Genomic DNA, 287557 nt, shown 5'->3' with positions numbered 1-287557 from the left:
AACTTACTGTACCTGGGCTCGGTACTTACCGTAGAGGGCAGGCAAAGGAGCTGTTTCTTCAGTCCCTGGGGGGCTTTGGCAACGGTGCTGCAGTACAAGCTCTGATCCAAGGTCAGGAGGAGTCCCCAGGGGAAGGCAGCCCAGGCTGCGGGCTCAGGTGAGCGCCCCGGCAGCAGGGCCATTTCCTCAGCAAGCGCCGCGGAGCCCACCACTGACCCTGCCAGGTGTGAGGGTGCTCCCAGGGCCGGACTGAAATCCTCATTTAATCATCGTTTAAATTGCCTCTTAAGCCACTGCCAAACCACTGTTTCGGACTTGCGGGTGATGTGGTGGTTGGAGGCCGTCTTGGCTATAGTGATCATGAAATGATAGAGATCCTTTCCTTCCTCATTGCCTCTTTGTTGGCAGCAAAGCCCGTCGGGCCTCCCAGGTTCCACTGCCTTCCTCAGAGAGGACAGCTGCTTCCTACTTTAAGGAATCAACTTCTGTGTGGCCTCAAGGCCTCTCAGGAAGGCACCTAACGCACACACCGTAAGATTACCCATAGTTTGCCTGAAGAGCAGAGGATTGTTCATGTCCGGACAGCCACCCCATGGGATTTCCTTTGTGCTTTGCTCACCATTATTCTTTGATTCTGCCTTCTAGCTCTTCGCCAGTTTCCACAGAGCTCTTCAGCAGCCACTCTGCAACCAGCAACCAGAAGGCTGTGCTGCCATTCATCAAGACTTTGGGTTGAGAGTTTGCATCCCATCTCTCTGTACTCTGCCAAAACTCTCCCCTTGGCTCAGTCTTGTGCCAGCCGCTGCCTGATCTGAAAGGCCGTGGTCTCTCCTCTGGGCAGAGCCCAGGGCTGGTGGCCACTCACTGGGCAAGACTCCCTGGCAAGAGGGTGTGGGGCAGCTTCGGAGGCCGTGGGTGGGAGTGTTGATCTGTTTGAGCGTGAAAAGGCTCTGCAGAGGGACCTGGACAGGCTGGATCCATGGGCTGTCAAGCAGTGGAAAACACTGCCCAGGGAAGTGGCTGAGTCACCATCCCTGGAGGTATTTCAAAGACGTGTAGACGTGGCGCTTAGGGACATGGTTTAGTGGTGGACTTGGTAGAGTTAGAGTAACAGTTGGCCTCGACGATCTTAAGGGTCTTCTCCAACCTCAATGATTCTATGATTCTGATTACCGCTTAATTATTAGCTAATCACCATTTGATTACCATTGGATTTTCATTCAAGCATTGATTAATTACCATTTGATCATCGCTTAAGCATTAACAGAACCCTTTTAGTTAACCCCACAAGGGTGGCTTCTCGGAATAATTCACCTGCAACAGCAGGACAAAAACCAGACGGTGTCTCAGGCACAACCAGAGTAGGAAAAAAGCAATGTGAAACCCAGCATTGGAGAATCCGGGTCCAAAATGCAATTCAGGAACAAGAAAGAAACCTGAAACCCCAAGAAGCCCTTCTACAATACTGGCTGGCTGACACCGCGGAGAGTGACGAGAGGATTCCCAGGCTGCCTCCTTCAGCTCCTGCTTCGAGAGGGTCCTCAGCCATCCTCTGCTGCCAGCCCCCTTCCAAGCCAAACTCTGGCGCTCAGGGTTCCCTTCTCACCAGGCTTTCAGAGACGTCACTCGGCCTTCCGGCGCCAGGCCATTACAGAGCTGCGTTAGCTACATGCCGACAGAGGCAAACGGTGCCAGGGAACAAGCACCTCGGTGACAGGGAGGCTGTGCGTGGCCACAGCTCTTTGGCCAGCTGCACTCGAGATCCATTGCTCGGGAGAGCCTCGGAGCTCACATCGCAATCCGTTCCCTGAAGAGCACTACCTGTTCTGGCCGTGTCTAGACCTCGCGTCTTCCCAATCACCGCAGTCAAGAATAGAAGGACAAAGTGCTGCCACCGAGTCCACTTTCGGACCCTCTGTACCTCCTTTCCTTCCTCATTACCTCTTTGTTGGCAGCAAAGCCCGTCGGGCCTCCCAGGTTCCACTGCCTTCCTCAGAGAGGACAGCTGCTCCCTACTTTAAGGAATCAACTGCCATGTGGCATCGAGGCCTCTCGGGAAGGCACCTAACGCACACACTGTAAGACTACCAATAGTTTGCCTGAAGAGCAGAGGATTGTTCATGTCCGGACAGCCACCCCATGGGATTTCCTTTGTGCTTTGCTCACCACTATTTGATTCTGCCTTCTGGCACTCCGCCGGCTTCACAGAGCTCTTCAGCAGTCACTCTGCAACCAACTCTTTTCTCCTTCCTGCACTAGAAACGCACTTGTCGGTCTCCAACAGTAGGGAAATTTGTTTTGATGAATGACATTTCTCAGGCCCCTTGCTACTCTCCTGTGGACCACATGGGATTTTTGTGCTCCGAGGGGCATGTGACGGGACTCAAGTCCTCAGGAAGGGGCACTGCTCTCACTGTGCTGAACTCCGTGGAGTGAATTCCTTACCGTGTGTTTGCAATCTCCATTTAAAAGGATTTCTTGGCGTATGCTGCAAGAAGGAAGCCTTCACTTGGTACAGCAGCAATAACGTTGGGGAGCAGTTTTGTGTTGTATGACACAAATCTGAGTGGAGTGGCCAACACACCGGAAGGCCGTGCTGCCATTCATCGAGACCTGGACAGGCTAGAGAATTGGGCGGAGAAGAAGCTAGTGAAGTTCAACAAGGGCAAATGTAGGGTCCTGCACCTGGGGAGGAATAACATCATGCACCGGTCCAGGTTAGGACTTGACCTGCTGGAGAGCAGCTCTGCAGAGAGAGACCTGGGAGTCCTGGTGGACAACGAGTTGACCATGAGCCAGCACTGTGCCCTTGTGGCCAAGAAGGGCAAGGGCATCCTGGGGTGCACTAAAAAGAGCGTGGCCAGGAGGTGGAGGGAGGCCATCCTCCCCCTCTGCTCTGCCCTGGTGAGGCCACATCTGGAGTGTGTGTCCAGTGCTGGGCTCCCCGGTTCAAGAAAGACAAGGAACTACAGGAGAGAGACCAGTGGAGGGCTACGAAGATGATTAGGGGACTGGAGCACCTCCCTGATGAGGAAAGGCTGAGAGACATCTGAGTCTGTTTAGCCTGGAGAAGACTGAGGGGGGATCTCATCAATGCTTATCAGTATCTAAAGGGCGGGTGTCCAGAGGAATGGGCCAGACTCTTTTCAGTGTTGCCCAGCGACAGGACAAGGGGCAACGGGCACAAACTGGAACACGGGAAATTCCACCTCCGCATGAGAAAAAACTTCTTTACTTTGAGAGTGCCAGGGCACTGGCACAGGCTGCCCAGAGAGGTGGTGGAGTCTCCTTCTCTGGAGATATTCCAAACCCGCCTGGAAGCGTTCCTGGGCACCCTGCTCTGGGTGAAGCTGCTTTGGCAGGGGGGCTGGATTAGATGATCTCCAGAGGTCCCTTCCAACCCATACCCTCCTGTCATTCTGTGAACAGGACCCCGAACTGGGCAACAGGGTATGACCTTTGGCTACTGTACAAACACCATCTACAGAAATCTTCATGTCACAAATAAAGACGTGTCACTGAACTTAGATTTAAAGAAAAGTAACTTTGCCACTTTACCCCAAGTCTATCAAACCTAGGCAGTGTGGATGAGAATTTGTTAGAGCCTTGTCCAGAACAAAACACTTGAAGCACCCTTTCTGCATGCCCTTCTGCGCGACCCCCTGGCTGATGCGCCAGGTCATAGCCATGTTCAGAACAAAACGGTTGAAGCTTGTCAAAAATCGCAGGGGCTGGGGTGCGTGGCGCTGGGAAGCGAGCTGCGAGGGCCATGCTGGGTGGGCGGGCGCAGCCCATATTGCCGGGAGATGGACGGCAGCACCCACTGCACTGTGCCGGGCCAGGCTGCCCTCCAAGGGGCAGGGGCAGAGACCACCGGTCCCGGTGGGTGTGAGCTTCCCCCGGGGAAACTGAGCAGGCTGTGGGGCCAGCGAGGCCCCAAGCACCCGGCCATGGTGCTGGGCAGCCGGCCAAGGCCAGCCCGCCAGGAGGGAGGTGGTCTGGGGAAGGTGCTGCCAAGCCCCGGGGAGAGGACAACCCTCTGGGCCCAGCCCCTAACGCTGCCCCTCCAGAAAGGGAGAGGAGGAGGAGGAGGAGGAAGCCGAGAAATGAGTGTGGAATCACCCCGTGCTGAGGTTAACGGCCAACTTTATTGTGCTGAAGGAGGCGGATCAGGGCCAGCACTCGGGGACACAGCACGGCTGGTCCTGCGTCGTCGTCCGGGTCGGCTGTAGGGAATTTGGGCCCGACGCTGTACGCGAGACCTTTCCCTCATCCGCACGGGCCCGGGGATGCTGGAACGGCTGCCGCTGTTGAGTGCTGGGGAGCTGCAGGAAGACCCCGATGGCAGCTGGCTGGCGGTGCTGGGGCTGCTGGTGTTGGGTACCGGGGAGCGCAGGGATGGCGCCAGCCCTGCCTGGTTGGGGGTGCTGCTCTCAGCACTTGTTGCAGGCACGGGGCTCCTGGCACGTCGTCTTTGGGGCCGGATGTAGAGATTTTGGGCCCGACGTTGCATGCGGGAGAGATCTCGCACCTGCATGGGCCCAGGGGTGCTGGAGCCGCTGCTGCCCTCAGGCGCTGGGGAGTCACAGGATAACCCCACTGGCAGCTGGCTGGTGGTGCTGGGGCTGCTGTTCCCAGGTGCTGGGGAGCCCCGGGAAGGCCCCGCTGCTGCCTGGCCTGGGGTGCTGGGGCCGGCGAGCTCCGAGGTGGCACTGGAGGCTGTAAGGGGAAGCAGGAAGGTCAAGGGCACGGCCCCCCAGGCCCGGGGCAGGATAGGCCAGGAGCGGTGCCCCCAGCCCTCCTGGAGCAGAGAGGCTCTGCCAAGCCCACCCTGGGCACCCGCTGCCAGGCCTCGCCTGGCCCCTGGCCCCCGGGCACCCGGGTGCTTTGCCTCTTACCGGTGCCCAGGCCAGCACAGCTGTCGCACTCCCAGCTGGCCGTGCTGCTGCTCAAAGAGGAGCAGTGTCTGTGGGTGCCCTCGGCAGCACAGGAGGAGCACAGGAGCAGTTCCCAGGGCCTGGGGAAGAAAACACGTCCATGGCTGTGAGGACAAAGTGACCACAGCACGGGACTGTCTGGCAGAGCTCTTGCTCTCAGTCCTTGCGCTTGAAGCCCTCGGCCAGACTGAGATCCCGTGCAGAGCCCCAGGGTGCAGCGTTGGCAACTTACCCCCCTTCCTCTGCCTGCTCCCTGCCTCCTGGACAAAGGCAAACACTGGCATCGCAGCGGCTGTGCCTCTCTCTTTCTCCTGCGTATGCCTGGCCGTCCTCCCATGATGGTAGACTGATGGAGAAAGCAAAACTGATGAGCCCCCGCTACCCGGCATGAGGCAGATGCAGGGCGTCCCTGCTCTTCCCCCCCTGCCAGTTTTCCAACTCCTGCCTGAAGCTGTAGCCCAGACTCATGGCACAGCGGAGGACCAGGACTGCTGGCTGGGGCAGGCCCTGGCACGGCACAGCGCTTGCACCCTCCTGTCTCATGAGCCAGGCAGAAGGACACCAACCTGAAGGGCATTCGGATCCCCATGATGAGCATTTCTGGGAGAAATGCACTCCTGTCTCTGCAGAGCGGGCACCGGAAGCAAAAAATTCCAGCGTTCAGAGCCTGTGCCTGCAGGAGAAACATAAGGAGCCCAAGTAAGGCCCTGGTGGTGCTGAGCGCCTGCCGTGCCCCAGGGGCGAGGGGATGGCTCCTACCTGGATGCAGCCCCTGTGGAACCAGGCGTGTTTGCAGGCGGGGCACACCATGGTGCCGTAGGACTTTTGGTCCCCCACAGGCTCCAGGCAGATGAGGCAGGTGGTGTTCTCCTCCGGAGCCGCCTCCACTGCCTGCTCTGGGCGGTGCTCCCAGCAGAGGGACCTGCGGGTCAGAGGAGAGGGATGGGTGAGGTGAGAAGTGCTGGGCCCTTCTTTCCCGGTGGTGGTGGGGAGGAGGTGAGAGGAGGTACCTGTATGGAGACAGGAACTGGGTGACGCATCCACCCTCCCCGGCACAGGGGAGATGGAAGCTGCGCCTGCAGCCCATCATCGAGCAGGTGATGGTGGCCCCGCTCTCACCGCAGACGAAGCAGTACTGGAAAGAGCAGAGCAGCCCCGTCAGCAGCAACGTCAGGGCCTCCACAGCCAGCCCCACACCTCCGGGCAGAGCGCGGGATGCGGCCGCGGCTGGGTCACAGCCCGCAGCTGCGCCTGGCGGAGGAGGCTCCTGTGCTGGAGCCTCTGTGGAGCTGCTGGGAGCAAGACATTTGTGCCAGAGGTGCTTGGAAGGGCGGGGATTTCTTTCCTGGGGTCTGGGCTAAGCTCTGCCAAACCTCTCCTGGCACCCATCTCCCTGCTCTTTTCAGATCCTCACCTTGCGTTCTGCACACCGGATCGCACGCTGAATATCCTCAGGGACGAATCCCCTGAATCCCTCGTCCTCGTCCCATTGCCGAAAAAGCTGGTTGGCAAAAAACTGCAGAGGAGAAAAGAGGAGGAGGTGATGAGCAGAGCGGGGCAGGGACTGCCTGTCGGAAAGCTGGAGGGAGCCCCGAGGGAACTCACCAGGCAAAACTCATGGGCGCAGAGCCCATGCTTCTGCAGCTTGCGCCCGCAGATGCCCGGGTCAGCCTCTGCCCGGCGGCACAGCATGCATGCTGGAGGGGAGAGAGCAAACGGCACCAGGAATGAGCACCTCTGCGGGGCCGGGGGAAGCGTCCCTGAGGGATTGCCCCCAAGGGCCTGTCTGTCCCTGCCCAGCCGGGCCAGTGCAGGCAGGGGTGTCCCAGCAGGTGTCCACTGCCCAGCCTGGGCCCCGCTCCCCCGGGGCGCTCGGGGACCTCCTGCCTCCCCCCCGCCACCGCTCTTGGCCCCACGCTGACCGCCGCGATGGCCCCTCTGCCAGGCTTGGGGAGGGATGCTTTGCTCTCACCCTGCTCCATGGAGTCGGGAGCCATCTCCTCCGTGGCTGACATGGCACACGACGACGGTGAGCGTTTGGAGAGTCCCTGTCCCAGCAGCGCTGGGCTGTCTCCTCCAAATGCTCCTCCGCTGACCCTGCGGGAGAAGCGGGACGTGGGTGAGCTTGCAGCACAGGCCCAGAGCCCCGAGGTGTGGGGCTCCCTCCTCCCCTGGCAGCCCCGCGCAAGCCCCGTCCCTCCCCTGCCCTCTCCTCACCTCTCCAGGTCAGACTGATGCCCGGCCGTGGCCTTTTTGTAGCCTTGGCGCCAGCGTGTCACAGCGGCCACTGTGACATCAGCACCATTGTCCTGCGTGCGCCCCAAACACGGACAGGGATGCCCTCGGCCACCTGCCACCCACTGTGCCTTGGAGTCAGGCAAAATCCTACTGGGCAGCCTGCTCCAGGGGACCCTGCTTGAGCTGGCGCTTGGACTCAATGGTCCCAAGAGGTGTTTTCAAAGTTCTATAGCGCAAAATGGATTCTGAGGAAAGGGAAAAAAACAACATCCCAAACCCAAAATGAAAACGTGACTGAGACGAATTTCGGAAGGCACAGAGAGGAAAACAAAAGGAACAGAACTCCAGAGAAAATACAGACTTTCTTCTTCATCTACGTGATACTTTGGCTATTTCCTTTTCCATCTTCTGTCCTCTAACTTGTCCCTCTCACAACAAGACTGGTTTCATCCTTCTTATCTCAGCAGTGTATTTCCCCAATCCTTGACTTGCCATTTAAACTCTGGTTTACCTGAAATAAACAACAGGGATTCTCAGTGGAAGAGACTTGCACAAGCCTCTCGACTGCTGACCATTCACCTCTACCAGTGCCCACAGCCATCTCCTAACACACCTGAGCTTCCCGTCCTTCTGCGAGGGAAAGATTCTAGAAAAGTCTAGGAAGGAGCAGGCAGGACAGGGAAGACTGAAACCTTCCCTTGCTCGCCGCCTTCCTGAAGGCCTACGAGGATGTCTCGTGGAGCAATAGAAGAAAACCCGACCGGAGGGAAGTGCAGAGCAGAGGCCATTTACCCTCAGAAACTTACTGTACCTGGGCTCGGTACTTACCGTAGAGGGCAGGCAAAGGAGCTGTTTCTTCAGTCCCTGGGGGGCTTTGGCAACGGTGCTGCAGTACAAGCTCTGATCCAAGGTCAGGAGGAGTCCCCAGGGGAAGGCAGCCCAGGCTGCGGGCTCAGGTGAGCGCCCCGGCAGCAGGGCCATTTCCTCAGCAAGCGCCGCGGAGCCCACCACTGACCCTGCCAGGTGTGAGGGTGCTCCCAGGGCCGGACTGAAATCCTCATTTAATCATCGTTTAAATTGCCTCTTAAGCCACTGCCAAACCACTGTTTCGGACTTGCGGGTGATGTGGTGGTTGGAGGCCGTCTTGGCTATAGTGATCATGAAATGATAGAGATCCTTTCCTTCCTCATTGCCTCTTTGTTGGCAGCAAAGCCCGTCGGGCCTCCCAGGTTCCGCTGCCTTCCTCAGAGAGGACAGCTGCTTCCTACTTTAAGGAATCAACTTCTGTGTGGCCTCAAGGCCTCTCAGGAAGGCACCTAACGCACACACCGTAAGATTACCCATAGTTTGCCTGAAGAGCAGAGGATTGTTCATGTCCGGACAGCCACCCCATGGGATTTCCTTTGTGCTTTGCTCACCATTATTCTTTGATTCTGCCTTCTAGCTCTTCGCCAGTTTCCACAGAGCTCTTCAGCAGCCACTCTGCAACCAGCAACCAGAAGGCTGTGCTGCCATTCATCAAGACTTTGGGTTGAGAGTTTGCATCCCATCTCTCTGTACTCTGCCAAAACTCTCCCCTTGGCTCAGTCTTGTGCCAGCCGCTGCCTGATCTGAAAGGCCGTGGTCTCTCCTCTGGGCAGAGCCCAGGGCTGGTGGCCACTCACTGGGCAAGACTCCCTGGCAAGAGGGTGTGGGGCAGCTTCGGAGGCCGTGGGTGGGAGTGTTGATCTGTTTGAGCGTGAAAAGGCTCTGCAGAGGGACCTGGACAGGCTGGATCCATGGGCTGTCAAGCAGTGGAAAACACTGCCCAGGGAAGTGGCTGAGTCACCATCCCTGGAGGTATTTCAAAGACGTGTAGACGTGGCGCTTAGGGACATGGTTTAGTGGTGGACTTGGTAGAGTTAGAGTAACAGTTGGCCTCGACGATCTTAAGGGTCTTCTCCAACCTCAATGATTCTATGATTCTGATTACCGCTTAATTATTAGCTAATCACCATTTGATTACCATTGGATTTTCATTCAAGCATTGATTAATTACCATTTGATCATCGCTTAAGCATTAACAGAACCCTTTTAGTTAACCCCACAAGGGTGGCTTCTCGGAATAATTCACCTGCAACAGCAGGACAAAAACCAGACGGTGTCTCAGGCACAACCAGAGTAGGAAAAAAGCAATGTGAAACCCAGCATTGGAGAATCCGGGTCCAAAATGCAATTCAGGAACAAGAAAGAAACCTGAAACCCCAAGAAGCCCTTCTACAATACTGGCTGGCTGACACCGCGGAGAGTGACGAGAGGATTCCCAGGCTGCCTCCTTCAGCTCCTGCTTCGAGAGGGTCCTCAGCCATCCTCTGCTGCCAGCCCCCTTCCAAGCCAAACTCTGGCGCTCAGGGTTCCCTTCTCACCAGGCTTTCAGAGACGTCACTCGGCCTTCCGGCGCCAGGCCATTACAGAGCTGCGTTAGCTACATGCCGACAGAGGCAAACGGTGCCAGGGAACAAGCACCTCGGTGACAGGGAGGCTGTGCGTGGCCACAGCTCTTTGGCCAGCTGCACTCGAGATCCATTGCTCGGGAGAGCCTCGGAGCTCACATCGCAATCCGTTCCCTGAAGAGCACTACCTGTTCTGGCCGTGTCTAGACCTCGCGTCTTCCCAATCACCGCAGTCAAGAATAGAAGGACAAAGTGCTGCCACCGAGTCCACTTTCGGACCCTCTGTACCTCCTCTGTACCTCATTACCTCTTTGTTGGCAGCAAAGCCCGTCGGGCCTCCCAGGTTCCACTGCCTTCCTCAGAGAGGACAGCTGCTCCCTACTTTAAGGAATCAACTGCCATGTGGCATCGAGGCCTCTCGGGAAGGCACCTAACGCACACACTGTAAGACTACCAATAGTTTGCCTGAAGAGCAGAGGATTGTTCATGTCCGGACAGCCACCCCATGGGATTTCCTTTGTGCTTTGCTCACCACTATTTGATTCTGCCTTCTGGCACTCCGCCGGCTTCACAGAGCTCTTCAGCAGTCACTCTGCAACCAACTCTTTTCTCCTTCCTGCACTAGAAACGCACTTGTCGGTCTCCAACAGTAGGGAAATTTGTTTTGATGAATGACATTTCTCAGGCCCCTTGCTACTCTCCTGTGGACCACATGGGATTTTTGTGCTCCGAGGGGCATGTGACGGGACTCAAGTCCTCAGGAAGGGGCACTGCTCTCACTGTGCTGAACTCCGTGGAGTGAATTCCTTACCGTGTGTTTGCAATCTCCATTTAAAAGGATTTCTTGGCGTATGCTGCAAGAAGGAAGCCTTCACTTGGTACAGCAGCAATAATGTTGGGGAGCAGTTTTGTGTTGTATGACACAAATCTGAGTGGAGTGGCCAACACACCGGAAGGCCGTGCTGCCATTCATCGAGACCTGGACAGGCTAGAGAATTGGGCGGAGAAGAAGCTAGTGAAGTTCAACAAGGGCAAATGTAGGGTCCTGCACCTGGGGAGGAATAACATCATGCACCGGTCCAGGTTAGGACTTGACCTGCTGGAGAGCAGCTCTGCAGAGAGAGACCTGGGAGTCCTGGTGGACAACGAGTTGACCATGAGCCAGCACTGTGCCCTTGTGGCCAAGAAGGGCAAGGGCATCCTGGGGTGCACTAAAAAGAGCGTGGCCAGGAGGTGGAGGGAGGCCATCCTCCCCCTCTGCTCTGCCCTGGTGAGGCCACATCTGGAGTGTGTGTCCAGTGCTGGGCTCCCCGGTTCAAGAAAGACAAGGAACTACAGGAGAGAGACCAGTGGAGGGCTACGAAGATGATTAGGGGACTGGAGCACCTCCCTGATGAGGAAAGGCTGAGAGACATCTGAGTCTGTTTAGCCTGGAGAAGACTGAGGGGGGATCTCATCAATGCTTATCAGTATCTAAAGGGCGGGTGTCCAGAGGAATGGGCCAGACTCTTTTCAGTGTTGCCCAGCGACAGGACAAGGGGCAACGGGCACAAACTGGAACACGGGAAATTCCACCTCCGCATGAGAAAAAACTTCTTTACTTTGAGAGTGCCAGGGCACTGGCACAGGCTGCCCAGAGAGGTGGTGGAGTCTCCTTCTCTGGAGATATTCCAAACCCGCCTGGAAGCGTTCCTGGGCACCCTGCTCTGGGTGAAGCTGCTTTGGCAGGGGGGCTGGATTAGATGATCTCCAGAGGTCCCTTCCAACCCATACCCTCCTGTCATTCTGTGAACAGGACCCCGAACTGGGCAACAGGGTATGACCTTTGGCTACTGTACAAACACCATCTACAGAAATCTTCATGTCACAAATAAAGACGTGTCACTGAACTTAGATTTAAAGAAAAGTAACTTTGCCACTTTACCCCAAGTCTATCAAACCTAGGCAGTGTGGATGAGAATTTGTTAGAGCCTTGTCCAGAACAAAACACTTGAAGCACCCTTTCTGCATGCCCTTCTGCGCGACCCCCTGGCTGATGCGCCAGGTCATAGCCATGTTCAGAACAAAACGGTTGAAGCTTGTCAAAAATCGCAGGGGCTGGGGTGCGTGGCGCTGGGAAGCGAGCTGCGAGGGCCATGCTGGGTGGGCAGGCGCAGCCCATATTGCCGGGAGATGGACGGCAGCACCCACTGCACTGTGCCGGGCCAGGCTGCCCTCCAAGGGGCAGGGGCAGAGACCACCGGTCCCGGTGGGTGTGAGCTTCCCCCGGGGAAACTGAGCAGGCTGTGGGGCCAGCGAGGCCCCAAGCACCCGGCCATGGTGCTGGGCAGCCGGCCAAGGCCAGCCCGCCAGGAGGGAGGTGGTCTGGGGAAGGTGCTGCCAAGCCCCGGGGAGAGGACAACCCTCTGGGCCCAGCCCCTAACGCTGCCCCTCCAGAAAGGGAGAGGAGGAGGAGGAGGAGGAAGCCGAGAAATGAGTGTGGAATCACCCCGTGCTGAGGTTAACGGCCAACTTTATTGTGCTGAAGGAGGCGGATCAGGGCCAGCACTCGGGGACACAGCACGGCTGGTCCTGCGTCGTCGTCCGGGTCGGCTGTAGGGAATTTGGGCCCGACGCTGTACGCGAGACCTTTCCCTCATCCGCACGGGCCCGGGGATGCTGGAACGGCTGCCGCTGTTGAGTGCTGGGGAGCTGCAGGAAGACCCCGATGGCAGCTGGCTGGCGGTGCTGGGGCTGCTGGTGTTGGGTACCGGGGAGCGCAGGGATGGCGCCAGCCCTGCCTGGTTGGGGGTGCTGCTCTCAGCACTTGTTGCAGGCACGGGGCTCCTGGCACGTCGTCTTTGGGGCCGGATGTAGAGATTTTGGGCCCGACGTTGCATGCGGGAGAGATCTCGCACCTGCATGGGCCCAGGGGTGCTGGAGCCGCTGCTGCCCTCAGGCGCTGGGGAGTCACAGGATAACCCCACTGGCAGCTGGCTGGTGGTGCTGGGGCTGCTGTTCCCAGGTGCTGGGGAGCCCCGGGAAGGCCCCGCTGCTGCCTGGCCTGGGGTGCTGGGGCCGGCGAGCTCCGAGGTGGCACTGGAGGCTGTAAGGGGAAGCAGGAAGGTCAAGGGCACGGCCCCCCAGGCCCGGGGCAGGATAGGCCAGGAGCGGTGCCCCCAGCCCTCCTGGAGCAGAGAGGCTCTGCCAAGCCCACCCTGGGCACCCGCTGCCAGGCCTCGCCTGGCCCCTGGCCCCCGGGCACCCGGGTGCTTTGCCTCTTACCGGTGCCCAGGCCAGCACAGCTGTCGCACTCCCAGCTGGCCGTGCTGCTGCTCAAAGAGGAGCAGTGTCTGTGGGTGCCCTCGGCAGCACAGGAGGAGCACAGGAGCAGTTCCCAGGGCCTGGGGAAGAAAACACGTCCATGGCTGTGAGGACAAAGTGACCACAGCACGGGACTGTCTGGCAGAGCTCTTGCTCTCAGTCCTTGCGCTTGAAGCCCTCGGCCAGACTGAGATCCCGTGCAGAGCCCCAGGGTGCAGCGTTGGCAACTTACCCCCCTTCCTCTGCCTGCTCCCTGCCTCCTGGACAAAGGCAAACACTGGCATCGCAGCGGCTGTGCCTCTCTCTTTCTCCTGCGTATGCCTGGCCGTCCTCCCATGATGGTAGACTGATGGAGAAAGCAAAACTGATGAGCCCCCGCTACCCGGCATGAGGCAGATGCAGGGCGTCCCTGCTCTTCCCCCCCTGCCAGTTTTCCAACTCCTGCCTGAAGCTGTAGCCCAGACTCATGGCACAGCGGAGGACCAGGACTGCTGGCTGGGGCAGGCCCTGGCACGGCACAGCGCTTGCACCCTCCTGTCTCATGAGCCAGGCAGAAGGACACCAACCTGAAGGGCATTCGGATCCCCATGATGAGCATTTCTGGGAGAAATGCACTCCTGTCTCTGCAGAGCGGGCACCGGAAGCAAAAAATTCCAGCGTTCAGAGCCTGTGCCTGCAGGAGAAACATAAGGAGCCCAAGTAAGGCCCTGGTGGTGCTGAGCGCCTGCCGTGCCCCAGGGGCGAGGGGATGGCTCCTACCTGGATGCAGCCCCTGTGGAACCAGGCGTGTTTGCAGGCGGGGCACACCATGGTGCCGTAGGACTTTTGGTCCCCCACAGGCTCCAGGCAGATGAGGCAGGTGGTGTTCTCCTCCGGAGCCGCCTCCACTGCCTGCTCTGGGCGGTGCTCCCAGCAGAGGGACCTGCGGGTCAGAGGAGAGGGATGGGTGAGGTGAGAAGTGCTGGGCCCTTCTTTCCCGGTGGTGGTGGGGAGGAGGTGAGAGGAGGTACCTGTATGGAGACAGGAACTGGGTGACGCATCCACCCTCCCCGGCACAGGGGAGATGGAAGCTGCGCCTGCAGCCCATCATCGAGCAGGTGATGGTGGCCCCGCTCTCACCGCAGACGAAGCAGTACTGGAAAGAGCAGAGCAGCCCCGTCAGCAGCAACGTCAGGGCCTCCACAGCCAGCCCCACACCTCCGGGCAGAGCGCGGGATGCGGCCGCGGCTGGGTCACAGCCCGCAGCTGCGCCTGGCGGAGGAGGCTCCTGTGCTGGAGCCTCTGTGGAGCTGCTGGGAGCAAGACATTTGTGCCAGAGGTGCTTGGAAGGGCGGGGATTTCTTTCCTGGGGTCTGGGCTAAGCTCTGCCAAACCTCTCCTGGCACCCATCTCCCTGCTCTTTTCAGATCCTCACCTTGCGTTCTGCACACCGGATCGCACGCTGAATATCCTCAGGGACGAATCCCCTGAATCCCTCGTCCTCGTCCCATTGCCGAAAAAGCTGGTTGGCAAAAAACTGCAGAGGAGAAAAGAGGAGGAGGTGATGAGCAGAGCGGGGCAGGGACTGCCTGTCGGAAAGCTGGAGGGAGCCCCGAGGGAACTCACCAGGCAAAACTCATGGGCGCAGAGCCCATGCTTCTGCAGCTTGCGCCCGCAGATGCCCGGGTCAGCCTCTGCCCGGCGGCACAGCATGCATGCTGGAGGGGAGAGAGCAAACGGCACCAGGAATGAGCACCTCTGCGGGGCCGGGGGAAGCGTCCCTGAGGGATTGCCCCCAAGGGCCTGTCTGTCCCTGCCCAGCCGGGCCAGTGCAGGCAGGGGTGTCCCAGCAGGTGTCCACTGCCCAGCCTGGGCCCCGCTCCCCCGGGGCGCTCGGGGACCTCCTGCCTCCCCCCCGCCACCGCTCTTGGCCCCACGCTGACCGCCGCGATGGCCCCTCTGCCAGGCTTGGGGAGGGATGCTTTGCTCTCACCCTGCTCCATGGAGTCGGGAGCCATCTCCTCCGTGGCTGACATGGCACACGACGACGGTGAGCGTTTGGAGAGTCCCTGTCCCAGCAGCGCTGGGCTGTCTCCTCCAAATGCTCCTCCGCTGACCCTGCGGGAGAAGCGGGACGTGGGTGAGCTTGCAGCACAGGCCCAGAGCCCCGAGGTGTGGGGCTCCCTCCTCCCCTGGCAGCCCCGCGCAAGCCCCGTCCCTCCCCTGCCCTCTCCTCACCTCTCCAGGTCAGACTGATGCCCGGCCGTGGCCTTTTTGTAGCCTTGGCGCCAGCGTGTCACAGCGGCCACTGTGACATCAGCACCATTGTCCTGCGTGCGCCCCAAACACGGACAGGGATGCCCTCGGCCACCTGCCACCCACTGTGCCTTGGAGTCAGGCAAAATCCTACTGGGCAGCCTGCTCCAGGGGACCCTGCTTGAGCTGGCGCTTGGACTCAATGGTCCCAAGAGGTGTTTTCAAAGTTCTATAGCGCAAAATGGATTCTGAGGAAAGGGAAAAAAACAACATCCCAAACCCAAAATGAAAACGTGACTGAGACGAATTTCGGAAGGCACAGAGAGGAAAACAAAAGGAACAGAACTCCAGAGAAAATACAGACTTTCTTCTTCATCTACGTGATACTTTGGCTATTTCCTTTTCCATCTTCTGTCCTCTAACTTGTCCCTCTCACAACAAGACTGGTTTCATCCTTCTTATCTCAGCAGTGTATTTCCCCAATCCTTGACTTGCCATTTAAACTCTGGTTTACCTGAAATAAACAACAGGGATTCTCAGTGGAAGAGACTTGCACAAGCCTCTCGACTGCTGACCATTCACCTCTACCAGTGCCCACAGCCATCTCCTAACACACCTGAGCTTCCCGTCCTTCTGCGAGGGAAAGATTCTAGAAAAGTCTAGGAAGGAGCAGGCAGGACAGGGAAGACTGAAACCTTCCCTTGCTCGCCGCCTTCCTGAAGGCCTACGAGGATGTCTCGTGGAGCAATAGAAGAAAACCCGACCGGAGGGAAGTGCAGAGCAGAGGCCATTTACCCTCAGAAACTTACTGTACCTGGGCTCGGTACTTACCGTAGAGGGCAGGCAAAGGAGCTGTTTCTTCAGTCCCTGGGGGGCTTTGGCAACGGTGCTGCAGTACAAGCTCTGATCCAAGGTCAGGAGGAGTCCCCAGGGGAAGGCAGCCCAGGCTGCGGGCTCAGGTGAGCGCCCCGGCAGCAGGGCCATTTCCTCAGCAAGCGCCACGGAGCCCACCACTGACCCTGCCAGGTGTGAGGGTGCTCCCAGGGCCGGACTGAAATCCTCATTTAATCATCGTTTAAATTGCCTCTTAAGCCACTGCCAAACCACTGTTTCGGACTTGCGGGTGATGTGGTGGTTGGAGGCCGTCTTGGCTATAGTGATCATGAAATGATAGAGATCCTTTCCTTCCTCATTGCCTCTTTGTTGGCAGCAAAGCCCGTCGGGCCTCCCAGGTTCCGCTGCCTTCCTCAGAGAGGACAGCTGCTTCCTACTTTAAGGAATCAACTTCTGTGTGGCCTCAAGGCCTCTCAGGAAGGCACCTAACGCACACACCGTAAGATTACCCATAGTTTGCCTGAAGAGCAGAGGATTGTTCATGTCCGGACAGCCACCCCATGGGATTTCCTTTGTGCTTTGCTCACCATTATTCTTTGATTCTGCCTTCTAGCTCTTCGCCAGTTTCCACAGAGCTCTTCAGCAGCCACTCTGCAACCAGCAACCAGAAGGCTGTGCTGCCATTCATCAAGACTTTGGGTTGAGAGTTTGCATCCCATCTCTCTGTACTCTGCCAAAACTCTCCCCTTGGCTCAGTCTTGTGCCAGCCGCTGCCTGATCTGAAAGGCCGTGGTCTCTCCTCTGGGCAGAGCCCAGGGCTGGTGGCCACTCACTGGGCAAGACTCCCTGGCAAGAGGGTGTGGGGCAGCTTCGGAGGCCGTGGGTGGGAGTGTTGATCTGTTTGAGCGTGAAAAGGCTCTGCAGAGGGACCTGGACAGGCTGGATCCATGGGCTGTCAAGCAGTGGAAAACACTGCCCAGGGAAGTGGCTGAGTCACCATCCCTGGAGGTATTTCAAAGACGTGTAGACGTGGCGCTTAGGGACATGGTTTAGTGGTGGACTTGGTAGAGTTAGAGTAACAGTTGGCCTCGACGATCTTAAGGGTCTTCTCCAACCTCAATGATTCTATGATTCTGATTACCGCTTAATTATTAGCTAATCACCATTTGATTACCATTGGATTTTCATTCAAGCATTGATTAATTACCATTTGATCATCGCTTAAGCATTAACAGAACCCTTTTAGTTAACCCCACAAGGGTGGCTTCTCGGAATAATTCACCTGCAACAGCAGGACAAAAACCAGACGGTGTCTCAGGCACAACCAGAGTAGGAAAAAAGCAATGTGAAACCCAGCATTGGAGAATCCGGGTCCAAAATGCAATTCAGGAACAAGAAAGAAACCTGAAACCCCAAGAAGCCCTTCTACAATACTGGCTGGCTGACACCGCGGAGAGTGACGAGAGGATTCCCAGGCTGCCTCCTTCAGCTCCTGCTTCGAGAGGGTCCTCAGCCATCCTCTGCTGCCAGCCCCCTTCCAAGCCAAACTCTGGCGCTCAGGGTTCCCTTCTCACCAGGCTTTCAGAGACGTCACTCGGCCTTCCGGCGCCAGGCCATTACAGAGCTGCGTTAGCTACATGCCGACAGAGGCAAACGGTGCCAGGGAACAAGCACCTCGGTGACAGGGAGGCTGTGCGTGGCCACAGCTCTTTGGCCAGCTGCACTCGAGATCCATTGCTCGGGAGAGCCTCGGAGCTCACATCGCAATCCGTTCCCTGAAGAGCACTACCTGTTCTGGCCGTGTCTAGACCTCGCGTCTTCCCAATCACCGCAGTCAAGAATAGAAGGACAAAGTGCTGCCACCGAGTCCACTTTCGGACCCTCTGTACCTCCTCTGTACCTCATTACCTCTTTGTTGGCAGCAAAGCCCGTCGGGCCTCCCAGGTTCCACTGCCTTCCTCAGAGAGGACAGCTGCTCCCTACTTTAAGGAATCAACTGCCATGTGGCATCGAGGCCTCTCGGGAAGGCACCTAACGCACACACTGTAAGACTACCAATAGTTTGCCTGAAGAGCAGAGGATTGTTCATGTCCGGACAGCCACCCCATGGGATTTCCTTTGTGCTTTGCTCACCACTATTTGATTCTGCCTTCTGGCACTCCGCCGGCTTCACAGAGCTCTTCAGCAGTCACTCTGCAACCAACTCTTTTCTCCTTCCTGCACTAGAAACGCACTTGTCGGTCTCCAACAGTAGGGAAATTTGTTTTGATGAATGACATTTCTCAGGCCCCTTGCTACTCTCCTGTGGACCACATGGGATTTTTGTGCTCCGAGGGGCATGTGACGGGACTCAAGTCCTCAGGAAGGGGCACTGCTCTCACTGTGCTGAACTCCGTGGAGTGAATTCCTTACCGTGTGTTTGCAATCTCCATTTAAAAGGATTTCTTGGCGTATGCTGCAAGAAGGAAGCCTTCACTTGGTACAGCAGCAATAATGTTGGGGAGCAGTTTTGTGTTGTATGACACAAATCTGAGTGGAGTGGCCAACACACCGGAAGGCCGTGCTGCCATTCATCGAGACCTGGACAGGCTAGAGAATTGGGCGGAGAAGAAGCTAGTGAAGTTCAACAAGGGCAAATGTAGGGTCCTGCACCTGGGGAGGAATAACATCATGCACCGGTCCAGGTTAGGACTTGACCTGCTGGAGAGCAGCTCTGCAGAGAGAGACCTGGGAGTCCTGGTGGACAACGAGTTGACCATGAGCCAGCACTGTGCCCTTGTGGCCAAGAAGGGCAAGGGCATCCTGGGGTGCACTAAAAAGAGCGTGGCCAGGAGGTGGAGGGAGGCCATCCTCCCCCTCTGCTCTGCCCTGGTGAGGCCACATCTGGAGTGTGTGTCCAGTGCTGGGCTCCCCGGTTCAAGAAAGACAAGGAACTACAGGAGAGAGACCAGTGGAGGGCTACGAAGATGATTAGGGGACGGGAGCACCTCCCTGATGAGGAAAGGCTGAGAGACATCTGAGTCTGTTTAGCCTGGAGAAGACTGAGGGGGGATCTCATCAATGCTTATCAGTATCTAAAGGGCGGGTGTCCAGAGGAATGGGCCAGACTCTTTTCAGTGTTGCCCAGCGACAGGACAAGGGGCAACGGGCACAAACTGGAACACGGGAAATTCCACCTCCGCATGAGAAAAAACTTCTTTACTTTGAGAGTGCCAGGGCACTGGCACAGGCTGCCCAGAGAGGTGGTGGAGTCTCCTTCTCTGGAGATATTCCAAACCCGCCTGGAAGCGTTCCTGGGCACCCTGCTCTGGGTGAAGCTGCTTTGGCAGGGGGGCTGGATTAGATGATCTCCAGAGGTCCCTTCCAACCCATACCCTCCTGTCATTCTGTGAACAGGACCCCGAACTGGGCAACAGGGTATGACCTTTGGCTACTGTACAAACACCATCTACAGAAATCTTCATGTCACAAATAAAGACGTGTCACTGAACTTAGATTTAAAGAAAAGTAACTTTGCCACTTTACCCCAAGTCTATCAAACCTAGGCAGTGTGGATGAGAATTTGTTAGAGCCTTGTCCAGAACAAAACACTTGAAGCACCCTTTCTGCATGCCCTTCTGCGCGACCCCCTGGCTGACGCGCCAGGTCATAGCCATGTTCAGAACAAAACGGTTGAAGCTTGTCAAAAATCGCAGGGGCTGGGGTGCGTGGCGCTGGGAAGCGAGCTGCGAGGGCCATGCTGGGTGGGCGGGCGCAGCCCATATTGCCGGGAGATGGACGGCAGCACCCACTGCACTGTGCCGGGCCAGGCTGCCCTCCAAGGGGCAGGGGCAGAGACCACCGGTCCCGGTGGGTGTGAGCTTCCCCCGGGGAAACTGAGCAGGCTGTGGGGCCAGCGAGGCCCCAAGCACCCGGCCATGGTGCTGGGCAGCCGGCCAAGGCCAGCCCGCCAGGAGGGAGGTGGTCTGGGGAAGGTGCTGCCAAGCCCCGGGGAGAGGACAACCCTCTGGGCCCAGCCCCTAACGCTGCCCCTCCAGAAAGGGAGAGGAGGAGGAGGAGGAGGAAGCCGAGAAATGAGTGTGGAATCACCCCGTGCTGAGGTTAACGGCCAACTTTATTGTGCTGAAGGAGGCGGATCAGGGCCAGCACTCGGGGACACAGCACGGCTGGTCCTGCGTCGTCGTCCGGGTCGGCTGTAGGGAATTTGGGCCCGACGCTGTACGCGAGACCTTTCCCTCATCCGCACGGGCCCGGGGATGCTGGAACGGCTGCCGCTGTTGAGTGCTGGGGAGCTGCAGGAAGACCCCGATGGCAGCTGGCTGGCGGTGCTGGGGCTGCTGGTGTTGGGTACCGGGGAGCGCAGGGATGGCGCCAGCCCTGCCTGGTTGGGGGTGCTGCTCTCAGCACTTGTTGCAGGCACGGGGCTCCTGGCACGTCGTCTTTGGGGCCGGATGTAGAGATTTTGGGCCCGACGTTGCGTGCGGGAGAGATCTCGCACCTGCATGGGCCCAGGGGTGCTGGAGCCGCTGCTGCCCTCAGGCGCTGGGGAGTCACAGGATAACCCCACTGGCAGCTGGCTGGTGGTGCTGGGGCTGCTGTTCCCAGGTGCTGGGGAGCCCCGGGAAGGCCCCGCTGCTGCCTGGCCTGGGGTGCTGGGGCCGGCGAGCTCCGAGGTGGCACTGGAGGCTGTAAGGGGAAGCAGGAAGGTCAAGGGCACGGCCCCCCAGGCCCGGGGCAGGATAGGCCAGGAGCGGTGCCCCCAGCCCTCCTGGAGCAGAGAGGCTCTGCCAAGCCCACCCTGGGCACCCGCTGCCAGGCCTCGCCTGGCCCCTGGCCCCCGGGCACCCGGGTGCTTTGCCTCTTACCGGTGCCCAGGCCAGCACAGCTGTCGCACTCCCAGCTGGCCGTGCTGCTGCTCAAAGAGGAGCAGTGTCTGTGGGTGCCCTCGGCAGCACAGGAGGAGCACAGGAGCAGTTCCCAGGGCCTGGGGAAGAAAACACGTCCATGGCTGTGAGGACAAAGTGACCACAGCACGGGACTGTCTGGCAGAGCTCTCGCTCTCAGTCCTTGCGCTTGAAGCCCTCGGCCAGACTGAGATCCCGTGCAGAGCCCCAGGGTGCAGCGTTGGCAACTTACCCCCCTTCCTCTGCCTGCTCCCTGCCTCCTGGACAAAGGCAAACACTGGCATCGCAGCGGCTGTGCCTCTCTCTTTCTCCTGCGTATGCCTGGCCGTCCTCCCATGATGGTAGACTGATGGAGAAAGCAAAACTGATGAGCCCCCGCTACCCGGCATGAGGCAGATGCAGGGCGTCCCTGCTCTTCCCCCCCTGCCAGTTTTCCAACTCCTGCCTGAAGCTGTAGCCCAGACTCATGGCACAGCGGAGGACCAGGACTGCTGGCTGGGGCAGGCCCTGGCACGGCACAGCGCTTGCACCCTCCTGTCTCATGAGCCAGGCAGAAGGACACCAACCTGAAGGGCATTCGGATCCCCATGATGAGCATTTCTGGGAGAAATGCACTCCTGTCTCTGCAGAGCGGGCACCGGAAGCAAAAAATTCCAGCGTTCAGAGCCTGTGCCTGCAGGAGAAACATAAGGAGCCCAAGTAAGGCCCTGGTGGTGCTGAGCGCCTGCCGTGCCCCAGGGGCGAGGGGATGGCTCCTACCTGGATGCAGCCCCTGTGGAACCAGGCGTGTTTGCAGGCGGGGCACACCATGGTGCCGTAGGACTTTTGGTCCCCCACAGGCTCCAGGCAGATGAGGCAGGTGGTGTTCTCCTCCGGAGCCGCCTCCACTGCCTGCTCTGGGCGGTGCTCCCAGCAGAGGGACCTGCGGGTCAGAGGAGAGGGATGGGTGAGGTGAGAAGTGCTGGGCCCTTCTTTCCCGGTGGTGGTGGGGAGGAGGTGAGAGGAGGTACCTGTATGGAGACAGGAACTGGGTGACGCATCCACCCTCCCCGGCACAGGGGAGATGGAAGCTGCGCCTGCAGCCCATCATCGAGCAGGTGATGGTGGCCCCGCTCTCACCGCAGACGAAGCAGTACTGGAAAGAGCAGAGCAGCCCCGTCAGCAGCAACGTCAGGGCCTCCACAGCCAGCCCCACACCTCCGGGCAGAGCGCGGGATGCGGCCGCGGCTGGGTCACAGCCCGCAGCTGCGCCTGGCGGAGGAGGCTCCTGTGCTGGAGCCTCTGTGGAGCTGCTGGGAGCAAGACATTTGTGCCAGAGGTGCTTGGAAGGGCGGGGATTTCTTTCCTGGGGTCTGGGCTAAGCTCTGCCAAACCTCTCCTGGCACCCATCTCCCTGCTCTTTTCAGATCCTCACCTTGCGTTCTGCACACCGGATCGCACGCTGAATATCCTCAGGGACGAATCCCCTGAATCCCTCGTCCTCGTCCCATTGCCGAAAAAGCTGGTTGGCAAAAAACTGCAGAGGAGAAAAGAGGAGGAGGTGATGAGCAGAGCGGGGCAGGGACTGCCTGTCGGAAAGCTGGAGGGAGCCCCGAGGGAACTCACCAGGCAAAACTCATGGGCGCAGAGCCCATGCTTCTGCAGCTTGCGCCCGCAGATGCCCGGGTCAGCCTCTGCCCGGCGGCACAGCATGCATGCTGGAGGGGAGAGAGCAAACGGCACCAGGAATGAGCACCTCTGCGGGGCCGGGGGAAGCGTCCCTGAGGGATTGCCCCCAAGGGCCTGTCTGTCCCTGCCCAGCCGGGCCAGTGCAGGCAGGGGTGTCCCAGCAGGTGCCCACTGCCCAGCCTGGGCCCCGCTCCCCCGGGGCGCTCGGGGACCTCCTGCCTCCCCCCCGCCACCGCTCTTGGCCCCACGCTGACCGCCGCGATGGCCCCTCTGCCAGGCTTGGGGAGGGATGCTTTGCTCTCACCCTGCTCCATGGAGTCGGGAGCCATCTCCTCCGTGGCTGACATGGCACACGACGACGGTGAGCGTTTGGAGAGTCCCTGTCCCAGCAGCGCTGGGCTGTCTCCTCCAAATGCTCCTCCGCTGACCCTGCGGGAGAAGCGGGACGTGGGTGAGCTTGCAGCACAGGCCCAGAGCCCCGAGGTGTGGGGCTCCCTCCTCCCCTGGCAGCCCCGCGCAAGCCCCGTCCCTCCCCTGCCCTCTCCTCACCTCTCCAGGTCAGACTGATGCCCGGCCGCGGCCTTTTTGTAGCCTTGGCGCCAGCGTGTCACAGCGGCCACTGTGACATCAGCACCATTGTCCTGCGTGCGCCCCAAACACGGACAGGGATGCCCTCGGCCACCTGCCACCCACTGTGCCTTGGAGTCAGGCAAAATCCTACTGGGCAGCCTGCTCCAGGGGACCCTGCTTGAGCTGGCGCTTGGACTCAATGGTCCCAAGAGGTGTTTTCAAAGTTCTATAGCGCAAAATGGATTCTGAGGAAAGGGAAAAAAACAACATCCCAAACCCAAAATGAAAACGTGACTGAGACGAATTTCGGAAGGCACAGAGAGGAAAACAAAAGGAACAGAACTCCAGAGAAAATACAGACTTTCTTCTTCATCTACGTGATACTTTGGCTATTTCCTTTTCCATCTTCTGTCCTCTAACTTGTCCCTCTCACAACAAGACTGGTTTCATCCTTCTTATCTCAGCAGTGTATTTCCCCAATCCTTGACTTGCCATTTAAACTCTGGTTTACCTGAAATAAACAACAGGGATTCTCAGTGGAAGAGACTTGCACAAGCCTCTCGACTGCTGACCATTCACCTCTACCAGTGCCCACAGCCATCTCCTAACACACCTGAGCTTCCCGTCCTTCTGCGAGGGAAAGATTCTAGAAAAGTCTAGGAAGGAGCAGGCAGGACAGGGAAGACTGAAACCTTCCCTTGCTCGCCGCCTTCCTGAAGGCCTACGAGGATGTCTCGTGGAGCAATAGAAGAAAACCCGACCGGAGGGAAGTGCAGAGCAGAGGCCATTTACCCTCAGAAACTTACTGTACCTGGGCTCGGTACTTACCGTAGAGGGCAGGCAAAGGAGCTGTTTCTTCAGTCCCTGGGGGGCTTTGGCAACGGTGCTGCAGTACAAGCTCTGATCCAAGGTCAGGAGGAGTCCCCAGGGGAAGGCAGCCCAGGCTGCGGGCTCAGGTGAGCGCCCCGGCAGCAGGGCCATTTCCTCAGCAAGCGCCGCGGAGCCCACCACTGACCCTGCCAGGTGTGAGGGTGCTCCCAGGGCCGGACTGAAATCCTCATTTAATCATCGTTTAAATTGCCTCTTAAGCCACTGCCAAACCACTGTTTCGGACTTGCGGGTGATGTGGTGGTTGGAGGCCGTCTTGGCTATAGTGATCATGAAATGATAGAGATCCTTTCCTTCCTCATTGCCTCTTTGTTGGCAGCAAAGCCCGTCGGGCCTCCCAGGTTCCACTGCCTTCCTCAGAGAGGACAGCTGCTTCCTACTTTAAGGAATCAACTTCTGTGTGGCCTCAAGGCCTCTCAGGAAGGCACCTAACGCACACACCGTAAGATTACCCATAGTTTGCCTGAAGAGCAGAGGATTGTTCATGTCCGGACAGCCACCCCATGGGATTTCCTTTGTGCTTTGCTCACCATTATTCTTTGATTCTGCCTTCTAGCTCTTCGCCAGTTTCCACAGAGCTCTTCAGCAGCCACTCTGCAACCAGCAACCAGAAGGCTGTGCTGCCATTCATCAAGACTTTGGGTTGAGAGTTTGCATCCCATCTCTCTGTACTCTGCCAAAACTCTCCCCTTGGCTCAGTCTTGTGCCAGCCGCTGCCTGATCTGAAAGGCCGTGGTCTCTCCTCTGGGCAGAGCCCAGGGCTGGTGGCCACTCACTGGGCAAGACTCCCTGGCAAGAGGGTGTGGGGCAGCTTCGGAGGCCGTGGGTGGGAGTGTTGATCTGTTTGAGCGTGAAAAGGCTCTGCAGAGGGACCTGGACAGGCTGGATCCATGGGCTGTCAAGCAGTGGAAAACACTGCCCAGGGAAGTGGCTGAGTCACCATCCCTGGAGGTATTTCAAAGACGTGTAGACGTGGCGCTTAGGGACATGGTTTAGTGGTGGACTTGGTAGAGTTAGAGTAACAGTTGGCCTCGACGATCTTAAGGGTCTTCTCCAACCTCAATGATTCTATGATTCTGATTACCGCTTAATTATTAGCTAATCACCATTTGATTACCATTGGATTTTCATTCAAGCATTGATTAATTACCATTTGATCATCGCTTAAGCATTAACAGAACCCTTTTAGTTAACCCCACAAGGGTGGCTTCTCGGAATAATTCACCTGCAACAGCAGGACAAAAACCAGACGGTGTCTCAGGCACAACCAGAGTAGGAAAAAAGCAATGTGAAACCCAGCATTGGAGAATCCGGGTCCAAAATGCAATTCAGGAACAAGAAAGAAACCTGAAACCCCAAGAAGCCCTTCTACAATACTGGCTGGCTGACACCGCGGAGAGTGACGAGAGGATTCCCAGGCTGCCTCCTTCAGCTCCTGCTTCGAGAGGGTCCTCAGCCATCCTCTGCTGCCAGCCCCCTTCCAAGCCAAACTCTGGCGCTCAGGGTTCCCTTCTCACCAGGCTTTCAGAGACGTCACTCGGCCTTCCGGCGCCAGGCCATTACAGAGCTGCGTTAGCTACATGCCGACAGAGGCAAACGGTGCCAGGGAACAAGCACCTCGGTGACAGGGAGGCTGTGCGTGGCCACAGCTCTTTGGCCAGCTGCACTCGAGATCCATTGCTCGGGAGAGCCTCGGAGCTCACATCGCAATCCGTTCCCTGAAGAGCACTACCTGTTCTGGCCGTGTCTAGACCTCGCGTCTTCCCAATCACCACAGTCAAGAATAGAAGGACAAAGTGCTGCCACCGAGTCCACTTTCGGACCCTCTGTACCTCCTTTCCTTCCTCATTACCTCTTTGTTGGCAGCAAAGCCCGTCGGGCCTCCCAGGTTCCACTGCCTTCCTCAGAGAGGACAGCTGCTCCCTACTTTAAGGAATCAACTGCCATGTGGCATCGAGGCCTCTCGGGAAGGCACCTAACGCACACACTGTAAGACTACCAATAGTTTGCCTGAAGAGCAGAGGATTGTTCATGTCCGGACAGCCACCCCATGGGATTTCCTTTGTGCTTTGCTCACCACTATTTGATTCTGCCTTCTGGCACTCCGCCGGCTTCACAGAGCTCTTCAGCAGTCACTCTGCAACCAACTCTTTTCTCCTTCCTGCACTAGAAACGCACTTGTCGGTCTCCAACAGTAGGGAAATTTGTTTTGATGAATGACATTTCTCAGGCCCCTTGCTACTCTCCTGTGGACCACATGGGATTTTTGTGCTCCGAGGGGCATGTGACGGGACTCAAGTCCTCAGGAAGGGGCACTGCTCTCACTGTGCTGAACTCCGTGGAGTGAATTCCTTACCGTGTGTTTGCAATCTCCATTTAAAAGGATTTCTTGGCGTATGCTGCAAGAAGGAAGCCTTCACTTGGTACAGCAGCAATAATGTTGGGGAGCAGTTTTGTGTTGTATGACACAAATCTGAGTGGAGTGGCCAACACACCGGAAGGCCGTGCTGCCATTCATCGAGACCTGGACAGGCTAGAGAATTGGGCGGAGAAGAAGCTAGTGAAGTTCAACAAGGGCAAATGTAGGGTCCTGCACCTGGGGAGGAATAACATCATGCACCGGTCCAGGTTAGGACTTGACCTGCTGGAGAGCAGCTCTGCAGAGAGAGACCTGGGAGTCCTGGTGGACAACGAGTTGACCATGAGCCAGCACTGTGCCCTTGTGGCCAAGAAGGGCAAGGGCATCCTGGGGTGCACTAAAAAGAGCGTGGCCAGGAGGTGGAGGGAGGCCATCCTCCCCCTCTGCTCTGCCCTGGTGAGGCCACATCTGGAGTGTGTGTCCAGTGCTGGGCTCCCCGGTTCAAGAAAGACAAGGAACTACAGGAGAGAGACCAGTGGAGGGCTACGAAGATGATTAGGGGACTGGAGCACCTCCCTGATGAGGAAAGGCTGAGAGACATCTGAGTCTGTTTAGCCTGGAGAAGACTGAGGGGGGATCTCATCAATGCTTATCAGTATCTAAAGGGCGGGTGTCCAGAGGAATGGGCCAGACTCTTTTCAGTGTTGCCCAGCGACAGGACAAGGGGCAACGGGCACAAACTGGAACACGGGAAATTCCACCTCCGCATGAGAAAAAACTTCTTTACTTTGAGAGTGCCAGGGCACTGGCACAGGCTGCCCAGAGAGGTGGTGGAGTCTCCTTCTCTGGAGATATTCCAAACCCGCCTGGAAGCGTTCCTGGGCACCCTGCTCTGGGTGAAGCTGCTTTGGCAGGGGGGCTGGATTAGATGATCTCCAGAGGTCCCTTCCAACCCATACCCTCCTGTCATTCTGTGAACAGGACCCCGAACTGGGCAACAGGGTATGACCTTTGGCTACTGTACAAACACCATCTACAGAAATCTTCATGTCACAAATAAAGACGTGTCACTGAACTTAGATTTAAAGAAAAGTAACTTTGCCACTTTACCCCAAGTCTATCAAACCTAGGCAGTGTGGATGAGAATTTGTTAGAGCCTTGTCCAGAACAAAACACTTGAAGCACCCTTTCTGCATGCCCTTCTGCGCGACCCCCTGGCTGACGCACCAGGTCATAGCCATGTTCAGAACAAAACGGTTGAAGCTTGTCAAAAATCGCAGGGGCTGGGGTGCGTGGCGCTGGGAAGCGAGCTGCGAGGGCCATGCTGGGTGGGCGGGCGCAGCCCATATTGCCGGGAGATGGACGGCAGCACCCACTGCACTGTGCCGGGCCAGGCTGCCCTCCAAGGGGCAGGGGCAGAGACCACCGGTCCCGGTGGGTGTGAGCTTCCCCCGGGGAAACTGAGCAGGCTGTGGGGCCAGCGAGGCCCCAAGCACCCGGCCATGGTGCTGGGCAGCCGGCCAAGGCCAGCCCGCCAGGAGGGAGGTGGTCTGGGGAAGGTGCTGCCAAGCCCCGGGGAGAGGACAACCCTCTGGGCCCAGCCCCTAACGCTGCCCCTCCAGAAAGGGAGAGGAGGAGGAGGAGGAGGAAGCCGAGAAATGAGTGTGGAATCACCCCGTGCTGAGGTTAACGGCCAACTTTATTGTGCTGAAGGAGGCGGATCAGGGCCAGCACTCGGGGACACAGCACGGCTGGTCCTGCGTCGTCGTCCGGGTCGGCTGTAGGGAATTTGGGCCCGACGCTGTACGCGAGACCTTTCCCTCATCCGCACGGGCCCGGGGATGCTGGAACGGCTGCCGCTGTTGAGTGCTGGGGAGCTGCAGGAAGACCCCGATGGCAGCTGGCTGGCGGTGCTGGGGCTGCTGGTGTTGGGTACCGGGGAGCGCAGGGATGGCGCCAGCCCTGCCTGGTTGGGGGTGCTGCTCTCAGCACTTGTTGCAGGCACGGGGCTCCTGGCACGTCGTCTTTGGGGCCGGATGTAGAGATTTTGGGCCCGACGTTGCGTGCGGGAGAGATCTCGCACCTGCATGGGCCCAGGGGTGCTGGAGCCGCTGCTGCCCTCAGGCGCTGGGGAGTCACAGGATAACCCCACTGGCAGCTGGCTGGTGGTGCTGGGGCTGCTGTTCCCAGGTGCTGGGGAGCCCCGGGAAGGCCCCGCTGCTGCCTGGCCTGGGGTGCTGGGGCCGGCGAGCTCCGAGGTGGCACTGGAGGCTGTAAGGGGAAGCAGGAAGGTCAAGGGCACGGCCCCCCAGGCCCGGGGCAGGATAGGCCAGGAGCGGTGCCCCCAGCCCTCCTGGAGCAGAGAGGCTCTGCCAAGCCCACCCTGGGCACCCGCTGCCAGGCCTCGCCTGGCCCCTGGCCCCCGGGCACCCGGGTGCTTTGCCTCTTACCGGTGCCCAGGCCAGCACAGCTGTCGCACTCCCAGCTGGCCGTGCTGCTGCTCAAAGAGGAGCAGTGTCTGTGGGTGCCCTCGGCAGCACAGGAGGAGCACAGGAGCAGTTCCCAGGGCCTGGGGAAGAAAACACGTCCATGGCTGTGAGGACAAAGTGACCACAGCACGGGACTGTCTGGCAGAGCTCTCGCTCTCAGTCCTTGCGCTTGAAGCCCTCGGCCAGACTGAGATCCCGTGCAGAGCCCCAGGGTGCAGCGTTGGCAACTTACCCCCCTTCCTCTGCCTGCTCCCTGCCTCCTGGACAAAGGCAAACACTGGCATCGCAGCGGCTGTGCCTCTCTCTTTCTCCTGCGTATGCCTGGCCGTCCTCCCATGATGGTAGACTGATGGAGAAAGCAAAACTGATGAGCCCCCGCTACCCGGCATGAGGCAGATGCAGGGCGTCCCTGCTCTTCCCCCCCTGCCAGTTTTCCAACTCCTGCCTGAAGCTGTAGCCCAGACTCATGGCACAGCGGAGGACCAGGACTGCTGGCTGGGGCAGGCCCTGGCACGGCACAGCGCTTGCACCCTCCTGTCTCATGAGCCAGGCAGAAGGACACCAACCTGAAGGGCATTCGGATCCCCATGATGAGCATTTCTGGGAGAAATGCACTCCTGTCTCTGCAGAGCGGGCACCGGAAGCAAAAAATTCCAGCGTTCAGAGCCTGTGCCTGCAGGAGAAACATAAGGAGCCCAAGTAAGGCCCTGGTGGTGCTGAGCGCCTGCCGTGCCCCAGGGGCGAGGGGATGGCTCCTACCTGGATGCAGCCCCTGTGGAACCAGGCGTGTTTGCAGGCGGGGCACACCATGGTGCCGTAGGACTTTTGGTCCCCCACAGGCTCCAGGCAGATGAGGCAGGTGGTGTTCTCCTCCGGAGCCGCCTCCACTGCCTGCTCTGGGCGGTGCTCCCAGCAGAGGGACCTGCGGGTCAGAGGAGAGGGATGGGTGAGGTGAGAAGTGCTGGGCCCTTCTTTCCCGGTGGTGGTGGGGAGGAGGTGAGAGGAGGTACCTGTATGGAGACAGGAACTGGGTGACGCATCCACCCTCCCCGGCACAGGGGAGATGGAAGCTGCGCCTGCAGCCCATCATCGAGCAGGTGATGGTGGCCCCGCTCTCACCGCAGACGAAGCAGTACTGGAAAGAGCAGAGCAGCCCCGTCAGCAGCAACGTCAGGGCCTCCACAGCCAGCCCCACACCTCCGGGCAGAGCGCGGGATGCGGCCGCGGCTGGGTCACAGCCCGCAGCTGCGCCTGGCGGAGGAGGCTCCTGTGCTGGAGCCTCTGTGGAGCTGCTGGGAGCAAGACATTTGTGCCAGAGGTGCTTGGAAGGGCGGGGATTTCTTTCCTGGGGTCTGGGCTAAGCTCTGCCAAACCTCTCCTGGCACCCATCTCCCTGCTCTTTTCAGATCCTCACCTTGCGTTCTGCACACCGGATCGCACGCTGAATATCCTCAGGGACGAATCCCCTGAATCCCTCGTCCTCGTCCCATTGCCGAAAAAGCTGGTTGGCAAAAAACTGCAGAGGAGAAAAGAGGAGGAGGTGATGAGCAGAGCGGGGCAGGGACTGCCTGTCGGAAAGCTGGAGGGAGCCCCGAGGGAACTCACCAGGCAAAACTCATGGGCGCAGAGCCCATGCTTCTGCAGCTTGCGCCCGCAGATGCCCGGGTCAGCCTCTGCCCGGCGGCACAGCATGCATGCTGGAGGGGAGAGAGCAAACGGCACCAGGAATGAGCACCTCTGCGGGGCCGGGGGAAGCGTCCCTGAGGGATTGCCCCCAAGGGCCTGTCTGTCCCTGCCCAGCCGGGCCAGTGCAGGCAGGGGTGTCCCAGCAGGTGCCCACTGCCCAGCCTGGGCCCCGCTCCCCCGGGGCGCTCGGGGACCTCCTGCCTCCCCCCCGCCACCGCTCTTGGCCCCACGCTGACCGCCGCGATGGCCCCTCTGCCAGGCTTGGGGAGGGATGCTTTGCTCTCACCCTGCTCCATGGAGTCGGGAGCCATCTCCTCCGTGGCTGACATGGCACACGACGACGGTGAGCGTTTGGAGAGTCCCTGTCCCAGCAGCGCTGGGCTGTCTCCTCCAAATGCTCCTCCGCTGACCCTGCGGGAGAAGCGGGACGTGGGTGAGCTTGCAGCACAGGCCCAGAGCCCCGAGGTGTGGGGCTCCCTCCTCCCCTGGCAGCCCCGCGCAAGCCCCGTCCCTCCCCTGCCCTCTCCTCACCTCTCCAGGTCAGACTGATGCCCGGCCGCGGCCTTTTTGTAGCCTTGGCGCCAGCGTGTCACAGTGGCCACTGTGACATCAGCACCATTGTCCTGCGTGCGCCCCAAACACGGACAGGGATGCCCTCGGCCACCTGCCACCCACTGTGCCTTGGAGTCAGGCAAAATCCTACTGGGCAGCCTGCTCCAGGGGACCCTGCTTGAGCTGGCGCTTGGACTCAATGGTCCCAAGAGGTGTTTTCAAAGTTCTATAGCGCAAAATGGATTCTGAGGAAAGGGAAAAAAACAACATCCCAAACCCAAAATGAAAACGTGACTGAGACGAATTTCGGAAGGCACAGAGAGGAAAACAAAAGGAACAGAACTCCAGAGAAAATACAGACTTTCTTCTTCATCTACGTGATACTTTGGCTATTTCCTTTTCCATCTTCTGTCCTCTAACTTGTCCCTCTCACAACAAGACTGGTTTCATCCTTCTTATCTCAGCAGTGTATTTCCCCAATCCTTGACTTGCCATTTAAACTCTGGTTTACCTGAAATAAACAACAGGGATTCTCAGTGGAAGAGACTTGCACAAGCCTCTCGACTGCTGACCATTCACCTCTACCAGTGCCCACAGCCATCTCCTAACACACCTGAGCTTCCCGTCCTTCTGCGAGGGAAAGATTCTAGAAAAGTCTAGGAAGGAGCAGGCAGGACAGGGAAGACTGAAACCTTCCCTTGCTCGCCGCCTTCCTGAAGGCCTACGAGGATGTCTCGTGGAGCAATAGAAGAAAACCCGACCGGAGGGAAGTGCAGAGCAGAGGCCATTTACCCTCAGAAACTTACTGTACCTGGGCTCGGTACTTACCGTAGAGGGCAGGCAAAGGAGCTGTTTCTTCAGTCCCTGGGGGGCTTTGGCAACGGTGCTGCAGTACAAGCTCTGATCCAAGGTCAGGAGGAGTCCCCAGGGGAAGGCAGCCCAGGCTGCGGGCTCAGGTGAGCGCCCCGGCAGCAGGGCCATTTCCTCAGCAAGCGCCGCGGAGCCCACCACTGACCCTGCCAGGTGTGAGGGTGCTCCCAGGGCCGGACTGAAATCCTCATTTAATCATCGTTTAAATTGCCTCTTAAGCCACTGCCAAACCACTGTTTCGGACTTGCGGGTGATGTGGTGGTTGGAGGCCGTCTTGGCTATAGTGATCATGAAATGATAGAGATCCTTTCCTTCCTCATTGCCTCTTTGTTGGCAGCAAAGCCCGTCGGGCCTCCCAGGTTCCACTGCCTTCCTCAGAGAGGACAGCTGCTTCCTACTTTAAGGAATCAACTTCTGTGTGGCCTCAAGGCCTCTCAGGAAGGCACCTAACGCACACACCGTAAGATTACCCATAGTTTGCCTGAAGAGCAGAGGATTGTTCATGTCCGGACAGCCACCCCATGGGATTTCCTTTGTGCTTTGCTCACCATTATTCTTTGATTCTGCCTTCTAGCTCTTCGCCAGTTTCCACAGAGCTCTTCAGCAGCCACTCTGCAACCAGCAACCAGAAGGCTGTGCTGCCATTCATCAAGACTTTGGGTTGAGAGTTTGCATCCCATCTCTCTGTACTCTGCCAAAACTCTCCCCTTGGCTCAGTCTTGTGCCAGCCGCTGCCTGATCTGAAAGGCCGTGGTCTCTCCTCTGGGCAGAGCCCAGGGCTGGTGGCCACTCACTGGGCAAGACTCCCTGGCAAGAGGGTGTGGGGCAGCTTCGGAGGCCGTGGGTGGGAGTGTTGATCTGTTTGAGCGTGAAAAGGCTCTGCAGAGGGACCTGGACAGGCTGGATCCATGGGCTGTCAAGCAGTGGAAAACACTGCCCAGGGAAGTGGCTGAGTCACCATCCCTGGAGGTATTTCAAAGACGTGTAGACGTGGCGCTTAGGGACATGGTTTAGTGGTGGACTTGGTAGAGTTAGAGTAACAGTTGGCCTCGACGATCTTAAGGGTCTTCTCCAACCTCAATGATTCTATGATTCTGATTACCGCTTAATTATTAGCTAATCACCATTTGATTACCATTGGATTTTCATTCAAGCATTGATTAATTACCATTTGATCATCGCTTAAGCATTAACAGAACCCTTTTAGTTAACCCCACAAGGGTGGCTTCTCGGAATAATTCACCTGCAACAGCAGGACAAAAACCAGACGGTGTCTCAGGCACAACCAGAGTAGGAAAAAAGCAATGTGAAACCCAGCATTGGAGAATCCGGGTCCAAAATGCAATTCAGGAACAAGAAAGAAACCTGAAACCCCAAGAAGCCCTTCTACAATACTGGCTGGCTGACACCGCGGAGAGTGACGAGAGGATTCCCAGGCTGCCTCCTTCAGCTCCTGCTTCGAGAGGGTCCTCAGCCATCCTCTGCTGCCAGCCCCCTTCCAAGCCAAACTCTGGCGCTCAGGGTTCCCTTCTCACCAGGCTTTCAGAGACGTCACTCGGCCTTCCGGCGCCAGGCCATTACAGAGCTGCGTTAGCTACATGCCGACAGAGGCAAACGGTGCCAGGGAACAAGCACCTCGGTGACAGGGAGGCTGTGCGTGGCCACAGCTCTTTGGCCAGCTGCACTCGAGATCCATTGCTCGGGAGAGCCTCGGAGCTCACATCGCAATCCGTTCCCTGAAGAGCACTACCTGTTCTGGCCGTGTCTAGACCTCGCGTCTTCCCAATCACTGCAGTCAAGAATAGAAGGACAAAGTGCTGCCACCGAGTCCACTTTCGGACCCTCTGTACCTCCTTTTCTTCCTCGTTACCTCTTTGTTGGCAGCAAAGCCCGTCGGGCCTCCCAGGTTCCACTGCCTTCCTCAGAGAGGACAGCTGCTCCCTACTTTAAGGAATCAACTGCCATGTGGCATCGAGGCCTCTCGGGAAGGCACCTAACGCACACACTGTAAGACTACCAATAGTTTGCCTGAAGAGCAGAGGATTGTTCATGTCCGGACAGCCACCCCATGGGATTTCCTTTGTGCTTTGCTCACCACTATTTGATTCTGCCTTCTGGCACTCCGCCGGCTTCACAGAGCTCTTCAGCAGTCACTCTGCAACCAACTCTTTTCTCCTTCCTGCACTAGAAACGCACTTGTCGGTCTCCAACAGTAGGGAAATTTGTTTTGATGAATGACATTTCTCAGGCCCCTTGCTACTCTCCTGTGGACCACATGGGATTTTTGTGCTCCGAGGGGCATGTGACGGGACTCAAGTCCTCAGGAAGGGGCACTGCTCTCACTGTGCTGAACTCCGTGGAGTGAATTCCTTACCGTGTGTTTGCAATCTCCATTTAAAAGGATTTCTTGGCGTATGCTGCAAGAAGGAAGCCTTCACTTGGTACAGCAGCAATAATGTTGGGGAGCAGTTTTGTGTTGTATGACACAAATCTGAGTGGAGTGGCCAACACACCGGAAGGCCGTGCTGCCATTCATCGAGACCTGGACAGGCTAGAGAATTGGGCGGAGAAGAAGCTAGTGAAGTTCAACAAGGGCAAATGTAGGGTCCTGCACCTGGGGAGGAATAACATCATGCACCGGTCCAGGTTAGGACTTGACCTGCTGGAGAGCAGCTCTGCAGAGAGAGACCTGGGAGTCCTGGTGGACAACGAGTTGACCATGAGCCAGCACTGTGCCCTTGTGGCCAAGAAGGGCAAGGGCATCCTGGGGTGCACTAAAAAGAGCGTGGCCAGGAGGTGGAGGGAGGCCATCCTCCCCCTCTGCTCTGCCCTGGTGAGGCCACATCTGGAGTGTGTGTCCAGTGCTGGGCTCCCCGGTTCAAGAAAGACAAGGAACTACAGGAGAGAGACCAGTGGAGGGCTACGAAGATGATTAGGGGACTGGAGCACCTCCCTGATGAGGAAAGGCTGAGAGACATCTGAGTCTGTTTAGCCTGGAGAAGACTGAGGGGGGATCTCATCAATGCTTATCAGTATCTAAAGGGCGGGTGTCCAGAGGAATGGGCCAGACTCTTTTCAGTGTTGCCCAGCGACAGGACAAGGGGCAACGGGCACAAACTGGAACACGGGAAATTCCACCTCCGCATGAGAAAAAACTTCTTTACTTTGAGAGTGCCAGGGCACTGGCACAGGCTGCCCAGAGAGGTGGTGGAGTCTCCTTCTCTGGAGATATTCCAAACCCGCCTGGAAGCGTTCCTGGGCACCCTGCTCTGGGTGAAGCTGCTTTGGCAGGGGGGCTGGATTAGATGATCTCCAGAGGTCCCTTCCAACCCATACCCTCCTGTCATTCTGTGAACAGGACCCCGAACTGGGCAACAGGGTATGACCTTTGGCTACTGTACAAACACCATCTACAGAAATCTTCATGTCACAAATAAAGACGTGTCACTGAACTTAGATTTAAAGAAAAGTAACTTTGCCACTTTACCCCAAGTCTATCAAACCTAGGCAGTGTGGATGAGAATTTGTTAGAGCCTTGTCCAGAACAAAACACTTGAAGCACCCTTTCTGCATGCCCTTCTGCGCGACCCCCTGGCTGACGCACCAGGTCATAGCCATGTTCAGAACAAAACGGTTGAAGCTTGTCAAAAATCGCAGGGGCTGGGGTGCGTGGCGCTGGGAAGCGAGCTGCGAGGGCCATGCTGGGTGGGCGGGCGCAGCCCATATTGCCGGGAGATGGACGGCAGCACCCACTGCACTGTGCCGGGCCAGGCTGCCCTCCAAGGGGCAGGGGCAGAGACCACCGGTCCCGGTGGGTGTGAGCTTCCCCCGGGGAAACTGAGCAGGCTGTGGGGCCAGCGAGGCCCCAAGCACCCGGCCATGGTGCTGGGCAGCCGGCCAAGGCCAGCCCGCCAGGAGGGAGGTGGTCTGGGGAAGGTGCTGCCAAGCCCCGGGGAGAGGACAACCCTCTGGGCCCAGCCCCTAACGCTGCCCCTCCAGAAAGGGAGAGGAGGAGGAGGAGGAGGAAGCCGAGAAATGAGTGTGGAATCACCCCGTGCTGAGGTTAACGGCCAACTTTATTGTGCTGAAGGAGGCGGATCAGGGCCAGCACTCGGGGACACAGCACGGCTGGTCCTGCGTCGTCGTCCGGGTCGGCTGTAGGGAATTTGGGCCCGACGCTGTACGCGAGACCTTTCCCTCATCCGCACGGGCCCGGGGATGCTGGAACGGCTGCCGCTGTTGAGTGCTGGGGAGCTGCAGGAAGACCCCGATGGCAGCTGGCTGGCGGTGCTGGGGCTGCTGGTGTTGGGTACCGGGGAGCGCAGGGATGGCGCCAGCCCTGCCTGGTTGGGGGTGCTGCTCTCAGCACTTGTTGCAGGCACGGGGCTCCTGGCACGTCGTCTTTGGGGCCGGATGTAGAGATTTTGGGCCCGACGTTGCGTGCGGGAGAGATCTCGCACCTGCATGGGCCCAGGGGTGCTGGAGCCGCTGCTGCCCTCAGGCGCTGGGGAGTCACAGGATAACCCCACTGGCAGCTGGCTGGTGGTGCTGGGGCTGCTGTTCCCAGGTGCTGGGGAGCCCCGGGAAGGCCCCGCTGCTGCCTGGCCTGGGGTGCTGGGGCCGGCGAGCTCCGAGGTGGCACTGGAGGCTGTAAGGGGAAGCAGGAAGGTCAAGGGCACGGCCCCCCAGGCCCGGGGCAGGATAGGCCAGGAGCGGTGCCCCCAGCCCTCCTGGAGCAGAGAGGCTCTGCCAAGCCCACCCTGGGCACCCGCTGCCAGGCCTCGCCTGGCCCCTGGCCCCCGGGCACCCGGGTGCTTTGCCTCTTACCGGTGCCCAGGCCAGCACAGCTGTCGCACTCCCAGCTGGCCGTGCTGCTGCTCAAAGAGGAGCAGTGTCTGTGGGTGCCCTCGGCAGCACAGGAGGAGCACAGGAGCAGTTCCCAGGGCCTGGGGAAGAAAACACGTCCATGGCTGTGAGGACAAAGTGACCACAGCACGGGACTGTCTGGCAGAGCTCTCGCTCTCAGTCCTTGCGCTTGAAGCCCTCGGCCAGACTGAGATCCCGTGCAGAGCCCCAGGGTGCAGCGTTGGCAACTTACCCCCCTTCCTCTGCCTGCTCCCTGCCTCCTGGACAAAGGCAAACACTGGCATCGCAGCGGCTGTGCCTCTCTCTTTCTCCTGCGTATGCCTGGCCGTCCTCCCATGATGGTAGACTGATGGAGAAAGCAAAACTGATGAGCCCCCGCTACCCGGCATGAGGCAGATGCAGGGCGTCCCTGCTCTTCCCCCCCTGCCAGTTTTCCAACTCCTGCCTGAAGCTGTAGCCCAGACTCATGGCACAGCGGAGGACCAGGACTGCTGGCTGGGGCAGGCCCTGGCACGGCACAGCGCTTGCACCCTCCTGTCTCATGAGCCAGGCAGAAGGACACCAACCTGAAGGGCATTCGGATCCCCATGATGAGCATTTCTGGGAGAAATGCACTCCTGTCTCTGCAGAGCGGGCACCGGAAGCAAAAAATTCCAGCGTTCAGAGCCTGTGCCTGCAGGAGAAACATAAGGAGCCCAAGTAAGGCCCTGGTGGTGCTGAGCGCCTGCCGTGCCCCAGGGGCGAGGGGATGGCTCCTACCTGGATGCAGCCCCTGTGGAACCAGGCGTGTTTGCAGGCGGGGCACACCATGGTGCCGTAGGACTTTTGGTCCCCCACAGGCTCCAGGCAGATGAGGCAGGTGGTGTTCTCCTCCGGAGCCGCCTCCACTGCCTGCTCTGGGCGGTGCTCCCAGCAGAGGGACCTGCGGGTCAGAGGAGAGGGATGGGTGAGGTGAGAAGTGCTGGGCCCTTCTTTCCCGGTGGTGGTGGGGAGGAGGTGAGAGGAGGTACCTGTATGGAGACAGGAACTGGGTGACGCATCCACCCTCCCCGGCACAGGGGAGATGGAAGCTGCGCCTGCAGCCCATCATCGAGCAGGTGATGGTGGCCCCGCTCTCACCGCAGACGAAGCAGTACTGGAAAGAGCAGAGCAGCCCCGTCAGCAGCAACGTCAGGGCCTCCACAGCCAGCCCCACACCTCCGGGCAGAGCGCGGGATGCGGCCGCGGCTGGGTCACAGCCCGCAGCTGCGCCTGGCGGAGGAGGCTCCTGTGCTGGAGCCTCTGTGGAGCTGCTGGGAGCAAGACATTTGTGCCAGAGGTGCTTGGAAGGGCGGGGATTTCTTTCCTGGGGTCTGGGCTAAGCTCTGCCAAACCTCTCCTGGCACCCATCTCCCTGCTCTTTTCAGATCCTCACCTTGCGTTCTGCACACCGGATCGCACGCTGAATATCCTCAGGGACGAATCCCCTGAATCCCTCGTCCTCGTCCCATTGCCGAAAAAGCTGGTTGGCAAAAAACTGCAGAGGAGAAAAGAGGAGGAGGTGATGAGCAGAGCGGGGCAGGGACTGCCTGTCGGAAAGCTGGAGGGAGCCCCGAGGGAACTCACCAGGCAAAACTCATGGGCGCAGAGCCCATGCTTCTGCAGCTTGCGCCCGCAGATGCCCGGGTCAGCCTCTGCCCGGCGGCACAGCATGCATGCTGGAGGGGAGAGAGCAAACGGCACCAGGAATGAGCACCTCTGCGGGGCCGGGGGAAGCGTCCCTGAGGGATTGCCCCCAAGGGCCTGTCTGTCCCTGCCCAGCCGGGCCAGTGCAGGCAGGGGTGTCCCAGCAGGTGCCCACTGCCCAGCCTGGGCCCCGCTCCCCCGGGGCGCTCGGGGACCTCCTGCCTCCCCCCCGCCACCGCTCTTGGCCCCACGCTGACCGCCGCGATGGCCCCTCTGCCAGGCTTGGGGAGGGATGCTTTGCTCTCACCCTGCTCCATGGAGTCGGGAGCCATCTCCTCCGTGGCTGACATGGCACACGACGACGGTGAGCGTTTGGAGAGTCCCTGTCCCAGCAGCGCTGGGCTGTCTCCTCCAAATGCTCCTCCGCTGACCCTGCGGGAGAAGCGGGACGTGGGTGAGCTTGCAGCACAGGCCCAGAGCCCCGAGGTGTGGGGCTCCCTCCTCCCCTGGCAGCCCCGCGCAAGCCCCGTCCCTCCCCTGCCCTCTCCTCACCTCTCCAGGTCAGACTGATGCCCGGCCGCGGCCTTTTTGTAGCCTTGGCGCCAGCGTGTCACAGCGGCCACTGTGACATCAGCACCATTGTCCTGCGTGCGCCCCAAACACGGACAGGGATGCCCTCGGCCACCTGCCACCCACTGTGCCTTGGAGTCAGGCAAAATCCTACTGGGCAGCCTGCTCCAGGGGACCCTGCTTGAGCTGGCGCTTGGACTCAATGGTCCCAAGAGGTGTTTTCAAAGTTCTATAGCGCAAAATGGATTCTGAGGAAAGGGAAAAAAACAACATCCCAAACCCAAAATGAAAACGTGACTGAGACGAATTTCGGAAGGCACAGAGAGGAAAACAAAAGGAACAGAACTCCAGAGAAAATACAGACTTTCTTCTTCATCTACGTGATACTTTGGCTATTTCCTTTTCCATCTTCTGTCCTCTAACTTGTCCCTCTCACAACAAGACTGGTTTCATCCTTCTTATCTCAGCAGTGTATTTCCCCAATCCTTGACTTGCCATTTAAACTCTGGTTTACCTGAAATAAACAACAGGGATTCTCAGTGGAAGAGACTTGCACAAGCCTCTCGACTGCTGACCATTCACCTCTACCAGTGCCCACAGCCATCTCCTAACACACCTGAGCTTCCCGTCCTTCTGCGAGGGAAAGATTCTAGAAAAGTCTAGGAAGGAGCAGGCAGGACAGGGAAGACTGAAACCTTCCCTTGCTCGCCGCCTTCCTGAAGGCCTACGAGGATGTCTCGTGGAGCAATAGAAGAAAACCCGACCGGAGGGAAGTGCAGAGCAGAGGCCATTTACCCTCAGAAACTTACTGTACCTGGGCTCGGTACTTACCGTAGAGGGCAGGCAAAGGAGCTGTTTCTTCAGTCCCTGGGGGGCTTTGGCAACGGTGCTGCAGTACAAGCTCTGATCCAAGGTCAGGAGGAGTCCCCAGGGGAAGGCAGCCCAGGCTGCGGGCTCAGGTGAGCGCCCCGGCAGCAGGGCCATTTCCTCAGCAAGCGCCGCGGAGCCCACCACTGACCCTGCCAGGTGTGAGGGTGCTCCCAGGGCCGGACTGAAATCCTCATTTAATCATCGTTTAAATTGCCTCTTAAGCCACTGCCAAACCACTGTTTCGGACTTGCGGGTGATGTGGTGGTTGGAGGCCGTCTTGGCTATAGTGATCATGAAATGATAGAGATCCTTTCCTTCCTCATTGCCTCTTTGTTGGCAGCAAAGCCCGTCGGGCCTCCCAGGTTCCACTGCCTTCCTCAGAGAGGACAGCTGCTTCCTACTTTAAGGAATCAACTTCTGTGTGGCCTCAAGGCCTCTCAGGAAGGCACCTAACGCACACACCGTAAGATTACCCATAGTTTGCCTGAAGAGCAGAGGATTGTTCATGTCCGGACAGCCACCCCATGGGATTTCCTTTGTGCTTTGCTCACCATTATTCTTTGATTCTGCCTTCTAGCTCTTCGCCAGTTTCCACAGAGCTCTTCAGCAGCCACTCTGCAACCAGCAACCAGAAGGCTGTGCTGCCATTCATCAAGACTTTGGGTTGAGAGTTTGCATCCCATCTCTCTGTACTCTGCCAAAACTCTCCCCTTGGCTCAGTCTTGTGCCAGCCGCTGCCTGATCTGAAAGGCCGTGGTCTCTCCTCTGGGCAGAGCCCAGGGCTGGTGGCCACTCACTGGGCAAGACTCCCTGGCAAGAGGGTGTGGGGCAGCTTCGGAGGCCGTGGGTGGGAGTGTTGATCTGTTTGAGCGTGAAAAGGCTCTGCAGAGGGACCTGGACAGGCTGGATCCATGGGCTGTCAAGCAGTGGAAAACACTGCCCAGGGAAGTGGCTGAGTCACCATCCCTGGAGGTATTTCAAAGACGTGTAGACGTGGCGCTTAGGGACATGGTTTAGTGGTGGACTTGGTAGAGTTAGAGTAACAGTTGGCCTCGACGATCTTAAGGGTCTTCTCCAACCTCAATGATTCTATGATTCTGATTACCGCTTAATTATTAGCTAATCACCATTTGATTACCATTGGATTTTCATTCAAGCATTGATTAATTACCATTTGATCATCGCTTAAGCATTAACAGAACCCTTTTAGTTAACCCCACAAGGGTGGCTTCTCGGAATAATTCACCTGCAACAGCAGGACAAAAACCAGACGGTGTCTCAGGCACAACCAGAGTAGGAAAAAAGCAATGTGAAACCCAGCATTGGAGAATCCGGGTCCAAAATGCAATTCAGGAACAAGAAAGAAACGTGAAACCCCAAGAAGCCCTTCTACAATACTGGCTGGCTGACACCGCGGAGAGTGACGAGAGGATTCCCAGGCTGCCTCCTTCAGCTCCTGCTTCGAGAGGGTCCTCAGCCATCCTCTGCTGCCAGCCCCCTTCCAAGCCAAACTCTGGCGCTCAGGGTTCCCTTCTCACCAGGCTTTCAGAGACGTCACTCGGCCTTCCGGCGCCAGGCCATTACAGAGCTGCGTTAGCTACATGCCGACAGAGGCAAACGGTGCCAGGGAACAAGCACCTCGGTGACAGGGAGGCTGTGCGTGGCCACAGCTCTTTGGCCAGCTGCACTCGAGATCCATTGCTCGGGAGAGCCTCGGAGCTCACATCGCAATCCGTTCCCTGAAGAGCACTACCTGTTCTGGCCGTGTCTAGACCTCGCGTCTTCCCAATCACCACAGTCAAGAATAGAAGGACAAAGTGCTGCCACCGAGTCCACTTTCGGACCCTCTGTACCTCCTTTCCTTCCTCATTACCTCTTTGTTGGCAGCAAAGCCCGTCGGGCCTCCCAGGTTCCACTGCCTTCCTCAGAGAGGACAGCTGCTCCCTACTTTAAGGAATCAACTGCCATGTGGCATCGAGGCCTCTCGGGAAGGCACCTAACGCACACACTGTAAGACTACCAATAGTTTGCCTGAAGAGCAGAGGATTGTTCATGTCCGGACAGCCACCCCATGGGATTTCCTTTGTGCTTTGCTCACCACTATTTGATTCTGCCTTCTGGCACTCCGCCGGCTTCACAGAGCTCTTCAGCAGTCACTCTGCAACCAACTCTTTTCTCCTTCCTGCACTAGAAACGCACTTGTCGGTCTCCAACAGTAGGGAAATTTGTTTTGATGAATGACATTTCTCAGGCCCCTTGCTACTCTCCTGTGGACCACATGGGATTTTTGTGCTCCGAGGGGCATGTGACGGGACTCAAGTCCTCAGGAAGGGGCACTGCTCTCACTGTGCTGAACTCCGTGGAGTGAATTCCTTACCGTGTGTTTGCAATCTCCATTTAAAAGGATTTCTTGGCGTATGCTGCAAGAAGGAAGCCTTCACTTGGTACAGCAGCAATAATGTTGGGGAGCAGTTTTGTGTTGTATGACACAAATCTGAGTGGAGTGGCCAACACACCGGAAGGCCGTGCTGCCATTCATCGAGACCTGGACAGGCTAGAGAATTGGGCGGAGAAGAAGCTAGTGAAGTTCAACAAGGGCAAATGTAGGGTCCTGCACCTGGGGAGGAATAACATCATGCACCGGTCCAGGTTAGGACTTGACCTGCTGGAGAGCAGCTCTGCAGAGAGAGACTTGGGAGTCCTGGTGGACAACGAGTTGACCATGAGCCAGCACTGTGCCCTTGTGGCCAAGAAGGGCAAGGGCATCCTGGGGTGCACTAAAAAGAGCGTGGCCAGGAGGTGGAGGGAGGCCATCCTCCCCCTCTGCTCTGCCCTGGTGAGGCCACATCTGGAGTGTGTGTCCAGTGCTGGGCTCCCCGGTTCAAGAAAGACAAGGAACTACAGGAGAGAGACCAGTGGAGGGCTACGAAGATGATTAGGGGACTGGAGCACCTCCCTGATGAGGAAAGGCTGAGAGACATCTGAGTCTGTTTAGCCTGGAGAAGACTGAGGGGGGATCTCATCAATGCTTATCAGTATCTAAAGGGCGGGTGTCCAGAGGAATGGGCCAGACTCTTTTCAGTGTTGCCCAGCGACAGGACAAGGGGCAACGGGCACAAACTGGAACACGGGAAATTCCACCTCCGCATGAGAAAAAACTTCTTTACTTTGAGAGTGCCAGGGCACTGGCACAGGCTGCCCAGAGAGGTGGTGGAGTCTCCTTCTCTGGAGATATTCCAAACCCGCCTGGAAGCGTTCCTGGGCACCCTGCTCTGGGTGAAGCTGCTTTGGCAGGGGGGCTGGATTAGATGATCTCCAGAGGTCCCTTCCAACCCATACCCTCCTGTCATTCTGTGAACAGGACCCCGAACTGGGCAACAGGGTATGACCTTTGGCTACTGTACAAACACCATCTACAGAAATCTTCATGTCACAAATAAAGACGTGTCACTGAACTTAGATTTAAAGAAAAGTAACTTTGCCACTTTACCCCAAGTCTATCAAACCTAGGCAGTGTGGATGAGAATTTGTTAGAGCCTTGTCCAGAACAAAACACTTGAAGCACCCTTTCTGCATGCCCTTCTGCGCGACCCCCTGGCTGATGCGCCAGGTCATAGCCATGTTCAGAACAAAACGGTTGAAGCTTGTCAAAAATCGCAGGGGCTGGGGTGCGTGGCGCTGGGAAGCGAGCTGCGAGGGCCATGCTGGGTGGGCGGGCGCAGCCCATATTGCCGGGAGATGGACGGCAGCACCCACTGCACTGTGCCGGGCCAGGCTGCCCTCCAAGGGGCAGGGGCAGAGACCACCGGTCCCGGTGGGTGTGAGCTTCCCCCGGGGAAACTGAGCAGGCTGTGGGGCCAGCGAGGCCCCAAGCACCCGGCCATGGTGCTGGGCAGCCGGCCAAGGCCAGCCCGCCAGGAGGGAGGTGGTCTGGGGAAGGTGCTGCCAAGCCCCGGGGAGAGGACAACCCTCTGGGCCCAGCCCCTAACGCTGCCCCTCCAGAAAGGGAGAGGAGGAGGAGGAGGAGGAAGCCGAGAAATGAGTGTGGAATCACCCCGTGCTGAGGTTAACGGCCAACTTTATTGTGCTGAAGGAGGCGGATCAGGGCCAGCACTCGGGGACACAGCACGGCTGGTCCTGCGTCGTCGTCCGGGTCGGCTGTAGGGAATTTGGGCCCGACGCTGTACGCGAGACCTTTCCCTCATCCGCACGGGCCCGGGGATGCTGGAACGGCTGCCGCTGTTGAGTGCTGGGGAGCTGCAGGAAGACCCCGATGGCAGCTGGCTGGCGGTGCTGGGGCTGCTGGTGTTGGGTACCGGGGAGCGCAGGGATGGCGCCAGCCCTGCCTGGTTGGGGGTGCTGCTCTCAGCACTTGTTGCAGGCACGGGGCTCCTGGCACGTCGTCTTTGGGGCCGGATGTAGAGATTTTGGGCCCGACGTTGCGTGCGGGAGAGATCTCGCACCTGCATGGGCCCAGGGGTGCTGGAGCCGCTGCTGCCCTCAGGCGCTGGGGAGTCACAGGATAACCCCACTGGCAGCTGGCTGGTGGTGCTGGGGCTGCTGTTCCCAGGTGCTGGGGAGCCCCGGGAAGGCCCCGCTGCTGCCTGGCCTGGGGTGCTGGGGCCGGCGAGCTCCGAGGTGGCACTGGAGGCTGTAAGGGGAAGCAGGAAGGTCAAGGGCACGGCCCCCCAGGCCCGGGCCAGGATAGGCCAGGAGCGGTGCCCCCAGCCCTCCTGGAGCAGAGAGGCTCTGCCAAGCCCACCCTGGGCACCCGCTGCCAGGCCTCGCCTGGCCCCTGGCCCCCGGGCACCCGGGTGCTTTGCCTCTTACCGGTGCCCAGGCCAGCACAGCTGTCGCACTCCCAGCTGGCCGTGCTGCTGCTCAAAGAGGAGCAGTGTCTGTGGGTGCCCTCGGCAGCACAGGAGGAGCACAGGAGCAGTTCCCAGGGCCTGGGGAAGAAAACACGTCCATGGCTGTGAGGACAAAGTGACCACAGCACGGGACTGTCTGGCAGAGCTCTCGCTCTCAGTCCTTGCGCTTGAAGCCCTCGGCCAGACTGAGATCCCGTGCAGAGCCCCAGGGTGCAGCGTTGGCAACTTACCCCCCTTCCTCTGCCTGCTCCCTGCCTCCTGGACAAAGGCAAACACTGGCATCGCAGCGGCTGTGCCTCTCTCTTTCTCCTGCGTATGCCTGGCCGTCCTCCCATGATGGTAGACTGATGGAGAAAGCAAAACTGATGAGCCCCCGCTACCCGGCATGAGGCAGATGCAGGGCGTCCCTGCTCTTCCCCCCCTGCCAGTTTTCCAACTCCTGCCTGAAGCTGTAGCCCAGACTCATGGCACAGCGGAGGACCAGGACTGCTGGCTGGGGCAGGCCCTGGCACGGCACAGCGCTTGCACCCTCCTGTCTCATGAGCCAGGCAGAAGGACACCAACCTGAAGGGCATTCGGATCCCCATGATGAGCATTTCTGGGAGAAATGCACTCCTGTCTCTGCAGAGCGGGCACCGGAAGCAAAAAATTCCAGCGTTCAGAGCCTGTGCCTGCAGGAGAAACATAAGGAGCCCAAGTAAGGCCCTGGTGGTGCTGAGCGCCTGCCGTGCCCCAGGGGCGAGGGGATGGCTCCTACCTGGATGCAGCCCCTGTGGAACCAGGCGTGTTTGCAGGCGGGGCACACCATGGTGCCGTAGGACTTTTGGTCCCCCACAGGCTCCAGGCAGATGAGGCAGGTGGTGTTCTCCTCCGGAGCCGCCTCCACTGCCTGCTCTGGGCGGTGCTCCCAGCAGAGGGACCTGCGGGTCAGAGGAGAGGGATGGGTGAGGTGAGAAGTGCTGGGCCCTTCTTTCCCGGTGGTGGTGGGGAGGAGGTGAGAGGAGGTACCTGTATGGAGACAGGAACTGGGTGACGCATCCACCCTCCCCGGCACAGGGGAGATGGAAGCTGCGCCTGCAGCCCATCATCGAGCAGGTGATGGTGGCCCCGCTCTCACCGCAGACGAAGCAGTACTGGAAAGAGCAGAGCAGCCCCGTCAGCAGCAACGTCAGGGCCTCCACAGCCAGCCCCACACCTCCGGGCAGAGCGCGGGATGCGGCCGCGGCTGGGTCACAGCCCGCAGCTGCGCCTGGCGGAGGAGGCTCCTGTGCTGGAGCCTCTGTGGAGCTGCTGGGAGCAAGACATTTGTGCCAGAGGTGCTTGGAAGGGCGGGGATTTCTTTCCTGGGGTCTGGGCTAAGCTCTGCCAAACCTCTCCTGGCACCCATCTCCCTGCTCTTTTCAGATCCTCACCTTGCGTTCTGCACACCGGATCGCACGCTGAATATCCTCAGGGACGAATCCCCTGAATCCCTCGTCCTCGTCCCATTGCCGAAAAAGCTGGTTGGCAAAAAACTGCAGAGGAGAAAAGAGGAGGAGGTGATGAGCAGAGCGGGGCAGGGACTGCCTGTCGGAAAGCTGGAGGGAGCCCCGAGGGAACTCACCAGGCAAAACTCATGGGCGCAGAGCCCATGCTTCTGCAGCTTGCGCCCGCAGATGCCCGGGTCAGCCTCTGCCCGGCGGCACAGCATGCATGCTGGAGGGGAGAGAGCAAACGGCACCAGGAATGAGCACCTCTGCGGGGCCGGGGGAAGCGTCCCTGAGGGATTGCCCCCAAGGGCCTGTCTGTCCCTGCCCAGCCGGGCCAGTGCAGGCAGGGGTGTCCCAGCAGGTGCCCACTGCCCAGCCTGGGCCCCGCTCCCCCGGGGCGCTCGGGGACCTCCTGCCTCCCCCCCGCCACCGCTCTTGGCCCCACGCTGACCGCCGCGATGGCCCCTCTGCCAGGCTTGGGGAGGGATGCTTTGCTCTCACCCTGCTCCATGGAGTCGGGAGCCATCTCCTCCGTGGCTGACATGGCACACGACGACGGTGAGCGTTTGGAGAGTCCCTGTCCCAGCAGCGCTGGGCTGTCTCCTCCAAATGCTCCTCCGCTGACCCTGCGGGAGAAGCGGGACGTGGGTGAGCTTGCAGCACAGGCCCAGAGCCCCGAGGTGTGGGGCTCCCTCCTCCCCTGGCAGCCCCGCGCAAGCCCCGTCCCTCCCCTGCCCTCTCCTCACCTCTCCAGGTCAGACTGATGCCCGGCCGCGGCCTTTTTGTAGCCTTGGCGCCAGCGTGTCACAGCGGCCACTGTGACATCAGCACCATTGTCCTGCGTGCGCCCCAAACACGGACAGGGATGCCCTCGGCCACCTGCCACCCACTGTGCCTTGGAGTCAGGCAAAATCCTACTGGGCAGCCTGCTCCAGGGGACCCTGCTTGAGCTGGCGCTTGGACTCAATGGTCCCAAGAGGTGTTTTCAAAGTTCTATAGCGCAAAATGGATTCTGAGGAAAGGGAAAAAAACAACATCCCAAACCCAAAATGAAAACGTGACTGAGACGAATTTCGGAAGGCACAGAGAGGAAAACAAAAGGAACAGAACTCCAGAGAAAATACAGACTTTCTTCTTCATCTACGTGATACTTTGGCTATTTCCTTTTCCATCTTCTGTCCTCTAACTTGTCCCTCTCACAACAAGACTGGTTTCATCCTTCTTATCTCAGCAGTGTATTTCCCCAATCCTTGACTTGCCATTTAAACTCTGGTTTACCTGAAATAAACAACAGGGATTCTCAGTGGAAGAGACTTGCACAAGCCTCTCGACTGCTGACCATTCACCTCTACCAGTGCCCACAGCCATCTCCTAACACACCTGAGCTTCCCGTCCTTCTGCGAGGGAAAGATTCTAGAAAAGTCTAGGAAGGAGCAGGCAGGACAGGGAAGACTGAAACCTTCCCTTGCTCGCCGCCTTCCTGAAGGCCTACGAGGATGTCTCGTGGAGCAATAGAAGAAAACCCGACCGGAGGGAAGTGCAGAGCAGAGGCCATTTACCCTCAGAAACTTACTGTACCTGGGCTCGGTACTTACCGTAGAGGGCAGGCAAAGGAGCTGTTTCTTCAGTCCCTGGGGGGCTTTGGCAACGGTGCTGCAGTACAAGCTCTGATCCAAGGTCAGGAGGAGTCCCCAGGGGAAGGCAGCCCAGGCTGCGGGCTCAGGTGAGCGCCCTGGCAGCAGGGCCATTTCCTCAGCAAGCGCCGCGGAGCCCACCACTGACCCTGCCAGGTGTGAGGGTGCTCCCAGGGCCGGACTGAAATCCTCATTTAATCATCGTTTAAATTGCCTCTTAAGCCACTGCCAAACCACTGTTTCGGACTTGCGGGTGATGTGGTGGTTGGAGGCCGTCTTGGCTATAGTGGTCATGAAATGATAGAGATCCTTTCCTTCCTCATTGCCTCTTTGTTGGCAGCAAAGCCCGTCGGGCCTCCCAGGTTCCACTGCCTTCCTCAGAGAGGACAGCTGCTTCCTACTTTAAGGAATCAACTTCTGTGTGGCCTCAAGGCCTCTCAGGAAGGCACCTAACGCACACACCGTAAGATTACCCATAGTTTGCCTGAAGAGCAGAGGATTGTTCATGTCCGGACAGCCACCCCATGGGATTTCCTTTGTGCTTTGCTCACCATTATTCTTTGATTCTGCCTTCTAGCTCTTCGCCAGTTTCCACAGAGCTCTTCAGCAGCCACTCTGCAACCAGCAACCAGAAGGCTGTGCTGCCATTCATCAAGACTTTGGGTTGAGAGTTTGCATCCCATCTCTCTGTACTCTGCCAAAACTCTCCCCTTGGCTCAGTCTTGTGCCAGCCGCTGCCTGATCTGAAAGGCCGTGGTCTCTCCTCTGGGCAGAGCCCAGGGCTGGTGGCCACTCACTGGGCAAGACTCCCTGGCAAGAGGGTGTGGGGCAGCTTCGGAGGCCGTGGGTGGGAGTGTTGATCTGTTTGAGCGTGAAAAGGCTCTGCAGAGGGACCTGGACAGGCTGGATCCATGGGCTGTCAAGCAGTGGAAAACACTGCCCAGGGAAGTGGCTGAGTCACCATCCCTGGAGGTATTTCAAAGACGTGTAGACGTGGCGCTTAGGGACATGGTTTAGTGGTGGACTTGGTAGAGTTAGAGTAACAGTTGGCCTCGACGATCTTAAGGGTCTTCTCCAACCTCAATGATTCTATGATTCTGATTACCGCTTAATTATTAGCTAATCACCATTTGATTACCATTGGATTTTCATTCAAGCATTGATTAATTACCATTTGATCATCGCTTAAGCATTAACAGAACCCTTTTAGTTAACCCCACAAGGGTGGCTTCTCGGAATAATTCACCTGCAACAGCAGGACAAAAACCAGACGGTGTCTCAGGCACAACCAGAGTAGGAAAAAAGCAATGTGAAACCCAGCATTGGAGAATCCGGGTCCAAAATGCAATTCAGGACCAAGAAAGAAACGTGAAACCCCAAGAAGCCCTTCTACAATACTGGCTGGCTGACACCGCGGAGAGTGACGAGAGGATTCCCAGGCTGCCTCCTTCAGCTCCTGCTTCGAGAGGGTCCTCAGCCATCCTCTGCTGCCAGCCCCCTTCCAAGCCAAACTCTGGCGCTCAGGGTTCCCTTCTCACCAGGCTTTCAGAGACGTCACTCGGCCTTCCGGCGCCAGGCCATTACAGAGCTGCGTTAGCTACATGCCGACAGAGGCAAACGGTGCCAGGGAACAAGCACCTCGGTGACAGGGAGGCTGTGCGTGGCCACAGCTCTTTGGCCAGCTGCACTCGAGATCCATTGCTCGGGAGAGCCTCGGAGCTCACATCGCAATCCGTTCCCTGAAGAGCACTACCTGTTCTGGCCGTGTCTAGACCTCGCGTCTTCCCAATCACCACAGTCAAGAATAGAAGGACAAAGTGCTGCCACCGAGTCCACTTTCGGACCCTCTGTACCTCCTTTCCTTCCTCATTACCTCTTTGTTGGCAGCAAAGCCCGTCGGGCCTCCCAGGTTCCACTGCCTTCCTCAGAGAGGACAGCTGCTCCCTACTTTAAGGAATCAACTGCCATGTGGCATCGAGGCCTCTCGGGAAGGCACCTAACGCACACACTGTAAGACTACCAATAGTTTGCCTGAAGAGCAGAGGATTGTTCATGTCCGGACAGCCACCCCATGGGATTTCCTTTGTGCTTTGCTCACCACTATTTGATTCTGCCTTCTGGCACTCCGCCGGCTTCACAGAGCTCTTCAGCAGTCACTCTGCAACCAACTCTTTTCTCCTTCCTGCACTAGAAACGCACTTGTCGGTCTCCAACAGTAGGGAAATTTGTTTTGATGAATGACATTTCTCAGGCCCCTTGCTACTCTCCTGTGGACCACATGGGATTTTTGTGCTCCGAGGGGCATGTGACGGGACTCAAGTCCTCAGGAAGGGGCACTGCTCTCACTGTGCTGAACTCCGTGGAGTGAATTCCTTACCGTGTGTTTGCAATCTCCATTTAAAAGGATTTCTTGGCGTATGCTGCAAGAAGGAAGCCTTCACTTGGTACAGCAGCAATAATGTTGGGGAGCAGTTTTGTGTTGTATGACACAAATCTGAGTGGAGTGGCCAACACACCGGAAGGCCGTGCTGCCATTCATCGAGACCTGGACAGGCTAGAGAATTGGGCGGAGAAGAAGCTAGTGAAGTTCAACAAGGGCAAATGTAGGGTCCTGCACCTGGGGAGGAATAACATCATGCACCGGTCCAGGTTAGGACTTGACCTGCTGGAGAGCAGCTCTGCAGAGAGAGACCTGGGAGTCCTGGTGGACAACGAGTTGACCATGAGCCAGCACTGTGCCCTTGTGGCCAAGAAGGGCAAGGGCATCCTGGGGTGCACTAAAAAGAGCGTGGCCAGGAGGTGGAGGGAGGCCATCCTCCCCCTCTGCTCTGCCCTGGTGAGGCCACATCTGGAGTGTGTGTCCAGTGCTGGGCTCCCCGGTTCAAGAAAGACAAGGAACTACAGGAGAGAGACCAGTGGAGGGCTACGAAGATGATTAGGGGACTGGAGCACCTCCCTGATGAGGAAAGGCTGAGAGACATCTGAGTCTGTTTAGCCTGGAGAAGACTGAGGGGGGATCTCATCAATGCTTATCAGTATCTAAAGGGCGGGTGTCCAGAGGAATGGGCCAGACTCTTTTCAGTGTTGCCCAGCGACAGGACAAGGGGCAACGGGCACAAACTGGAACACGGGAAATTCCACCTCCGCATGAGAAAAAACTTCTTTACTTTGAGAGTGCCAGGGCACTGGCACAGGCTGCCCAGAGAGGTGGTGGAGTCTCCTTCTCTGGAGATATTCCAAACCCGCCTGGAAGCGTTCCTGGGCACCCTGCTCTGGGTGAAGCTGCTTTGGCAGGGGGGCTGGATTAGATGATCTCCAGAGGTCCCTTCCAACCCATACCCTCCTGTCATTCTGTGAACAGGACCCCGAACTGGGCAACAGGGTATGACCTTTGGCTACTGTACAAACACCATCTACAGAAATCTTCATGTCACAAATAAAGACGTGTCACTGAACTTAGATTTAAAGAAAAGTAACTTTGCCACTTTACCCCAAGTCTATCAAACCTAGGCAGTGTGGATGAGAATTTGTTAGAGCCTTGTCCAGAACAAAACACTTGAAGCACCCTTTCTGCATGCCCTTCTGCGCGACCCCCTGGCTGATGCGCCAGGTCATAGCCATGTTCAGAACAAAACGGTTGAAGCTTGTCAAAAATCGCAGGGGCTGGGGTGCGTGGCGCTGGGAAGCGAGCTGCGAGGGCCATGCTGGGTGGGCGGGCGCAGCCCATATTGCCGGGAGATGGACGGCAGCACCCACTGCACTGTGCCGGGCCAGGCTGCCCTCCAAGGGGCAGGGGCAGAGACCACCGGTCCCGGTGGGTGTGAGCTTCCCCCGGGGAAACTGAGCAGGCTGTGGGGCCAGCGAGGCCCCAAGCACCCGGCCATGGTGCTGGGCAGCCGGCCAAGGCCAGCCCGCCAGGAGGGAGGTGGTCTGGGGAAGGTGCTGCCAAGCCCCGGGGAGAGGACAACCCTCTGGGCCCAGCCCCTAACGCTGCCCCTCCAGAAAGGGAGAGGAGGAGGAGGAGGAGGAAGCCGAGAAATGAGTGTGGAATCACCCCGTGCTGAGGTTAACGGCCAACTTTATTGTGCTGAAGGAGGCGGATCAGGGCCAGCACTCGGGGACACAGCACGGCTGGTCCTGCGTCGTCGTCCGGGTCGGCTGTAGGGAATTTGGGCCCGACGCTGTACGCGAGACCTTTCCCTCATCCGCACGGGCCCGGGGATGCTGGAACGGCTGCCGCTGTTGAGTGCTGGGGAGCTGCAGGAAGACCCCGATGGCAGCTGGCTGGCGGTGCTGGGGCTGCTGGTGTTGGGTACCGGGGAGCGCAGGGATGGCGCCAGCCCTGCCTGGTTGGGGGTGCTGCTCTCAGCACTTGTTGCAGGCACGGGGCTCCTGGCACGTCGTCTTTGGGGCCGGATGTAGAGATTTTGGGCCCGACGTTGCGTGCGGGAGAGATCTCGCACCTGCATGGGCCCAGGGGTGCTGGAGCCGCTGCTGCCCTCAGGCGCTGGGGAGTCACAGGATAACCCCACTGGCAGCTGGCTGGTGGTGCTGGGGCTGCTGTTCCCAGGTGCTGGGGAGCCCCGGGAAGGCCCCGCTGCTGCCTGGCCTGGGGTGCTGGGGCCGGCGAGCTCCGAGGTGGCACTGGAGGCTGTAAGGGGAAGCAGGAAGGTCAAGGGCACGGCCCCCCAGGCCCGGGGCAGGATAGGCCAGGAGCGGTGCCCCCAGCCCTCCTGGAGCAGAGAGGCTCTGCCAAGCCCACCCTGGGCACCCGCTGCCAGGCCTCGCCTGGCCCCTGGCCCCCGGGCACCCGGGTGCTTTGCCTCTTACCGGTGCCCAGGCCAGCACAGCTGTCGCACTCCCAGCTGGCCGTGCTGCTGCTCAAAGAGGAGCAGTGTCTGTGGGTGCCCTCGGCAGCACAGGAGGAGCACAGGAGCAGTTCCCAGGGCCTGGGGAAGAAAACACGTCCATGGCTGTGAGGACAAAGTGACCACAGCACGGGACTGTCTGGCAGAGCTCTCGCTCTCAGTCCTTGCGCTTGAAGCCCTCGGCCAGACTGAGATCCCGTGCAGAGCCCCAGGGTGCAGCGTTGGCAACTTACCCCCCTTCCTCTGCCTGCTCCCTGCCTCCTGGACAAAGGCAAACACTGGCATCGCAGCGGCTGTGCCTCTCTCTTTCTCCTGCGTATGCCTGGCCGTCCTCCCATGATGGTAGACTGATGGAGAAAGCAAAACTGATGAGCCCCCGCTACCCGGCATGAGGCAGATGCAGGGCGTCCCTGCTCTTCCCCCCCTGCCAGTTTTCCAACTCCTGCCTGAAGCTGTAGCCCAGACTCATGGCACAGCGGAGGACCAGGACTGCTGGCTGGGGCAGGCCCTGGCACGGCACAGCGCTTGCACCCTCCTGTCTCATGAGCCAGGCAGAAGGACACCAACCTGAAGGGCATTCGGATCCCCATGATGAGCATTTCTGGGAGAAATGCACTCCTGTCTCTGCAGAGCGGGCACCGGAAGCAAAAAATTCCAGCGTTCAGAGCCTGTGCCTGCAGGAGAAACATAAGGAGCCCAAGTAAGGCCCTGGTGGTGCTGAGCGCCTGCCGTGCCCCAGGGGCGAGGGGATGGCTCCTACCTGGATGCAGCCCCTGTGGAACCAGGCGTGTTTGCAGGCGGGGCACACCATGGTGCCGTAGGACTTTTGGTCCCCCACAGGCTCCAGGCAGATGAGGCAGGTGGTGTTCTCCTCCGGAGCCGCCTCCACTGCCTGCTCTGGGCGGTGCTCCCAGCAGAGGGACCTGCGGGTCAGAGGAGAGGGATGGGTGAGGTGAGAAGTGCTGGGCCCTTCTTTCCCGGTGGTGGTGGGGAGGAGGTGAGAGGAGGTACCTGTATGGAGACAGGAACTGGGTGACGCATCCACCCTCCCCGGCACAGGGGAGATGGAAGCTGCGCCTGCAGCCCATCATCGAGCAGGTGATGGTGGCCCCGCTCTCACCGCAGACGAAGCAGTACTGGAAAGAGCAGAGCAGCCCCGTCAGCAGCAACGTCAGGGCCTCCACAGCCAGCCCCACACCTCCGGGCAGAGCGCGGGATGCGGCCGCGGCTGGGTCACAGCCCGCAGCTGCGCCTGGCGGAGGAGGCTCCTGTGCTGGAGCCTCTGTGGAGCTGCTGGGAGCAAGACATTTGTGCCAGAGGTGCTTGGAAGGGCGGGGATTTCTTTCCTGGGGTCTGGGCTAAGCTCTGCCAAACCTCTCCTGGCACCCATCTCCCTGCTCTTTTCAGATCCTCACCTTGCGTTCTGCACACCGGATCGCACGCTGAATATCCTCAGGGACGAATCCCCTGAATCCCTCGTCCTCGTCCCATTGCCGAAAAAGCTGGTTGGCAAAAAACTGCAGAGGAGAAAAGAGGAGGAGGTGATGAGCAGAGCGGGGCAGGGACTGCCTGTCGGAAAGCTGGAGGGAGCCCCGAGGGAACTCACCAGGCAAAACTCATGGGCGCAGAGCCCATGCTTCTGCAGCTTGCGCCCGCAGATGCCCGGGTCAGCCTCTGCCCGGCGGCACAGCATGCATGCTGGAGGGGAGAGAGCAAACGGCACCAGGAATGAGCACCTCTGCGGGGCCGGGGGAAGCGTCCCTGAGGGATTGCCCCCAAGGGCCTGTCTGTCCCTGCCCAGCCGGGCCAGTGCAGGCAGGGGTGTCCCAGCAGGTGCCCACTGCCCAGCCTGGGCCCCGCTCCCCCGGGGCGCTCGGGGACCTCCTGCCTCCCCCCCGCCACCGCTCTTGGCCCCACGCTGACCGCCGCGATGGCCCCTCTGCCAGGCTTGGGGAGGGATGCTTTGCTCTCACCCTGCTCCATGGAGTCGGGAGCCATCTCCTCCGTGGCTGACATGGCACACGACGACGGTGAGCGTTTGGAGAGTCCCTGTCCCAGCAGCGCTGGGCTGTCTCCTCCAAATGCTCCTCCGCTGACCCTGCGGGAGAAGCGGGACGTGGGTGAGCTTGCAGCACAGGCCCAGAGCCCCGAGGTGTGGGGCTCCCTCCTCCCCTGGCAGCCCCGCGCAAGCCCCGTCCCTCCCCTGCCCTCTCCTCACCTCTCCAGGTCAGACTGATGCCCGGCCGCGGCCTTTTTGTAGCCTTGGCGCCAGCGTGTCACAGCGGCCACTGTGACATCAGCACCATTGTCCTGCGTGCGCCCCAAACACGGACAGGGATGCCCTCGGCCACCTGCCACCCACTGTGCCTTGGAGTCAGGCAAAATCCTACTGGGCAGCCTGCTCCAGGGGACCCTGCTTGAGCTGGCGCTTGGACTCAATGGTCCCAAGAGGTGTTTTCAAAGTTCTATAGCGCAAAATGGATTCTGAGGAAAGGGAAAAAAACAACATCCCAAACCCAAAATGAAAACGTGACTGAGACGAATTTCGGAAGGCACAGAGAGGAAAACAAAAGGAACAGAACTCCAGAGAAAATACAGACTTTCTTCTTCATCTACGTGATACTTTGGCTATTTCCTTTTCCATCTTCTGTCCTCTAACTTGTCCCTCTCACAACAAGACTGGTTTCATCCTTCTTATCTCAGCAGTGTATTTCCCCAATCCTTGACTTGCCATTTAAACTCTGGTTTACCTGAAATAAACAACAGGGATTCTCAGTGGAAGAGACTTGCACAAGCCTCTCGACTGCTGACCATTCACCTCTACCAGTGCCCACAGCCATCTCCTAACACACCTGAGCTTCCCGTCCTTCTGCGAGGGAAAGATTCTAGAAAAGTCTAGGAAGGAGCAGGCAGGACAGGGAAGACTGAAACCTTCCCTTGCTCGCCGCCTTCCTGAAGGCCTACGAGGATGTCTCGTGGAGCAATAGAAGAAAACCCGACCGGAGGGAAGTGCAGAGCAGAGGCCATTTACCCTCAGAAACTTACTGTACCTGGGCTCGGTACTTACCGTAGAGGGCAGGCAAAGGAGCTGTTTCTTCAGTCCCTGGGGGGCTTTGGCAACGGTGCTGCAGTACAAGCTCTGATCCAAGGTCAGGAGGAGTCCCCAGGGGAAGGCAGCCCAGGCTGCGGGCTCAGGTGAGCGCCCCGGCAGCAGGGCCATTTCCTCAGCAAGCGCCGCGGAGCCCACCACTGACCCTGCCAGGTGTGAGGGTGCTCCCAGGGCCGGACTGAAATCCTCATTTAATCATCGTTTAAATTGCCTCTTAAGCCACTGCCAAACCACTGTTTCGGACTTGCGGGTGATGTGGTGGTTGGAGGCCATCTTGGCTATAGTGATCATGAAATGATAGAGATCCTTTCCTTCCTCATTGCCTCTTTGTTGGCAGCAAAGCCCGTCGGGCCTCCCAGGTTCCACTGCCTTCCTCAGAGAGGACAGCTGCTTCCTACTTTAAGGAATCAACTTCTGTGTGGCCTCAAGGCCTCTCAGGAAGGCACCTAACGCACACACCGTAAGATTACCCATAGTTTGCCTGAAGAGCAGAGGATTGTTCATGTCCGGACAGCCACCCCATGGGATTTCCTTTGTGCTTTGCTCACCATTATTCTTTGATTCTGCCTTCTAGCTCTTCGCCAGTTTCCACAGAGCTCTTCAGCAGCCACTCTGCAACCAGCAACCAGAAGGCTGCGCTGCCATTCATCAAGACTTTGGGTTGAGAGTTTGCATCCCATCTCTCTGTACTCTGCCAAAACTCTCCCCTTGGCTCAGTCTTGTGCCAGCCGCTGCCTGATCTGAAAGGCCGTGGTCTCTCCTCTGGGCAGAGCCCAGGGCTGGTGGCCACTCACTGGGCAAGACTCCCTGGCAAGAGGGTGTGGGGCAGCTTCGGAGGCCGTGGGTGGGAGTGTTGATCTGTTTGAGCGTGAAAAGGCTCTGCAGAGGGACCTGGACAGGCTGGATCCATGGGCTGTCAAGCAGTGGAAAACACTGCCCAGGGAAGTGGCTGAGTCACCATCCCTGGAGGTATTTCAAAGACGTGTAGACGTGGCGCTTAGGGACATGGTTTAGTGGTGGACTTGGTAGAGTTAGAGTAACAGTTGGCCTCGACGATCTTAAGGGTCTTCTCCAACCTCAATGATTCTATGATTCTGATTACCGCTTAATTATTAGCTAATCACCATTTGATTACCATTGGATTTTCATTCAAGCATTGATTAATTACCATTTGATCATCGCTTAAGCATTAACAGAACCCTTTTAGTTAACCCCACAAGGGTGGCTTCTCGGAATAATTCACCTGCAACAGCAGGACAAAAACCAGACGGTGTCTCAGGCACAACCAGAGTAGGAAAAAAGCAATGTGAAACCCAGCATTGGAGAATCCGGGTCCAAAATGCAATTCAGGAACAAGAAAGAAACGTGAAACCCCAAGAAGCCCTTCTACAATACTGGCTGGCTGACACCGCGGAGAGTGACGAGAGGATTCCCAGGCTGCCTCCTTCAGCTCCTGCTTCGAGAGGGTCCTCAGCCATCCTCTGCTGCCAGCCCCCTTCCAAGCCAAACTCTGGCGCTCAGGGTTCCCTTCTCACCAGGCTTTCAGAGACGTCACTCGGCCTTCCGGCGCCAGGCCATTACAGAGCTGCGTTAGCTACATGCCGACAGAGGCAAACGGTGCCAGGGAACAAGCACCTCGGTGACAGGGAGGCTGTGCGTGGCCACAGCTCTTTGGCCAGCTGCACTCGAGATCCATTGCTCGGGAGAGCCTCGGAGCTCACATCGCAATCCGTTCCCTGAAGAGCACTACCTGTTCTGGCCGTGTCTAGACCTCGCGTCTTCCCAATCACCACAGTCAAGAATAGAAGGACAAAGTGCTGCCACCGAGTCCACTTTCGGACCCTCTGTACCTCCTTTCCTTCCTCATTACCTCTTTGTTGGCAGCAAAGCCCGTCGGGCCTCCCAGGTTCCACTGCCTTCCTCAGAGAGGACAGCTGCTCCCTACTTTAAGGAATCAACTGCCATGTGGCATCGAGGCCTCTCGGGAAGGCACCTAACGCACACACTGTAAGACTACCAATAGTTTGCCTGAAGAGCAGAGGATTGTTCATGTCCGGACAGCCACCCCATGGGATTTCCTTTGTGCTTTGCTCACCACTATTTGATTCTGCCTTCTGGCACTCCGCCGGCTTCACAGAGCTCTTCAGCAGTCACTCTGCAACCAACTCTTTTCTCCTTCCTGCACTAGAAACGCACTTGTCGGTCTCCAACAGTAGGGAAATTTGTTTTGATGAATGACATTTCTCAGGCCCCTTGCTACTCTCCTGTGGACCACATGGGATTTTTGTGCTCCGAGGGGCATGTGACGGGACTCAAGTCCTCAGGAAGGGGCACTGCTCTCACTGTGCTGAACTCCGTGGAGTGAATTCCTTACCGTGTGTTTGCAATCTCCATTTAAAAGGATTTCTTGGCGTATGCTGCAAGAAGGAAGCCTTCACTTGGTACAGCAGCAATAATGTTGGGGAGCAGTTTTGTGTTGTATGACACAAATCTGAGTGGAGTGGCCAACACACCGGAAGGCCGTGCTGCCATTCATCGAGACCTGGACAGGCTAGAGAATTGGGCGGAGAAGAAGCTAGTGAAGTTCAACAAGGGCAAATGTAGGGTCCTGCACCTGGGGAGGAATAACATCATGCACCGGTCCAGGTTAGGACTTGACCTGCTGGAGAGCAGCTCTGCAGAGAGAGACCTGGGAGTCCTGGTGGACAACGAGTTGACCATGAGCCAGCACTGTGCCCTTGTGGCCAAGAAGGGCAAGGGCATCCTGGGGTGCACTAAAAAGAGCGTGGCCAGGAGGTGGAGGGAGGCCATCCTCCCCCTCTGCTCTGCCCTGGTGAGGCCGCATCTGGAGTGTGTGTCCAGTGCTGGGCTCCCCGGTTCAAGAAAGACAAGGAACTACAGGAGAGAGACCAGTGGAGGGCTACGAAGACGATTAGGGGACTGGAGCACCTCCCTGATGAGGAAAGGCTGAGAGACATCTGAGTCTGTTTAGCCTGGAGAAGACTGAGGGGGGATCTCATCAATGCTTATCAGTATCTAAAGGGCGGGTGTCCAGAGGAATGGGCCAGACTCTTTTCAGTGTTGCCCAGCGACAGGACAAGGGGCAACGGGCACAAACTGGAACACGGGAAATTCCACCTCCGCATGAGAAAAAACTTCTTTACTTTGAGAGTGCCAGGGCACTGGCACAGGCTGCCCAGAGAGGTGGTGGAGTCTCCTTCTCTGGAGATATTCCAAACCCGCCTGGAAGCGTTCCTGGGCACCCTGCTCTGGGTGAAGCTGCTTTGGCAGGGGGGCTGGATTAGATGATCTCCAGAGGTCCCTTCCAACCCATACCCTCCTGTCATTCTGTGAACAGGACCCCGAACTGGGCAACAGGGTATGACCTTTGGCTACTGTACAAACACCATCTACAGAAATCTTCATGTCACAAATAAAGACGTGTCACTGAACTTAGATTTAAAGAAAAGTAACTTTGCCACTTTACCCCAAGTCTATCAAACCTAGGCAGTGTGGATGAGAATTTGTTAGAGCCTTGTCCAGAACAAAACACTTGAAGCACCCTTTCTGCATGCCCTTCTGCGCGACCCCCTGGCTGACGCGCCAGGTCATAGCCATGTTCAGAACAAAACGGTTGAAGCTTGTCAAAAATCGCAGGGGCTGGGGTGCGTGGCGCTGGGAAGCGAGCTGCGAGGGCCATGCTGGGTGGGCGGGCGCAGCCCATATTGCCGGGAGATGGACGGCAGCACCCACTGCACTGTGCCGGGCCAGGCTGCCCTCCAAGGGGCAGGGGCAGAGACCACCGGTCCCGGTGGGTGTGAGCTTCCCCCGGGGAAACTGAGCAGGCTGTGGGGCCAGCGAGGCCCCAAGCACCCGGCCATGGTGCTGGGCAGCCGGCCAAGGCCAGCCCGCCAGGAGGGAGGTGGTCTGGGGAAGGTGCTGCCAAGCCCCGGGGAGAGGACAACCCTCTGGGCCCAGCCCCTAACGCTGCCCCTCCAGAAAGGGAGAGGAGGAGGAGGAGGAGGAAGCCGAGAAATGAGTGTGGAATCACCCCGTGCTGAGGTTAACGGCCAACTTTATTGTGCTGAAGGAGGCGGATCAGGGCCAGCACTCGGGGACACAGCACGGCTGGTCCTGCGTCGTCGTCCGGGTCGGCTGTAGGGAATTTGGGCCCGACGCTGTACGCGAGACCTTTCCCTCATCCGCACGGGCCCGGGGATGCTGGAACGGCTGCCGCTGTTGAGTGCTGGGGAGCTGCAGGAAGACCCCGATGGCAGCTGGCTGGCGGTGCTGGGGCTGCTGGTGTTGGGTACCGGGGAGCGCAGGGATGGCGCCAGCCCTGCCTGGTTGGGGGTGCTGCTCTCAGCACTTGTTGCAGGCACGGGGCTCCTGGCACGTCGTCTTTGGGGCCGGATGTAGAGATTTTGGGCCCGACGTTGCGTGCGGGAGAGATCTCGCACCTGCATGGGCCCAGGGGTGCTGGAGCCGCTGCTGCCCTCAGGCGCTGGGGAGTCACAGGATAACCCCACTGGCAGCTGGCTGGTGGTGCTGGGGCTGCTGTTCCCAGGTGCTGGGGAGCCCCGGGAAGGCCCCGCTGCTGCCTGGCCTGGGGTGCTGGGGCCGGCGAGCTCCGAGGTGGCACTGGAGGCTGTAAGGGGAAGCAGGAAGGTCAAGGGCACGGCCCCCCAGGCCCGGGGCAGGATAGGCCAGGAGCGGTGCCCCCAGCCCTCCTGGAGCAGAGAGGCTCTGCCAAGCCCACCCTGGGCACCCGCTGCCAGGCCTCGCCTGGCCCCTGGCCCCCGGGCACCCGGGTGCTTTGCCTCTTACCGGTGCCCAGGCCAGCACAGCTGTCGCACTCCCAGCTGGCCGTGCTGCTGCTCAAAGAGGAGCAGTGTCTGTGGGTGCCCTCGGCAGCACAGGAGGAGCACAGGAGCAGTTCCCAGGGCCTGGGGAAGAAAACACGTCCATGGCTGTGAGGACAAAGTGACCACAGCACGGGACTGTCTGGCAGAGCTCTCGCTCTCAGTCCTTGCGCTTGAAGCCCTCGGCCAGACTGAGATCCCGTGCAGAGCCCCAGGGTGCAGCGTTGGCAACTTACCCCCCTTCCTCTGCCTGCTCCCTGCCTCCTGGACAAAGGCAAACACTGGCATCGCAGCGGCTGTGCCTCTCTCTTTCTCCTGCGTATGCCTGGCCGTCCTCCCATGATGGTAGACTGATGGAGAAAGCAAAACTGATGAGCCCCCGCTACCCGGCATGAGGCAGATGCAGGGCGTCCCTGCTCTTCCCCCCCTGCCAGTTTTCCAACTCCTGCCTGAAGCTGTAGCCCAGACTCATGGCACAGCGGAGGACCAGGACTGCTGGCTGGGGCAGGCCCTGGCACGGCACAGCGCTTGCACCCTCCTGTCTCATGAGCCAGGCAGAAGGACACCAACCTGAAGGGCATTCGGATCCCCATGATGAGCATTTCTGGGAGAAATGCACTCCTGTCTCTGCAGAGCGGGCACCGGAAGCAAAAAATTCCAGCGTTCAGAGCCTGTGCCTGCAGGAGAAACATAAGGAGCCCAAGTAAGGCCCTGGTGGTGCTGAGCGCCTGCCGTGCCCCAGGGGCGAGGGGATGGCTCCTACCTGGATGCAGCCCCTGTGGAACCAGGCGTGTTTGCAGGCGGGGCACACCATGGTGCCGTAGGACTTTTGGTCCCCCACAGGCTCCAGGCAGATGAGGCAGGTGGTGTTCTCCTCCGGAGCCGCCTCCACTGCCTGCTCTGGGCGGTGCTCCCAGCAGAGGGACCTGCGGGTCAGAGGAGAGGGATGGGTGAGGTGAGAAGTGCTGGGCCCTTCTTTCCCGGTGGTGGTGGGGAGGAGGTGAGAGGAGGTACCTGTATGGAGACAGGAACTGGGTGACGCATCCACCCTCCCCGGCACAGGGGAGATGGAAGCTGCGCCTGCAGCCCATCATCGAGCAGGTGATGGTGGCCCCGCTCTCACCGCAGACGAAGCAGTACTGGAAAGAGCAGAGCAGCCCCGTCAGCAGCAACGTCAGGGCCTCCACAGCCAGCCCCACACCTCCGGGCAGAGCGCGGGATGCGGCCGCGGCTGGGTCACAGCCCGCAGCTGCGCCTGGCGGAGGAGGCTCCTGTGCTGGAGCCTCTGTGGAGCTGCTGGGAGCAAGACATTTGTGCCAGAGGTGCTTGGAAGGGCGGGGATTTCTTTCCTGGGGTCTGGGCTAAGCTCTGCCAAACCTCTCCTGGCACCCATCTCCCTGCTCTTTTCAGATCCTCACCTTGCGTTCTGCACACCGGATCGCACGCTGAATATCCTCAGGGACGAATCCCCTGAATCCCTCGTCCTCGTCCCATTGCCGAAAAAGCTGGTTGGCAAAAAACTGCAGAGGAGAAAAGAGGAGGAGGTGATGAGCAGAGCGGGGCAGGGACTGCCTGTCGGAAAGCTGGAGGGAGCCCCGAGGGAACTCACCAGGCAAAACTCATGGGCGCAGAGCCCATGCTTCTGCAGCTTGCGCCCGCAGATGCCCGGGTCAGCCTCTGCCCGGCGGCACAGCATGCATGCTGGAGGGGAGAGAGCAAACGGCACCAGGAATGAGCACCTCTGCGGGGCCGGGGGAAGCGTCCCTGAGGGATTGCCCCCAAGGGCCTGTCTGTCCCTGCCCAGCCGGGCCAGTGCAGGCAGGGGTGTCCCAGCAGGTGCCCACTGCCCAGCCTGGGCCCCGCTCCCCCGGGGCGCTCGGGGACCTCCTGCCTCCCCCCCGCCACCGCTCTTGGCCCCACGCTGACCGCCGCGATGGCCCCTCTGCCAGGCTTGGGGAGGGATGCTTTGCTCTCACCCTGCTCCATGGAGTCGGGAGCCATCTCCTCCGTGGCTGACATGGCACACGACGACGGTGAGCGTTTGGAGAGTCCCTGTCCCAGCAGCGCTGGGCTGTCTCCTCCAAATGCTCCTCCGCTGACCCTGCGGGAGAAGCGGGACGTGGGTGAGCTTGCAGCACAGGCCCAGAGCCCCGAGGTGTGGGGCTCCCTCCTCCCCTGGCAGCCCCGCGCAAGCCCCGTCCCTCCCCTGCCCTCTCCTCACCTCTCCAGGTCAGACTGATGCCCGGCCGCGGCCTTTTTGTAGCCTTGGCGCCAGCGTGTCACAGCGGCCACTGTGACATCAGCACCATTGTCCTGCGTGCGCCCCAAACACGGACAGGGATGCCCTCGGCCACCTGCCACCCACTGTGCCTTGGAGTCAGGCAAAATCCTACTGGGCAGCCTGCTCCAGGGGACCCTGCTTGAGCTGGCGCTTGGACTCAATGGTCCCAAGAGGTGTTTTCAAAGTTCTATAGCGCAAAATGGATTCTGAGGAAAGGGAAAAAAACAACATCCCAAACCCAAAATGAAAACGTGACTGAGACGAATTTCGGAAGGCACAGAGAGGAAAACAAAAGGAACAGAACTCCAGAGAAAATACAGACTTTCTTCTTCATCTACGTGATACTTTGGCTATTTCCTTTTCCATCTTCTGTCCTCTAACTTGTCCCTCTCACAACAAGACTGGTTTCATCCTTCTTATCTCAGCAGTGTATTTCCCCAATCCTTGACTTGCCATTTAAACTCTGGTTTACCTGAAATAAACAACAGGGATTCTCAGTGGAAGAGACTTGCACAAGCCTCTCGACTGCTGACCATTCACCTCTACCAGTGCCCACAGCCATCTCCTAACACACCTGAGCTTCCCGTCCTTCTGCGAGGGAAAGATTCTAGAAAAGTCTAGGAAGGAGCAGGCAGGACAGGGAAGACTGAAACCTTCCCTTGCTCGCCGCCTTCCTGAAGGCCTACGAGGATGTCTCGTGGAGCAATAGAAGAAAACCCGACCGGAGGGAAGTGCAGAGCAGAGGCCATTTACCCTCAGAAACTTACTGTACCTGGGCTCGGTACTTACCGTAGAGGGCAGGCAAAGGAGCTGTTTCTTCAGTCCCTGGGGGGCTTTGGCAACGGTGCTGCAGTACAAGCTCTGATCCAAGGTCAGGAGGAGTCCCCAGGGGAAGGCAGCCCAGGCTGCGGGCTCAGGTGAGCGCCCCGGCAGCAGGGCCATTTCCTCAGCAAGCGCCGCGGAGCCCACCACTGACCCTGCCAGGTGTGAGGGTGCTCCCAGGGCCGGACTGAAATCCTCATTTAATCATCGTTTAAATTGCCTCTTAAGCCACTGCCAAACCACTGTTTCGGACTTGCGGGTGATGTGGTGGTTGGAGGCCATCTTGGCTATAGTGATCATGAAATGATAGAGATCCTTTCCTTCCTCATTGCCTCTTTGTTGGCAGCAAAGCCCGTCGGGCCTCCCAGGTTCCACTGCCTTCCTCAGAGAGGACAGCTGCTTCCTACTTTAAGGAATCAACTTCTGTGTGGCCTCAAGGCCTCTCAGGAAGGCACCTAACGCACACACCGTAAGATTACCCATAGTTTGCCTGAAGAGCAGAGGATTGTTCATGTCCGGACAGCCACCCCATGGGATTTCCTTTGTGCTTTGCTCACCATTATTCTTTGATTCTGCCTTCTAGCTCTTCGCCAGTTTCCACAGAGCTCTTCAGCAGCCACTCTGCAACCAGCAACCAGAAGGCTGCGCTGCCATTCATCAAGACTTTGGGTTGAGAGTTTGCATCCCATCTCTCTGTACTCTGCCAAAACTCTCCCCTTGGCTCAGTCTTGTGCCAGCCGCTGCCTGATCTGAAAGGCCGTGGTCTCTCCTCTGGGCAGAGCCCAGGGCTGGTGGCCACTCACTGGGCAAGACTCCCTGGCAAGAGGGTGTGGGGCAGCTTCGGAGGCCGTGGGTGGGAGTGTTGATCTGTTTGAGCGTGAAAAGGCTCTGCAGAGGGACCTGGACAGGCTGGATCCATGGGCTGTCAAGCAGTGGAAAACACTGCCCAGGGAAGTGGCTGAGTCACCATCCCTGGAGGTATTTCAAAGACGTGTAGACGTGGCGCTTAGGGACATGGTTTAGTGGTGGACTTGGTAGAGTTAGAGTAACAGTTGGCCTCGACGATCTTAAGGGTCTTCTCCAACCTCAATGATTCTATGATTCTGATTACCGCTTAATTATTAGCTAATCACCATTTGATTACCATTGGATTTTCATTCAAGCATTGATTAATTACCATTTGATCATCGCTTAAGCATTAACAGAACCCTTTTAGTTAACCCCACAAGGGTGGCTTCTCGGAATAATTCACCTGCAACAGCAGGACAAAAACCAGACGGTGTCTCAGGCACAACCAGAGTAGGAAAAAAGCAATGTGAAACCCAGCATTGGAGAATCCGGGTCCAAAATGCAATTCAGGAACAAGAAAGAAACGTGAAACCCCAAGAAGCCCTTCTACAATACTGGCTGGCTGACACCGCGGAGAGTGACGAGAGGATTCCCAGGCTGCCTCCTTCAGCTCCTGCTTCGAGAGGGTCCTCAGCCATCCTCTGCTGCCAGCCCCCTTCCAAGCCAAACTCTGGCGCTCAGGGTTCCCTTCTCACCAGGCTTTCAGAGACGTCACTCGGCCTTCCGGCGCCAGGCCATTACAGAGCTGCGTTAGCTACATGCCGACAGAGGCAAACGGTGCCAGGGAACAAGCACCTCGGTGACAGGGAGGCTGTGCGTGGCCACAGCTCTTTGGCCAGCTGCACTCGAGATCCATTGCTCGGGAGAGCCTCGGAGCTCACATCGCAATCCGTTCCCTGAAGAGCACTACCTGTTCTGGCCGTGTCTAGACCTCGCGTCTTCCCAATCACCACAGTCAAGAATAGAAGGACAAAGTGCTGCCACCGAGTCCACTTTCGGACCCTCTGTACCTCCTTTCCTTCCTCATTACCTCTTTGTTGGCAGCAAAGCCCGTCGGGCCTCCCAGGTTCCACTGCCTTCCTCAGAGAGGACAGCTGCTCCCTACTTTAAGGAATCAACTGCCATGTGGCATCGAGGCCTCTCGGGAAGGCACCTAACGCACACACTGTAAGACTACCAATAGTTTGCCTGAAGAGCAGAGGATTGTTCATGTCCGGACAGCCACCCCATGGGATTTCCTTTGTGCTTTGCTCACCACTATTTGATTCTGCCTTCTGGCACTCCGCCGGCTTCACAGAGCTCTTCAGCAGTCACTCTGCAACCAACTCTTTTCTCCTTCCTGCACTAGAAACGCACTTGTCGGTCTCCAACAGTAGGGAAATTTGTTTTGATGAATGACATTTCTCAGGCCCCTTGCTACTCTCCTGTGGACCACATGGGATTTTTGTGCTCCGAGGGGCATGTGACGGGACTCAAGTCCTCAGGAAGGGGCACTGCTCTCACTGTGCTGAACTCCGTGGAGTGAATTCCTTACCGTGTGTTTGCAATCTCCATTTAAAAGGATTTCTTGGCGTATGCTGCAAGAAGGAAGCCTTCACTTGGTACAGCAGCAATAATGTTGGGGAGCAGTTTTGTGTTGTATGACACAAATCTGAGTGGAGTGGCCAACACACCGGAAGGCCGTGCTGCCATTCATCGAGACCTGGACAGGCTAGAGAATTGGGCGGAGAAGAAGCTAGTGAAGTTCAACAAGGGCAAATGTAGGGTCCTGCACCTGGGGAGGAATAACATCATGCACCGGTCCAGGTTAGGACTTGACCTGCTGGAGAGCAGCTCTGCAGAGAGAGACCTGGGAGTCCTGGTGGACAACGAGTTGACCATGAGCCAGCACTGTGCCCTTGTGGCCAAGAAGGGCAAGGGCATCCTGGGGTGCACTAAAAAGAGCGTGGCCAGGAGGTGGAGGGAGGCCATCCTCCCCCTCTGCTCTGCCCTGGTGAGGCCGCATCTGGAGTGTGTGTCCAGTGCTGGGCTCCCCGGTTCAAGAAAGACAAGGAACTACAGGAGAGAGACCAGTGGAGGGCTACGAAGACGATTAGGGGACTGGAGCACCTCCCTGATGAGGAAAGGCTGAGAGACATCTGAGTCTGTTTAGCCTGGAGAAGACTGAGGGGGGATCTCATCAATGCTTATCAGTATCTAAAGGGCGGGTGTCCAGAGGAATGGGCCAGACTCTTTTCAGTGTTGCCCAGCGACAGGACAAGGGGCAACGGGCACAAACTGGAACACGGGAAATTCCACCTCCGCATGAGAAAAAACTTCTTTACTTTGAGAGTGCCAGGGCACTGGCACAGGCTGCCCAGAGAGGTGGTGGAGTCTCCTTCTCTGGAGATATTCCAAACCCGCCTGGAAGCGTTCCTGGGCACCCTGCTCTGGGTGAAGCTGCTTTGGCAGGGGGGCTGGATTAGATGATCTCCAGAGGTCCCTTCCAACCCATACCCTCCTGTCATTCTGTGAACAGGACCCCGAACTGGGCAACAGGGTATGACCTTTGGCTACTGTACAAACACCATCTACAGAAATCTTCATGTCACAAATAAAGACGTGTCACTGAACTTAGATTTAAAGAAAAGTAACTTTGCCACTTTACCCCAAGTCTATCAAACCTAGGCAGTGTGGATGAGAATTTGTTAGAGCCTTGTCCAGAACAAAACACTTGAAGCACCCTTTCTGCATGCCCTTCTGCGCGACCCCCTGGCTGACGCGCCAGGTCATAGCCATGTTCAGAACAAAACGGTTGAAGCTTGTCAAAAATCGCAGGGGCTGGGGTGCGTGGCGCTGGGAAGCGAGCTGCGAGGGCCATGCTGGGTGGGCGGGCGCAGCCCATATTGCCGGGAGATGGACGGCAGCACCCACTGCACTGTGCCGGGCCAGGCTGCCCTCCAAGGGGCAGGGGCAGAGACCACCGGTCCCGGTGGGTGTGAGCTTCCCCCGGGGAAACTGAGCAGGCTGTGGGGCCAGCGAGGCCCCAAGCACCCGGCCATGGTGCTGGGCAGCCGGCCAAGGCCAGCCCGCCAGGAGGGAGGTGGTCTGGGGAAGGTGCTGCCAAGCCCCGGGGAGAGGACAACCCTCTGGGCCCAGCCCCTAACGCTGCCCCTCCAGAAAGGGAGAGGAGGAGGAGGAGGAGGAAGCCGAGAAATGAGTGTGGAATCACCCCGTGCTGAGGTTAACGGCCAACTTTATTGTGCTGAAGGAGGCGGATCAGGGCCAGCACTCGGGGACACAGCACGGCTGGTCCTGCGTCGTCGTCCGGGTCGGCTGTAGGGAATTTGGGCCCGACGCTGTACGCGAGACCTTTCCCTCATCCGCACGGGCCCGGGGATGCTGGAACGGCTGCCGCTGTTGAGTGCTGGGGAGCTGCAGGAAGACCCCGATGGCAGCTGGCTGGCGGTGCTGGGGCTGCTGGTGTTGGGTACCGGGGAGCGCAGGGATGGCGCCAGCCCTGCCTGGTTGGGGGTGCTGCTCTCAGCACTTGTTGCAGGCACGGGGCTCCTGGCACGTCGTCTTTGGGGCCGGATGTAGAGATTTTGGGCCCGACGTTGCGTGCGGGAGAGATCTCGCACCTGCATGGGCCCAGGGGTGCTGGAGCCGCTGCTGCCCTCAGGCGCTGGGGAGTCACAGGATAACCCCACTGGCAGCTGGCTGGTGGTGCTGGGGCTGCTGTTCCCAGGTGCTGGGGAGCCCCGGGAAGGCCCCGCTGCTGCCTGGCCTGGGGTGCTGGGGCCGGCGAGCTCCGAGGTGGCACTGGAGGCTGTAAGGGGAAGCAGGAAGGTCAAGGGCACGGCCCCCCAGGCCCGGGGCAGGATAGGCCAGGAGCGGTGCCCCCAGCCCTCCTGGAGCAGAGAGGCTCTGCCAAGCCCACCCTGGGCACCCGCTGCCAGGCCTCGCCTGGCCCCTGGCCCCCGGGCACCCGGGTGCTTTGCCTCTTACCGGTGCCCAGGCCAGCACAGCTGTCGCACTCCCAGCTGGCCGTGCTGCTGCTCAAAGAGGAGCAGTGTCTGTGGGTGCCCTCGGCAGCACAGGAGGAGCACAGGAGCAGTTCCCAGGGCCTGGGGAAGAAAACACGTCCATGGCTGTGAGGACAAAGTGACCACAGCACGGGACTGTCTGGCAGAGCTCTCGCTCTCAGTCCTTGCGCTTGAAGCCCTCGGCCAGACTGAGATCCCGTGCAGAGCCCCAGGGTGCAGCGTTGGCAACTTACCCCCCTTCCTCTGCCTGCTCCCTGCCTCCTGGACAAAGGCAAACACTGGCATCGCAGCGGCTGTGCCTCTCTCTTTCTCCTGCGTATGCCTGGCCGTCCTCCCATGATGGTAGACTGATGGAGAAAGCAAAACTGATGAGCCCCCGCTACCCGGCATGAGGCAGATGCAGGGCGTCCCTGCTCTTCCCCCCCTGCCAGTTTTCCAACTCCTGCCTGAAGCTGTAGCCCAGACTCATGGCACAGCGGAGGACCAGGACTGCTGGCTGGGGCAGGCCCTGGCACGGCACAGCGCTTGCACCCTCCTGTCTCATGAGCCAGGCAGAAGGACACCAACCTGAAGGGCATTCGGATCCCCATGATGAGCATTTCTGGGAGAAATGCACTCCTGTCTCTGCAGAGCGGGCACCGGAAGCAAAAAATTCCAGCGTTCAGAGCCTGTGCCTGCAGGAGAAACATAAGGAGCCCAAGTAAGGCCCTGGTGGTGCTGAGCGCCTGCCGTGCCCCAGGGGCGAGGGGATGGCTCCTACCTGGATGCAGCCCCTGTGGAACCAGGCGTGTTTGCAGGCGGGGCACACCATGGTGCCGTAGGACTTTTGGTCCCCCACAGGCTCCAGGCAGATGAGGCAGGTGGTGTTCTCCTCCGGAGCCGCCTCCACTGCCTGCTCTGGGCGGTGCTCCCAGCAGAGGGACCTGCGGGTCAGAGGAGAGGGATGGGTGAGGTGAGAAGTGCTGGGCCCTTCTTTCCCGGTGGTGGTGGGGAGGAGGTGAGAGGAGGTACCTGTATGGAGACAGGAACTGGGTGACGCATCCACCCTCCCCGGCACAGGGGAGATGGAAGCTGCGCCTGCAGCCCATCATCGAGCAGGTGATGGTGGCCCCGCTCTCACCGCAGACGAAGCAGTACTGGAAAGAGCAGAGCAGCCCCGTCAGCAGCAACGTCAGGGCCTCCACAGCCAGCCCCACACCTCCGGGCAGAGCGCGGGATGCGGCCGCGGCTGGGTCACAGCCCGCAGCTGCGCCTGGCGGAGGAGGCTCCTGTGCTGGAGCCTCTGTGGAGCTGCTGGGAGCAAGACATTTGTGCCAGAGGTGCTTGGAAGGGCGGGGATTTCTTTCCTGGGGTCTGGGCTAAGCTCTGCCAAACCTCTCCTGGCACCCATCTCCCTGCTCTTTTCAGATCCTCACCTTGCGTTCTGCACACCGGATCGCACGCTGAATATCCTCAGGGACGAATCCCCTGAATCCCTCGTCCTCGTCCCATTGCCGAAAAAGCTGGTTGGCAAAAAACTGCAGAGGAGAAAAGAGGAGGAGGTGATGAGCAGAGCGGGGCAGGGACTGCCTGTCGGAAAGCTGGAGGGAGCCCCGAGGGAACTCACCAGGCAAAACTCATGGGCGCAGAGCCCATGCTTCTGCAGCTTGCGCCCGCAGATGCCCGGGTCAGCCTCTGCCCGGCGGCACAGCATGCATGCTGGAGGGGAGAGAGCAAACGGCACCAGGAATGAGCACCTCTGCGGGGCCGGGGGAAGCGTCCCTGAGGGATTGCCCCCAAGGGCCTGTCTGTCCCTGCCCAGCCGGGCCAGTGCAGGCAGGGGTGTCCCAGCAGGTGCCCACTGCCCAGCCTGGGCCCCGCTCCCCCGGGGCGCTCGGGGACCTCCTGCCTCCCCCCCGCCACCGCTCTTGGCCCCACGCTGACCGCCGCGATGGCCCCTCTGCCAGGCTTGGGGAGGGATGCTTTGCTCTCACCCTGCTCCATGGAGTCGGGAGCCATCTCCTCCGTGGCTGACATGGCACACGACGACGGTGAGCGTTTGGAGAGTCCCTGTCCCAGCAGCGCTGGGCTGTCTCCTCCAAATGCTCCTCCGCTGACCCTGCGGGAGAAGCGGGACGTGGGTGAGCTTGCAGCACAGGCCCAGAGCCCCGAGGTGTGGGGCTCCCTCCTCCCCTGGCAGCCCCGCGCAAGCCCCGTCCCTCCCCTGCCCTCTCCTCACCTCTCCAGGTCAGACTGATGCCCGGCCGCGGCCTTTTTGTAGCCTTGGCGCCAGCGTGTCACAGCGGCCACTGTGACATCAGCACCATTGTCCTGCGTGCGCCCCAAACACGGACAGGGATGCCCTCGGCCACCTGCCACCCACTGTGCCTTGGAGTCAGGCAAAATCCTACTGGGCAGCCTGCTCCAGGGGACCCTGCTTGAGCTGGCGCTTGGACTCAATGGTCCCAAGAGGTGTTTTCAAAGTTCTATAGCGCAAAATGGATTCTGAGGAAAGGGAAAAAAACAACATCCCAAACCCAAAATGAAAACGTGACTGAGACGAATTTCGGAAGGCACAGAGAGGAAAACAAAAGGAACAGAACTCCAGAGAAAATACAGACTTTCTTCTTCATCTACGTGATACTTTGGCTATTTCCTTTTCCATCTTCTGTCCTCTAACTTGTCCCTCTCACAACAAGACTGGTTTCATCCTTCTTATCTCAGCAGTGTATTTCCCCAATCCTTGACTTGCCATTTAAACTCTGGTTTACCTGAAATAAACAACAGGGATTCTCAGTGGAAGAGACTTGCACAAGCCTCTCGACTGCTGACCATTCACCTCTACCAGTGCCCACAGCCATCTCCTAACACACCTGAGCTTCCCGTCCTTCTGCGAGGGAAAGATTCTAGAAAAGTCTAGGAAGGAGCAGGCAGGACAGGGAAGACTGAAACCTTCCCTTGCTCGCCGCCTTCCTGAAGGCCTACGAGGATGTCTCGTGGAGCAATAGAAGAAAACCCGACCGGAGGGAAGTGCAGAGCAGAGGCCATTTACCCTCAGAAACTTACTGTACCTGGGCTCGGTACTTACCGTAGAGGGCAGGCAAAGGAGCTGTTTCTTCAGTCCCTGGGGGGCTTTGGCAACGGTGCTGCAGTACAAGCTCTGATCCAAGGTCAGGAGGAGTCCCCAGGGGAAGGCAGCCCAGGCTGCGGGCTCAGGTGAGCGCCCCGGCAGCAGGGCCATTTCCTCAGCAAGCGCCGCGGAGCCCACCACTGACCCTGCCAGGTGTGAGGGTGCTCCCAGGGCCGGACTGAAATCCTCATTTAATCATCGTTTAAATTGCCTCTTAAGCCACTGCCAAACCACTGTTTCGGACTTGCGGGTGATGTGGTGGTTGGAGGCCGCCTTGGCTATAGCGGTCATATGGATGGACCACTTGGTGGATAAGGAACTGGCTAGATGGCCGCGCTCAAAGGGTTTACATGCAATGGCTCAATGTCCAAGTGGAGACCGGTGATGAGTGGTGTTCCTCAGGTCAGTACTGGGACGGGTGCTCTTTAACATCTTTGTCGGCAACACGGACAGTGGGATTGAGTGCACCCTCAGCAAGTGTGCCGATGACACCAAGCTGTGTGGTGCGGTCGACACGCTGGAGGGAAGGGATGCCATCCAGAGGGACCCGGCCAGGCTGGAGAGGTGGGCCTGTGAGAACCTCATGAAGTTCAGCCGGGCCGAGTGCAAGGTCCTGCACCTGGGTCACGGCGATCCCAGGCACAGAACCAGGTTGGGTGGAGAATGTCTTGGGAGCAGCCCTGAGGAGAAGGACTTGGGGGAGCTGGTGGACGAGAAGCTCAACATGAGCCGGCAATGTGCGCTTGCAGCCCAAGAAGCCAACTGCATCCTGGGCTGCATGAAAAGCAGCGTGGCCAGCAGGTGGAGGGAGGGGATGCAGCCCCTCTACTCCGCTCTGGTGAGACCCCCCCTGGAGCACTGCGTGCCCCTCTAGAGTCCTCAGCACAAGAAGCACATGGACCTGTTGGAACGGGTCCAGCGGAGGGCCACGAAGATGATCAGAGGGCTGGAGCACCTCTGCTATGAGGACAGACTGAGAGAGTCGGGGGTGTTCAGCCTGGAGAAGAGAAGGCTCCGTGGAGACCTTATGGCAGCCTTCCAGTACCTAAAGGGGGCCTACAGGAAAGCTGGGGAGGGACTCTGGATCAGGGGGTGTAATGACAGGACGAGGGGTGAGGGTTTCAAACTGAAAGAGGGTAGATTCAGGTTGGATATTAGGAAGAATTCCTCTCCTGTGAGGGTGGTGAGGCGGTGGAACAGGTTGCCCAGGGAGGTTGTGGATGCCCCATCCCTGGAGGTGTTCAAGGCCGGGCTGGATGGGACTCTGAGCAACTTGGTCTAGTGGGAGGTGTCCCTGCCCAGGGCGGGGGGCTTGGAACTAGATGGTCTTTAAGGTCCCTTCCAACCCAAACCATTCTATGGTGCTGTGATTCTATGATCACGAAATGACAGAGCTCCTTTCCTTCCTCTCTGACGACAAATGAGCATGGAATCTCCCAGTCTCCCACTGCTGAGATTAAAGACAAAGTTTATTGTCCAGGAGGGGGGGCATCAGGGCCAGCACTCGGGGATGGGGCACAGCTGGTCCCGCGTCGTCGTCTGGGCCGGCTGTAGGGATTTGGGGCCCGACGCTGGAGGCGGGAGCTTTCTCTAATCCGCACGGGCCCGGGGCTGCTGGAAGGGCTGCCGCTCTCGAGCGCTGGGGAGTCGCAGGAGGACCCCGATGGCAGCTGGCTGGCGATGCTGGGGCTGCTGGTGTTGGGTACCGGGGAGCCATGGGACGGCCCCCGCCCCGCCTGGCTTTGGGTGCTGCTGCCAGCACTTGGGGCTGGCATTTGCCTGTTCTCATGGCGTCTTCTAGGCCGGCTGTATGGAATTTGGGCTCGATGTTGCAGCCGAGAGCGGGTTCGCGTGCGGTCAGGTCCAGGTGGGCTGGAGCAGCTGCCGCTCGCACGAGCTGGTGAGCTGTGGCCCGGCCTTGATGCCGCCTGGCTGGCAGTGCCAGGGCTGCTGGTCCCCGGCGCCTGGGAGCCCCGGGAAGACCCCGATGCAGACTGGATCCCAGTCTCGAGTGCTGGGGAGCTGTGGGACAGCCTTGCTGCCGCCTGGCTGGCAGTGCCAGGGCTGCTGCTCCCAGGTGCTGGGGAGCCCCGGGAAGACCCCGACGCAGACTGGCTGGTGGTACCAGGGCTATTGGTCTCAGGTGCCGGGGAGCCCCGGGAAGGCCCCGCTCCTGCCTGGCTGGTGGTACCGCGGCTGCTGCTCCCAGGTGCTGGGGAGCCCCGGGAAGGCCCCGCTGCTGCCTGGCCTGGGGTGCTGGGGCCGGCGAGCTCCGAGGTGGCACTGGAGGCTGTAAGGGGAAGCAGGAAGGTCAAGGGCACAGCCCCCCAGGCCCGGGCCAGGAGCGGTGCCCCCAGCCCTCCTGGAGCAGAGAGGCTCTGCCAAGCCCACCCTGGGCACCCGCTGCCAGGCCTCGCCTGGCCCCTGGCCCCCGGGCACCCGGGTGCTTTGCCTCTTACCGGTGCCCAGGCCAGCACAGCTGTCGCACTCCCAGCTGGCCGTGCTGCTGCTCAAAGAGGAGCAGTGTCTGTGGGTGCCCTCGGCAGCACAGGAGGAGCACAGGAGCAGTTCCCAGGGCCTGGGGAAGAAAACACGTCCATGGCTGTGAGGACAAAGTGACCACAGCACGGGACTGTCTGGCAGAGCTCTTGCTCTCAGTCCTTGCGCTTGAAGCCCTCGGCCAGACTGAGATCCCGTGCAGAGCCCCAGGGTGCAGCGTTGGCAACTTACCCCCCTTCCTCTGCCTGCTCCCTGCCTCCTGGACAAAGGCAAACACTGGCATCGCAGCGGCTGTGCCTCTCTCTTTCTCCTGCGTATGCCTGGCCGTCCTCCCATGATGGTAGACTGATGGAGAAAGCAAAACTGATGAGCCCCCGCTACCCGGCATGAGGCAGATGCAGGGCGTCCCTGCTCTTCCCCCCCTGCCAGTTTTCCAACTCCTGCCTGAAGCTGAAGCTCAGACTCGTGAGACATTGTGAGACATCGGAGGGTCAGCGCTGCTGGAGCAGGCCCTGGCACGGCACAGCGCTTGGGGTTGTGTGTGTGTATGTTTGTGTGCCTGGGGGGGTGATGATGTCATTTGGGACACCACGATGTCACATGGGCTGTGATGATGCGGTAGAGGAGCAGGTGCGTGGGAATGTAGGGTTTACATGGCGTTCCCCCCAAAAGAGGCAGATCACAGCCCCAAAATGTCTGAAAATTCCGGGGGCGGTGGTTGTGATTTAAAAATATTACAACCTGTAACTCTGGGTGTGAGGCATTGAAATAAAGAATAATCTGTCAATTTTATATCTATTGAAAAATAATATTCATTTCTATATATAAAAGGAGTTCATCATAAAAACCTATATCCCTAAGGATGTTATGATCCTCTATGATATAAAGGAGTTTAGTCTACAAAAAGATCTTTAAAATATATATTTATAAAGAGCTATTCATGTGTCAAAATATATATCTAAATAGATAGCTAGACTAATTAGATGTTCTGTATAAGTGTTGATATATAAGTCTAAATAGCTCTAACTTATAAAGATATTCTATAGAAGTCTAAATAGATGACGTATTCTCTAGGTGTGTGTATATATGTGTGTGTGTGTAAATAGATACAGCAGTGTAAATGTCTATGCTATATGAGGTTTCTAAAATGCAAAGAAAGGCTGTTTATAGAAAGGGTTTAGAAACTCTCCCTCCCCACTAGTGTCTCTTCACAAAGCACTTTCCAAAGCTGCCGCATCCCCCGTCTCCTTTTGCCCCTTTTCCCATCCTGATTTGGGGTCAATTCCCCTGAACGGGGACTTTCCCCTGCAGGGCTGCACACACTGAGCGGGAGCTGCCGCCACGGCACAGAAATACCGTGAACCCCCTGATTCTTGGTCTGTGCTGGCGGACACCCCCCCGCCCTAATTCTGGGGGCAAAATATCCCAATCCAGGGCTCCTGGGAAAGCCAAATCCACCTGAATTTGTGCAGCTGGAAAGGGAAAAAACAACCCCGTTTTCATGCAGGAAAGCAAAAATCGCCAATTTTTATTTTGTGGTCCCTGTCGGACTCACTGCTGTCAGCCCCCCAGCCCTGGTGCCCCACGCAGCGCGATGCAGCGTCCCTGGGGCTCGTTCCGTGGGGAAGCCCCTGTTCCGCAGGTTTTTGGGGCAGAGGCGCTGGCTGACGCTGCCTGGGCTGCGAGTGCGGGCAGGGCCGAGAGCTGGAAGCCCCGCAGCCCAGTCAGTGGTCGCGGTGCCCGGCTGGCCTAAGCGGGCTGAGAGCGGTCAGCGCTCATCGCCCTGATGAGCGCCGAGAGCGGGTTAATTAAGGGGGTGCTGCCGCCCGGCGGCCGAAGGCCGTTACTGCAGGCGGGGAGCGGCGTGTGCGCTGTGGACCCGCCCCCGGCCCGCTCTGGCCACGCCCCCTGATCGTCTCAGCCACACCCCGGCCCTCTGTGACCACGCCCCCCGGTCACGCCCCCGGCCATTTATGACCACGCCCCCTCCCTCACTGGCCCCGCCCCCCGGCCCCGCCTCACCGCACGGTCGCTGCTGCCGCCCCGACCCCAACCCCTCCCCGCCGTGGGCCAAGTCCGGTACCGCAGCGCCGGCCCCGCACGGGCCGTTGCCGCGCGCCATCCCCGGCCAAAAAAATGCCAATTTCGGGCTCCCGGGAAAGCCAAATCCACCTCGATTTGTGCAGCCGGGAGCCAATTTGGGGAAAATAGGACCCTCCTCGGCCCCGCCTCTCGCCCCGAGCTGCGGTACCGGCTGCTGCCCGCCAGCACTCAGCGCTGCGACGCGCGCTGTACTGCGCATGTGCGGCCCCCGCCTGCAGTACCGCACGGTGTCCGCAAGACGGCAGAACTGAGCGCTGTGGAGCCCGCTGTAGTGCGCATGCGCCGCCCCCCGCCTGCGGTGCCGCATTGTGGCCGCAAGGACACGGCAGCGAGCGCAGCACCGCTGTGCACTGGGGGGGCCGGTCGTCCCAGCTCAAGACCTTACGACCGCAAGCCGGTAATGAAGCTGGGGAGACGCCTGCTGCCCCCTCGGCCCCGCCTCTCCGCCCTCCTCTTGCGTCCCCCTCAGCTCCGCCCCCCGGCCCTCCTCGGCCACGCCTCCCGTTCCCCTTGACCCCGCCTCGCTGCCCGTTTCGTCCCCGAGCTGCGGTAGCCGTGCTCTTCCGCGAAGTGCCGGACCCCAGGGAACGCTGCGGGGCGCGGGGGCGGACCGCGCGACGGGTTTATTTTGTGCTATCGCACACAGCTCTATAAAGCTTTTAAGGAGAAAGAGCCGGGTTCGGGTGAATTCCCCGCCGGCGGGCCCGGCCGCACGGCCCCGTTGCCACGGCGAATGCTCCGCACCCCTGCCGGGGCGTCTTCACCATGGCAACCGCTTCCCGGACGGATGGGCGGGAGGGTGGGTCAATCAGAGCGCGGGCGCCGCGCTCCCATTGGTCGGATCGCCTCACCGCGCTTCGATTGGTCGGATCGCCTCGCCGGGGGTGGGGCGCAGTAGGGATTGACGGTCTCGACGAACCAATGGAGCGGAGTTTCTCGAGGATTGAGGGGGCGGGCGGCGGGGAGGCAGCCAATGGGCGCGCGTCATGGGCGGGGCGGGCCGGGGCGCTCCGGAAGCGGAGAAGTCGGGGGAAAATGGCGGCCGCCTCGAAATCGGAGTGGAGCGGTCCGGGCCCGCGGGGCTGCCGCGCGCACGCCGTGAGGCAGCTGGACCGCGTCAAGGTGATTCGGGGGCGGTGGGGGGCCTGAAGGGTCCCGAGGGGTGATGGGAGTGGGGGCCGGGAGGGCCCTGAGTGGGGCTGAGGGAACGGGGGGCTTGAGGGGGCATTGTCGGGTCGGAGCGGGGTGGCTGGGCCCGGCTCCCCGCGGGGTCCCTTCGGCCTGTGGCGTTTGCGGGGCGATGCTGGCGATGCCGGAGAAGTAAAGCCCGGCGGTAAGAAAGCTGAGCCCGGGCCGTGCTGCTGCCGCCCCGCAGGGCCGTGGGGCTGGGCTCTCCGCAGTCCCCAGCGCTCCCCTCAAAGTGCCCGTGGGGCCCTGGGGGTTCCGGGCTGTGGGGCGGCTGCGCTCCCTCAGCGTCGCCCAGGGGGCGAGGAAGCAGAGAGGGGGAGCCGGTTTAGGGCCAGACACGGAGACCAGCTCTCCTGCTCCCGGGGCTGGCAACTAGGCTCACGTGGCTGGTTTTGGGACTGAGAAAGAGAGGGAGTTGCATGGCTTTGGGCGCAGGAAGAGGGCTCGAAATGAAATCCATGCCAGGCCCCCTCCCTCTGTGCGGAGGGTCTGTCCCTTCCCTGCTCCCGAGGGCAGCAGTGGCTTGCAGGACCCCCGGCTCATCCCTGTTGGCTGGGTGTGACAAACAGGTTCATTTCTCTGCTCTTCTTTTCCCAGTGTCACCTTCTGCAGCACGGGAAGAAAATCCTGCATGGCTGATTCCACTTCCTGCTCAGGTAATCACACACGTGGGGCTAGGGGAGCGGGGAGACACATTTGCAAGTTCAGGGATGCTACAGCTAGTCCAGATAGAAAAGGCAAATTTTCTGCCAGTGGAGAAAAGCTGATGAGGAGTTGCAGTGAACAGAACGTGCCTCCTGCCTGAGCAGGGCCCTTGGTAGTTAGGAGTGATTTCCTTTGGGGTCAAAGCCTGAACTTTCACCTAGGATGAATTAAGAGCTGCCTGTTACCTTTGTTAGGGTCAAGAGTTTCTCTTCTATTTGTTCCTACTGGTTCCACAGGCGAGTGCGAAATAGCCTTTTCCTAGGTGTAACTCAATTTTGACTAAGTCTGTGGTGTCAGTCTAATTAATGTTTGAGCCTCTAGCTGACAGTAGAAATGTAATGAATGAAACGTGATGGAAACTTATGTGTCACATGGTTTTTATTCTTTTTTTATTATTATTGTTTGACTCTGTATGGCATGTTTTTCTGTGGCTCAGTCTGCATTGTTCCATGGAGCCTTCAGTCTAGGACTTTTAAGCAAAAAAAAATCGCCAATTTTTATTTTGTGGTCCCTGTCAGACTCACTGCTGTCAGCCCCCCAGCCCTGGTGCTCTGCACGCAGTGATGCAGCATCCCTGGGGCTTGTCCTGGGGGGAAAGTCCCTGTTCCACAGGTTTTTGGGGCAGAGGCGCTGGCTGACGCTGCCTGGGCTGCGAGTGCGGGCAGGGCCGAGAGCTGGAAGCCCCGCAGCCCAGTCAGTGGTTGCGGTGCCCGGCTGGCCTAAAGCCGGCTGAGAGCGGTCAGTGCTCATCGCCCTGATGAGCGCCGAGAGCACGTTAATTAATCTGATAAAGTTTTACTCTGGAAACAACGCATTCCAAATATTTGTAAAGGCATCTCAAACAGGATCTCTCTTATGTTTGGCAGGATACATGCTACATAGTCTTAGAGACATGGAGCTACTCTTTCACAGAGACTGCTCTTTCTCACCCTCCTTCAGCACTAGGACCTGAGAACTCAGCAAAATAACCCTGTGTTATCTTTGTAACATGATCAAATTCTCAAAAATCTTGCAAAGTAGCAAGTCACATTTAAACCATGTAGACAAAAAAATACCAAGCCTTGGTACAAACACTGAATTGTCACAATAAACATGTACTTATTTAAAAAAAGTTTAACAGTCTTTTCCAATATTACTTCCTAGAATTTTCAAAGGATGTTTTTCTGCAGCTTCTTCAAAGAAGAAACATGGAACGTTGCTGACCAGTAAGGTAAGAAAGATTTATTGTTTTGCTTTCACTTTCCTTCTTGCATCCTTATGCTTCTTCCGGCATTCCTGAAAATATTTCAATTTTAACATAATATTAAGAGAGGTTTCTAAATTCACCTCTTTGTTTCAAACACTTTTTTTACATGCAGTAAAGTAACTGGTCCTGTACAATATAGAGATTAAGTAATTTACCTGACTGGACATCAGAACATAATGTTACATACACTTCTACACAAAAAATTTTTAGTTCCCTGGTAATTATAAAGTTTCAAGCCCTTCTAAAGATCCTGAATTAATTTTTAATGCAAATTAAGCAAATAAGCAGCTGTGTTACCAAGGAACAGATGTTAAAATACTCACCTCAAGCAATAATCTACGTCTGTCCTCCCAGCCATCTTTTTCTTCACTGAGCTCTACTGATCTACAAAATAACTTAGGGCCCTCTGCACAAAACAAAGAACAAATTGATATGGTTAAACACTCCCAAATACGCTGCTGTTTGTAAATCTCGTGAGCAGCACAGCAATAAGCTCAGAAGGGTTAACACAGTAAATTCTACACAGACATTTAATGATAGTTATCTAACATGTCTCAGGAAACAAACATTATTTGAGGCTGTCCTGATAATTCATTGTATAAAATACCGAAAGCAGTTGTTTTGGTGGCCTGTGGTTTTTTAGTGTGGGTTTTTTTTGTTGTTGTTTTGTTTGGTTTTAACTATGAAATTAAATTTGTTTGGTTTTAACTATGAAATTCATTATATTCACAAGAAAAAAACCTGCACTCTTTAAGATCAAGAACCATATGGAGGTATGTGGCTGATAAGAATATTCAATATTCTTAACAATAACACCAAAACACAGAAAAAAGCTAAAAGACCATATGTATGCCTGAAAGGATCCAAAATGTCTAGATAACCTGTCAAGTGATTTTTCTTTTTTGTAAGCCCTAAAAGACCAGCCACATGCTGGGCAGTTTTCCTCTGAAAAGAGGAAAGGAAGACAGCTGCTCAGCAATTATTTCACCAGGACTTTCTTGTGAGCTGTGCAACCACAACTTATACCACATGTAATGATGGAAATTTGCAATTTTTTTTTCTTAAACCTCTCATCTGTGTTTTAACTACAAAACATTAATAACGAGGCAGTTATTTTTTTCTCATTGAGTTTCAGTAAGAGTTAAAAAAAGGAGGGAATAAGTTCTATTATACCTCTTAGTCGTTCGTCGCCTTTGGAGAAGAAGAAAAACCTAGCACTTTCTGTCTGTGGTAAAGAGAAAAACCTAGACAAACAGAAAGGAATTTTAGCATCATAAAAGTTACCGTCAAATTCCATTAACACAAGTTAAAGCTGTAACGCTCCAGAGAAATAGTATGCTTTGAAGAATATTACTCAGTAGTAACCAAATATAGCGTTCTATAAAAAAAAGCTTTCTTAAGAAAACTTAATAGATATTTGACTTTTGGCCAAACCCACTACCCAGTGAAGTTCTCAGGCATTGAGCTAGAAACTTAGCTTTTATACTCAACTTCAAATCAAGTGTGGTATTGGGATTTTTGACTGTTACATTCTGTGCAGCAAGAAATGGTTTCCTAAGACAACTTCCATTGTTCAAGATGCGGAATGAAGATGTTAGTTTCCCATGACCTGAGTGCTGCTATTAATATTCTCATAGCATCAAACTACTACAACCCAGTAGACAACAAATACAAATATAACTTGCATTTCTTTGTCCCTTTCACTTTCTGGTGCCTCTGGTTCATCTTCGCCCTCAGAACTGCTGTCTTGGAAACGTGGATCTTCTTGCCATGTGGCTTTTACAGGTTTTATTACTTCAAGTACATAGGGCTCTGCAATAGTATCACAATTGAAAAAAAAAAAAATCAGATTACTTCCTCACTTTTCAGTAAAAATTTCTACTTCAGAGTGAATAACGTAAATTGGAAAAGGCATATTTAAGGACAGAAACCTCCCCTCCCGGGTTTTCCATCACCCTCTGGGCAGGTGTGAATTTAGTTTGCTTTCTCATACACATTCACCCTCAAGATTCACAACTGGTATCATCACAGCATACGGAAAAAGTGCAGGAGTCCTTCTGAAGCTTGCTGTTAGGGTCCAGGGTTCTATCAAGTCACTCTGACCTAACAATCACTATCAACTGAGTTGGGAGTAATTGCACCCATTCCTATTTTTATCTTGCAGAAGTTGGAATAAAAGCTTTCTTAATAACTGTCTTTGCAAAGAAATTCATAATGCCTTAGCTTATTCTTTCTGTGTGTTTAAGCTACGTTATTTTCACAGATGTATTCCTGCCCGTAGCATACACAGCCAGTTGCCAGAAGCCCAGTTCACACACGGTAACTTAAACACGTACTGAGCCCTTAACACTTTACCTCACCAAAAGGACTAAGGCTAGAAAGCTATGGTACACTTTTGTTTTAGTGTATAAACACAGTACTTGTCTGGATGACCAGAACAAAGAATAGCTCCTGTGGTGCCTCTCTCTGGCAATATAAAACTGTTTCCAAACCCAGCAGTAACTAGACCATGAAACGCAAACAGTATTTTATGCAAGAGAAAGATCAGAAAATTCTACTTTGGAAAAAGTAAGCATTTGCAAGTTTAAATTGTCCACAAAACACTCATAGTTTGTGCTCAAAGACTATCCACATATTCTCCCTTCATGATTTCCACATGACACACGTGATCTTAAAGTCAGGTTAAACAAACCCAACAAAAATAATCACAAAAATCACCTAAGCAAGTTTGAGCTATGTGCAATGGAGAGAGACTTCCCTTTTTGTTTATGCCAATACAGCAGCTCGCACAGTAGCCCTGTTGCCACCAAACAGGGTTCTTACACAATATAAACCAATAATTATTCATAACAGCAAATATAAGACACAGTGCTCAAGTGCAGTTCTCAGTGTTAAGAACTTTGTGAACTCTGAACTACATCTCCACTCAGGTATTGATTTTCCACTTTGTTCTACACATCTCCTACAGATTCTGAAACCCGTATTATTGCATTCAGAAGACACTGAATACTTTCTGTCGTCAGCAGAAGTGTGGAGGTCTGTTGGTTTTCTCCTGTGTTTGTTTTTAGTTTTTTCTTTTGTATTTCAGTTAACTTCACACAGTTTCTTTTATTTCCTACATTACTACTTATTAAGTTACTTGATTTCAGATTTTTTAATCTTGATTTCATAACCTTTGTTTTTATCGGAGGCTAGGACACCCCAATAATGTGTCATTCAGTTTCAATTTTCTAGAGGTACAATAATAAAATTAAGTATGTAATAAAACTATCTTGAGGTCAGCTCTAAGATTTTCTTTTGCTCATAGTGCTACCTTAATTAACACACATTTTATTTAAAATTTTGTTGGTTTATATGAAACCTGATTTGACTTGTATGTCTCCCCCCCACTTTCCTTGAGAAATGTAGTGGATGATAAGTTTTTCCATCACTGTTCAAAAAACAATTATAGTTTCTTCTCAAAATACTCCTTTCAAAATTCCTGGGATGGAAGCATGAATTAACTGTGATTAAAATACAACAATCTTGGCAAGTGTAAGAAGATCATAATGACTTTGCATAATTACTGACTTTTGCCTCTGAAAATCCCCTGGATTCTGAGTTTCTAGACACTGTCTTACTCTACAGTGCCTGACATAAGCTACTCATTAGAAACTGTACTATTATATACGTACTGCTGTTACCTTCTTTTCTGCCCGACTCCTCCGTGTCTCCAAAGAAGGAAAACCTGAAACCACTGGACTCCTGAGCTCCATTACTCCCAGCGTTTGGTCCCAAATGGTCAGGTCGGGTAGAGTCCTCCGCCTCATCTTTGTCCCAGGGTATTTCTTCATTTTTTTGTGCTTTGCTCTTTGAAGACCCAAACAACTCTTTTAAATCAACAGCAATCTCATAATACATTTCTTGAGACACTTCAGGCACTTTCTCACGCTCTTCCCTCTTCTTCTTCCTTTGAGCTTTACTGAAACGAGATCATTAAAGGATAGTACTGCAGCACACATATTTTTAAAAGTTCCCAAAGAGGCAGCCTTGCTATTAATGTCTGCCTAAACTTATACAAGCACATGAATTAGTACTTCACTTTTAAGGTTTTGGTGGTTGTTGGTGGGGTTTTTTTTGGTTTGGTTTGTTTTCTACTTCTTTCTTAGCAATTCCACGTTCTGGCAGTAGGGTATTTCCTATTGCCAGAAACAGGTTTCTGGCATAGGGCAGCATGACTATCCTTTTGGTTTAGAATTTTGACCCATTTCTTTTCACCTCCTGCAATTTACCCACCCTTGGAGGGTATGCAGTGGGGAAACGTCTGAGGTTTCACACTAAAGGCAGGAACAAGGCTACTTTATAATTAACCACATCCTGACTTTTCACTTAATATGTGATAGCATATAAATTAAGATATTTAGGACTTCCTGGCAAAAGAAATATTAAGAGCTAATTTATTTTTTTTTTCCTCACAGACTTGCAAATCTTAAAGTCCATGACTTGAAGCAAAGGGGATAGCCTGAAGGTGAGTAAGGAAGACAGAAAATAGCATGCAGAGAGTAGATGCTAGAATGAAAAGATGACATTGAATCATGTGTTTTTAGTGGTCACAATTCTTATTATATCTTGATTTTAGCAATAACAGAGAGAACTACAAACAAACAAACAGAGCAGTCTGCATAGTTTCAAACTCAGTCTTCTGCTACAGCCGTCTTTCTGCGGGAAGAAACATTACCATTGTAGTTACCAAACTATAACATTACCTCTCTTTTTCTGTAGCACTTGTTTTCCTTTCAAAAACTGCATGGTCCTGTCTTGTGGGATCATAGCGGAGGGCATTAATATCTCTATAAAAATCAAAAGGAAAAGAAAAACCATGAGACATTCTAGATGTTCCACTGAAAGCTACCCTCAACCTTTACTGTTGGATTCCAATTCACATTGACTTCTTTACCAAAATGCTCCAAATCAATCCAAAACCTAACTGGCATTTACAAAGTACTTGCTAGTCACTGTCAGGATCAGGAAAAGTTATAAACAGAAGTGGCTTTAATGAAATTGTAATATTTCATATAAAACATAGACCTCAAGTCGTGTGTGTTATGCATTAAGAGTAACTTTATACCTGCACCTGTTTATCTTTTGAAGAGTGATATCAATATATCTATTTCTTCTAGTACCAAACATTACATAAATTCAATTAGTCCAAGGGAAAAAACCAAAATAAAACCCAAGTAAAACACCTCAAACAAACAAAACCTCATGATACCCATCTTTCAAAATTTAAACATTTTCGGGACTTTCAGCTAAAGCAGTCTAAGGTCTAGACTGACCTCAAAGCTTGTGTAGCAAAGCCCACGCTGCCTTATTGCAATGCAAGAAGGTAATCACTTATTTCCCCTCCTCTCCCTAAATTAATGCTCACGGCATAAATTAACTGCTTTTAAATGGTTACATACTATATCATTACTGAGGTATTAGAGAACACTGTAATTCACAAAACTTTCCGAAGATGATGTCTGGGATTGCACAGATTATTTCCCCCTCTGCTTAGTCTTCAGAAAATACATGAACATTTGTACAGAAATCATGGGATTAAATAAGACTGTGCAGCAGTCACAATGGTGTCTAGCAGTCAGCAGTCACTGATGCAACTCTAGTAGTGACTGTTGGTAAAAATTTACTAATTGCACGCTATTTAATTACCTTAATACTACTAACTTCCACCAATTCAGTCCACAGACCAAGATCTGTTAAAGTGCATAGTTAAACGTCACAATACTTCCAACAGTACATTTCTGAACCTATCGCATCATCCTCTAATGAAGGCTAGAGCATGCCCAACAGCAACATGTAACAATTTCCTAATCTAATGAAGAAATTTCTCAAAAGCAGACATACAGATAAATGGGAAAAAAAAATATATATTTCTCCACTGAAAAAGAAGTTTGATGCTAATCACCTGTAAGCCAGAGAAAACAATAACCTTATTAACTGCTATGGAAGTTAGAGTCTAACTTAGCGACTCACTGCCCAACTCACACGTTCTTTGTTTAGCCAACCTAAGTTTGTCTCCACAGAGAACAGAAATATATCTTACATAGGCAAGGACTTAGTAAAATCTTAATTTTTCATAACGAACGATCCAATCATTCAAAATCTATTACAAGAAACTCAAGCAGGCATCTGATAATTTTTTCCGTAAAACAACGATAATTACCAGTTGTATAATCTATTGGGACACTCAAGTTTGGAAACTGCATTAAAGACTGACTTCAAATGCACATAACAGAGAAGGAAATACTTTTCTCAGTCAGCTAGGCAGAACCTTTAGTTGTGAAACACTGACAAAAATGAAGCCTTCCTAAAATTCCTTCTTTTTTGATGATGGATTATTCATACTTGAATTTCTTAGCGTTTGTGGCCGTTTTAGTTGTCTTAGGGTGTTCAAGGTTGATATTCAAGAGGCTTCCCAGTATTTGCAGGTTTTTCTTTTTCTCCGCAGCAAGCTCTTCTTCCTCATCTGCCTTCAAGATGTTTGTCTCTGCCAAGAGAAAAATAAATACATTATTTTTCCCCCACTGTGACCTGAGTAAGCCTGTAATATTTGATATATAACATTACTACAGTACTAGAAGAGCTCACACATATCAACACACCATTTCCTTCATTTTAAAGCTACTTAGAGGCTTTCTCCCTTGTACTTAGAAAATCTTTGATTAGAAATGTCATGGACATCTATTTCATGTGAAAATCAGCTCCATTATTTAACCCGTTCCCTGCTTATATCACATAAATGTCAACCGCTTTGCCACTGACAGATGCTGTACAGAAGACCACATTAAAGCAACAGAGGGAATAGTGTAACTAGGCAAAAAAATAAGTTTCAGAAACAAATTCTGAGTCTTGAAAACTAGGTTAAAAATTTTGGGTTTGGTGTGTGTGGGTGAATAACTCTTTAAAAAATTTTTTGCCTTTTTCAGCTTTTCTGCCTTCTGTTGCTTAAACAAAAAACCCCAAACTCTCCAAGTCTGCCAAATCAGCCGTGGACTGCAGGGTGACAACAAAACGGTTCAAGTGAATGCAATGGTCAAAAAGTTTATTTTAAAGTCACCACCTATCCTGAGAAAAACATGGATAAACACATCCTGATATCATCCTGTATTAAAAAAAAATATATTTTCCAATGTTGATTTATCAATCAAGTATGTCTCATTCTACTATTACAAATACCTTTGCGACATATACATTTCAGAAAACACAGCTACCAATATATACAATGTACAGCCACAACGCAGTTGGGTTATTTTCCTTAAGGAGTCACTAAAGAAGCAAGAGAGGCTTAGCCTGTAAGTTGCTTCAAGTATCCACAATTAAGGCTCCACGATATAGGTCTATTACTGTCATTAACCAGGAAATAGGAGGAGGTTTACCTTCTTCTTCACCGTCACTTTCAAGGAATCGAGCATCCATGCGAAATCTTTCATCTGTGCCAAATCGTGATTGCAATTTCAAGAGCTAAACAAAATGTAATAGATCCTATTAAGCACTGGAGAAGAAAAATCAATGCTCAGTAACTTTTTTTTTTTTTAGTATAATTATGCCAACATATTAATAACCTTTAGCTCGTGATACCTTCTCTAGAAATTTCTTTGTATTCAAAGATGACAACATCAGAGAAACTCCTCCCACTCCCCAAAACACATTGTTTCCTCCGTGGCTACTGTTTCCTCTATTTAACAGAATTCTCTTGCAAGTTTGTAAAAATCATATTCAGCAAGTATGCAAACCTACCTTATGTTCTTCTGAAATGGCATTATGGAGATTGAGAAGTAAACTAAATTACAGTAATGGGTTCACTCACTCTTTCACCAGCTTTGCCTTCAAACTGAGGCTTAATTTTGAATCTCTCATCGTCTGTGTCACCTTGCTCATCCTCACTGCTTTCAAACAGTCTGCTCAAAGTTTTAGAAGCAGATTCATCCTTTGTTAAATAGAAAAAAAATACAAAAAAGCAATTGTTTATATCATTTTGAGAAAATAAATCAGTATCAACTTTGTTCGTATGTTTTCCAGTAGATTTCTTTAACAACCAGCTCACTTACTGATCCATGCACTTCAAATCTTATGTTGTATATATACACACCTTGTACAATTCTGCTCTACAGTTATAACTATGAAATTTTAGCATAGACAAAATATCCGTGTAAAGGGTAACTCACGTGTTACAATACAAGAGAGTTAGGTATAAAAATCCAACTTTCTAATTGTGTCAAGGGAGATCAATTTTAAAATATCAATGTATAATTACGCCCTTTCTGAACAAGCTTCATTTTTGGTATAAACTCTAGGACGTAGTTTAAGTCAGTTAATAAATATCAATGATTATAAAAGGTAAGCACTCCATGGCTTCGAAACAATTTTCCATAGAATTAGATGTTCTTTTAAAGAAAAGGAAAAATACAGGCCAGGGATTCTAAATACAGGGTAAGATACACATATGTAAAAAGAAGTGCTAAATGTGAGGAAAAGTGAGAAAAGAAAGTTTTAATTAAGTAGTGAGAATGGTCCTAACCTTACTGCATTTATGAAGAAAAAAGCCAACAAAAGCAAGACCAATGGTTTAAAGCTTTAGCAGAGATGCGAGTAAAAAATGTGATAAGAAGTTCTACTCCAGAAAAAAGTACTTAATTGTGCTGAACATATGGCGGTAAAATCCTGAAGAGTCTGCTAAATAAGGTCTCAGTTAGCTTAGGTGTAAAGAGGAAGAACCACACAACTTCTTTGGACTCTAACATCACTTTAAAAACAAGACGCTGCATTAATAGAGATTCTTTGTCCACAGCGTTGAAAGAGCAAAGAGTTCCGTACTACTCAAGCCAAATCTCTTCCCCTTCCTTTGAAGTAACAAAATTTCAAAATTATGCATAAGCCCTACAACTTAAACATTCTTTTTCTATTAATCGAAGTTAGATTATCTCTTAATCAAGTCTCAGTCTCCTCACAAATTCTCCAGGTTCTCCAGCTTTATCAGATGCATGGTTAAGTTCTTAGAAATCTGTTTCACATTAGCCAAAAAAAAAAAAAAAAAAAGATTCATTCATATTAATTCAAACCTTATCTACTTTTTTCTGTCACTTCACTATGAAAAATGGTCTTCAGAATAAAAGGCATAGTCATATTGATGTGGCATTACCTTACAGAATACTGAAATTTTCCCCAATAACACTTACTTTTTCATGCGTATTTCCCAAACTTGTATCTTTCTTCAACACCTCATCTACTTCAGCTTCACTTTCCACATCTGAATCGAATATGATGTGTTTATGCTTGCCTGCTGGCTGGCTATCCTATGTAAGAGTGAAACATACCAAACACATCAAATACTTGCTACAGTCATACATAAACATCTAAAAGACATTTCCACAACATGAAAGGAGGAATCTGCTATTCCTCTTGCAACTCTGGAGACATTCCAGGAATTGGGTACGCATCATTTTGTATACTAGCAAAACAAAACTGGCAATGTAATCAGAAATTTCAGACTATGATTTTAAAATACCTTAAACCACATCTATTCGTTTCCCATTTTCTTTTACTGCATGCTATTCAGATGGAAGTTGAATGTAATTACCAGATTTGAAAGAGCGCCTTGAATGAGTTTCTTCTGTAATTCTCTCTCTCTCTGTCTCTCTTCTAGAGCTGCCAGTCTCCTCTGGTTATCCAGCAACTCTTTCTTTTCTGTGTTAGGTTCCTTTGAGGCAGCAGCATGAAGACGAAGCTCCTTGTTTTCCAGAAGGCTTGTCCTCCCATTCTGACATTTATTACCTTCACTTTCTGGATTTTTATTCCTTACATCCCTCTTCAATTTTTTTGAAAGCAGTTTTGGGCTTTTCAATTGTCGTTTAACTCTTTTCTGTGACACTGCAGCATTACTCTCCATGTCGCTGCCCTCAGCTTCACTTTGATCACTACAAGGGGCAGCATCTCCATGCTCTGAATTTCGGTCTTTTTGCAAAGAACTCACATCTTTGTTCTTTCCTTGTAAATGTGACCTGGAAACAGGCTGATCTCTCTCATCTTCTAAGGAGGCAGCATCTGACAATTCCTCATGCTGTTCACAATGCGTATTTTGTCTGTCTTTGCTGCTGACTTCAAGTGAATGCAACGGATGGTTCTTAGACTGTCTTTTAGATGACTCCTCCCCACAGCAAGAAATACAAGCTTCAACACCTAAACTTTCTACAGACCTCTTCTTTAAACTAGTGCTGTCCTTGGTTAATTCTTTTTCACAAAGGGACCCCATTCCTCTGAAGGGCTGGTATTTCAAATGTAAATTATTTTGTCCCTTGGAGATTTCTTCATTCTCCTCCCCTGCTAAAATTGCAGCAAGTACATCTTCAGGACAGATACATTTTTTTTTAACTGCAGGGTGAAATTTAGAAAGTGTTGTTTTATTTACATTACCCTTAGGATTTTCTTCAACACTGCACTGATTAGAACTCTGTGTACTGTCTGATTCTTCTTCTGTTGTCCCAGAGTTTTCAGTAGCTAATGCTTTTAAGTCATCTAAAGTAAGGTCTAAGCGGTAACAGTTTTGCATCATGGATTCATAATCAGAACTGATTTCAGACTCCCCTTTCTCAGGATCTGAACAAGAGCTTTCACTATCACTTGTCTCTGTTGTGCTGCTAGCTGCTCTACTCTGCAAGGCAGCAATTTTGAATTTTTTCATTTTCTCTTTTCTTTCAGTGTATTTTTCTTTTAACTTGTGAGTTTTCAGTGAGGAGTCATTTACCAAATCACATTTTTTGTTATTTAATATTTCTTTATTTTCCACCTTCACCTGTTTAGAATCTTCTAAAATTGCAGTTTTCCTGCTGCTTAGATCTGGAATTTTACTTTCAGCAATAATTTCATCTCTATCTGCTGAATCATAAACATTATTGCATTCCATAGTCTCTTTCTCTCTATAACTTCCTTTGATAGCTTTCTTCATGGCACCTGGACTGCTTAAGGACCAGTGACTATTGTATTTTAATTCAAAATTATCCCCAACAATTTCTAAGTCGTCACTTTCAATCTCAACGTTTTCGGCTTTCTGTATTTCACTCTCTCTCTCTACCATTGCTCTGATTTCCTCTTCAGAATCAATATCACTATCAGAAATACTCATATTATTTTGAGCTGTAACTCCAGAAACATTCATTTTATCTGATAATAAACCTCTCCCTGATACTGTACTATTAAGACCGCTTGATGGAGGCAATTTAGACTTCTCACTGGCTTTGGATTTTGATCCTTGATCTAGTTGAGGTGAGGAGCTTGTCTTTTTTGAATGTGACTGGGACCCAGAAGAGAGCGCTACTGCTCCATTCAGAGCCTTACTGCCCAGTGGCCTCAGTTTTTTAGGTGTTTTTTTAGTTACAGGGAACTCTCCTTGCCGCTTCTTGTTTATGCTGTCTTCTGTCCCTTCCAAGTGCCAAGTAAGCTCAGATATAGGAACCGCATGTGTCAAGTCTAGTTCCAGCTTTCTAAGGTTATGGCAATATTTTGATGGGTCGTATTTCACAATGTTAGTCTGAGTTAAGGAATTAAAGCAACATGATTATTTCATCATGCAGACTTCCAATCTTTACAAACAGGTTAAATGCTGCATGAAAGGCCAATGAAGAGTCCTTTTCAATGTTATGACTATAAACCTTTAAGCAACTGACTTGCAGTCTAAAAAAAAAATAAAAATATTCAAATCGCACAAACTTACTGCAAGATTTACTTAGGGGATTCAGTGAATCAAGTATGACATAGTAATCAACATTAAGACCGTTAAGCAAATGTTTCCCCATATGATGAAAGAAAGAAGGGAATTGTGCCTATGCCCAACCAATAGGAAAAGGATATTTTATTTTTTTGTTGACTCCTAAGGTGCAGGATAGGCAAGACTCTGCCGAATTTACCAACAACCCATTTCTAAAAGGGAAGAAAAAATGATCAGTGTTAAACAAAAAAAGGAATGAAAATAACCCTGGAATAAAACAAGAGATATATTCTTTGATAACAGGAACGCTAATAAAGAACCATCTGTGACTAATTCTTTTTTTGTTTACTCTCTTGAGATATGTTCGTACTGTGCAACTTAGCCAGCTTCCTTCTCAAAAAAAGAGCAAACCAAAACCCCAAATTTTTTACAATCTGCAAATAAATACTGACAATAAAAAACTGAATTTCTTCACTTTACAAGTACTATTTTTAATATAAGGCTTCTGGTTTATGAATTAACACGGATATCTATATGGACAGGATCATTATTATTTTGCCTTTTTCCCCTTTCCCACTAAAAAAATTAAAATTTCACCCCATCACTCTCCAAACCCATTCTGTGCTTAGCAAGTAATTTTGAAAACTTTGTAGTAAATACAGTTTTTTCTGCCGAAATTTGCACGTTCAGTGACTTTATTCCAAGTCTTACTTTCATAAGCATGTGTAGACCCTGATCCTAAATGTGTTGAAGCACAGAGATTAAGTCCTGACAACCCAGAAGTCAAAAACGTATCTGCTGTATGAAAATAAGAGACACGTTCTCTTTACATGCGTTTAAGGGTGACATGAAGATATTGCCAACATAAATGAATAACAACGCATTTACTAATTCAAGATGACAGAGAAGACAGTATGATCAAGATTATTTCCAGTCATTTCAAAGGACGACAGGAACATTCTACATGTTTACCCATAAGGAATTTCTTTTAGACTACTTTTCACAAGTTGGATTGTCACACTTCATAACAATTTCTTTACATAAAGTGTAGAGATTTGACATAAATTTAAATGTAATAAGCTTGTGCTCAATTCTGGGTTGTTGTGGGGTTTTTTTGTTTTAATTCTCTATACATTTACCCCACCATACCTTATGGTCTGGCACCTCTGTACCTGGTACTGCTTTCATATGAAAGTCTACAATTCCAGCCTTTTTCAGTGATTCCAACAGACACGTTTCGTCATTTCTCTGTGGCTTTTCCTTCTGCAGCTTTGCTTCCTCTCTCTCTACAGCGAGCCTGTACCAAGAAGTACATCATATATGAAAAAAAGTCTGCCTATACGCTAAATTATAGCTGGCAGGGACCCTCTCCCACAAAACAGTAACCATTCACTGCTTAAGAAACTAATGTATCTGCTGCCTTCAAGGGAACAATGATGAAAACATGCTGCAGTATCTAATATGCATCAACAGTCCATCAATGGCAAAAAAACCCAGAAAGAGTAAGACCGTAGCAGAGGAAAGCACAGCCATAATGCTATCAGGTAAACAGAAAAGGGGTAGCTATAGCAACAACATATATTTTTTAAAATTGATTTTTACCTGTGCAAAAAGCTTTCTTTGGCCAACTCAATTTGCAGTGTCCCCCCTTTCCATTTCGATTTATTTAAAACTGACATACCTGTAAAACAAGGAGACGGGAAATGAATATTTTCTACATTAAAAAAATACACGTTAGACGTAACTATGCCTCCTTCTATGATAGTCTGAAGTTTCTTTAGCATGATCTTATACTCCATTACTCACCTGATTTAAGTTTGCATACAAAAGGTCTGACACCCAAAACTTAAACAAACAAGGTCTACATCCAAAGTTAAAAGTTCTGACTTCAGAAGAGTCATTCAAGTCTGCATGGTTCAGTTCAACTACAAACCTGAAAATTCAGATATATGTACTCTGAAGTTTCTACACTACTGTTAGATAGGCTCTTCTCTACTTAAGTACTTCTGTACTTCAGCTTTCCTATTCCTAATGGCAGCATTCCATAAGTAAAAGGGCATATTACCATTCCTTCTTTCAGGTATTTTCACCTGCCGTTTTGCTGCTACATATTACACAGGTGGGTTTATAACTATGCCAGTAGTTTTGTAAACCAATTGCTTTAACTGAAGCATGCTTTATGTAAACTACATTTCTTCTCACATCAAGTCACTTCTAACATTTTATGGACCTGATGAAAGCATTTGAAGCACATTTCCTATACCCTTTCATAAAAGGATTAGAACAAACTCATAAATCACCTATTTCAGTCACAGGAATCTTTTTAGTCTACTTACATCTAATTACTGAAAACTCCAGTAAAGCAACTTCCATAAAACTGCAGCTTAAAGAAAATGGAATGAACACGACAACAGAGTGAAACAGGGTCTACCTCAACCACATCCTGATTTGACAACTAGATACATTTTCAGTAATGGAACTTGACTCAAAGCATAAATAATGTACTTACACTTTTTAAGATCTGTATCGGAAATGCTGACACTGATGTAAGCAAAAGTTTTCACTGGGTTCCCTGCTCAATGACAAACATTCAGTTAATTCCTATATAATTTCAGCATTTCTTTTAAACTGAAAAATAAGCTATTTCCTGAAAATAAAGCATCTCTGAAGCAAAAATTCCATTTCAGAATACAGATTGAAAAACAATTCACTTTGAAAGGATGGATTCAAAACTGTTACCCTGATCATCTTTTCTGGTAATAATCTCTGCATCCGAAACACGCCCAAACTTGCCAAATCTTTCTTCCAGTTCAGCCTTAGAAACTGTATGGCTAAGCCCTCCAACGTATAAGCGTTTTGAGACTTGTTTGTTCTCCATGTTGAGAAGTCAAGCTGAAACACACATTCTCTTTACCTGTAGTAAGAAAAAAGATAACAGGTCACTAACACACCGTAGGAACTCATGCAATCATCATACCAAGCTGTGGAACGCGTCGCTCGGTCAGAAATCCTCCACAAAGAGCCTCTGGAGCAGAGCAGAGCAAAGCCAAGGAGCGCTCTGCTCCAGCCAGCACCACTGAGCCCTGCAGTGCCGTAACCGACCGGGGGTTAGGCCCTGGGGGGCTTTAAGCCTCGAAGCGTACGATGGGGTGCAAGTGCCAGCGTCTCTTCCCAATATTAAGCTTTCTAAGGATTTTCTAAGCGCGGGGGGCTGAAGGGACTCATGGGGGAGGGAGGTGTCACAACGCGCCCTCAGCCCCCACTCCCGCCTCCCGGGAGAGCCCGCGGCACTCGCAGAGAACCCCCACCCGAGAAGCGCTGCCGCGACCCTCCCTCACCACCGCCATGTGCGATCCTCGCAGCGCCACTCCGTTAACCTTCCCCCCCGACACCTCTTCCCGGCTCTCACTGGCGAAAAGAGGGTTCCGCCTGCGGGGGCCGCCGAGCTTCCCCGCGCCGCGCTCGGGAGCCTGTTTCCGGCCGGTCAAGTGTGATGGGAACACACGGGGAAGGTCTTGTGACTGCGGGCGGTTTGGGCGTAACTAACCGGGAAGAAAAGTAGGGTGATTCTCCGCGAAATGAAAAAATAAAAAATAAAAATAAGCAAATAGATGACAAAATAATACTTTTGCTACCCAGTTCGAGTAGTGGCCTCGGGAGCCGCCCTTCAAGCGGCTTTGTTCCTTGGCGAGGGGGGAACGAAGGCGCGGGTGGCCCTCCCTGCACGGGCAGCAGCTGTGGTAGCACCCAGGCCCCCAGCCGGCGCGTTGGGCGCGCGCAGTTCGAAGGCGCGGGGCGCGCGCGGTGGCTGTGGCGCGCGGGTCGCTGCTCTCCTCAGGGCCGGGCTGGGGCAGCCCCCTGGCGCAGCCGGACGAGCCGCGTTCTCCAGCCGCCACCTCGTGAGATTTGAAGGCTGGAAGCAAAGCCAGGAGACGCCGAACCCCGCCTGCTCGTTTCTCAAACTCTGGAAAGCTCTTCCTGTGGCAGCGTAAAAGCAAACGTTTAGGGGTGTATACACGTGCAGGTGCGTAGGGAAGTGAAATATATGCCGTTAATTTACCGATATATGTATGTGTGTGCACGCTTAGGCTGAGGAGGTGTGATTGATTGCCCTTAAATTTACGTTTTATTTAATTAAAAGTATGTGCAGGCATTTTTTTCTAGAGATAATGCTCTTTGAAGTTATAAGCAGTCTTTAGTCTTCTGCAGTCTAGTAAAATCATGTGAGTTAAAACAGCTGTAAGCAATATGTGTTCTGTTACTGTTTTCAAAACAGCCAGCTGTTAAAAGAGGAATTAGCTAACGACCTGGGGTAAAGTTCCGGTTATTGTAATGTTTTTCTTTTTTTCCAGAGCATGCTCTTTATTGTAACCAAAACTTTCTTCAACGTATCCAGTTAAAAAAAAAAAAAGTAGGATGCATTGAAGCTGGAGAACTTCAATTTCTCTTCTCCGCTATCTTGTTCGTTGTCATACATTGCACAAGATTGCTCTAAAATTTCAGAGGAAGTTACCACTAGGCATAATCTCAGCGATTCTTTAATTGCATATACTTTCTTTATTCACTAAATAGGCTTTTAATGCAAAACATGTTTTGAATGTTGTTTTCTTGTAAGTGTTACTAGGATGCTGTTTCTGATGAAATAAACCAACAAAATCCTATTTCTCCCTCATCCTTTTTGTATTGAACCATATTAGTGTGGATCTTGCAAATACAGCAGGGGTTGTTTAAAACACACATAAAACTAGATTATTTTTTTTCCTGGTTGAAAGTATTAAGGTGTTGGTGTTGAGCTGCATAATATTCTCCATAGTCCTTTTAATGTGTCATGTCCAGGCTGAATGTCAGATTTTTTTTTCTTAAAATTGATGTTTATTTATTTTGAACTATTTATGAAACACGGTTGTTTCTCTATGTCTCTTTTCTGCTGTTTACTGGAAAGGTGTGTTAGAAGGAACAGGTGTGATTGATTGATTTAATCAGGTGTGTTGTTAGGTGAATTGGTCACAGCTGGATTTGGTGTCTGTGTCTGATTAGCTTTGCTTTCTCTCTGCAGAACAACTGGTTGTTCTACTACAGCAAATGTAAAACAGCTGGATATGCTCCTGAATAAAATCATGATTAGTTAAAAAGATTCTTAAAGAAAGCCTTTGACTACGCTAGATTCCTGATTTAACTTCTTATTTGGAGGCTATGCAGTGACCTGTGTCTTAAAATTAATTTAATAATTGCATTTGGACTCAATGAATTAGGTCTTTGAGGAACTAATGCAACAAAATTACATTTCTTTTCAAAGTTGTTATCTGTTTTGGAGAAAACTTTTTTTTTTCTTTTCTCTGAAGTCAGAAATTCGCTTTTTATCACAGTCTTGCTGATATCTAGTAGCTTCCTGTATTCACTGGAAGTGGAATCCTGTTCATGGTGCTTTTAGCAGAGTGAGTTACCATGTTTCTTAGGAAGACTTGCTATATTCAGAATTATGGAAAAAGCGGCCTTTCTGCTCTTCTGATGTCTACTTGCAGACCAGTGTCTTTCTAAGTGGACTTTCTAGTGTTTAAGTAGGAATTGACATTGATGACAAGTAGGAATTAACATTGATGACAGAGTACTGTAGTATTAATAGGAGAGTTTTACTGCAAGCCTAATTCTGTTTTCAATTTGGTGACGCAATTCCTGTCAAACTTGGTTGCTGAGGATCAAGATTTATGTTAGTTTAATCTTCCATAGCAAACAGGAGTGTTTGACACTCTAGAATTCTTTGTGGAGGTATAAATTATTATACTCGTTAAAGCTACCTGGGATGTTTAAAAATTGTATGTACTAATTCTTCAGCTTTCAAGAGTCATAAAATATAATAGAATTGTCTCATTTTAAGTAGAGGGGTGGGAGAAACAAATGCCTAATGTTATATTTGCATTTCTTAAATTCCTTAGATAAAAATAATTTATTTTGAAAATGGATTTTTTTCTTTTTGCCTAAGAAATATATTTATTTTGTTTTATCTAGTAAGCTTGATTCTGAGAAATGGACAACAATATTTGTCAAGTTTATGAAGATGAAATCCAGTTGCTGGAAGGAGAAATTAAACTATTGACTGAAAAGTATGAAGATATCCAACAAGAATCCACTTTTTTTTCTGATGAGCAGATATTAATGTCAATGTATGCATTTTTTATATGTTGAATTAATAGTGTTCTTTGTCCAAATGGTTTAGGATAAGTTTTTACCTCTATGTTAGGACTTTTCTTATGTTATTTTTGCAGTGCTGATCTTGTTTAGGACATGGCTATATATGGTAAAAGTTTACAAATAATAAACAGTTGACCTCTTTTTACTGCCTCCTGTTGGTAGCTGGTGTCTTTTTTGGATTTTGTTTTGTTTGTTTGTTTTTAAAAAGGCAGTCATAGCGGTCAGAGCATGATATCAGGTATATTATTCTGTGGGCCCTGCAAAGTTGTTGACTGCAAAGGCCATGTTTGCCATTGTGCCTTGTGAAACAGCTCAGTGCATGTTTACTTAAAAAAAAAAAAAAAAAAAAGGTGAGGACTGGGGACTTGTACAGGTGTGACTAGTTATATGCTCAAGAAGTGCCATGTTAGGGCTTTTTATTTTCATTATTTAACTGATATTCTATGGTAAACGTACACTCCATAGATTAAAATTAATTGTTTAGATAAGGCATTACAGCTCATTTTTGTGGTACGTTCCTTGAAATGGATGCTTACATCTTGAGACTTATAATAAAGGCCGTGTCTACCTGGCAGTGAACATAAAGTATTTATGTAAGTTAGAATAGTTTACTGTTCCTAGTAACATGGTCCAACTGAAATTTGACTCACTGAAAACTTGGTCTGAAAATCATCAGATCACATTAAAAATGCCTTTTATTTAATGTTGTTCCTGTAATGATGTGACAAAACATGTTCTTATGTCTGTGTTTTTTCCCCCTTTTGATTTTTTTTTCTTTTAAAATTCTAGAAATTCTTTGCAAGAAGAATTTCAGGGAGAATCTAAGGGAAATGAATCTCCATCAGACCTGAAAGCTCGACTTGGAAGTCTAGAAACAGATCTCTCATTTTTAATGAAGTTTACTGGTATTCAGTTCAGAAGTCATTCCAAGAAAACAGTGGAAAAAAGTAAGCATTTTTGTGCCCTTTACTGGTGCTATATTGAGTATACTGTTTCAGTTCATTACATTTGCAAATACATGTAATTCTACTTTCAATGTCAGCAGAAAGACAATTATTTTGACATACAATAGAATTTTCTGTATTGACAAAATAATTTCTGAGTAAATATAGCTTTTTGCATAGTGGGAAAGTGAAAGACTACTGTGAAGTTAGTTGTGCTGTTTTGTTTTTTTTTCCTTAATGTGTAACTTGACTTAGTTATTTATATGGTGGAAGGTATCAGTTGGTACTTTAAATATGACTAATGGAAGAAATGCAATAATTGTTGAATAGAATTATAATCAAGTGTTTTGTTACTTTTATTTTATAACAGCTGGAAACAGAACAGTGCAGAAGCACAGATTATCAGGGAATTGCCACTCCCTGTTTTTTCAATTGGAATTCCAGCTTCTGGAAATGCGGGTAAGGATCAATGTATGTTTAAAAAAGCCCAAACAAATCAAGGAAAAAAACAAAACTTCAAATGGACAAATGTCAATCCTTCCTTTTCCACCTGAAGCCCCCAACTCTGGTAATTTGTTATTTTGATTGCCCCAGTCTTCTTAATCTCAGCCTCAGTGGGTTATTTTCACCCTGTAACAGCTGGGCGCAACTTTAGAATTCCAGGCACATCCAAGTAAAATAGTTCTGAAGGTCAAGTTCAACATTCAGTCGTGAAATTCTTACTGTCTTTTACTATCGTCAGATACCTTCTTCTGGAGGCTGGAAAATTCCGAACCTTACCTCTCTTGAGGGAACTGAGGAAAAGCTAAAAATCTACAAACTTGAACAATTGTGCTTTTTTTTACTTTGGTTATATTTCTGTTCACTTGGCTAGTGTGAGTAGTCGTTATGTCACAGCAAGTTCCACAGAAGTTACACTAGTGATTACAGATTTTTTTGCAAGGAAGCTCTCATAAGAATCTATTCTTAGCACAGAATTGAGAATGATAAGCGCTGGAAAACAGCTGCTACCTCAATTTGTAATAATATTTTGACATCAGGAAATCTCAAGAAAACCTGATTTTCAGCTCAGCTTTAAAAGGTATTTAAAATTGAATGTGATTGAACTTGATAGTATTAAAAACTGCATTGCTATGTAAAGATGTCCTTCCTCATCTTAAGAAAAGACATGTTATGAATTTAGGAAGTATTTAGATAGTCGTGTGTGGATTGCATCATTTGAAACTGCAGGAGTTCAGCTGAATGAGGTTATTCTGCAACCTGCTGAGTCCACACATGACTTGAAACTTGTGGTCCTAGTGATAATGATTTTACCGTTTGCATGGATAGAACTGCATTTAGCTTTGAGCACAGAAGTAGCATGCGCAAATCATGCGACTTGGTTAGATTAATTTTTATTTTCATCTGTATGCTCCTGCAGTACGCTGACATCTTTTATTGCCAATGGAGCTCAGGTGAATAACCGGATGTTAAATTTATTTATAGCTGCATTGGTGATGCTGAAACGTACTGCACCACTAGATGGCAGCGCGTATCTATTAATGCCTGAAACCTGCGCTACTTCAGCGCTGATGAAATGCACTAGAATAAGTGATATATACAATACCACGTGTATATATTTAAAAATAATATTAAATATGTATTAAAAATAGTTATTATAATGTAATATTTCCATATGTTATCATGTTATAATAATACAAATATATAAATGTATAGTATAGATATAAAAATTAAAATTTAAAAATTTGCATTAATGAATTTTTAAAATAAAATTGCATGGCACCTGTAACTTACAATTTAATATGCAATGCCGATGATGTATCAATTCAACTTAAGTTAATAAACTCTGAATTGCCAATATTTTAGGCATTCGGATGGTGTGGGTTGTGGACATGTTGTGGAAAATGGTAAATTAGTTAAGCAGATGCCAATGATGAGTACAGTTTTTTTAATGTTATTAAAGGTCTTGCATTTACTTAAATGTTAATGTGTTTTAGCTGTTGTACAAATCATAATGTAATGTTTTGGTTAGAATTGTAAAATACAACCATTGTGTACAGTTCAGTATTTTCATGATGTTAGAACTGTTTAGATCAAATAGATTTTGAGAGAATTTAGTAATTCAAAAATTCAAGCTTAAGGATTGTATTTTTAAGATATACAGTTTTGTAACTTATATAATTAAAACATTATGGTCTTCCATTTCCTTATAATGAAAAAGCATATTTTGTGACTACAGCGTTAGCAATTCCATTCAGACATTTTACCTAGTTCTAGTTGGCTGTTTCTGTGGTGTAAAAGTAGTGGCAGGTTATCTTGGTTTTGCACAGACTTTGTATACTGTGCAGGTCATCCTGCAGTGAAGTCAGTAGGGCCCTCTGCGGATGCAGGAATCCGCCTCCATAGCGCTCAGGAAAACTGTGACTTCAGGCCAGACTAAGGCCTGAGAGCTTAGCTTTAACTTTTTTATACCTCTGGCTTCTTGCGTATTAAAAGGGCGAAGCCTGTTTTCTAAGATGTGGCATTAAAGATTGTATTCAAAGTAACCTGTACTGAGATCAGTGTGGGTAAGAGAGTGTAAATATGACAGCTGTTTTTGGGAAATGCTTAGTAGGTAACAAATACATTGTTATGCATCAGAAGATAAAGAATAATTTTCCACATTGTTAACTCTAGCTATTTAAACTAGTAGCTAAGTTACAATACAGTCAACTCAGCTCCATAGGACCTTAAATCAAACCTGTTAATGCACAGTAACGGATTGCTCTTGTACTTATCTCTAATGTGATCGTAACAGGAATGACATTTAACATTTTGTTTAGAAGCTGTATTCCAGGATACAGTTGTACAAAGAAGGGTAGGCAGATCTGAGTTCACTCTGACTGTCTTTGAATGGTTGAGATTATGTGTGTTACTGCAATATTGGTCGCTCACTATCTGATGTGTTCTACATCTTAGCTGGTTCTTTAGTTTTGGCACAGCGTCAGACTAGCGTACAGTTTATACTCCCAAGCTGGCTAGTGTTTTCCCAGCTTTGAGTGCAAGCAAAGAAGCTCCCATCTGTTCATCATTGTGCATAGATGGATGCTTACAAGGGTCAAAATGTGGATGAAGATAACAGGTTAATGCAAAAGCATTGTTTGGTTTATTTATTTTCCCCTCTTACAGTCCTTGGGTATTAGGAGAGGATGTGTAAAATTAGCTTGAACATCTGCCAAAACAATTCTAAACCTCTTGAGGAAGCAGTCATTCAAATAAGAGTTGCTTTCTTCTCAAGTGCTTTCCTTTTAAATCTTTTATTTGGCCCCAATATGGCATTTGAGCATATGTGAGTAACCCACTTATTGGAAACCAGTTTCTTTAGAAGGTAGCATGTTAGCTTGTGACTACTAGCAGCCTTTCTAGAACTCCACGTGCACGTTGAAACTTTTGCTCTAAATTGAAAATGATTTGTCCTGATGTCACTTATTCAATCCACTAAACTTTTTAGTGTCTTGGTTTGCTTTTCGCATGTTTACTGATGGCAGTGTTAGCAGTACTTCTGTCCAAACAGTACTAGGGATTGCTGTGATATGTTTGCGTTTGACTCCAGCTTGTCTGTTTAGTTTCCGCTGTGTTGACATTCCCATTTGCTTGCAGTGACTGGATATAAGAAAAATAAAGTACAAAGTCTCCAGTATACAGTAAAGCATTTGCTGTGATCTTCAAGCCATGATTTTAAGCTTTTTCATTCACTGTTATCTAACCTGTTACTCTGGTGTGTTCAAGAATGCGTAGAAAAAATAAATATTTTCTTTTGTGGCTTCATTTCTACTATATGAACTTTTCTCTCTCTCTCTCTTTTTTATTTTTTTAATAGGTTGCTAGATATTTTAATTTGGAAACGTTTGATTTTTATTATTGTGCCCATGTCCCTTAATAACAGTTATAATTGTAAAAAGGGACAAGAATTTGAGGAAAAAACATAGTCTGTAAAATAAAAAAAAAAAAAAAAAAGGAAAATGAACAGGAGAATTATTTAATTTTTTTTAACTTAAGGTAACATTATTATGGTTTTCAGATCAAATCTTATATTTGAGTTTTCTGGTATATGTGTCTGCTAGGGGTTGTGTTGGAGAATAAGAAGAATCTTAAAGAAGTGGAAGTGACATGAAAGGAATTAAATGAGCCTCTTATTTATAAGTCTTCCTTTATACATATATCTTCTCTATGCTGACTTGATCACGTATTATTCCTAAAGCCTTGTTGTATGGATAATACTGATACTGTTGAAATGAAAGAAAATGTCCACACGTATAATCTGTAGTTTAAAAAATACTATTTTAAGGATTATAGTACTTAGAAGCGTTTGCATGTATTTTTGTCTATTTTATAGGCAAATATATACTTTTTTTTCTCCTTGCTAGAGAAATTTCTAAAACGTTGCATTGTTACTTCTCCAATCTAGAACAAAGAGAGTGTGTCTGCTGTTATTACTGATCTCAATATTGTAATGGAATCTGGAGAAAATTCAGATGTGAGCAAGTTTGCGTCAAGGTAAGGTGTGGGTTTTTAAGGAAAGTTGTTTCCTGGGGTATCTAATACTAAATGCAACATGGAGTTTTCATGTAAACTGCTGGCAGTCAGTTTTTTTGTTTGGTAATGTACTGCTAGCCCAGCCTACCCAATTCTGATCCATTGTCTGTATCCTTCTGGAGAGAAGATGAAATGCACGTAATTTTTAAGGCCTGAAAGGGCCATTACAAATTCATGTTAAACAGAAGCAGGTTTTGGATTATAATGTGTTTTAGCTGTTTGAAATTGTTTGGTTCAGAGAAAGATATAATAAGGTAATCTCAGCTATTGCATTTTAACTTGTGTAATCAACACGCTAACTGTTTCTCAGGTGTGTATGTGAGTTGCAGATGGGCAATGTGGCTGAGTAATGGCTAAAGCGTACATCCAGAACCCCTCTCCAGTACTTGCCTGTTTCTAATTCTTTGCTCACCATTCCATGTCTCTTCTTTGCATCAGGATTTCTTTCGCCAATATTTTAAAAACGATAGAATACAGTTTAAAAACCTGGAATAGTGTATTTGTGCAATAGCTTTAGAAAACGTACATACTAAAACTTAAGCATATGACTGAATGCTACCTTTTTTATTATCTTCTGGAGGATGTCAACTTCTTGTGGTACACAGGATGAATAATGATCAAATTATTTGTCTGTGGTATTCCACTGTGAAATCTGTAGCAAACAAATCAATTATTATTATTGGGTAGTTGACCTAATCTTAATCCTGTTCTTTAAATGACTTCTTTTGGTTTATGTTATTTTTTAGACTTGGGGAGGGAAGGCAAATGGATGGGTGAAAACAAAGGTCCATTGAGTTACCTCAGGCTTCGTTAGTCTGTACTGAAAGCTGAATATTTCATTTATTGTATGTTTTGTTTTTTGTATGTTTTCCAGACAAATCCACTAAAGCTAGCAGTATAACTGAGAATAGTAGTTGTCTGCTCTCAAGAAGCAGGATTTAGAAAAGAAATTACCCTGTTTTTTTTAATGAGTAATTTCTGACAGCAGAAGTGTCTTGAGACTTAACAGTCATACTGGAAAGGAATGTGTTGAAGTAGTGGCAAACTTTATTTCATCCTGGCTCAAGCACTGCTGTCTTGTCCCTGTCTTTTCACTACACTGGTCCTTTTCCACATTAAGCCAGTATTCATAAGTAAACATAAGTTTTTGTGAATGATGTAAGGTGAATTATGGCTTTGCTGTCAATAAAAGAAGCAGCTCTTTCTCCTTAGCCTCTATTTGCATGTACCAACTGTTGTCCTTGTGTCAGTATATATACTGTTGAAGCCACACGGCACATAGGTTCAATGTAGTCATTTGGTTGAAACAGCAATGTAGGGGGAAACCCAACCTTGCCCCGCACCCCTTCAGTTTTCATTTTTACTATTTGACTCGTCCTGCAACGTCACAGTGTTTGTTGCTGATCTAAGGCAGTAAATATGTGACCAGAGTCAGGGGCTGATGTTGGCAATATCTGTTTTGACAGCAACCCACTGTTAGATTGACTTATTCTAACTATGTGATCTCCCTTGGTGGCTTGTTTTCTCAATCCTTTTATTAAGCTAGTTCTTGTTTCATACTCTTAAATCCTAATCCCCTCTTTTCATGTCCAGTTTCAGGCTTTTCCCATCTATCTCTTTATTCTTCAGTCCACAGCTGCTCTTAGGATCTTAATTCCTACCTCTTCCCTCCCTCTCCCTCCCTTCTTGACCAGCTATATTTGGTCTCCCTCTGTATTATTTTTTCTTTTCAACCTCCCTTCAGTTTCTGTTTCCTGTTTTTTGCCTTCTTGACCCATTCTTGCCAAATCCATTGTCTAGCTCTGTTCTGTTCTATCTACTGGCTTGGATATATTTCTCCTCAGCTTTCTAATTTATTTTGGCTTAATTTTTCATAATGCATGACAGAAAAGGGTCTCTAAGAGCACCAGAGTTAAAAACTTGGCATTCAGTCATAATTCCCAAGCCCATCCTGCTTTGGAAGAAAACAGCGGAATGCCAAGAACACTTGAGCAACATGTTTTTAAAAGAAGCAAAATTCAACAGTCTGTTTTCAACCAGGTACTGCTGCAATATGTAATACTTATTTTTAAAAGATGTACCATTTCTTAAATATGTTGTGACAATAGTTTATGTATGCGAATGGAATCACAATATTTAGTCTTCCCTTTTGGGATTTTACCTGAGTCCCCTTTGCACCAGTTATCACTTATGTTATACTTTATTAGTGTTGAGGATCACAATATCTATGAAAAATCTCTTTGTCGGTCTTTCTTTTTCTTTTTTTCACTTGATATCCCATTAATTGTTGGGTTAGTTAACGATTACATGGATTTCTTAGTCAAATAGAAGGTTTTAGACAGTTTGAAAACCACTCCTACTTTTTACTAACTAGTTAGAATTTATAAGTCAGAGGGAAAGATTTAGGAAATGTCTGCATTATATTGAACACTGCATGGACGAGGTGTCTTGGAAATGAGGCGAAGCATGAATTCTTCCCACAGCTGTAAGTGTCATTCTTTAGTTTTATATGCTAATACAAGAAGTCTTGCATACTGTAGTGAGTTAAAATAGATTTCCTCTCTTAAAATAACTAAAGGAGCATATTAAAGGAGCCTTAAATATTTTTACAGCAGTTAAGTTTCTTATACTTTTGTGTTTTGTTGATGTTACTTTGTAAGAGTGAAAGGGTGTTTGGATGAAGGGCATGTGATTTTAACCTGGTACAGAGTTACTCTCTGCCTAAATATGCTTTTTGATGGTTTTGGATGACTTCTCTGTTACATGGATGTTGGCTTCAGAGATGGATGTTTTCTGCTCCTAGTGGATTTTTTTTTTTTTAATCTGGTGACATTTTGTAATGCTAAATTCTTCCCAGAAAAAAAAAAAAGGTTTAAATTTTAATGTACTCTTTCTTCATACCTTGTTATTTTATACCAACTTTTCTTGGTATTTTAGCATTTGTTGTAGTTGGCTTCAGCATTAGGAATTAGGCTAATTTGGGCTAATTAGGAATTATTGTTTATGGGTAGTTTAAGTACTATGAGACAGTTAACTGAAATAGTGCTCTTACGCAGTCTCTTTCTTCCTTGCCAATACAAAAAACTATGTCTGTTCATGCCAACACAGATTCTCCCCCTTCCTAAACACTGAATGCAGTTTTCTACCTTAAATTTAGCCACCTTTATCTCTGTATGTGAGAGAAGTTATAATCAGATGTAATTGGTAGACTAACTTTTGCATTTGAAACTGTTTCTTTGAACTTGTTAGCCAAAACTATCACTTTCTGCTTGGTGATATAGCCTCAAAAATTTTCATCTGCTATATCGCCTAAGGATGAATCCTTAAGAAAAAGAAATAAAATTAGGTCACAAGATTTGTGATAGTCTTTGAAATTGCATAAAAGTGGATGCTTATCAAAATTGCCAGTTTTTTTGAAAAAGAATTTTAAGTATGTAGTTTTGTAACAAAGTTTTGTGTTGCCCTCTTCCACGTGTGTAGATTTAAAAAGCATATTGCAGTATGCGTAGAATCACGTTCACTAGATGGTGAGATGTGGGCAGTTGTTACTAAGTCTCAGTTTTTACTATAGTGTGTGTAGATTTTTATATGTACAATTATAAGTTGTGGTTAAAGAAAGCTGTCCAGAACATAGAGCTACTCAGCTATTATAAATCAGTATGTGTCTATGTCCTTCCAGGGACTCAATTTTGCTGTGCTGCCAGCATTTTGTTCATCTTGGCCTGATTTTGTTGGCAACTGTGACTACTGTGGTAACTTCCTTTAATGATGCTGTTCTTTCCAGCCTAGGACAAAACTTGTTTGGCTTTTCTTTTACATTTTCAATATCTGAATGAACTTCATGTATTTTTTCCAGTTTATGTTTGTGTAACATGTTAAGGGTTGCCATTCCTGTATATTAAATAGAGCTGGATCCGAGATACAGTTCTCCTATGAATAGCTGAAGTGACTTGGTAGTATACTGTTGCAACCATTCTGTTAATGGCCTCAAGTTTCAGCTCTCAGCTGTTCTTAAAATCTAAAAAGAATAGCTAATCTCAAACAGAAAGGATGTTAAAAGTCAAATTTACATGTAGAATTTAGATCCTCTGTAACTTTCTGAAACATTCCCAGAAGTCAGGTATCTTCTACAGTCAGGTTTTGTTAACTTGTAAAACCCTGTATTAGTAATTGAAATAAATTTTGGAACAGGTTGCCCAGAGAAGCTGTGGCTGCCCTGTCCCTGGAAGTGTTCAAGACCAGGTTGGACAGGGCTTGGAGCAACCTGGGCTGGTCTAGTGGGAGGTGTCCCTGCCCAGGGCAGGGTGTTGGAACCAAATGATAAGTCCCTTCCAACCCAGAGCATTCTATGATTTTCAAAGCAGTGCTTGCTGGGTATCTTTTGACAATGGCTAATAGCCTGTTTCATTTGACTGTGGCTTCATATCAACAATGACATGAAGCTGTTCACCCCTATGATTAAAGAATCATGTTGCTTCAGGTATTCTGACTCTTAGCTCTTGTGTAATTTTGTATTCTTTGTGTTCTTGCCACATTTCTTTAGTAAAAACTGCACACTTTGTGAGCATTTTTCCTCCCTCCCTCTGACAACAGTGGATGGATGGTTCCTTATTTGGCAATTTCTGTCATCCTGTATTGTCTCCTTTCCTTTCTTTATCCTGATCCTTACATTACTAGAAATTTGGAGAGTAAATATTTTCTTCTGTTGTGTTTTTCTTAAAAAGAAACCCCTCAAAGACAAACTCTTCTTCACGCCCCCAACCAGCTCCCCACCTATTTTCTCTAATCTGTCTTTAATACAATTATCCCTCGTAAGAGTGGATGGACTGTCTGTTTACTTTTTTTGATTAGAGCTGAGAAGCTGTATATATGCTTTAATGGTGGCCGTCACTGTGATGTTAACAATAAAGAGGGTAAGGTCTGTTCACTTCCTAATTTCTACAAACCCTCTACTTCTGTGATGGCACCTATCTGAAGGTGAATAGATCTCTTAATTCAAATGGTTCTAATCCTAATTTTCCTAAGGCAGGTTTTTGCACATCACGGATTTCCAGTACCTTTGTTCTATTGTTGCCTGCCTTCTTGGGCTGTCTTAGAGGGAATGTAAGGGGGTACTTAGGTGTACACTTACGCGTTGCTTGTATTTTTAACTTGACTTCAGCACCAAAGTCCTGGAATCGTAATCCCTTAGGTTTAGCTGGCACTGTGTGTTGTATTATTGCCTCTGTTTGTTAACTATTGTCAGTGAAAATGGAAAAATCTTATTATACTAATCATTCTACATAAGCATTTTCACTTGACGCTGTTCAATTATTCTGAAAATGGCAAAGCGAAAACTATTGGAACTATTTATTTCTCTTACGGTTTGTCTCTTGTATTGAAAATTCCTCGGAAAAGCCAGAAAGTAAGATGACTACTGCCGACCTGTCTGTTTTCAGAGGCACTATGGATGAGAAAGTAGTGTTTGCATTAACATTCCAACTGAAGGATTTCCTTGCCAGAATAGCACTGGTATGTTAGTCTCATGGTATGGGCTGTAAATTCCACCAAATCAATTCTGGTGCAAGTCCCGCAAAGGTGTCTCTGCACTGCTCTCTGCTGGACATCAGGTTCAATGACAATTTATTAGTGCAAGCGTAGCATCACTTGTATGGATAAAGCCATAACGTACCCATGTGTAGCTGGACTGCTAAATCATGAGGGAGCCCAAAATGCAGAAGTGCTGAGGGGTGTTCTGCAAGATCAGTTCGACCCTATCCAGGCATACTAATCCCTGCTTACAGTGGGCTTTGCACTAAGATCTCTCCACTACGCTTCTCAGATACCTTTTATTGGCATCTCTCTCCCCCGTCCTGCCCCACTCTCTAATGAGAATATCACCATCTTCCTTAATAGCAGATGAATCAAGTTGTAACTGGCTATCAAAAGTTATTTTTAGATGCCATGTATGATCTAATGAACAAGCCTTCTTGCTTACTGAAGTTTCAAGGTTAATCTTGAAAAGCTGAATGTCGTGTGAGCAGAGGCAGATAACGTGTCGTGCAAAGATTTAGCTGACTAGGACAGAGACCTTGAGGATATTCAAAGCTCAGTAATGCGATTTGGTGAATCTTACCAGTTTTGTAGGTTAAAGTTTTACTATGCAACATCTTGGAATTTATTTAGAAAACAAGAGTATTAGATGAACAAACATAAAGTCAGATTAAGATTTTACCAGTGACTACTTTGTCAAGTTATCACATTTTACATTTAAGACTAACTTTATTGCTGCTTAACTTCATGAGGAGTTGGAAACACTGGTTTATAATTTAATTCTTCAATTTTTTTCAATATCAACACTACAGCTTTTTTTCCTGTTGTGATTTTTTTTTGTCTGTGTGTGTGATTTCTGACTTCAAATTCAAACAATACTAATTACAAATTCCTTAAGGAACAAGTGCAAACCTTAGGCTATGTAATTGATATGTCTCACTAGTACTGTTTGGGTTAAACAATATATTTCTCTTTTGTAGCGCTGGAGAACATGGAAATCTTTTAACATTTTTCAGAAGCCTTTCATCTTATGCTGAGTGGTGTGAACATCGTAGATGCACTTTTCTACATTTCAAGGTAGTGTCTATCAAGCCTTTATATATCAGTATTATGTGGAGTTCTTTAAATAGTTCATTAAGACAGAGCAATGGATGTGAAATTAGCACTCTTTATCAGAGCATGGGAATCTTAACTTTGTATCTTGTGGAGAAGAGAATGCCCTTGCTTGGTATTTGTCTTGATTTTTACCATGCTATTGCTCTTATGTGGGGGAAAATTAAGAATATCTATGCCTTTCTGTGGAGGAGTAAGACAGTTTTTCATTGGTATTACATTTCATTTTGAACAAAACAAAGGCAAAAGAAGAAATTAAAAGAAAATAACTTTGTAGCCTTTGGCATTTAAATGTTAGTTCTGAAGGAGTGGATCTGTCTTTCAAAAACTTGGCAGCATGTGTTTGGGCAACAGCACTTTCAGTTCTGAAGTGTTTTGCTTGAATGGGAAATGAACTGTTCCTCACTCTTAACTGGAACATAGTATTTGAACTTCGTTTTCAGTTACATTTATTTGGCTTGATTGCTTTGTCTTTGTACTGGTTTTAAGATAAACAACTAATCCTTGGTGTAAACATACTGCAGTTTTACAGACACAGAACATCTTACGTGATGCTTAATGTTAGAGGAGGATGTTTAGCTGTGTAATTGTGTGTGGGTTTTTTAGTTCAATTTTATTTAGCCCAAGCATTTACCATCATTAAACTCAGCACCATCTTTACTTTTCAGTTGTGGTATGAAGTGGGAAGTGCTTTGTTTCCTATCTTTTTGAATCTTTTAGGCCTTTCTGAGTTCTGTGCTAGATTAATCAATTTCCATTATCAAATCAACCAGATTAATAAAAAAAAAAGTACTAATTTCTGATAATGTTTAAAAAAAAAATCCCGTCCTCAGCTGAGTAATAAACTGGTGTCGCCTAATCCTGCTGATTGTTGGATAATCATTTTTCGTTAATCTCTCTATAGGGAAGGTAGAGCACCAAGAGCTTTATGGCTTTGTGGTGTGGTTTTCTTGGTTCTTTTTTTTCCGACTTCACTTGATGCTTTCTGATCCTTCGATCAGCCTCACGACAGCAATCATTGTGGTTTCTGTGACAGTGATTCAGTCAACTGTTGTAAATATTTCTTATTTTAAAATTCAGTACAAAAATGAAAAAATAGAAAGAAGGTAGGTCTGGAGATTATTTTTAAATTGTCATGTGTATCTTAAGCAGTTTTAAAAACTATTTGTTTAGATGTTGAGTGTAAACAATGAGGAGATATATTAATTGCTAAAAGATGTGTGAATATAAATTCACTGAAGACCTATTGCAAGTTTGTCAATATTACAAATATTAATTTTTTGGGAGAGTATGGAGTGTGATTGACTCTGTGTGTATAAAGAGTTTTTTAGGCCTTATTTCTGCTAGCAATAGTAATAATTTCATTTAGAAGACTCTCTGAGGTAAGAGAATTAATAAAGTGTTCAAAGATCAAATCTGACAATTCAAATAATCAGATTGCTAAGGAGAATGTTTATTTATAACTTAATATTCTGTAGTAATTTGTGTGGAAGCGACTAGAAGTATGTTTTTACCATATGCATAAAACCAACTGAAAAATCTTATCCTGGTAATATTCACACTTGGACAACATTAAAAAATGAGTCTGTGTTTTGGTATTTTTTGGTTTTGTTTTTTTCTTCCTGCTTGCTAGACTTCAAGTATATAGGCAGGCAACTGTGCACAGTATTGGAGAGAAGACTGTTTGGGTTCAGGGTTTGGGTTTATAGCTTTTTTATTATTTTGTTATTTAAAAGAAAATTACCTAGGCTGTTAGGTAGAAGCAAACGGTGCTTCTAATAGTTTTCTCACAGTGCAGAGTAAAAACAGGAAAGGTGGATTATTTTTTCCTTTTCTGTTAGTTTTGGTACTTGAGAAGAAAGGAATAATGTAGAAGTGATTGAATACTTCAAATAATAATGAAATTTGAGATAAATGGCAATTACAAGTTTCAAGTGAAGTTGGACAGCACTGTAGTTGTAAGAGGTTGACTGTCACAAATAGCCGTTTTGTAGTGAGAGTTTTCCCCATTAACAAGAGTAATGGTGGGATGGATAACTCAGATCAAGCAAAAAAGCAATTTAAAATATGCGTTGTTTTGACTATAAGCAGGCTTTCCTACAAAGTTGGGGCAGATTTAGGTTGGTTTGAGTAGAGCAACGTTCAGTTGTAAGCATTTTGTGTTCTGTATTATATGATGTTGTGCTTTAGCAGTTGTGGTTTTTTAATGAAACAGGCTAGTTTACAACTTGCATACTTCACACACGCACACACAGTCAAGAATTGAGCATACCGTTACTACTTTGCTGCTGCTCCTCTATTCTGCTGAAAAAATCTACAACGTAGTGCTTTAAATAGATTTTGAAGGCATAAGTGAAGTGTCCCACAAGTCTTTTGTATGGCAGGTCTTACTGTCTTGCCACCGTAAATATTATGTCTGCAAAATGGATTTATATCTGCAAATAAGTTTCTGATCTGGAGAAACCCTTCATGTGATATGAGGCTGAACAACTGAAGCATGTTGGCATTGCCGGAGGAGCAGATTGAAGCTGATATTGATAAACAAAAAAAAAAATTTCAACTTTTATTGGAAATACAGATCAGAAACGAGAGATAGGAAAAAAATAGAATGGTGTACATTCAGCTTGATATTACTACTGGTCACACAAATAGAAGGCAAAAAATCCTGCATGCTAAAGCCCTTCTTACTTAATGTTTTGATGAGTTAACTTGCTATGAATGGGGAAAGTAAATTAAAACACATCAGATAATTTACTGCCTGCATGAGGCATTCAGAAGGTACCAGTTGTCTACCTGGGTTTGCTCACAAAATATTAAGACCGTTAATTAGTGTTACTATTGATATTTACTACTTTTTTAAAAATATGTACAACATTTTATTGTAAAATTAATAATGTGATAATGGTTAGGTCTTAGAATGCTTACATGTGTTTATATAAATGTGCATATATTTGTGTATACACATATAATTTTTTTCATAGGAAGACTTTTGGTGATATTTACTGATCCTATTAATACTGAAAAGAGCTTTATTTGGTAATAATGATTTGTGATGAGAATAAGATCAGTGGCCACTGCTTACGTAACATTATTACATTTATACTTCTAGCTGTGTTTTTTCCATCTTGGGCATTTATCAAAACAGGGATGAGAGAACTAATGTCTTTTTTTTTTTTTTCTAGTACAAATTTGACTTGAAGTTGGAATATATTTTTACATGCTTTGTGGGTTTTTTTTGGTTTTTCGTTTGTTTGGTTTTTTTTACCTTTTGCTGAAGGTAAAAAACATCAAAGTTTTATGAATTACATGGGAAAATGAAAACCAAGTATTATTCTCACTGTTGGACTTGGTTTTTTTCTCAGTTGTATTAAGACAATGGAATTTCTCTCTTGTTACACCAAATAACTTAAAATGGAAAATACTGGGGATCGCTATGTCTTTCTTTGGTAATGGATTCAGGGCAAAAATATTTTTGTCCTGCATTTCATAATTGCGTCCTCTTTCCAGAAAGATGTGCCCACAGTTGATGCTTGACACAGTTACTTAAAAAGTGACTGAAAGTCACTTAGGTCTCAGTGTTCTTAGTGGCAGAGCATCGTCAGTATGTTTAGAATTAAGCGTGCACTTAATTCCCCATAGCACAAGCACTAACAATTCAAGGCTTATCTAAATAAGATAAACAAAACTAATACAAAATATTGTGTGAAATCAGTATGTTAGATGTAGCGATACATCATCATGCATTTGATGCTTAACTATTTCTACAAATTAGGAATCTATACTAGTTTCAAAATTGGTACAAAGTACCACACTTCTGGCATTCATTTCTTTGAGGAGTTTACACCTGTGGTAGGTATTTGAGGGGAGAAACTGAAACTGAATGTCAGAAGTGTATGGTTGGGTAATAAAAGCCATTGTGTCCTGTCTGTTGAGGCCTGCACACATTGATTTGTGTTTTTAATACACTGTATGGTTTAAAGTAGTTATGTGAAATGATGCTTGAAGCTTAAAGTTAACGCTATTTTTAAATTAATGATGGAATCAACTTTTCTTTTTAATTTAAAGACCTGATTTGATTTTTTTCCCCTAATGAGCAGAAGTATTGTTGTACAAGGGTAATTGTTTATCTCGCTGAAATCTTACTTACTTACAGGTAAAAACATTAATTCAGCTTTGTTGTTAATTATATTGTCACATTTCCTTGTCAAGAAAAAGCAGGGGAACAGGGCTCGGTCCATATCATCTGTTAATAACAAAGATACTTGGAGTAATGCTATGCTGTACTTCGGCCATTGTATTAAAATTGGAAGCTTGTGTTGCGAAAATGACTCTTGTCAGTACAGCTGAGCAAAATTTATATATTTCAATTAAAAATACCATGTGTAAAAATAAAATACATGTATAATATATATACACACACAGACTCTTAGATTATTTTGAAAGCAAAATATAACACATCTTTGAAAAGTTCCACTTGCTGTGTTGCTTGGTACACTAAGCCTAAATAGGAATTATTCTGCTGTTCCCCAAACCAAGTTTTTAAGGAAGCTTTAATGACATTAAGCTTTGAGAAGTTCTATTTCTAAACATAACTTTCTTTTGTATGCAACTACATCCAATATGCTTTTGAAGGTCAACTGAAAAAATTTCATTTCAGATTAAAAAAGTGGAATTAAGATGTATTTTTCCTTTGTAGCTTGCTCAAAGAATATTTTGCATTTATCTGAAAGTAAACTGTAGTGATACTGGTAAAGAACATGAACAAGCAGTTGCTTCTGTGATTTTACCTACACGTAAAGAATATGTGTTGGTGAAATAGAAGTTGTGAAGATATGTGTGTGTGCATATAGGTATTTTTACACTTTCATTAAGAGAAAAGACTCTGAAAGCAAGGGTGACACTGTAACTACTAAATAAAGTGGCTGATTTGAAACAATTATTTCAGAGAAGAACCACATTTCAACATAGTAAAACGTTCTGGGTATGGAGGGAAAACGGCACGAGTAAGGGAGAGGATATAAACGTGTAAACAGAGGAAAAAGAACGATCTTTTGTTACCATGCTTAAGTTTTGGCATGTATAATTACATAAGTAGTGGCTAGTAGTATGTTCCTACAGGCAGTGTTCTCAAGCAGGAGAAAGCATTAACGTGCTTTGCCAAGAGGATCGGATTGCCTTCCATCCTTATCTCATCCATACGTGTGCGGATGTAACGTGTGTTATTAGATTTGCAGAATGTGTCATCGGTGATTGTAGTAATATTGTTGTACTGCAAAACAAAACAATTTTTAGTAAATAAATAAATAAACACACACATACATATAAACACGGCCATATATGTTGAAGAAATGTCAAACTTTAATATTATTCCTCTTACCCTTCCATTTTATTGTCATTGGGGTTGATTTGTGTGTAATGTAGATATGTAGGAATCAAGTCTCTTCAAACCAATCAATGAACTAGTAAGCCACTCAAGGTTGTTACTAATGTTTCAAATGTATTGTTGATAAAAGACTATTGCTTATTTTTACCATTTCCTATCCTTGATATACAGAAACTAATGGGAAATTCTTGCACGGTAATTAGCTAACAAACAACTTCTGAACACCAAATGCTTGTGGCCATACAGATTAGAGGTAAATTGTTTTATTTGGAGGAGCATTAGACAACCGTAGCACAACTGCAGTGTGAACTGTTTTAAAAGACGGAGGGTTTGGTTTGAAGTATGTAACTGATGAGGCCCTTCGTAATAGAATGTTAAGGAAATACTTCAAAAATACCTGAAGGTGAAGAATACGCAGACTTTCTGGTAAATTAAGGGGAACAGATTCCAGTGCGTTGTGTCCTAAGTAGAGGTAGGCCAAATTTGTCAGCTTCTAATAGAAAGAGAAAGAGATTATTAATGCTGATATTGCTTGAAGTTCAGTAACTTGTGCCTGTTACAAGACATCAGTATTTTTTTCTGATCACATAGAAAGCATGTAAACCAATCTGACATGAAACATTCTTTTGCTGTGAATGTTTAATTCTATTGTATCAAGAAATTCATAGAACAGGCCTTCTATGTTTTGGAAATTTCAGTGTCAGCTTATTAGTTATAAAACTTGAGGTGAATATAAAGCTATATCCTTGTTTACTAGTATTTATGTGGTTCTGAGAACTGTATTTGAGCCATCAATTTTGAATCGACTTTTTCTTTACATGTAAGAGAGAAAGGAAGTAGGTAAGATATTTCACAGAATTTTTTTTTTATTTGAATGACATGAGAGAGTGAGTGCACAAAGGGCTGTTATTCCAAAGTGCCTCAAACCCGAAATGAAACAAAACTTTGAAAGCTTCTTCACTGTAGTTTGTTTCTTAGATTACAAAAAATACCAAAAAAATCATTTGGTCATATACTGGATAGTCTGGTTACTAATTTTATTTACTTTGGTTACTTAAATTATTGTCTCTTGCTTACCTTGAAAGCATTTGCTTTAATTCCTCTACTCTTGATTCTATTTTGATTTGCATTGAATGTGGTTAATTTGGGAGGTAGAACAGGAAGTTTTATAAGTCGATTTTCAGCAAGAGAAAGTTCTTCCAATAACAGAAGCTTTGAAAAGGCTCCATCTTCTATTTCTTCTATCTTATTTCCACTAAAATCAATTCTTCTCAAGGTAGCTTTACACAAAAGAAATAAAAAACTAAATATTGAATTTATAATTACACGGCATGTCAAAAAATGTATGGTTGTGTATGTTAAACGTTACATTGTTGGCTACATGATCCTAGTTGTGATCTACAAATGTACATTCTATTAAAATATGATTAGAATCCACATTTGGATTTCCTCATGGTCTTAAATTAAAAAAAAAAAATCATGAGGAAAATACTCTGGATCCTTCCTTTTGTTTCTTAGAGGCAGCGTGATTTCAGATATTCGTAGAATTTGTCATGTTGTAGAGTGGGATAGCTGGAAGAGATGCCCCTGGAGCATTTGCAGGAAAAATAATAAATGATCGTTTAAGACTGGATGGGATGTAGACTTTAATTTTATTTTTAGCAAACTGCTCTTTCTCTGATAGTGTGGGAATATTGAAATGGGAGTATTAAGATGGATACATGAGCCAAAATGGGTTTCCATATTGCCTTCACAGTTCCTTGTTTTAGTATAAACATTGAATTAAATAAGTAATATGCATAATATGAAATATAGTAAAGTATAAATTATATCTTATTTTGGTAATCTTGACATACTTTTAAGGGACAACAGCTTCAAATATACTATCAGGTAAACAGAAGTTAAAATTTGAATGTTACTTACTAATGTCAGCAAAATCTGAGACTGCTATCCTTTTTATTTTGTTAAATCGTGCATAAAGATATGCTGTTTCCTTTGGCAGTGGGGGTACAGTTTCGATGTCTATTTCCTCGCAGTACACTGATCCGCTTAAACACACACAGAGCAGGCAAGTAGGTAAATCTGAAAGCAAATTATTTTGAGTAGGCAGTTAAAAGTTATTCAACTAACTTAAGCTAGAATATTCAAAATAGATTTTTCTCTAATATCTCGTAAGATTTCCAGTCATTAGGTTTTTTTAAAAAGTTCTGTTGATGTCAAGTTCTGAAAAGATTTAATATTCTGCATTTCTTTTGAGGTTTGTATTCTTTTTCTTGTGCGCAATTTCCACGTGTATATTCTTTGTTCTTATCTGAGCATGTCTTGAAATGCTATTAATCGATCTGAATTCAGTTTCATCCTTTAGTTGGCTTACAGTATTGTGAATATGACAACTGTAACTCTGTGGCCATGTTGAATGTCATCTTTGGAACCATTATTTTGAAAAGAGAAGTCCATGCAGGAGAAACATCTGTCAAGGCACACATTGCATTGGAGCATTTTTGGCAGGGTCACGTATTCTCTGTGTTACCCCTAGTTACTATTTTGTCTAATCCTTTTTATAAAAACTCCAGCAATTTAGGCATTCTGTTCCCTTTTTTTACGGAGGGTTTTTTTTTTTATAGCTGTTATTTTTAGTAGTGAGGGAAACTCTATCTTTTCTAATGCAGTTTAAGCCCCTTATGGCTTGTCCTGTTCTTCATAGGCATCAGTAGAGTATTAGTCTTTTCTGCTTTGCATTAATCCTGCATGTATGACAGCATCCTGCTGTATGACAGCAGTATTAAAATACATTTAACAAACATGGCTTTGAGTCCAGTTTCGTCACCACTGCTGTCTGATCTACTGTGTTTTCTATATTGTGAGACTTTTGGTTAGCTTCCAAATTGTTCCGTATGTAGTAGCAAGTAGTATGATACTGCCAGGTTGTTTGTTGTCACTACGTAGTAAAATAGGATCTTCCGCAACCAGTGAAGAGTTACAGAAGTAGTCAGTCAATACTGGGAAGCCAACCCGGTACGTATAATAGAGTAATTATTTATTTTTCCTACAGAGGTACTGCATAGAATGGAACTGAGATTTTGTGCTTTAGCTTTGTGAATATTCCCATTTGGTATACTTTAGAGTTCTCCCTCATTCGCCTTTTTTGATTTAGTGCCTTGTTTGTCATATGCTGGAGTGTAGGAAATGAAAAATGGTTGTGAAACGATGTTGTCACTATTTAAAAGGCAACAGTTTTTATCCTTGTCTGTGACTGGAAGCTCTGGTGTTCTCACAGATGTGTTCCGCTTTTGATGAGGGCGTGTTGACAGATGCTATTTGGCAATAACTAACCTTGATTAAAACTTTGGTGGAGATTGACACTCGGGTGGTCTTGATGAATCATCAGTTATTTTTGGAAGTTTAGATCACAGATACACGCGAAATGAGTGTCGCTTATTCAATGCTCTGTTTGGCAGACAGAAACTTTGCTCCTTTCAAGTTTAGAAATCATTGTGGCTCATTAGGAGAAATCTGGACAATATACCTCAGTCTGTAGGAGACTTAGGCTAGTGAAGAACGTTCGTGATTTATTCTAACCATTGACCTCCCTGATCATCAGATGTAAGCTGTGAGATGAGACAGTTCTTGTAAGAAATCTTTTTATCATGTTTCATTGTTACTTGGGTAAGCTGTGGAGCGTACTGAGGTGTGTATTTTGTTTTTCTTGGTTGTCTTGCCTAAATTATTTGACTTGGGTACAGCTCTACAGCAAATACGACTGGGTAGGTCTGTAGAGATTCTTGTAAGCTGTGGTTTGTGTATTCAGAATTTACCTGAGATCCTTCAAATTTTTTCAGCCTGCTCCATCAGAAGTTAGAAGACTTCCCACAGGAGATATGAAAGATATTCATAAATGAAAAGATTAATTCTATATCCCTTGTTATCCTCTGTATATTAAACTTTCATATTAAAATATGTTCTTTTGGAGAGCTTAAATGTTACAGTATTCATATCAATTAACTTACTTGTATCCTTTGTTGGTGCTATATTGCGTTCGCTGTCATCCCCTTGCAGTCTTAGGGAAGTGTCAAGAGAAACATTTGTTCCATCCTTTGTGGGAGAGCAAATACGATTTTTAAAAAACAAACAGCAAACAAAACCCCAGAGTATTACAAGGATCTGAAATAGCATGTTGTTTAAAAATTAACTTCCTAATACGTCCTTATGACACTTAATTTCCAATTTTTAAAATCACGTTGGTCATCCAGTGTATAAAACTATATATATTTTCCACCTTGTTCGTGAGCTACAAAGCTACACTTTGAAAGGCAAAAAGGCAAGTTGGTGCTGCTAGTGTTCTTTAGAAAAATGAAGTTCTTTAGGAAAAAACAGTAGACACAAAATAAAAATAGAGAGAAAATATAGACTACATAGTGTGGAAGGAATATGTAAGCAATGGGTATCTACAAAAACCTGGAGTTCTGAAGACAGAAGACTTTGTACATCATGCAAAATTTGATTTCTTGTGAATTTAAGTTGTATTTTTTTTGTTTTGCCCAAATAATCTTAGTAAAATAACATTTCCTTGCATTTAAAGTTATTCAGAGTTCCCTGTTGAGATAGTCGTTGCATCTTTTCAGTTGCAGGGCAACTCAGTTTATAAACATGTTCCTTTCGGGTATTGGCTGAAATTTAGCAATTCATTTCCATTAACTACACTTAAGTCTGTTTTAATACCTGGGCTACTAACAGAAAGGGCCTTTTGTGACACAGGAAGTGGTAGTCAGGTTTTCATTGAATATTGTAGGAATTTGAGAATTGCATGCTATTTCTAGAATTGTATACATACAGTGGGTTATACTACGGTTTGCATGTATTGAAGTTAAGGGGATTTTTAGGTTGACTGTGGCAGTTCTGCTTGGCTTGCATCATTCTTTATCTTTTTTGATGGGGAATAGTTGTAGGACAGAGTAAGACAATATGCTTTTTGGTCTGCATTGCTATTGAAAACACATGGGGGAAAAGTACATTATTGGGCATGGAAGATGTTTTTCTTTAAACATGCTTAAGAAATCGGGCCCTGGCAGGAAGATGGTCCCCTGTTGAAGAGAACTTCTTACACATTGTGAGTGCTTACAAGTGAACCAATTATTTTTTTTCTTTTTAAATTCTTCTCCCCCTTCTCCCCCCCATTCAGGCACATAGCACACTGATAGTTTATCTACTAGGGCAGTGTGAAAGTAACACTACCTGTCAAGTTAGTTTTGATACTAACTTTGTTGGTTTTTTTTTTTATTTGGTTCCTTGCTATATTTTGCTGTGGGAATTTTTGTATTCTGCAAAATAAACCCCTCCAGTTTGACATAAAGCCCGAGACACAAATTTCTTGTCCAGCCTCTGTTATTTTGACCCTTTTTTAGCCTGTGAATCATCCATCCCTTGGCTCTTCCCAGCGTCTGTCTATCCAGGCTATGGCTCTTTTTTTGCCTCTTGTTTTTGTGGAACGTTTGGGGTAGGTTGGTTTGTTCTAGCAAGACTTCTATACCCAAGTTAGAACGCTGGCAACAGTTCAGCAGTTGTAGCGTGAAACTTCTGGTTAGGGTAAGAGCTTTTGCAGTATTTGGTGTAGAGAAACTGAGGGGTGTGAGCTGAACAGTTGGACTCAAACAAGCAGCAAATTGTACAGAAGATTTCTGCAAAAATGTTTAGGTTGCATAAATATGTTGATTAAGCATGTGAAGACATGGCCCTTGTTGAGGTATCCATGCCAGTAGACACTTCTGTATAGATGGACTTAAAATAGAACAACTGCACTTCTATTGTAGCATGTTTGGCTCATAAGGGGCGTTTTTAATATGCTTGTATGAAAAACGTGTTTGCTGACAGAGCATATCTGTACCAGGTACAGATTTCTAGTACAGTATCTTACTTGAGGTAGGATCCATGAAAGAGTATGCATGTGAGTTCCTTGCAGAATACAGTGTACAGCTAATTTCTGCAAGCAGGAAATGTCAACAACAAAAACCCCTGATTATTTGCAGAATACTGTTAAATACACAAAATTAAACAACAGATTCCCACCCTATCCCCCCCCAAAATAGTAGTATAAATAACCAATATAATGCAATTATTTCCTGGTCAGCTAGAAAAATTCCTAGCTGTGGAATACCGGTGCAGAAGGTTGTCTGGATTATAACCACAGAAAGTTCATTACTTACATACGCAGGGAATGCACTGAAGGCTTACTTACATACTGAAATTCTACCTGCTTCCTGCACTTTACTCCACAGACATGAATTGCCCATACAAAGCTGCATTAACATTCTACGTCTAAATACTTTAACTATCTTAATACTTACGGAAAGTAACTGATTCATCTTTATAACACACAAAGGTCTATAAAGCTGGTAGTTTATATTCAATGGAATAAATTAGTCCAGATATGAGACAGTATCTAATTGGATGGTTCTGTTCTGTTGTGGAAATTAAGATTTCATGTTTTTAAACTTCTAATATTTTTATTCAAGACTAGGGTGGCTGTGGTTTCAAATAATAATTGTAATGAATTTTGTTTGGCTCACCTTTTCCTTAGAAGTAGACTAAAGCTCATTTTGTTGATCACTGACACAAATAGATTTCTTCTGATGTTCACTTAAAATCTTTTTTCCAACTGTATGTTCAAGCACACAGTAAGGAGTTAAATTTGTCATGCAAGATGGATTTCTGACTGGGCATGTTTGAGGAAATTGTTGGAATGTATTTCAGTTACAGTTAACACTTGAAATATTCTGGGAGCTAGAATATGTGCAATAAAAGAATGGAAGATTTGTTTAAATCATCCCATGATTTAAATTGAGAACACTGGATCTTGTATAGATGTTTTTCTTGCACATAAGGAACTAATTTATTATTTTGCAATGAAAACATGTCATTGGAGAACTGACCTGATGGAAATAATGACCGACTGCATTCCTAGAATTATCCTAAACAGAACTGTTGGCCTTCAGAAGACCTCTCTCTAGTTTATAGCACTGCCAGTACAGATTTTGATTAGTCTGTGGCACATCTGTTGGCACTATTTCCTTGTAGGTACACTCATTATTGTTCTTTTTACTGTAACAGTAACATCTTCTTATTAGAATGATTTTAGTAATGAATGTCATCTGATGCTGTGCCTAACTAGTTCAAGTTAACTTTTTTAGTATTTTTTAAAAAAAACTTACTCAGTTGTGAGTGGGTAGCTGCCTGTTAGTTGAGAGTCATTTAAATGGTCTCTTTTTCATAGGTTTATGAAACATGTTACTTCATCATCGTGGCAGATGTCACATTTAAAAATACCTTCAACATTTTTTAATTTAAATATGTAGCTGTTCTTTTTAGTCTAACAGTGGAAAGCTATAATTTAAGTAGAATTGGCATAATTTTAAAAAGGTATACAGACGTGATTTTTCTCTATATATATGATTTTTCTATATTCTATATAATTTTTTACTTATACTAATTATCTTTTGCTGTAGTCTTGTTTTTCTTGTTTATCAAAGTTATTGTAACAAGTACAGTTAATGAAAACTTCCTTGAATTTATTAATACTTGGTTGTTACTGCTTTGTTTGCATATGTGGTGTTTTCCTTGGCAACTACTCTTGGTTAGTTTTTCTGCCTGATCAATGGTGTATCTCGTTCTCTCGATGTGTATCATTCAGGTCCTGTCAGAGGCAGCCTGAACAGAGGTATGAGGTTTTTAACTGTCTCTGTCAGCTGAGGCTGTTGGACTTCATTTAGCTCTTCTGCTTTTGTATTTTCTGTTCTGTTTTGTCTCTTCTGCTTAAGTATTTAATTTAATCAGCATGTATGTGGAGCACACAGCAAAAAAGTTCAGGATCGACCGTTTGGGGGTGCTGGTGAGCGCCATGAGGTTCAAAGTGTTAATAATATAGGTGCCTACCGAGGACTGGATGCTCCATAGTAGTTCAGCACTGCTAAACTGCTGACTTGCAAAAAAACCCCAACAACCCACCCCTGAAAAACCAAGGCAAAAAACTTGATGGTTTGGTAAGTCAAAAGAGAAACTGTGGTTTATACTGGCAGGTTATGTCCAATAAAGTACTGTTTCAAGTATTACTTAGATATTAAAAAAAAAAAATCCTAATTTAAATCACCCTTCTTGTTTTTAAACAAACTTACTGTGTTAATACAATGTTACTCAAACTGTTGAGCTAGTATGCTAGTATATCCCATTCTTGAAACTCTTACAGCAGTAGGCACCTAACTACAGCAGAGTTAAAAATGGTGCTTTAGTCTTAATTTCTGAAAGCCTGTCTTTTGTAGGTTTCTCAAACTGTAGCAAGGGTAGTATTTTTGTGATTTTAATTTGTGGCTTTCTCCATGTCTGAAACCATTGAATGTTTTGCTATTATTATAAGACTTTTCCATAAGACTTGCATACATGCAGGTAACACCTTATTCATATAATGCTTAGCAGTTACAAATATTAAACTGATAATATAAATAAAATACCTTTCTTATATCCTTGGATTGCATTTCATAATCTTGTTGGATCAGGCTTCCCATGGTAACATCTGTATCATACTCATAAAACTGGAGTGATTCTTGCTGTATAGGTGGTGCTGAATTTACCAAAGGTACAAACACAAACAAAAAAAAAGTAGTCTGCAAAGTCTTCATTCTTGCACGGAATAACGTATCTGGCTTTCACTGAGCTGGTGAAGATCTGCTCCTGTGTTGACTATGAAGAATACTTTCTTTGTGACTGGAAATGAAAATGCAATCCGTCAAAACAATATTTAAAGCCTAGAGGACTAGTTGGCAGGGGTTTCTAACGCATAAAGAACATGGAACAACTTTTAACTCTTGATATCCTTTAATTAGACTCTAGCATTATAAAAACTGGTCTTAGCATGAAAAGGAACTGTGAAACAATAAACAATGTTTTCCAACTAATAAGGAAAATATTACCTTAATTGCATCCACTTGTTTCCCAGTGTGTTATTTTTGTTATTAGCAAGAGGATTTTGTAAAGCATTTTATGAAACATTTGGCAGGTATGTAGCTGAACTAATTAAAATGAGAGAGGTTAAAAATGCATTTTTGTTGGTTGTGAGTATGTTTTTTCAAACCTAAATGCTCTATAACAGTAATCTCTGTTTGTCTTTAAATTTGAAAGTAAACAAGAGAAGATAACTTAACACCCCCTGAATTTTTACAGGTTGTACACTTTTCCGAGCAGGGGGAGGAGGCTACAAACACAATCTTTAAAACATTCAAATACACACAGAGTAATTTTTTTCCTGTCTGCTGTAACTAAGTGTTTTATTTAAGCTTTAGTTTAATATACTTTTAGGAAAAAAGTCCACCTACCTTTTCATCAGATTCAAAGTTCTTCTGTGATTCTGTCATAAAACCAGATATCCTTATCTATATGTTAACCTAAAGTGGATTAACAAAAGAGTAAAGCTATGAATTGCACTCAGAATGTTGCAATGAATACTCCTTCAAAGTTTGACAGTCTTAAAAGTGCTTTCCGTGGGGTAAGAAGTGCTTTGCCAGTATTCTTTCCCTAGGGTAAGAGGTAATATCCTGGAGCAGGGGGGTTGTACTTTGAATAACGTTGTAAATGTTAAGTCTGTCTGGCTCATCCTACTTTTGGTATTAGTTGTTAAAATGGTAGCCTTCTGCTTTGTGGTGATTTATTCTTTTTAATTGCTAAGGCTTTTTCTGTAAATCAAATATTAATTGTGCAAACTAGAGGTCCATAACAAGTCATGTGTTATCCATTTTGTTTAATGGTTTAGCTAAGAGACAAAGCAGCTGCCTTCTAACTGAGACAGAGGTAGAGCCAAAACATACATATACCATATTAGTCACACTTTATGAGTAATAAAATGTTTCATTACAAGTTGTATATGTTTAGAGAACTTTCACCTAAGTATGAAATGGAAACTTTTCAGTCTGAAGGAGTTCTGAAACAAAAAAAGTACTTTTTAGAACTCTGTGTGTGTTGAGACTTTCAGACAAGTAATTCATGTCTAAAAGCTTCATTGAATGACTTGTTAGGCAATTTATTGAAAAATTGTTTTCACAATAAATACTTGTTTTGAGTAAAGTTCAGTGTCAGTTCTATAGATAGCTTAGTAAACACTGTCCAGGTGTAGAATTTTCATCTGAACTGCAGGCAGCAGTTTTCTGGGTTTCTAATGCATTTCTTCCTCCCCCATCCTTTTCCTTATTATGTATTTTTGGCAGTCAGTACAAATGCAAGCCAGATGACAAACTTTAAAGTTTACAAAGTAGCTTTTTTTAGTCTTTAAAAAGTATGTAGCAATAAAATCTATTGGGAATATATTCAGATTTACATATCTTTTTCATTTTCTCTCTCTTTTTTTTTTTTTAAGATAGGACTGTCATCTAGAGTAATGTTGGGGATAAACAGTGGACCTATTTGGTTAAGTTTTCTTGTAAGTGCTGCCTTGTTTAGAAACCAGATGTTTGTAGTAAATCTGCAAATTGTAGAGTGGCTACGGCCATTTGCTCTCTAAACTTTTTTCCAGTTTATCATCAGTTACCACTTTCTGAACTCATTAGGCTCTTATAAAAATGTTTTTCATTTAGCTCATATGCAAATTAAACAATGTCATAGTTTGGACTTGGAGCTTGCTTGAGGATAATGATTTTGCTGTAAGTATATAACTGAAATGTAAAGGGAAGAGGTTCAATAATAATGGAAATTGGACTTTGAATCACATTGCTGTTCTGCCGGAACAATATGAAGAGCAAAAGTTTTGAAGTGGCTAGGTTATTAAGGTGTTTCTTGTACATTACATAGGAACTTTCAGTTGGAAGTACTGCTTGTGACAGAAAGGGTGGATTTGCTGAGGAAGGGACAAAAAAGTTGCTGTGTCAATACCATCTTACCATCCCTTGTGGTTTCGTGCATGTCTCAGAAGTAATGACAGCGGCTCTGCTTTCTACTTACCTCTTCCCAGCTGCTGCCCCCCTGCCAAATATCCACGTTAAGGTTTCATCTGGTTCTGGCATCCGCATTTTTCCAGTGCTTGAATGTAATCAAAGGATAAATGTTCTAAGGGAAGGGTATTAAGTATGGAAGCTGAAAACATGATATAAAATATTAAATATATTTGTTATATTCTCATGAGAATATAACATATATTTTTGTAAGTACTGAAATGCTAGATATCACACTATGTACATGGAATAACTTAGTTTTTTCCTTATATATGGCAATTTTTAAAAATGAGGGAAAATTACTAGAAAAATGAGGCCTTGAAAATTTAGGGAGTCTTCATGCAAGAAAGCTCTTACTTGCTTTGATCTGCAAGAGAAGAGGCTTTGTAATGTTAGCAGACCTTAGTAACAGCTTCTGCAGAATACATTGTCAAAAGTCTGTGTTCATCAGGGTCACAAGATTTCAGTGGTATGCTTACCACAAAAACATTGTGTAATGTGCATACTCACTGCTGTTACCCAAGCACTTACAAGAAACTCATGAACACTTACGAAGACACTTGAAGAGTGATATGTTAAGTAATTACTTTGGCATGATGTCATCAATGTTTACCTTACAGTATAGTTTTACTGTCACTTTAAATTGTCAGTGACGAATAAAGTAGTAGTCCTGTCCCGTATTTCATCTGCTTGTCATCCCTTGTACCAGGAAGGAAAAAAAAGTAGTAACAAATAATTTCAAATAAAAACTTTTTATCTGAATGTGTAACAGATGCTTGTATCAGCTCAGGGAAGGGGATGGCATGAGTAGCTGCAAACAAGGGAGGATAGTGTTTCTTCTTTCGGCAACAGTGCTGCTTTATTCTTGTTCAAAATGACTTGGAACAACCACCATCTCAAAATCATCTGAAATGCAAAGTGTGGTTCGTATGTGTTGGCACTAGGGAAGGTAATGGGAAGTATTCACCCTGGCAAGCAGAGCGCGCTTTCTAGGCATTGTTAGTGCTTGGAAGTCTGATATATAGGTACCTGTTTCTTGGACTCTAGTTACAATGATCTATGAACTTAGAAAGTGGTTTCTCTTCTGAAAGCCTAAACAAGCTCCTGTTTTTGAAGAGGGCCTTGATGGTGTGTTTACGGTATGCTTTCTGATTTGACAGGTGTGCAAAAAAGCACACCTGTTTTTTATCATCTAGTTTTTTAAACCCATGATACCTTATTTTCACTGACAAGTGAAAGTATCTTCCCCACATACTTTCACCTGAAGTGTTAGGCATTTTAAATGGCTATTTTACTAATTGTGTTGAAATGGAATCCTGACTTAAATTTGAACAGTAGTCATTTCCCTACAATTTTATAAATGTGAAATGTAGCTGAAGGTGTAAATGAAGTGTAACACTTTTTTACTTCTAATAGAGAGAATCCAGTCTAACAAGGGACACTTTCTCTCTGGATTCTGCTTTCAGAAATTTCAGAAACTTTAGCGGAAAAGGGTTGGATGTAAGGTAGGTGTAAAATTTGTTCCCAATGTTGCCTTCTATCAGGTTAGAAAATGAATAAAAGGCTTTTAGGAGAGAAAAAGAGAGAAGTTGGATGGGAACAGATGGCAGAGGTAGGAAAGGTATAGGAGAGCAAGACAAAAATTAGAGGTAAATATCCAAACTGTATGTGTTGCTGATTGAATTTTCTTCAGTATTTGTGAAGGAATCTAGCATTTAGTAGTGTTTATATGTCAAGAGCAGGTAAAGCAAAAATGAAGCTTAAAATATCCTAGAGGAACTGAGGAAAGATTTTGTTTTGCAGGCAAATGAGCAGGGTTTGTGACTCACTTGAACTGGCTGATGTTCATCTCAGTCCATTTGTCTGGTACATGAAGTGGCCTCATAGATTCTGCCCTGCTCAGAGCTTTAGTATGTCTCGTTCGTTTCTGTTCTCACTTTTCTAACGCTTCAAAGGGCAGATCAAAAAAGAAAACAAACTTTTCCTTAAAAAGTAATCATGCAGGTGCATACTGCAAAAGCTGTCATGAGCAGTTACTACCCAGTTGTCATAGGTGCTAGCATGTTCATTACCTTTTTACCACGTTAGTGCTAAGCACTTTTTACTTAATGCTTAGTAGCTTAATACAAAAATGATAGGAGAGAGCATTTCTGTACTTTTAACATTGCTTTGAAGTGATGTAATGTGTTTTACGCTGGAACTGAGGGCTGGTTGTTGATAATTCTTAGCATGAGGCATGTACGTCCTCGTAAACCCCTGCAAGGCACTGAAGAACTGATTGACCTGGTAGGAGACAGATTACCGGAGGGGGTGTCTTTTTCTTTCTGTAAAGTTGTTGGTTAGATATTACTTCTCCAGGGTGCCTGAAGGAATTATGTGGAAGCAGGGACTGGCACTGCCTACATAAAGGGTTGTGATTGAGTGATGGGAGGCAGAACACCAGGAAGAAGAGGGAAGAAGAAGAAAAAAGGAGAGCGGGGAAAAAAAAGGGGAGTGGGGGTGGGGGCTTATCTCTGGGGTGCCTGGGTTAGCAGGGCTATGAGGAGCACTAGGGAGATTGCAGTAAGATTGCTGTCAAGATATTCCTTATGAGATAAACTAAAGCTGAGATTTTTTTAATTTTTTAAATACTCAGGTTTGTTTTATATTTAGGCAAAGAAGGTATATTTTTGCAGCTGCTTAAAGACCTTGGATTTCGTCTTGTATCATAGTCTCTAAAGGACAATATTGGCAAGTTCTGAAGTTTCTGGGGTTTATTGTTTTTAAACATTCTTGAAAGAAATAAGTATGGATTATTGCTTAGCTTCCTCATGCCTGATGAACACTGGGAATACACAATGTTCCAAATTAGTGTCTTGGGCAGAAATGTGTCCGTGACAGAACAAGATGGGGACAAATTAGGAAAGCTTTTAAAGACTTCTGGGCATTTATAGAGGTAAACACAATTCCAAGCTTTCTTTTGTATGTGATTTTTTTTTTTCTCTCCATGTAGAAGGTAACATGTTCAATATTCCTTAGCATACCTTTTGTATGAAGTGTGATTAAACACTTTACAGTGTTGACCAGCTGCTGTGGATTGGAATAATTATAATAGAAAAGGTTTTATGGAGTAAAAGGTAGTTACTGAACCAGTCTGGTAACATGTACAACATAATCTACAAGAAGTGAAACATAGATTTACTATTAGAGAACAAAGACATGAAGTGATGCTAAAACTGAACTCAGTGTTTGTCATTTTATTTTCTTCTTTTTTAACCTAAAATAAATAATTTAAGTATCCTGGATTGTTCTCTACATCGTTTTGTTTTTCTAAAATACAGGCCTTTTCTGCTTGACTGTTTGTGTGGCATGATTAATTTTACCTTCTAAAATTACTTTTGTCTCTGTGATGGTACAGTTGCATGTTTTGACTGCTGCATGTATGTGTGATATGAAACTTCTCTGTGACTCCTGCATCCCCCTCTGCTTTTTGTTGAGATCCTGAGACAGGGGTGTAAAAGTAGTTTTTGGGCAGTTTAATGACTGTGCTCATGCTGGGGCTTCATTTGTTATGAGAACAAAAAGCCAGAGTACCCAAAAGGGAGGAAGCAGTCTCCTGGTTTGTTCTTGAACAATGCACAGCAATTGGATTGAAGGTGATACCATAGAAGAGTTGTTGTGTAATATTAAACAAAGTCTATTCCAATTCAGCATCCCTGAGGGATGGAGGATGTTTTGGAGATAGTATTAAATGCAAAGTAAATGGTCATCATGTCTTAAAGAGAAAACTAAGAACATTCCTAAAGATTCAGAGTGACCAGAAAAGTACCAGATAGGAAATAGTTACTCATAAACACCTCCAGTATTTTTATGAAAAGTTGCAACTATTTCCAAGGCTCAGTGAATTAGATTAAGTTTAAGTCACCGTTAGGGCCACCAGCTGCACAATAGAGACAGCTGCAAAATGACCTAGTGATCGCATGAACATCCTTCCATATGTTTCTGATTTACAATCAGAATTTTTTAAAGCTGAAGACATTACCCTTATTCCTTGTATTCCTGGAAAAGAAACAGACTTCTTGTATCAGTTATTGTGTTACAAATGAATAAAGCACATTTTTAAAACAAGGCACAACAGTAAACAGAAATCAAACTACAGTTAACAAATACAAATGGTAGCTGGAGTAATAGTACTGTCTGCTATTTACCCCAACCCTTCTGTTGAACATATGTTCTCTTGAATTTTGCCTGTATATCATCAGTTACACCCTGAATCAAAAGCCAACATACCTCAATTAATTAAAATTGCTTAAATTCCTTCCTGAATTGACATTACTTCTTTATAATAATATCATCATTTGTTGAGAGCCATTATGATGTCTACAGGGACACTACAGTCAGGGCTCCAAGACTCATTGGCCTTATGTGTTCCTGTTATCTGTTCCTTGTGTTATTCATAGCATAAAAATTCATATTTATGTCTAATCTTCATATTTATCTATTTTTTCCTGTGTTGTGCTTTATAATAGGGGAAGGTTGATTTTTTTTTTCTCTGTAGATGATTAATTTATGCAATGAATTACAAATCAAGGTATTATTTATTTTTCTTTTAAATTAATTAGGTTGTTAGAAATATAAATTTTGGACAAAATAGTTTAAAACATTATATGATAAGTGTGTATATTTGTGGAGTTCCATAACTTCCGATAGTGTATGCACAATTTGGTTTATAACTGAAAAGTTCATCCTCTTGCAGTGGTATTGAAAAATGATTGCAAAATCTTTTTGGTGTATAACTTCTTTGCTTAAAAAGAAATAGTATATTCTCCTTTTATGTGTTTCAGATAGGAAATTCCTATGTTTATTGCTTACAATGATCGAGTTGGGAAACAAAGAAGGAAATTGATTCATATTGTGAATTCAGTGGAATGTGAATATGTTAAAAGAAGTCAGAAAACTTGAAATGTTAAACCATCTGTTTTCTATAAAGGAGTTTCTTTCCTAATCTATGTAACTTTTCATATCAGAATACTGAAGTAAATAGCTCAAAAAAGTAAGCCTCATAAGTATTAAATACCAACAACAACAAAAAATGAAAAAGGCAAATTATATTCCCACTGTTTTGAGGCTAAAGGAAGAAATGTAGACGGCTAAAGGAAGAAATGTAGACAGTTGGATTAAACTACTGTTATTTCTTGATTTTTGATATTTTTTTTTACAGTAACCTGTTACGATATAGATTTTCTGGAAAAAAAATCTGTCATATTTGCTGTAGTTTTGAGAGCTTTAATTTTAGTCTGAAGTAAAGCTCCTCACCCTCAAAAAAAAGAGAGTGGGTCTAATGGCCTCATCACAAGTGTTTTGCTCTACTGATCCACCCTAGTGCTTCACCTTAATTGCTAATGCAGTCACGATGTTGTAAACCAGATCAGGCTTTGTTTCTGTATTTACTGACTCTGCTGTAAATAAACTAATTAAGCTGTTTGATACTTGGTAGGTTTTGGTGTTACTGGTAAAATAAGTAGCATTTTAATCCATGCTTAGTTCTTAGTTTATGAATCTATTCCCTGCTTTAAAAAGAGTATATAATATTCTGAAAACAAATACCAGAGCAAACATAAAGCAAATATCACAGAATTGTAGGGGCTGGAAAGTACCTTCGGAGATCATCTAGTGTGTTTTGAGACCAATATCTTTGTGGTTATGTGGTGGTATAATTTGGTTTATAGAGAGCTACATGGCTAGGCTGCTTTGTGTACCTGAATCAGTGTGGATGCCGGTCTGCTACAGAACATTGCAACATGGAGCATTGTAGACAGGCCATTCCCAAATGTAATGAGCTAGAATATACCTTGGCATATAACCATAGTTGGTAGTGCTTAAAAAAAGTTTAAAATTCAACCACATCAAGGCAATAAGCATTTACTAGTAGTGAAGAGCAATACCAGCATATTACCATAGCCCAGGACAGTGCGAACATAGAACTGGGTGTGGAATTCAAAATAAAGGTTAGTGTGCAATATCCCATCTCCAGCATGGCCATAAGCAGATGCTTTGGGAAGACTGAAGCATGTATGAGTCTTGTCTCGTCCTCTCTTTTCCATTCTCCAGCTATTTTCAGCTCAGCACTTTTGTGCCTACTGTGCTTTGTCTGTTTAACAACCTGTAATGGATCTCTTCTAAGAAATACAGTTACTTATCCAGTCTTCCCTTGAAACCACATATAGAATTATTGCTGCATCCACTGTATTCTCAGGCATGTGGTTTAATGGGCTGACTACTCATTGCTTACAAACTTTTGTTGGTCTAGTTTGTACCTGGTACATACTAGCTTCATTTGATGGCTCCTTGCTCTTCTACTGGAGCCGTTGATCCCCAGACCCGTGCTGTCTATGCAACTCAAAGTTTTGTGGGTATCTCCCCTTAACCATCTCTTTTCTGAACTGGTGAGTTCTAGTCTAGTCCATGTTGCTTATACAGAACCCACTCCTTACCTTTGGCGACCTTATTACCTTTCTCTGATCCTTTTCTAATTATGCCATGTGTAGAGAATAGAGCTACCTGAAGGGCTTGGAAATCAATAGCAAGTTTAATGTCCGAGTGAGCCCCAGATTCATGGTGACATCATGATGTCTCTTGTTTTCTATATCTCTCTTGTTACTCTCTACATTTGAGTTTCATTTTTACCACTAGTGTTTACTAACCAAGTGTTTTCTTTGAACTGACTGTTATTGCTTCCAAGTCTTGCTCCTGAGTGGTGGTGGTGAGGCTCCATTAGTTTTTATATGAACTTAATATCTTTTCCATGGATATCACTTTTCATTTAACAATGTTGAATTTCATTGTCTGTTTTAGCATCCTGACATCCTTTTGCAGTCATTCTTCATTGGTGCTTAGCAATCTTTGTTGTCATCTCACTTCTCAGCCTGATTTGTCTATCTTTTGCCAGTACATGAAATTGAATAAATTCCAGCACAGGCCCTTTACAAAACTCCCACCAATGGGCTCCCTCCACAGAAGAACTGATCACTTATTATTTTGCTTTTTCTTTTGTTCTGTTTGATTTTTATCTGTGCTGTCACCTCTTAATCCGTGACAGCTTAACTTCCTTAAAAACCTTCCAGAAATTTTCGTAGGCTGTTTGGACCAGGATCTCCCTTTTCCACATCCATCATGATTCCTTCAGAGAACTTAAGGAGATTTGCAAGGTGAAAACATCATGGCTTTCACAGAAGCCATGCCCAGTCTTACTGGAGCAAATTGTATTTATCTAGGTATCAATTAATTCTGTACTTTATTATAACTTCTCATTTATCTAATACAGACAGAAGGCTAGCAAGTCTTTAGTTCCCTGCTCATCCTAAAATCTTTTTTCTTATTGCCTCAGAGAAGATATGATAATATTAATTGAATGAAAAATGACTTATGATGGTTCTCTTGTAATACAATTCTGATGTTCCATGTGAACGAGTTCAATGTACTAAGATAGCTCTAAAGTTTTCAGTAATTATCAGTTTGACTTATATTTAAACTTTAAGAAATGTATATAACTAGTTGCTACAAAGTCAATATCTTTAATTCTACATTAAGACTAAGATTTGCATCATAAATGTTTTTAAAAAGCATAAAGTTTGTGATAAGATATAATACTCATACTATATTTGAATAGTGTTAATTTTTTAAAGCTGAGCAAGTCTTTCAAAAAACTTGTATTAATTTAGATTTGCATTCTGTGCACTATTCACTTACACTTAAAATCTGAAATAGATGAAAAGTTATAAAAGTTCCCTAAGGTTAATATGCTACGTGTTTATATTAATAAAACTATAAAGTTATAGATATTTATCTTTAAATTTATGTATATATAATGTGCATACATTTCTTATAAGAGTGTTTAAATAAAGTAATGAATACATACATATATTCCTCTTTCATGAGGCCTGAGGTACTTGAGGTTGATATATGTTAATAAACCTTTTTTTTTTTTTTTTAAAAAAAGAGGATGATAGATTCTGTTGCACTGTAAATTTGTGGCGTGACCATAAAATATTTTGCCCTGAATATTATATCAGAAAGTAGATGAGAAAGAATAGATTTCTTGAGTTAGTTGACCTAAGACCCACAACTTAATAATGCTATAATACATCTTGTATACACAGATTTTTACAACTTGTTGTTCTTAAAGAGTATATATGTTCTCAAAGGTTATACTTGTGGGCTTATGAGGAATTTGTTTGCATTTTTAAAAAGTATCATTAAGTATTTTAATTTTGTTATTATTTTAGTTCTTGCATCAGCAACCAAAATATACTAAGATGGGCTTGGAAAAAATAACTGAAATTGTAAGAGAAAAAACCAAACCGGTCTGAAACTTTTTAGGAGCTCTAATACAAATTTGCTTGCATAATTTTATGTAGTCTTTTTAGTTTTCCACACTTAAGTATAGTGTAAAATTGGTAGTATGGTGTATGGATCTATTTCTTGCATTCATTCGTTTTTCTTGTTGAAAATGGTGATTCTTCATCACTGCTAACAAAGATCTATCAGGAAAAAAGTCCTGAAAAATAAAGAATTTAAAAAAAAGAAAAACAAAACAAAAGCCAAAAGCAGTAAAGTGCCCTATAATATTATCTTACCCTATAGTTATTCGGATCTGTTTCTAGGCATAAGACATAATAAAAAAACTTTGCATAACTCAAATAGTATATAGTACTTTTCTTTAGATCGCTTAAAGCAATTTTTGTTCTACTTTGAAGCAGGATATAGCTAATTGATGTTACCTATGCAGAGGGATAGTCTAAATTAATAATTTTAAAAACCTGGAATGCTACCAATCGTACTTGTTCTACTTGATGAATAATTCTAAATAAAAGATTACATTACATTTTTAGGTACCTTCTAAAATAGTGTGGACTAAAGCACAGGTGAAATGTAGCTGCTAATGGTTCAGTTTCATTAATGCACATCCTTTTCCCTGGATCCTAAGACCTTTGATGAAAGGTTGTTTCTCACCTATATTAGTAATCAGCTAAAATCCCTTTTGAAAGAGTTGTGATAGTTGAGATACAGCTGAGAAGTAAATATTGTAATACAGCTTGGCAGGACACTGCAAACATAATATGAGGGCAATTTGTAACTCAAAGTTTGTGATTTTCTTATCCAATTTGAACTTGGAAGAGGAAACATCTGTATTTCTGGAAGATGTGGAGGAACCTTGTGGAAGTATCTTTGTGTTCTTACTCTCCTATTCTTTAGTGTGGGTATTTTGTACTGCTGTCATTAGTAGCACGTATAGCTGGACAGATTTTTGGCCTTATCTACTTGTTCCTATTGAGCATGACATTGATTTGCATTTTAGTCATTTTGCAAGTTGGATCACTTTAGAACACAGAAGCTTTTTCGTGTCTATTTTCTTCAGCTTACGCTGTCCCCCCAAGGATGGCTGGGCATCATCAACCCAGGTTATACATCAGGCTGCTATCTAATGCTGAGGCGAGTGCTCTTTGCTCCTAGTATTATGATTTTTATTGCATCCATAATAGGACACTTACCTACACTAAAATCCTATCTCAACTTTATAGATGTATCTTAAATATCCCAAACTATCCAACTGTTCTAAAATAGATATGAATACCCCACAAGTAAGGAAAAGTTTACATGTATACTCATTAACAATGATTACTTCACTGCAAGTAAGGATGGAAGTAGTCTGCTTCGTGATCTTCTTCAGTTTCACGATCATGTGTTTCATGATTTTCTTCTGCTTCTTCGTATTCTTCTGGTGTTAAAAATCGTCGAAACACTGCTGTTCTTAACTGAGTTGACTTGTTGACGTTAACATTTTGTTCACCATAATATATGGTTCGAATGTGAGGGAAGCAAAAGAATGCATATGAGCTTATTGGAATGGTAAGCTTATTTTGGTCCACCCGTATATAGGTTAATTGGTTGGTGTTCATTCGATCAATAGACGGACACATCAAAGTAACATTTATGCCTGTAAGACAGAGAAAATATTAATTAAAATAAGAAAATAGTTATATTTAAGACCTATTGCAAAAGTGAAACTTATGTTTTGAAATTTAAACCAGAAAATACTTTTGTGATTCAAAATATTAATATAATCTTTCCTTGTGTTTAATTGGTTTTGTAAATGACAGTGATAAGTTTGGGCGTTTGCTAAGTATAAAGTTGTGGGGTAAAGAAAAAATAAATGTGACTACCACTACGATTTGTAATTACTATTTTATGTGAATGGAAAACTTTCTTATTTCCTTCTCTCTGTATGTTTTTATCAATCGCCAAATCAGAAGCAATTTTCAAAATTTTTAGCTTGTTATATGAAAAACTGATTATTAACTTTCACAAAAAAAATTGCAAATTAGGGGTAAAGTGCAAAAATAAAACCTTTTCTAATTTCACTGGTTTGGTCTCGGCTAACCAAGGATGTGCTTGCACAACCCATCTTAAAAAAGATGGGATATTCTGCCTGCATTGAAAGCTGATCAAAAGCTACATAGCTGCATTTGCTCCTGAGAAGGCAGTGTGTTTGAACTCTGGGTTAGTGCCACATTAATTGGTTAGTTCATAACACTAAGAGCTCAGGCTCACCTCTCTGCAAAGGACATGAGAGTACCTCTTGGACAACATGCAAATTTGGATGACTGCTGGATTCTATGCTTGGTTTATACATGTCAACTGGGGAGCTGTAGGGTGGCAGGTCCTCAAAACCGAGGACACAATAAAAGAGATGTTTCTGATAGTTTTTGATTTGGGCCAAAAACTTCTTAATTCTGGATGAAAGATATGCCGAACTCCCACAAGAAGATATGCCCCTCCCACAACCAAGGCCAAAATCCACTAAGTTTTTTGCTTATGACAGCCATCAACATACTTTCAATGTCATTGTCTTCAATGTACAAATGCTGGAGACTTCTTGGAATATAGAATACTTGTTTCAATTTGTTATGTCCAAGATTAAGTTCTAGAAGGTTAGGTAGATTGAAGGTGTTATGTGGAATGTTCTGCAGGTTATTGTGGGACATTCTTAGAGCAATGATTTTTGGAAGTCTGTTGAAATAGTTTTCTGGAATATAAGAAATGGAGTTATTTTCAAGAGAGAGGTACATAAGTGACGATGGTAGATCAGGAGGCATAGTCTGTAATTTGTTGTTGCATAAGTTGAGCTGCATTAAATTTTGCATGTTTGAAAAGGGGTTTCCTTTGAGTACTGAGTCGTCAAGAAAATTATTGCAAAGGTCAAGCATGGTTATGTTAGGTAATCCTTCGAATGCATTTCCAGATAACCGAGAAACCTTATTGAAACCAAGGAGGAGTCTCTCTAGAGAGCTGGGGAGTGGGAATGGAAGTTCTTCTAATTCATTATGTTGTAAATGCAGTTGCACTAAGTTTGAAAGTTTCTTAAAAACACCATGGTCAATCATATGAAATTTAATTTTGTTGTGGCTGAGGTTAATTTCTCTTATGAAGGTAACATTAGTGAATGGTCTTGCAGGCACAGCTTCAATATCATTGTTTTGCAGGTAAAGTTGCTGGACGTGACTAGGGATATTTGGTATTGTCTTAAGTTTACGATGATCACAGTACATTGATAATGGAAAAGATGGTGGACAAAAGCATTCTCTGGCACACTCAGCTGGAAAAGGAAAGCGGGGAACTTCAGCATGTGTATTTGGATTAAAATAATATGGATGTTGATGATCTGCCTCCTCATATTCATCCTCAAAATCATAGTCTTCGTATTGACAAAAAACCATAGCAGCCCAGAGGAGGTGAATGATTGATAGCTGGCTCAGAAACCCCATATTGAAATTTGTATCTTGTATTCTGTTGATGAGAAGGAAAAATAAGTTTATTAGATAGTCATAAAGTAAATCCCATGTAAGTTTAATGTTTAAGAAGCAGCAATATAAAATAAAGTAAGTAGAATAATACCTTTTTTGGCAACACTGTCAGTGACATTATTAACAAAAACAAGTTTGAATATGTATCTTCCAAGAAAACAGCCATAAACAAATGCACTGTCCTTGAAGTAAACATAAATTTTCTTGTCTGACTTTAGACTAGGAACAGCTTTCTACCTGTGCCGTGTCTGTTACTGAAGAATACCATAACAGGTGGGAGTAGAAAAAAATCCCAGGCTTCATTCTTTTCTCATTCTAATTTATTACAGAGAAGTTGCAAAAGGACTTTTTGTACGAAGTGGTATAGTCTGGGATTTGTATTGAGCATTTGAGGTGTTGCATTCTTTCCAATGTAATGGGTTAAGCATCAGCCTTACAAGTCAGTTTTAAATGGGTGCAGACGGAATTCCTGAGCAATGTTTCTTCCTCGGACCTTTGCAAAAACGTAGATAGCCTTATTAAACTCTGTCAAGATGAAAACTTCTTTGACAAATGTACTATTTATTCTCACTATGAATTTGCACTGCACAAGTGGTGCGTGGTCAATATCACAGAATCAAAGAAGTGTTGTTTGGAAGGGACTTCGGGCGATCATGTAGTCCAGTCTGGTGCTCCAAGTGTTTCCATCTCCAACAGTAGGTCAGATCAGCCTAGGCTTTGTCCAGGAGAGCCTTGAAAATCTTCAAGGGGGGAATTCCAGCACCTCTCTAAATAACCTAAGTTAGTATGGTAATACACTCCTTGTGAAGAAATTTGCAAGTCTTACTAAGTATCCAAGCCATGGTTTGTGTTTGTTGTCCTTGTTTTTAAACAAAGTAATTTTTGCTAAAAATATATATTCTTGACTAAGGTGAGGTAACTGCAGGACTGTTTCTATAAATAAAGCAGTGAAACCGATCACTTTGAAATACTGTATTTAATGTAAAACAGAAATTTACATGGCATTGGTGATTGTATGTTCTGTGGCATTTTATGTTGTTTTTTGTTATTTTCTGTAATACATGGCTGCACATTTTGTAAAATGTTCAATGGTAAAATGTTTCCTTTAGAGACTTCCTATGCATCTGTAATCATAGGTTCTTTATAGACAGGAACTAATTTATCTTCCAAGTACCTTTCTGAGACAAAATACTGATGTAGTGAAAACCAAATAATTTTGCATGTCAGATTTCTGACGCTTAAAGCCAGAGTGACTTTTTAGAGCACTTTATTCAGTCAGAGGAACCCTGTTATTTGGCAGAATTTGAGTTGTGAATCATGTCAAGCTGTTCAACTTAAAAAACAGATGAGTCAAAATGTAACATTGCAGGTCAAAGCACATAAATCATAGAAAATTTTAAGAGACTTTGCTCAGTATGGTGTGGGAACCCTGAGGCAGAGGTAAGCAGATGTTCTCAAGTTTTTTATAATGACATTCATATTTCTAAATCAAGTGACTCTCTCTTCTTGGTACTCTTTAATATTTTTTTTCTTTACCAAACAATCAATTGATAATAAAGGAGATAGAACTTGCAAATACTTTTTTCCTATGCTTCATAGTGGTGATTAATTCCTAATGCACGATGTATTCTACAAACTAAATGAGAGAGAGAGAATACTAAGGAAAAAAAAGTAGTAATAATCGTGGAATAGTACATCCTTGTAACCTTCCTGTGTGTGACAGTGGCTAGGTGAAATCTTCTGTGGTATTGTCTAACTTGCATTTCTAACTTTTTATCATTCGTATTTGAATGCTCCTTTAATCAAGTTTCATAACTGATTAAAATCTTAAAAACAGGTTTGGATGGGGTCAGTTGTTTGGAACCCCACTCTAGGTAAGTCCTCAGCAAAGCCAGCGTCTCCATATCCCTATGGGATCATCAGATGTCTGAGCTAATTTAAGTAAATGCCAGAAATATGTTCTTGGTCTCCTTTTGATTCCTCTTACTCCCTGTCAGTTTCAGCCTAGAACTTTAACCTCACCTTCTGGTTCTATTCTCTCAGCACTTCTACTAGGTGTCGAAAAATTTCCCATTAATAACTTCGTTTCTCAGTGCCACAATGGTCCTTAGAAACCAGGAGGAACAACTTGGGGAAGTCTTGCTTGGTTTGAGGAAAAAACTTACTTAGGCCTTCATGCCACTGCTCCACTTGCCACGTAGACAATGTGAAGAGAACTATCATCACTTTAGCTGGAATGATAAGTAGTAGGTACCAGTCTCTCGCTGGTTTTATGGAGAGAAAGGAGCTGGTATTTGGGGGGATTTTTTTATACCTTGGCTTACAGGTCATGTCTCAAAGCACTGAGGTACTAACAATTCTCCATGAAGTATTTCTAAGAACTTAGCTCACTTTAAAACAAAGAATCATTTCAGGTGAACCTTGGTAGTGGAGAAAGCAACTCGGATGCATGCTATGTGCTAAACTGCATATTTTACAAAGTTGAAAAAAAATAGAAAATAGAAAATGATTCTGTACCATCTGTAATAAATGCAAAACTTAGTAACTGTATTTGTAAGCAGTTTACTAGCTGAAAGCTAAAAATTATATAACATGCACGAATCCCTCTTAACTGCAAAAAGTAATACAATCAGTTATTTTATTCCTGTTTACCAAGAAAACTTACTCTTTTGAAGTCTGTGAAGCTCAAGTTGTAGAGGGCAGCAAGTTATTGTGCTGGTGAAATCATCTGAGAAATAGCCTAACACAGCTGGAGAAGGAAAAGACCTCTCTAAACCATATTTTGTGGTGAGGAGCCTTCTGGGAAGGCAAAGCAAAATAACAGCCTTAAGCCCTCTTCTGATTTGCCAGTAAAAAAAAAAAAAAAAAAAATTAAGAAAAAAAAGTTTTATGCCACATCATCAGTTACTGTGAATGCTGTCTCATAAGTCCATGAAGTGATTTCTCCTTTTGTTAAAATCACTTCAAAATTATTTGCAGGACTCTTTCAGTGTTACTAGTTCCTGTTAGAAAAAATTGAGAGAGGAAGACTTCAAAAAATATTTCAGAGGTCGTTAGTTCATAGTGTGGTTTCAACTGCAGTGATTTAGTTACTCAAAGGATTTGTCCTCTGGAGAATGAAGTTAAGAAACAGTAAAAAATTAACCTTGTCGAGATTGAGGGAAAGCATGTGCTGTAGAAAAGCTCTTATGAACATCTTCCATTTTATACTTTTTTCCCTTCATAATCCGTATTTCCTGTTTCCTTCCTGCAAAGTAATTGTGCTGTACAGTGCTGTTGGTATGGTGGTGTACTTGTCAGTGTTGTTTTTAAGTTGTAGTTTGGGATTCACATTAACTTTCCACCAGGTTTTTGCTAAGTTGTGTAGAAAGACTGTAAATCTTCCTATGAGAAAGACAACTATGACATGATATAAACTATTTTACTGAACAAAAACATTTTTCGTGGCTTTTAAAAGGGAGAAAAAAAGGTGTAGTTATCTGCTTTTGCTGCTATATGTGTGATAACTGATATATTCAAAAAATGGAGAAAAAAGACTTTTTTTTTTTAAGTGAGATGCAGTTCTGCATTAATTGTACGATTTATCAAAAGCATTTAATTTATGCTTTTGGTTTGATAAAAGAGTTACATTATTTCAAGATCTATTCACAGGGAAGAATCTGATTCTTAAAGAAGCATAAGTGCCTTAGAGGTATCATATTTGAGAAAATAATGCAGTAGTAAGTTTTACTTTTCTTTTTTTTTTTTTTTGTCTTTCAGCTTCCTGAAGCTGATGATTTGCTTGACCTTTTCAAGTTTCCTCTGTAACATTGAGGACAAGAACATTGTTTAAAAAGATAAATCGTGTATGTTTCTAACATTTTGGGGTATAAAGAAAAACACCAGAAATCATGACCAAAATAACACTGTAGGAGTTGGTAATACTGGAACTAAAATAAAGCAGTTATGTACTTATGTAAAGAATCCAGAATACAAGGGAGAGGTTGAAAGAGTAAAATTAAAACTACATAGTCCTTTATTAACAGTGCTGTAAATAGGTGAATAGCTACATTGTACTGCTAAACCCAAATAATACTAAACAACAAAAGTAATTAATTTGTAAAATAATTAGAATACGTTCATAATGATGAACGAAAAAACCCAAGTTTGTTATGTCAGTTAGTAAAATGTTACTTGCTGCTACAAATTTTTGGGTTTTTTTAAGCACAGGACAACGAACACGGTACAAATTTTTGGAAACTCCATTATATTAACAGTTCTAAATAAAACATATGCAAAAATTAAAACTATTTTCTCTAAAGATAAAAATTGGATCGAATTATAATTTTAATTTCCTACCTGATATTTTTTGTATTGTTTTCTACTACTGATTGTGTCCCAAATCTGCTTAAGCTATCAGGAGACTTAAAATCTTGTGATGCATTTAAAAATCCATGGTGGCAGAGCAAAAGAGTCTGTCCTTTTGAAAAAATGTAGCAAAGCTCTTATTTTAAAGCATATTTAGCTGCAGAATATGATGCAGATCTAGACATGGGATATATTAAGAGTCAGTTCCTTTTTTGTTGCATGAGCTATCTTGGATACAAACAAGTCTATACTTTGTGACCTTGGTCAACTTGTGTGGTTTGATCTTCTTCTGGGTTTGGTTTGAGGTGTGGTACGAATTTCCTTACAAGGAGAATAATGAGAGGATTAAATTTAAGATTCTTGTTTCAAAGGCTTTGACAAATCTATTTAGTTTTCAGTGTGTTTTGGTTTTCAGTTTTAAAAAACGTGTTTCATAAGGACTTATTTTTTTCTGTTGAATTTGTAAATTTTTTTCATCATTTTATTTATGCCGTTGTGATGCAAAGGGAGATGTATATCAAGTTAGAAGTCAGGGTTGGCTTGAAGGTGATTTATTTTCTGAAGCCGAACTTGGATGGATCCTTTTTGTAAATTAAAATGTTTGAAATTTTATCATATTCATTAACTGCATTCAACTTATGAGGCCTGTTAGCTTTTTCAACTTTGGTTCTGAACTGAAGGCTTAAGAAAGGGGATTGTTATAATATTTTGTGATTTTAGGTTTGCTTAGCTAGGTAACTTTTAAAAAATTGAAATTTCCAGATTTTAGACAAAACATTCATAGAATAAGTAGAGAAGATAAACAGTGGCACTGAGATGAATGGGATTCATGCTGATAGAAGGAGGAGTAAATTATGCTGCTTGGCCTTTTGCCTATATTTACCGTTTTACTATAAAAGATTCTTGGGTTTCTTTTGGGTTTCTTCCACCTTCCAACTTATAATAGTCCATAAGAAGCCTAGAGAAAGGAAATAAAAGGTGCATATTGTTCACAGAGGATTAAAGGAAATCAAATGAAGGTAAGCTCTAAGTTAGAACTGAGAACTGTCTTGGAAGCATGATCTTGTTAGAATTAGAAAGGTCTTCAGCTAAGGTCTGCCCCTGCTATCAGATGTCTGAAGAAAAGCCTAAAGCTGAAAATTTTAAAGTTCTCAGTTGACAACTTTGGAGGTATTCTGTGTTTTAGATGAGAATTGGTGATGTTAGTTTGTTACTCTGATTGCACAGTAGAACAGAGAATGCATGATCAAATCGAATGAAGAAGTTTGAATGTTGTAATTTGGTTCCCCATAAAGCCTGTGGGTTTCAGAAGTAAGAAACAGCCTTAGGCATGTATCATCTGGACTGGGCTGCACTTCAAAGTCAGATTGTAGGCACAGAAAATGCATGTTCTCTTTGCATCCTAATTTCTAGGTCTTAGCTGGCAGTCCACAAACGCTGTCAGCAACCCAACGGCAGCTTGTGTGACTCTCATATGTGTCTGCAAAGGCACTTCTTGTTTGGGCTTACCACCAACAAAAGTAACCAGACTGTAGCGGCTGCTGGATTTATTTATCCTGTGCCGGAACTAATCTGAAAATTCAGATACTGAAGTGTAGAGCTTTCAGCAAATCGAGATACTGGATTGCTTGATCTTGCAGCGCCTCCAGCCCAGCCAGAGCTCTGAGCACTCTGTTAATAATAGCTCTTGTGGACTTGTTGTTCTGCTCTTCAGTGGAAAGTCATTCTAGGAGCATGTCCCTGTGCGAATATGCATTTTTAAAGGTCGTGGAAAAGGGGCCGTCCGGTTCTATCAACAATCCTGCAGAGCTGAGACAAAACCCAATCTGTTTAAAAAAGGAAAAGAAGGCCCTGTGTGGGGCTTACTGTTGCCCCTGACCTGAACCTTGCTGTGTGGCCTCTACTTATTTCCCATTTAGTAGGTGGTATTACAAGATCAAAACTCTGGCAACTCTCGTCTTAGGCAGCCAGTTTTTTATGTGTTGCTTTGTTCTGCTAGGAGCTACTAGGAAGAACATGTTGAACAACTGAAAACAGTTGAGTTTACAAAAACTATATTTGAAAAATAATTCCTAAGATTTGCTAGACTGTAGATTTTGTATGTAGTGATCAAATACTACTCTGAACTAACTTTCTTCATTGACTCTTCTAATCAAAGGCAGGTTGTGGGTGCTGTTGATTTTTATCAGTCTGTTATAACTTGAGTATGCATGCTCCAACCATGAATTTAAATAGGATACTAAGTATGTTTTTGTGTAGGTTTTACAGCTGGATTTCAAGAATGTGCTTTTTAGTTGACCATGCAGTCCTAAAAGAATGAAGAAAAAACAAAAATTGTCCTATATTTTTACTAGAAATCAGTGCAAATTAGTGGGTATCCTAAGCCCTGTGATGGTTTCATTGGTGCTTATTATCGTTCTGAAATATAAATGTGTCCTTTCCTCTCATCCTTGCTGTGTGAGATGTGGAGGATCTTTTGCTCTATATCTTCTCCACTTTCTCCACTTATGTAGGTTTGCTGATTCTGAGTTAAATAACATCCCCTCTCTTCTTGTTCTCTCTTCTTCCTAAGCATTCCTTTACTTACTGGAATTGTTGACTTTTTTTCTCACATTCTACTTTTTTCTGTACTTTTCTTATTTTTTATTTTTAAACTGTATAATGTTTGTGGTTTATTTTTTTAAAAACCTACATCTTCGAAGCACATTACTAGTTAACAAATGCAACTACATTTGGATCTCAAAGACCGATCCTCGTGTAGATCAAACAACTGAGAAAGAGCAAGAGCTTATTGACCTTGTAACATGGGAATTAATATAATCCCATAGACAATTGTGGAATAACTTCTTCTACTAATAAACAGTAATACACTGAATTTTTAAAGCAGAATTCACTAGAAGCATTTATGCATGTAGAAGTAATACGTTAGGAAGCCCTGGTCTCATTAGAGCTACGTAAGTAATAATATCTGTATCAAATAGTGTCTGGTAACTCTAAAATACCTTGGACTATTGCATGAAATTATAAATCTCTTCTGAGGAGAGTAATTATTGTCAGCTGACACTTCTATTTTTAGTAATGGAATAATTTGTTTAATAAATGTGTTTTGCTTTATACCTTGTATAACAACTTTGGTTGTTCCAAGATAGATGACTTTGGGCTATATTTTCCTCCCACGTGGAGTTCTGGGATATTGCCTGCTTAATTGGAGATTGGATATCTGTGATTACCCCAATATAAAATGGGAATGTCTGCCCTTTTTTGCAACCACTGTTTACTGGTGCAGGTATGTTCATTTTCTTGAAGCTGCATTAGCAATTGGACCTCAAACTTTAAAACAGCCTTTATTTTGCCTGATTTGTGTCCTATATAAAATTATATATGCGATCATAGTATGTGATAGGCGTCTTGCACTCCTTAATAAACAAAAGTAAACATTGTAAATAAAACTAAAAAAATATTGTAAATAAAACTAAAAGAACGCAGAGTGTTTTGTAATGGAGGAAAAAAGCGAGAAAGGTAAAATAGCTGAACGTAGAGCACAGAGATCCTTGAGCAGTACCAATCCACGTTGGTAAGTCCAGATTGAGTAGTACCCTTTGTGCTTGTCCTTGTTGCTTCTGTAATAATTTATTCAGTGTTATTGATTTGAGATAGCATAAAATGACTCTTCTTTGTAATTACCATTTTAAAAATATAAAAATATATAAAATATTATTCTGATATTATAATATATAAATATATATAAAAGATTATATCTTTTAGTTCTTTAGCAGTTTAGGCATGACCATCATGTCTTATAAAAACAAAATAATAAAAAATCAGCAAAATCTGAGGACTGTCATCTTAATATGTGAAGTTGAGTAGAAACTTGTTGCTCGCTGGGAGAACATTCTTAGCATCCACTTCAACTGACTTCGTTCCTTGAGCCTATTACAAAGCAGGCACTTCTACTCATTTATTTCAAACAGAACAGCTAACTTTCAATGCCCTAAGCTGATAGATGCCTAAAAGAGATAATGCAATTCTACCCTGTCTTAATAATTTACGTTAATACCTTATTCATTGGCATGTTACTTTCATTCATAGCTATGGACTTCATGCATTTTTGTTAAAAATGTGTCTGCAACTTCAGACCGTTCCCGTGTTAGTATCCAATCTGCAAAGCATATGTTTGTAGCCCCCCCCCAAAATCTTTTCCTTCTTTAGGCTCATTCAGGCAAGGATAAGGAGCAGTTGTCTACGTTACCTGCCAAAGCATTCCTGAACGATCATGCATGGGAAAATGTTTGGCATTAGCAGAAATTTTCCCCTTTGTACGTGGTGGAAAGTGCTTCCCCATTTACTCTTTTGAGTGTGTTCTGGTTCTTAATTTTTATTATCCCCTCTTTCTTCTGAAGAATAAATCCTCTCATTTTAGCAGAAGACCTTGTAATGCTGGTATTGCAGCCAGCATTACGTTTATGGCAGGTAGTGCACTTTTTTTCTGCAGTCAGAATCTGTGGCTTGGAAACTTTCATAGAAACACCAAGTATTATTATATGTCATTTGTCTGTACCCTGGCATATTCTCTTATAAGGAGAGATAGCAGCTCTGTACCCTTTATTTCCTTTAGTTACACTCAATTTTTATCTCCGTTTTGCTTGGATTTGCTTTAAATGGTATTAATGCTGTTTTGGCAGAGATACTTATCCGTGCACCTATATTCTGCCTGACATTTGAAGTGTTTCTCTACTGTTTGAATAATTTGTGAGTCACAGCTGCTTCTTGGCAGAGTTGAGACAGGGTCTCATGGGTATTTTATCCAAGCACTCTGTGGCAGGAAATCTTCTATTTCTTCTATCGTTAGCCATTCTGAGATTCTTGAAAGGCCCTATGGCTGCTTCTGGTGAGGACTTGAGTATGGTTCACACCTAAACCAGCATTCACATGAGTGGCCATTTCGCTAGGGAGGATGACTTGCTCTAGACATTAGTTACAGATCTTACATAGTAATCAAGCAAGTGTCCGTGTCCTTACGTCATGCTTCTGACACCTGACTCTTGCCTTGTCCTAGCACTTTCTGAGAGTGGAGGTAATGCCTGCAACTATTTGTAGACAAAATATAAACCTCCAAAATGCTTTATTTTTAAAAAATAAATTTAAAAAATATATCCAACTGAGTCTTAGCCAGGGCATAAAAACAGTGCTTTGAGTGATTAGATTGAATTCTACCAAAATTGAGCCAATAGTAGTAACTGCCTTTAAAAATGTTAATATTCTATATGACTGCAAGACCGCTTTCCAAAACTCCCTTTGCATCTTTGACAAGCACTGGGCTTATTGCTGAAACTTCTAAAAAAGTCTTTATGTTATGAAAGCAGTCACAGAGAGGTGACTGGTATAATTGCTTAGAACTGCCAATGGGTGAACTAGATACTAGGTTTACCCACAATGGAAAGTTTGAGTGGGAAGTTACTCTTTAGAAAGACAGAAAAATTACTTTATGAAGCAATTGCACATCTAACAGATGTGTTTTCCGTGCTCACGTTTTCTCCTCTTCTCAGGTTCCTGTGCCTTCTGGTTTTGGGAGGGAACTCTTAAAGTGGGAAGCATGTATTATCCTTTCTGTTACAAGCGCAAAGCACAAGAAGCAGCAGTGTGCATCTGTAATACATAGGTACTGCTAAGGCAAAGCATTCCTGGAACAGGAGTAATGAAATATTTTTAGTTAGTATGGTAAGAAACCTTTCAATTTTTTTTATGTTCACTGTGTTTATGCCTTTACAATCACACAAGGTTTTTATAAAGAATAAATACTGTTTTTCTTTCATCTGTTTGATGGAATCAGTAAGAAGAATGTTGAAGTTTCGTGTGAGATTAGACTTAGTTTCTACTTTTATGAAATAAAAGATTGTGGGTTTGACTTTCAGAAATTCATTCTAAATGCACTTTATTTAGCTTTGAACAGCAATATTAATTGTTCTGGGAAGACCTTATTGTCAAGAGATTTTTGTTTTCAGTGAGAGCCAAAATACCAAGAGTTTATATTACCAATGTGTAATTTCCTAGGTATTTCATCTTGATTGTGGTCTCAAGGAGAAGAGTGGCCTGTTGGCCTCATACTAGCTTGTTCTGGTTTGTGTTCTGAAAAGTTTATCGCTATATTGTAGAGGTAAATGCTAATTGTAACTGTGATCCTGACATGACAAATAAGAAATAGATAATATTGGAAATAATAATTTGCAGGAGGGTAAATGGAATTTGTATGTATTAGCATAATTATAAATGAAAAATATACATTGCAAAAATCAAAGTAAGCTTTCATGAAATTAATAACCTCTAGCTGTTAAACAGTAACTTTTTCTTGAGCAAGTAATAATTATGCTGCATCACAGTATTGTTGCTGGAGAAATGAGTAGACAGTTGCTTTTATTATTCTTGCAGAATACTAGGTTGTTAGATCATTTCCTGAATCTGAGCATCTACTCATCAGGTTAATACATAAGTGGCTTCATTTTCTTCATGCTAAAAAATTCGGCCCTATTGCTGACCCGTGAGTCACTTATTCAGTCTGTTCCTTGTTTCATCCTGTAGAAGAAAGATAGAAGAATAATAATATGGTGTCTGGATGTTCTTCTTGGTGGCCTAAATAGGACATAAATTTTGGTAAAATAGTATCTTTTAGAATGGCAGGCCAATTTTCTTTTCCCCAAATGAGGAACAAAGGAGTTAAGGCATTCTGTAAAGAGTGTTTCTGGAAGAAATCTTTTCATTGATCTTTATTTCTTAAAAGCACTTGGAAATAGTACAGGCTGAACAATTAAGAAGCAAGTGCACGCTTGTGTCAGTAACTTGCTCTCTCTCTGTCCCTCAAGAAATTTTACATCCTTTGGCAACCAGTGAACTAGAGATTTTTTTCCGTGCTTAACAGAGAATGTCACTCCTTACTAGTTACTGCAAATGAAATTGTGAAGAGAGCATATTAATTTCAGTGTTGTTCCCCTTGACTCTGATGGAAACTTTGGTATAGGTGGTGGGTAGTACATGCATAATGACACTAGTGTATGGACCATACTGTACGAGATGCATAGATGGTCTATATATATGCAGCTAGTCTAATGCATCCAGGCCTGTTAAATTTACTACTTATGCACAGGGAGTTTGGGGCAAGACTTAGCTGTGTGTGGAAGTGTGTGGGATTCTCATCAAAACTGCATCCACAGCGCTGCTGTTCCAGAAATCTCATAGTCTTCAAATTTCTCCTGGGCAAGAATTTGAGACAGAAAAAGTGTTCATGCATAGGAAAACCTGGCCGTATGGTATTCCCACTGCAATCGTAGCAGCATAATGGTTAAATCCAGAATTGGATTGTTCAGTTGAGTAGAACTGTTCATATTTTATATGAAAAACTGCAAAAGTCTGTCTGTTGGCAGCATGTTACGTTGAGCTAATCTTTTATTGGCTGACACAAGCTTTGAGAAACATCCCAACTTGTTTGAAATTATTGATTAGTTTTGGGAATATCTTAAATATCGTGAAAGCCTTTCTGTTTATTTTATACTTAATATTGTCTTCCATCTCAGGTGATCCATTGAGTATACAGGTTAAATCTTACATTTATCTTACGAGATAATTTTAGGCAATGATATGTGATACGTGGCATTTGGAATTTGAGTCAGATTTTCATTTACTCCAGGGCTTTTCCATATGTTTCCTATTAGCAGCTTTGTTCTCAAATCTCTAGTCTCCCCAGAAAGGAGGGAAAAAAAACCCAAGCCCAACAAACAATCTTAAATTCTAAACGTAGAGAAGAAAAAAAAATAGGCTTTGGATCGTGGTTTCATTATTTTTAGTGTACTGTTGCTTTTATTGTCATTCTGGTGTTAAATTCTTCTGGTCAAAATACAATGGAGATGTTAATGTTTCTTTTGTCTGCGGTGGTGTACATTAGTTTTTCTGGATTAATAGTGCAATATTTTAACCAGGAATCTGCTCTTAAGACTGTGAAATTGTGATGTTTGGTGGTATTCTTAATATTTTCATTTGAATTTTCTTCTTTAATTTGAAATTAATTGGGGGGAAAAAAGCTTATATTACTAATTTTTTGGGTTTTGTTAATATGTCATTAGAAAACCAAAGCACTTGTGAAATAGACTTTTAATTTTTTTTAAAATCAAGGCAACATGGGAAAATATCCAGAAACTTTGAGGAATGGAGAGAACAAATTGGTGTAGTTCAAACTTGTAAAGTCGAGACCTCTTTGTTTTCTTCAACTTTACTTGGGCAGTCCTCTCTGAGATATTTGAAGTTGCTTCAGCATATTTCAGTGAATGCAACTACTTGTAGCATTATTAGTGGTAAATATAAAAATATTAGCTAGAAACCTAAGCTCTGAAAGACTTAATTCTCTAGATTTAACTTAAACTTGAAAAGAAACATCATAAGATTAGTAAATGGCCAACTGTGGTTGAATGAGTATGGTACGTATTTTGATGTTGGTAACTGCCGTCTTTGAGAGCAGAAATCAGTTCTTAGGACCTAGATAACTGCTTTTTGAAATTATGTTAATGATTTAAAAGTTCCATAGCAGTGATATTGTATCAGATTTCATAAGCATAACCTGTTTTAGGGAGCTGAATTATTTTACCACTTTACCAACCCAACTTGAATGGTTAAAAACTTGAATATCATAATTTATGTACTTTTTTCTCCTGGTTTAGTCTTGGGCATTTGCCTCGCTTCTGGGAAATGCTGGTGCAGGAATTCTTGATGGGATATTTGCTGATGTGAAACTTTCTGGAAGTTTCTGCAATGGTTAGAATAGCCAAATGTTCAGCTCTTGACTTCCTAAGATAAGGAAACTTTTTGTCTTTGTCATTTATTTCACTCAGTATCTTTTGATCGTCATTGCCAATTATAAGCAAATTTGACATCGGATAGAGGGAAATGTATAGGTATTTTCTACAAACTTGTGAAAAGTAGCAGCTGGGTAGAGGAAAGCGGTCCAAAGAGGTACTTCAACTGGGGAAAAGAGAGTTATAAATTATCCTTCTTATAGTAAGCAGCCAGATGGCAAGGTGAAACAGATGTTGACTAACCACTTGGCATGCTTTTAGCTCTGTCACTTGGCAGCCAAACAGGTGGGACGGTGGAAGGCAGCTGTAGAAGAATATGCACAGGTATTGGTGTGAGTTAGAGACAAGCTGGAGAAACCTGAGAGCTGTAAGGCTCAAATCCGTAGGAGTCCAGGCTTCTGTAGCTTCCTTGTTCGTGCAGTAACTTCGCGACAGCAACACTGGGAACGAAGAGATTGCCCTTAACTTTCTAAGGCAGCCCAGGATATGGTTAGCCTTCTAGCTGCAAGGGTACATTGCTGGCTCACATTCAACTTGTCCACCAGGGACACCAGGTCTTCCCTGCAAAGCTGCTTTCCAGCTAGTTTAGCATTTTCCGGTGCATGGGGTGATTTCTTCCCAGCTACAGGACTTTGCACTTCCCTTTGTTGAACTGCGTAGGGTTCCTGTTGGCCCATTTCTCCAGCCTGTTGAGGTTGCTCTGGATGGCAGCTCAACCCTCTGGTGTATCAGCCGCTCCTTCCACTTTTGTGTCATCAGCAAACTTGCTGAGGGTATTCTGCCCTGTCATCCGGATCATTAGTGAAGATGTTGAACAGAATTGGAGCCCGTATTGACTCCTGGGTTATGCCAGTAGTTACTGGCCTCCAACTAGAATTCACTAGATCACCACCCCTGGCTGCCTGCCGTTCAGTCATCCACCTTACTGTCTGCTCATCCAGCCCATACTTAATTGTTCTTTTGTGATTTTACAACTCTTTTTTTTTTCCTAAGGTCATGCAGTGATATCCAAGTAGCTGTGCTCTGTCTCTGTCCATCTGTCCTTTTCTCTTTCCCGACACTTTTAGCCAGTTTGCCAGATACACTAAATTCCTGCAGATTTGATTTTAATTGACAGCTGGGCAGAGGAGGAAGACACTATTGATACTGGAAAAAGGAAGAAAAATCAACACTTCTTCACCTTCTTGAACTTCTTTAGCGGCAAGAGAAAGCACCTAGATGATCTGTGAGTTTCATATACTAGTCTGCAGAGAACAAAGTAGTTGATTCTGAGCCCATACTTCTAACCTATGAATATATTGCTTTGAAGGAAATATAGGAAATGCAGACACTGTACTGGGACTAATATCATTAAGGATATGAGATGGAATGTGATTTTGTGACGGGAGATTGAGGGTTGCATGGCATAAGCATCTTTGCAAAATTATTATCCATTAGATGTCTTGCTTGCAGAACAAACTTATATCTCAAACTGAAATGGTTTGATGCTTCAAAATTTTGTTTGGCTTTTCAATAGGGATATGAAAGAAATCCTGTTTGATTGAATGTATGTTTTGATTTACATGGTATGCACTTGCCATAGCCAATGGTGCAAGTTGAAGTCATCATTTGGTAGTAATTTGTATTCTTTAAACTTTCAATATCTTACTAGGTTTGCTGTTATTTGTCTGCCAGTGTTGTGTAATTATTATTCTTTGTATTGCTGTGTTTTAAAGTACTGCATTAAGTAGGTTGATATTGGGGAAAGAAGCAGGGAGAAGACTTGGAGAGATGAGGTTATTTCATCCTTTGCCAAGTTAATGGTGTAGAGCAGGACATAGAATTCAGTCTTCAGAACTACTCAAATAGTACTTTAGTACTCAAATAGGCTACTCTGCTTAATTAGTATTTGTGAAGTTTACTGGGCTATCACTGAGCAGTAACAGTCTGCTACTTATTCTTTAGAATGACTTTTCCTTCTATTGGTAACAAGAGGCTGCCATCCTCTGGTGAGATTTGCTAACTGTCTTGTTAGGGACTCGACAGTTTTTCAGAAGAGAGAAGCCCATTAAAGTTTGGAAAGCTTAGATAGAATAAAAATTAAATTTTTTATTGGAATAATGTGGTTATTTGTACAAGGAATAAGCAATAAGAGAAGACTTTTAGAAGGATTTATATCAAATCTGTCTTTCTCCCTCTTTCCTTTTCCCATAACATCTGTGGAGAACGTAAAGGTGGAGTGGATTTCTTGACACTTTTTCTCCCTGTCTGCTGGTACTGAACTGCCTTGTTCTGTGGAAAGACTGTTGAACACCAGTGTATTATCATCAGTTAGCTATTATTCTGTTAAATTCATTGCTGTCATATTCAGAAATCATTGCTCAAAATGTGTAAAGTGCGTTTTGTATTGTAATGGCTGTATGTCATTGTGACGTCCACTTGGGTTTATGTTAAAGTATACCAAAAATACAAAGTGTGTAAATTATTAGTTGTTATTATTATCCACAAATGCTAACTGAAGAATGATATCTGAAAATAGTGGAGGGTCATTGAACGTATTTTTTTTTCTCATAGGTGACAGACATCCTATGAATTTATGTGACGTGATAAGGAAATTACTGTCTTTTCTCTAAAAATAACTTACATGAGACAGTTAGAATGAACCATTTGATACTTACCTGCCTTATTGCAAAATTGCCAATGTAGTTTAAGTCACAGATAAAGTTTTTTTAAACTTCAAAGCTAGCTGAATTTTTCTTGAAGATGACGAAAAGCTAAGCAGTTGATAAACTCCTTTAGAGATTCTTTGTTCAGTGTGAGTGTGGAAGTAGTATCTTCAAAATAGTGTTGCAGTTTCTTTTATGAATGTTATATGTATCCATGGATGCTGACTGTAGAAAGAGTTTCTCAGTCTGAATGCATGCCAAACATGCTGTCCCTGCTTACTGCAGGGGGGTTGGGCTAGATGACCTTTAAAGGTCCCTTCCAACCCAACGCATTCTATGATTCTATGAAAGAGTGAGAAGTCAAGAGAGTTTTTAAGGCTTTGGAAGGATAAGATCAAGACTACATAGTCTTCTAATTCTTAGGACTTCGCTGCGCTTTTACAAAGGTTTCCATTGTATTGACTTCAATACTGGTCCTAAAATTTGGTGAAACTCTCATGAGAGTACTTGTAAAGGATTCTTAGGTTTAGGAAGTACTAACCATGCTTTCTAGGGACTAGGACTACTCTGCTAGAGGCCATGCCCCAAGGAAAGTTTCAGATGAGGTCCAAAACTGAGGGACGCTTTCTATAGTCTGTATTAGGATCGTTAACTAGCCTCAGCTAAAACTCCTTGCCTTTGGAGACCAAAAAGCCCAGTGGCCATTTTTCTTACATGTGCCTGGTGGTTAGTCATAGGAACAAAGGCCGTTTGAACAAAAGCAAGAGGGATTTTATTTTTTCATGTGACAGCCTACACACCTGCGGGCATTCGTTATGTTTGGAAGTCTTACACAAAATGCAGTTACTAAGATTTACTAAGAATATAGGTACTTGCTTCCAATAGCTCCTTGCTGGTGAGAAGGCTGGTTGAACTGGCCTGCTTTGGGGTAGAGAGGTGTAGGCTAAAAAAAGGAAGCAGTTGTTGTTCTACACGTGTTCAGACCTTAGTCCATCTTCTTAAATGTCTTAATCTTGTCAGCGTTCCTGTTGTCCATTGCGTAAGCTTCAGTTAGATAAGGAATTGTTTGCTTTCTCTGTTATGTTTCCTTTTAACCCTTACCACTAAATTAGCATAAAATAATGTACAACAATTACACTGTGAGTTTATTCTCTTAGTTAAGCTGCAGAATTTGAATTAGCTTTTCTGTTTATGTTGTCATTGCTGAATTAATGTAACTAGTATAGCATGAGCGTTTAAGAATACATTTAAACTAATGATTAATATACATTTAATGATTTTTCTGTTACCGATTCTATTCTTTTTACTAGCATTGTACTTGCTCTTTGTTGTGCTTTCAACTGAAGATCTGATTAAAGTCCACCTTTATTCTATTTACTCGAAGTGAAAACTGTTAACTTAGTGTTCTGTAAAGCAGATAAAAGATTTGGAAATTTTCCTTCCATTTTTCATTCTTAATCTTCTTTAGGATTGAACTTCTTTTTGCTATTATTGACCACACTCTTCCACTAGAAGTTCCTCAAATCTTTTTTGGCTCTTGATTACCCTCTGGTCATCTGCAAATTTTCCTGTCTTGTCTTTTATCTGCCTTTCCTCAATCTTTTCAATAGTAAACTTCATAAGCGGTGAACCTTTTGTGGAACATTAAGGGCTTCAGCTATTTCGTTGCTACTAGATAAGAATGGGTATTAATTTTAAATCTTCGCTTTCTTCTTGGGCAGTTAGTTGTTATTGACAATGCTTTCTCTCTCTGGTATGGGGTTATGAGCTGTTTCTGATAATATAAGGCAGTGTAACCCGTCATAAAGGGGAGGTTGGTATTTCCCAGGGAGAATGAATGTGCGCTTGGGCTGTTACCATGAATGTAGTAGGTGTTCTTGTTTGAGTATGAATGTAAAGGTTTTGCGTGAAGACAATTTACTTTAGTGTAAAGTAAATGAGTAGTCTGTGTGGTGTGTTATCCTTTGTGTTACTAGACTATTTCATTCTTAGCTACTCATTTCTGCCCTTACTCTTTTCAACGTTCTTCCATGCTGCGCATAAATCTTGTAGAGGTGGCTTAAAGAGTTGGCTGTTTCCCTCTGTAGCCTTGTCAGATTTGTTACTGTTGGATTTATTTAAAATGCAGCGTATAGAGAGGCCCAGACTGTGTTTTTGCTGAGAATGCAGAGTTGCAGTAAAAGCTGGTATGCGTTCCCTATATGAACTGTACATCAACAGTTCTGTCTTTCCTATGAGTGTAGTAACTAATTCCCTAGTGGAAAAATCTACTGAAGGTATTGCCTTTTTGCCTATATATACATCAGGCTTGTCTTCTAACACCAGTCTATGTTTAGAGATCATAGCTCTTCATGCATGATGACATAGCTATGGCTAAAGCAGTCCATGATATGAACTCGACCAACTGATGAAGAATATACCCATTAGGTACTATTTTCGGTACTGATCACTGCTTTACCCATGTTATTTGCTAGGAAATGCACTCCTTAGAAACATCTTTAGAAGCCAGGAACAGAAAGAAGCTTAGTCATCTGCAAATTTGTTTTGGGGTGTTTTGTTTTGGTTTTATTCTGCCTTGAAGTGTTTTACAGAATTTTTGTTTACAAAGACTGTTCTTCAGTAAAACCTCCCCTGGCCCACTCTCCCTCCTCTCCCCACGTGGTTTTGAGTCTCAACAGCATAGTGGCGCTAACAAAATATTAAATACAGAGACCAAACAGATGAAAAAAATCAGATGTTAGACCTGATGCTTATTGCTTAGTGTGCTTAGGGAGGTGGTAGACAGGCTGAGAGATTGGGAATTGCTTCATTTCTATGTAGTATTTTCTTCTACTGCTAGTCTTTGTCGTTTCCTGTAGCTGCTTCAAATACAGCGTGGAATTTTTACCTTTGTGAAGAACAGCAGTGATAAATGATCTGCAAGGTATGTAGTTTTGGAAAAAGGAATAATAGAGAAAATATCTAGAGAAGAGTCAGAAGGGTGTTTGGTTATAATATCTGAATGTTTTGACATGAACTATCACGTAATCAAGTATACAAACACAAGTATTCTTTAAGCTTATTTAATTTATTTTGAATCCAAATAGCAAATATACACTACATAGATATATAATATATCCATTTTATACAGTACTGTCAATATTGAGAATTCTATGTGCTGACCTACGTAAGAAGTCAGGGCAGTTAAGTTCCAGCTATCTGCTTGCATTCAGCAATTTTAAGGTACTTACGTTAATGAGGGATTATTAACCTGTGTCATGTCAAAATATAAAAGAGGAAAAAATTAAATGAAAAACATGATTACAATTCTGTAGATAAAAAAATGTTTGTGCTGGCCTAAAGGGAGTTTAATAATCATTCCTATTAAGCTTGAAGCATATGATAAGTCTTGAATCCTACTCTTTAATGTGCAGAGTGCATCATATCACATAGATAGCAAAACATTGAAGGACATTTTCCTCTTAAAGGTGCAAGAAAAAATACCAAAAACTTTTAAAGGTTTCTTGCGTTTTAGTTCTTGATATGAAACTCTCTTGCATCTCATTCACTAGATTATAAAAATATGTTCTAGTTTGGACACAAAAGACCTCACAATAATGTACCTTCTTATTGCAACTTTGCTGATTATCAAAAATTGCACAAAAAGTTGTCCTTGAAGTCTGATACTTTTTTTTTCTTTTTTTTTTTTTAGCAGAGGAAAGGGTCCTTACTGTGGAAAAAGTCACTTCCACTTGACTTTCAGAATTTATTTAGAAGAAAGAATATGTCAAAACTATGTGATTTAAGTAAAGGATTTAACATCTGTAATAGGAAACATCAAATACAGTTTCCAGTTCCACTTTCTGTAAGATATAAAGGCTTTTGTTTATTATTCAAATGTAGGCTGAACATTGTCAAATATTACAATGGATCCTACTAACATATTGTTTCTAATTAATTAGCTCTGACATAGTAAATACTTTGTAAACTGGTTAAAGAGTGTAAAATTAGCATTTTTCTGCAAATTTCAAGTATTGTAGAATTGATTTGGACAGCTTGCTTTTTAAAACAACCAACTTCAGTATCACTTGAGGAAGTTTCCGAGTTGCACACTGTTTCTGGCTAAAATGCAACGGAAGGTTGAAGGCTGAACCTCCCAGTACTTTACAGGATTATTGAAGAGGCTTATGCCACTGTATAACGCTTTCTTCTTTCTTCTTCCTGTCGGACAGAAATCATTGACTCCCAGTTTTGCAATGTGGTTGGAATGAAGGAAGACTACCTGCAGCAATAAGAAACAGGAAAATATAATAGTTAGTATGTAAATGGGAAAAATATCTAAACATTCATTGGCATGTAGATAACTGAGTTTTGCCATGAGATCAGTTGTTGGATGCAGACCTCAGTAGTAACAGGAATTAAAAATTTGTGTTAAATCCTAAAAAAAGTCTTCCTTCTGCCACAGTCTGTCTCTCAAAAAAAGTTACATAGTATTTTATGAGTGTGTTGCCAGAATAATTGGACTCTACTCTTATGGAACACTCTCCTAAAACGCAATTTGACATTCTCTTATAGTAAGAATTATAACGATGCAGTATTATATCATCCCCTAATCCAAATTTTCAGTGATTTAATAAATTTTTAAAAATAGTCTCTAGAAAAGTTCGTATTGGGAGAGATTTGTCAGGATGGTAATAGGAGCAGATCAGTCTAATGATGATGTAGCTTAAATTAGTGGGGGGAAAAAAAAGGGGGGGGGGCTTGTAATAGCGGAGTTTAGAATTTGTTAATGAAATACTGTAGGTGGACAGAAGAATTCTTTTGTTTGTGTATATATATATTTTTCAATTACATTGTAAGTTGGTGTTTGTTTTTTAAAAATATGTATATATCAAAATATTTCCCTTTAATTAGAAGTGAAATGAGAAGTGGAAAGAAGTGAAATTCAGAGGTAAAAGCTTTTACCTAATAGCTTATCATGCCCTCTGTCATCTGTGCATTTCTTCATGTTTCCCCAAGATTTGTTCTGCTCTGTATCCTAAGGTATATGTCATCTTATAAAACATAGATGACTTTAATTGCTATTCCAGAATTCAGGAAATAAATGCGTTTTGAAGGCATTTTATGTAGAATTTATTTAGTTCTAAATACAAATTTTAAAACCTTACCACTTCAACCTCATAAATAATTTACATTGGATTTAAGACTTTTCAGTGTGGGAATGGAAAAATTTCCACTCTGTCTTGCTAAAATGGAAACTAATAAACCTGTAACAAACTTTCTGGAAACATTATCTGGGTGTAGCATGTTGTTATTCTTTTTTTCTAGGAAGTGATCCTGCTGTTTGATTTTGTTTATTTCTTTAGGAACCTATATGATTTCAGGTTTTCCTCGTATGAGTGTAATGTCAAAATATTTGTGACAGTTAAATACGGTTTTTAATTATATCCTAATCAGTATGGCCTTGTGAAATCAAACAACGTGTAACTACTGGAGTTTTCTATGAAGTTTAATGTATGACCTGCAGATATTTCAGTTCGGGCAATCCAGGAGGAACTTTCTTGAGCTTATTTTTTTCAAGGTGGATTTCACGTATACTTGGTATATTGGCAAAACTTCCATTTTCCACATCTTTGATTTTGTTATTCCCAAGGCCTAGCCTAGAAATAGTACAAGGAACATTTAATTAAACATTAATTGAGATTCACAACAGCATTGAAGAGCATAATTATTTTTTTTTAAGATTGCAATACACAGGAGTAGACATAGGAGGGAAAAGAACAACAGGGGAAAGATGATGAAATCTTACCTCTTATAGAAAAAAAAAAACAACCATGATCTAACAAATATTTCCTCTTAATCTCCACTTAAAGGACAAAAACTAGTCTGATGTGAGCAATTTTTTGTGCAATTTTTTTTAGTGTCAAGAGTTAAAATGATAAACATCAACCCATATGCTTGTAAGATAAATCACGCCCTTTTGTCAAGTAGTATGGCTACAAAGTAAACTCACAGAACTAAAAATTGTTTTTCTAATAAATAGCCAAAGAGCAGCACGTCTTGCAAAGAAAGTTATTTATGTATATATAAAAAATAAGCAGGACTGCCTTCTTTCCTACTTCCACATTTTCCTTAAATTAGGCCTTAGTTAGGATTTTTGCTATAAGACTTCAACCTGCGTTGCTAGGAATGTGATTCAGAAGGTGGAGGCACAGGTCGATTTGGAGTTGTTCTTTCCACGCATCTTTCAATCCCCTTTTTCTCCTTTCTTAATTTCTTCAGAAACTGCAGTTGGTGTGTAAACACGGTTCAGTAAGTCTTCTTTGATAGTAGTTTCTGTACCAAATCCAAAATTCAGAGCTGCTCAGCCATATTTTCAGAGTACTTAGCTGAGCTTTAGAGAAAGAACTTCCTTCTTTTGTCCTACATCAGTGATACATTCCTCAGAAACATTTTTCGTTTTAGTAAACGCCATCACATTTGGAAACAGTTATTGAATTGTTCCTTTACCAGCTACTGTATTTCTCTCAGGCTAGTTTTCAGGAGATAAATTTATCTTCTCTTATAATTTACCAGTTTTCCCATGTGTTTGTACAAACAAGTCTCAAATTTCTCTTTTTTATGCCATCCTTTTATATTTTTCTTTGTGGTGTGTATGGATTGTCTCCTTCCAGTACACTTAGGCTTTCTCTGGAATCAAAAAGCAGTTATGACTTTTAAATCCTATAAGTTTAGTTGCAAGGAAGGCATTGTGTTCCTAAACCAAAAATCAGTTGGTGTTGCTGTCTACTTCATTTTGGGGGGCAATTTGTGAGATGAGTTACCAAGGAGTTAAAATGCCTGGGCCTGAGAGGGAACAGGCTAGAGAAAAATACTGAATACTGCTGATAAATAATGTGACCAAAAAGGTTCGTATATTCCGAGTATGAGAAATACATGCAATGCTTAATTGAGGCATATTACTACTAGCACATTAAGAGATACTGTATAAAAGCCATGCTATATTACACAACACCCATGTGCCGTGAGGTAAGAATTTATGGTGATTACATTTTGTAATCAGATGCTGTTCTTAATGTACACTTCCATTACGAACTGCAGGCAAGACAGGTGCTAACAAGGCTAATGTTTGCCGGGGGGGGGGGGGTTGTTTTGTTTTGTTTTTTAAGTTTGATCTTATTTACAGCAGTTCTTACTAAAACACTTAAAATTTTTAATTCTTTTTTCTCCCATTAACAAACAAGTATCAAAGGAGGGATCCTGCCAGGCCTGACGTTTTGTCAAATGAAAGCGTTCTGTGTGGTAATTTTACCTTTGAAGATCTTTATACCGGTTAAAATCTTCAAGTTCGATTGCTGTGATCTTATTGTCATCTAAATGAAGTTCTAGTAGACTGGAGGGCAAATCTGATGAAAAGCAAATGCACGGTATGAGAAAAAATAAGCCAACTTATTTTTGTTGAAATACTTATTATGTTCCAAACACCTTCTTTCCTTTGTGTTTAGGATTGGGTGAAGAATCTCGGGGGGGTTGGTAGGACCTTCTGCACCAAAGAAGTGGTAATTAGATACAAGTATGTTACTTTTTTAAAAAAATCATCAACAACGTTTGGTTTAAAATAGTAACTTTAAAAAAAAAATTAAGTTGTGAAAGTGCATATGCTAATGTCAAGATTTCAGAGTTTCAAAATTTGGTATAATTTTGCTAGCTTTCTTTATAACGGCTTTCATGTACTTCTGGTTAACCTGTCAAAGATGTGAATTGTATGTTATGTGCAGTTGTCTAATACTTGCTAGTCAAAATCCTACTCCTGTGGAACCTGTGATAGTTTTTTGTAGATAAGCATTTTCTTCCAAACAATGCAACGCTTGTGCTGTTATAGCTCCTAACATGTGATCTGGGAGGAAGCTTCCAGAAATCTCCAAGCAAATTGAGATACTTGATATGCTCTTTCCCGTGCCGGTACGCAGAACGTTTTCTCATGTGGTACCAAATAGTCCCAATACAGAGCTGTCAGTGAGCAGACCAGGAAGTGGAGAATCTTTTTTACAACATCCTTTTAGTGAGGGCAGAGAAAGATAGTCACAAGTTTGAATTTCTATTTGCTGATCTCATATTCAGTTTTACTAACATCTGTCTAGGTGGCACCCTGACACCAAGCAAGACAAACCACGTGTTTCTGTTACTAATATGGCTCAGGAGAGCGCTGCTCCCATTGATATTTGCTGTAGCATTGCAATACTGCAGAAAAGGGGTATGCTTTACAGTCGGACTTTATGCCAGTTGACGTGCTTTGGTGTCTGTGTGTTTGGGCTTTTTCCCAGTTTACATTCCAGTTTACAGTTTACCCAGGTGCTGCTTGTGTCTGAGTTACAATATTAAGAGGGAAGATTACCCATCTCTCCATTTTAGATTTTAAGTGCATTTTGTATGTTACGTTTTTTTTTAATCTTTCTGTGTCACTATAACATTTGCAGATACAAGGATCTACAAAATTAGTTTCCATTTGTGTAGAATCTGTTCACCATGAAATCCTGTTTGTTTATGATTTGTTTATGTGTTTGACACCACATATTGGACCTCATGCTGTCTTTCCTTATAGGAGATTTCTCTATAACAAAGACAAAATTGAATAATTTTACGTATGTTTTATTTTTGTGATAAGTCATAGGAGATGGTAGTATGATGATACTAGAGAATGTCTTTTTGTGTGTGTGTTGGGGAGTGTCACCACAGGCAGCCAGTTTCTGATAGTGAAATTACCTTAATTGGGGTGAGTTGGTTTTGTTTGTTGTTGGGGGTTTTTTTTAGCATTCTCTTCTGCAGGGATGCTTTTGCATATGTATCTGTCTATAAGAAGAGATTAAATTTAATAAAAACAAGTTCTTTATCTGAATGATCCAGAAATAAATATCTTAGGGGCCGTTTAGTTTCGCTGTAAGTTGATGAATGATAAAACATACGGTATTCTGTTCCTCCGTTTTTCTCTTAGCTAGTAGTTTTGAGCAGTTGAAAATAACGATAATTTGGTTAAATACTATGGTGACCTACAGAAAATGCAGGTAGTGTTGTACTGAGTTCCTTAGTGCTACTTTTTTGTGCGTGGAGGTCAGTGAATTGCAAAGTTAGTGTTTTAATTTATTACTACCGCCAAATCCCAAGTTAGCTGTTTAATATGAAAGAGAGACGGAATTTTCTAGTGTGTTATGTTGAATTTAATTGAAATGTTAATAATAAATTTCATTTAGCAAAACCCCATGAAAAGGGGTATAAAATGCTGTGTTGGGTTTTGCATTAAGGTGGTTGTATTGCACAGCATATTTGAGCTATGGAGTTGCTTGAAACATTCAACATCAAAGTCAGAAATTTTGGAGTTTCATTTTAAATGGGAAGTGGGAATTCTGTATGACCCACATCAAATATCAGGGAGTTTATCCTTTCTTTGTAAGGATTTTTGAGAGGCTGATGTGAAAGATGTGAAGTGACATCTTATGATCATTTTCTTCACATTGTTTCTCCCAAGAAGAGTCTCTGGATGACTGAGAGGAGCGGATCGGGGCGGCGGGAGGACGGGGAGAAGGCAGGAGAGGGGGCTGGAGAGCCAGTGTACATGCACACTCATGCCCACTTTTGAGATGTAGGATTAGATACTAAGTGCAAAAAGAAAAATAAGGTAGGAGGTGGTTTGGTTGTAATGAACAATACAAAACAGAATTTATGAACGTCTTAATAATCATATCAATGCTAAAGCATTCTATTTAGGAGCATACTGGTATACGTCAAAAAGAAAAGTTAAAAACAAAGCATACCTTTAGGAACTGAAGTTAATTTAGCTTCTGCAATTCTTATATGATAGATATTTACTCCTTCAAAAGCCCCTGGCTCTATTCCATCATTGTTAAGGGGGTTTGCACTCATTTCTGTCCAACAGAAAAAAAATAAACGTATTTATGACAGAAGAATTTTGTGTATGTTAGACTAAGTTATAAACAGCTGATTTTGTTTAATTTATAACTTCTGATGTTCTAAGCGTTAATTAATGTTTAGCTTTGTTAATTAATGTTTAGTTAATTAATGTTTTACCTTTCTGAGGGGTGGAAGTCACAGCTTTCCATGAATACAAGCTACCTAACTTGGTTTGCAGAGTTATCAGAAACATGACCTATGTAGCAACTTCACATAGAAATTCAATTCACAGCACGGATATCTCTTTAAGAGGAAATTGCACATTGAGGAAATGTTTGAATGAAAATTATATTTAGTGTTACGTTTTTGATAAAGACATTTTCTTTTCTACTTAATTGGACTTACCTAAAACATGTAGAGACTTCATTCCTTTAAATGCATCCTTGTGGATTTTATTAACCTTATTAGCATGAATTCTGAGCTCTGCTAAAGTTTTTGGTAGATTTGTTGGAATCTCAGTTAGCTGGTTATGGGACAAATACAGTCGTCGTAGCTTCTTTGTTGGTTGAAAGGCTTTTGGATGGATCTTGGATATTTTATTGTTGTTCAAAGCCAGTGCCTATGAGATATGGGAAAAGCAATACAAAGAAAATTTCTTTACACAGTAATGTTATTATTATGGATTTTAAGTCATGAATTCAATATAATTTAACAGTGAAGTATTTTATATATTTTATTTTTTCCATCCTACCAAACTTTAGCACTTTGTATATACTTTGGGCCTTTCAATTGATTGTGAAAACAAAAAAGAATCTGGAAACTGGAGCATCAACTAGAAGGTAGAGAAAAACTAGTCAGAGCTGACAAGGTGGCGATGGGTAATGAGAAGAATTGGCAAAACAATATGTTTGTCTTCACGTATGTTTTGGAATTGTATGGGGGTGTTATTCTTTTTTGTTGTTGTTCCTTAGTGCAGACAAATTCTCAAAACTCAGAATTTCATCTTTTATTTCAGCATAATGCTGCAAAATAAAAGTCAGGTTTTTAACCTGAATTTCTTAATGTTTGTATATGACTGAAATACACATGAATTTACATCTTATTTGTCATAATTTTGCAACTCCTGTGAATTTAAGTCTCTCTTCTGTACAGTACGGTAGTCTCTTTTTTGGGACATTTTTTTGTTCTTAGTTGCTATGTGTTATCAGACAACTTGTAATGAGTTACTACAGACAACAAAATATGAGTTATCTGAAATTATTTTGTATATCAAATCACATCTCTTAATTTCCATATCTAGACTATTAATTTCTGTTCCTTTTGTACTTCTTTGAGCTGTCGGTAAGTCGTCTGCTCTCTGGAATTACACAGAATCACAGAATGATAGGGGTTGGAAGGGACCTCTGGAGATCATCTAGTCCAACCCCCTGCCAGAGCAGGGTCACTCAGAGCAGGTGGCACAGGGACACGTCCAGGCGGGTTTGGAATGTCTCCAGAGATGGAGACTCCACCACCTCTCTGGGCAGCCTGTGCCAGGGCTCTGCCACCCTCAGGGTAAAGAAGTTCCTCCTCATGTTTAGGTGTAACTTCCTGTGCTCAAGTTTGTGCCCGTTACCTCTTGTCCTGTCCCTGGGCACCACTGAAAAGAGTCTGGCCCCATCCTCCTGACACCCACCCTTTAGGTACTGATAAGCGTTGATGAGATCCCCCCTCAGTCTTCTCTTCTCCAGGCTAAACAGACCCAAATCCCTCAGCCTTTCTTCATTAGAGAGGTGTTTCATCCCCCTAATCATCTTCGTACCCCTTGGAATTGTGGATGGGAAAGTAGACCAAAACAGAATTAATCCTTTTTTTTCCCCACAAAAAATGGGGATAGCTTAAGGAAATAAACAGGAAATGTTCCTTCCTAATCCAAGTTGCCATCTGTGCCTTTGGCAAGTAGACTAGTACTCAGACAAGCTGTACAAAGTAAACTCTGCTTTCAGTAAAAATTTTGTTAGGCCTTGCCACAAATTAACTGATGAGAAAAATCAACACAGCTCAGAGTTTTCAGTTATCACATAATTAAGTGATGACTCTAATATATAATGTGGCGATTGCTGATGTAGTCCAGTGACTTTCTCAGTCGCTGGAAGTTAGTTTCTGTAGGATGTTTTATACTTAATATAATCCACAGTTAGTGTGCTTACCCCTGACTTGCTGTTAAGACCATTCTGTACCCAGACATGAGACATTTGAGGGGAATTGGAAACTCTTAACCATTAACAAGCTCATTCATAAACAGATGCGGTAAATTTTCAGTTCTTTTGCAGAAACTAAATTCAGCTGAAAAGGATTTGGTTTATGTTAATGTGTGTTTCATGTCTTTCTAATGTGGAATAGAATCTCTTTAATTTGCTATAGCTTGTGGAACAGATTTGTCATTTTTACAATGAAAACTTTTAAATTGTCAATATTCGTTGGTACTGTATCTAGAGTGTCATCTTACACAAATAGCTGTTCCAAAAAAGATTTAGTCTACCTTTCCAGGCCTCTTACTTTCTTTCATTATAAAAAGGGATTATTGCATACTGTAATTTATCAGTTGCCAGTGATACTTATTTTAAAGCCTATCTCTACATGCATACTTGAAGTGTCTGAAAGAATATTAGTAAAGCACCTGACTTTTTCAGTAATTCAGTGTTGGTCTGCTTTCTGTTCAGGTCAGTTGGATTTGTAACATTGGTTTCAGTGGTGTGTTAGTTGTATGCTGTGTGCTTTTGAAAATACCCTCAGAAAATATCATTCTAGTTCTCCTGTGAGCTTAAGTTCTTTCTGCTATTTTACAGCTAAGTAGATAAAAAAGGCACACTTGTCTTGCAGCCTTTAAAATGTAGGGAGTGTTTCTGTGCACGCTGAGGACTGAATAAATCTTGAGGGTCTTTTTGACAAGATACGTATGGTACATTTTCTGGATGGTATAGAAAGTAGAATAGTTCTTATAGCTTACTATGTGGGAGCAGTCAAATATGCAGACATTACACTGTAATTTTATGCATACTATCGGAGAAGAAAATTACCATTTGTATTTTAAAATATTTGATTGCTAAATAAGATTTCAAACTTGGAAAATAGCAAGCTTACATAAAGTGATGTGAGTCCTTGGAGATCGTTTTCCTTGACCTCTCTAATTTTGTTGTTTTGAAGGTCAATCATACGGGTATCTGGTGGAATGTTGCGAGGTATTGATGTCAAACCTATTAAGTATGTGAGATAAACAGAAGCATTATGTGCCTGTATATAAGTCCAAAGAAATGAACTGTGAAATAGCAAAACACAGTAAGATTGTTGATGATTATGGTGGGAAAGAAAATACAAACAGACATAAAGCAAAGGATAGAAGGGTATGATGATAGGGTTTCAGGAGGAACTGCTTCTATCCCTGATAGAATTAATTGTATAAATTCCCCAATCCAGTGAACTGTTCAGTTACAAAAACACTTCATGCCGTCTGAGATCCTGAATCAGCAGAAGATACTAGCAGGGGATAGTAACTTTCTTGTCAGTGGAAATGCTGATGCATCAAATGCTAAATGCTGGTCTAGTTTATTATAAATTATTCCACAATTAATAGGTTACAGTTATTTAAAATGAAGTCTATTAACAGGGTGGGTTTTTTTTTTCCTATGTGTGAGCTTAAATGAAGGGGATTGCAATCTGTAAAACAGATGCATTAACCACAGGTTATTGCTGTCAGCAAAAGTTTATTTTGATTGCTTAATAATTGCACATTTTAAAAAACACAGAAATTTATGCATTGACTGAATGTTTTTAAGGCACAAGGAGTCTAGGATGAAGTTCAGGATGGTGGCAGAGCTGTGATGAGAACGAATGTCATTGCCACTGTGCTAGTGGCAGGAGCATAGTCCTTTCATTACCTTGAATCATGGGAAAATTTCAATGAACACTAATTCAAATTGGCACGATTAATAATGAATTCATATTTAGGGACTAGTATGTATCTGCAACAGTGACAGCAGTAGATTTGCCTTTGGTTAAAACGTTACCAGTGACGTGCACTTTAATGGCAGTTAAGCTGAGCAAACAGTTTGTATCCCATTTATGCACTTGCATTAAACTTCCTTCTGGTTTATTCACAGCCTGGTTTTCCATTGTTATGTTTTCTTGTCATTTGACCTGTTGCTTTAATGAAGTATTTATTTAATGAAGTACTTATTTAGCCATAGTCTTTTTTGAGACATGGGACTAATAGCTTGTCTAATTCAAACAGAAGGTAGATACAGCAAACTTTTGTGCTCCTCTGTTTGGATATAACTTCATGGCAGTAAACAGGAGAGACTGTGATCTGAAATGTAAATTTAAGCATTTTTGCATTCTGTGATAGTTCACTTAGTGGTTAAAAAGCTGTGCAGATTATATGTTCTTATTAACCCAAATAAATATTCCGTTAAATAGTTTCTCAGTTATTTGTTACATATTCTAAATGCCTATTCATTTTATGCTGTTATCAATAGAAGTCAATGCTAATGGAAGGTAGCTATAGCAGTTTATTCATTTTCTAAACTGATACACACAAACTGGGAAAACATGTTGTAAAAAGAACTTGACAAATTAGTTGCTGGACACAAATTAGATATGGTTTGCAAGCCTAATTGAAAAAATGCAAGCTTCTTTTGAAAATGACTTGTAAAGGAATGTGTGAATGTGTGCAATTTATGGAGCTGTAGAATTCATCTTTTAAAAGGCAAATCCTCCAAAGGAGAGGCCAGCGGAGAACAGACACACAAATTCATTCTTACCTAGGTCAGAGCAATGGACAACTCTCACATAGCACTGGCATCCAAAGGGGCATATTGGGAATAGATCAAAAGGCATTAGTGGTATAATTGGTTCAGTGGTTGGAAAAAGAGAATTGTCGTCATCGTCGTCATCATCATCATCTTCCATATCTTGGAGCATCATATTCTTTAGTGTAAAATATGAAGGATCAATGAAAGGTTTGGCAGAGCACAAAGCCAAGAAGAGGAGGAGTGTGTATTCTTTCATATCTTCTTGATCAGAATAGCCAATCTTGAAGAGGAAAGTAAACAAACAAAAACCCAAACATGAGAATCAGTGAATGTGAAACAAAGGTATTGAACTCTTTACTTCAGTCCGCTATGGTCTGTGGTCCTGAAAAATGACCTGTTATGAATTAAGGTTTAATTAGTATAGGAAAGATGAAGAATATTAAAAACCTTCTATAAAATATAATATTTATACTGTTATTACAAAACTATATGTTATAATAAATACTATTAAAACATTAATTCATCAGAAATTAATGTCACATCAAAGCTTTTTAGCTGAATTTAAAAACAGTATCATCGTTCATTTCAGACTTGGAAGAGTAATTTTTTCAGTAAATCTTGCCAAAACTTGGATTTATTTTATTCCTTCTCAATGGAAATGTATTTTTAATGAGATACGTGGGCATACGTGCATTGCTTGTATCTAGAAAATGGGGAAATACTTGATTAGCAATACATAAAATTCACGCATCAGGATACTCCCTAAACACTTGTTATTCTACTCCCTAAACACTTCTAACTACGTACTACTTACTCTAATCTGGAAAAATAGAGTTTTCAGTCCTGACAACAGCTTTTCCCAAATTCCAGTTATTTGTATATTACTGCTATTGATAGAGGTTCACCTCTGTATTTTAATGCAAGCACATTTGTATATGACTTTTATTTGGTGAGGGCTCTTCTCTCTGACCGGGGCTTGTAGGTTATGGATCTGTGTCATTTGAAATCAGTAACTTATGTGACGTCCAGGAAAAAGCTGGAAACCAATACTTCTGCGTGCATATTTTTCAGTAAACATTGGGTTGGTTTTTTTTTAACCTAGCTTTATTGTCATAGGGCCTGTACATTGTAGTTAGGCAGCCAGCTGAAAGGAGATCAAAATGCACCATGCTTGAATTTAATGCCATGAAACTCATCAGCTTTGTGGATTACCTGTAACTTGAAAGTATCTTCCTTGTATAATCAAAGGTCCTTCAGTCTGGAAGACAGAAAGATGATAGATCTGTTACGGCACACACCTTCAAAGCAGAAAACCCCATGTGAAGATAGCTACAATTATTTTTTCCTGATGTTATTGAGAAGAATGTACAAGTTAGGAAGGACTTAAAAAGTAGATTTGTCTGGAGAAAAATATGACAGACTCTGTCTTATTATAGCTGTTCGTGCAGTTTCATTCAGCTTCTCTGGGTTCTAATTTTACCAGATATCTTTTAGCCACACCTGACTAGGAAAACCAGGAGTCTGGTCCTACAGTATACTGTGTTACCTGAGTAATGCTGATCAAAATCCTTAGATATTTTCTACTTGCTCTGGTTTTATTCTGAAGGTGATTTTATTAACCATATAGCCCTATAAAACTAGACACAAGGGAAAAAAAAACTAGACACAAGGGGACACAAAAGATAGTAAGAATTGACACAGGATGTTCTGCAACTCTGAGAAAGGACTGTAAATTCATCCCTTGGCTCTACATTGCTCCCCTCCAAATCGCAATTCCGGACGTTGTTTGGATCCAACAGCCCCCTCTTGGTCTGCACAGTGTGTTGTAGCAAATTTTATTATGCATATCCTGTTTATGAAAATGTTTCTATTTAGACTGTTGTAGACATCTTCAGGGAAATACTAAATGGTTGTCAATTCTTGTTTGATAACCTAATTAAATGACTGCTGCTCTGTTTATAGCTGAAAAATATCTTTGTATAGGCATTTTGTCATTGGTCCTCAACTGCAGGGAAAGGAGTGCACTGGTTTGTACAAGGGTATTGACTTCGCTTATTCAAAATTCTGAGGTTTTGTTTGTATTGCTTTTTTCTATACAAGATCATTTTGATGTTTCATATATATGGTTCTTAACAGCATTAAAATGCTGTGTATTGCACACATGGCTACTGCTGTAACGTATACGTTTCAGGGTGCATAAAAAGATAAAAGCTAACAGTATTTAGATTACATAAAACTCAGCCTTTTGAAAAGAATGCAGTGACCCCTTCACCCCAAATATGTCTGAAAACAGAAGCACATTATACTTTGTATCTTGCAGATATGCAGCATATAATGGTAAGTTTAATGTTTATTGTAATCTTCCGGTTGTGTGCTCATTTAAGTACTGTATCTTTTACTGATTTGGCAATCTCTTAAAAGAATCTTCACACGTATTTTCCCCATATATTTTCCTTTGTGTTCAAAATAATGTTCTCTTTCAATGATCCTGGAAAGAATTTTATAGTTGTACTTGCCATCTTGTACAATGTGTTTTCTTGAAAGCATCTTTAAATATAAACATTGCTGTGAACAAGATGTGGAACCTACATTTCTTTGTTTGTAGAGAATTGTGGTCCTGTCTGGCTATACACCTTTGGAATATTTGGCCCTTTCAATCTTGTATTTCAGTTTCAGCAAAACAGCCAAATGTTCAATAGTTTAGTCATCCCATTAATTAGGAGATGAGGAGTCTGAAGCCGTTCAGACTTCTGAGTTCTCCTTATTCTTGGGCAAGTGCTTCAATGGTTGGGTTTTCAGAGATGGGGGCACTCACAGTGGTTCTTCCCCTGTCTGCTTAGGTATTAATGGCAAAATGCTCTGTGCTTTATTCAGTGGTGGTGTACAATTTCTGGGTGTAGGGTATCAAGCATCGTAGCGTGTATCATGTCTTGGGACATCTAGTTTCTAAATCCCTGCTGACTTCTATTTGTGATAGGCACTGGATGTAGAAGGTTTTACTGCACCTAAAGGATAATCTTTCATGTACATTCCCGAAATGCCCTTCTGGATCTGGTGCTAGGAATTTGTCTTATGAAACAATCTAAAAATCTGTTTCCACACTTGCACCCTTAGCAAATGGATTGCATGTTTCCTTTCAGAAATTAAAAAAACCCCGGTTATAATTTAAAACTATTTTCAGGTTGAGGCTGCGGTTGGAGTAGTGGCCAATTTGAACTCTTGAAAAACATGTGTTGTTCACAAATGGTTCTAGAAAAATAGTGTTGAAATATGTCATTGTTGAAATATATTAATCCTGTGAGTTAAATCTCTTGAAAGCAAGACTCTTTACAGAAGGAAGCCTGAGTTGTGATACATTTTTTGGGGGGGAGATGGGGGGAAAGAGAAAAAGCCCATGCCTCATCTTCCCATTTTGCCATTAGGAAATCCTTATTGCTAACTGGCTTTGTAGTTAGGGGTGGTAATGAAGTTGGACTCCAGGTTTGCATTGGCCAAAGAATGGATTCCAAAAGAACTGCATTTTATGGAGGTTTTAAATTTTTTTTTTTTCCTGGCTGAGGTTTTGAGTTTCCCAGTAAGCAGATGTTGATGTGTCTCTGTAGAAACGCTCTGACTCTGCAGGTCATCTCAAAGAACTTATACAAACTTTCCGCATGCTTAAACTTCAAGTGTAAGAGAATTAAAAGAAAATGAAAGCCTAACATTTGAGATCCTAGTGATCTTTCTGGAAATAGTTTAATTATTTTATCAAGAGAATTTTATGACCTATTTAGTTAATTGTTTCAGAAGGTACAGTCCATGAGTACTGCTGTACTAATGGCTCACTGCTGCCACTTGAGGCTTGTTATGCTCCCAGGTACATACTTTCGGTTCTCTCATACCAGCTCTTCCACTCAGGCTGTTCTCTGAGCTGATTGAACTCACTAAACAAGCATAAAACTAATGTGAGCAAGAAAAAAAGCCCAACGCATTCTTTCTGGGTGAACAAACTGAATCAGCATGAGTATCAGAGCCAGCACAAAGGAATGGGTGGAACAGCCTGGTTTAGGGGGACGGAACGTCAAATGGAAAGAGGGAAGGAGAAGAGGTGGGACAGCCATTCTTGACTTGTGCAAGCTGTTGGACAGGCTCAGGTGTTCTGTTGAATAATACTCTAAGCAGATAGATGACTGTTGCTTGGCCTTGTCCATTCTCATTTTTACAGTCTGGAAATATTGAAGATGAGTTTGAGAAATAGTGTAGCGAATTCAGGGGGAGCTCATGTACTTAGAGATTGTGTGGGAAATTCACACATAAGTGTGCAATAGTGCTGTGGCATGAAAATTCTAAACAGGAATTATGGGAAGAAAAACACATTGTGTGAGGTTAGTAGTTATGTTGTTAGTATGGGCTGCATGCATTAAGAAAAAAAAAAAGAAAAAAGAACAAGTCTGGGTTAGTTGGCAGTTGCATGCCAGTCCTACAGCATGTGGTCTTTGTTGTCTTACCAGTTATGACACTGAAGGATTTAATAGATAACGTCTTAAGACTTAAAAAGACTCTAAATTGTATTTAGAAATCAATTCTGTTACCAGTGTGTGGAGGCGAATTTCCTATGTCATTGTTTCTGAAAAGGAAATGTTTAAAAGACACAGTGGTGGTCTTTACAGAGGCAAAGAAAAATCCCTCTGTTCATTAATAACACAAATCATTGCACTGTGCACAGATTTTGTCCAAAGAAAGGCAAGACCATAGCTGTTTTGAAAGCTGTATTTAAAAATAGTTCTGATTCTATTAGTCATTGTCCCATTCCAGAAATGAAAGGAGTTTGTTTAACTCTTTGTCTACTCTATTGATTTACTTAAATTACTTAATAAAAACAGAAGGAAATTGTTTGTTCAGTAAGATTACTGAAGAAATCATTCTGCCTTGAGAAACAGTCCAATATTGAATTATGTAGTATAGTAATGAAGAGCATGTTTACAAAATAATTTATGTTTAGAGAGTGTTTACTTTTTATGGAAAAATGCTTGACTCTTGTTTGTTACTGAATATGATCTATGAGCATTTTTAGGTTGTAGCTCATCTACAGTTCACTCTTTCATGTGTTGTTTTTATTTACTTTGGTGATATCTACTTTTTTTAAAAAAAAAAACCCACAACTTGAATACCAAATTACAGGAAGTTAACACTGAGTTGTATCTGTAAGAACTGCTATAATTGTAGGATAGATTTTTCATAGATTGTAATAACTGAGGATAAAAAATTGTTGTCAGTTGTGAAGTTTTTCTGAGAAGTATTTAATAGTTAAATAATTCACTGTAGCTTTCTTTGCTTTGCAGCTTAGATGTAGTAAATACAGAATTATTTCATCTGCAAAGTAGATTTTTTTCAAACGTTCAATAAAAAGAGTGGTACTTCTAACTCTGAATTACTTGACATTATTCATTTACACATAGTGACTGACAACCTGTTGCTTCTTTATTGCTACTTAAATAGAATAGATATTCAAACTGGACATACCTTGCAAGTTTGATAGTTCTTCCGGAAGCACTGTGATAATCCACCTGAGATCTTTATGTCCAGTTATTTCATATTAAAAAAAAAATTAGTGAAAAAGGAAGTTATGCTGAGTTCTGTGGAATGGAAAGTAAATATAAAGAAAAATTCCACTTCCAAACTTCGTGATCCTCCTGGCACTGTGGGTGATACCAGAGTAAAGTGCTGCTTCAGATTAGCCCATCTTAGTACTGAAGAATGATATTAAGGCGACTTGTTACCACTCATATGTTTTTCATCACTGCTTGTATTACAGCCAAGGCTTCTGGCTTAACTCTAGACGTCTAGTGGAAGACTTTGTAAAACCTGTAGTTTAATAATAGTTGACATCAGGCCACTGGAAGTACAGTGAGGTCCATTTCAGGTCATTCCTGCTATGGAATCACACTTCTTATTTATGATTTCATTAGCTGTTATTCTTTTAAAAGTGTGACTTGAATAAAAGTATAAAACTTTAGCTAGGGGCAGAGTAAACCAATAACCTGTAGTGATCAGCATGTTGCCAAAACTTTCTAAGATTATAAAATTAGGAATTTGTTGTGTAGTTTGGTATAAATACTGCATCTTGCTTTCAGAAGACAACTATCTGGCTGGGGAAGATGATTCAAGAATGTAAAACGTAGATCAGGTTTTATTAGTCAATATATTTAATTTATTTCTCTTGTGTATGAGAAATTAAGCATGTCTTTTATTTAAAATAGAGACAGTGTTTGCAATGTTCTGTGATAAGGATCAAAGTTGTGAGCTTAAAACAAAGTCTTTGAGAATTTGCACTGAGTTATATTGTTTGTGCTGACATGGACATCACAATATTTAGAAACTGGGTTATTCTTTGGTAGGCTGCCTGTTTATGTGTACTTCAGAAATGTATGACAAATTGAGTTTACCTAAAGCAAGTTTCAGTGTAACAGTTTGTGTCTTTCAATTTACAATAATTTCTGTCTGTCCAATTCCATGCACATCTGACTTCATCTGTTTCTTTCATTAGCTCCTTTCTCTCTTAAGAGTCTGGTCTTGCTGGAAATTTTATCTTTTATTTTTAATATACATGTAATGTGGTGCTGTTTGCAAAATGACAGTTTAGATCGCGTATTAGGTATTTTGTCTACTGTTACTTAAGGAAGAAAAAGATACTATGCCAAAAATTAAAACTTTGGTGCTATCATATCAAACAAGATAAGGCTTGTGTTACCTGCTCCGTTGTTTTTGCATGTGTTCCAGTTGCAGTAGCATAGATGAATGATGAAAAAGAGTCTCCCTATCACTTTTCCCAAGGAATAAAATTACAGTTTCAAAAGCAATCACATTCCCACGTAAATATCTGAAGGATGATCTTAAACTTCTTTGAAATCTCAAATTGCATATATCTGCATTCTCTTGCCTGCATTTAGAAACCGAAACTTCCTAAGCAAACACTCCCATGTGTTTCGAATAGCTTGGTTTGGATGTGTTTACTTGAGCAAATTTCTATCAAATTGCTGTTTAAAAAAAATCTCCAACACTTTCTTGGCGCTTTAGTAGAAGAGAGCAGGGCCTGAGGGTTGTGATAGAAAGGTACTGGTTTCTTTTTTTTCACTCCTCCTTTCAAGAGTAAAGTGTTGAATCAGCAATTTCAGCTGATCCTAGTTTTGCAGCAATGCTTCTTGTTCCTGATGTTTAGCCAGCATCTCAATTTTTGGATAAATACTTTTTTAATTATTATTTTCTCAATTGATTCTGGTGGTTGGAACACAATCCTGTGTGTACAAAGTTTGTTGTAGCCATACTGCATAATGAATCTGATACATAGGGTGGTAGTATCTGGAAAAAATGTCACCACCTTATCTTAGATTACCCGTATATTTTGTACAATACATATAGTAGCAATATGGTAGAAATAAATATTGCTTACACTGACATGTTGTTATAGTAATGAAACAGTTTTGTATGTCGAGACACGGATTTAGTATTTTGATTGTGAATATAATTGCATTCTAAAATAAATTCCCAGAAGTCACCTTTTCAGGTCTCTTGACTACCAGATTCTGAATTTTAGATGTTAGCTGTTGATAGCAATACTAAAAACTAAAATAGGCCACTGGTCTAATTTGTATGCCTGTTCTTTTAAACACTCACAGCTTACTTCCAATTTACTAAAATCTAACTACTATTGCAGAATTCCTCTCCAGGATCACTGTTTCCAGTATACTTTAATTTTTTGGACCCAAAGTCATTACATGAGCCAGCACATTAGGGCAGCTGTGGAGTTCTGAATGAAAGTTGGAGTGTGCAAATGAATGAATTGATGCAGGGTACTTGGGTCAACGTTCCGCTCACTTTTTAGGGTAAGACTACAGCGTAGCCACGTAGAACGTGTCGCAGCCATTCAAAGGTAGGATCAAATGCCACTTTCTCAGCTATGTAGTAAAGCAATTGATTTGAGGTGATGTGGGTGAAGATGCTATTAAAAGAAAAATTGATACCTTATTGCGTCTGCTGTTTCATTAATGGTGAGATTTTGGTTTTAAATAGCCTGATAGAAAAATCTGTCTGTCACAGTTTTTTTAATATGTAATGTTGGGGCCTTAATGAAGAGAGATACTCTTAAATGGAAAGTAGTCTGGGGGTATTTTCCTTGCAAGCAAATGTATGTATATTTTCCTACGAAATAGTACATTTTTAAATAACCAAAAGATTACATGAGGTCAAACTGTTTGCTTAGGCCATTCTAGTGATTTCTGCCTTGCCTACGAACAGTGGACGTTAATTTCTGAGGCAAAGGTTAGGAGTATATGCAGCGTGTTGTGATTCAGAATACTGTCTTTCACTATGCTGAAATTTGCAAATGAAAAAGATGTGGATGGTGTTTTATATTGAGCATGATCACATCAGTGATATAAAATGCTCTCTTGATTTCTTTATTGAAAATTTCTATATTTGTATTACTTGATATGTCTGAGCAAGCAAGCGTATGCTGCCATATGTGGCTAATGCTTACATTGCAGTCTCTTTTTTTAAGCTGACCTTGTATACGTTTGTTATTGTAACACAAACTAAGTACTTTTTCATTTTCTAGCACTGTTTATAAATGTGGTTTACATAAAGTGATGAGTCTAACATCAACTGCACGAATCTGTCTTGGAGACTGCCCATCGCATTTTAATAACATGACATATTCCTTTCAGGCTCACAACCAGTCCATGTGGAGTGCAGTTGCGTAGTTTGGTTTTAGCTAAGTTTTGGCTCTTCCTAAGTTGGACTATGCTATTTAAGGTAGCAGAGTATAGAAAAACTATTCTTCAGCCTTTATATGTAAATATGTAAAATAATCATCACTTTTTATTACCATCCATTAATTAACTTTCACTTGTTAATATATGCGTACTTTTTTTTGCATATTTTTGGCAGCTGACTTAGAAACGGATTCATTTTGCAGTCAAAATCTTTAGTCCCTGGCATTTACTAGCAACATAACAATATTGAAGGGCAATTTGTAGCTTGCAGCATGAAGAGATCATCTACAAAAAGAGCTGTGAAGTCAAGTGTGCATGTACACGCATCCATGTGATTGTCATGCTTGTCACAGGTTTCAAGCATGCGAGAATGTGGTGATCTGAAATGACTGGAGAGGCAAAATGGTAACCCGAAGAGACAGATGTTATTTTTCACCCTTGCGGACAGTTTGTGTTCCCTTAGGAAGAGTAAGTTAACTTTGTTTTACCTTAGGCTACGGATTAATACAGATTTCTGTATGTGGGAATGCCAATTTAAGAAGTCCCCAGCTAGCTCAGTCCCACCTTGATGCTCATCTCCTTGGTACTATAACAAGGTTTGTGCGCTTAACTGGATCAGGAAACTACTCTGCATGAAAAATAACCTACTTGATGAATGAAGGTTTTGAAATAGTTCTGGTTTCTGTACGTGTCAATTGTTAGTCTTGCTTTTGATGCTACTTACAAGTGTGGATAATATTACATGGCATTTTTATGGAATGTGGGTATTTATCTGCCTTACAGACATTGGAAACACCAGACATTCTTTCATGGAAAATCAAACAGTAGTTAAAATGAAAAGCTCTGCAACCAGTGCCAAACTACTGAATCACTTCAATAATAAGCTCTAAAGGAAATTTTTCTGTTTCAGATACAAGCTGGACTGAGCACAACATTTCCTCAGAGCAGCAAGCATTTAATCTGCCAAAGTCTAACAATTAAAAAAAATAAGACCTGATCCCTGGCAAATACTGTTTTTTTCCATTTTTTCCCTTTGTTTTAACGAGTAGTATGAATAATATGGAAGTGCAGACGAATAAGTTTTCTAATACACAATTTTTTGATAGACTTATGTTATTCAGAACATAAAGGCAACATTTCAAGCGGCAGCTCTCATCAATTTCCATTGAGTTGGTAGTTTTAAGAAAAAAGAAAGATGGCCATCCAGTCCTTTGTATTCCTGAAAAAAATGAAACAAAGTATTCAAAGATATCTGTGAAGATAGTTTAATTTGGTATTATACTTTTTCCTAACTTTACTTATAAACATAAGTAACTTATATTACATTAGAAATTCAAAGATCCAGAAGAAATGGAAGCCGTAAACATCACATTTATAACATAGTAATTAACTTTATTTTGCACTTTTATGTCTAATAAAGAACATGGATCCGTAAATGTTTGCATGTACTTTGAGCATAAATTGTTTTGTAGATGGAAAAAGTAACAATATTTCTAGGAAGATCGCCAGACTAAACTTGTTTGCAAGTTTTGAAACACACAATTTGTTACTTCAGAGTAGTTGAAATGAAAGCTTTCAGAAACATCACTAATAAAAAGAAGGATATTATCTCAATAAAGCAGTGATTTCCTTACCATATTAATTAACCTGGCCTCTGTTCTCAGGTGGATGTTTTGTTCCTGGGAATCTTATAGCAGAATCTTGTTTGTGTCTCATCGACACAGTAACTCCCTTGTGCAGGGTTGGTCCTAACACTAAATACATCGGGAGACTTTCTGAGAGAGGCTGCTTTAATTGTAGTAAACGACTGCTCTTATGGTTTTAGTATTATTTTATCATATAATTATGCTTTTATTAAATCATAAGTATTATGTAATCTATATTATTTTTTTTCCAAGTTGGCACTTAAGAAAGGATAGAAATCAATTTACTTGAATTCCTTATGTATCAAAAAGTGTTTTGCTGACTTTTAACATTCATTCTTTTCCCATCTCACCTGTAGGGGAAAACCACAACTAAGCATAAAAAGAATAGAAACAAATATAGAAATTAAATGTAAATTAGCGAAAACTTGCTATATTTGATATACTGTAACAGATCTAACAGCTATGTTGTTAAGTCTATTTTCTCACCAGTGAAAACATGTTGAGGTTCTGCAGCTGTTTGTACTAGTTGTGCTTACGTATTAAAAAAATAAAACTGGTGTATATTAAGTAACAAACACATTCTTGGCATTATTCCCTGTGTGAGTATGCGGTACTCAAAAAGTTGAACCTGCTACAGCCTTGAACAAATAGGGTTACTTTGACTTAGGCAGCGAAGGCCTATGGCTGGCTGATTCCAGCTGGGAGCTCAGTCTCACCATTGCACATGCAGTGATGTGGTATGGTAGGGTTATAGCAGAGTTGACCAAAAAAAAAAAAGAAGAAATGAAGGACAAAAACTTCTAAACTAAGCTATAAGACTACGTAGAAACTAGCAGAAAAGTTAGAATTAGCCAAGAGGTGTCCTGACATACTATGTTCAAAGGTATTTGCTTGGAAATATGGGAATGTATTAGTTTAGGTGTTTGGGTCCCTGGACAGCTTCTATCATAGATAGAAATTCAGTGGATGATAGACGTTACTTTTACCACTTAGTGGAAATATTTATGTAATTTGAAAGAAAACATATGTCATAATTGCATACTAACTTGCGGTATGGAAAATGAGATCTTTTTTGTAGAACAATTTGTAAAGTAGAGGCTATTATTTTTTTTTTCTCAAATACTTATATTCCACAAAGGGTAATTTCTGTTTGGCTTGCCCGCAGCAGCACGAAGGAGCTTTGACTGTAGAAAGTAAGCTTACTTACCAGTGTATAACTTTAATTTTGTTAAACGAGCAAATTTGTCAGCATATGATTCATACTGCAACTATACTTTTATTTAATGTTTATTATAATTTCTGTATGTTTTATAATTAACATAAAAGATGCGTGTCTCCTCACATAAAACCACAGGGTGTTCTTTGTTCAGAAGATTGGAACGAAATATAATTCAACTAAAATGGAGACTTAATTAATGTTTTTTTCATTTAAGGTTTTACCAGAGCCTATCAAAATAGCCTTCAAAATAAACACAGGATATAGGCAATACAGATCTATTTGAACCCATGTGTTCAAGAAAGAGAGAATAATTATTTTGCCTTTTCCAATGCAAAAACTAGGTAAACACAAAAGAAATGAGTGGGTGGCAGGTTCAAACCAAAAGGATATAATTCATGAAACATTTATAGTTCAGCTGTGGAAATGTGCAAGAAAGTGTAGTAGATTTTAATGTTTTATGTAGACCCAAAAAGTAATTGGTCTAATTGAAAGAGGAAAAGTCTTGCTTCCTGAGCTCTTTGTTAAGAGAGCCAAAATGTACTGGGAAAAAATGGAAAAAGAGTTCTCCCTGGAAGACTGGTAGTGAATAAGTTTTACTGAAGAAGTTCAGAACCACCTTCCATTAGAAGCAAGCCAGCCATATGTATTTATAAAGAGTAGTCATTTAAAAAGGGATATGGACCATGAAATATTCACGAGGGCAGTTGTTCCTCAACTCTGAAGGTTTTAAGGAACAGAACGCATGAGGTCAGAAGGTAAAATGTAATGGCATACATCCGACTTTCAGGATTTTGGAGAAATTGCCGTGAAAAATATTAAGTAAATTTTAATCCTTTAAAAATACCATTACATAATTCACTTAGAAGATTCTTGTCTTGGTTGATAGTGTTGTTGAATATCTAATATTTCCACAGCTGTGTTCAGTATTACTCCTTTGAGAAAAATATCTGTCTTGTGGAAAAAGTAAGTCAGCTTTTGTATATTTTCCCTAGGAATTGCTATCATATTGAAAAGTTCCCACAGAGAAACATAGATTTATTTTAGTAATGCTGTATGCAAAACCTACAGTTTTCTGTATATATACTCATAATGCTGCACGCTTGGAATCAAAGTTCTTTTTTTCTGAATTAACAGAACTGCTTCAAAGTACTATGTAGAAAACAGTACATTATTAGCTTGTCTTAATAACTCGGCTTATCAAAGCTGTGTTAATATAAAAGCCTAAATCGGACACTTTGTTTGCATTCAATAACTCTGTGGAGATCTGTATGCTGTACAAAGTTAAACACGAAATGGAAATTCTGCCAAACTACAGTAATCATTTACTCGGTGGCTATAGGAGATTCCTTATATAACAGACTTTTAAAGAAGAAATTATAAGTAAATATTTTTTAAGATTAACCATTTTAAATAATGCAACTGTTAATGCTTTAATTTACTTTAATTCTTAAATCCTTGGCGGGGGGGGGGGGGGAATCTGTTTAATGAATGGAGCCAGGATGGCTCAAGCAAACTGGAAGAATATTGTTTTGGGGAATTCACTCAACACTTGAGTATTTCTTCACTTGCAGAGACTATGGAGAATGTTTGTCAGGTGCATGGGTCTCTCTAATAGTACTCGGCTACTGGGCAATGACAAGAGGTAAAGTTGCCATCAGCCTGTAGCCCACCCCGCTGTTCAAATGAGATTGTCCTTTGTTTGTATCTTGTAGTATCCTGGGAAACTCAATTCATTGGTGGGAATTATTAATAGACGTGACTGCAGAGAAGAGGCGGTGGTGTATTGCTCCAAGGAACTTCATAGCAATGACCAGATTGTGTACTGGGAAACTTTATTAACTGTGTTCACAGGCTGATAAAGTCAGTAAGTACTTAACGGAAAGGTGCAAGTTTATGTTCAGCAGCAATTATGCAGGGCTATGTGTAAAGTATGTAAGAGCAGAACAGCAGCTGTACTGGATCCGATCAGTGCCCATCTAGTCCAGGCCCCTGTCTTTGACAGTCACCAAAAATAGTTCCACAGAGAAAGGGTAATACAGTTCATGGTGTTCCTTTGCTCTTAGTTTCCTTGAAGCAAAATAAAGTTGTGGTTTTAAGACAGCTGTTTCATATGGTTTTGAGATTCACCCTGAGGTAGTTTGGCAGCTTTTTTTATGCCATTCCTTTTAAGACTGATCAAACGTTACCCGGATTAGATCAGGACATCTCTTGTGTGAAAAAGTTGACACCATAATGCTAGCAAATCTGTTGATTTAGTCTTGTTTTACTAACTGGAGTATTTCAGTATCATGAAATGGATGATAATTTATCATGAATTGTTTTTTGGTGTAATCAAAAAATATTTTATGCAGTACTCAACTGTGTAAGTTCTTTCAGGGATGCACAATGGTGTATGAATGTTTTCCCAAAGGTAATTTAATGACATAGTAACTGTTGCAACTTGTTTATTTTGCATCGTATGTAATGGAAGATGTTTATGAAACGTTCTGTTTTATATTCTCTATTTACTCATTAAACTGAAAAGGAAAAAAAAAGTGCTAAGCCTTTATAGGTCTGTTGTGATGGAATTTTAATGTGGAACAGGGTGTCTGTTAGCAAGGAACATTACATGTGTAATGAGACTTTGTAAGTTGGATATTGGGAACATTAAAGCAATGTATTTCCATTGAATTTCATCATAGTAGTTGTAACAAAATTATTAAAATTATGCTTGCTAGCATTTCAACGTGGCTGCTTGATGCCTGAATCGGTATAAAACTTTTGAGTAATATGTTAATTTGTTAGGAAAATAAAAAGCTAAATTCATTTTGATCATATGATCATTTCTTAATGTGGAAAAAGAGATCTGTTTAATACATTTTAGAGTTTTGTAACTGACATCTTCATTACTTCTAGACGGAAAAAGTGTTCCAACATTTTTCCACAATATTTTGGGCCTTGCAACTGTATGAAAGTTGTTGACATCATTAAATCAGAGGTCTTATTTCACGTCTGCTGTTTTTCCCCATTTAAAGTGGTTTTCAGTGTGCCAAGACAAGTAAAATTGAAGCCTTTCCCCTTGAAATAGAGAGTTTGGGATTTAATGGTAACTAGTTATAATAGAAGGATAATGTTACTAAATAAGCAATAGCAGCAGGGATCTCTCTCTTGTTCATTAGAAAACAGGAATGTATATCTATGGAATAAGTCAAACACATTATTATGGACTAGTCTTTTTGACCGGATGCTTATACCTTTTTCACTTTTCAAGAAGACAGTAAGACTGTTATGCAGGGTTTCCTCCAAATGAGTGTAGGTTATGTGGTTGACTGTTGTTTCTGGTCCACTGAATCTTTAAATGCTTCCTGCATGCAAAACCAACTTTAAGTTTCTTTGAAAACATCCACTCTTTCCAAAGTTGGCATCACCTCTGTGGCTGGGACGTTCTACAAGATGGTCATAATATGATTCTGACCCTCTTTAAGCAGTGATTTGACCTGAATTTTGGTCTTTCAAAACTTGATTGATAACATTAGCAAGGAGTGGATGTATAAAAGATCTAACACATGTTGATACTGCATGTTCGTTGTTGGTTTCTGCATTAAAACAGAAGGAGTGACCCTTTGTTGGCTGTTTCAGGCTGTAAATCCAAAGAGGAAATAGGCAGGTCCCGGTGGTTACATTTTTAAGTGCTTACAGGTTTTGAAGCTTATTTAAGGAAGCTTAAAACTTCCAGAGGAACAGATATTGTATTGGTCTACACGCTTATGATCTGCGGACTTGTTTTCTGAAAATTGCTTCATATAGAAAGTCATCAGGATTATGGTGTAAAATTATTTTGGTAGTATTTTCTCATATTTCTAATATTTTACTGTCTGTAGTCTTGTGTTCCCTGAAAATTGTATACATTAGAATATAAACATAGTACTTAAATTAGAAAATGTTTTCTCATGAGAGTTCCAAATAGTTAATGTTTGTAATACTATGAAACAGAAATGATAAACTGTTTATTTTGTTGCCATGATAGAAAATATTTATAAAGTTGTAACTTGAGATATCTTAAAAGTTCATTGATTCAGAAATGGTATCAGCCACTCTCTACAGTGTGGGTGAAATTCACTTTGCTGTCTTGGACCACTCTAAAGCTAGTGGTCACACCTCAAATTCCTTTTCTGGGGCAAAGTTGAGTGATTTGTAGCTTTGTCATGAGGGGATCTCTATTCTTTATTAAATTGAAATGGAAAATGGAGAAGAGTATATACTGTGAGCTCTACATTTTTGGGGTCTCTGAGGTTCTAACAGCCTCAACATATGGGATTTAATAGTAACAATCTCACTTTGGGAGGCATTTGATATCTTTATTTTTCTGAGTTGTTTGTTGGGTTTTTTGGTTTGTTTTTTTTTTTTTTTTTTTTAAAGAAAGATCTTCTACCTTATCTTAGAGGAAACATTGCCTCTAATAATTGCTTCAAATTCAGAAACTTAGGAAATTTTCAAAGAACCAATATGACTGAGGTTCAAACAAGTTATTTCAATTCCACAGGAATATCTAATGGCTGTTACAGAGTTTGGTCCATACAATTTTATAAGACTTCTGAGTTTGATAATACTTCAGCAGAACTATACTCCATTCTCAATCTAATTGCCTTCTTAAAGTATGTTAATTTCCAATGTAAGCCTCCAAAAATTAATTATTTGGTCAAATATATGTTGGAGAATACATAGTAGCTCTAGGGGGATTAACTTGAGCTGTCCTTGCATATTTTTGTCCTACCGGTGTCCAAAGATTCTGAATTTGTTCCCATATTTTTCTTGACCAAGAACGGTCAGGTCACTTCTCTATGTCTTCCTGTCACAAGCTGTAGAATGGATTACTCCCATTTACTGTGTTTATAAAATCCATTGAGGCTCCTTGTTAAAAAGTAGTGGGATTTTTTATAATAAAGCCTTTTCGTTTCCAATGTAGTTTGTAATTTTGAAGAGTGAACAGATATAAACTGCTTACATTTGGCATATGGAGCTGTTATCCGAGTTTCATTGTCTGTGTATTTCTTGAGTGAGTAAGCATCCATATGTTGCATACCCTCCATCCTTTGGCTTCTTTCTCCTCCGTGGTCTTCTGTCTCTGCTACTGTTGTGTTCTGGTTCCAAAATGTTTTTCCTTTGGTCTCTGTTTCACTACTGTGGCGTTATATTTACATCATAATTTTAGATCGAGTTACGTTATCGAGTGCTTCTCGTAGGAACAACTTATCGCAGCGTACTTTCAGATAAGCTTGATACCCATTGTATTAAATGGCCAAAGGAAAAATCTTAAACATAAAATTCATTCCTTAAAATTCACTTTCATGATGTCTTAAAAGTGAAAAAGTGCATATTGGAGAAAAAAGTATCTTAATACTCACAATAAATCTTTAGTCGTCTGTATTTTAGTGGTGTTATCCCATGCAAATCCAAGCGAGATTTTCTAGTGGGCCTTATAAAATCAACCTGAGTGTTTTGATAAGAAAAATACTCTATTTGAATGAAAAGAATTGCAACAATACATGGTGTTTTGCTTAGATTTATTATAAGAATGCGTAAAATGGTGTAATACAGCAGCATGTTTACCAGGGAATCCCTCCTTGCGTCAATACGTGTATTCAAAATGCTTAATAAAGCTTCTGAAAGCACTGCTCAGCAGTGCTGCAAAGTAAGTCTGAAGTTATTTAGCAATGAAGTTATTTAGCATTAAAGTATTCATTTTAATAATTTAGGTTTTTTAGTCTCTTAAAGCAGTAGTATGGGGAACTTAATGTGTTTGACAAAGACAAAGGAATATTAGCCAAAGCGAAAAGAAAGGAAGGAATCAAGTGTTGAAAGTGCACAAGCAATATGAAATCAAATCACCCAAACCAGAACACTGTATGTGAAAACTCATCCTGTTGATTTCACCATTCTTTACCAAACTTAGCAAATCTCTAAGCTATGTCTTCTGACCAAACAAAATATCCAAAACACTCTTTTTACAAAAATCCACATATCTTAGGATTGTTTCTTACATGAAATGCATTATCTTTTGACTCGCTGGAGATGAAGTACCATTGTGTCTTGCAGGTAATAGTTTATTTGAGAAAAAAGAGAACTTTGAGATAAAGCAATGTGATTTTTGTTTTTGTCATGGTTGTGTAGCTTTAGAGAAAACAAGACAAGAGGTGTTCATATATGCTAAAAAAAAAGAAAATATGTTTGGAGATCCTTCACTGTTAAATGTTGTGTGAACAGTATGCTTATGCTGATTATACGACATGACCGTTGGCAGTAGATTGGAATGTGTGGGAAATACACGGTGAAGCCTTCACTACCAGAGTGAGGGCAATAAAGTTACGCTTCAGTAGTTAACGTGTGTCCTTAGTAGGTTGTGCAGTTGCTTACCGCTTTTATATGCCTTTAAAAAGTCAAACCCTGCATTAAGCCATTTCATCCCTTGTTCCAATCCATTCTGAAGACGAAATGATTAGGCAGCATACCTATAGTACTGAAGAAAACAAAGTACATATTTTTTTTATGTCTCGCAGAATAGCCCAGAGAAAGTGGAAAGTAATTGCATGAAGAATAGCGAATTGCCAGTCATCTGTAATTGTTCCCTACCACCAGCCTACTCTTATGAGAAAGGACTGTAGAATTCAAGAAATACAAAAGATGCTAGAATGACTTTTGATTTTTATTAAAATTGTTCTTTAAAATAAAAATATTAACTAATTTTTATCAAATTTTTGACCACTTTAGAGAAAAATATTAAAATCTGGAGCGGAATATTAAAAACGCTTCTTTTCTTTGAACTCAGACATTAAAAACATCTTCAACAGACGGAACCCCTTTCTAGGGAAGCAGAGATCTGTTTGCAAACACTTGTATATCTAAGCAGACATTTATATCAAATATATTACTGAAAGTGCTTTATTAACATTGTCTCTGAAGTGACTATGTAGAAGCTTTAAAATAACCACTAAATGAATTTTGTAGTTTTGAGAAAGGCTAATTAGTCCCTTGAAGGGCAACACGATCCTGATCCTATACAGTATAAAAAGCTAGCAAGCTGACTATTGAAGGGATGAATGGGACCTACCACTCTTGAGTTAAAAAAAAAAAATAAAAAATTAAAAAATGTCAAATAAACATTGTTTAAAAAAAAAAAAGGCATCCATATAGAAATTAATTGCTCATTCTTCTAGTTCCCTGTACTCAAACACAGAATCTGCTAAGTTTTCAGGGCCATCTTTCTATAATGAACAATTTAACATTTTTCCATGAAATGCCAGTTGGAAGAGAATTTATCACTGCAAAATGTTTGGTAGAAAATCCAGTACCGTCCACCTATGTTTTAAGAAATTTGATTCTTGCACTGCTAGAATGTTCGTAGCTGAAGGACTTTAATTTGTATCATTTTTAAAGCTGATGGTACCATTTAAAATGTTTTAAATTCAGTTAATCAAATAGGACAGGACCAAGTTGAGGGTTTAATTATATTCTTCTTTTCTAATATCTAGTTTTGTGGAAGTGTATCTGGGGGCACGGTATGGTCAATTGTGTTTAAGTAAAATTTCTGTCAATAGAAATAAAAATTTAGGACATAAGCTTCTATTTTTACATTTAATGCTTGTATAATGAAACAATACTAAGAAATACACTACTACCTTGCTTCAGTATATAATATACTGTATCTTATTTATAGTAGTAAGAAGAGTTTAAATCAGAAATAAACAGACCTGTTAGTAGCAGAGAATAAATAAAGCTGTGTTTCTAGAGATAGGGGTTGCAATACAAAAGTTGGGTGTTTATTTGCTCTTCTGTGGTTTAAGAATAACACTACAATAGGATCTTATGCATGAAAATGCATGTGGTGACAGCTGCCTTGTATTGATGTAGTTGTTTTCAAGATGAACGTGCTCCAGGTGTGACTCTTCATTCTCCTCCTCTTCACTGTTCTCGTGAACATCGTCATCATTGATATGTGCCCTGCAGATGCGTTCTGGAGGGACCGTCCTGTGACATTGTGGGAGCAATTATATCTTAGTTATTCAAGATAACTCATAACCTCATAACTTATTTCAGAGATGCTCGTTATTTAGAGATTTGAAAATGTTCACTCAGTGCGTTACATTTTCTCAATAATATATTTATTGAGGACTTTTGCAAGTCATTCTTTTTAAAATTCTCTCCTTGCATTGTTTTCTCATGTATATCATATACTTAGTTTTCCTGAGAAAAGTATTGTCACTTGTTGCTGGACGAAAACTAACTTCACTGACTTCAAAATTAACTTCAAACCTGGGGAAAGGCCACTTTCAGTGGTCAGCGACAGCTGATGGCTCCTTCCAGTGATTTTGTAAAACGTTTGGGCTCCGGTCCAAGAGCAGAAAAGCTGGTACTTTGCTGTGCCTATCAAATTGTAGCTGCTCCAGTGAACTTGTGGCCCAGGCAGTATTACAGATGAATTTCCTGGAGGCAACCGGTGCTCAGCATCTTTGTGAGCATTTTCAAGAGGTGTAAGAAAGGGTTAAATCTCACTTCTCACTTATCATATGCAGAAATACTGCAGAAGCAAAAGCGGGATTTAGCTCCTCCTTCATAATTTTTTTAAAAAAATTTACTTTAAAGTAAAAAGTTCTTGTGACATTTAGTTTAATGCTATTAATGTACAAAAGAGCTTGGAAATTACCTTATTTTGTTATTGTTCAGTCTTAGAAAACGTAATTTTCTCATTTCATCAATTCCAAATGGCACAGACTTTAATTCATTGTGATCCAAAAACAACTCTCTTAGAGAGTGGTATGCTCCAAAAAATGATACTGGATCTATTCCATCATCAGTAAGTTTGTTGAAGGACAGGTAGAGATACTCCAGCCCTGGCTTCATGTGACCAAAGACATATCCTGGAATTCTTTCAATCTGATTTCCTATAAGTATCAGATGTAGTAAAGATTTTGGCAGATAGGAGGGAACATGATATAACTTGTTATAAGAGAGATCGATTGATTCCAAGTTCCTGCATTGAAGGAGAAAAAAAAAAGGGGGGGTGGGGGGGATGAAAACATTATAACATAGTGCACTGTCAATGCTGCATTCTGTACAAACCAGTGCTTAACATGATTACAAGGAAACTACATTTCAAAGGGAAATTTGTTTCTGTTAACGGAACAGAATGCATTTTATGGAACATAGTCATACATAATTACTGTGGGAATAGAAAGAATTGAAGCTGTTAATTGTCAATGAAACACAATGATTCTGTTGATGGGAAGAGATCGTACCATAATGAGTACAGAGAGAAGGTTGAATAGGGGAAACCCAAGGGACTAATTTGTGACTGATAAGCATTGCTGAATTGCAATAATGAGTTTCAGTGGAAAACACATTATAAGCTTGAGACTATAGTGGTTATCTCATTGACATGGATTTTTAAATTTAATTCTAATGCCCATTTGAAATTGAATTATTTTGTGAATGGCTCCTTTAGAATCATTCGAATGTGCTTTGCTTCCAGACAGGAGAGAAGCTGTTAGTAACAGTGCGGTTGTTTTCACATTAAGCAGGTTACAAATCCAGAAATCAGCTGATAGGGCTGCAGTTGATAGATTATGGCACGGTACCCTATGGAGTTTAGCAAATCATTTCCCAGAAGAATCAAAAGCCTTATTGTCTTTTGCTTCTTTCATTCTCGTTGCTTGCTCTGCTTATATTCTACTCCTACACAATGCAGCTGCATCTTATTTACTTCTATAATTTTTAATCTAATGGGAAATAAGGCTAGGACAATATTCAATTATTGTTAAGTTACCTGTGAGATAATGATATATTAATATCAAATTATAGTATACATGTATGGAGCATTATTGATAATTAATGTTCATTTTTTGATTGGATTGTCAGAATTTTTTGTTAATATGGTATGGATTTGAGGCATAAGACCTTTTTGTTTTAAAGCCAACTGAATACTTCCTAGATTATACAATTTAAGCAAAGAAAATTAAGACAAATTAGCTACAGAAAACAAGCAAATCAAAAGACAACTACAATTTCAAGTTAAAAGTAATGAAATGCAAATATTTATTTAATTATCTGACTCGCTAATAACAGAGAAATAATTATATTTTAAATGATTCGTACTTACTCTTGGTTTATCCAAGCCAAAGGTGCTATTCTGTGCTCTTCTAATTTGTTATGCTTTAGCACAATGACATTTATGTTTTTGGTATGGTTAAAGCAAATTTCTGACACTTCTTCAATTTGATTATTTTCAAGGTATAACTCCTGTAAGGGCATTTGAAAAGAAAATTTGTGAAAGCAAAATATGCTGTTCTTTCTTATTGCAAAATGTAGCTGTTACCTATCCTCCGTATTACCTGATATAGCTGTTCAATTCTGGATATAGGAATAATAATCTGAGTCAGGGTCAGTTTGTAGCTGTAGCGTGACTTTCAGAAACACACTTTTTCAAAGCAATTGTTTTTTTTTTCTCGTGAGTATACAGATTGCTTTGAAAGATCAAATAGAAAAATAATTGTAGCTTTTGTCTTGCCTGAAGTTGTGCAGTGCGAGAGTATATAATGCGAGAGTGATGAGACTGACAAGAAGTTGTTTCGGATTGGTTTGGGGTTTTTTGTGTCTTGGAAAGCTGTTAATGAGAACAGTGTGAAGGGGTTTGCTTGCCTAATGTTTTTGCTGGGCACTTGTGAGCTTTGAAACTTTCAAATTTGTAGGAACGTAAAACGTTAACATTTTACAAAACTTAATGGTGTGAGTCTGCAATGTATCAAAACTGAGAGTTTTACACAGATTAGGTTCCTGATAATGGCTTGTAATGTAGGGTAATTATGATATGAAAGAGAAATGGACCAATGACTAAAATATATGTAGCACCTGAAATAGAATTTAGGACCTGTAGAGGAAGGCTTTGGGAAAACAGAAAAGCAAATTCGTAGCCTGAAAATCATTGCTTGTAAATTTATTAGGTGTTGATTTAAAATTAAATGTTCTCAAAGCATATGAAGTGTAGAAAAACTTGCCAGGCGTTCCCTGTTTCATCAAGGAGGGATGAAGTGGAAAAAAAGAAAAATGTAACGTACGAATGAATGAGTAATGGAGAACATCAGGCTGAAGTTGTGGGCGGTAGCTGCGGGAGAAGCTCATGTTATAGAAAACATATTGTTTCTCCTTGCATTTGAGACTATGGAAGATCCCAAGTATAAAAGGAAATAAATATGAGGACACTGAAATGAGAAAGTGCAAAATGATAGACAGAATGAAGAGAGATGGTGAAATTAATAGGTAGCAAGAATTATCTTTGAAGTAAAGACTGAGATAAGCAGGGAATTAAACTAGACAGAGATTGAAAAGGAAGAAGAAAATACCTTCCAGATAGCATCCCTTAAAAAAACAAACCAAAAATTAGAAATAGTGATTTAGGAATAAAAATTATTAGTATATATATAAACAAATTTATAAAATTTAAGTTTATCTCTACCTAGCGATAGTAAGGCAGTAAGTGGGGGGGGGGGGGAATGTCTGGAAAAATGAAGTTTTCTTGCTGCAGGCTTTTTTGGTGGTTTTTGTTTTGTTTTTACCTCAAGCGTGGCGGGAAGACCTTGTGGGATAATTCTAAATTTATTTCTTCCCAGTCGCAAATAAGAGAGACTCTTCAAAGGATAAAAGGCCAAAGGACTGACATTCGCTTCACTAAGTTTATTTCCTTCTAATTCCAGGGTGACCAAGTTCTTTAAATCTGGGGAGAAAAAGTTGGACTTTCTGTTAATGCCATCTCATATCTTGCTAAAATGCATATTGAAAATTTAAGTGTCTTAAACTTACCCAGATCAGTTCACGGCAATGAAGACGTAGTAAAAGGATTTTCATTTATTATCTCATAATCATAGAATTATATCGTTTATTAGTTTGTAGAACTTTAGAGATTGACTAGAGCTTTATTTATAGCTTTCTCTCCCACTTAGAAATGAAAAGGCAGCTGTTAAGACTTGAGGATAGCGCTACCCTTTAGGCCTTATAACTTCATGGTTACGTGCAGCCGAAGTTTGGAATGCTATGTGGGTGCTGACCTTTGTGCGGTTGCCCGAGGATCTCCATGGGTCCCCAGTCACTCATGTGATCCTGGGTACGTTACTCTTTCTTTGGGTTCCTACCTCCCCCTCCCTGCTTTACTACTCTCAACCACGTACTGTACTGTGTTGAGAACCCTTCATGGGCTATACTGGTGTTCCTCCTCAGCCTTCCAAATGCAGGTCACAGCAGAAACCAGTGTTGATCAACGTATGTAAGCAGGAAGTAACATTTCATAACAATAGGTTCACAAATAATGCAAATAACTTTTCTTTTCTTTTTTTACAGAAGCTTTGTATAGCTCCTCCGAACAGTGCAGTTTGATAATCGTAAACTAAAAGGCTCTTGCAGCCCTTGGCCTTTTGTCTTAGCTCAAGCATTTATATTGCTCCACAGTGAGCTGTACCACTAAATTGATCCAGTTTCAATGGCAGGAAAGGGAGAAAAAAGCCAGTCAAATTATGGCATGGAAGGTACCCTTTCTGTCTGTCCTTTTTTTTTTTTTTTTTTTTTTTTTTTTTTTTTTTTTTTTGTATTAGCCCACATTTACCTTGGCTTAAAATGACCATGGTTTACTCCAATTATATTGTGCCTTATTTTTCATGCACATTAAATTCTGTTTGCTTTCATGTAATTGAAAAAAATAATTAATATAGTTTCACCACACATAAAGTGATTAGGTTATGGGTCAGGAGAGTAGGTATCTTCAACATACTTCAAATCCATCTCTATTTAGTAACCTTTAAATATAAGTTTCTTTGGGAGAGGTGCAATTGCATAAGAAGGGAAAATGTAATTTTAAAAAACTGTCACGCAAATCTTTCAGCTTTTGTGTCTTTTTGAAAACTAGCCAAAAAAAAGCTAGCAATTATTTCTCTGGTTATACTAAAATGGATGCATTTGGTTGAACATTCTGCTTTTAAAATTTATTTTAATCTTTTCACATGATCAGTTTTAGTTTTCTAAATACCTTGTAAGCCATCTTCATCAATAGCGTGAAGGTGGTTGTCATTTATTTTTATTTCTTCCAAAGTTGATGGCAGTTCAGAGGGAACATGTACCAGCATATTTCCATCCAAATACAAACGTTTTAGGTTTTTCAGGATCTTAATCATAGGGATGAAGAAGAGAACTTAGGTTATCAAGGTGTAAAATATATTGTTAAACATATAGTGTAATCATAGTTAACATTTCCTTGAACACACTTGTTTTGAAGTTTTTCAGCAGCAGTGCACTGGTATCCAGTGTTTTAAATATAAAAATGTTTTTCTTGTATCAGTCTAATTAATTGCTTTCTTTATGCTAAATATTAACAAAGACAACTGTTAATGTCACGTGTAACCGGAAGAGCTTGATTGAGCACATAACCCTCCCCATGGCCATCCTGCAGGTATTCACTCATCACTACTTGTATTACTGCTACTGTCCTTGAGTCATGAAGGTATTGCCTTAACTACACTACTGCAGTACTTAGGAGTTCAAAGTACATACATTTATAGATTATGCATTTATACTCTTAATTTGAGAGTAAATTGATGGGTTTCTGTAAGTCAGCAAATTTACTTTACTCAAGCATAATGACAGCCACTTTTTCAGTGACCTAGGATTTTTATGACTTCAGCCAGCATAAAAAAAAATTGATATGAAAAATTATCATATCTTAATTTTGATAAATGCACATTATGCGATAGTGAGAATTTCTTAAAAAGATGGAGTTGTTTTAGCTGTGGATCCACTGAAGCCTGCTTTCCTCCAGTTTTGTCTTAACTGCCTGGTGTGAGATAAGCCTCACTAAAATTTATCTCATGACTGAGACACCTTCCTCGTCTGTCTTTTCCGTCCACTTTGATTTCATAGGAGTCGTAGGAACAGAAATTGTTTGAAATCAGCCAGAGCTGTTCATGTTATATGGAGGGAGGTGGTATATAGAGTGTCCTACAAAAAGACTGATTTCATACGTCAGGAAGCAAAATTAAAAACACATGGCGATAATTTGATTTGGTGTTCATATGCTTTTTGTATTCATCTTGCCTGAAAAAGCAAGGCCTCGATGCCTTACCTCCAGAGTTGAATTTACTACCTGTGTGTGCTTGCTTGCCTGAGAAATTATTATGGGACTGTTCTGTCTTCAGGTGAGGGATATGTAGATGCACTTGAATAGCCTGTTACCATGTCAATTTCCCTTGCAAGAAAAAGACTGAATATAGAAAGATTCTTGGACTATTTTATAAGCAAGCTGTTCTTTTAGTAAGCAGCTACGCTTGAAGGCTTCTCATTAAAGATAGTCAACAATAAGCACAAAGCTGATTACGTGGACTGCTATTGTATTTGGTATATGCTATTTGATGCTGTTACGTTCCAGATCATAATATTGTTCACAAATGAAAAAAACTGAAGCCACAAAAATGATTTTAGGTTAATTTTAACTAAGAATACAATGACGCTCAACTCTTTTGAGGGGATTTTTATAGCAAGACCTGGCACTAGCAGATCTTTTGGGGAATCCAAGATCGTAAGCTTTACAGAGTTAATGTAATGAGAAAGATGATATCTAGATTTACAAATGTTGAGCCTGAGTATCTCAAGTATTGTTAATGGAATATGAGCTTTTCAATTCTGAAATCTCTTAACTGGAACTGATAAAATATCAGAAAATTGTCTCTTTTATTTTTTAACATTTAATACTTGGTGAATGTCATTCAAAAATCTCTAGATATTCCTGATTATGATGAGAGATTTCTTGAAGTACCCAGGTTTAACTCCATTGTAATTATACAATAGTTACTCATACTAGATGCAAAGTGGTTTGGATCCATAGACTGAAAAGCAGGAAGAACTTTCCTTTAAGCAATAATTGTCCTTTAAGCAATAATTAGACATAGGATAGTAGAAAAGTTAGACTTTCTTACTTTGAATGCTTTTCGACCTATGCCAGGAGATGTAATATTATTTTTACTCAGATCAATCCATTCCAAATTAGGGATCCCATTGAATGCTTCATCTGAGATAGTAGTGATACTATTTCCTAGGACAGAATTCAAGAAAATAGTTTGAGTTATGAATGACAGTGTAGTATTGTACATGAAAATTATATTACGAAAATAGGTGTATTATGCACAATAATTGTGTGTTAGATATATTCTTATTAGTATTTATTGGTAAGGCTTAGCTGTAAAATTCATTCTAATACATTTCTACAATAAGGAATCACAAAATGTTAATACTACTATTGACTGCATTTGAGAATGGATGATGTTACTTCATGAGAAAAAATGTGCAAAATAGACCCATTATTTACCTGTAAGGTCTAGACTTGTTAGATCTGGATCTGAGATTGGTGGTATTTGTGTAAGTTTGGCATTAATACAGCTTACTGTGGTGTCTGAGGTGGAACATCCAGATGGCAAAGGAGGAGCTTCTATGGGTGGGACAGGAATTGGGAAATGAGGTGGCGTTCTGAAAGTACCATCATCTTCATCACTTTCGTGTTGTATTTCTTCATCTGCGGCTTCCTTTCTTGTGATAGGCTTCTTTTCTCTGTGATAGGCTTTATACTTCCGTCGATTTTTTTTGCCTTTCCTTTTTCTTTTCTTTTCATCCCTTTTACGACCCTCTTTCTCTATAGACTCCACCGCTTCTGTTCTAAGCAGCTCATCTTTTTCAGTTTGAGTAGGTGCTGACAATATGTTGACATTGTCAAGGCCATTGGGTTCTGGAGAATCACCAGACAACTCGCTTATGTCATCCAGTGAAATAATACTTGAATCCGAAGAGGAGGCTAACCAGAGGCAATGAGAACAAAATATTAAACTAAAGTTTTAGCAAACATTGTTTCCCTCATATAATAAAAATATGATAACTATAGAAGAATAGTATTCCCCTTAGAATATGATTTGAAGGAATTAAAATATGGTCTTACATTACTGCTTGACAGAAAAAGATATACTTTGACTGAGAAATGATTAAGCCAACGATACAGAAGTTTTGTAGACAGGCGTGATCCATCGCAACTCCAGAAAAAATGGGAAGAGATTAATATAGCCTTCACTATCTTCCTTTTTGAACTAATATATTAATTAGGGTTTTGTGTTGATAGAGGTGTCTAAAGAGGAAAACGAATATGTCTGGGAGTGGGAGGAAAGTAACTGAATAAAATTCACAAAGGTTAAGACTTGTTCTCCTGTGCAAGGGACTGTCAGGTGCAGAGATGGGTGCAGGTACGGAGCTCACCAGGGAAATGGATTAACTCCATTGCCAAAGTGCAGTTTGTACTCACGTAACAGGCAATTCAAATAAAAGGAGTTTAATTATTTCAATCAACATGACTTCCAGTTCTACAGTTAATTTCTATCATGTCTCTACTCAGTGCATTTCTGTGTCACACATGCACACACACACGGGGTGAAACAATATTTTTACAGTAAGAGGAGGTGAAGCTCAGTAGTTTGCAGACTTAAGGTATTCAGAGTAGGGGAAGGAAATCACATTTCGTCTTTATCTCCTCCATTCCTTTTCTTTCTAAAGATACCAATTTTGTTTTAATTGTTATAAAGAACAAGCAAGATTGTAGTTCTGTTGTTCCCATTGTGAGTTGACTTTCTTCTCTTGATTTATACCAAATAGGTGCATGTTTTTACATTCCTAACAAAGATTTACCAGTCTGTAAACTGTATTATGTTTATTATGTATGTCTAATAGATTAATAATGGCTAGTAGTTATTGATAGATCCTTTGTGGAAGTGGGATATAAAATGTAACTAGATGTTCTTTCTTCATATGTTTACCAAAATTTTGTAAAGGGAGGAGGGAAGAAACAGAAAGGGGAAAATAAAAAAAGAAATACAATTAACTCTACTGTTGCATACCTAACATCTTCTTTTCTTTAAATATTATATCAAACTCTCGCAGTCAGTGTACTCTGAGAAACTGAAGTCAACTGGAGTAGAAATTATGAAGACCTGCTCTTGCCATGTAATTCAGGACTTGTTTTCTCTATAGAAGGATAATGTGTACCTTGTAATCCTTGATATCATTAAATGTAGTGTTTATGTTAGGCTTTGCATGAGTTAGTTTTAAAATAGTAAAAATATTACAGTGCACCGTACCAGTATCAGAACAAACCGGGCAGCATTCTCCTGTAGGTATAATAGTTTTGGGACACTTCAGCGGGTGGCACATGGTTGTATCACATATCACTTCTCCTTTTGAACAGAGACAGGTAATGCAGGGCTTGGGAGACCAGACAGCTTTATCATACATAATCATCCCATTAGCTGTGCAGTGCCCCTTCTTTCCTAAGAAAAGAAAATAGAAAATTGGAGTTAAACAGCTTAAACTGAAATAAAACCAACAGTTTTAAAACTTTGGAAAGAAGCATTACTGTTTTCTTCTCATTTTGAAAATAGATAAAATACACCCGATTCTAAGTGTCTTATCCTTATTCCTTATTTTTCATAGATGTGTTTTCTTCAGCTTAGTAGTAGCAACAATATTCACTTCATAGTGACTGCTCATAGGCTTAATGAAAGTAAAGTCCATTCTGTAATGACTAGTAAGATAGCAAACACCTCTAGCCTGTAACTTGCTTTGTCTGAAAAACCTCTTTGCTAGGAAAGTAGCAGGCTTGAACAACTTGTACGAATAAATACTTCATCTCTAAAGGTTCTGGACATGAATCTACAAAAAAAAAGAGAATTCCTCAGGGTACCAGTCTAAATTTTCAGAAAGAAATGTAGAAGAGATTTATTTTGTAAGCTATACTCGGATCTTCAGTAGGCAAATTGCTTGGAGAGCGTAAAGACTTGTGAAGGAAACTATTTCACATCTCTTTCTCCTTCCAGTGATGGAGTCTACCTCAGCAGAAGTTTCCCTAGGCAGTTCTTATTCAGACTCCAGGATAAACATTGCACTTCAGCTTGATGGGGTTTTTTTTGTCTTTTGAGAGAACAAAAGCCAAGGTTGAGATTCTTCATCCTATTTTCCTATTTTTGAGTGTACCTCTGAGAATCTGTACTCCCTACACACCTTACTTTTCCTCTAATGTAAGAATGCATTGCTGAAGTGTTCATTTCAAGCTGAAAACCCATTTCTAAGGAACTTTGTACTTCCCTACACATAAATAAAAGATTTCCTTTTTTCCCTATTTGGTTTTACTTCCTCCTTCAGATGAGGATTGTCCGATACGGTAGAAAAATTTTATGCTAATTGAATTTACAGGAGACTTTCATTTGCAATAGACAAATTATCTTTGGAAGGATTGTTTGCAGGGTTTGCTTTTCCCACACTCAGTCCTGGTCCGTGCTTGGTTGTTCAGTTTTAAAGGGAAAAGTATTCAGCATAGTTTCTAAATGTCTTGACAAGATATTTTGCTTTGACATGGCCTTGGAATTAATATTTGACTCAAAACGAGGCATTTTGCAAAATCCTTCAGGGCTGTCCTACTCTCAGCTTCATAACAAAGGTGTTCCTTTGCCCTTCTGTGTAAAGATGATTGGATACAAACCTGTTTTCTGACATAAAAATTCGTTATCTGAATCATCCTGTTTGTATGCTCCTCTATTCCTTTGATTTTAAAAGTTATTCTTTTGATTTAAGTTATTCTCAGGATAGAAAGGGGGAGAAATTAAGTTTTTGAACAGTTGCATCTTTTTTTTTTTTTTCGAAGATCCAGGATATGTATGCATAATTAAAACTGCATAAAGTTGTGCTCAAATCAACTCAAGCCATGTTAACTGAAGGAGGAGATGAGCTAGCCCAGGCCGAATGTTAGTTAGCTGTAAGTCCCTTGTCATTCTACCCAGGTATCTGTAATCCAGCTGTTTGCTGGATCCTGACTTCTGTTTTCTATGTGCTTGCCAGGAAGCCACAATATTTCTTTTAAATAATCTCCAAAGGAAACACAAAAAGAGCACTACACTTTCTCATGTTAAACAATAAAATGTCAGCTGTTCCGGAGGAACGTATCTGGCTTGAGACGGAAATTCTTCTGTGCTTCCTTAAATTCTTTATTTTGTTTTAGCTGTTGGACTGTATCTGAAGTTGGTGCAAATCTTGTCTGAATAAGCATAAAGATATGGGTTATCAGGCCTTGGCCACTGCAGGCGTCTTTAACTAATTATCTTGTGTTCTGTGTACATGAGAGTCACTTAAATAGACAGGACAAGTGTCTGTTCTCAAAGGCAAAGAGGTAACCTTTTATTGCGTTGCAGAACTTCTAGTTGTCACTCTGTTGGAATTCACATAACCACGATGAGACAGAGTAAAGACTGCATTGAGATGCTCCTTAAACTTCCTATCCACTGAATAACTTCAGTACGATGGTACGAGCAGGGAGAAGTGAGGTTTACGAGATACTAGAAATAGTGCAACAGTGGACGTCCCATTCTGCACTGCTTAATGGGTAGCTTGTAGTCTATAAAGACCAAATGACTGTAAATTCTTTTATGTTGTGGTGAACTGTTTGATTTCATTTAAATGATTCACGTGATTTTTATATAGAGGAAGGAGATATATCTGATTACTGTTACAACTTTATTTAAACTGTTAATATTCATCCTGTGTATGTTATCTGTAAATTGTTTTTTAAGCTACTGAGAGCAAAATAAGTAGCTAGGAGAATGAAAATTAAGTTTTGGATTGCATTTTTTTCTGTTCTGAAGTATGATTAATAATAGTGTTCTATTATTTAATAGACTCTGTTTTTTCCAAATCTGACATTAACTTAAAAAAATTTTGAACTTTAAAAGCTAGACTGAAAAATACCTTGTGGTTGAAGTCTTTGGCAGATGAGCACAGGACTTTTAACCTTTGGAAATATGGTGTAAATTCAGCACGAAGTTCCAAATAAAATGAGTTCAGTGGTTTTAGCTCAGCTTTTGGATGCAAGTCCAGATAGAAACAAACGGGGTGGGGAGGGGCGAAGAACCATGCATTATTTCAGCATGACTGATGGTCTCTGACAGAGACACTGGAATATCTTACATGAAGCATATGCTATTTATGTGGTATTTTCCTCTGTTTAATTTAAAAAATATTTTTAAATTAAAGGGTTGACATGACTAATATGTATTACAACAGTAATATTGTAGTACACACTAAAAATGCTGTAGTCAAGAGTTTTGCTAGTTTTCCTGTTAAAACCCCTTAAAAATATTTGATCTGAAATGGTTCAGCCTTTCTTAAAGTAAGGAGTCACACAAATGACTGTGATTAAAATATGTTTTGCCACTGAAGTTGAGACCTGTTATCCTTGCGGTCACATCTCTTGTGTGACACATTAAAAGGCTTAACTTCTTGCTTATAGAAATAGATTATTATAATTTTATGTAGAACAGTGGTAATCAGGGCATGCTTATTTTTTTCATAAGATTCATAAAATTGCATAAGGTGATTTTATTCAGTGTGTTATCTCTTGGTTCTGGAATGGAAGTATCTACGTCTTTGTATATATTAGCTATAGAGTGGACACAGCCCTGTATTGGTTCCTCACAACATCCAGTGTCTTGTCTTCAACCTTTGAGCCTCTTTCTATTAAAATAAATGTAGTGTTCTAACAACCCAATAATTTTTGATTGGTTAATAACTGGGCTTTCAAAATTGAAAAATACTGATAGTAGTATTCAGAAGTTCTTATCTTCAGAATGGATTTTTAGTCTGATTTTTAGACTCTTGGGAATCTTAATTGCCTGTTTTGTGAGTTGCAGTTTCCCATTTGTGACCTTGAACGTAAAATCACAAACATCCCAGAGCCAAGAGTTCTCCCTTCCTTTGCTGCACTAAGGACCAAAGAGACACTTAACAACTATCAGATCTCAATCCCTCCCTAGTCTTGCATTCTTTGAGGAGTCTGGAGAGAGGCCTGTTAACGATTACTAAGGCAGGTTTCAGTAAAGATCAATGAAATTATGCTTTTGTTCGTTTCGTAAGACATCAAATCCTTTTCCCTACGTCTCCTTCAAAAAGCATAAAATACATATTAGTACAGCAACATGAAAACCTCCAGATCACCAAAAAGGCAAGTTTTATATAAATCATACTATTGAACTTCTTTTAAATAAATCCAGGTCTCGATATAGATGGAGAATAGGGATCTGGTCTTGAATGTGTGGTTTTTTTCTCTCTGTTAGTTTAGTTTTCCACCTTAAGGGCCTTGTTTGTAATGTAAGTTTCCTAGTGCAACTATGATGTGTGTTATTAATTTATTTACAAAATAAAGACTTATTCCCAAAATGTTGCATGTACATATAGTAAGAACGTTGCTCTTCAAAAATATAATAAAAAATAAGAACTTGAATCCATTTTAAATAACACTGGTGTTATTGGTTTTTGGGCCTCAGTGAAACATTAATTCACTTAAGAGATACGTTGAGCAAGGAATTCTTCAAAATGGCCTTCAAACTTGCTACATGTTTGAAGTTACGAAAATATCCTAACAAAAGTTCTATCAGATAGAATGAAATGAGAATGCAGAAAAATTGCAGAAAATATTACTGTTACATGGCAAAGCAGGATTCTCTGTCAGGATTAAGCACAGAAAATTAAAAAGCTTCATATGGTAACCACAAAATTATTATAAAAGGCAACAAAAGTAGGTTAGCAAAAAGGTAGTTGGGGTTTATTTCATTAGCTGTTGCAAATAGAGCTAAAATAAACCTTTCATGAGTTTAAATGTTTCATTTGAAATCAAGAGGAAAAATGGGCCCTCTCTAAGTAGTAGAGAGGCTTTTTTCTTACCTGGTAAGACATTGTAACTAGATTCATGGCCACCCAAGCCTATGAGAGAATCAAATACTCCCATAACACCGTCATCGATGTTAATAAGAGGTATGCTGGGTACTCCAGCAACAGGAGCTGGAAGCTTCATTTCCGGCTGCCTTGGGGACCTGTGCCCTGCTGAGGAGCTCCTTCTCAATCCTCTGCCGCGCATTCTCCTCCTTTGCCTCCTGAGAAGTGCACTGGTTTCATTTTGAGAAAAATCAACGCACAGAGAGACAATCAGGAAAAAATAGACTAATGATGTAGCCTGCATGTCTTTGTGTGCCTCAAAGTATCCTAGAAATGGAAAAAAACATGAAAATTAGATACCTAGAGAGCTTTTAGGGTTATGTCAGTCATATGGTGCACTTTTCCAAGCAGGTGGACCAATACTTTGAGGATCAATACAACCAAGCTTCCTCTTGGAACAAATTGACTATGAGAGCTCGAGTAAGCAATTTGCTTTTTGTAGTTCTCTGCCCTTAAGGACAATAGTCAAATTCAAATACACTGCTGGATAGAAGGATATTTTATTTTATCACAATCACAAAATCACACAGAATTATTTAGGTTGGAAAAGACCTTTAAGATTGAGTCCAATTGCCAATTGAGTCAAACATCCAATCGTCCAATCAAGTCGGACTCATCAGTTGACCACTGAATGAGTCATACTGTGTTTAGAAGTATCTTTTTTAACCAAAATTAATCACGCATCTAAGGAGGTGCTAGCGTTGCATTTGGGGTTGCATTTAAACAGGTAGTTTAGATTTGCAGTGCCATCAGGCATTTGTAGTTTTGTAGTTGTTACCGGTTCCAGCAAGGGTGTTCCTGAGAGTTGTAAAGTGTTTCTTCACTTTTTTGATAGCTAATATTTCTTTCAGGTTGTTGTAACTTCTGAACACGAGGATGGCAAAGTAACAGAAAAATCCCCAATGAATTTCTGATGTTCTGCCCCAAATGCTTTTGGTTTGTCATTTCTGTGCAAGGTATTTTTCACCGTAGACAAAAGGAGATGTTGCTTTTGCTTCCGTTTCCAGCCATGCTGCTCTTTAACAGAATTTTTTTGGTTCTGCAGTAGAGGAGACCTTTTTGGAAGCTTGATCACAATAACGCTATTTCTGACATCCCAGATCTGCTTTTCTAGTGGAAGTTTTTATTAAGCGTAGGTAGTCTAAAAAGGTTGATCTATAATGGGTTGTGTTTTGCATTTAATTTCTAATAAATTCAAAATGACTATATATCTTGAGCCGTCTTATGATTCTGACAGAAAAATTCCATTTACTGTCACCAATAGGTGGCATTCCGAAACAGAGCAGTCAAGATTCAAGAGTATGCATAGGAAGCATATCCAGCAGTGGCTATATCAGTGTGGAAATAAGTCTGTGCATATCCAAAGTTATTAATGATCTGTCATAGCTGTGTTAGTATAATTCATTCAAAAAGGAACCGCTGTTGTCCAGTGGCCTATTTTAACCGAGACGATAGAGTCTGAAGACACTAGTATTTTTGTGATGTTGAGAATTAGAGAAGAACTTGAGGCTTAGAGCGCTTAGTCTTTGTGTCCAAGACAAGGCTTAGATTATGTCCATGGTTTTTCTTTAAGGAGGTTTTAAGGGGATTAAAAAATGCTTTTTCTAAATGCTCATCAGTCTGGCTTTCCACGTAGTGTTTCACCTTGGATTTAGACAACTTATAGTTACACATATTGTATAAATACAGGATAGTATTATTTCAGGAACTTGAACTGTGTTTTTGCCTTAATCGGATGTTTTTTAAAAGTTTGTGCATCTTGGTATTGTCTGATTTATGTAATAGGTCAAGTTTTTGGTACAAGTTGCCTAACTGTTCTTTAACATAAGGCATGTGATTGATTGTATGTTTTTCATGCTTTCCACAGCCTAATTTTCATATTCGGTTTTTTAAATGGGAAGTTGGCAGTAAATAAGCTTAAAACAATGTGCTTTTACTTATTTCTAATATTGTAGTTTTTGTGTTCAACTATTTTAATTTTAAATATTATAGCAAATAAGTATATTAATTTGCAGGATTTTGTTAAACTAAGCTAATCTTTTATTCCCATATAAAGGGAATTTGAGATGCGTCTCACACAAATCCATATGAAGTCTCATGTAACAGCAGGGGTCTGAAATTATTCCAGACTTCAGTTTGCTGCTTTCTAACCATTTGAAATCAGTTATTCCAAAATGCTGTATAGACTTTATGCTGGCCTTTTATTTACAGAAATTACTGTTCGTTAACATATCAAAGAGGTGCAGAAGCTTGTGCTCTGCCTTGATGATGTCTGTTGTTTTTCCAAAAATGCTTGTTTCTTAGTACCTCAGCTTTCAGGACAAATGACCTAATGGGTTTGGTTTCTAACTTACTTGCGTGGTAATGATGGGCTATAAAATTACACAGTAAACTTCTGTTCCACAGGTTTGAATGAAACACACAAAGAGCCCTTAGGGAAAACTGAATATACAAAGAAAAGTCTTGAACATGTGTATTCATTCTGTTGAGTTAGTGACATCTTAATTATGGTCACATTTTTATAGTATGCTTTATAATAATGCCATAGCTATGTAGTTACAATAGTGCTACATTACATTTGTGGGTTTTTAATGCTTAACCTTTTCTTCCTGTGACCAGAGGCATATAATGGCATGACTGAAATACTTTTCCATTCTCCCTGCATGTATTTTTAAAAGTCAGGAATAATATGGGGGGAATTACATTACATTTACTGTACAAATGATTTCTCAGAGTTTTGCTGTTAACTTCAATATGGAGTAAAACTCTATAGTAAATCCAATTATTTTAAAGTGAAACTTTTTTTCATAAAATACATTATAATTACAAATTTAAAAAAAAAAAAAAAACAGAAAAGAACCCCTCCAAAAAATGTCTTTATAAACTAATCCTGTTCCCATACATGAATTTATATGCTATATTTTCACACCAAGTTAACTCTTCAGTACCGAAAGCTTAATACTGCTACTTGCAAACAAATGGTGTTCCTTGGATGCTAAATACTGAGCTGTTTCTAAGTTTCTTTCGTTGTTTTATTTAATAAGTGTTGTCTCACATTTTAAGGCCCAAACTGTGAACATCATACAAGAAAAGTGCATTGGGCCTTTACTGCCCGTGACTGGTACCCTCAGATTATCTATGAGGAAGTTATATTTAATATGGTGTCAGCGAGCTTTTAATTTGGGGAAAATTCAACCTATTCAACTTACATGACTTTTGTAATAAATGATTACATATCAAGATAAAATTTTAGATAGCTAATATAATGAAATTATTATATTTTTGTGTTGCCAGATGCTCTCAACATGGCTGCATTGCTATACCTTTTTTAAATTTACCCATAAATGTTTAGATCATGCATAGTATGTGTAAGCATCTTTATTGCCTTTACTTTTATCATGTAATGTGTTCAGTAGTTTGTAGCTTTCAAAATGTTTATCTTCACTAAGTTTAGTATCTGTCATTTTGCTGTTATGTTAATGGAAATAGTTAATTTTTAAAGTAGTGACCCTTTAGAAACAGCAAGGTATCAGAATTTATTAAATAATCTATCTTTATCTATTCAGGCTAAATTCAAACATGTTTCGAGGATGTCAAGGTTATTTCTCATGATACGCAGGGGTTAAAGTGATTTACCGAGATTTTTCGCATACCCTTCTTTAAATTTATTGCATAGAAATGAGTTACATCCAGCCATACCAGCAAAACTAGTTGCACTTTCAGTTAGTTTAAGCTTGAAGTGCACGGCAAACATTCATACCAAACAAAAAGCAGATCAACTGGTATTGCATACTTTATCTAGAAAAGCATTTATGTTCAGTATTGTTAAATACAGCTAATATTATTTCACACATATTTGCAAAGTTAACGTGTAGTTTAAGCCATTCAACACCATGCCTTAAGCAGTAATTTAAAATTTAAAACATTTTACCTTGTCATCTAACCTAACAGCAGATTCTGCTTGGTGTCATTTAGTCTCCAGTTCCAAATGAAACAAAATCACAGTGATATCTTTAAAACAAACAGAGAAACAGTAAGGATTGTTGAAACATGTTAGATGATTCCTTAGTTAAGTCTGAAATAGCTTCTTTCCCTGGGGACAAAGCGCGGTTCTGTTCTGTGTGCAGAGAATCAGATAATACTGTTACTCGGAGAACTAAAAAGCTCACTTAAGGAAAATGAAAAGCAGCACAATATGTTTGGTCCGGAGGCTGACAAGGCACAGCTGGAAATTCTCTTTCAGTACTTACAGTTGGTTGCATAAGGAACGGGAAAATGGAGTGTTTTCTAAAAGACACGAAAAATGTGTCTTTTATTCAGTTCTGGTTTATGTATTTAAAAACTTAGTTTCCAGGTGGCATGATTTTAATGTAGATTTATTATTTTACCAAGATAATACATTTTGGCAAGCGTAGCCTTAACATAAAAACGTCTATTAAAATTAGAACTTTTTTCTTCAGTTCATATTTTAGGAATCCATTCCTGCCTGCATAGCCTATCATCTATAAACAGCAAACCTTTTTGTTGAAGTTTTAGCATGGAAAACTTTTCTTTTGTCCATTTACAGCAATGGTTTCACCCTAAGTTGTAGCTTATGCATGGAAAATAAAATGACTGAAACATTTTCCCTTCATTTTTTTGTAAGGCTAATTACATCCTGAAACATGATCCTGAAGCACAGCTCTGCAGAAGCTGCAGCGAAGTTAGTAATCCAAATATGAGAACTGAGGGGGGGGAAGGGAGGAATAATGGTACGTTACCACAAGTCCTTTGTGTGCCAGCAGAACCTTTTTCATCTCCACATAGAGCTTCTGCAGAGTGTCAGTGGATGAGGAGATGGTGAGTCGTCTAAGCTTCAGAAATGACAAATTTACCTAGGAGGTGGAGTGCTCAGAGTTCTTCTTACATTAAAAATTTGTGTTTTCTTGAATTCATACTCTGAGAAATGTGTAGACAGATAGTCATGGAATGGTATAACCATGGAGTTAACCATAATTGTTAGACGGTATGTGGTGGAAAGATACTGGGAAAGCACATTGTCTCTTAAAATAGTTATGCAGTTTCTACTGTGCTTTGCAAAGTCCAAAGAAGAAATATTAAACTTCTGTAGTTTATCTGGAGCTGTTTGAAAAGAATGGAGACAGTTATACTTAACAAATTGGAGCTAGCATCTGGAATGAGATGGCATGATTCCATACCTGTGCTAAAAGCATCGACTCGTAAAAGACGAGTCGAACAATAGGACAGCAGTTCTTCTAGCACAAGTGGGGAAAAAAATAGCAAATTACATCATCTTGTCATGGTTATACATGTCAGGTAAAAGACTATGTATTTAAATGATGGTGTATTTATTAGACACAAAAGTGAAAGTATTCACTTTGTTATTTATATTTAAATGTGGCTTCTCGTGCTTCTGATAGCTGTCTCAGGATCATCTTCTGATGGTGTTCGACACACGTCTCCAGAAAGGCTGCCTAGCTGGGACACAAGACTACCCACTAGTAGGCCAGTAAGGTGGATCTGACCAGCCTTTGCTCATGTGAAGCTCTGCTTTAGTGCATCTGCTTAGGATGTGGCATCTCCGATTGCCGAATTCTAGTAAATCCTCAAAGCTGGACTTTTTAAGCTTATGTCATCTCTGTATTTTTTGAAAGGTCAACATCTTCCAGCAGCTTTCTAGGACTGAGTGGGACACCGCATCTTGTCTCCTCTGCTAGATCATACAGTGAAAATCCTGTATCCTCTAAGCAGACTGAAGGATCTCTGACGGTGTTACTGAATCAGTTATATAGACTTCTCTAAAACAGATACCGTAGCGTGAGCAGTGAAGCGCAAAGCCTTGCTAATTTGAAGGATCTGAGATGATCTGTTCAGCTGTTACATGTGTATTCCATAGTCTGGGTTTCACACAGAAGGTAATTGCTGAGTAGCAAACACTTCCTTTGGTAAAGTTACTGCTTCTAATACGTGAATAAAAGTCCTGGAGACATTATAGTTCTGGTATTATCCATGTTTAGCTTTCCTGTGGCCCCCTCTAAATCACTGTCCTCCTTTAATACGCACGCCAAAATGGAGTTTCACCCTTATGTATCTGGTGCCATCTGGCATTTCTGTTACGCACACTGAAATTAAAATATCCAAACAAAGGCTTGTTTTACTAAACAAATAAATAATCTAGTTTGTTCTTCTCCTTCATCCCTCTAGTTACCTGGCATAGGAGTGTGGCTTTGTGATCTTAGTAGTACCTGCCATTTGTATGAAACAGAATGCCTATGAGGCCCTTGATTATCTTTCTCTCAACTTCTGTTAAGGAAGAAAAAAAGACAGTCTGAGGGATCTGCAAAGCTACAAGCTCCCTTTTAATGAAAATGACATTACACTTTTCTACAATGAACAGTAATGCTTGAAAATTGTAGGAGTTGTTATAGAGTGTCCCATGGTTATCTGATATCTAGGGGGTTTGGTGTTTTTTAATTTGTAGAAGTAGTATCTGAGAATGCACATCATCTGCTGCTTTCCAATAGGATTTAAATGTATGTAAGATTAATAATTAAATACTGGTTCAACATTGTTATTTCCATTAAGATCATCTATGCAAACTTGCCTGTCATAATACTAAAGAAAAAAATACTGTATTATTTGGCTCAAAGCTCAGACTAGGAAATGCAGTTCAGGTAATTGCTGTTTGAGTGAAAAACATTGCAGTATCCTCAGGGATCTAATATTTACTGTGTTTATGTGAATAATTCACTCTGAGAGCAGAGCAAGTTGCCAATACCTGCTTCGTCTGTAAGTACTGTTCTGCCCGTCTGTCCCATATGCATGGCTGGGCATTTGAATGAGTTATTGTCTATTAAGATGCCTTAATGTGGACTGGTCTCCTTTGGGGAGGGAAGAGACAAAGAGTAAACAGCCGTGACTAATAATCAAAATGACTTTTTATTATTTTATATCTTATGGCAAACTGCCACCAGGAGCATTGTTGCTTAGTGTTGAGCAAGAGCCATAGGATGTGTGACATGAATGTGGAAGCCTGGAGCCTCTGGCATAGACTCTTCATAAAATCTAGGCTGATCTCTTTTCCTTATAGCTTGTTATTTGTAGAGGGACAAGGCTTTCCCTCTTACCCTGCTGAAATTATCCAGTGGAAATTATTCAAGGAAATCTTCAGCGAAAAAGAAGGGCTAGGATTTAGGTTGGCATCAGGCTTGTTTATAGTGGTTACAACAGATTTTTGTAACATCTCTACTGTACCTATTAGATGACAACCAATAGTGGAAACAGGCTTTTAAGCAATTCGATACAGTTGAAATAAATTTGTTTTCCGTTTCTTCCTCAGAAGACCTTCTTTTCAAACACTGACCTAAATCTCACTTCTGTGAACATAAAGGGTCCCATGAGTTAAAGCAGCAACACTCCTGGATCCCTATGCTGGTACAAAGTATTGTTTGAAATGTTAGGTATTTCTAGTCGCTGTAATTGGTTTGCTATTTCTGCTTGAGTTTTCTATTCTGTTGCCACATTAAGTAGAAATGAAATAAAGAATTAGTGTCTTTAAGAAAAAAGGGAAGTTTATAAGAGCAAGTGTGCTTTGGAAGCTAGCCATATCATAGGAATATACCTTATCGCTATACTGTGAAGCAGCTGAGATATGGCAAAACGGAGCAACAGTAGAATACTTTCTTCTGCTATCCCAACAGAACGTGTTCACCTCAGTGGGTAGCGTAACTGTAGCCTTTTGTACCAAAAAGCCGTATTCTTTAAATATCATTGTTCTTGGCACAGGATGAATTGAAGCACAAACTTTAGATGATATATATATATATATTTTCAACAGATTCCCATAGAGATTTAGGTTTGGAACTACATGTAACGTCAATAATGTATTGCTCTCCTCTGCATCTGTATGTCTGCAGCCATTTCTTCAGACAGTAATAACAGACAAAACTTGTCTACTCGTGACTCCTATACCAAAAGGGAATTCAAGAATATTTATGAACTAGAGAATAATATTTTGTGATCTTATGGAATTGCTTCCAAACCATGAGTGACAAAAGGAATCTTTTTTGCCAGTTTTTTTCATTCTCTAAGCATAGCTTTCTACATTGCTTCTCCACAACATCATATTCTAACTTTTTCTGAATTTCCTGAGGGCATCAGTAGCTTCTCTTCCTTTCCCAGCAAGAAGTGTTAGTCAGTGTACAATAGTACTATTGTTATTTTTCTTTTTATCAATTTTGCTTCTTCCTGCAGGGATGAATGGTGGGAGGAAAAACTTATGTTCACTACTGTGGCTCTGTTATAAATCTCAGAGTGGGGGTAAAATTAATGTATAAGTTAGTATAATAGAATCTGTGGTGTTGAAAATGGCTTACAGATTTTTAAATTTGGTCTCAAAGGCCACTTAAATACATGGAGCATGCTGGAACAGGAGGAACAACGTCTGGTTCTTAATCGTCTTGAAAATGCCTGAAGTGTAATACCTTAGTCATCACAGCAAGCCAGTAGGCTGAAGGAATATAAGTAGGACATCTTGAAAAAATAAAATAACATAAAAATCCATAAGCAAAGTTAAGAAGACAAGCATCTGCAATTGGTCAGTTTAAGAGTGGGTATCCGAGAGATGATATATGAGTATGGAAAGAGTTGAAGTAACTTTTTATGATCACAGCTTGTAGAACTGAGATTTCATGGTCTCTGTATCATACCTTTAAAAAATGTAATCTTTTATCTGCTTAGTGGCCAAACAAAATGCATGAAGAGAACAGGAATAGCCTTCATGGAGCCAATGTAATGCCAGGTGTAACCTAGCTTTTCATAGAGGAAAGAATGCATTTCTTTTAGACAGGTGCTGATAACTTACAGTATTGCTTAAATTACCTTGTTAGCTTCCTGTATGAGGATACTCAGGAGGTCATGTAGGTCATCTAGTCCAACCAGCTGCAGAAACCAGGGGCAAGATTGAATTCAGAACAGGTTTTTGTTCAGTTGGTTTTGAAAGGCATCAAGGACAGAGTTACCCAACTTCTCCTGGCTGCCAGTTCCAATGCCTGACTGCCATTGAGGAATTTTTTTTCTTTATCTCTCATCCTTCAGAGGATGCAGCTCCATGAAGAGCTGTGCTTTGGATTCTCCTTGATATTGCAAGGCTACTCTTAGAATTTCCCTAAGCCATCTTTTCTCCAGGCAGAACCAGTCTTTTATTTCTGTTAACAGCTAACAAACCCAAAGGAATTTAGAAGTGGTTCAAAGGCTATATAGTATGCTTGGTTATAAAATGTGATTGAAGATGACATGAAAATAGTCTTTTAAAAAAAAAAAATAAAAAATCAGTGAATCGGTACTGCTTCAAATGGGTATACTTTCCTCATGTATGTAATTTTTGATTGTCTTATTCCATGCATTCTAAACAAGATTAGAGAAAAACAGTGTGTTTTCATGCCAACTTTGATGGCTCTTTGAGTGCTTTTGGCTTTGATATCTCTCAAAGTAGAACTTAGAGTCAGGGTTATTTGCAGGGTTGACTCCTAGCTAGTGATGTGTTGCCAAGTTATGATGGTTCAGACAACATATACGGCAGCCACACAGTACAGTTTTTGCAGGTCTTTTTTGCTCTCTACGATTTGGAGTAAAACAGAAAATACTGACAAAAAAGATGGAAATTGTGTACGTGGACAGCATCAGAGTTTTCTTACTTTTGAAGCAAGTTGTAAAAGACTGTTTCTGTAATTTGTACAGAATAAAAAAAAAAAAAAAAAACAAAAAAAAAAAAAAACAAACAGAAAGATAGCCTGTGGTATTCCAGATGATGAGCACTTGAGCTTTTGTGGAACTTGTGTGTATGGAGTATGTTTACAGGTTTTTCATTTTCTTGACATTAATTCTTCCCTCCTCCATCCCCCCCCAGCCATCTTCTCCCACCCAAAAGGAGTTATCTGGAAATCTTCTCCAGAAAATTTAAAAAGACTATTATTTGTAATATGAGTCTCCATTTATTTCTTATTTTAAAGGTATTTCAGATTTATTGGAGAGTATTTTATATATGTCTAGGTAATGATTTATGTATATCTTACGCTACATGTTAATGCTGTCTTGTTGAACAGTATTAAAGGAGCAACATGATGTTCCTTGCATCAAGCTGTGGAATGTTCTGCTTTCTGCAATTATAAATTGATTGTAAGAAATACCATACACAACTGTTGGAAAGTCCACCTCTTCTGCATAACTAGGGATATCTGTTATGGGATGAAAGTGTAGTTTTTTCTTACAGTATCTACACACTTCCATGCTTAGTATGTCATCCTCTAGGTAACATGTCTGTCACCATTTCAGTTCCTCTTAATCTCCTTATTTTGTTAGGACACTTTGCTGATTTGTGTTTCTTTTTGCAGACACAGTTTCTTCTTGTCTTCCAGATTGGAGGACCTTTACTGAAGGCATCCTTTAGTTACCTATTAGTCATATCATAGAATGGTTTGGGTTAGAGGGGACCTTAAAGACCATCTAGTTCCAAGCCCCCCACCCTGGGCAGGGACACCTCCCACTAGACCAGGCTGCTCAGAGTCCCATCCAGCCTGGCCTTGAACACCTCCAGGGATGGGGCATCTACAACCTCCCTGGGCAACCTGTTCCACCGCCTCACCACCCTCACAGGAGAGGAATTCTTCCTAATATCCAACCTGAATCTCCCCTCTTTCAGTTTGAAACCCTCACCCCTCGTCCTGTCATTACACCCCCTGATCCAGAGTCCCTCCCCAGCTTTCCTGTAGGCCCCCTTCAGGTACTGGAAGGCTGCCATAAGGTCTCCACGGAGCCTTCTCTTCTCCAGGCTGAACACCCCCAACTCTCTCGGTCTGTCCTCATAGCAGAGGTGCTCCAGCCCTCTGATCATCTTCGTGGCCCTCCGCTGGACCCGTTCCAACAGGTCCGTGTCCTTCTTGTGCTGAGGACTCTAGAGGGGCACGCAGCGCTCCAGGGGGGGTCTCACCAGAGCGGAGTAGAGGGGCTGCATCACCTCCCTCCACCTGCTGGCCACGCTGCTTTTCATGCAGCCCAGGATGCAGTTGGCTTCTTGGGCTGCAAGCGCACATTGCCGGCTCATGTTGAGCTTCTCGTCCACCAGCACCCCCAAGTCCTTCTCCTCAGGGCTGCTCCCAAGACATTCTCCACCCAACCTGGTTCTGTGCCTGGGATCGCCGTGACCCAGGTGCAGGACCTTGCACTCGGCCTGGCTGAACTTCATGAGGTTCACACGGGCCCACCTCTCCAGCCTGGCCGGGTCCCTCTGGATGGCATCCCTTCCCTCCAGCGTGTCGACCGCACCACACAGCTTGGTGTCATCGGCACACTTGCTGAGGGTGCACTCAATCCCACTGTCCGTGTTGCCGACAAAGATGTTAAAGAGCACCCGTCCCAGTACTGACCCCTGAGGAACACCACTCATCACTGGTCTCCACTGGGGACATTGAGCCATTGACCACAACCCTTTGAGTGTGGCCAATCTTAAACCCCTGAGCATTTTTCTTCAAATCATAATGAAGGTGCCAGTCATCATGGATACCTGCCGTAGATGCAGTGAGGTTTTATCTTGTAGGTCATGCCCTCCAAGGTATCTTGACAAGGCAAGTGGCACTGGCCCCCTGAATCTCAGGAAATCCGCTTCTTACTGTCACCAGCTAAGCCTTAGGTAAAGCACCTCCAAAGCAGATATACCAAACGTGTATACCAAAATAATACCAAAGCCCTTGGTATTATTGTCTTCCACACTGGTCTTGAAACAGGGCTTGCAACTGAAAATGTCAGCTCAACGCCCAGTACCAGCCAAAGCAGCATATACAATGTTAGTAACTGTATAGGGAAAGATTAGAAAACAAAACTGAAAACATTATTGTGGCACTGTTAGGCACTTGAACCTAGAATGGTACTCATGCCACCTTCCATCTCTAGGTCCTCCACCTTTGCACAGTGTTAGGATTTCAGGGTACCCAGTCCACCCATTCTGATAGTTCTTCATCAGTGCCAGAGAAAGCACCCCAAGGCATTCTGACCACAAGAGGCAGTCAGACACAAGTATGATCATAACACAAACTGATTTACTCCTCCAAGCTTTATGATCAAGTGCAGGGATGTGCCCTAGGGTGCCCCTGAACAGCCCTGATCATGTTACGTGCTTTGCCTTAAATTCCTTTATTACTTTTCCTCCCCTTTTCATCTCACAAGTTCTTTTCTCATCCACTTGAAGATATATAGCCTGCCAGGGTTTATAGCTTCCCTATTTACCCAGTTTTGCAGACTTTATACCTTTATTTAGTAATTATGGTATGGTTGTCCCGTCATTTTTCCCTCAAGCATCAAGGGAAAACTTGATACTACCCCTTCCCCTTTTTAATTCTGAAATATTCTGCCTTTTCATGTTGCAGTCTGATGAGTGGCACAAGAGGTTAGGGGGGTCCACCTGCACGTACAATACTCTTTTGTTATCTCTAGCATCCTGGAATCCTTCATCTTATCTTCCTAGTGATGTCACAGGTGAGCAGCAGCCACATGCACGAAAAAACACCCCTGTACACTATCACCTCTTACTATGTCTCACCTGGTACCAAGAAAAGAGTACGTTCTGTAGCTTGAATTTTCCACAGTCATCCTTATTTTTAATAGCTTTCTCTCACATTATCGTTAATACGCGTTTCCTTATGCCTCCTGTTCTACTGCATTATTTAGAGAAGGGCTGTGTTGAAGTTGGATCTGTTATTTAAGTTATTCCTAAAACATTAATGAAAATATTATTTCTATGAGTCAAAAACACATCCTCATTCAAGAATTTAAAGCTATTTCTGTTTTGTTTGGGAATTTGAAAGAAAAGAGACAGTACTGAAAATTACAGCAGCATTTTTTTAACCTGTCAATGAAATAAGAGTGTGATTAATTTTTTAAATTGCTTTACTCCTAGTTGTCATGATGAATCTTTGCAGCTGATGGCTGGTTTTGATCAGAGACAAAAATGGAATCTTAAACTTTGAAATTACTGATGCATTTTTTTTAAATAGAACACACAAGTTTGTAGTTGGAAAAAAATAGCAATGGGAAAAAAAAAGGTTATAACTGTTGAAGTCAGCACAAAACATGAGATGGGGAATTTGGGATTGGCAGTACACTGCATTTCTAAAACCTATAGCAGTTACTGCATTCCTTTTTGTAATCAGCGGTCACCAATATCCTTAAGGAAAAAACATAGGAGAAGGAAAAAATGTTGCTGGGAAACCTTAGAGAAATTAAAAACAGATTTTTCTCACATATTTAAAAATATCAACAATACATTGCAAAAAGCATTGAGTACTTCTTTAGGTGGGAATAAGTCTAAATTTGCAATATGAGATGCACGTAGCTAGGATCTATTTACATTAAAAAGCTTGCTTTTCAACTGTAACTGCATCCCAATTCCAGTTCATCACTGGAGTGAACAGAACATATACAATATTAATATTCATTAGTATTAACTTTCTTAAGTCACAGTATTGCCACAACTCAATGCCTCTTGGTTGTGTTTGCATTTGATACACCATCATTTTCAGTTTGAGATATGTTATTCTCACTTTATACCTAAAATGCCAACGAACAGACAGATAGAAATAACTTGTAAACTCTTCCTTTAGCAGCCAACTGAAACTGGAGGCTGGTGCATTTCACGTACTGCCTCTAAGGATGTGCATCAGTGAAGAAATTCAGTAGAACTTTGATTATTTCAATGTCTCGAGCCTGTCCTCTGTGGTGTTACAATGCAAGTTGTCTACCTAACTTGAACAAATATGACTTTAAAACCCTGGCAGTTGTAAGTAAATGTGTAGGATTTTTCACTATACTTCTGTCTTTCCTTTCAGAGGATAACACTTTTTTTTTTTTCCAGGTTCAAAGGTTGACACTTCTTTGTATATTGGGCAGTTATGTTTCAGCTATTTGCTGACTTGCAGTTTTCCAGAATATTCAGCTTAGCAACTGAGCATGTCCTCTGTGGGTCTAAAATAGCACAATGAGCTTGGTTTGGGGTTTGGTTTTTCTCATGTGCCAGTATTGAGTATTGTTACTCATCAATATAATTTTGAGGTTTCTAACTTTTTTCTAAGATAATCATATTTTGCAGCATAAATACAAAAGGTGGAGTAATTTAATATTTTTTTTGTCCTTGCCATAGTTCACATAATATTATCTCATTTCTGCTGTACTCAAACTTTGTATAAACTGAAGACTATTTAGACTAGTATGTTTGCCTTTCTTTAAGTCCATAGTTTTGGATCTTAATTTTTACAAGTTCCCAAATTTTATCTGTGTGTAAATACTGAAAACAGGTTGTTTAGAATTCATTAAAAATAAGAACGTATAATTATTCTAATGGTCTTTCCCTATTTGATTGCCCTTTTCAAAGCAGTGATTTGCTTTCCATTTACTTGGTTGTGCCTGGTTGCACTTTCCATTTGTAGGCAAAAGGGCAAAAAAAAAAGCGTCCCTGTAGAACACTATGTACTTCTCTAAAAAGTGAATGCCACTTTTTTTTATAAACTTGTTTTGTATACTGTTGACATCTTAAATTGTCTCAGAAGCGAAATAAGAAAATTAATACTTGATCTTACAGATAAAAAAGTTGGTTTGAGATTTCATCTGGTAGACACTGCTGGGTTGCTGTGGCTTGCTTCCTATATGACTTTTGTTTGTTGCCTGAGATGTTTTCACATTTGTTGGTTTTAATGTTAAGTAGAAATTACTAACAAGATGCCTCTCCACTGAGAGACTGTCTCAGGAAGGAGATGTAAACTGAGGACACAAATATTTTGAAGCTTTTTAGTCAAAAAGAGGGATTTGTTGGCAGCTGGTACAAGATGACACTTTGAGGAAAATAACAAAGTTTGCTTGTGGTTTCCTTTTAAATCTAAAAATTAGTTATCCTTGCCTGTTGGTTCATGTTTTCCCCATTACAAACAGTGGCACCAAATGGTTTGTTTGGGCAAATTAGTGGACAATGGCAAAAATGACTTGTACAGCAGTTCTGCAGTGTGCTACCAGGGAGAATTTAAAGGGGAAAAATGGCAGGGATATATATGTGTGTGTGTGCAAATATATCTAAGTTTAATTTTTAATACCACATTGGTATTTTTATGATTATGACATTTCCAGAGAGATCTATAATTCTACAGTGCTCAAAATTCAGGATTGAATACAAGTTGAAAACACCTCATTAATTGATTATTTATGTTTGCTTTATCATCTGTCTAGCATTTGTGGCCAAACTTGCGCAAAATGTTGCAGATTTCCTGAACCTCCCGCACAACTTCCCCTGTGTCATCTCGAAGAGGGAAATGCTAAAAACAAAACAAAACAAAATCATCAATTTCAACACAACACGTTATTCTGGATGACCCTGCTTGTGTGGCGTATATAAATGTGTCTTGTTGAAGGAGAACATTAGCAGTTTGGCTTTTCCCCACAGTTCAGAAAGACTTTGCAGATTATCTTTTTATTGTAATTTCTCTCTGTTCTTTGCAGTAAATCCTTCGCATTCCATTTCCTTTGTTAACTGGAGGGCTCATCAAACGACTGAGTTGAGTGATTTCTGAAACATGAAATTTTCTTTTCATGATGGCAGATAACGAGAAGCTTGCAGCTGAGAAGGGAAGGGGTGAGATGGAGAAGGGTGGGTGTGTGTTTCCTCTTAATCACTAATTACTGTGGTGTCAACACCTCCTCTCTATTGAGTCTCCAAACCTAGGTTAGGTCTTGTACTATCCTGTGTCTAAATACTTCCACAGCGTGGGGCCTTTTGTTTCAAAACCAACAGTTCTTTCTTTTGGAAAATGACAATCTGGCTAAAAATCAACCACTTTGGCACGGGAATGTTGTTTAATTGTAGTAGCAGGAACATCAAAAGTTTTCTGTCAATGTGGTTTCCAAACCCTCGGCGCGTCTCAATGGCTGCTCAGACAAGAGGCATCGCTCGCTGTTCCTGCCCAGAGCACCTTTCTTCATAAAGGTATTTTCTCTTTTGGCGTTACTGCTTAGAGAGCCATTCCCTGTGGGTGTCGAGCAGAGTTTCTGACCTAGGGATATTTGCCATTAGCCAGTCCAATGCTCAAGTGTTTTGAGAAGCACTTAAGCTATTCTTTCACCCTGCTGGCTCCCTGTACGGCAGCTCTTGGAGTGAAGGAGCCGTGTGAGGAGATGCAGGCTCCAGGGGCAGTGTCCTGCCTTCCCACCTGAGCTGGGGTGTGCGCAGTCCAGGCTGTTATCCTGCTCCTGGGTCTGTGGCTGTGCTGTTAGTCATGCTGAGAGAACTAAGGCCCATTTTTTCATACGTTTTGCTTTCTGGCCTGACACAGCACAGCCGCCCAGGCAGCTCTGCGGGCAGAGGTGGGGGACAGGAGCTAGCTGGGGGAGAGAAAACTGAGGATGGGAATAGCTCGAGTTGTCTTATGGAGCCATACTTTAAAACAATGCATCTGCATACAGAAGTAACCTGAGAGATAACTCTCTGTTCTGACAGAAACCGACTGAAAGAAGCTACTTCTTTTTACCCTAAACAAGAAATAAGATACCATCTCCCAGTGGAGCTGAAGGGAATTTGGTTTGAATCATCCTATATGCTCCTAAATAGCCTTTAATGACTCAGCAGTTTTATTTGATTGTATCACTTCACTTTTTTCCTGGAACGATCTGTCCTGTAAATAATTCAGTGAGGGGAAGACTGAGCAGAGCTACCTCTGCCTAGAGTTAGAGCAGAAACTCTCATCCAAGCCAAAGCCTGTTTTTCTCATGAGATTGAATTAAGTAAGTAAAATGTTTTTTCTGTCTATCTTCCGGGCTGTAAAATGAAGTGATTGACATTAACATCTATACTTCGGTCTTACGAGATGACAAACAATTAATAAATGGAGTAAGTATTCAGCTGCATCAAAGAACTGGTGCTTTTAACACTAATTTCATGCATCCATCTACTGTAAAGCTCCAGCATGTTTATGATAATGCGCCATAAGCTTGTTGCCAGCGGTACAGCTCTACAAAGTATTAGAATAAGGGTAGCATTTGTTTTCTTCTGCATGCAGGAACTTAAATTTTCAACAATCAAGATAGACAAATGGGAAGAAATGACAACTATTGTCACCAAAGTATATCTAAGTAACAAAATGAAAATGTAATTGCAGCCAGTACTGAATTTTTACTGCTAGCTTAAAGAAAGGTAGCATCACTAACAGTAGTGGTGAAAATTAAAAGATAGACTATTTCAACTATGTGACTCACTCATTGGAAAAGGCTTTTTTGCCCCTACATACTACACTGGTTATTAAAGTACTTGGGAAGACAGGAGGACTATTTGTGTGTGATTATTATACTATGTTTTTGAGCAAGCATTGGTATCTAATTCTTTATGCGCTACTTGTTCTGTATTTCATGGCCTTTACTTGCATTACACAATGGGTCTTGTACAAGGTGGAATAAATTGATTTTGTCAGAAGCATTTGCTGGTTTTGTTTCAGAGAGTTGGGAGATTTTATAAGGTACATTCAGAGCGAGTGCTTTGGTAGTTGAATGTTATGACGTCTTTGTTTCATCAATATTAGCAGGAAAGAGCCTATGAGTTAATAAGGATTGAATTGTTTGAGAGGCAGTAATTCTGAATTCATGGGGCAACAGGGTATGTTAGAAATGAGAAATGTGATTCAGGAGTTTATAAGAGCTGTAGAGCTATCACTTGAATTATTCTTAAGAGACATAAATATGTACGTAGTCTAGACAGTGCTGCTTTTGCACTGGCAGGGTCAGCTGCAAGTAAATGCTAGTACAAGAGCCGATTCCAAAACAGAGAAGGGAAAAAGTAGAAAAAGACATAGATGAAGAATATGCTGGAGGCCTCATATGTTAGTTTGCAGTGTGTTTTGGAAGAGTCATCCAGAGGTCTTTCTACAGGGGAAAAAATGAATATTGAAGTAATCCAGAACTACTTTTTAAATAACATTATAGTGCTTGCCTTTCTTCTCAAATTTTTCCTACCTAACAATCAGATTATCTGTGTGTACATTACACTTCCGCTATGGGACTTTGTTTGGCTTTGGAAATCTAGCCTGTGTTTGAGTGTTAATACACCTCAAATAATGATAGATTCACTAATTGCTGCTTGAAATAGAATGCTGGAAATGTCTGCACTGTTGCTTATATTGAAATAGTATGATAAAATATAATCTTTCAACATACTGCTGTTTGTGTGGAAACTTGACATTTTGAGTACCCAGTTAGTCTATGTCATTTATTAATAGAATTAATAATTAGTTATATGCTTATGCAATTAGCAGTTCATCTGTGTAGGCCATCAGGTCAAAGCCTGAAGGGCATGCCCCTTCCCCTCAGCTGCTAGCATTAGTTATAGGAAAAAGAGAAATACCCCTGACATCAGTTATAGCTTTCTAAACTGCCTTTATTAGTAACCCAAATGATCGTCGAATTGCTGCACATGCCATTTTGAACCAAACCAAAGCGTTGCTCTAGGCCACGCATTACTAACTTAGTCCTTTCGCAAAGCACGCTGAATTCCAACAGTCCTGAAGTCATTCCACAGTGTAGATCCATGACCCATTCCGTCTGGAGTCGCCAGTAGCTCAGGCCCAACGGTGGCATTTTGCCATTGGTAAGTGTGGAGACAAATTTCCAACAGTCAGGAGCCGCGGGGAGAGTTTGCAGAGGGATTTGGGATGAGTGGGACTGGAAGGCTTGAAGGCTGCTGCTGTTGCCTCAAGTCCAAGAGTTCACAAGCATGTTCCAGCAACGGCTGATGCTCCAGTATCCACACTGCACGCGTGCGTTATTCGACAGCTTTCTGTTCTTGAATTAGGACTTCTTGTTAGTATGCAACTGCGTAAAGGAAAGCTTTAAACATACAGTAGGTTTATGGGCATGAATGTTTGTGTTACTTCCTTAGAGCTTTAAAAACACAAGAGAATTAAGCGGATTGTTTGAAAAATGAAGAAGCAAAAAAGAGAAAGTTAAGCTGTAACATGAGCTAATTTTCTTTCAACTGAACTTCTACAAGAACAAAATTTATTGTCACCAACAGTTGTTTGAAATGTTTCTGCAATGCCAGCCATTTAAATTCAAATAGAGAAGTGCCTTAGGGTTGCACTGAAAGTGAATGAATTACACTGGGCAGCTCGTATTAGTATTACTATTGCTTCTTTGTACTGTAGCAGTACCTAGCAATAAACCAAATATTTATACACCTACATCACAGTACATTCTTGGTGACTGTGACTTTGGCATTTAAAAACCAAATACGGTGGAGCAGAAGGATATGTTTTTGCCTGGCAGCTGCATGTGATTTCTCCAAGTGGATACACTAAAGAATTCTCATCGCTGCCCTAAATTCTTTTGTAGTTGGCAGTATAAAGATAATTGAGTCAAAACCATCCATGTTCTGAGAGATTTGGTCTAAGGTATACTACAGAGTTGCAGAGTGAATAGCAGTTACAGATTTCCAGTGTTCCTTATTTTTTCTTCGGTTTTTATTATTCGGGGTTTTGCTGCTTTCTTATTAAAGTAATTTACTAGATCAAAGTTTGAAGATAGTTGACTGTTTCTACAAACCTGTTGTTTATCAGTGGATCGACAACTTTACACCATTACACGTACAATAATTATAAGTTGTTAACTGTTTTTGTCTATTATCATAGAATCATAGGGTTGGAAGGGACCTCTGGAGATCATCTAGTCCAGCCCCCTGCCAGAGCAGGGTCACCCAGAGCAGGTGGCACAGGAACGCATCCAGGGGGGTTTGGAATGTCTCCAGAGATGGAGACTCCACCCCCTCTCTGGGCAGCCTGTGCCAGGGCTCTGCCACCCTCAAAGGAAGGAAGTTCCTCCTCATGTTTAGGTGGAACTTCCTGTGCTCAAGTTTGTGCCCGTTACCTCTTGTCCTGTCCCCGGGCACCACTGAAAAGAGTCTGGCCCCATCCTCCTGACACCCACCCTTTCAGTATTTATAAGTGTTGATAAGATCCCCCCTCAGCCGTCTTTTTTCCAGACTGAAGAGACCCAAATCCCTCAGCCTTTCAAATCTATGCTATAAATCTCTTCTTGTAGATGCTTGGGTCTTTTCAAGAATATTTCCTGTGTCACTCTTGTTTATGCTAAGAATGTGTTTGATAAACTGAAATATCATGCTTTTGACAGCCAGATTTAAAGAATTGTATTTGAGTATTATGTGAAAGGAATTCGGTGGGTTTAAAGCTTTTTGGGGTCTTTTCAACTGGACTGGCTACTGCTCTTGTTGATAGCAACGGGCATGGTAGCATTTCATGTTAATATGTATTTTCACGTAATCAGAATATTTGAGGCAACTGGTGTTTGTTAATAACCAGACAAATGAAAGCTACTAGGTGGCAATTTTTTGTTGAGACTGTCCTAAATGTAATGCTTTGTAGAACCACTATAAGAGGATGTTTGGTGGCAAGGATTTCAACTGATCTACAGCATATGTTTTTATAGAAAGCTTCACTCTTCACTTAATGCAGATGTTAAACTGGTTTCTGATGCTCAGTAATACTACTACTACTACAATTGCATTTGTGAAAATAAGCACTGATTTATGTGAGAATGCATTTTAAGTACATATCTGCGTATGTTTAAGGAAAGATCTGGTCCATATGGTGGCTAGATAAATTAATATTACTCTACTACATGCAGTAGGAAATTATGCTGTGGACATTGTCATTCATGCACTGATATCAAATCTGGGTGGAACTAAAGAAGAAGGGTATCTTTATTCCTGAGTGCAAGCCGTGCAAGAAGTTGTTTGTGTTTTCTTTGTGCAAACGCAGATTGCACCTTTGTCGCTGGTGTCCGGTGAAGATTACAGTACAACTACTACTTTCTTAAGATACCAAGGTTATAGTGCAAGCAGATGTGACAGCTACTAATTGACCAAAACCCTCTCTGCTGTTGGACAGTTTGCTCTAAGTGACAAGAGATTGACATCTTAAACAGTTTATATCTCTTGGTGAGAAATGAAAACTGATATTTTAGATGTTCCAGGTGTGTCTATGGACATATGTGTCTTTACCAGGTAAGATAGATGTTTGCCCACATAGAAGTGAATAAATCCTCTTCAGACTCTTTCAGAAAGGCAGTTCCCTAAGCTTTATTTGAACAAGATTCCAAATACCTTTCCTGTATCTGACCTATTAATTGGCAGTCAGTGTTAATAATAACTGAAGCTTATTAGATTATTTTTTTTCTGTCCTCTACTGTGTGCCATCCTTCTTGTTTTGAGTTTCTCTCTGCAGAGTCTGTAGTACAAAAAAACTTGGGGGAGGGATGTAAGTGTTGATGCCACACAACAATTTGGTAATATATATTTTGTGTGTATTGTATTTATGATAGTTACTGGCTGGTTACATGAACTGACTCACTGACTAATGACGCCATGGGAAAAATTCTCTCATCTGAGGCAGGTACATTATCTTTATAGGCATAACATATCTCAAAGAACTCCAGTTAATGTACCAATGGGCAGCTGTTCTTCTAATTGTAAAATTAATGGAGTTTTATTGATTAACAGTAGTTGACTGACTCTTGTCCTTAACGATGCACTTCCTTCTTCTAGCTGATCATAGAATCATAGGGTTGAAAGGGACCTCTGGAGATCATCTAGTCCAGCCCCCTGCCAGAGCAGGGTCACCCAGAGCAGGTGGCACAGGAATGCGTCCAGGTGGGTTTTGAATATCTCCAGAGAAGGAGACTCCACCACCTCTCTGGGCAGCCTGTGCCAGGGCTCTGCCACCTTCAAAGTAAACAAGTTCCTCCTCATGTTTAGGTGTAACTTCCTGTGCTCAAGTTTGTGCCCGTTACCTCTTGTCCTGACCATGGGCACCACTGAAAAGAGCCTGGCCCCATCCTCCTGACACCCATCCTTTAAGTATTTATAAGCCTTGATAAGATCCCCTCAGTCGTCTTTTTTCCAGACTGAAGAGACCCAAATCCTTCAGCCTTTCTTCATAAGAGAGATGTTCCAATCCCCTCAGCATCTTGGTAGCCCTTTGCTGCACCCTCTCCAGCAGTTCCCTGTCCCTCTTGAACTGGGGAGCCCAGAACTGGACACAGTCAAGACAAAATAACCACAACAGTTTATGATCAACATAAGCTGAATAACTTGTTTAAAAACTTTTTTTAATCATGCTTTTAAAAGAGTAAATCCCTAACATTGAGCTTATTTAGATGAACTAGATGCGTTGTGTCCTAGGATTTATTTTTTTTTTAAATGAATCAGGGTACTTGGAAAAAAACTAACACAGCTTTAGAGCCAAGTCGTTAACTAAATTCAGATGCTTTTATTTATATTCTGTTTAAAATCTGCTGTCTGGACAAGCTTGATAATGTAAACTGTACAAAAGTAACTTAGGTCACACTTGATAATCAGCTTTTCTGTGGTATTTCAAATCCAAGTTACTTTGTGCAGTCCTGGACCCTTTTACTAAGCCCTCAAAAAAGCTCAGAGAGAATTTTGCAGCGTCTTCTATACAGAAAAATATTTAAAGATTTATAAAGTAACTTGCTTCTCTTGTAAAGGGAGAAAATACAAACTTAGCTTAATTTCTCTCCTAAAAATGCCTTTCCTCCAGTCTACTTCCCTTCAGATTATTAAAAAATTGGCTGGTGGTTATTTCTTCCCAAATTGTTGATTCTTCATGCTGTTCTGTAATATGGCATCTTTTTTCTTTTCTGTTCTTGGCTGTTTAGTATCTCTTTTCCTAAAGTAGACATACCTGCTGCTTTCCACACAGTGCCTCATATGAACTTTATCATCAAGAAGTGTTTCTTTATACTTAACTGCAGAGTAGGGGTTTCAAAATACAATATAATGAAAACTAGTGTGTCGGTAAACTTGTGGAGGAAGAACAGAACTACTGAGCTCTACTGGGTTACTGTGGATTTCCACCGCAAGAAATGCTGAAGTGCAAAAACCAAATCAATTAGTATGTCCTGGACTCGGGACTGTGCAGATACCTATGCAGGGGATGATGGCTCCACAGCCATCTTAGTATTAAGGCAGTGTATTTTAAAACTTAAATAAAATGACAGATAAGCCCTAAATTTTTAATTTAGAAAAATGGGGTTATTTAAACTTAAAAAGGCAAAGAGAAAGCCAGAGCTAATTCAGAAGATAGGATTCTTTGGTTTAAGTGGATAGGCAATAATACCTGATTCAGGAGTAAACACCGGGGAATGTGCTGTCCCTGAGTAGCAGGCGGCCACCTTGTTCTGCGTGTATTCTTACAGTGCTCGATAAATCTAGTGACTTGCTTCCAGGAGGAGGATGGGCTTTTGTGAGCCATGCAACGTCCAGTCAGTCACTTCCAGATGACGTATCTGACAGGGTCGCACTGCAGTTAATCTGGTAGCAGCAAAAGCCTTTCTTTGGTTTCTGGACTCCTTTCCAGCCTCTTGCCCACGACCTGCTGTGATCTTCGGGTTTGACGAGTGTCTGTGTCCAAGAGAGTGGCATTAATAGGCGAAGAACGTTTTGGAACCCAGGGGTAGTGCAAGGTGTCCAGTGGGGAGCTGTGCTGTCTCTGAGGGCAGAGCGAGCAGAACTGCCAGTCCCTTCAGCTCTTCTGGATTTCCAATATGCCTATTTACTATGGAAACAAACACAAAATAAAGTACCTTGGTGCTGTTGCTATTAGAAACATGGGGTTGTAAATGTGCACACATTGGTCAGGAGTATAATTTTTCATAAACTGGTGGAACTCTTTTGCCTCAGACAATTTTAAAGAGAAACAATGGAGATAGATAAGACTCGTCTCTTCCCCAGCAAAAAGGAAAGTAAAGAAAAAACGTCCCCAGCTTTCTGTGTTCATGAAGTATTTATGTACCCCTTCCTCTTCTTTCTGAGGTTTCATTTTCATTTAATTCTGTTTTATCTCACATTTTAACAATGAACTCCTAGTATGTATGTAATTTATTCCCAGTCTGCTGTAATTAAGTTGCAGATAAACACATGGTTACCATATGACAAAGTAATATTGAAAGGAAATGCTTTATAAGAGACACGGCGGTATGCGCGCTTTGGCCTGGGTAAGGCTGGTTTAGCTTGTCCGTAGACATACGGCCTCGATGCAATTAGGAAAATACAAACAGTATGGTAAACTAATAGTCACGTAGCAAATAATGACAAACCTGGAGTTAGGAGCCAAAAAAGAGAAGCTGTAATCAACTGAAGGTAAAAAGAAAAAAAGAATAAAGCAAAGAAACGTCACGGGCAGTTTGCTAACACTACGCGGGGTTCGGGCTGGCCAGGAGGAAGGCTGCCTCTCGGTTGGTTTCAGGTCCTAGTGCAGAGCATTGACGTAACCTTAAGAGGTAAGGTTGAACCTTGGCAAAGTGGTCTAGAGCTCTTGAGTTACAGATATGCTCTGCTAAAAAATTCAGGTCTGAAACTCGGGGCACGCAGAGCACTTTTCACTCGGGTAACCAGCTGTCTGTATGCTGCTGGGGGAAACCAGGCACGGCCGGAGCTTGTGAGTGAACGTTTTCTGCAAAGGTTTCCCCTGCCCGGGCTGACAGTCCTATGTTATTCCTCAAGTCTGCCCCCAGAATTCTCCTTTCCTCTGCTTTCCTCTTTACTAAAAAGCAAACACGCATGTTGGTAGTATCGCTTGTGGGTTTAGTTTGCAAAGAAGGGAGCTGCTGTGCACGAGGTGTCATGGCTGCCACATGGACAAAATGACTTTTTCATCGTCGTTGTGCACTTCTTTTTGTAAACTTGTTCTTTGGTTCTAATCACACTCAGTAGTTTTGTGTAATTTGCATAACACGGATCACCAGCAGGACTGATTTACTGGAGTAGAATGTTTACTTACATGGGAAGATGGAAGATGTGTTTATTCTGAGACATAATTATGAGTGGTGAAGTTTCATAAATCCACTTTGCAAATACAGTGTTTTTACACTGTGTAATTTAGTTGAAGGGAAAAGTGCATTATCTTTTCTTGGTTTCGGTTCCTTTAATCGCCCAAAATGAGATGCTTCATGGTGACTTTTGAGATCCTTTATGCTTTGAACTTTTCAGCGTGCTGTTCTTTGAATAATATGATTCTAGCCCTTGCAAAGCATTTTAGGCAGTTTTCAGTGTAGACTCAAAAAAAAATCTATAGTATGCAAGAACATATTTATAAAATGTTTCTCTTTTATAATTCTGTAATTCATATTGTTTAAAAATAGATTTTGTCAAAGTTTTTCTCATGCAGTAGTAGATACAACAGCTTATTTTCATAGCTATAATTTATTACATACCCCAGTTGCTTCAAATTGACATTTATTCTTATCCAAAAATAAAAGCATGCTGCCATCTTCCTAAGCATTTGATAACGAACTGATGAAGGTTGACCTCTGATGTGCTAATAATGTTTGTACGTTTAGGCTTCAACTGAGATTTAGTTAAACACACTGTTTCCTGGAAAGATTGCTATATTTTGCTCCAATTTAAATCGTTGACCGTAAGTTACAATGTTGTTATCTTTCAGGCACAGACCAAACTGTCTTTTTTTGTCTTCCCAAGGCAAGAAGTGGTGAAGCAGAAGCGAACATTGCGCCCCACTTGAGCATCTTGACATTAGAACGTGTTGGTTTGGACACAGAACTTCATTTGGTGCTGAAGCTTCGGCAAAATACCCGTTTCCCAGTGTGGATGTTTGGGCCCGCTGGGGCTGTGTCGATGTTAGGGTTCTTCGCGTTGCTGTGTCTGTCACTCAAGTGAATCTCATTATGAGCAAATGGCCAATAGGAAAATATTATTTAAGCACACACAGCCCTCCCCAAAACGTCAGTGGTGGTAATCCAACGGGTACGGGACTCAGACCTACTTTTTCTTTAAAGTCAAGTGCAAAAGTGAATAGAATCTATAAGCATTATTATGTTTTTAAACATCTTTAACGTTATAAGTATGAATAGATCTTTGCATGAAAAGAGGCAATAAATGGAGATTTGCATCTTGTGGAATTACTGTAAAATTATACTAGAGTGCAGACGGTGGAGTTGATCGAGCGGGTTTTGTGCAGTGTTAGCTACCGTTTGAGACATACCGAGATATTTTGTGTCAACATTTTCTAATGTTCCGTATGTTTTAGCATAGAAGGAAGTTAGAATGAGAGATTTTTCTCTTGAAACTAGATATTCAAATTATCTGTAGAATGCTACCTCAGCGATTTTGTTTGGCATTTCTTACTCTAATCACACACGTTAGTGGCCCTTAGGGACACGGTTTAGTTGTGGACTTGGCAGTACCAGGTTTATGCTCGCACTCGATCTTAAAGGTCTTTTCCAACCTAAACAATTCTACGAAGATCTATCACAAACTCATGGGATGGACAGAGACAGATTAAGCAAGGAGTGGGACACTGATTCCCCAAGTGTGCTGTTATGAGATGCTACTATAACTGGGATGCTGATAAGCTTCCTTGCTCTAGAAACAAAAATGAAAACAATACTGATTTTAAGTGAGATGCCAGTTCTGCATTGCTCTGAGTTAGATAATAGCCACAGCATCGCTCCAAGTGTCAGTAGGCGATAACGGTGTAACTCTGGATAAATCGCTTTCTGAATGTTCCCCTCTTGCCCTAGTGGAATTCTTTTAAAAAGAAAGTTTCCCCTTTGTGGACCGTTTGTCTTTCTGATTCAGTAATTCCAGTTCATCGGATGGAAGCCTTTTACTGAATGTTGTCATGCGGCACTTCCCATAGTCAAATTTCAGACCTTTCAGGCTCTGAGCATAATATTTAATGATACTGGTAGAATTTACAGTTTAAAAATTTATAAATGCTGCCATTGTACAGCAAAAACTTCTAGATAAAAGAGCATGAACTTAAGCGTGTGACAGACTCGCAGCATCTGCAGGCAATGGGTTTCTCTTGCATATCCTAAAGGTTCCGGACTTTTCCTGTTGATTTTCAGTTCAAAAGAAATCTCAAAAAAAAGGGCAACTGTGAGACAAAAGCCTTCTCAAAACCATGGCAATCTAACACATCTTCCTCCGCCTGCATTACAGGTTTTTCTTTCATCCTCATATTCAGATTTTGAGTGTACGTTAATTTATATAGCGCTGCTCTTGCCCAGTCGAGCAGCGGAGAGGAAGGAACGAACAAAAACTAGGTTGCCTTTCTTTTTAGAGATACGGTGCTGCTCCTTTCTCGATTACACTGTCTTGGCAGACCCACTTGTCTTATCTCTTGGGGTCTGAGAGGTGCATGTTGGTACAAGGAGAGTTAAATTTCTTGGAGAAATTTTTCATTGACTTAGGGCTTGCCACCACGCCTTAAAAAATACAGGATAGGAGAAATCCTTGTTAGATGTTCATGTTGGGGACAGCTGTCTTGCAGGATAAAATATTTTAGTTAATTGAAATGCATCAACAAATGTTTTGTCCGGTTATCTAAAAATGAACAAAGCAGCTTAAATCGCGTTTCTAGAAAGAAGATTGAAAATGTAGACGTGATGTTCAGTTTATGACAGATTAACGTGGTTTTTGACTTGAGGATAAGAGTTCTTGGTGAAGTTAGCACCAAATATTTTATCAATGCACATTAAGGACAGATAAATTGTAAGACCAGGTCTCATAAATGGAACTGTAGTTACCCGGGCTAGCAGAAGGCTTAGGAAAAGTAGGAATACAAACTAATTTCCAAAAATGTAATTGCTGCACTTTTATTTTGTAGCTTGGGGGTTGCTGTTTTTAAGGATCTACAGGACTTGATCATGGCAATAGTAAAATTATTGCTTTTGTTGTGATCTGGGTTAAGACTACTGTGACTTAAAAATGAGCCTGCTGCCGAAACCGGAGGAGGCGGCTGCGGGAGAGCACGGAATTCCCACCATCTCGGCAGGAGGGCATGGGGCCGCGGTGGGGATGGCTCCCCGCTTGCTGCCCGCACGAGGAACTGACCCCAGCTTTTGCAGCCAGCAGCAGGCTGGTGGCAGGGGGTTTGATTGTTTCATGCTTCTGGGATTTAATCATGTCATTATTGGCATTCTACAGTACCTAGGATTTTCATCGTTTTTGCAAATTTGCGTTTGAATTACTGAAGTTACGTTGATGCTGTTATTTGAGGCCTTGATACACCATGTGCATGAGTTCAGGGGATGTTTATGTGGCTTTAGCAGGGCAAAACATACGTATAAATCACCCCGAATCAGAGCCTTACCGGAGCATCTCTGGTACGTACAGAAGTAGCTCTGCCTGTGGAGGGACTCAGAGTAGCATGACTTGCGTAGCGCTCCTTACGTACAGCCCTTCTTACAGAATGCCAAGTCCAAAATCAGTAGTAAGTGTGAACTGTTGTTCCACCTAAGAGCAGGGGAGCATGGTCTTTGGTAAGTGGGTTAGAAGCAAATTTGTCTGTGTTTGTTATAGCTTCTGCCTTGCCAATTTTCCTTTGCACTCGTAGTCATGGCTCTTCAGATGAATAACTTAAAACGTTTTCCTTAGGAGAGTTTTAGTATGCAGAAAATTGCAATGCAATTTTAAACAGCTGAAGAAAATATGTTTTGTTTAAAAATAGATACTACAAGTGTATTCCCTCGGGTGGCTCTGTCTGTGTGTGTGTGTAAAATGTGTCATGGGAGAAAGGGAAGGGCTGTGTATTCCATCATGACTGTCGTCCCTTTGTGATTTGAGACTGTTTTAGACAGAAGTTCCCATAAGATTCCCTGCTTGGACTCCTGAAGGAGCTGGAAAAACTATTTCCGTCCAGAAGTAATAATAGCATGGACTTCTTGTTTTGATCATGAACTGACATTTAAAAGTCATCTGAGGAAAGATATTTCTTGATTAAAGTCAGGTTTTGCCTAATGCAGTTGTAGCTGATCTTTCCCATCTGGTATCACGCCACTTGATGTGCTGGCCTGCGGTTCCCCTGGTCCAGTTTACAAGATCCCATAGGAGTTACCAACTTTCCCAAGGGAATCTTTCAGTGGATGGGGTCGTTCTCTTACCCTGCTTATTGCTCGGCTTTTTGCCAGGGAAAAGCTGGAAAAGTTGCACAGCAGAGAGTACAAAGTCATAACCCAGAACCCACAAAGTGTATTTGGTTCCGTCAGGACTCTGGCAGGTTGCACGTACAGTGTGCCTGCTTTTTCATTGGCGTGCCAGATCCCCGCGTTTGACCTGTGGGACACAGACAGTACATTTTAGACGGAGAATAAGAAAGGCAGGTGGTGCGACGGCATTTCCTAAATTGTCAGTGTTTAAGACTGCTTGCTTAATCCTGGGTGCCGGAGTTTTGTGTCCTGCTTCTGCTGTGTGGTTGTTCCAAGGAGTCGCCCTTCGGTGGGACGGGCAGCCATTCATCCCGGTCTGCCTCTGGGCGAGGTGCTGCTTCGTGCCGCTGTTAGGACTCCGGTTTTAGCATTTATTCCGCCTGGAGAGAGGCATAGGTATTCGTGTTTTGGCTTTTTGGGTGCTTTGTGGATTGCTAAGATACGATCTTTCCTGCGAAGATGCTGGATTTTATCCCAAATCCTGTGAATTTCACACAAGATCAGATTTTTGCGTGCATTCTTGTGCGTTTGGATTGATTGCCAGATTGATTGCCAAGTTGATTGCCAAAACCCTGGCATTTATTGAAGCCACAGAATAACCATTTGCTGTGTGCAGAACTCGCCAGCCCACTCCCCTCCAGGTGCAAGGAAGCTTTTAAACAACAGCAAATTATACGCTTGGAGATTTTCTTGAGATACCTCTGGGTTTTGTACAACATAAATCACCACCCATGAGCCAGGCGTAAAATGCACGGATTGTGGCAGCTACGCAGGAACTGCCAAACAAGTCATGGGTGCATTTTACAGCGGTTTGAAAACTGGAACTTTCATCGAGTTCCTCTGGTGTATTTTCTCTGGTGATTCCCAAAGGTCGCAGTACGGGCGGATGAAGCTAAAGCGTGACTCAGTGTTTAGCTGTGGTATACCTGGGGGCTCTGGCGAACGAGGAACTTGAGAGTTGAGCTCAGCAGACAGAAGCTAATCCTAAATTTCTAGTGTTTGCACCCTGGAGCTAGAGAGATCGCTCGGTTCTCCAAGACCTCTGATACCAGACAAATGAAGGCACATAATGAATATCAAAGATAGGGGTTATTGAGAAGGAAAGCCTGAAAAACTGGTTTTGTTTTGTCAGCAGAGGAGCATAATTCCTAGACGAGTGACCTTAGATCAGCCGCGTTTTCACGCTGTAACTAAGTACTGTGCACTGTGTTGGCCCTGATGTGTCTTTGTTCCCAGGATAGCTGGGGACCTTTACTCCCATGGTAAACACAGTGCTCGATACTTTGTAGAAATTCAAACTGGCAGATTCCATGTGTTGTATGTCATTTGGCATTCTGCACAACCCCCTTCAGTTTGTCATAAATTCCTAAACCAGAGCAAGGTCACATCTGGTAGCAATTTCAGGTCTGCCAGATGAGGTGTAATCCTATAAAACCCAGCTCATTTTCTCCAGCGCTTTTCAAAGCCCAGCTCTCCAGCTCCTTTTCCGTAAGACACCGCTTGCCCTGCGAGCGCTGCAGAATGATTCAGGCTGACAGACTTTTCACACTTTATGAACTGCAGTTTTTGGAACACGGCTCTGTATGCAGTACATGAGACAGTACAAGCAAGGAAGGGTGTTGATGTCTCCTCGGTACCAGGCTGGGCCTGGATTCTGCTCCGGTTTGCGATAGCCTGTCCCCGCAGGATGCGGTCACCGCGTTCTTTCTGTCTTCCCATGTCTGTGCGTCGTCTCACACCCCGCACCTCACACACCGCCTGGCTTCTACGGAGGCCATACGTAGCCACTGTTCTGCTCTTCTTTTACATGCTTTCAAAATAGTCATAGCAAGAGTCCTGAGTCTCAGGTAATTCGAGATGTACACATTGAAGACTGTCAAATATTAGATGCACTAACAAAGTAATGGAATGACGATCGATCTTTGCACATCGTGGTAATTGGAAAGAGCTCTAATTCCCAGTAACATGGAAGTTTAATAGTACTCAGTAGTTTTATGTCTTTTATCCTGTTTCCATTGTCCCATTACGTTTTGGTAATAGTGGTTATTTTGGTATCTCACCGCCTTTATTACCTTACGCTTTCAAAGCACTGTATGGAGCCCGGTCATCCAGTTTGTCCAAAGGGATATCGAAACAGAGCGTGCTGGCGAGGTTATTTAAATCACGGGGTGTGGGTGTGTTTGCGTGTGTAGCTAGAACCCACCTTGTCTACTATGGTTTTTGTGACCTAATTTACACTCTTTTGAACCTGTTTATTCACAGAGCAAATATCCTGATGTCGTGTCCCTTCCCGAAGGACTGCTGGGAGATTATATCACTCTAAGGAACCCCAAACCTTCTGGGTAAGCCAATAAATACATTTCTTGATTTGTGCAGACAAAGAATTGTGAAATGCATAGTGATGAGCTATAGATCATTGGTCTGCTTGAACATTGTCGCTCTTGGTTTTATAATGCCTCTAAACACAGAGATGAGATGATGTGTGTTACGTTTTAGGGCTATAACCACACATGAAAAACACGAGGAGAAACGTGCCCCTCCCCCAACAAAAAAAAAAAAAATAAAAATACATAGAGGCCACGTGGATGTGGCCTTGTTCGAAAGTCAGTCGATCCTATTGGTACTGTGTGTACCCACTCTTTTAAAAAGCTAGGTGGAAAAAAATGAAGGGCCCTAGCAGGCTTTCCATTTGCATTTTAAGAAAAATAAATCTATTTTGGTTTTGGGAGCTCGTGCTACAATGAAGACTCTAAATACAAAGTTTAGGAATGTGGGATGCATCCTCCCTCTCAGGCATCAGCAAACATGTCAGCTGCAGCTGCGTTTGTTCCGTTTGGTTTTCTTTCTGGATTACGTGGCCAGAGCAAGGGGCAGACACGATGCCAAGGCCAACATCCCGCTGGGTGCGACAGGCTGGGCCAGCGGCCACCAGCCTGGCTGGGAGAAAGCTGCATTTCCACCCCAGGGCCTGAAGGCAGGCGCTTGTCCCTCCTTGCAGCCCGTCAGCTACAGCTCGTACTTGAGCTCACACCGTGCTGAAGCAGAATATAAAGAATGGAAAGAAAATTGCAGTTATTACCGTGTTACTGAAAGCAACCGTAGCTATATTTTTCCATTGCTTTAGAGGGAAATCAGATGAAGGAGGGGATCATTGCATTGCCATTGATTATTGTTACTCTACCACACATGCTGGAGGAGTCTGGGCTCTCTGCTGCACATCTGCTGGCAGGTTTGGGGTTTTAGATACAGAAAAAAGGTGCGTGTAAGACAATATAATTTTCACTGTCAGGAATTCTGTAAGGGCCAAGAAAAGTAACTGTTCTGTGAAGGGATCAGACCCTTCCCTGCTCCCATTACATCTTTGCTATAACATGCTTTTTTATACGGAAACAACTGGAAATAAAGCATAGGTCCCTCCATCATATGTGTTTATGGAACTACCAAATAAACCATAATAGATAGTGCTGTCTCGGTTTAGCCAAATCTGCCATTTAAAACTACATAGTTTAACTCTGGGTTGCTGAAATGAAATGTTTAGACCAGTGCAGTTAGAAAATAAGCTGCTTTATTTTAGTTTCTCTTGATGTTGACAGGTGTCAAGTTCCATTACACATTCCCTCTCACCCACAATCATTAAATGTAAGAATTTAAAATCATTTCGGTGGGTTGGCAGAAAATACACTTGCATGTTAGTTTGCGAAATCCCAGAACAAGCTGTGCATGAATTCCCAAAGGATTTGTAACAATGAAGTGGCAAAGGGCTGACAAAGCGTATTTAAAGGAAACATACAGTCCTGATTGTCCAAACACCACTGAGAAAGGGACCTTCCTCCTCCCAATGGCTCGTTCTTGTGAAGGTCGGCCTGGGATTAGGACAGCTCTACTTTCAATAAGGAATTCTCTTAACAACAGGGACTGGAGGGGAATACAAAACGCAGTGCAGCAGGCGAGATGCTGTAGAGCAGCAAAACTGCATGAATATTGTTCTAGAGAAATCCCTGTGCCTGACTAGAAAAGCTCCCCCTTGCAGAAGCCGCCTGCCCAGCTGTTCCCTTCGTATGGTGTAGCCATCTTGACCTGCTGTGAAAGCTGGAAATAATAATTATCCTTGCAAAACCAACAAAAACACTCTCAAAGGAGCAATGATGGTTAAGATTAATTTAAAAAAAAAATTAAAAGCAAACAAATGCAGGGATCCAGGCCTTGGATATATTTATCCCTGTGAGTTACTCTAAAAAGGGCATGAACAGTATCAGGGTGGACCTGATTCCAAGGGCAGGACATTTATGCAAACGCTGCTTCTGAAAGGCCTTTTCCCCGTTTCCATGCGATATGGAGCACCACACCTGCCCCCAGGGTGCACAGGCAGGTAAGGGGCCGGGGGGAGGGAAACGCTCGCTCTCTTTCTTTCGTACCTTACGTTTACCGCGGCATCAGGGCAACGTACCATTCATGAGAGACAAAGACAAGAACCTGGGGGGAAAAAAATCCTTGAGGTCAAAAATGTGAATGTATCTGGAAATGAAGCAATAACCTCTCCTCGTCAAGAGATTAAGTTTTCCTTGGTTCAATTTCTGATTCCGAGAGATAGGCAAGCTGCATTACCCGAGGTGAATTTTGTTTAAGAGCATAATGCGTGTGAACCACCTGAATGCTGTTCTTTCTGCTTTGGAGAAACCTTAAAGACAGTTGCCTACTTAACACTTAAACTGACTTCTCTGTGCACGTGACAGGTTTGAATTAATGGTTGTTTGGAAGATACATATAGATGAAGAAGGGAGAACTACGCCTGTTCTGGACCTTCTGACTAAAGTACCGGAGCAAGGTAATGTCATTCACTCAAGACTCTTTCTGAGCTTTCCAGTAGGACGCCCGTCCCCTTTTTTGACCAACATCTCTTCAGGTACAGCAGAAATAGATCTTGCAGACCCCAACCAGGCACACACATCCCCATTTAGCAAGCGGCAAAGCTTCGCCTCCCGTATAATTTATAAGGCCTTACAGAAACGAGTCCCTTCCTCTTCTAGAGAGCAGGTAACCTGCTTTCTCTGAAACTGCCCAGCTCTGACGGCTACTCTCAGTAAAGGGCAACTGTGTGAAATAACGTTCACTGTTACCTTTTTCTTGCAGTCCTGGAGCAGAAGATGGCAACCGTTGAAAACGCGCCCGCCCGCTTCCGCAGCATGCTCATTCTCCTTGGGATCGAGGCAGCTATTGAGAACCTGATCAAAGCAGTTGCCTTGCAGATCTGAACAGCAGCACGACTTACGACAGGTAGCAATTTCAAAAGTAGTTTTAATTAAGATATTGTGTTACACAGTCTATAATTTTATTGAATATAAACATTAAGTTATTTTCCATTTAGAAACCATACTCATAAAACATGCTATCTGTACAATTATGGCACGTTATATATAAATTGTCATGACATGAAAATAAATACAGCCATTTAAATACAAAAATGCCAAATAAAATAGTTACATGTACAGAGTGATTTCATTATAAATTTATCTTTCTGAATCATTAATGTACCAGAGTGGTTTATCTTCTTAACATTTTCTAGACACCTGGAAAGTGTTAAAAGATCATGCACTGTCAAAATCAAGTCCATAAAAATCCATTTCATTTCACAGCTCTGTAAAAGTACAGTGATTTTAAAATGACGAGAGAACAGTAAGAGACTCCTAGAAAAAAGAATTAAATAGCTTTCTCATTAAATTAGGGTAGAAGTAGACCATTTGAAGATTTCAAAGACATACTATGCTTAAAGAAAAATAAAAAGGGGTATCTGCATGAAGTAACTTTTTTCCACAATGTAAGAGTTGAGCAGAGATGGCATTAAACTGAACGAGAAAGGACCACTACGCTTCTGTAAAGAGAGACGGCTGAGATAACTGCTGCTCGCTGCAGCACGCACTTTTGATTTCCTACTTCTAGGGGCAAATTCTAGTAGGTAACACGTTACGAAAGCATCACATTTCAAACATTCATCCCTGAAGAAACAAAACAGATTAGACAGATGTCTTCACTTCCATCAGATGTACCATCAGCTTATTTGTAACTCTCAGCGTTTTCCGAGAGTCCCTGCCCTGCACCAGCTCTCACAACCAAACGACCGTTCCCAAGTCACGCAACTCTAAGCCACGTCCTTCTCAGGTAGGAAGCAAAACTGTCATTCCTGGAATTGAGGGGCCAAAAACATGAACTGTGGACTCTTGAGTAACATTGAGAGAGCTCCTTTTCAAGTCCATCCAAGCTGCACAACTGCCTGCTCTGTTTGTAAGTGATGACAAAATATTACATAGGTGAAATAGGTGGAGAAATCAAGAACTACAGCAACAGTATGTTTATAATACTGTAATTTTGATCACTGAAATAGTCTCCTACTGTTCCGGTAGGTCAGGGAAAAACTGACAGACTAGTTTCTGTCAGAGTCTACAGCTGAGCAATGCCAGAGATTAAGTTTTGATGAACAGCAACTCTATAGTAAAATATCTTGTTAGATATAAGGCAGACTGATTTCAAGTTTGGAATCCAGTAGACAGGCAAAATTCATTGTTACTTTATCCACTGACGTGTTACTGGTTTAGCTAGTTTTGTGTAACCTTTAGTTTATTTCTTTAGCTCCTTCTTGCATGAAAATGAAACTGTGTGATCAGCACATAAACTTCTATTTGCATACGAAATGTGTGTAAAGTTACAGCGTAAGAAACTGAAAACTCCCCGGCTGTGGATAGTCCATCCTTCCTCCTCTTGCCTAACAGTTAGAGGATTTCTGGATTTACAAATAGCTGTGTCTCCCCCCAGGCTTTCTTTGGAAAGAAGGGGTTATCACCACTGTAACTGCCAGCTTATTGCACTGTCGTAGTATCACATTTTGGTGCGAGCAGCCCCCGACCCTGTCCCAGAAAAGGGGAAAGGCGCACGCTGTCACCGGGTGCTGGAGTACCAGAGACTGTGCTCATGGTCACTGCCCACCCCAAAGCCCTGTTCTCTAGATTCCGTAATTGTTCCTCCAGTTGTGCCAATACATACAGGATCTTCTGGGTTTCCTTCTGAATTTCAGGTGAAGCGGACATTTTCAGGCATTACATTGAGATCCCAATATAAATCTACTTTTTCAAATGTTAACCTACATTATTTTGAAAAAACATTAGCAGTAAACATACTCTGTGTCCAGGTAACGGCAGTTCACTGTAGCCTGAATTCACAGCATCTCTCCCCGCACATTTCATGGTGTGTAATCCACAAGTATGCAGAAAAAGTGGCTGTAGATTGTAGATTAAAAATGTAAATTTTATCATAGTACCCTCAGCTGTGCATATATCCTCAGTCTCCAACCCAGGATCTTCCTTGAGGATGGCATTTACTGCAACATCTCACAAAACAAACCAAACCCATCATTCAGTTGCTGAAGCAGCGATACCAGCTTAGCTCCAGAAAGTGACCCCCTGCAGCTCCAGAAAGTCGAGATACTGTCACCTTTTTTCTGCGCCACTTAAAAAGGACGAGCCTGAAAGCAGCTATGCAGTGTGTGGGATTATCAGTGAAATAATGCCAACATTGGACATAATCTGAAAGACCTGAAATAATCTGTAAAACTCAATTATTCTTATAGCTCAATTTAAATTAGGTAAATGTGGTTTCACCTTCAATAGCAGCATATAATGTACAGAAAATAAAAGACGGGTATGTCAGATGAGTTAAGCCCAGCTATCACATGTAATTCAAAGACGCTTACCTTTAACAGCTTTTCATTCGTTTCAGAAGCTTTGGGTGGACACAAGGTGATCACAAAACTTCTGGAAGCAGTCTGGTGTGCTTAATCTCATGCATTAGGACTTAAAATTGTTCTGCAGTAACACAGTAGTTCCATAGATCAGTAACACTTGAGCAGCCACCTCAGTTGTGTTTTCAGTGGACTTAACGCTAAAGTTTTACATGAGGTTCTGTCAGGGCATTCCCTCTTCCTAGTAGGTGTGAGTGACACAAAGCGCAAGCTCCGAGGCAATTCTCTTGTTATTAATTAGGCTTTCTATGTTAGTGCAATACTTCAGGAAAACCATTAATTCTGTGCTCTTTCAGTTCTAAGGAAGTAGACTTTTAGTATTAATTTGATCTGTCCTCTAGTTCCAAGGCATGGCACATTATCTGTTCTGTCATATTAAATACATTCATTAAAGTTATATAGCAAATGCGTGTTTTAGTGCTATTCCATGTCTTTGAAAAGGCATACCAATTAGAAATAATTTCTTAAAGCAAAAACATTCACAGCTGAAAAATACACTGAACACAATAGAAAAAAAATAAAATCACCATAATTGTATTCCATTAATCTTTCACTTTCTAATGTGCTCAAATAGAAATAACCTTAAGGAAACGGTTACACTTTATGGAGAACTAATGTGCAGTCTTCATTCTCCTTGAAGCGATTGGACATAACTGGGTTATCTTTGGCCTGTACATTCTTCAAATAATAGTTTACTATCTTGCCATCGAGTTTGTACTGATGAGGAATGCTTTCGTACAGTTTTAGATCGAGGTCCAGGACAGAAACAGAAAAGGTGAATCTTGATTTGGATGTTAGTACCACAGGTCTTTGCTCAGAGCTGGAAAAGAAAAGCATATTGCACACCTGAGCCACTGAAGCTGATGTTTTTCATTTGTCTATCCCCAGTCAGTGCAAAAGTGACTCTAGTGTTTATCTTATACGAGATATCTTATCATGAGAGCCTAAGAAAAGAAACTTCAGCTAATGAAGCCTTTGGGAAACTACAGCTCCAGCTGAACCAGCCTTAAACTGAACTGGCTGGCACCTCTTCCAGTCGTTTTCCTTTCATCTTCCACACGGCTTAAGTCAAAACACTCTTAGTTACCGTGTCTTTGTGTACACATACAACGCAACAGCCTTATGAACTAGCAGATACAGAATCACTGCAACTCCTACTTCAGGTTCCAAGTAATACAAATTAAGCGTCAGAACTAGTGTCCAAGCATACTGAAGGATGGAGGACCTCCTACTCTGTCAATCATTGCACAGCTCGTCTCCATTTCATTCAAGAACTGCAGAGCAAACACAGAAAACCGTATTTTCTAAAAATAACAAAGCTCTGGTAGAGCAAACTCCCCTATGTAAGAGCAGACTATTACCGCTGACACAAGTCAAAACTGTGGTACTACTGTGGGAAAGCCTCCTGCTTTGCAGTGAGATACTTCACCGCTTGATTTTTGCCCTGTTTTTATTGGTGTGCTTAATAAAGTCTTCTGTTCTCTAATTAGGCAGTTAAAGGCAACTCATCTTGAAGAATCTCTCATATGAGGACACCGAGGCAGAAAAACTACCTACTTAAAACCCTGTACATCTACTATGAACAGTCAATTCAAATTTCAAGAAGGAATAAATATAAAACCTTAATGCTTTTATCAACTTACAACTTTTCAGAAACAGACATTTAGGACAAATGTCTTCATTCAGAACTCTATGTTATTGATATGCTCACAGCCAAATATTTGGACGCATCCCACTCCCCCCCAGCCTACTTTTTTTAAAGTTACTTGAATTGCCTGAACGGTGCAAATGCATCTTCGATTTCTAAATGTGCAGGAGTCATTCACAAGCACGTATCTCTTACCATTCATCTTGCAGACAGGGCGAAAGGGCAATCATGATGGAGCAGTCCTTAGCAGTCATTGCTATTCTATACTGCTGCACCTATACAACATAAAAATAACATGAATTTTCTATCCTGTTTGTATCTGCCTTTAGTAAAGTATACTGTTCCTTATAAAAGGCATTAGTATAGTCAGTGCGTTGGTACGTTGGTATGTTAAGAGGTGGAAATTATAACAGATAATAATTATAACACAGCAGGAGCAAGTGGTTTTACAGCATCCTGTACAAGACTCATGTTTATTTCCTACAGATACTTTTCTTGAAGGTCAAAACAGCACCAGTTCACGCAAAGCCTTCCTTAGTCTAGAAAGCAAATAACTAGCTTTATTTTTCTCTCAAGATCTGGTACTAAATATGTTTGGTTTTAACTGCTTCTGCTATAAAGATACACCCTGGCACAATTAAGAACTTTAAGCGTACAGACCTCTGACAGGCCGGCGGTGATGCTAACACGCTACCCGTCTGTTTCCATTAGACAGCTGTTTATTAAAATTGACAGACTAAATAAACTTCAACAACACGCACAGGAAAAGTACCTTTGTTAATGCAAATGCTACTGTCCCGTCATCTTCAGTTGAAAGATCTAGCAGCTTCTCATAAAATGCTTCATTGTAAGGTCCATCTATCTGTAACGTACTTCTAAATAAATTTTAAAAGAAGATTTACAGACAGCCAAGATAATTTTCACTGAGATCTTTCTTCAGCAGCCCACATAACTCAGATTAGAATAAATGAACAGTAACACTGATAAACACAGCAACAGGTTAATACTCAGAGATGTAACACCATGACCAGTCCCTACTACTCTCGTATCAGTTAAGATATGCTGTTTAGGGTTTGGCTTTTTGGTTTTGGTGGTTTTTTTGGTTTGCCTTTTTTTTTTTTTTTAAAGATGAATCACTCTTAATCCACTGCCACCTGTGCATCACTGCAAAAGCAGTATTTTTGCAAAGATGGAAAAGTCTCAGAATTTGTAATAGTTTGCGGGATCTCTCAAGAAGCCTTGCTGAAAATATTGGGGATATACTCTTATCTGATAAGGCCCTGCTCTGTTTCCAGCTTCATAATGTGTGCTAACGAGGGGATGCTTAATTGGCCTCCTTCCTGCCCATGTCCTGCCCTGAACTCCTGCTGAAAAGCTGAACCCATAAAAGCGGGCTTTGCAGCACACAAACACCTCGCAGACGAAATAATACATTTTCAAATTATTTAATGTATAAATATACAAGTAAGCCACGCTGCAGGTGATTTAAACAGAACTTAAGGCCAACCCCTCACCCATAAGATAACCCTTCAACTGCAACGGGAGGCCAGGGGAGGTGGAGGAACAAAAGCAGCAAGTGAAGCCAGAGCGCCCTCCTGTGAGCAACGGCAGAACTACCGGCAAATTACAGCCCGAGGATGTCAAGACGCACCCAAGTCAAGGCTTTTTAGAGCAATTATTATTACAACTAATAAGCTTCAGTTAAGAACAAATGTAGCAGCTTGCAACTGCCCGGTATTTCTTCACGAGGCAAGAAATACCACAAGATAAAAATCCTTGTGCCTCAAGTATGATTTGCTAACTTGTGACGTGGGTTACAATCACACAACAAGGGTGGGCAGGACAGCAGCAGGTACTGGGCCATTAGCCACCCACACCTGCTCTAAGATCTTGCAGGCACAGGCTGGATTCCTGCTGAATATCAGATTCAGGGTTTTAAAGGGCAGGTTGTAGGTAGGCCACTATAGACTTGAGAATGACTGTAAAAAGGCACAGAACCAGGTTGGGTGGAGAATGGCTTGAGAGCAGCCCTGAGGAGAAGGACTTGGGGGAGCTGGTGGACGAGAAGCTCAACATGAGCCGGCAATGCGCGCTTGCAGCCCAAGAAGCCAACTGCATCCTGGGCTGCATGAAAAGCAGCGTGGCCAGCAGGTGGAGGGAGGTGATGCAGCCCCTCTACTCCGCTCTGGTGAGACCCCCCCTGGAGCGCTGCGTGCCCCTCTAGAGTCCTCAGCACAAGAAGCACATGGACCTGTTGGAACGGGTCCAGCGGAGGGCCACGAAGATGATCAGAGGGCTGGAGCACCTCTGCTATGAGGACAGACTGAGAGAGTTGGGGGTGTTCAGCCTGGAGAAGAGAAGGCTCCGTGGAGACCTTATGGCAGCCTTCCAGTACCTAAAGGGGGCCTACAGGAAAGCTGGGGAGGGACTCTGGATCAGGGGGTGTAATGACAGGACGAGGGGTGAGGGTTTCAAACTGAAAGAGGGGAGATTCAGGTTGGATATTAGGAAGAAATTCTCTCCTGTGAGGGTGGTGAGGCGGTGGAACAGGTTGCCCAGGGAGGTTGTGGATGCCCCATCCCTGGAGGTGTTCAAGGCCGGGCTGGATGGGACTCTGAGCAGCCTGGTCTAGTGGGAGGTGTCCCTGCCCAGGGCGGGGGGCTTGGAACTAGATGGTCTTTAAGGTCCCTTCCAACCCAAACCATTCTGTGATTCTATGATTACTGCAGACGTAGTCCTAGCTCTGCAGGTACTGAAGTCAGGAGAAACCAACCATCCACTTCACTGCATCCTTCCTCAAATATATAACCTCCACTACTAAGGAACGCGGCATTTGCTCTCTTACCTTGTTGTGAACCTCCCATACTCATTACTTAAAAATTCATGTTTAAGTGACTGACATCAAAACTTTTAACAATAAAACTCATCTTTCATGTTACCTGGCATTTCAAGTTAGAAATTCAGAACACGCAATACCAGGAAGGAAGGTCATATACAACAGAACAAGAGAGAGCAAATGGGTGTGGCTGCACAGAGCCAATCTGCATATCTACTTAATCACAACCAAAAAGAAAAGCCATCAAGTCTTACCTCTCTTCAGGAAATTCCTCTAAGTACTGCTCAACTCTACTGTACAAAGGATAGAGTCCTTCAATATCCAGCATGTCAAGCATCTGAGCCTGAAGGGTTTTATAAAGGATACAACCCCTCGGTAAGCCAGAGCTTTCCAATTTATGTTTACCTAGAAGAAAATGTATTTTCAAATAAGACAGACATGAGTGTCTCTTTGCTTCATTTTGCTATTACATGTGCTTGTTCACAAAACAAATCCAAATACTCTTTAGACCAATCACAGGGGGAAAAAAAAACCCCAAACGAAAACACTTCGGTTTCCAAACATGGATGTGCCAGGTGCGTGCACTTACTGGCACATTTAAACAGCGCGTATCTGACTGCACCTGGTACACAACTCTGCCCAAAACAACCCCAAACCCAAACCCCACACACTTCCCTTGCAATCTACTTGTTTGAGTCTACAAGAGAAATTTTTCACATGAGTTTGGAGCCACCACAAATTCACTTTCAACAGTATGAACTGTTGTCAGAAAGTAACTTCGCATTTCGGATATCGTGTCTTTTTAATATAGTATAAACAGACTTGTATTTGCTCTCATTTCTGTAAGACAGCTCTCTCTCCAGTCAATACAATGAAACCAACCAGCAATTAAAAAGATCTTCCTCAAACGGAGAGTAACGAACATGCTGTTGGTATAATTAGGACAACTAGCAGCATCTTGAATAATTTGAGCTTTACAAAACTTATGCACTGAGGAATTAACTGTAAATCATTACAGTTTTCCAACTCTCACTTCCCATTTCTTCTCCCTCCAGTATTCATACCTGTCTCTTTACCAGGAGTGGAGTAGCAGAAAAGAAAATTAGCTACACCCTGGCAGGCGAGGGCTGGCAGGGGAGCAGGGACCATGTAACAGACCAACCAAAGAAGCCAGACTTCATCACATAAAATATAAAGATTCCCAATTCCTTTGAAATATCCATGATGGTTATCAGCTCAAACTGGTATTTTTTTTTCTATTTTTCCTCCACTACCTTCTAAATTTATTTTTATCCCTGTCCATTAGGGACAAAAGCGCTAAAAGTGCTCACTACAAGGTCAAATATAAAACAATTATCTAACAGTTACGCAGCCCAGAACTCATTTTTAAAATGTCACTAAGACTCCACTGTTTCCGTTCTCACATCAGTACTAAAGAGCAAACGAGAGGCAAAGACCTGAATCGTTACGTGATAGCAGTTAATTACTGACAGTGTTCAAAAAAATTCTCTCTTACCATTTCTTACTAGCTCCTTATTAAAAGCACTTGCTTCACAGTAGCTTCTTCCTTGTGAAATGGGAACTGTCTTCATGTCACCTGCCCTGCAGGCATCAGTACTACTTAGTAGCGCCATAGTTATAACATGGATTAGTTCTTTAACAATTGTCCTTGTACAGTGTGGTCCACTGACCAACCCATTGGAAGGAAAAAAGAAAGGTTTTAAGTGACGAGCAAGTTCGTTCCAGTCACAGGCAAAGTCCTGGTCATCTTTACAGCCATAAATTAGTTCTCCGTTCTGCAAATGAAACAAAAGATTAGGCACTTCACAAAATCCATTTACTCACATCTAGTTAACCAAAGCCTCAGATTTAAAGACACAGCACAGAAAAGCGCATGAGTGTAACAGTCTGCATACAAATACACACATTCCCAATCTCTTACAAATTTGCCCTCGAATTTAATCAGATACCACAGGTGACAACCTTTGAGTTAGGACCAAAAAGCCCATTACATCAAGTGCTACTTTCCCAGCTTAATCAACTGTAAGTAATCAAAATAGCAGAAGTGAAGTGATACTTAGCGCATTTTCCTATCGCTTTTTTCTGAACAGTATCAGTAGTGAAAAAGTACCATGTGAAACAACCTTCTTTTAAAAGCCAAATTGGAAAACAGAAGGCTATGAAAAGAGACCGAAAAGGTGTGACAGGTACCTGTACTAATAGAAAAAAACAGAGGACAGTTCATACAAGTTTAAGTAATTTAAATAGTTCCTTTAATATTAGAAGTAGGTTGTAAAGAATTTTATTTCCTAGAATTAATCTGATAACCTGCATCAGACATCAGTTACTGCTTTTTTTTCCTACATTACTTCCATAGAAAAGGTAACTTTTTACTTCCTGTAGAGGCATGCTGTGCCTCTGGCTTGCATGAATGCAGCAACGTGCAAAGTTCTCTATCTTCTTCCTCCTGAAGAAGCACATAAAGTTTTAAAACTTTGGGGTCAATCTTTAAGAGTCCTTTTCAATTAGTTGGTTCCTTGGCAATTCTTTCAGACTAAGTAGTTCTGGGAAATTATTACTTACCTGTCCTAACTTGAAATCTAACTAAGAATTTTCCCTTTGCCTCTTTTGGTGGGGTTAGGTGATTTGGTGGGGTGGCTGATTAGGTAGGTTTGAAGTAGGATCAGATGCTGAAGTCAAACTATTTAAAAGCCAAGGCAAAAAAAGCAAGCAAAGACTTGATTGTTTACCTTAAATATTTTCAAGTTGTTCTGCGCCTCCTGTAGTAAGCTCTTCAAAGCAAAGTGCATTCTCTGTTTATTTCTAGGGACAAAAAATAAATCCAAGAATGTTTTATCACAGCCTTTAGATATTTACACCCATTTATGGTGGGCTCTATGGAATCAGAACTGGGCACCTGAAGTGAACACACCTATTAAAAGCACATTACTCATGCTGAAGTCACTGCAAAGTGACCATTCGCAATTAGACCTTCATATCGGAGTAAACTAAACAGCTCTTAGATTTAATGTTAGGCAGCAAAAGGCACTGGTACTTTAATAAGCAACTTGGATTCCTGAAATGGGTGTAAAGAGGTATATAGCACCAAAAAGTAAAAGTCAGGCAAGCAGGCACTGATCATCCTGAACTACAGTGAAAGTCAAAGGAATCTGAGAAAGAAATCTGTAACAGATTTTCTGGGAAAAACACAGAATCAAGTCACACGCTTCCTTACCCTGAGAAGAGATCCAATGGGCAATATTTACTTGGTCGCTTCCATTTTCCGTTCGCTACCTGTTGAAAACCCACACCACTGCTGTTAATCGCTTTCTGGAATAACTGCTCTCAGTTACTTTAATAGTCAGGTGTGTGGCACTAACATCCTGTCTTCAGAAGTCCTATGACATTTAAAACCCTTTGAATGTACAGTTCATGACTACTCGGGGTCTTCCTCATCGTATTTAGCTCAGGTCACTCGAATGGCATTCACAAACGGAAAGCATGGAGGAAGGTCACCTTAATTCTAGTAAGGCACAGTTACATGTTTTTGGACACAAAATGGATATTAGTCAAATTAATTCTGTGTCTGTTACATGCTGTTATAAGTTACGGAATGCCACCATGCACTTGGTGAGCTGTACTTGAAAGGAAGTTTGACGCTAGAGTTTACACAATCAACAGTGTTAATAGTCCTGAAAGACTAATCTTGTATTTCTTTGCTTCCAGCTTCCCACAGAACTTGTTCCATCTCTCACTAAACAGATTCACACCCAGCAACTCAGATGTGTATCCGCCTACTATCTTTAGTCATATCAGAGATTTAAGCAACAACATGTGAGTTTCAACAGGAAAGCAAGACTGGAATAGCAAATAAAGCATGGTGCAGTCACAGGAAAGCAGGATGACTACCGAAAAAAGAAATTACCTTTAGATGCTGATGCATACAGTAACGACACACCTTGTGCTTTATCTCCTGTGAAACATGGCTGGAAAAAGGAATGAAGCCACACTTTGGCTAAAACAAACAAACAAAAGATTATAAATGTAGTTCTGTATAGAAATACAAGAGCACACAATATGCAAATCTTTCTAGTTAAAGGAAAATACGAAATAAATTTAAAAAAAGTCAGCATCTCACACTTCAAAGCTTAACATGTGTCGCTATATATTATTCCCAATTATTTTAGAGTCCTCAGTTAAGAAATAAGGACAACAAAAAGTAGCTGTGGCCTACGGGAATTTCCCAAGTTTTGAAAGATCGGGAATTGCAAGAGGGAAGGGGCTGTTTCATCCTACAGGTCACAGTGAAAACGGTGAGCTTTGCCTTATCCCACTGCTGCATTCCTTTGAAACTGCTCTGGTCAATATGTGCTTAAAAAATGCAAACAAAACCGCTCAGCAGGATCTTCTCCTATTTGATACCTTAATCTCTATGCAGAGGATTGGCCGGTGTTCCACAAAACGATAGGTTTGCAGCCTGGTAAGATTAGGAAGGCACATTGCATAACCGCTAAGAGTGTCCATATCTTTATCACAGCGAGACTCTGGAGAAAACAGGAAAAAAACACCACAAACAAGAACATTAGGTGTGTGTTTATTTTACTCTGTAGTTATCTTGTTCACCAGGTGGGGGAGTGGGAACAAACTCAGACAGGACACAGCAGGCTTTAGTCAATTATACACCCGCATAAATAGCACACACACACACCCCCATTATCGACACTTGTTTTCAGTTTCCTCAAAACTGTCATAGGCACATAAAGTGCCTCAAGAGCTGCTTTAATGGCTGGTTTCCAGCTCATCCCAAGAAAGATGTCAGGAAGAGGCCTGAAACAGCAAAGGGGTGCGTTCAGTTGGCTGAAAACAGGTAAGAGACTACTGTATTCTAAGAGGTGATCTCATGTTTGCTTACTGAAACTGCATGAACTGCCATCCCTCAGTCTAGTCAAGAGGAATCTGGCAGGAACATCATAAACTGTTCAGAAGATAGCGCACATCTAAACAGAACCTGCAAGTGGCTTCGCTGAACTTCTTAGTCTGTACATAGTGCTATTTCAAGGTTTAAAACATTTGCCCAAGGTTTGAGGTCAGTATGTGTGGTATTAAAAACAAAACTGGTAAGAAGCAATCACCTGAAGAAGCACTTCTCAATGAGAACTAGTCTCTTCCCAGCTGTTCCACTGTTCACATCAAAATAATAAATAGGTGAAAAGGAACATAGAAGGAACAAAAGTTACCTTCCCCCTCCTCACAAGCTCACAACTAACGAGACATACAGAATACACGTGTTCAGTTAGTTATAGCTTCCATTGCTAAGAAAAACATCCATTCTGAAAAATATATTGCAATAGGAAAAAAAAAAATCACCTCAGAAACAGCAAGAAATATACTTGTACGGCTCCTCACAACTGTATTTCTTCTCTAAAGACATCCCCACAAACTGGACACACTAAATTTAACTTTAAGAAATAAAACTAAATTCCATCATTCAGAGTATCATTGATTTTGTAGCTTTTATTAGACACTACTCACTTTCCTTACTAGTTCCAAGGTGCCAAAACTGTTTCTCAAAGAGGTGAGGACAAGTCAGCAATAGTCCTGTGCCCACTATATGTAAATTAATTTCTTCCTGGAGCAAAGACATCAAAGTACTGGCTACAGTTAGCAAAGAATTTAATAGCACATTTTTCTTCAAGGAATCCTGCTAAAGCCATTCTCAAGAACATTTGAGAACATAAGATGAACACACCATGAGGGACATCTTTTTCTCTTTGCCCATTTTAGAGCTGACGCTTTACTGTACTTTTAGCCATACATGAAGAGCGATGCACCCCAGTGTTGCTAAGAATGATGACACCAAATTCTGTAGCGCTTCACTTTCCACCGAATGCGTCAGAGATTGCCAAACTTCGAGTCTTGCAGCATGTTCCAAAAGGTTTCATAAGGTCCCGGACCTAGAAAAGCGTACTTGCCCTTCCCCGCTGGATAGGGAGCCCAGAGCACCATGACAGAGTAAGGACAAGTCAAGCACAGCCCCACATGCCAGAGATGCTCGTTACACTTTGAAGGCAGCACAGCCTGCAGCACTGCAGCCCCTTGCAATGAGACACGCCAGCTATCGGGAAGAGAGACATGAAAAGCTGGAACACGAAGCTGCACGCTGCTTGAGTGCTATGACTCATAGGATGCGAGATGCTTAGCCCCGGGTGAAATACTAACATTGAAAACAAGACAGTTTAGAGGGGAGTTTCTGAAACTATCTTCCTTCCAATGCTCTGCTGCACAGTCCCACAGAAGAAACTGGTGGAATCGAAACAATTCTTCCACCTCACTCACTGACCTTTGTGAAGGTCTTCACAGCAAGGTAAAGCTTGCTCAAGAATTAACTAACACTGGCTTAACAGGGGATCCCTTTCCCCAGTTTGATCACACTAGAATCAAATGCAACTTTTAACTCTAGAACACACCCATTTTTTCCACGACAAATTTTCAACCTCTCATTGTCTAAATATTGAAAATATTGAAAAACGTTTTCCTCATATTCTGAGGTATGATGCTTTTTGACTTTATAATAAGCAAAATGCTTTACAGCTTGAGGAAAGGCCCCTTTTTAATGCTACCCCTGGCACTTACCTGGCCTCTCTGGTTGAATTTTTAAACAGAGCTGTCTTACGAAGTCTAAAGGCAGTTGAATAATTTCCTATTAAAAAAAAATAAATTATTTCAACACAAAAATTAATATCCAGTTTGTTGGTCTTAAAATGGAATACCAAAGTTCAGTGGATGTTAACAACAGTGTACTAAACAATACAGTCAGCAGCTTCTCCCTCTGATTTACCATCTATATGAAGACCTGTACCCGCAATCACATGTAATAGTTACTCCACTATGAAAACCAAAAACTAATTTAAATAAATGCATGAGAAAGAGCATTTTCAGTCAAAGTTTGATGTACACGAAGAAACCTGCACCATTTTGTCTTTTTCACAAATTAAAAAGTCCCATTTCATCCTGTCCCGTGTCTCACATCCCACCCTTCCAAGGCAGAATTGTGTAACTCAGGTTCCAGGAGAAGATGTGACTTTTCCACTTGGGTATCTGATGTTCAGTTAACTAGATCTGGCCGCCCTGCAGAACAGCGTGAGTGGCAAGGAAAAAGGTTACCTCTGACTGCACAGAAACCTAGACAATTCACACGGACCAGGTTTCTCCCCTTGCTTTGCAGATAGTCTAAAAATCTCTCACACACACCTCCCATCTCTAGGCAGGGCAAAGGAATGACCACTCTTCTCATGAGCAGCTTGAAATAGCTCAAACCGCAGAGTACAATCCAATCGCCTCATCAGCACAGAGCAGGATTTTGTTCTGATCCAAATGCTTTTTGTGCGTGTATCTTGCTCGGGAATATCTGCAAACCCTATCCTTTCCATTTACTGGCATTCAGTGTTCCCCAAAACACATTGGTGTTTCCAGTGCATAAGCCATTTATTTTAAGAATAAAACATTTACCCCATGGTGAACATAGTTCTCCCCAAAGAACTGCTTCATGACATGTTTTCCAAAGTCTACGATGTTTTGCAGATGGTGTAGTATTTCCTCGGAAGTCTGGAAGACAGAAACGTGGTAGTTTAACTAGGAAATAAACAACACTCGAGAATACATACACATACTAGTCAATCATTTAGCAAAGTAGCTTAATTGTTCTACAGAGTTTCATAGGTCAGCGCATCTTGAAATTAAACAGACACATGAAACGTGCTACATTTGTTACTCTACTGCTGTCTGAGGCTGGGATAACCAGGCAAATGGTAAGAAGAGATGATGATTCTTAGATTTCAAGGGGAAAAGGGCAGAGAAAATGAAAAAGGTGGAAGAGGGGGAGATTACTCAGGATCTACTCTGTCTTTAACCATTATTCTTAAAACAGCTCTAGTCAATGCCTTCTTACCGACAGGAGAGGCTTTCAGTGATATAAAATACTTCACCTGGAAATTTGGAAGAGAACGGCTGCCAAGACTGAGCCACATGACAAACCTCTGCATGAACAGGTACAGAATTTGCCAAATCCTGCCCCAGACAATGAAAAATCTGGCTATAATGTCATCTTCCATTAACTTTATGCTATGTGTCTATAAGGAAACACAATGTTCTTCTACAAGACATAAATGCCAAACTAGACAGAAGCAAAGCTAAAGGAGTACTGGAAGCAGGACAGCAACTTCAGTGCAGTATGACTTTGTCAGACTTCTGCTCATTAAAGAGGTAGCGGAGCAGCTTGACAACAACATTATCCCATGCCCAGCACTCCAGCACACTCGGGTTCTCTGCACAGTTTTTTATTGTTACAATAGACAATCTCCAAGCTCCTGTGTCCTGGTGCAACACAAAGCTTTTCTGGAAAGCTTTGCCTATGACTGTACACTACTTTGCCTACCACTGTACACTATAAGGCACTGAACCACGTAGATTTACTCTTGGGATTGAGTAATAGTGGAGGAAGAGAAAGAGCAACACTCATGTTCAAGTTAGAAAATCAGACAGGAAAAACAACACAAGCAGGAGGAAAAAAACAAAAACAAAAACAACAAACTGAGCAGAGAGAATAAAAGGCTAGGAGGACAACATTCATAATGACAAAGCCTAGAGAAAGGAGGAAAGACCACACCCAACACAAATGAAAAATGTTTATAGGTAGAAGGAGACTGTCAGTAACCAAGCAATCTTACTAACTTTGTTTTATAACACCTTCATAATAGGTAATATTTTTTTCCCCACCAGAAGAGTTGGCTACCTAATAAACTTACACAAGTTGTGTTGGACTAAGAAAGATCAGTTTGTTACTGTAACGCATAGCTGCTAACATTCCATACCGAGTTTAATATTCTTCCTCTAGCAGGATTCATTTTCCAGACTGAAGCAGCAATACACAACAGTGCAATATGCAATAAGGCTTTACAGAAAGGGAAGTCACTACAGAAACAGACATTACTACACACTTCTTTCAGTAACACACAGTACTACATACTGTTCCTTCAGTATGCAAAGCACTAACCAAAAAACCCAATCCTTCAGAGCAAGTAGGAAAAGTACAGTTTTTCCAAAGCACTTGCATAGCATTTCCATCACTCTACAAAGGCCAGGACGGCACTTATTCTGTGGAGTTGTTTCTCGGAACGGCTCTCCCTGAATCCTTTTAAGAGAGCCAAAATAAGCTTGGAATCTCTTCACAACAGGCAATCTTCCACTGCTTGAGTCTTAGAACAAAACACATGCTATGATGCCTGAATAACTTTCTCAATTGCAGTCATTTGGTCTAGAGAAGTGTATTTAAGAAGAAATAATTAATAGGCAACAAGATGTGTGAGCAGGCCACCCACATGGGTATGGCAAAAGGATATTTTACAGCAGCAGTGCTCAGTCCGTGCTTCCTAGGAAGGCCAGTGCCCCCATCGCCAGTGCTGAACACTCCGAGGTCCATGGGAGGTGACTGCCGGCTGCCTGAGCTCCTTCACACTGCTCGACCAGAGGAGAGCTCGGCTGGGGAAAGCCCCGCTCCCCACCCCTCTACTCTCACCCTGAGCAGACCGCAAACGCACTGTGTCCATCTTCCCTTAAGTGTCATTTGTTCCAGGCTGGGGAAGAAGTTGCTTTGCAGAGGGGAACACCCCCCAGCAATTTAAAACAGTTATAGTAAGTAACTTCCTCACCTGGTGAAGCGGGGAACAGCAATTCTGAGCACATACTATGACAGAAACTTTAATTTCTGTACAGATTTCTGCCCTTTTAATGACAACCCTTTCTTTAACTTATACAAATTCTGAATGGCGAGAAGAAATGTTACATCATCTCACACAGTAACAGAAATCTCAACTAATTCCCACTTCCAGATTATTCTGGCCTGGTTTGCTGATGTACACAGTACCCACAGGCTTTTTTTTTTTTTCTTTTAAACATATATGTATACACGCACTTGTCAGGAAATAAGATTTTGAATAAACAGGACATTCACTGCTGCTACTAGTACAAGGAAAGACTCACCAGTGAAAAAGATCAATACAACTTTAAAATTACAAATAAAGCTTGGGACACCTGCTCACCTCCTTTTAAGAGCAAGTATATTTGGTATATTCCAAACAAGAAACAAAAAACAACTAACAGGCTACTGGAGCATCCCCTTTCAACATTAAAAACCACAAAGATGAAAAACTTTTGAAGGACCTGTCATTACTGCCAGCTCATTTAGCGAAACACTAAAACTCATCAAATAGGTTTTATACAACAAAATGGCAAACATCTCGTTCATGCAGAAGACTCATATACTAAAATCAGCAATGTGCAATTAAAATCATAGAATCATTCCACAAGTCCTGACACTTGACTTCTACTCAAGAAATGCAAGCCCCAGAGTTACTCTATGACTATTCTTCATTAAACCCCTGAATTGTAACAGCAGCATTACAATTTGCAGTAACACCACCTTGTTTAACTGCCAGATTAACTAGTCCCAGATTCATAACCAAGCACTATAAATACAAAGCAGAACTTCTTTGCCGTATCCAAAGGAGTTAAGCAGAAGAGACTGAGATGCATTTGTCCACATGTGAATTTATGTATGCGTCTTACTAGAAAATATTTTGCTTCAACTGCTTTTTTCAGAGTTGTTTACATTGGATGAGCTGCAATGTCATGCACAGATATGTAACACTTTATATGCTTACTCATCTTGCACTAGTCAGGAACACAGATTACACCTAAAAAGCATTTTCTGCCCTACAGCTGTCATGTTGCTACGTCCAAGTTTGTCCCAAAACTCCAAGTCTCCAGGACTTGTTTACAGATCTGAAGATAAAATACTTAGTCTTCCATTCTGCTCCAAGAAAAAGCCAACCTTTAAAAAAAAAACCAATCACCAGAATAATTAAATATATTCAAATTACATAATCTTCTATTTAGAGAGCAAAGCCAAAAGGAATCGTGTATCACAAAGTGCACACAATCACAATGCAAGGCAAACGCAGAATGCTAAAGCTGGCCAGAAGCCAACTCTCCTCAAAATGTAACACTTCTACAGGTAACAGGGTTTGTTCTGGTAGTGTGCTGTTTAAAACGCTTTCAGAGCTACGCTCCACCGCTGCACGCATCCATAAATAGCCTTTTTGCTGTTACGACAGGTAAGAAGAGAAGCATGTCTGTCTGGGGCAACTCTGAATGGAATTTCTGACAACAGTTTCTAAAAAGCAAACTCTTGGTGCTTCATCAGCTACAGCCCACAGGAACACCTACTGCCATCCATCACTATGCTTCTGAGTAATTTTACTAATCTGATTACGCAGGGAAAAACACATTCAATAACCTGACCAGTGTTTCAACAGTAACAGAACATCACGCCCAGGAGATTTTTTTCTTGTGTTTCACTATCCTAATCCAAAAAACTATATGCATGCCAAAGCAATCTACAGAGGTATTATCGACTTCAACGCTGTGGTGGGTAACTGTGAAAAGTCACTTCCTGGCTTTCTTTGCGACTTCGTCGTACTTTGTCAATTTTTTAAAAACAATTACTATGCAACAATCTCTTTGTACTTTAAAAAATAGGAAAAAAAGGTGGTGGTATTCAGTGTTTTGTTTTCTTAAATGAATGGTAATAGAATAGACTACCTTTTTACTTAAACTTGTGGTCTAATTCTCCTCTGCTATATTAAAAATGGAGACAGGCACTGTTTTCCCTTCTTCCAGTTCACTGGCTTCTTCCCTGTTCTCGTAAAAGCTCTAAACATCGTTGTCTTGGACTACTACAGAAGCACGGGATACATTTTTTAAATCCTGCCACTATAAGCAGATCAAAAACTTACTTGAATCACGCTTTAGTTTCACCAGACCTTTTTTCAAGTAAAATAGTAACAGAAAGGCCATCAAATAACTTGTACGCACACTGTGGTCATGGGTTTTACCTTCCTCTGCTCTACTTTAGAAAGATCTCTTTTATCCCTTGTTAAACGATGCATTCTGCATGCATCTTCCCAATTTAAAGCAAAACACCCTTCCTATACATTGACTTTACATTCATCCTTGTTTCTTTTTCCTACAGTTAAGCACTTCCCCCAGCTCTCAGTATAGCCATAATGCCTTTTATATTTTTTTCCTCATCGGAACAGTCTGCCACTGAATCTTACAAAGCCATGGCTCAGAAGCTGCCGTAACTCAAGGCATTCCCTCTATCACTCAGGTAACACACCCTAAAGACTACTCACAAGGTTGAGGAAATGGCAGAATTTAAACCTCCCAATCGTTGTGCTCCCTTTTTTTCCCCTTGGAGCACTGTGTTGACACTTCACTTTCACCCTCCACCTTTGATTCTTGATCATGTTTTACCCTTGTTAAATCTAAGGTAACTTGCTTCAGTTCCTTCTCGAGCAGAAAAACCTTCTGCCACAGTCCAAGAAACTGGCAGACTGTGTCCCACCATGTTCTTTTTGCAAGAGACAGGACACTAAAATCGCTCACTGACAAAGGCTATTCTGTGAAAATTTCCCATCTCTGTCCAAGTTTCATGGCTTTTAGCTACTGCATGGGTAGTCAACAGCAGACTTTTATCATAACGCCAGTGCTGTGCTGCTCCTCTTCTGTCCCACCTAACAAGTCAATAAAACTGTAATTTCTTCCTCAGCATCAGCACACTCCTACATTGATACACAACATTAATGCTTCCCCCGTTGCCACAGCTATCCTTACAGAAAGCCACACCTTCTACACACTGCAGCCTTACAATCTGTCCCACTTAAAGGCTTTGATATCAGCAGTCACACGATCTTAGTAACGTAAGACAACCTCAAATTTCCTCCTGTTGCCAAAACTCCTGAAACACAGGCACATTTCAAAGCATCCCCTTATTCTTACTCCTATCAGTCACTGGTTTTTCTTTCACTGGTTTCCTGTTTCTCCTCAGACTGGTTTTTATTAGCTTACCTGGGGGACTTTATCAACAGCACACGTTGAATCTTACCTTATTCTGGTTTGGGGGGGACTTCAAAAACCGCAGCACCACGCAGCGCTGAAGAAAGATAGGAAAGAATACAATTTCATTAGCATTTAAGTGTATCACAATTTCTGAGTAGCACAATTGTCTGATTCCCCAATCTACCTCACCTGAGAAATTAAGAGGTGGGAACAAAGCAAAATAGCCATTTTAGATGGTTATTTCACTTAACTTGAAAGCAAATACATCAACGTCTGTTACCAGATGTGCCATCGGTTGGATAAAAACAATTGGGCACCACAGCTGGTAGAGGCAAACAGCTGTTTTCTGGACTTACCTCTTAGTCACTCAGTGTCTCCATCTGAACCTTTCCTAGACACACCAAAAAGGACTACATTCCATTCTATATCTACCAAAAAAGTACTAACACTCTGACTCCCTGACAAAGATAATGCAGACAAAATGTCATAGTTACACTTCAGGTTTATGGAATCTAAGCTTTTTCCCTACCAAATGACTTGCCATTAAAAAAACTCCCATAGCACAACAGCACCAGGTATATTCCATATTTCAGGGCTGAAAGCTGCCTCTGGACAGTGCTGAGTGGGAGAGCACTGCAGTTATCTTTAATTACTAACATGTAGAGCAAGAGCAGGAGGAAAAAAAGCAAAACAGATGACAATGTGTAATCCAAAATACTAAGAAAACAAGATCCGGATTCAGATGCTGCTAGTGAAACCCAGAAACAGCCCCTTCAATATCTAAAAAGTCTCAAGCCAGTATAAATCTCATAGTTCACCTACATCTGGAAAACACTCCCAGGTAAAAGGGCCGTTCGCTGAATTTTGATTCAACTTGTCCTGCAAGATCTTAACAACACAAGTGTTACAACAACAACCACCTAGATAAACTGAACGCTAATTATAATGATAGAATTTGATGAGACTGCTAGGTGACAACTCTTTCTCCCAGTATGACCTACACGTGGATAAGAGAGCTCAGGTCTGATGAGCCTGTATGCTCTGTGTATGCAGTGTGTTATTTTTAGGGTGTTTCAACTGTTTGGATCCCTTGCTTTAAATATTCACAAACAAGTGGATCGGTGATTAAGAGATCTGATCATCAATTCAGTAACTTGATTCTGTAGTATTTCAAGGGTATTGTAGATGTTTATCTATTAATCAGTTCCCAGCCAACAAGCTCCCAACAACTGCTCTGGAAAATCCAATTGCTCTCACAGGACTCACTACAATATTTGTTCATTAACAAATAATTTCAGAAGAGGCATGCCAGGATAAAATGACCACAACTATATATGGCAAAAGCAGAACACACTGCTTCTCTAAAGATGTCACAAGGAAACAGAGCAAAGTTCAAACAAAACTTTTCAGTCACAGATGCACTTCAACCAGTCAACCCACACTGTGCCTTAGGAAGGCTATTAGATGATCAGAGTAAAAAACAAACACACATAAAAACCACACACCAAAAATACACCTTTTTTATTCTTCAGGCAGAAGGTTTCATCTAGATCTATCCCTTTACGCAGTTCAACACACGGTAACACAAATACACTGCCACAGTACAAAGGTTAACCCATCGGATGTCAAAGATGCCACCTGCTTCAGAATTATTGTCACTGAAAATACTGGTCACATTTTTCATGCTATTGCATTACTGATTCACTTGACTGATTCCTTACTTGGAAATATTGTAGGTGGTTGTTACCGTGAGGTTTTTTTGTCAGTTATCTTAAATGCCTTAGATTTTTTTATATTTACAGATTGAACATCAAAGATGCAACACGCTTATCTGCATGCAAATGAATGGCCCAAATCCAGAAGAGAACAGATTTCTTTGAGAATCAGATCAGCTAGATCCTAATGCTCCTGAAATTTCATTCTCTACATGCGCCTGTCTAAGCCCTTCCACTGCTGAACACCACTTCCATCAATGCACTATCACCCTATCACCATCAAAGTGTTTAGTTAATTGGAAAACAGTGCCATACAAAAAGATGAAAAAAAAACCCAGACTGTAAAATCAAGCAGAGAAAAAAAAGAAACAATGCACGGACGTAAGCAGATGTAACACATGAAACATTAAGAGGCTTCACATCTTTTGAAGAAGCAAGACAAGCTAGAAAAACAGTCAATTGAAAGGAATTCTGATTACAGTTTGGTTTTTTTAAGCCAGCGGCTCTTTCTCTGCAAGTATGTTCAAAAGGCAAAAAAAAAAAAAAAAAAAAAAAAAAAAAGAAAAAACCAACAACAACAAAAAAATCAAACACTACTGCTCTTACTTTCCAAATAAAGAATTTAAGTGCAACTCTCACATGAGAGTACTGCAGTTTGGTAACAGATAACAAACATCCAGGACCATACTAGGGCTACACAAAAACCATTTCCAATTTTTACAGAAAACTCAAAACAAATTCTAGCAACAAGGATACCGAAACTCTCTCTCTCAAAACACATTCACAGCCACTCGACCACCGAGATGACGCAACGGGGAGCCTAGTTCTGGAGAAGCACTATCTCAAGCCCCAGCATTTTGAGACTCCAGTCTTAAGCTTAAGGTCCCACCAAGAAAGGCAAACACTTCTTTAGCACCCTTATCATGAAACAATTGTTTGGGTTAAATCATAGCTTAGAGTTAATGGGTGCCAATAAGGAGAAAAGTGGGAGAGGGGCAAAAACGTACTCAAAGAAGTCACTGGCATCACAGAAACACACCGATGCCTACACACAACTCCTGCCTTAATGTACCTTGGGAAAAAATAGTTTGCTGGTCTTAATCCCCAAGAAGGTTATCTGCAAGAATTTTTTCTTCTCCAAAACAGTCACTACAGCTATTATTTTAATCTTACCTAGTGAAATCCAAAAAGAAAGTAATCCTTGCTAGTTAGGCCAAAATATGACTGGGCATCAATCCAGGTACTTTGGATTAGGCAGCAGCATTATGAAACCAGGATAAAAGCTTACATTTTTTTCTTTACAGCTTAGTGTTTGATGTTAGCCTTTTATTTTTCCTAAATGTCTTCTAAACTTCATTGTCGTAAGATAAAGCTACCATGCAGGCCTCCTGAACTGGAGCATCTTCACAAGTTAAACACACTTGGGGCAAATCTATAATTTTGATATTCCCCTTTAGAGAAAAACCTCATATGTATCACTGAGGGTTTTTTCAGGTTTCTGTCTCTTGCTACATTATTAGCAAAATCTGCTTAAAGAGCCGGTGCCAGTGAAAAAAATAGGAAAATTTGTATAAAAAAAAAAAAGCTCAAAAGCTAGTAAAATTATTTAGAAGTACAGAAAGGTACACTTCAGCTTCTGTTTTTCCAAATAAGCAGGTTCATGCCCTTTGTTATTACTCTATCATTATTCTGAACAGTATAAATTAAGTGGCTTTGTCCAGAGGCAAAGTGTTACTTTAACATCTAGTTCTGCAACTGCCCAGTATAACTAGAAAAGAGTCTTACCTAGTTTATTACCAACTTGCATTCACATATGTATGATCTACTGGTAGAAACCAAGGCACTCTGGGAAGCAACTTCTTAAGTCCCAAAAGGAAATCCACCCCTCTTCCTACTCCCCTCATCTCCCTCGCTCCACAACATCTCATAAATTATGGTATCTGAAAACTCACTGGTATTTTTGTAAGCACTGTACGCAATTTTACATCACAAAGCTACTCACCTGTCTACTATGTTGTCAATACATTTATTTTGAAAAGGCACGTGATAAACAAGCAGAACAAGAAAACCCACATTTGTTTTAAAGTTGTCCATAGAAATGTCATGAGCTTCCAATCATACACAACATGAGGGAAAACACTCTCAAAGACTGGTAACAAATCTTCCCCTACAATTATTACTGTACTATTTGTTGCCACCAACTATACACACCACCACCAACTACCGACTAGGGAGATGAAGATATGAAGTCGACTATTTTTAGACAGAATGGTGCCTGAAAAGGCTCTTGAATTTTTTTATACAGTAAAAACTGGTTGTTTAATTCATTGTCTTTTGATGAAGCTAAAGAGCTATTGACAACTTAGTGAACACAGCTTTAAGTATGCCAAACCTTCTACTGCCATTGGAGTTATTCAACCCAACCTAATTGTAGTGGATTTATGACAGTGTACAGCAATGGCACCTACAAAAAGTGCATTCTATCTAGTTTTCAATTAAAGGGAGGGAGAGGAGTTAAATTACACCAAACTGCTACTCAAGCCCTACTTGAACGTAGTGATGTGCAAATACTAATTAATGACAGTTTCAGTAGTACTAAATATGAACTACGGAACTATATTGCTGGTATCAAGCTATTTTTGCAGTAGCACATTGGAGCTGCATGCAGTATACGCCAACTAAAAAAATTATTCTGACATTTTTTATTCCAAATTTACCTTCCACAACCCCTCCAATTCCAACTCTAGCTTGAGGGATTTAAGCAGAACACAACGGTTTTCTATTCAGAAAATGCAACTTCTCTGAAGAAGGCAAATGTACAAAGAGGTGTCATCTTGATATCTCATAAAAGACAGATGCACAGAGGAGAGTTCCTTCTGAGAACTAATAAAACTCAGTAAAAACATGGCCACCACACTGCCCAGGCACTTCAATCAAAGCTTACCTTTACGATACTCAACACAAGACATTTTTAAAGTTCTCCTCATCCACAGTGTCAGTGTGCTGTGCAAGGTGAAGAGATGTGGGAGAAGAAAACAAGCTAAGCACTGGAAAATTTTGCAGCTTTTGAATGAAGTACACATAGTAATATTGTATACAAGTGTTGTTTTCCAACACAGTTTTGTTCTGTATAAGCTGGATAAGATCACACAAAACAAAGTGAGGAAAGCTACATTTCCTGCCAGTGTAGAGGAAGTTTAGCAATTGCTCACACAAAGTGCAAGGAAGCATTCAAAAAATCAGAACAATACTCTTTTATTTAGCATAGAAGTCCTTTAAGAACAATCTTTTTATTTCTTTACATGGATAAAGAGTTTCTGGCATAGCACCTGGCTTGACACCTTTATTTGGAAGCAAACATCACCACGATACTTGCTTTCTTTAGCATAGAGCTCATGGCTTGCATCAGACTTCAGGTACTCATTCCACCTTTTTTTTCCTGTTTGCTTATGATCTGAATTCCCATGATAGTTAAGCACTAACTCAGGTTTCACTTCATAGCTTAGCTTTGTATAACCTTGCAATATGCAGATGGTACCAATTCCAGGGGAATTTTATGATTGCAGTAGCCATGAGTGAGAAAGAAATGTTTGCCCTTCAGCTAAGCCACCCAATCACAGTACCTGAAATGACATCAAGCAATACACCCACGGGTGCTAGGTGGAAGCGCGTACCAGACGGAGAACAGAATGAATAAACCTATTGATGCCCAGCCCTCAGCATACATTACTACAGTCTGCGTAACATGGTAGATGTCCCTGACATCCTAGCTATTAAAAACAAACAAGAAAAAAACCTGGTCCTTAACAATGAACCGTGTATCAAATACTTCATCCATCTGTCAAATAGGTGAGTTAAACCAACAAGAACATTAAGACACGTACCAAGCCTCCTTCCTTTAAACTGTTCTAAACCTCAGCCTATCGGCAACATATACTTCCCAGCATTACGCTGCCTCGTCAGCTTCTGATATGTTGGGGAAACAAGGCGTTTCAGGAAAATATTAATAGGGAGGGGAGGAAATAAAAAGTCAAAATAGTAAGAGGGATTGGAATGAAGTTACGTAATAAAATGGAGAGTCAGAACAAGTTAATAATTCCAAGCATCCTGAATGTCTCAGCTAGAAGACACCTAAGGAAGTCTTGTGCAACTCTGTGCAATCGAATGCAGTGTCTCTTTCCTCCTGAACAAAACCAGGTCAGAACGTGGTTATTGCATATCTCAGAAATAGTACACTGAGGCAAAGAAAAGACCCACTGAAAGGCTGGGAAGGAGGAAAGAACCAAAGGAGTGACTGAAACAGGCTATTAGACTGAGCACTCCTATATAGTTTATGGGTCAGACAAATTAATTCCACCGAAGCAACCAACCCAGTACTGCCGTCGACTGAGGGAAGACATATGGACACGTGCAGCACAGAAAAGGCAAAGAGTAGTCTTATGAACTCCACCATCACTGCATTTACCACAGTTAGGAAAATTAAAAAAAAAAAGTTTTTAAGTTAACAACTTGATTTCATCAACTGCAAAAAGAAACTCATTTGAGTTTGAGCTAGCACAGAACCAAAACAGAAAAAACAAGACCCATTTTTAATCAAGGCTAGCTACCTCCTGAGCTTGTCTGAAAAACTGGGATTCGTTTTACATCTTCACTGCATTCAGCACCCTCAAAAGTCACTCAAGAAAAAAAAAAAAAACCACCACAGGCATAAAGCAGAGTTTGAATTTACAAAAAAAGTTACCAGAAAACAAGTCTGCTCCAACACCCTATTATTAGCAAAATAAGGCAACACCTCTGAAAAAAAGTATTCTGGGGGGAGAAGAAGAGAGTGCTGGTACTGCTGCTACAGTGGAAGTATCACTGTTGCATTACGCTGGAGTGATAGACCTAAGATTTGCAGTATTTCCGTCTCCCATCTCCTTCCACACACATACTATTTTTCTCACCTGCATCTACAGAAACCTAAGGCACTAAAATGGTAAGAAAAGTTTTAATTGCTGCCTTTCTGTTCTTTCTTCTCTCTACGTTCAGCCCTGCTACCCAGTGCCACCTTCCCTTTCACTTTATGAAAAACACTACTTGAACTGCTCTGCCTTCAGAGCATCCTTTCAGTGCAGAAACCTGGTAAAGCCAAGGAAAAAGTAAATTTAACTACACTAGTGCAATATGGAATTGAAATCCCAATATAGAAGAGAATTAAAATTCTATATAGTTGTTGACTCAAGCGGTTGACTTTTGGGGGGGTCAAAAAAAGCTTTGCAGCTAATCCACAGAACTGGAAGTGCTTCCAACTTTTAATTCTTCATTTATAGTAAAAGCTTTGTAGATTGTACTCAAGTAGAGTTAGTCCAATTAGTTATGACATCTACAATCGCAATTATACCAGTTTAGCTAAAGAACCAAATACAAATACAAAACCGTCTTCTTTTTTCTCCAGTGACCATAGACACGTATTTAAATACCAGTTACCCAAGGTTAACACAAGGAAAACATGCAGTTTCATACAGGTGCCACAAAGGATCCAGAATTCCAACTCAAACTGGTGATTGCCTCTTGTTCCTAAAAACTTAATCGTTGTTTACAGCGAGGCAGACATCTCTTCCTTTCTTTTCTGCTGATGACATCACCCTGATAATATACTTGGCTTTCCAACTGGCTTTTATAGCTGCTTGCTTCAATAAATTTGGGCAGAAGCTCCTCTACTTGCTTACAATAAATAAATAAATATTTTTTTAATTTAAAACCAATTAAAGCTAGGAAATAACAAACAAAGCAATATATTATGTTTGGTCATCAATCTGTTTCTTGTCCTTTTTATAAGTAGGCAAAGGGTGTGCAGGTGTGGGAGTTTTGCTAGACAGTGTTTAGATACGCATACCCCCAAAAGAACAAAAGGCTGGAGAAACCAAGTGAAAAAAATCCACTACAAACTAGCAAAAAAAGCAGAAGTTTGAATGGCCCTTAATCCCCATAAAAGTTCATGCTGGAATCTTGGTCCAACTCATTCACCTGTTAAGTTTTGCTTCCTCCAGAAAATTCTACAGAACCAGACGCAAAACCCCTCCCTATATTTCATCACACAGCCTTGGTGAATCTTTTGGATACATCCAGAGCATGAAATCCAACAGAAATTAGAATTAGCATAGGTTTGGGATTTAAAGAATCTCCTCAAGGATACAAAAATGTATAAATTCAAGTCTTACCAAAAGCACGTCTTTCCCGTTAGTATTTATTGAATTTTATTTTGACAAGTTGCATCTTACCTTCTCTGATAATTTCTTACTGTGAAAGAACCAAGACACTATAACTTGGCCATATATTAAATCTGAGAAATATTCAGAGAGGCCATTATTAGTAAGCTATTGTATTTATATACACAAGGAAGAACAACTGGTTTTCCTAGAAACTAGGTTTCTCCCCTACCTGAAGACTCTTTAATACAGGAATCAGCAGCCTGTTCTGTATTCCCTTGAAATCAAGGCATTCATAGATGTTAATTCACTATTCCACAGACGTTAAGAAAAAAAAACCCAAAAACCAAACAGAACCCGAATGAACAAAATCTGCTTTATAGTCAGGGATCTGGAATTTTTCAGGAACGACCTGGAAGTTTTGGGAGCAATAGTTTACTTATACGAATTTCAATAGGACAAAACAGATTCAGCCAACTCCACATAGAAAAACAATGGAGGAAAGAGGACACAGGTTTTTGAACTTGTACAAAATTATATCATCAGAAAAAGTGCCTTAAGAAGATTCTCTCAACAAGACAGCAATTAACAATCAAGCATTGCTCCCTTTCTGCCAAACAAGACCAAGTAGGAAAGCTGCAGGTAGCTAGTAATTCTGCCTATAAACTTTTCACTCTTTCAGCAAAAAACTCTGTGTCTAAACATACTTTGAGAGAGGACCATTAATAAGATTGTAAGTTTATTACGACAAAATTTTCCAGTAAGAAAAATCTGTCATTATTCTTAAAAACAAAACAACCAACCACAGGAAAACTATTTCATATTGCAAAAGCACTACTAGGAACAGTTATCTAGCCTGACTTGAAATAAAACGGCCCCTCATAAGTATAATAATTTTATTTCAAAAACCAAAACCATCTCCCCCATATGCAGAAAGTGTCTTTCTGCACACACTTTGCAGCCATCATAATGCAGCTGTCAACAGAAGCAGCTACAGATACAGCCAAATCAATGACTACCATTAAAACACAAGATACCCCTCCCTCCTAGCAACCTCTGCTCTCTGCAGTCCCCTACAAAGCCAGAACAAGGATCAGGAAGGATGCACGAGAAAGCAGCACTGTGACATGCTCCATCTTTACCCAGAACTCTCAAAGCAGGGGGGAACCAAACAGAAAAAAAAAAAAACAACTTCACAGAGAAGAGCCAGATATTATTCACCTACTACAGGCACCAACTTTGGGAATCTTCTGAGAGTCTGATTATCTGACTGGACTCCCTCACCCAGACTCCTTAGCTCTGCTTCATTTACCTTCTCCATCTACCCTCCCCCCCTTTTCTATTTCTTAAGTTCACATATGCTCCGGAGATGGTTTATGTATTTACTAATTAAGTCCATACTAAACCCCAAGGTTATCTCTTACACCTGCAAGTGCTCCAAGACAAGAATTAGATTACTACTAACAATCGAGGCATCTGAAGATACAAACCACAACCTTTTGCAAGCACAAACCAAGTTTCCTCTAGACCATCTCATCAAGTAAAAAGACAAGCTGGGAAAAAAAAACTCTCCATTTTTCTTGTACCACCTCCCACTAGTCACCCTGAAATGCAAGCTTAATGTTCAAACATATTTTAAAACAAAGCATTTGGTTACCGTAATATCCCAACATGCGAAAAATAAAAATAAGTAGAAATCAACTGCAGTGATGCACAGGAGGAACGGACATACTTTATCTCATAAAGCAAAAACCAGAGATTGCAAGTATATGTTTCAACAGTAAAAGGAAATACAAGTCATTGTTTCTAGAGTTGCTTATGCTACTTTCTACAAATATTTCCTGATGCCTTTTGAAACGGAGTGTTAAGTGTCTCTGTAAGGCCAAACTACTGATTAAAATGCAGAACTACAAATGAGGATTTCCAGCTCACTTCTGAAAAATTAGGTATCTCCACCGCAGAAAGAACTAATAGCTTACAAGAAGATAACTGTTCTAGAGCAGTTCCTCTGAACGCTCTCTACTGTAGAGAGGAGGAGGGAAGGCATGGTTCTAGAGGGAAGGCATGGTTCTAGAGCAGTTCTTCTGAACCCTCTCTACTGTAGAGAGGAGGACGGAAGGCATGGCTTAGACCTCTTTTTAAATCATAAGCCAAATTTGATGCCGAAGGAGGAACAGTGCAATAAAAACGCAGGGAGTAAGAATCATCCTTTCTAAACTGCCTGGCTGCCAGTGACAGTGCTTGGTTTGGGTTTTGTAGAGCTGTACCTGTACTGCAGCACCTTATGCATCTCTGAGACAGACAGACCATTCACTGTATGGTGTGATGGGTGGCAAGTAAGTTATTTGAAAAGGATACTATGATTCAATCAAATATTCAAAATTGCAACCAATGGACAAGGATCACACAGACACTGCCTGAATGAATTTGCAGTTTCTGTGTACTTCAGACTGATCTTTCTGGATGTCTCAAGCACTGTCTTCAGGAACCAAATGACGTTGCCAGTTGCATTTCTCACTGAAATCAATAAGGTAGAAAAGCTGTCTTTGTTTGTTATCTAGTAGAAGCATTTCAGCAGGCTGCAAGACTATACAAAGGCTTTTTGACCATAATTTTCTTTCAATTTGGATTAATTTAATCACAGCTGCAATCAAAAACAACAGGAAAAATTTTATCAACAGAGAAATTTGTACCATAATATTGTACGCCTTCCAGAATTTTAGATTCATTAGAACTGAAACTTTAAAAACCCATGAAAGCAGAAGTTTGAGTATGCAGCAAGCAAGCAAGCAGGTAAGTAGGCAGCTCCAGAGATAACAATGGTGACTGGAAATGCTCGGCAAGCATTCCATCTTTATTCATCAGATCACTTTCTAAATGCTGGAGAACTAATTAAAGTAACTCTGTAAAACTATCACTGTAAGAAGAGCCGTGATGACTAGAGCATGCCCTGCCTAAGTCCTCTCTTCTTAACTGCATGAATACGGAACAGAGATGCACTTGCAGTGATTTCAGCCACTCATTTCAGTGCGCTGTTCCACAGGCTGCAGGAGCGCAGGCACACGGGGAGACTCTTGCCACTATTGCAATCTGCAGGATTAATAACCAGTAAGAGGAAAGAGCACATCAAGCAGTACTTTACAACACTCCAACTGAAACAACAGAGCATGTTACACAGAATGCTCACATCCGACTGTCAGACAAACCTTTGTCTATGTGCCACCATTCAAAGGCACAGGAAAAAACGCTTGCATGTTGCCTGCATCTAGGGCTTATCAGCTCATCACTAGCAGAGCTATTTGTTGGGCATGTGACTTTTCTATGACCAAGTTTTTAATTTTGGTACTGTGCTAATTCTGGATTAACAGTGCATTACATTCACGTCTTAAAGGCAAAGATACAGGGAATGGAGCAAACCAAAGAAATAAGCATAGCCTTAAACACACGAGAGCAGCGTGAACTGACAATGCACACCTCCTTCCTCTGACTCTTCACCCTCAACCCAGCCACACTGCACAGAACCAAGAATGAGAGCGTCCATCCAGGCTGCCTGCGCACCCCAGCCCAAACACCCTGTGCTTCATATATGAACTCGCACAGTACCTGTTATCAGTGCTTCAAAGAGCGGTCCAGAGGGCAAGAGCTGAAACAAAACTCCCTGGATCCTACTTCATAAAGGGCAAAGCGGCCCATGTCCTCTTCTCCAGAAGGACGGGGATTAATCTTTTTGTTGCTATTTGTTTTTTAAAACTTTCAGATCTTCCAGAAGAAGCAAGGAAGAGAGGTTTGGACCTACAGAGGTAGGGACCAGCTTCCTCCCCACATTCTAAAATACCACTACACATCAAAAGGGAAAACACAGAAACAATGAGCACATACACGCGGTTCCACCCTGGCCTGTCACTTAAAACCCTGGCACTTTTGTCTGAACACCCATTCATGGATCTCTCGCCACAATCAAATTGCTGTCCCCCCCACTCGCGTTTATACACAAAAACCACGAACTGAAGGGATACAGAGTGAAGCAAGGGCAGTAAAATGAAATTCGCTTAGTTATGCTGCTGTTCTGTTCACACAAACCTGAGAATGACTGACATCAGATCACAAGAACGATGATTAATCATGCAAGTATGTCCTGTTTGTAAGAGGCACAAAGTAACAATTAGCATCTAAACAATATTTTACATGCTCCAATTTTACAAGTTTGACATCAGCAGACACAGAGCTCTAAGACGCAAGCTTTGCTTGTTCAAAGCTGTCTATAAAGGAAAAACCATATCTATTTTGCTTTTACTCTATATTAAAGTTTTAGCATCTTGTTAAAAAGAGAACTGACGCACTCAGCAACTATTCTGAATCTCTGGCAGACTTCCTCACTTTCCGCATGTTTAAAGATATCACAATTATATTGTTTCCAATCCATTACATATTATGATCCCTATAATGCAGTGACAGAATATTTTTTAAACTGTCTTTTTCAAAGCTAACATTTAGACAGGAAACAAAATCATGCATTTTTCTCTTGTATCAAAAATATATTTTAAAAAATATTTTATATAAAGAAAGAAGAAACGAGAGCCACAGAAGCGCCCCTCCTAAAGTCTGGAGAGCACCTTAACATTTCCAGCATTTTCTCAGACTTGCTATTTGTTAACGTTTTTTACATCTAGTTTGTACTTACAATCCAGAAAAGAGACATCAAAAGAATCCAGTATTTTCAGTCATTCATTTAGACATTATTAGAAAATAAAAATACGGTTTTCAGGATTCAGCTCTTGCCGTAGATTTTTTTTTTTCCCACATAAAGCCTACATTTTATCATTTTGGCTTTACGAGTTTTAGATCTGTGAAGCATCAAGAACATTCTGTGGCAAATCCATACTAGAACTTAAACTGAAATCCAAATAAATGTATAAGACAATAGCCACAAGTACTCTTTAGAAGAAGAATAAGCTCCTTCAGGGGACAGGTACATTTAAAATACAGATCCCAGCGTACTAAGTAAATAATACAGGTACAAACAGGGCAAAAACACAGTGACAGCAGTCAAATAAGCACATCACATGCTTTTTAAACTGACATGGGATCTGCTTGACTGGATTTACATTCATTTAATCGTTACTGCTCACCAAAGTACTGAATCTATTTTACCTTTTTTTTTTTCTTAATTTAAAACAAAACAAAACAAATCCAACCAAAAAAAAAAACAACCCAAAGGTCAGATCGAAGCAGGGAGGTGAAATGACCAGCCTGTTCACGGAGTCTATGGCCACGCCAGGATCCGACATTGTGTTCTGGAGTTCAGCACTGCACCAAGTGTTCAAACTCCCGTATCGAGAGAGACATAGCGACAAAAGGAAAAATGTTTCTTCTCCAAATTTCCTTTTGCTGTCACAGATACACACGCATTACGACAGAAACGGGAAATTTTTAGTGCTTTTCCTCACACCTCCCGTCCCCAGACGACAGCTGTCTACTCGTCACCTGCCTTCCCTCCCACTACTCCCGCGCCCGAACCCGCACCAGCCGTGAGGGAGAACCGCGGAGACCGCCCGCCCATCTCTCCCCGGGGACGGGCACGACTACCCGGCCGGCTGGAAGGGAACGTGACTTCGGGAGGGAGAGCGGCGGGCCCGGGCGGCCGCTCCCGCCGCGGGCGAGGCCCCAGCACCTGGGAAGCCCCGCCGGGGCCGGCCCGGCCCGGTCCGCCGGGGACCCCACTCCCGCCGGCCCGGCCTGAGGAGGCCCCGGCCCTGAGTGAGCGCACGGGCGGGCGGCGCCCCCTCACGCGGGCCCGGCGGGGCGGGGGAGGGGCACCCGCGCGCCGCCGGCCGTTCCCCCCCGCCCCATCTCCACCTGGCAGTGGGAGACGACGAGGCTCTGGTTGCCTTCCCCGTGGTACTTCCATTCATTCTCATCCATCTTCTCCACTTCCATGCCCTGCCCGGCCCGGCCCGCCGCTGCCGCCGCACCCTGTGGGGACGGTGCCTGCCGCCGGCCCCCGCCGCTATCACGCCTCCGCCATCGCGGCTGCGCGCGCCACGGGCCCCGCCGCAGGAAGTCCCGCCCTCCGCCCGCAGGGGCGGCGCCGCCGCGCGCGCGCCCGGCCGCCATCTTAGAGGCGGGCAGCGCCGCCCGCCGCCATCATTGAGCGGGGCAGGAGGTGAGTGGGGAAAGTGCCTTGTCCTGCCAGGCTAGTGTTAAGGTTACAGAAATTTTTTTTATATATATATATTATAAATAAATAAAAGAGCTGCAACTTTCACGTTTTCTCCTGCAGTCACTGTGTCTCCGAATAACTTTGTGCTTCAATAGCCCAGGTCTTCAGAATACCTGATTGAGATGTTAAAGCATAACTATGGAAAGATAGGTAATGTTTTTAAAAAAAGATTATTAAAACATTAAGCTGTTTTCCTCACCGTTATAGTTTCACACACATACATGAATATGCAACATACATAATGTGCAGTAAATTTAAGACAGCTTCTCAAAATACCCAAATTCCCTATCACAAATAGAGGATTAAATTTATAGAGCCCTCAACCCGGTCAATTTAATCACTACGAGTTTTGACTACAAACAGCAAAACTTATCCTTGAATTATCATCTTACAGTTACCATTAAGGGCTCCCTGAACCCCCCTGTTCTCTTCTCCTTTCTCCCTCACACAGCACCCCGTGGCAGCAGCCACACCAACACAGCGAGTTTTCTTCCGAATAATGAACGTTTGCATCATTTGGACAGTAGCCAAATTCGACTCTTACAGTCTTAAAAAAAAAAAAAAAGCCAAAGCAAAGAAAACAACACCTTTTTATTTTTAAAGGAGAGAGAAGATGCACCTAGAAGGCTGAAAATAAAACCTGCATAAATCTGCCAATGAGTCATTGATGCGTTTTTTTAAATGCATGTGGTGCTGTAACTTAAATCATTTATAATCTAATTTCACTTGAACTTTTCAAAAAAATGGGGATTAAATAATTTACACGTTCTTTTTCCCAAAATACTGATTGATAAGCACTTAACTTTTCCTTTTGGTTTAACATATATATGTGCCTACATGAAAAAGGAAATGTGGATCCCTGCTCCTTTGGACATTTAATAGAGTCAAAAATAATGACAAAGGGATGTTTAAAGTATGTTTCTGTCAGCTTCTTTGTTTGCAAAGTTTCTTTATGTTGTGTAACAACAAATGGGTGTATAAAACATACAATAATTTACCATACTATCCTGACTTACCACAAGTGTTATAAAGGAGTTCTACTCAGGACTGTGGGTAAGATTGTGATATTTATGATACTTGAATTAAAAATTAACTGTACTTCAGAGAAATGGTATGTGGACACTTACTAGGCTTACAATGAAAAATCCAAGCGCAAATAATATCAATATATTGTCTTGCAATGGCAGAACTAACCTGTCTCTATTTTAAAAGGAACTCTAGCAAGTTGATTCGTTTACTATTCTTTCATACTTCTGAAAAACGTATATCTACGGAGGAAAGAAATAAAGTAGAGGTTCTAAGTGCAAAGGTAAGCACTCTGACAACACCTGAGCTGCGGTGCAGCCCCTCTCTTGAGTAGGTCACTGCCCCTCTGGTGTTCCAAGGTGCAGAACTACTACTTGGGCACCGCTGAAAACACATTAGTAAGACTTGGAAGCTAGAGGGACAAAAGCCTATTAACGTATTATTTCTCTCTACATTATCAGTTTTTAAATATTACTCATTTCAGGTGTTACATACAGTGTGCTTGAACTCAAATACCTTCGGCTTTTGTGCCATTAATGACGTTGAAGTGTTCCTTAACTGGAATTCCTCTAACGTGGCTATGTCCTGTGGGGTAACTACAGCTTGCGTAGACATACCTGGGCTGGTTTTAATTAGCTACCATGAGGACTGCTAGCACAGAGCTCAGTGACCTTTAGATTCCATATGAGGATCTCAGTAGATGACCAGGTGTTCTGTGGTATTTTAGTACGTAAATAAGCTAGTTTAAAACCGCATCAGGAATGTGTAGGGTAATGACACCTTCAGTTCTAGAGCTCCCACTTCATCCCCTCACCATTTCTTTGTAGATTTCACGTGAAGGAGTCAGGAGAGCCCCACAGGCCCGAAATAAGTTTCTGCTTCTCTGGGTCCCGCACTGGGTGGCTATGCTTTATGTCACAACTCCCATTTCTTGGGACTCTTTAGTGTTGGGGATGCAAAAAGAAAAAAATTAAGGTAAATAATCTATAGATTTAAAATCAGTGGGTACACTATACCCATCTGTGCAGATATTCTCAAATAAAAGATAAAATGGCTCAAGATCACAGATCACATGACATTAAGAATAAGCTAGTAAAATACATAAGGCTATTGCCAAACAGATTTGCAACTAATAATGAGAAAATAGCCATCCTGTCTCTTTACATGAAGAAGACAAACAACAACAACAATAATAAACAATAATTAAAAAATCAGGCAAGTATTTCTTTTTAATATTCTGATGGCTATAAAAAGTTTGTTAAATCCAGATCTGAGGCAAAAATAGCCTTACCTGAGACTCATGATAAAATTGGATACTAATAATACACAGGTCTTGTAAGCTTACGAGAAGAATTTTTATGATAATAACTACATCTTTGTTCTCCACATTTCTAAAATGAAAGGCTTCTATAAAGGAGAGGGTATTTTGTTCTTTATGAAAAGAATAAGCATGACACTAAATACCCTATCCTGGAACCTAGGAATGCCTGCCTGGAGAAATTAGGTTTAAAAATCACAAATTTAAGGCAGCAAGTTGAAGAATATTGAATGGACATGATAGTATTACAATGAAATTGTGCCACAAAATGCTATTACTATTTTTCTTAAACTACTGTACCATTTTCAGTTTTCAAAAGATGCAATTGTGTTTAAATAAGACTATCTGACAGTTTTATGTTTTTATAGTACTCAGACCATTAAAAATGGAGTGTACTTATTTAACTCGCACCTCATTAAAATTTTAAAGCTTTGCCTTTTTTCTGTTATCAGGATGATACCAGCGTTCCATGCCATAGCTTTTTTTTGAATCCCTGGTTTATCTGTGTAGTTTCATACCCACACTAGAAATGCAGGAAATCTCATGCTCCAACTGTCATTTCACCCTCTCAGACTGACTGAGAAACACTGACCCAACGAAGGAAAAAGAGATTAGAGTAGGACTGGAGTGTGTTATTTAATGGATTTTTTAGAAAGCCTATGTGGTACTTTGAACCACAATAAAGTATTTTAGAAACTAAGCAAGTCAATGGCTTCAGGAATAGGACTGCAAGTAACGAGAAAGGCGACTTAAGGTCAATGAAGATAGAGCCACATATACATGGTTAACAGACAAGAGCTTGCACAAACTTACCCAGCCATCAATAACTGCAGATGTGAATAAACAGACATTACGCCTACTAAGAGATTTAATTGCTACATACAGTCTGATGAGGGAGGAAATGAAGTTACAAACACAGAGCATAAATAACAACTTCTCTGTACAGTATTTACAGCTCCAAAGAATTACCAAGACAGACAATATTTTTACAGATAGATAAGATCACTAAATAGTGTTTTCCATGCACAGGAGTCCTGAACATTTATTGAGAAAAAATACAACTAATTACTGGGGGGACGAGGGGCATGACCCAGAAAACCAACCAAAAGAGCGTCATGGTAAATTTTTAGGCCCAGTAAGAGAAATATGGAAAAGATGATCAAATTAGAAACTGTAGGAGGTCTTTAAAGCAGAATGTTATGGTGAAATCCTAGTAGCTTTGACAGGGTATTAAAGCAGAATGGAACAAGACCAACCCCATCTAAGCACCTCCTTAAAGTCTGTTCTTACAGCCTTTAATCCTGTGGGCAAGGAAGGAAAGATGAAGGGATAAAGAGCTTTTAGGTCTTGCTTTGTATTAAGTGACATACCAGCAACTGGAAACCAAAAAGCTCTTTCCATAAAGAGGTCAAAGCAAACTACCAGAGTAAACTCAGTAACCTGGTCAGAAGTCACATAGAAGCAATAATTCTGGCTGCTTTCAGGACAGGTTAACACTTCTTATTGCAGATACTTTACTGTTAATGTTATACTATTCACTCATGATCAAATACTCTCTTGCAACATATAACTGCCCCTGGGAAAACGCCTTATTGTCTGATATCACAAACATACCCTAACCTTGTGGTTAGTCCTTGGACTTGTTAATGGTAAAAGGAAAGCACATCTTAAACTTCTTTTTACACAAGCCCTATGTGACCATCTTTAAATAGGGAAGAGAACACGTGTATTAATCCGTGTCTTTCACCGTAACTGCCATCGTTTGGCAATACACTTCTGAAAAACCACGAAACCTTCTCATTTAAAACTTATAGTTCACCAAGTACAAGGTCTCCAGAAATAAATTACAAATTGACGTAAACTGGTCACACATTACATTTCAGTTTATAACCGGAAACACTGAACTGGATAACAATATCTGGGGATGGTAGCAGAAGTTTCTTTTGTATGCTTAATGAGAAATGCATATTTATGTTCCCGACAGCTATCAAATACTTTAAAAGTTGTAATTCCTTAAATTCGTACACACCATACTATTGACTGCAGTGCTAAGATTTTTGGAGTGATCTCTGAATTCAAATGGCAGCATACAAAATAAACGCTCCCTGGACCAGCTGCCTTTTAAGAACCCAGTTTACTGGAACCATCACAATCGAAATCAATAAACAGAACCTTTTTTTTCAAGAGACGTTTTCTCAAATTTTAAACCTCAAATTATTTGTCATCTCCAATACATAAACACAGGTATAACAGTTTCACAAGCAGAGAAGCCAATGTAAATACTATCCTATCTCAAAAGGGCAATCTTATTCTCCTTTTCAAATCTGGCCATAAATTCCTATGCCCTCTCTTCACGTTGCCCTCAGCATGTTTACACTCATGTGGCATGTTAGAGGAGATTACTCATCAAACAAATGGTCAGGTTTTCTCCAGGGTGGGGGGGGGGAGGGGGGAATTTTGCCCTTCTTCCCCCATCCCCCCCGTCCCGTGTACATTCTTTAGTTGACTCAGCAAACCAGTATGCCACATTGCATCGCCACACAGGTCCTCCAGCCATCGTTAAAGGAGAAAAAGAAGGAATGGGAACACAACCCAAAGCAGTAGGGAGTGCAGGATTAGCCCTTTTGTTGCTAGCTCATTCTCAAAACAGATTAAGCTGCTTATAAAACTGTACTTTTAGCTGCAGAACCTCCTAGCAGGATGAACACGTGGGGGCCCTTTCAAGGGAAGAAGAAAAAGCACAGAATGAACAGATATTTCTGGGTGTGCTCTGAAAAATCAGTAGAGAGCATATCACCAAAGAAACATTTTGGGAGAGAGAACTATATTATTCATTATAGTCCATGAACTGCCACTTACAGTTTGTTGGTTTTGTGTTGTTTTTTTTTTCTTCCCTAGAAAAAAAACACGTATTAGATTTCTGTCATCCCTTTACTGCTAGATCTACCCATGTTCTAAGAGACTTGAAATTACCTGCATTATCCAAGTATCAGTGATATAGCATGACACTAAACTATGCTTTATTGCTTTAAAATAGCTTTTTCAAAGGTGACAATCTGCAATTCTCTTGATTAAGGTGGACTGAAGTAGATATTTAACAAGTGATTGTGAGATCTTCCTGATCAAATGTTTGACAAAACCAAGTGTAAAACAATATCCATTGTAGCAAAAATCTTTATGAAAGTATCTCACATGGAACAAAAGCATAAACATGAATGACGAGTATACATCTCACACCTTGCCAATAGATTTCTAGAAAAAAAATAAATTACAGTTTCGTGGAAAAGAAGAACTATTCCTAACAGCGACAGAAAAATAAATATACCAAATGTATAGAAATGTTCTAGATCTCTCGAAGGCAAGCTTTTTGAGGAATTAAATTTAAGATGATTGAGCGAGTGTAAATTTTAGATCAAAGCCTACAGTTCTTAGAACAGAAGGCCCCTTCTAACACAAGGCTTGGCACCTTGGAAGGTACAAATCAACATGGCACAAATGTATAGATTCCAAAACTATACCTTGATGTTCTACTCGATGGCTGGTTTTGAACCTATTTACGAATCCATGATAATAAGTTAGAGTGCAAAAAAAGACACCTACAAAATCATATCTGGAGAGAGACATTTAATTACAATTAAAGATCAATGCCAAAAGATACACTTGTAGCTTCTAGAAACATAATTGTGAAATTCAGTAGAGAAATCCTGCTACCCAACACAAAACAAAGACAGCAGACAGACCAGAAATAATTTAAATTATAATATTTGTCCCCCAGCTAGAAATAAGTATCTGGAAAGAGAAGATAATCTGACAAAAGTAATGGACACAAAAGTTTTTTGTTTTTAAATATGATTCAGTTCATGAGGCTGCGGGAGCAGTATGTTTTACAAAGCAAATCTATCAACATCAGACAGAGAGCAAGAGAGAGGAAGTGATTCGTAAATCTCAGAACTACTGATTACAAGGCAGGCATATTTTTGATAAACAAAATGGGCTGCTGTTTTTCCATTTTCTCACTCTGCACTGCAAAAAGGAATTTAAATGCCATTCACATAATTGCTTGATCTATTTGACTTCTGGATGTGTCTGAAAAGCAGCACTGATAAAAATAAAAACTCTAAATTGCTCTTCCGAAAGAACCCAATAGATCAATATTAATATTTTGTCACGCAATTACAGAGGTTGTGTTGCCAACGGGATGTAATGGGAAACAGCCTCACCTGCTGGTTTGAGGAGATACTATCAGGTATCTATGCATAGTTTAATACTTCCTTTTTTGTTTGTTTCTTAGTTTTGGGTTTTTTTTCCCATCTCTCCAATTACGTCTCCCATACATCACACAGCAAGATCTACAGGATTGGAGTTTGGGGTTTTTTTGCTGTTGCGCTATATAGTATGCACACTCCTTGCATAATTCATTAAAAGGAGAAGCTCTGACCCTACTTTTTAGCTCCTGTTCATTCATATAGACAGACATGTCTAAAGAGATTGCTCAAAGACTTACCATTATTTAGTTTTCAGCTTCTTATAATTTTGCTGAAACTTCATAATGTTTTTATCAGGTATTCCACAGGACTATTTGTTTCAAACAGAAGTGTTTGAAGGAGATTTTTGCTATTTTTTTGTTTAAAAAGGTAATTTTAAAAACTTCTGAAAGAAGATTATTTAAAATATGCCGGCTTATCTCACTGAACATTGAATGTTTTATTCACTGAACAATCATGGGGAATTTAGTGGAAAACTGTATGGGATAACGGGTCACCCTGAAGTTAAGGATCTATCTTTTGCTGCCTTTTTAGTCTCAATAAGATTAAAAAAAAATTAAAAATATCTAAACTTCTGCTAATGTACACATGTAATATTAACGTTGACATGAGCTAACTTCTGAGCCACTGGCCTTGCGGTGCCAGTATACTTACAATATTCATTTAAAAAAAAAAAAAAAACAAGTACAACAACAACAACACCACCACCAAACACCCAGCTAATTACATATAGTCTTAAGATGTCCCCTACTTATCTGCTCTCAGAGATAAACTGCACTCAGGGTGCATCAACAGGCCGTGACAGCTCTTACACCCCCCCCACCCCCCAAAGTTTAGGTGCAGCTCTGATACAGCACAGCTGTGCGACTGTGGATCTGGCAGATCAGCCTGATGAGGTACAGCTGGGAGAAGCCCCACTTGGACCTCTGCTGCTGGCTCAGGTCCATGCCCCTGCTCCCAGCCAGGGAGCAAGCGAGAGCGGCTGCTTGGCAAAGGCAGGCTGGCCAGGAGCCGGGGTGACAGCAAGGCACAGCATTAAGGGGTGCAGTCCTGCTGCACCTGAGGAAGAAACACAGAGCAGGTCTGGTGACAGCGACCGGGGTGGCCCAGACTGGCAACCGCCAGGCCATCTGTAGTGACGAGGCAGTCCAAGGTCAGGGAATTAAGTCACCAACACAAGGCACAAGTGTACCTACAACCACACAGAATGGTTTGGGTTGGAAGGGACCTTAAAGACCATCTAGTTCCAAGCCCCCCGCCCTGGGCAGGGACACCTCCCACTAGACCAAGTTGCTCAGAGTCCCATCCAGCCCGGCCTTGAACACCTCCAGGGATGGGGCATCCACAACCTCCCTGGGCAACCTGTTCCACCGCCTCACCACCCTCACAGGGAGAATTTCTTCCTAATATCCAACCTGAATCTACCCTCTTTCAGTTTGAAACCCTCACCCCTCGTCCTGTCATTACACCCCCTGATCCAGAGTCCCTCCCCAGCTTTCCTGTAGGCCCCCTTTAGGTACTGGAAGGCTGCCATAAGGTCTCCACGGAGCCTTCTCTTCTCCAGGCTGAACAACCCCAACTCTCTCGGCCTGCCCTCATAGCAGAGGTGCTCCAGCCCTCTGATCATCTTCGTGGCCCTCTGCTGGACCAATCCATCATGTCTCTCCACTCCCTTCCTTCCTTGTTTCCAAACTGGTCATTATCTTTATTGCTGTTGTGTCTTACGCACAGGTTTCCTTACTTGCCAAAGCCAAGAGATCATATGCGTAAGTATTTTCCGCATTCCTGTGTGGTCTGTTAGCCTCATATTCCCTCAGGACACTGGTCTAAAGCTAATATACTTTCCAAACAAATAATTTAGTTTTGACGAAATTAAAGCTACAACAACTCTGTCATTATTCTATTACCTTGATTGCAGAAAATATTTTGAAGAATGTGGGTCACTCCTGTTACTTAAATTACCTTGGCGTTACAGTTCCATACTTCCTTTAGACAAGACCGATCTCATTCATTTTGAAAGGGCTTATCAGTTCCAGTTCCCATCCAGACCAGAAAGCCCTGCATTCACTTGGCACTTCTGAAAGTCAGGCCACTATTTCATTGTCTATGCTCAGACGGGGGACCTTACATGCACAGGAAGAGGTTAAAAGTAGATGGAAATAAACAAGAGAAAAAACTTAAAATAGGAATAAACATCAAGAATCAGGAAGGCCTACCACGCCTCAAGGGTGAAAACTACACACTCAGCTCCCTCTCTGAAATGCTTATACACCAATGCACGCAGCATGGGGAATAAGCAGGAAGAGCTGGAGATCTGTGTGCGGTCACAGGACCATGATCTCATTGCAATTATTGAGACATGGTGGGACAGCTCACATGACTGGAACGCTGTCATGGATGGCTATGTCCTTTTCAGGGAAGACAGGCCAGCGAGGCAAGACGGTGGAGTTGCACTTTATGTGAGAGAGCTTCTGGAATGTATTGAGCTCTCCCTGGGGGTGGATGAAGAGACAGTTGAGAGCTTGTGGGTAAGGATTAAGGGGCAGGCTAATATTAGAGACACTGTTGTGGGTGTTTATTACAGGCCACCTGATCAGGATGGGGAAGCTGATGAGGCTGTCTACAGACAGATGAAAGTAGCCTCGAAATCGCAGGCCTTGGTTCTCACGGGGGACTTCAATCACCCTGATACCTGCTGGGAAAGCTACACAGCCAGGTATGTACAGCCCAGGAGGCTCCTCCAGTGTATTGATGACAACTTTTTGATTCAGGTGGTGCAGGAGCCAACAAGGAGAGGACCACTACTGGACCTGGTACTGACAAACACAGAGGAACTGGTGAAGGACATTAAGGTTGGGGGCAGCCTTGGCTGTAGTGATCACAAGAAGATAGAGTTCAGGATCATGGGTAGTATGCACAAAACAACAAGTAGGATTGCAGCCTTGGACTTCAGGAGGGCTAACTTTGACCTCTTCAAGAAACTGCTTGGAGAGATCCCGTGGGCTAGGGCTCTGGAAGGTAGGGGGCTCTAGAGAGCTGGTTGATATTCAAATTCCACTTTCTCCAAGCTCAAGATTGGTGAATCCCTAAGAGCAAGAAGTCAGGCAAGGGAAGCAGGAGACCTGCATGGTTGAGTAGGGAGCTTCTGAAAAAGCTCAAGTGGAAGAAGGAGGTTTACGGCACATGGACTGGGGAAGATTACAAGAATGCTGTCAGAGTATGCAGGGATAAAACAAGGAAAGCCAAGGCCTCCTTGGAATTAAACCTGGCAAGGGATGTCAAGGTCAACAGGAAGGGTTTCCTCAAGTATATCGGAGGCAAAAGGAAAACTAGGGAAAATGCGGGCCCACTGCTGAATGAGACAGGAGCCATGGTGACAGAGGATGCAGAGAAGGCAGAGTTACTGAATGCCACCTTTGCTTTGGTTTTTACTGCTCAGGCCAGCCCTCATGAGTCCCAGCCTTTGAAGGTAACAGGGAAAGTCTGGACGACAGAAGACTTCCCCTTGGTTGAGCAGGATCAAGTTAGAGACCAGCTAACTAAACTGGATATCTACAAGTCCATGGGTCCTGACAGGATGCACCCGAGAGTGCTGAGGGAGCTGGCAGAAGTCATTGCTGGGCCGCTCTCCATCATCTGTGAAAGGTCCTGGAGAACAGGTGAGGTGCCTGAGGACTGGAGGAAAGCCAATGTCACTCCAGTCTTCAAAAAGGGCAGGAAGGAAGACCCAGGAAACTACAGGCCGGTCAGCCTCACCTCCATCCCTGGAAAGATGATGGAACAGCTTGTTCGGGGCATCATCTCAAAAGCGTGTGGAGGAAAAGAAAGCTATTGGAAGTACTCAACATGGATTCACCAAGAGGAAATCACGTCTGCCTAATCTGATAGCCTTCTACAATGGCAGAACCTTTCAAAGATGATGGAGAGTGGCCCAGCAATGACGCTATGAGCTCTATCTTTCAATCAGTTTTCAATCCACCCCACTGTCCATTCATCTAACCCACACTTCCTAAGCTTCCCTGTGAGGATGCTGTAGGAGACCATGTTGAAAGCCTTGCTGAAGTCAAAGTAGACAACATCCACTGCCTTCCCCTCATCTGTCCATCCAGTCCTGCATCTTTGATTCTAACAAATATTTACCTTTGCAAAAAATTTACCTCTACCAAAAGTAACCATTCTTCTGCCACCAGTTTCCTAAAACAATAATTCCAAACATGATGTCTAACAAAAAAAGAAGTGTTACTGATAAGTCATATAAATTAAAAAAAAAATACACACGAACCCTTTTATGTGAATGGGGAGTTTATATAATAGGTGAGAGAACAAACATTGACACACTGCTTTATTTGTTTTTATATGGAGAAATCCACAAAGGCACCAGGTGGCTTACATAAAAATATTAAAAACAGTCCCTTTTCCAAAAAATATAAACAAAGACACAAACAGCTCCATCAGTAAAGCATGAAGGTAGGGAAAACAAATTCCCCCAAGACTGTTAATCATTCAAAAGTAAGCTCAGCTTTGTCTCCCTATAAAATTGGCAACTACCCATAGATTTTGCATGGAAGTTTTTCAGTTCCTCCATTTTCCTGTAGCCCAGTTTGTCAGAACACAGGATTATAGCCTGTAAATGGTAACCCTTTACACGTTCTATATAACAAACACTGTCTCTCTAGGTGACAGACCTCTCATTCTCTGAAACAGAGAAAACATTCAACAAGTACTGAAAAACATTGGTAGGACAAGGTAAGAGCCATCACTGATGTGACACACAGAGGAAAGAAGAATACTGGAAAACCCAGAAAAAGGTTTGATTACAACCACATGAATTCAGATACAAATACAGCACTTACAAATTTGGGGGGGGATAGAGGGAGAGATAAGAGAAACTGAAGGAATTTCACCCAAAAAGATAATCAAATGCCAATTAAAGACTTCAGCATATACTTGCGGGGGAAAAAAGTTAAAAATAGCAAACAAAGTGTGAAACAGGAGACAACCGTATTACAAATGAAAAAGACTTACTGGGAAAAAGACCAAAGGATATATTTTAGGCCTACTAATTCACTGGCAGTTTTAAGTAAGAATAAAACTAACTGTAGATACAGGCATAAAACTTAGATGCTGTTGCCAAAAATGGAACTCCAGCTTAAATTTTTTTTAGTTAGGTATCTAAAGCAGTGGAAATAACATGCAGTTTATCACAGCAACATATTAAATAATTAGTTTATAGGCAAACAAACCACACCAGGAGATGTATTACTAGAAGAACAATAACCCAGCACTGCTACCCAAAAAAAAAGTCAATCTTCATAAATATTGAAGTAATTACCAAAGGAAACAACTGCTGCAAAAAATGCAAATATTCTAAAACATACTAGCAAAGGGCATAGAAAAAAATGTATAAGGCTTTTCAGGATCCTGTTTGATATGCTGCATACGTTACAGGTAACTTTTTTCAACAGCATTATTGTTTGCCCCCCTTCCTTAGTTAACAAAGCTGATACCAGATCTCAGTATTCTCAACTGTGGATCCTTGTGAAGTCATACTGGAACAGATAATTCTCTTTGCAAATGTAACTTCCAGGTAATTTAAAATACTATTGCCGCTAAGAACAGAATACAAAAGGTACATTGTGGTATGGCATTACACTCACCAATCTGGTTCAAAAACAAGAGAGCGGTAATAAGCTGGGAAAAAAAGGTCTCATCAAATTCCTGGATTAATCTTCCCTTTTTAATCCAGTACTGGTTACTATTCTTATTCTTACATTTGTTGTCAAGACATGGTGTCTGCCAATAAACAAGCATTAATCTCTTCATTTCATGTTGATGCAAAGGCTTAGCAAATTTAATGAGAAAAGATTATTTGAAGGACAAAGAAACCACAGAAAGGTGAAAAGGAGGAGAGGGCAACAAGAAGTTGTCTTTTATGTGCCTTTCTTCCGATTTCTAGTCACATAAACTGAGATTGATACACAGCCTACTCTGGATCACAACTAAAAAGAAGCCCTTTAACTTCAGCAAACTTTTGCTCCCAGGCTTATTTCAGTTTTCATTCCAGAGAGTGGTCAATGATTAGTGGTTTAGACGGACCACCTTTAGAAAAAGAATCAATGTTAAAGGCTTGCGGAAAAAAAGACAGATATCTGTTTATTTTAGAAAATACACACAGCTTTCTCTGAATATACCATCAAGACATATGGCGCACACAGAGTTGTGACTCTCATAACACAGATAAACAAATTATTTTCTTTTCTGAAGTGACTCACAGACAGAACAGCTAAGGTTTCAGCTACAATTAAATCTTCATTTCATGCTTCAGAATCTAAAAGGATCTCCATGAAGCTAATACGCAGGACTCAGTTAAACAGTGCCAGTGCTCAAAATGTTCATCCAGGTCTGAGCCTAAAGGCTTTAAATGTTAAACATAGGAGTAATTCTACTGACTTCTATATAAGCAACAACTTTCTTTTACTTAAAATGTGTAGCATTGAGTCATTGAAAAAAACAAAATCAAAAACAAATCTGAAGACAGTCAGAGATATCAGATAAACATCATTTAGTGAAAAGACTAATGATAAAATCAAGTGTTCCATAAATACAGCAGTTCGAGATTCTGAATTAATTTTGTTCAGCAAAACCTCCATCCATCAAAATACCTAGTTCCACGTTAAATGTGCAGCACTACTACCAAACTCAAGTACATATTTAATCGCTTTTGACTGAGGTCTTAGCACGCATACTTCAACCACTTGAAAAAATAGCTCACAATCCACATCAAAATATTCAACGCATTTGGTTTCAGTATCAGTTCATCACACTATGGGGCAAAATGAACAAGCCAACCCTCTACCAACACATTTGTACATATTTTTCCTCCCCTAGAGGAAAAAGCCTCTGACAAAACCCTTGTATCAACCTTTAACGTGCAGTCAAGTGAGATGTGCATTGGACGACCTCTGGTATATCCCAGAATAAAGGATCTGGATGAGTAATACGTTATTTTGAGACTAAATAAAATGTTATATCGTCATAATATTAGAAGAATTCTGTTTTCATTTATACTTCTGCCACCTAAGAAATAGACTGTCTTCCTAACAGCACATGGTAATCCAAACTCACAGAATAAGAGAAGGCAAGCCTAAGGGTTGGCTTTTGCTGTAATCTATTCCAAGAATATATAAAAGAATAAACCAGTATAATTTACATTCTTTTCCATCACTCCTACATGTGCCTTTATGCAAATCTAACCCTCAGGTTGCACATTTGCCACAGAAACGTTCACATAACACCAGTTCAATTCTAAGGATGCTGTATAAATCATATGTAGGGGACTACTGCAAAGAGTCAACTGCATATTCATCTTACAAATATGCACAGTTATTCAAATAGAATTGCACGTAAAGGTGTTGTACACTAGGAATACTCATTAGTATTTTATTCATCTATATGCAGCATGCAAAATAAAGCAAATACCGTAATTTCTTAGTATTTGAGAATATTCATAAGTGTTTCTAAATAACAGGCATGTCCTTTCCTCCTCAGAGCCCTGGTGAGTTCCATGTTGGCACTCAGTGTAAAATGAAGTAAGTTAAGTAGGCTGAAGATATGACCTTGCTTCTGGGCAGCATTCTCTTCTGACTACCTAGAACTAATGGAACACCCAGGGCTTGGTGTTCAGACAGTTTAAGAAGTATTTTCCAGTACAACCTGCCTTTTCCCTCCGTTTTCCTGCGTGTTTGTTCATTCTTCATTCATGTAGCAGACAATCCTGGGAATGGTACACAGAAGCAATACCAGTCATCTGAGACCAAAGTCACTAATGTCACCTGTGTTAGATGATCAATTTAACAACAGTTTGCATGACTGGGCTCTAGGCAGCATCATCTCAAACATTATACTGTGGTCACAAAAACCCTATAGTAAAAATTGCTTTTTGAAGTTGATTGTAATTGTTCCTACTGAGCTACAAATAAAGTTTATAAGAGTTTATGCTATAGAAGGTTCATATTTGAAGCTACTGCATCACAGCATGTACAAAGACTGCATTTATACTTTTATACATGCATTTTTCTTTTAAAAAATGCACTCCATATCAAAGATGAACTTTCACACTTGGCATATCTCCAGGATTACAAACTTATTTTTCTAAGCTTATTTAGCATGAGAGGTTTGCTTGAAACATTATAGAACAATTTTGTGATATCATTTTTCTTCTTCCTACTAAAGCACAGCAAAATTATTTTATGAGGAGAGATGGTTGCACCTCTATTTTTCAGTGACTCAAAACTGACTTGCTGTGTAATTTAACTGAACAGATGTTTATCATCTTTTACGGTTTTTGTTTCTTTGGATTTTTAAGAACCAGGGGGAAGAATAACCGATACTATACAGCTTCTTCTGCTAATGAGGCTATGCAAATATTACCATCAATAATCTGGGGGCAAATAGTTTAAAGTAATGATAAAGCCAAGTTTTTCACAAATCACAATTTAATTTGCATTCTCATTGCTTCCTGATACTTTTTAGAGATCTATTAGTCATACTGATTGCAATCAAGGGGCAGCTGAATCTCAAAGTGCAAAGTGACTCTCCCAAGCAGATGATTCTTTCATGCAATTCCATTTCAACTAAAATATATTGCCCCCCCAAGAAGTTACCCACATTACAAGCTAAAATCAGCTGTTTACTTCTCAGTGAAAATTTTACATAGCCTTATAATGGAAAGCAAAATATCACTTGTTATTACTGGAATAAATTCAGTCCCCAGCAAGCAAATAATGAAAATAGATGGGCCTATTACTCTTATAACATAGAAGTTACCAAGAGCAATTCTGGTACCACAAGAAAAAATAATTTATAAAAAGCAGCCTTACTACTCAAGAACCAGAATGCTTCTATCAACCCAACAGTACAAGTCCTCCCACTGCCATGGCAATATGCATCAGCCTGGAGGAATCACACAAAGCCAAACTGATGAGCAATGCGACGCTACACTGATACAACGTAAGGCAGAAATTAAAATGAGATCAAAGTTCTGAGTCACACCCCTTACCATACAAGTAAAAAAAAAAAAAAAAAGAAAGTGAAATAGAAAAAAGCCAGCATGCATGGATTATTGTGAAGTAAAAAATCTCTGAAGGAAGCTAAAACATGGAAGGATAAAATAGCTAAGTTAAAATAGCTATGAAAAACAGCTATGCAAAAGCAATGACCTTTTACGATACATCAGCACATAAATGGATTCTAGTACTAAAAAGATGAAGATGGGAAAATTGCTAAAGTGAAGAAAAAGCTGTATGTGTTCAATAAATACCACTTATCTGTATTTGACAATGCGGGCAACTACTACATGAGGATAATGAAATACTTCCAATATATTTATGACTAAAACAGATGTCATCAAGATAGTTTGTAGAATTTCATAAGGAAAAACATAACCACAAGGTCTAGAAAAATGCCCAAGAGAACTGCCTTAGGGCATCTGTGTGTCACCAACGTCTATGTCCGATGCACATGGGAATAACCAGAAAATTTCTCCAGAGTAGGTGTCCCAATATATATAAAAAAAGTAACAACTAATAATTGCAGGAGAGTTAGAATACTTTTAATCACAGATTAAATGTAAGAAGGAGGTTAATTAATGAAGTATTAACTCACTTCATAATAAGAAGTATAATTAAAAGGAAAACAGTATCATTAATGCCAGTCAACATGGTTTTATAGAAGAGCTTTCGTGTTAAACTCAGGTTTAATCCTTTGTGTGAGTACTTGCAATAACACTAACTATTTAGGCTTTTATAAGGCACTTCACCTAAAAGATGCAGCATTCGAAACAAAATAACACAGTGAAGAATACATTAAGTGAATTAAAAACAAGTTAAGTAAAAGACCTCATATTTAGCCATTATGTCAGTACTAAAGCTAAAGTAATTTTACCTTGTTCTCAGTGAAGTGAAAATCACAGTACCATCAGTGCTGGCGGAATGGCAAACAGTGGTGGGAACGGCGTGATCCGGATCGGTTGCTTCACTGCACTTGTTTCTTGCGCACACATTCTCATGCACATATTAAAAAAATGGAATGAGCATTTGCAGAAAGCATATACGTAATTCCTAATTAAAAGAAAATTATTTACGCTCAGACTTAAAAGGCTTAATCTTTTTAATCCTTTAAATAAAAAACAGACTTAATTGGATTGCAGTATAAAGCGCATACAGGAGGCCATACTGAAAGACTCTTTGATCTTGAGGATAAAGAAATAAGGACACCAATGTTTAGAAATTAAACTTAAAAAACATACCACATTTCCTATTTGAACTTACTAACTCTAAAGATAACAGAATCTGAAATAAATACAGAGAGCGCCCTTATGTCTTGAAGTTTTCAGGTCAAATCTATACACCTCTGTATTCTTTAATTGCAAAATAGTAAGTCAGGGTTGTGATATATAGGAATTGCAGTACATAAGGGGTCAGGCTATATAAACTAGCAGGACCTTCTGTATCATTTGAATTCTGCAACTCAGAAAGACAAAGGTCTTCGCAGCAAGGCAAAGTTTTGGAGAAGCAGGCAAATGTATGTTTTTTCCTCCATGTATGTTTCTACATTCAGCTTTACTTATGCAAGAGTTAACCCATCCTCATACAAACAGGCATGTGAACAAACAAATATACCCTTCCTCTACCTATT

The 287557-nt window shown here is 43.3% G+C and overlaps 7 protein-coding genes and 1 long non-coding RNA gene across 12 annotated transcripts; 2 read left to right on the top strand and 6 right to left on the bottom strand.

Moving 5' to 3' along the window:
* Positions 1–78725: 78725 nt before the first annotated feature.
* NOL8 (nucleolar protein 8) lies at positions 78726–94701 on the bottom strand. 2 transcript variants are annotated; one of them, XM_063347868.1, is made up of 17 exons: positions 94655–94701; positions 94056–94230; positions 93826–93888; positions 92919–92997; positions 92466–92613; positions 91460–91528; positions 89193–91133; positions 88792–88908; positions 87423–87542; positions 86992–87076; positions 85961–86102; positions 84322–84405; positions 83260–83537; positions 81262–81388; positions 80750–80820; positions 79900–79982; positions 78726–79605 (listed from the first exon to the last, which is right to left on the bottom strand). In XM_063347868.1, the coding sequence occupies exons 2-17, from the start codon at positions 94192–94194 to the stop codon at positions 79552–79554; spliced, it is 3600 nt and encodes a 1199-aa protein (XP_063203938.1). In that variant the 5' UTR covers positions 94195–94230; positions 94655–94701; the 3' UTR covers positions 78726–79551. The 2 variants fall into 2 exon arrangements, with proteins under 2 accessions (XP_063203938.1, XP_063203939.1); XM_063347869.1 differs by lacking the exon at positions 94655–94701 and adding an exon at positions 94625–94643.
* LOC134521416 (uncharacterized) lies at positions 82535–86759 on the top strand. The gene is made up of 3 exons (XR_010072750.1): positions 82535–82612; positions 84034–84083; positions 86542–86759. It is a non-coding gene; the product is annotated as an uncharacterized LOC134521416 (long non-coding RNA).
* A 142-nt stretch (positions 94702–94843) lies between the features above and the next one.
* CENPP (centromere protein P) lies at positions 94844–247086 on the top strand. Of its 3 annotated transcripts, none has more exons than XM_063348111.1 (11): positions 94844–95340; positions 97323–97477; positions 98295–98452; positions 98820–98908; positions 102897–102985; positions 104912–105064; positions 109537–109633; positions 233160–233239; positions 235631–235722; positions 236028–236171; positions 246897–247086. In XM_063348111.1, exons 2-10 carry the CDS (start codon positions 97341–97343, stop codon positions 236147–236149), a joined length of 1017 nt encoding a protein of 338 aa, XP_063204181.1. In that variant the 5' UTR covers positions 94844–95340; positions 97323–97340; the 3' UTR covers positions 236150–236171; positions 246897–247086. The 3 variants fall into 3 exon arrangements, with proteins under 3 accessions (XP_063204181.1, XP_063204182.1, XP_063204183.1); XM_063348112.1 differs by lacking the exon at positions 246897–247086 and adding an exon at positions 240177–240518; XM_063348113.1 differs by lacking the exons at positions 104912–105064; positions 246897–247086 and having other exon boundaries at positions 236028–236166.
* Positions 112220–124623, bottom strand: OGN (osteoglycin). Its single transcript, XM_063348115.1, has 7 exons — positions 124412–124623; positions 123551–123803; positions 119060–119144; positions 116976–117134; positions 116130–116332; positions 115450–115545; positions 112220–114938 (listed from the first exon to the last, which is right to left on the bottom strand). Exons 2-7 carry the CDS (start codon positions 123716–123718, stop codon positions 114768–114770), a joined length of 882 nt encoding a protein of 293 aa, XP_063204185.1. The 5' UTR covers positions 123719–123803; positions 124412–124623; the 3' UTR covers positions 112220–114767.
* On the bottom strand, positions 135679–137835 carry OMD (osteomodulin). The gene is made up of 2 exons (XM_063348116.1): positions 136890–137835; positions 135679–135992 (listed from the first exon to the last, which is right to left on the bottom strand). The coding sequence occupies exons 1-2, from the start codon at positions 137818–137820 to the stop codon at positions 135679–135681; spliced, it is 1245 nt and encodes a 414-aa protein (XP_063204186.1). The 5' UTR covers positions 137821–137835.
* Positions 156773–175193, bottom strand: ASPN (asporin). The gene is made up of 10 exons (XM_063348110.1): positions 175094–175193; positions 173866–173916; positions 169576–169621; positions 168373–168643; positions 166697–166809; positions 163979–164192; positions 163477–163587; positions 160980–161073; positions 159189–159327; positions 156773–157949 (listed from the first exon to the last, which is right to left on the bottom strand). The coding sequence occupies exons 4-10, from the start codon at positions 168617–168619 to the stop codon at positions 157752–157754; spliced, it is 1116 nt and encodes a 371-aa protein (XP_063204180.1). The 5' UTR covers positions 168620–168643; positions 169576–169621; positions 173866–173916; positions 175094–175193; the 3' UTR covers positions 156773–157751.
* Positions 185515–205939, bottom strand: ECM2 (extracellular matrix protein 2). The gene is made up of 10 exons (XM_063348108.1): positions 205768–205939; positions 201786–202103; positions 197159–197347; positions 195352–195831; positions 194963–195078; positions 193024–193159; positions 191564–191721; positions 190111–190250; positions 188659–188985; positions 185515–187982 (listed from the first exon to the last, which is right to left on the bottom strand). Exons 2-10 carry the CDS (start codon positions 202078–202080, stop codon positions 187775–187777), a joined length of 2049 nt encoding a protein of 682 aa, XP_063204178.1. The 5' UTR covers positions 202081–202103; positions 205768–205939; the 3' UTR covers positions 185515–187774.
* Positions 236480–270080, bottom strand: IPPK (inositol-pentakisphosphate 2-kinase). Of its 2 annotated transcripts, XR_010072804.1 has the most exons (14): positions 269890–270080; positions 256174–256221; positions 250680–250775; positions 249804–249870; positions 247593–247714; positions 247096–247185; positions 246406–246464; positions 245921–245993; positions 244687–244966; positions 243425–243575; positions 241107–241209; positions 240530–240609; positions 238639–239506; positions 236480–238165 (listed from the first exon to the last, which is right to left on the bottom strand). XR_010072804.1 is itself a non-coding variant. In XM_063348109.1 (13 exons), the coding sequence occupies exons 1-13, from the start codon at positions 269968–269970 to the stop codon at positions 239281–239283; spliced, it is 1476 nt and encodes a 491-aa protein (XP_063204179.1). In that variant the 5' UTR covers positions 269971–270080; the 3' UTR covers positions 236480–239280. The 2 variants fall into 2 exon arrangements, 1 of the variants encoding a protein (XP_063204179.1); XM_063348109.1 differs by having other exon boundaries at positions 236480–239506.
* Between the last annotated feature and the right edge of the window lie 17477 nt (positions 270081–287557).

Source organism: Chroicocephalus ridibundus, chromosome 10 (assembly GCF_963924245.1).
Source record: "Chroicocephalus ridibundus chromosome 10, bChrRid1.1, whole genome shotgun sequence".
NCBI lineage: Eukaryota > Metazoa > Chordata > Aves > Charadriiformes > Laridae > Chroicocephalus > Chroicocephalus ridibundus.
The sequence above is the reverse complement of the archived record's forward strand: the minus strand, read 5'-3'. Positions and strand labels throughout refer to the sequence as shown.

Coding starts and splice junctions, on each gene's coding strand:
- NOL8 (XM_063347868.1), bottom strand. CDS start 94,194: ATGGAGAACAAACAAGTCTCAAAACGCTTATACGTTGGAGGGCTTAGC. Junction 84,406..85,960: donor ACAAACGCTAAGAAATTCAA/GTATGAATAATC, acceptor TGATTTTTATAG/AGATATTAATGCCCTCCGCT. Junction 81,389..83,259: donor GGAGTCGGGCAGAAAAGAAG/GTAACAGCAGTA, acceptor ATACTATTGCAG/AGCCCTATGTACTTGAAGTA.
- CENPP (XM_063348111.1), top strand. CDS start 97,341: ATGGACAACAATATTTGTCAAGTTTATGAAGATGAAATCCAGTTGCTG. Junction 97,478..98,294: donor GAGCAGATATTAATGTCAAT/GTATGCATTTTT, acceptor TTAAAATTCTAG/AAATTCTTTGCAAGAAGAAT. Junction 105,065..109,536: donor AACAGTCTGTTTTCAACCAG/GTACTGCTGCAA, acceptor TCTCTTTTGTAG/CGCTGGAGAACATGGAAATC.
- OGN (XM_063348115.1), bottom strand. CDS start 123,718: ATGAAGACTTTGCAGACTACTTTTTTTTTGTTTGTGTTTGTACCTTTG. Junction 115,546..116,129: donor TTAAAGCAAATGCTTTCAAG/GTAAGCAAGAGA, acceptor TCTTTCTATTAG/AAGCTGACAAATTTGGCCTA. Junction 114,939..115,449: donor TGCGTATTCTTCACCTTCAG/GTATTTTTGAAG, acceptor TTTGTTTTGCAG/TACAACAATATTACTACAAT.
- OMD (XM_063348116.1), bottom strand. CDS start 137,820: ATGGGGTTTCTGAGCCAGCTATCAATCATTCACCTCCTCTGGGCTGCT. Junction 135,993..136,889: donor TGAAGACAATGACATTGAAA/GTATGTTGATGG, acceptor TCTGTCTTACAG/GCATAAATGTTACTTTGATG.
- ASPN (XM_063348110.1), bottom strand. CDS start 168,619: ATGAAAGAATACACACTCCTCCTCTTCTTGGCTTTGTGCTCTGCCAAA. Junction 164,193..166,696: donor AAGGACTCACATCACTTTAT/GTAAGCTTGCTA, acceptor CATATCTCATAG/GCACTGGCTTTGAACAACAA. Junction 163,588..163,978: donor GAAGTCTCTACATGTTTTAG/GTAAGTCCAATT, acceptor TCTGTTGGACAG/AAATGAGTGCAAACCCCCTT.
- ECM2 (XM_063348108.1), bottom strand. CDS start 202,080: ATGCAGGCTACATCATTAGTCTATTTTTTCCTGATTGTCTCTCTGTGC. Junction 195,832..197,158: donor CCCGGTTTGTTCTGATACTG/GTACGGTGCACT, acceptor GCCTCTGGTTAG/CCTCCTCTTCGGATTCAAGT. Junction 190,251..191,563: donor GTCTTCCCGCCACGCTTGAG/GTAAAAACAAAA, acceptor ATGCCCTTACAG/GAGTTATACCTTGAAAATAA.
- IPPK (XM_063348109.1), bottom strand. CDS start 269,970: ATGGAAGTGGAGAAGATGGATGAGAATGAATGGAAGTACCACGGGGAA. Junction 243,576..244,686: donor TAAGGAGCTAGTAAGAAATG/GTAAGAGAGAAT, acceptor ATTTTCTTCTAG/GTAAACATAAATTGGAAAGC. Junction 241,210..243,424: donor GAGGAATTTCCTGAAGAGAG/GTAAGACTTGAT, acceptor AAATTTATTTAG/AAGTACGTTACAGATAGATG.